At 38.6% G+C, this 288,358-nt stretch overlaps 1 pseudogene; it reads left to right on the forward strand.

Annotated features, from left to right (window-relative positions):
• The first annotated feature begins 14,320 nt into the window (after nt 1–14,320).
• LOC133260164 (metalloendopeptidase OMA1, mitochondrial-like) lies at nt 14,321–186,089 on the forward strand (annotated as a pseudogene).
• The last annotated feature ends 102,269 nt before the right edge of the window (nt 186,090–288,358 follow it).

Below are 288,358 nucleotides of genomic sequence, written 5' to 3' on the forward strand. Positions count from 1 at the left end.
TCCATAGAATACCATTATTATTTTTCAATTATACTTTGCTGCAAATCCACTGTGGAATTTGGCAGCTGATATTAAAACCCTCTTAGCCCTAATTTCATTATATATAAAATGAGAAATTTGGATGAAATAATCTCTAATGTCATAAAAATTAGGTCTCTCATTTCCTTATTTCCCAGAGAGATATGTTATGCTACAGTTTAATTTGCAAAGCAATTTGACAGCCAATTTTCTCTGATGATACCTTATTGTTGGGGGACTTGAAGATGATAATCTTAAGTCATGCCTACAGAAACCAAAATTCTCCTTGATAAAACACAAAGGTGTCTTCTCTTTGTCCTCTTCTTCTTCTTTCTTCTTAGCTTTTCTTCTCCTTCCTCTATTTTTCCTTCATTGTAATCATTAGCGCTTACAAAGATCTAACAAAGTGGAGTGAGTTAAAAAAAAATTCCATTGCATAGACAAAACTCTAGCATTAAACCATATCCTTTAGAAAATGTACCATCTAAAACTAATAGCAGGACACACTTTGCTGTCTGTAATATTTGTAGGCAAATCTAATCTGGGTTTACTGAGACTCAAGAAATACCTGACCGGTCTACCCAAAATCAACTTCCATCAGTCCTACTTTCCTCACTATTCACAATTCAGATCAAATGTAACTTTCTACTAAAAGCCTTTTATCACACCCTCAGTATAATCTTATTAGATGCTCCTTTAGGAGACCTCACTAGAAAAAGTAAACATCACATATACCTTAATCATCACTAATATAATTTGAAGCACAGAGTAGTTTCTCAATTGATGTTTGAATGTACAGATGTTTTACAAAAGGAAATGACTGAATGAAAAGACCTTAAATGTTACAGAGCACAATGCTGCAAGTATCACTTTACTTAATAAATGAAATGAAAATGGGTATTAATTAGAAAAAATCTTTTTAGATTGTGGAGCTCTAGATTTAGAAACATACAAACATGAGCAATAGCCCACTCTTTTTCTTTAAGTGAAAGTGAAAGTTGCTCAGTTGTGTCCGACTATTTGCAACCCTATAGACTGTAGCGCCCCCAAGGCTCCTCTGTCCATGGAATTCTCCAGGCAAGAATACTGGAGTGGGTTGCCATTCCTTTCTCCAGGGGATCTTCCCGACCCAGAGATCAAAGCTGAGTCTTGCACATTGCAGGCGTATTCTTTACCATCTGAACTACCAGGGAAGATTTTTTTCTTTAGATATCCACAAACACCTGTTTTTCTGAGTGTGGCCTCATTTCTTTCTGGGGTCTTTTTGGCTACATAGATAGCAGTGTTCTTAATAACCAGTTCAAAACATTGTGAGACTTATATCTGACTTACAGATAACTATAAATTTCATGTGGGAAATCGTTTTTTACCTGTTTACTCTATGGTTACTACTTACAAGTGCTAGAACAGTCTCTCAAAGAACTTCTTAAGTTTTCTAAAGATGAATATGGTTTTAAATCGCCACATAAAAACACAAATAAATGTTACTTGCACATTACCTTTAAAAGTACCTTCAACCAGCCCATTGGAAAAAAATGTTCTTAGATGGTTTCCAAATTCCTCTTCTTTTCTCCCTCTTTTGTTGCTTATTTGTTTATATTTTTCTGTCTGCTTTTTAAGAGTTCTGTTGAAGTATAATTGATATACAAAGAACTGCACATATTTAATATGTATAATGAGATGAGTTTATGAACATGTACACACACAGTTCCAGCACTAAAATCAAGAGAATAGACAATCCAACACTTCCCAAAGATTCCTTGCATCCTCTGATTTTCTTGTGTGCTAAAAATACTAACATGAGATCTACACTCTTGATAAATTTTGAGGTGCAGTGCTTAGTCTCTCAGTCATGTCAGACTCTTTGTGACCCCATGGACTGTAGCCTACCAGTCTCCTCTGTCCATGAAATTCTCTGGCAAGAATGCTGGAGTTAGTTGCCATTTCCTTCTCCAGGGAAAAAAATCCCCAATTCAGGGATTGAACCCAGGTCTCCTGCATTGCAGTTAGATTCTTTATTGTCTGATCCACCAGGGAAGCCCAAGAATACTGGAATGGGTAGCCTATCCTTTCTTCAGGGGAACTTCCCAACTCAGAAATTGAACCGGGGTCTCCTGCATTGTAGGCGGATTCTTTACCGGCTGACCTATCCGGGAAGCCCATATGTAGCACAGCACTCTATTGCAGGCTATAGACTCATGTTGGACAGCGGATCTCCAGAATGTATCCGTCCTGCATAACTGAAACTTTATAGCATTGAATAGCAACTCACCATCTCTCCCACTCCCCAGCCCCTGGAAATCACTATCGCATTCCTCTTCTTATATTCAAATCCATCATGGTGAACACTAAAACAAGATGACCTTCCTTTCACCAGGATCTACCTGCACTAGAGAGTAATAGTATTTGATGATTTTTAAAATTGGAGTGAACTTGCTTTACAACTGTGTCAGTTTCTGGTGTATAACATAGTGAATCAGCTATTGTATACAAACATACCCTCCCTCTTGGACCTCCTTTCCATCCCACTCCCCCCATCCTATTCATCTAGGTCACCACAGAACACCGAGCTGAGCTTCCTGTGGACACTTTTTTTTCAATTATACCAAGTTCTTAGCACTCTCCTATAAAGCAGGGACAACAGTACTTATCCTGTTCAGGATAAACCAGATGCGATCATGTTTGTATGAAACACTGAGGGGAGGAACTGGATACAGCCCTGTCATACTGGCTGGGACTAAACCACCTTACAGATTTTTCTCCTCAAATAGGTTTCTGAAAACTTTAAATTGCAGAGTTCAGGTGAGTAAACACAATTTCCACAACCTCTTATCCTGCAATCAAGTACGGGTAGTTATATATGAGCCTTGATTCATGACATTTCCTCTTTGGCTACAAAGGAGAGTGGTGGCTTCTGTCATCCAGGGTCTCCTGCATGCTTACGGATGGACAATTAGTGTTTCACAACTCCATATTGGTTTTGACGATTGGCTCCCAAAGTCTTTGGGGAATGTCTTGCCTGAAAGATGCTATACAAATTTAAGGTTGAAATCCACATTCTTCTCTTCTGCCTGTTAAAGCCTGCAGAGTCTGTGGTCGCATCAGGTTACCTGCCCTCCAGGGAAGGTAAATAACTATCCGGATGTGCCCACGTTCCTGCAGAGTGTGTATTTTCTAGTTGCTAATTCATGCTCACTGTAGCTGAAAGGATCCCTGCCCTAGACAGCTTCCTTTGCTCCGAGGCCCTCAGGCTGAGAAGCCAGCCTAACATTTTGTTTTCTTTGTCTACACAAAATGAAAGCTTGCTAACTTAGATCAGACTGTGACCACTCTATTTCTGAAAGAATCTATTCATTACTCCCTGAGCCAGTGTTAATGTGGGAATTTCCCAGGAGGTAGAGCAAAAAGAAGCACTGATTCTTTTCTTTTCCTCTGCAGCCTTGGATCTGGCACTTACTAGGATGTGACTGTGGTGAAGTCACTGAACTTTCAAGGGCCCCCATTTCCTCCTCCTCATTTTTAAATAGGAGCAAAATCATCCATCGAACAAATGTGGCCCAGTTGAAAACAAATTTTTGTAATTTACCAAAGCATAGAAATGTGGAATATGATTTTGCCTACCAGAATTTCTAAAACAACAAAACTTGTATATGTCTAAAGATCAAACCAGCAGATTTGAGTAAAACAGGGTTCTTGAGAAAACATTAAATGGACTCTGAATTTTTTTTTTTACATTCTAAATCTTTGAAGGTATTCGTCTAGTCACACTAGGCACACAGTTTGAGTCATGTTCATTACTTGATTCCTATTTTAATTCTTTTCCCCCTCCAACCCATTCTCATTTTCTTTTATTTATATTGCATGAAAGAGAAAGTGAAAGTCACTCAGTCATGTCCAACTCTTTGCGACCCCATACAGTCCATGGAATTCTCCAGGCTAGAATACTGGAGCGGGTGGCCTTTCCCTTCTCCAGGGGATCTTCCCAACCCAGAGATCAAACCCAAGTCTCCCACTCTGCCGGCAGATTCTTTACCAGCTGAGCCACAAAGGAAGCCCAAGAATACTGGAGTAGGTAGCCTATCCCTTCTCCAGCAGATCTTCCCGACCCAGGAATTAAACTGGGGTTTCCTGCATTGCAGGCAGATTCTTTACCAACTGAGCTATCAGGGAGGCCCCAAAGGTCAGCCCACTGCATTGGCTAGGAAATAACTTATAATAACAATTAGACGCTATTCTTTTGGTTGCAAATGGACAAAGATTTCAACAAGTTAGAGTGTTCAATGTTGTCCAGAAAATACCTACTCTCAAACAGGGCTGATACCTGGTCAGGGACTGAGATCCTGCATGCTACATGTGGAGCAGACAACAACAACAACAACAACAAAACAAATAAACAAAAACTGAAAAGTTGTCCAGAAGCCCACGATGTATATCCATGGGAGTCTCATTATCAACCAAAATATTTATACCTGGTATCTCTAGTTGATAATATAGGCGATTTTACCATTTGGTGCTTCTTGTTTCCTCTTCATATACTGGGGGAGCTTTCTTGCCTAATTTTTCTCTAATGATCATATATAATCATGTAATTAGAAAAGCAAATGGTCTACATTGATGATGCATTTTACATGAGGGTAATGTAACTAGTCAAGATGGTGAGATAGAAAGACAGTGTGAAAGGGCATTCCCTGAGCTGAATGATCATCCTGAGTGATAACTGATGGCATCATGGGGACAGTGATATGGGTGTTGACAGTATGTGTAGAATGACTGTACCAATAAGATGTGTTAATGAGCTAGGATTTGAGGATGGAACTCTCATGCCTCAAGTTTAAAAAGTTTGCTCTCTATAAAATCTGCCATTGATCACAAAACACTGTCTTGATATCCCTAAAACCCTTCTCTCATGGGCTATATTTGGTTTCTCACCACCTGACAAAGAATAATTTCGACCTCGATGGTAGATGTTTCTGCCAATTCTGAGCACTACAGTAAACAGTCAGGACTCTTCCTCCAAGGTGAGTTTTATGACAGAAAATTACGTGGCCTAAGAAGAATGCTAAAGCTGAAACTCCAGTACTTTGGCCACCTCATGCAAAGAGTTGACTCATTGGAAAAGACTCTGATGCTGAGAGGGATTGGGGGCAGGAGGAAAAGGGGGCGACAGAGGATGAGATGGCTGGATGGCATCACTGACTCGATGGACATGAGTCTGAGTGAACTCCGGGCGTTGGTGATGGACAGGGAGGCCTGGCGTGCTGCGATTCATGGGGTCGAAAAGAGTCGGACATGACTGAGCGACTGAACTGAACTGAACTGAACTGAAGAAGAAATATTACCTGTTTTGTATATGCACGTATCCATTTTGCCCAAACCTCACAACCCACTTGGAGCTGCAAGGATGCCCCGGAAGATGGTCTGACTAACGGGCTGCTTTAACTCACAGGGAAAGTTTTTCACTTCATTTATGGCAAGCACCTGGTTTCTGTCTGGATTCGTGCTGCATTTTTCATTCCTTTGTGGGAGAAACTAGTGCTGTGTGTGGCAGCACGGAGGCTGAGTTACTAGGAAGTACTTGGTTTCAGGTCCATTCACAACCGTTTATCCCAGCATAGGAAACCTGCCATGGTGAAGATGCTAACATTTAGGTGTTCTCCTGCTTTTGCTCCAGGATTTGTGAGGTTGTGAGAGGTGGGAATGAGCTGGGCTGCTTGCGTGAAGAAAAAATTCATAAGTTGATTTTCCTATTCCTTAGAAACACGGTAACAAGAATATAGCTTTATGTCCCATGTGAAATGGAAATCACCCATCCTACTAGACTACCATGTCTAAGGTAACACAGGACAGACCAGTACAGCAGGTTTTCTAGTATTCTTTTTTTGAATAGATGCTTTAAAATTTTGCTGTTCAAGTTTGGGATCTTGGATTTTCAAAGTAACTTTCAAGTTCACCATACGTATCTTTATCTTTCTGACATTCTTACTTAAATAAGTAAATTAGTGAATATATTAAAATTCTTCTGAAAGGATTGTTTTAAAGAGTAAATTAATGTATCCTTTTTGGCTTGTGATTATAGTTTCATTAGAATTCTCTTTATTTGTTCCTGGGGGATTTTCTCCTGGTCACCAGATGAACCTGAAGCTTGCTTGTTTAGAAAGGACCATGATTCTTAATGTTGTTGTTGTTTTTTTAAATCAAAAACAAATGACACGTAGCATGTGTGACTTCTTCCATGCTTTATCTTGTTTACTGTTTCTTTCTTCCTGTTAGATTAGAACTTCTTTGAGAATAGGGATATTTTTCTGTTTTAATCCTGGCACATAGTGAACACAGAATAAATGTATCTCTAATAAGAGGATAAAATGCTTTTGAATGTAATGTGATAAATATAATGTATGTAGGTAGAAAGTGCTCCAGGAACCCAAGGGAGGAATAATTAACGAGGTGTAAAAGAGTCAGAACTTTCTTGAGTATCATTTTGGGCTCTGTTTTAACTCTAAGACTCAACCCCTTTGTGATGACAAAGGAAGTGCCCTCCTTTCCCAAGGACTCACAGGAAGAAACACAGCAAGTGGGGACTTGGTAGAACATTCCAGATCAACACGGTCCTGCTATTTTAAGTTTCCAGGAAGCAGCATGAGCTCACCTTCTGATTGGAAAAAGTGGCCTCAACAAAAAGAGAGGAGCCGCTATTCCAGATAAGCCTGGGGAAAAGTCTGTGAATGGAGCTAAAGAGTAACGTGGAAAATAAAAAGCAAATGAAAGAGTAGAAAGGAAGAGAGTAGAAAATGGCATTTATCTTGTTATTAGAATGTAAAATTTGAATTATGCACACACACATCCACACAAGCTTACACCAACGAGGTCAAAAAGAAGAAAATTCCCATGAACAATTCACTCTGAAAGGCCTATGGAATGCAGTTTTCTGAGTGAAAATATGTTAGGGAATCTTACTTTGAGAAATTTACCTATAAGAGGATTCCACTTTGAAGTTTATAACAGTATTGTTGACTATAATCACCACATAAAAAGGAATTATAATTATATATGTGATGTGACAGAGGTGTTAGCTAATGCTACAGTGGGTGTTATATATCATATTACGATACATAAACATTTCAAAACAACACATTGTACACTTTGCACTTACACAGTGTTGTAAATTATATATCAATTTTTTTTTTTTTTAAGAAAGAGTATTCTACATGATGCTTTGAAGGGAAGTTTCCTTAATGATATTGACTGGCTGTGAAAGTTTAGACAAGTCACTTGGACTAAACCCCAGCACAAAGGCCTGTGAGAAAAATAGAAAGGAGATAACAGATATCAATGTTACATTCTTTAAGACACTATAAAAATCAAGCTATTATTGTTTTCCAAACTGAATGCCATACTAAGGAAGCATAATATAGGGTAGATGTAAGTGGACGAAACATGATTTTTAATATTGCAGTTATGAGAAGGTGACTCAGAAAAACAAATTTGATTACACCAAATATTAGAGGATTAAGCCAGAATTAGAGTAATAGGGCACATGTATCCTGCAGAACTAGTTGCTTCAGAAATCATTAACAAATGGAAACATGCAATATACGATATGGGTCAAGTTGTTATAAGCAAATTGCATTAAAAGCAGGGACTATGCAAATGGCTGCATATTCTTTGTTGTTTTCTTCAGAGTTGATTGCAGTAAATTGGTCAGGAAGCTTTTTGAAATCTTTCCAAAGTCTGTTGCTATAATACCTTGTGTTGGAGATACTTAGCTGCTCTTGATTTCTTGTTGATTTTAGCAATCACTCTTTTGTTCATTAATTAATTTATTAATCCAACAAATAATTTATGAGTACTGTACTTATTATTTTGGTTTCAAGTTACAAAGATGAATATGCAAATATCTCCGCCCCCCATAATGTGCCCAATGTAATGAGAGGATCGGCAGAGTAATAAATGATTAGATTTTATTGTAAGATAAAAACAATATTGTTGACAACTTTGTCAGTGGTATGTAAAAAGCAATTTGAACAAAGGAATAAATTTTTTAGGTAGTTGAATGTAAAATGTGAAAGTTAGATTTCGGGAGCTTGGATTATAGAAAAGGGTGAATTGAGTGTCAAGAAATGTTGAAAGACTATCACCGTGATCTTCCTCTGTTAGTCCTGAAATTCTCAGAAAAATTGCTGAACTAGTGAAAAACCAAGAATGATTTTTGATGGACAGTGGTGAAGGGCCCTGTTTGTATCTCTGATGACTTGAAACTCAACTAAGATAGAAAGCAAGGAGGTCAGAACCCTAAAGCTGAGAGAAGCATGAAGAAATGTGAACTTCATTAGAAGTTCTTTCTACTGCGGCAGAACCTGAAACCAAAGGTGTGGGCCGCTTTTGCCAGATCTTGAAGCATTAGAAGGGCTCACAGCCAGTCATTGTAGTACAATGTGGTGGAGAATATTCGGAATATGAGGACACACAGGAGAGATTACCTAAGACTATTTTCTCACCTTATCAGGGACACATTTTTATTTGCTTTTTTTTTTTAACTTTTTAAATTGAAATATAGTTGATTTATAATATTATATCAGTTTCAGGTTTATATAGAATAGTTAATGTTTTTATTGGCTATATTCCCTTTAAACTTATTATGAAATCATGGCTCTATCTCCCTGTGCTGAACAATGTATCCATGTTACTTATCTACTTCATACACAGTAGTTTGTATGTCTTTTTTAAATCTTATTTTTAATTGGGGGATAATTGCTTTACACTGTTGTATTGGTTTCTGTCATACTACAATGTGAATCAGCTATAAGGACACACGTATCCCTGCCTCTTAAACCTCCCTTCCACCCCCACCCCATCCCATCCCTCTAGGTCATCATAGAGCACCGAGCTGAGCTCCCTGTGTTAAAGTGCAGCTTCCCACTAGCTATCTATTTTACACATGGTAGTGTATATATGGGGCTTCCCTGGTAGCTCAGCAGTAAAGAATCCGCCTGCAGTGCAGGAGATGCAGGTTTGATCCTTGGGTCAGGAAGATCCCCTGAAGGAGGGCATGACAACCCACTACAGTATTCTTGCCTGGAGAATCCCATGGACAGAGATGCTGGGTGAGCTACTGTCCATATGGTCACAAAGAGTTGGACACAAATGAAGTGACTGAGCATACATACACTCCAACAGTGTATATATGACCAGGGACACATCTTATATATCCATCTTATGTGTATTAACCATCCACAAAATAGTTCTAGTTTAAATTTGTTTCTCAATAAAAATTGCTATGCTGCTGCTGCTACTAAGTCACTTCAGTCGTGTCCGACTCTGTGTGGCCCCATAGACGGCAGCCCACCAGGCTCTCCTGCCCCTGGGGTTCTCCAGGCAAGAACACTGGAGTGGGTTGCCAATTCCTTCTCCAATGCATGAAAGTGAAAAAGTGAAAGTGAAGTCACTCAGTCGTGTCTGACTCTTAGCGACCCCATGGACTTCAGCCCACCAGGCTCCTCCATCCATGGGATTTTCCAGGCAAGAGTACTGGAGTGGGGTGCCATTGCCTTCTCTGAAAAATTGCTGTATTTTGTCATAAAACCAAATAATTAGCGTACTTCTACATATGTCAATACAAATGATCCTGGGGCCATGAATAACATGTTATCTAAGACCATTAGCTGATCTTTTATAAGAATACCACCTTGAAGAGTGTTTGAAGAAGGGGACTGGAAGAAAAGAATAAAGGACACTAAGAGAAATGCAGAAAAGTTCTTGGCAGATTCATTTTGATATTTGGCAAAACTAATACAATTATGTAAAGTTTAAAAATAAAATAAAATTTAAAAAAAATGACCTAAAAAAATATGTCTCACTCTGCAAAAAATAAATAAATAAATAAAGGTACCAGGGGAAGATCTGATGACATATCCAAGTCTCTTAGTTTTGGACTTCCCACTAATATGTATCAAGAGAATTCTAGGTAGAATGGGCAACCTTTATATTGGCAGTGTAATATTATTTTTCCAGTCACCCAAGTCCATGAAACGACTTTGCTACAAAGATAATTCCAGGAAGGTCATGATTATCTTCTCACTTTAAAAATTTTCCTTCGTGTGTGTGCGTGTGGAAGAAAGAAGGTATACAGATATATGAAAACTATGCTTCTGGTATTTTTGATCTATACAGGAAGCACTCTTCTATTTTACTTTGATTTTCCTACTTTGTCTTAATCCTTAGTCCCATTTCCTTATAAGAGAGGAAATGTATAATATTATGCAATGCGTGGATGCTCAATCATGTACTACTCTTTGCTACCCCATTTACTGTAGCCTGCCAGGATCCTCTGTCCATAGAATTTTCTGGGCAAGAATACTGGAGTGGGTTGCTATTTCCTACACCAGGGGATCTTCCCAAACAAGGGATCAAGCCTGCATCTCTGGCAGCTCCTGCATTGGCAGGTGGATTCTTTACCACTAGTGCCAACTGGGAAGACCATATATTATTATATGTGTCACTTATTATATCATTTATATTGTTATATACACAATATATTATATATGGATATATACATATATATATATAAACATATACAATAGTTTTTTAATTTTATTTCTCTATAGTTTTTGATATTTCTGAATAGTAGTATGATATACATTTCTTACTTACTTTCCACCCAGAATTATGTTTTTAGATTTATTACTTTACATACATCTGGTTTGCTTCTAAATTCTCAAAATATAACTAATACCATGGTCAATATGTTTTCCCTTTTCCCTTGAAAGACTTTAACCTTTGATTTAGGAGTTTAATACTGTGCTTCAGGGCTTATGAATATTGATTTACACTAAATGTTGTGAGATTGATTACCAATTTGGTTGCTACATTTTACACTGCTACCAGCAGTGCAAAGAGATTCCTTGTCTTCTTAAATCCTTGCTGATATGTGGTGATAGCCAGCATCTCAATGCTTGCCCTTTGGTTGTGGGAACATGACATTTTCCTGCTGTATCCCTTCCTTCCCAACACAGAAGCCAGATTTTAGTGGATACTCATAAATGTATATCGAATACCATGAACAATTGAACAACACACATGTGACTGAAAGGTAAAACACTTCCATCTGAAATAAATACTTCTGTGGTTTTTTAAATATGATTTTAGTAAGCTTAAAGGATTTCAATACACAAGAAAGTTACATCTTTCTGAGCCAGCTTTTTGGAGCTCTCTGGCAGACGAGTTGAGTTTAGTGGAGGTCAATTGCCGTTCGGATCCAATATTTTATATGCTGTTGACTTTAACAGCTTAACATTTTTGCTAGGGTTTTTTTTTTTCCCCTTGATACATGAAATAATTATGATTTAGTGCCATATTTATGGCAGTGAAAATTCTGTGTATGTAGTAGACATACTTTTTTGGTTGTCTTCCTAATCCATGCCCCACTTTTCTAAGAAGTGACAGAAGGGTTGTTGTCTCTAAAAAGTGGCTACTACCAATTGGACCAGGTATGGACACAAAATCTAAGCAATGTATCTTTGTGATTTGGATATTAAAAGGTAGTTTCTAGCCAAAGGGAAGTCCCATAATTCCCCAAATCTCAATAGCTGATATAGACTAACAGAAGAGAAAGAGTGTTGAAGTTTAACTTGGCCTGTGAGTTCCATGTGGAACTCTTTCAGTCTTCTTCCAGTCAGAAACGAAGAAAAGAAGTCTTCTTCCACTTCTGAGCACGTGCAGCCATATCAATGTGGCAAGAGCAAGTGTTCTGCTGCATAGAGCTGCCCAGAGAATAAATGTTGTGTTTTTTTTTTCTTATGAGGCTAACTTAGCATATCTGTGTTCTCAACAGTTGCCCTCCTATCCATGCTAAATATTAAAAAGTCATCCCTTCAACGTTGTTAAGAGGCCATGCTGATAAACCGGCTAATTTAGGCAATAGTCTAAGGATTCTCCACAAGGAGAGGCATTTAATGGTTGTGTGTAAACTTGGGAAGCCTAGGTGAAAAAAATTTTAGCTCAGAGTTTCCTCAGGATAAACTAAATTAATTAGATTTTACCCTAGGAGTACAAAATCTAGACATACTAGTTTTAATTAGTCTCCAAAAGCAGTGTGACTTGGGTGTAAGACAATTAAGGAGCTATAAGATGTCCAACAGAGAAGGCAATGGCACCCCACTCCAGTACTCTTGCCTGAAAATCCCATGGATGGAGGAGCCTGTTAGGCTGCAGTCCATGGGGTCGAGAAGAGTCTGACATGACTGAGCGACTTCACTTTCACTTTTCACTTTCATGCATTGGAGAAGGAAATGGCAACCCACTCCATGGTTCTTGCCTGGAGAATCCCAGGGACGGGGGAGCCTGGTGGGCTGCCGTCTATGGGGTTGCACAGAGTCGGACACGACTGAAGCGACTTAGCAGCAGCAGCAGCAGCAAGATGTCCAAGTTCACCAGAGAACATGGAAAATATAAAAGTAGATTTTAGAAACGGAACCTATACATATATATATGGGCTTCTCTGGTGACTTAGTCAGTAAAGAGTCTGCCTGCATTGTAGGAGACCTGGGTTCAATTCTTGGCTTGGGAAGATCCCCTAGAGAATGAAATGGCAACCCACTCCAGTATTCTTGCCTGGAAAATCCCATGTACAAGGAGTCTGGTGGGTTACAGTCCATGGGGTCGCAAAGAGTTGGACATGACTGAGTGACTAACACTCGCTCATATATGTGTGTGTGTGTGTGTGTGTGTGTCTGTGTGTGTATGGAATGGCAGATGTCTTGGCCAGTTGTCAGGAGTCCTAGAAACAGAAAAACTGGAAGATCAGGGAAAAGGAGGTCTGAAGGAGAGGCATTTGGTAGTAGTCACATATGTGGAAATATTTGTATCGCAAGTTAATGCCACCAGAGATCAAGGACTGTTTAACAGAAATAATCAAGCAGATGTAATGACTGAACCTGCTGCTGACTAAAACTGCCATTCTCTGTCACTGGCCACCCTGGTGCCAGCACAATAGACATATGAAAAGAGGGGCTATTTGGAAACAGATAGAGGTTGTGCATGTGGCCCCAAATATGAGTTCCCATTCACAAAAGACTGATTTAGCTGTTGTCCCTGGAAAGTGTCCAGCCAGTCAGCAGCAGAGACTGATGCAGAATCTCTAATACTGCATCACTCCTTCGAGAGATCAGCCCCAAACATGAGGGCAAGTTGACTCCATTGGGTTTCTTCCACCCTGGAAGGAGCAATGACTTATTTCCATTGACTGGGATAGGATAAATATTGCCTTTAATACCCTTAGTTTACTTTTGCTACCCCAGAACCTCAATTGACATTATTTCAGGGTTAGCAAGGTATTTGAACCACCAACACTGGATCCCACATACTACTATAACAGACCACAGAACCGATTCTGTAACAAAAGGAGAAGTAATGAGTACTTAACAATGGAATTCAGTGTTCCTACTATCTGTTGCCCTGCCTGTAAGTCTTTGGCCTGATAGAATGGTGGAATGAACTGTTGAAGGCACAGATGAGCACCAGCAATAAAGCTTTGTGAGGAAAGAGAGCCATCCTCCTGGATTAATATGTACATTAACTTTCCATGATACTGTGCCTCCACCCTATGCAATGCATAGGTCTAGGAACCAAGATGTAGAAGTAGGAATGGACCCATTTATCATGATTCCAATCAGTCGCTTAAGGAATAACTTGTGTTTCTATACCCACAAATGTGAGCTCTCTAGTTTCTGGGCTTAGAGGTCCTGGTTCTTAAAGGAAGAATGTACTAGATAAAAGAGCAATGTGAAAGTGTTAGTTGCTCAGGCATATCTGACTCTTTGCAACTCCATGGACTATAGCTTGCCAGGCTTCTCTATCCATTGAATTATCCAGGCAAGAGTACTGGAGTGGGTAGACATTCCCTTCTCTGGGGGATCTTTCTGACCTTTCTGACCTTTTGATCTTTCTGATCAAACCCTGGTCTCCTGCATTACAGGCAGATTCTTTACTGTCTGAGCTACCAAACAGCAAAAGTCCTATTTAAATTTAAGCTGTAGCTTCTGCCTGAGTTTTGGGGACTTTTAGTGAATAGCATACAAGAAGAGACGTCACCATTCTAACAAGGAGGAATGTGTTTGTCAAAGAAGTGATCCATGCCAGTTCTCTTGTCATATCCTTGGCCAATTTTTATTACAAGTGAAAGAGTGCAGTAGTTGCAGCTTGAGAATAGCCTGGTGACCAGAGGCTCATATCCTTCAGGGATAAGATCCTGTGTCACACCACCAGGTAAGCCATCTAGATTCTATTAGAGACACTAGCTGAGGAGAAGATGTATCTAGAATTGATGAGAGAAGGATATAATGAGTATCATGATGCCAGCTTCAATGGTTCAAGGAAGTCTACTGGGAGAAGACACCTGTACTTGGCTCTGCTCAACTTGTTTTTATATGTTTCCTCCATCAAGAGACCAGCCAGTCTCCTGGAGGAGCTACTCTGGGACTTATCTGAAGAGGTGGATCTAGATGCTGCCGAGAGTACACTATCGTGTTCTCATCCACATTTCCCAGACCAAGCCTGCAGATTTAAGAGACGTATTCCCCAGACGCTGGGAGTGCAGCTGAATGACAGCCCTAACCTGTTAATTCTCCCTGGAAGTTGCCTGGTTTAAAAAGTATATGAGACAGCAAAAGAGACACTGATGTATAGAACAGTCTTATGGACTCTGTGGGAGAGGGAGAGGGTGGGACGATTTGGGAGAATGGCATTGGAACATGTATACTATCATGTATGAAATGAGTCACCAGTCCAGGTTTGATGCACGATACTGGATGCTTGGGGCTGGTGCACTGGGACGACCCAGAGGGATGGTATGGGGATGGAGGAGGGAGGAGGGTTCAGGATGGGGAACACATGTATACCTGTGGCGGATTCATTTCGATATTTGGCAAAACCAATACAATATTGTAAAGTTTAAAAATAAAATTAAATTAAAAAAAATAATAAATAAATAAAATAAAAAGAGCCTCTTTGGGACTTCCTGGTAGTCCAGAGGTTAAGATTCTGCACTTCCACTGCCGGGGGCATGGGTTTGATCCAGTCAGGAAACTAGTATCTTGAATACTGCAGCCAAATAAGTAAATAAACATAAATAAAAAATAAAGATAAGATAAAAAGAACCACCTTCTCGAGATTGCATCTACTTCCCAGAGGAAATTTGCATATCATGATGGCTTAATGTAGGAATATCAAACACTGCTCTCTCACTCCAATGTGGGCTTGGCTAAGGCCCAGTGTGGTTGCATCATTGCTCAACTTCTTCCTCTGTCCAGTTACGCTAGCTTCCCTCTCTTAGATCCAATCCTACGAGTACTCCCTAACAAACTTTCTCTATAATAATCTCCATCTCAGGGTCTACTCCCCCAGGAACCAGATCTGCAAGAGTAGCAATTAATTAATCAGTTCTTAAGTGCTTTAAAAAGTATTAATATCTCCAAACTGCGAGAGATTGCTTGCTTTGAAATAACAATATCAAAATATCTGCTGTTTTAAAATTCTATACACATAAGTTGTGAGATTTTACTGTATAAAACTGTCTCAAAGGGTTCTCTTAGCATTTGGTTACCTTTTAAAATCAATTGTTGATATCTTTTGCTATAGCAAAGAAAAGATGGGGAAAGAAAGCTTTATCAAAACGTGTGCTAATTTTACCCTTGGCATTATATTATCATATACAATCTCTAACAGTTGCATGAAATAGATATTCAAGTCAAATACTTCTTCATCATGTCGATATGGCAGAGGTAGTTATATTGTGAAGGCAAAGAAGCCTTTCAGGCTTGTAACTTACATGGGCTCTTGCAAAGATTTTTCTAGGAACCTTGGCACTATGCGCTTTGTGGTGTCTGTAAATTTTGCAAAGTGTTTCCTAAAATTAGTCTTCTGAAAGAAGGACTCACGATTTATGTAAGTTTCAGGCGCCACGAAACCTGGATTTGCTTTGGTGCTATTCAATGCTTTGGATTTTTTCATATTGGCTCTATGCTCAGTCAAACTGGGCATTGGCTCCAAGTGAGAGCCAGCATTAATTTTATGCCACGGATTTTTCCTGTAATGTGATCAAAGTTTTCGGTGAAAGCTTAGTTTCTTTCATTGAATTTGGATTGCTATTCCTCTAGGACTTCCATTATTTTTTGAGGGCAGAAATGAGCTTCTCATTATCAAGATTTCTAGGTTTTCAGCCTAAAAAGTTTCTAATCGCATCACCATGCTGGAGCAGGTTGATAGAATGTGAAGAAAATTGGCCTGCACACCAAAGAAACATTTCCAATAAGTTTTCCCCGACCTTAGGAGTGTGAGAGCAAGACTTAAAAGTGATTCTCTGAGCATTTGTCTTACTCTGTGTAAGAAACCATAACTCTCAGCCAAGTGTCTCTTTCAACCTTGTTTGCTCTTTAAAATTTTTTTTTCTGGCCCAACAATTCCCCCTGTCACTTATCAATAGGGCATGTAGTCATTTTTACTTAAAGGTGAAGGATTGTCTGTAATGGTAATGATTAAAGCTGATTTGAAATAAAGCAAATGAATTTGTATATGTTACCAAAATTGATAATAATTCACATCAAATTCTTTCAAAGCAGCTACATACTTTGGGACAAGCTTTCTGCTATTGAACAAGATATTATGATGAATATAATGATGAATATTGTTGAATATGTAAAATAAATTTTTTATTTTTAATTTCAGCTAAAATTAGCATTGGTCTTTGATTATCCATGTTTTGAATGCATGATATAAAATTGTTGATCTGACAAAATTTCTCATTGTTTTATAAGTGTTTATTTTTAAAACATATTTTTTTTGTTTACACATTACCGTATGTCTGAGAATACTGCAATGAGTTGCCATTTTCTCCAAGGGAATCTTCCCTACCCAGGGATTGAACCTCCATCTCCTGCATTGCAAGATTCTTTACCACTGAGCCACCAGGCAAGCCCAACTTAAAAGCATATTAACATGGCTTAAATAATTTGTTTAAATACTTTTCCTTTTTTTGAGAGGAATTATGGGAGAATACTATCTCTGAGTCCTTAGTCATGGATCCTGTTCATCTCCAGAGCTTTTTCAATTTTCATCAGATGCTATGATCATCTTACATAGGGACGGGGCTTAACTCCACCATTTGTAGCTGCTTCTTACGCTTTTAAGTGGCACCAGTGATGAAGACCTCGCTAGCGAATGCAGGAGAGGTAAGTGACGCAGGTTCGATCCTTGGATCAGGAAGAAGGGCACGGCAACCCACTCCAGTGTTCTCTCCTGGAGAATCCCAGGGACGGGGGAGCGCGGTGGGCTGCCGTCTATGGGGTCGCACAGAGTCGGACACGACTGAAGCGACTTAGCAGCAGCAAACAATACAGATCATGGTTTCCTGACCTGGAATCTACTGAGGACTGGTCTAAGAACAGACACGAAGGTCTCAGAAAACCTCTCAAATGGAATCCCAAACCACACATATCTGGGCATTTTTAAGTGCTTTTGAAACAGTTAATTATGTCCTATAAAATATTTTATGTTAATTCAATACTTCAGCAATATAGAGATGACCCATTAACTGTTTCTTCATGGGACTATAATGCTTTGGGGCTGTTTTCTAAATTTAGATGTAGTTTATTGGTTCAGAGAAAAACCATCTTCTCCTAAGCATATTTTTGTTGAAATTCAAAAACTGATTATAATCACCATTTCCCACAGAAATAGCCTGTCTTAAAGGTTGTGACCCTGTGAGGTGGGTAGAAAAATGTCTCTCATCAGGGAATACATTTCTCACCATGAATTTATTCCTTTAATCCACTCTAATTCAGGGAGTCTTAGCTTTCTGTTTTCAGACTTTGGAAGGCCTAGTGTTTGTAGAAAGATGAATGTGGCAAAGGTTAGGAAAACACACAACAACAGTGAATCTCATTGGAAGGTACATTTCTGTCTTGAAGCAACATCGTCTTTATTACACTCAGCACAGAGGCAGGCATTATTTTTAGACAGGGTCATTCTATGATCTTACACTGCACTCAGATCCCAATAATATTTTAATGACAAGAAATCCAAACACTTATCAAGACAAAATAAACTACATGATGGAACAATGGAAAATGGATATTATATGAGAAAGTGAAAGTCCAATATTCTCTTCTCAGTCAAATTAGAGAAAATCAGGTTAATTCAGTGAGATAAGCTGGTAGACTAAGACTAAATATTTTTAAGATATCCATTCTCTCCAACTTAATTTATAAATGTAATATAACCCCATTTAAAATTCCAATAGGATGCTTTAGCTGAATAGATTCTAATTACTTTTAATTCAATAAAGGTAAAATAACATGGCACAATTGTTTCCCTGAAGTGGGAAGCCTCCAAACTTATTCTTATAGTTTTTCTTTATTGAGTACTGTTTATAGGTGGCATCTCCTCTATAAAGCTTTTGGTAATTTCTTTCAATGAAAGTAACTGTTCTTTTCTTTGATCCCATGAGAAATTCATCTGTACCATGCTTTTAGGATGTACTAATTCCTACCATGGGCTTCCCTGGTGGCTCAGTGGTAAAGAATCTGCTTGCAATGCAGGAGACACAGGTTTGCTCCCTGGATCAGGAAGATCCTCTGGAGAAGGGCATGGCAATTCACTGCAATATTTTTGCCTGGAGAATCCCACAGACAAAGGAGCCTGGAGGGCTACAGTCCATGGGGTCGCAAAGAGTCAGTGACACAACTGAAGCGACTGAGCACACACAGCACACACACACACACACACACACAAAATTCCTACAAAGGTTATATTTCTGTACATTTTACCTCCCTAAAGAATACAATACTGTGTGCTCAGTGGTGGCAGACTCTTTGCGACCCCGTGGAATGTAGCCTGCCAGGCAAGAATCCTGGAGTGGGTTGACATTTTCCCCTTCAGAGAATCTCCCTGACCCAAGGATCAAATCCAGGTCTCCTGCATTAGCAGGAAGATTCTTTACCACTAGTGCCACCTGGGAAGCCCCCATCATGGCGATGTCTTTATCCTTAATGTAGCCTGCCAATCCAAGTGGGCTGCTACATTAAGAATGTGCTTGTGCTATTTACTTTCTAAGCTCTAGTCCTACGACAGACCGTCTGTTAGAACTTGTGCTTTCATCATGAGCATAAAAGCTTTCCAAAAACCAGTCCCCAAAGAATGATTTTCAGTTGACGTCCAGTGCCAAAAGGCAGAGGTGTGGTTTTCAGAGCATTCCCCCAGCTCCCTTGCCTTGCAAAACTCTGCTGTCTTCTCATTAAAGTTGGCTGTGCCAAGCAGGCAGAGATCTCCCGCCCTCCCCTCCCCCAGCAACGTGGGGAGAATATGTTTCACTCTTTTGGATGTTATGTTCTTTGTCTTTCAGGGAGACAGGCCCGAATGATATCAGTTTTCAGCAAGTCTCTGGCTGCCATGAGGAAGCAGAGACTGTCAACTTGTTGCTTCTCCCAGTTGAAGCCAGAAATATATCTATGGTGGGAGGTCCCAGGGTGTGCTCCGCAGACTGACACGTTCTGTGTGGTGGAGAACAACATGTGCTCATGCCTTAGTGAGGACTTCTTCCTCCCTGTGATGTTCTCATTTTTCCAGCCCTGTTCTTCTGTGACCTCCCAAATCTGCTTGGCAGTTATACACAGTGGGTACATCTAGAAGTTGCTGAGAGAGGGGGGGAAAAAAAGTTTCTAACAGCTGCTGGTATAGACAGAGAAGAAACTTATCTGCATTTTGACAAAATTCAGTATTTTAAATTTAAGGTAGAAAAATAAAAATTTTTTTTCAGAATTGAAGTTAGAGACAAGCATAATGACAAATTAAGTTCAAACTAAGTCATTATCTAGCAAATGATAAGGAATTTATTTAAGGAATTTTAATTGAGCTCCATGTATAGAGTTATAGGGACCAGCTTAACAGCTGCAATATCTTTGTAAGACAGTCACTGACCCAAAGTGCAAGTTTGTGTAATCCCTGGTAATTTATAATCAATGATTCTAGGGAGTTCTTTCAGTCTTATTACAACATACAATCAAAGTAATTGTCAAAACTATCAAAAGAAATAGGGACTTCCTTGGCAATCCAGTGGTGAAGACTCCATGCTTCCAATGCAGGGGGCACGGGTTCCATCCCTGATCAGGGAAATAAGATCCCATAGCTGTGTGGCATGACCATATGTAAATAAATCATAAAGTTACAGAGTTTTAAAAAAGGAAGTTTATTTTAAAAACTGAAAAATAAGGTGTAAGTGAGAGATCAACATTTTCTCTAGTGTTGTAAAATATGTTGTACCGTTTAACATATTTGTTGTATGTAGCTGAATTTAAGGAGCTTCCCTGGTGGCTCAGATGGTAAAGAATCTGCCTGCAGTGTGGAAGGCCCAGCTTAGATCCCTGGGTAGGGAAGATCCCCCAGAGAAGGAAATGGCTACCCACTCCAGTTTTTTTCCTGTAGAATTCCATGGACAGAGGAGCCTGGTGGGCTATGATCCATGGGGTCGACTTTTACAAAGAGTTGGACACGACTGAGTGACTTAACTCTTTCTACTTTCAGCTGAATTTTTAAAAATGCACATTTACTAATAGATACTGACATAGCCTACTGCTATCAAGAATATGTTTAGTAAAAGAGAACAATGTTTACTGATGACTCAGGGCAATGGTTTTCAAATTCTGTTTGATGCCTAAATATTTCCCTCCCAGCCCAACATAAAGGATAATTGTGTTAAATACACTAATATTTATCAACTGAATTAAGTACCAATATTTATAAATTGATTGTGAGGATTAAAGCCAGACCAATTTATTTATTATTGCCTTCCAATCTACTCAGCATAGTACATCTATTACTTACATGAACCCAAGGATTCTCCATAGAATCCACACCACAGGTTCCTAAGGTTTTCTGCTCAGTTTTATAGCTGTGAATCTATAAGGTATAATAACGACTATCAAATTATACCAACTCCAGCGTGACCTTAATACAATCAAAAAACAGGAGTGATGGCATCAATATAAGCAACAATAATACAAAATAAAATACATTGTTTGTTTGGATTTTGAGACTAGTATTGCATTAAGAACCTTATTGTATCATTATCATATTTATTCTTCATAATGACCTCCTTATAACGTGGGTATCATTTTAACCTTTCTTTTACACTTAAGTAAGCCTGGGATTTGAGATTTTAAGTAACTTCCCCAAGGACATGCACAGCATCAAAGATAAAATTTGAATCTATCTGATTTTATACAACTTCTTGCCAGTAATTTTACATCCTATGTTGTAACAACTTCTGCATCAGTTGAGTGTCTTTGTTAGACTCCAGTTTCCATAGTAAAATGTCAGCATTCCTAACTATACAGAGTTAAATGTAAAAATACTCTGCAATTCAGAACCCCCCCAAAATGTACAGTAACATCAGGCTGTGTTAGTGAGTACAAATTCCAGTTGTTACTGACCCTTTCCAGGAAAAGCCAAAATAAAAGATCTGATGTTTATGGAAGGTCATTTGAAGACCATGCAGTCTATTAATTCTTAGATTTTCTATCATTCAACTATGTATCAAGCAAGAGGAGGAGAAATTTGAGATTGTGAAAAACAAAAATTTGTACCTGGGCACTTTGGAAAAAATGTATCACTAATTAAAATCATACATACAGAGAAACAGTTTGATTTAGTCTTGTGTTTGTTTCATTATGCTATAAATATATTGAATTTGAGGCTCTTATATGATAGATGTGGAAATTTTCAATAATGCTTGGAGTTATGTACTTGAAATTAGGGAAAGAATGTCAGAGTTATGAGTGGAGATTTGGTAGTTAGCTAGAGCTAGAGGGAGGGCTGGATAAAGCACAAGCTGGAATCAAGATTGCTGGGAGAAATATCAATAACCTCACGTATACAGATGACACCACCCTTATGGCAGAAAATGAAGAATAACTAAAGAGCCTCTTGATGAAAGTGAAAGAGGAGGCTGACAAGGCTGGCTTAAAACTCAACAGTCAGAAAACTAAGATCATGGTATCTGGTCCCATCACTTCATGGCAAATAGACGGGAAAACAATGAAAACAGTGAAAGACTTTATTTTGGGGGGTTCCAAAGTCACTGCAGATGGTGACTGCAGCCATGAAATTAAAAGATGCTTGCTCTTTGGAAGAAAAGCTATGACCAACCTAGACAATATACTAAAAAGCAGAGACATTACTTGGCTAACAAAGGTCCGTCTAGACAAAGCTATAGTTTTTCCAGTAGTCATGTATGGGCTGTGAGAGTTGGACTATAAAGAAAGCCAAATGTCAAATAATTGATGCTTTTGAACTTTGGTTTTGGAGAAGACTCTTGAGAATCCCTTGGATTGCAAGGAGATCCAACCAGTCCATCCTAAAGGAGATCAGTCTTGAATATTCATTGAAAAGACTTATGCTGAAACTGAAACTCCAATACGTTTGCCACCTGATGTGAAGAACTGATTCATTTGAAAAGACCCTGATGCTGGGAAAGATTGAAGGCAGGAGGAGAAGGGATGACAGAGGATGAGATGGTTGGATGGCATCACTGACTCGATGGACGTGAGTTTGAGTAAGCCATGGGAGTTGGTGATGGACAGAGAGGACTGACATGCAGGCACAACTGAGTGACTGAACTGAGAGGGAGGTGACAGTTGAAGTTATCAGGAAACAACTTTCAAGACAAAAGTAAAAGAGTAAAAGAAGCTATAAATGACATGTCCAAAACTCTTTTGCCAAGGATGATGTGAGATATAGGTCTCCTTCCTGCTGCAGTTTGTTAACAAGCAGTAGTGTGAAATGTGATTGCCAAAAATAGTTTAGAGATTCTGGTAGCTTGAGCCTAGCTTCATGAAAGTGAGTGGTATTCATAATGGTGAAAGTAGAAGGGGCATAGGAAGGAAGTTGCTGCTGCTGCTGCTGCTGCATCGCTTCAGTTGTGACCGACTCTGTGTGACCCCATAGACGGCAGCCCACCAGGCTCCCTCGTCCCTGGGATTCTCCAGGCAAGAACGCTGGAGTGGGTTGCCATTTCCTTCTCCAATGCATGAAAGAGAAAAGTGAAATCGAAGTCATTCAGTCATGTCCAACTCCTAGCAACCTCATGGACTGCAGCCTACCAGACTCCTCCGTCCATGGGATTTTCCAGGCAAGAGTACTGGAGTGGGTTGCTACTGCCTTCTCTGTAGGAAGGAAGTAGAAGCATCCTGGCCTCTGATTCACATCAGTGACAGTGTGCTCTTGGATTCAGTAGTACAAAGGTGCTCTTTCTGGCTTCCAATCCTCCAATCCATCATACAATTTTGTAAGTAACTAATTTCTAGGACTCACACCATACTCCTTGAAATATGTAGAGCGGTTTGCTTCCTTGCTAGACTCTGACTGACACAATGGTCGACAGGAAAATGTTTTTCACATGTGAGTCAAAAATAACAAAGACTGACACACAACCATTGCTTTAAAAAAAATAAGAGTTACTTAATGGTACTGATAAAGCAGCTTTGGTACAATGGTGAGAATGTATATAATAATGATGGTGTGGTGGTGGTGATGATGATGATATTAACACTTATTGAGTGCTTACTGTGTGACAAGCATTCTTCTAATTGGCTATCTGTTTTCACTCAGTTGTTCCTACTATTACTGTTTGAAGCATGTGTATTAAGTGCCTGTATTACAGATGCAGAGACTGAAGAATCAAGATTTTATATTCACTGCTCAGTATTACACAACTTTAAAAAACTGATGATGTCATTGGAAATCCCACAATCTGATGTCCAAATTTATGCTTCTAATAACTATCCTGTTCTGCCTTGAAGTATGAGTGCAGAGTATAAAGGAACAACAACAAAACAACCCAAAAGATGAGACCAAGAGTGTGAATTATCATGGTAGTCCATATGTAAAATGTAATAAGAATCATGGAAAATGGAAAATGAGCCAGATTTAGAAAGAGAGAGTGTAAATAGTGGACCATCAGTCTTTGCAGTGATGATCTAAAGAAGCAAGTATGGCTGTGCTTAGGGGTGAGCAGTCTGAAGTGAATTCAATATGAAGGAGCAGAAAGGCTTGACCATCTGTGTGACCTCAGTTTTGTGAATGAAGTCTGTGTCTGTTAAGAGTCCTCCACAGGCACTGGACATCCCTGCCAGGTCTTGCTAAGTGTCCCAAACTGCAAGACCTAACTGTACTTTGACCTTGAAATGGTTCTTTCCTTTAGCTAATTATGTAGACTATTCTAAGAAGTAGGTGAAGGCAATCACAGTACTTTTTTTAAAAAATATTTTACTCATTTATTTATTTGACCATGCTGGGACTTAGTTGTAGCATACAGGATGCTCCATCTTGGTTGCAGCATGTAGGATCTTTAGTTGAAGTACGTGGAGATATTTACTTGAGGCACGCAAACACTTAGTTGCAGCTTGTGGGATCTTTTTCCCTGACCAGGGATAGAGTCTGGGCCCCTGCACTGGAAGCAGAGTCTTAACTGCTGGACCACTGGGGAAGTCTATTAATATTTGCTCCTGTCATATATAAAATGGGCATAATAATTCTGCCTCATGGTATTATAATCATGATGCAATGACTAACATTTTGTAGGCTTCTAAAAAAAGTTAGTTCCAATTTTCACACATAATTGTAGCAAGAGGTGTGTCTGCAATTAAGTTCCAACATGACCATCTGGGAAAGTTCAGGCATTTACTTTTACCTGAAGGAAGAATGACAGTAGAACGCTGAGCCCTGGATTCTCCTAAGCAGAGAAAAGAAAGATAATTTTGAAAAAAAAAAAAAACCCCACAGTTTTCAAAAACAAATGCTTTTGCAAAGACAGAGAATCACAGTGACTCACGTTATAATTGTTCACATATTATATCCCTGTTGAATATTACATACACACAGGGCTTTAGTGATCTTAGCTGAAAGATGCTTTCCAAGAAGAGATCATTTAGCATTCATCTTTAATGAACGATATGTCAGCCTTAATTTACAGATATAATCAAGTGAGAATTCATTTCCAGGGTCTAATAAAGAATTTTACTAGGTTAAAATAGGGCATAATTTCCCATTTAGCTTCCAGTGCAGTTTTCTGAACATACAGGGAAGGAAAGCCAGAATAACGAAAGTTCTAGGGCATGAGAGTGTGAGTGAGAAAAGTCACTAAGTGTTCATAAAGGACAAACAAGTTGGACAAGGACAATCATAAATTAACAAACAAACACCACCTTGAAACCTTTGCTTACCTGATTGCAAACCCCTTTGACTTCAGTTAAGTATCACCTAAGCTTTTATACTTGTTGCTGTTGTTTAGTCGCTAAGTCGTGTCGGACTCTTTCGCGACCCCATGGACTGCATGTGGCTCGCCAGACTCTGTTCATGGGATTTCCCAGGTGAGAATGCCAGAGTGGCTTCCCATTTCCTCCTCTAGGGGATCTTCCTGACCCAGGGATCAAAAAAGTCGCCTTGCATTAGAAGGCAGATTCTTTCCACTGAGCTACAAGGGAAGATTTTATACATAGCGTCCCTAATATTTTAGGTTTCATAAGAACACAATTTACTTCAACAAGATTGTGTAAATTTATATTTTTTCTAAACCATTGATTTCCACTGTTGACTTCCCCCATTTATTTAATTTCAGAACTTAAAATGCATATAAATTCAGGTGGTTTAGAGGCTCAATGAGTCATGTCCTACTTCTGTTACTGTTAAAATATCCCCAAATATATATGCCATCCTTTATCCTCAAAGATGAGTCTGCCGATGGCAATCAGTAAGAAAAAAAGTCACATAATTATTTTTCAAAAAAAGGTAATGAATTTCTGTAGATCTCTTCATAACTTCTCAATTGAGATTTGCACTCAATAGCATATTCTAGGCAAGCTAAGGAGACTGTTCTATTTTTAAAAGATTATTTTTGAAGGACCATTATGAAAATTTGACCTAGTTGTAAGCTGAGGATACGATGATGAAATTAATCCATGTAGCTAACAAAAATTTATATTTACAATTCTCGTGCATGCGTGCTAAGTCACTTCAACTGTGTCCAGTTGGTCACTTCTGGTAAGTCACTTCAACTGGTCACTTCTCTGTGACCCTATGAACCATAGCCAGCCAGGCTCCTCTGTCCAAGTGATTTCTCCAGGCAAGAATGCTGGAGTGGTTCACCACGCCATCCTCCATGGGATCTTCCTGACCCAGGGATTGAACCTGCCTCTCTTACATCTCCTGTGTTAGCAAGCAGGTTCTTTACCACTAGCACCACCTGGGAAGCCCTCAATTCCCATATGCGTGGTCTGTTCAAGGGATTGACTATAAAATCAACTCTACAATGTTGTCCTCATAAAAGGATAGTAGAGGAGGTAAGCATATAGTAGAGGAGATAATCATTAAAATAGGTAATTACAGAGAATTCCCTGGCTGTCCAGTGGTTGGGACTTGGCACTCTCTGCCTGGTCCCAGGTTCGATGCCTGGTTTGGATCTAAGATCCCACAATGCCACAGAATGCAGCCAAAAAAAGAAAAAAAGAAACCAATCCTTGAAAAACAGACAGCTATATTGCTGTGCTCTAAAAGTAATGATAGAGAGATAATGGGTTATTATTAAAATATTAAGAATAGAAACAAATGTATATAACCTGGAGTTAAAAGTAGAGTTACTAAGGAAGGTTTTACTAAGGTTGATAATTTGTGAATTTAGTTGTAATAAATGAAAAGGAATTAGCTAAAAGGAAAGGTCTCTTCCATGCAGAGATGTAGAAGCATCCATGTCAGAAACACTCATACTGATGTGAAGGTCGGAGTATATACAGGAAAAGTTCTAAGCAGTATAATAATACTCACGAGTTATGAGCGTAGAAAGCTAGGCAGAGGCTATATACTGGAGAACCCTATATTCTACCTTAAAGAGCTTAACCCATATATGATAAGTGATGCAAGTCATCATATGGTTCTGAGAAAAAGTAACACATTTAAATTTGCATTGTGGTTTAAATTCGGTCAGTTGTAGGGATACAAAGTAATGGCAAGAACTTAGATGGGTGAGGCTGAAACTAATCCACAAAGTACATAATGACAACATTCAATCCTTAATATTAGCATTGGTTCAGTCAGTTCAGTTGCTCAGTCGTGTCTGACTCTTTGTGACCCCATGAATCACAGCACACCAGGCCTCCCTGTCTATCACCAACTCCCGGAGTCCACCCAAACCCATGTCCATCGAGTCGGTGATGTCATCCAAACATCTCATCCTCTGTCGTCCCCTTCTCCTCCTGCCCTCAATCTTTCCCAGCATCAGGGTCTTTTCAAATGAGTCAGCTCTTCGCATGAGGTGGCCAAATTATTGGAGTTTCAGCTTCAACATCAGTCCCTCCAATGAACACCCAGGACTGATCTCCTTTAGGATGGACTGGTTGGATCTCCTTGCAGTCCAAGGGACTCTCAAGAGTCTTCTCCAACACCATAGTTCAAAAGTGTCAATTCTTCAGCACTCAGCTTTCTTTACAGTCTAAATCTCACATCCATACATGACCACTGGAAAAACCATAGCCTTGACTAGATGGACCTTTGTTGGCAAAGTAATGTCTCTGCTTTTGAATATGCTATCTAGGTTGGTCATAACTTTCCTTCCAAGGAGTAAGCGTCTTTTAATTTCATGGCTGTAATCACCATCTGCAGTGATTTTGGAGCCCAGAAAAATAAAGCCAGCCACTGTTTCCACTGTTTCCCCATCTATCTGCCATGAAGTGATGGGACCGGATGCCATGATCTTCGTTTTCTGAATGTTGAGCTTTAAGCCAACTTTTTCACTCTTCTCTTTCACTTTCATCAAGAGGCTCTTTAGTTCTTCTTCACTTTGTGCCATAAGAGTGGTGTCATCTGCATATCTGAGGTTATTGATATTTCTCCTGGCAACCATGATTCCAGCTTATGCTTCTCATGCTGTACTCTGCTTATAAGTTAAATAAGCAGGGTGACAATATACAGCCTTGACGTACTCTTTTTTAACCAGTCTGTTGTTCCATGTCCAGTTCTAACTGTTGCTTCCTGACCTGCATACAGATTTCTCAAGAGGCAGGTCAGGTGGTCTGGTATTCCCATCTCTTTCAGAATTTTCCACAGTTCATTGTGATCCACACAGTCAAAGGCTTTGGCATAGTCAATAAAGCAGAAATAGATGTTTTCTGGAACTCTCTTGCTTTTTCGATGATCCAGTGGATGTTGGCAATTCGATCTCTGGTTCCTCTGCCTTTTCTAAAACCAGCTTGAACATCTGGAAGTTCCCGGTTCACGTATTGCTGAAGCCTGGCTTGGAGAATTTTAAGCATTACTTTACTAGCGCGTGAGGTGAGTGAAATTGTGTGGTAGTGACGTAGTGAAATTGGCATAATCTGCCACATACACATATAGTGATGTGGTGATGTAGTGAAATTGGTATCAATTCAGTTCAGTCGCTCAGTCTTGTCCGACTCTTTGTGACCCCGTGAATCGCAGCACGCCAGGCCTCCCTGTCCATCACCAATTCCCGGAGTTCTAATCTACCACATATAATACAAGCCTAACATAGTGTCTCACCCTTATTTAAAACTCAATTTAAGAAAGTATTTTCCTGTGGGAAAAAATTGAAATTAAGTTTAGGCAACTGCTTAAGATTTAGGCTTCTGTAAATCTGAGGTGAGAAGACCTACATTAATTCATTCATGAGGATTAAAGAAGTCAAGATACATACGTAACCTGTTTAGTTGTCATTGGACTGGAGAGTTGGAAGGTAAGGCAGAATCAAGAGGTCAGTGTTTTAAGACTGAAAGTGTTGCTCACAACTCACAAATATCATAAAATACAGAAGTAAAAACTTGATTATTATTGTAAGTCTCAGGACCACACCTTTTCAAGGAGAACAGGGCATCTGTAAGAATTTTATATATTAGTTCTCCGTGTAAAATTGTACACATTGGACTTCTGTGTAAAAGTAAATGGATGCTTACTTCCATGGTAAAGTTGATGTGGCCACAGAGAGAAGAGAGCATGAGGCTTGGAGGAAGTTCATTTTGCTCACAGGTCCCAAAGAGCAGGGTCACTACAAGCCATGCAGGGCCACAAGGGAAGTGCCCAGGTTTTGATCAGGGGGCAGAAGATAAGGGCAAAGGGCTAGTCTAGACCAGGGGCTTTATTGAGGATTTCACAAGAAAGGGAAGGTAGGGTTAGGGATATAGTTTAGGACTGGCTAGTTTGAATAATTCCAGCAGGCTTTGGGCTAAAGGGATGCTCGGTGGTTGCCCAAGACAGAGAGCAAGTGATACTGGCTTGGCATGTGAGGGCTGGATAAGGAGGTGGTGGAGGTTATAGACTTGGGATTGGTTGGTTTGTATATGAGAGACGTGTTCTCAGTTGAGCCTATTGCTGAGAAAGGACTAACCCTGGGAGCAGCAGCCTCTTCTGGGGCAGCAAGATTTTATATCATAAAAAACAGAAAATAAAAATAATGATAGATCCACTAAGCCTCAGGACAACACATTTCAAGGAGTTCATCTCATAGGTTAGATTTTACACATTGGAATTTTATGTAAAATTTTACATATTGGACTGTCATATAAAATATTTGCTGAATAAGGATTTATGCATTAAAGCAAGAAAAGAAGGAAGGGGAAAATAAAGAAGAGAGGAAGGAAGAAAGGAAGGAAAATAAAAACAAGCTAAAGCCCCAAAACCTCTGCAAAAAATTTTCTTCAATAATTAGCATTAAATAAGATTGATTTTGTTAAATTTGCCTTAGTTATTCTCATCCTCCTTCCCTATGGTCCCCCACCACCAGGGACACTTGACAATGTCTAGAAACATTTTTGATTATCACAATTTGAGGGTTACAGCTGGTATCGAGTGAGTAGCGGCCAGGAATACTGTTAGATATCCCCTGTTACACAGGATAGCCTCCCACAAACAAATGTTTCTCAGCCAAAATGTCAATAGTGTCAAGATTAAGAAACCTGGATCTGCATCAATATTTTACAGAGGGATGCCATTTTTTAAAATAGCTATTTGTCCTCTCATACTGCAACTGACACTAAAGCCAAATTAATGACTTAGAAAACCTATCAGAAAGGCTTTCCTTAAAAATACATTTACTGAAAAAACATTTTTCTTAAAGATTATTTTATACACTGTTTTAAAATCAGGGCCACTTGATTTCTAATTTTCTAATCAGATCAACCACATGTTTAGCTGCTTACCTTGCCTTTATTTAAAAGAAGAAATTTTTAAAAATTAGAAAAAGAGAGGGATATAACCTCAAAATTTGCTTTCTCTGTGAAACTGTATACTTCTGGGAACCTAGCCCAGCAAGAGTGCGTCTAACTGCTTCCTCCGTTATAAATGAACTTCAGGGTCATAAAGAGAGCAGTAGGCAGAGGAAGAATTAAGAAGGTGACAGCTTTATTGCTCATTATGGATTGAAACAAGCTGATGGAAAGGTTATCACCAGGCAATGCTGCTTTGATTCTGCTATCATGGGAAACAATATATTAAGGCTAAATAAATAAGAAAGTTGTAAACAAAAATTTTAGGCCATTATTTAATAAATATAACTACTTTTGACATGTGTTGAGTTACATGTAAAATATGAAAACTAGTTTGAAGGAAACAAAGATGCCACTTTTGAGGAATCTCCCATATCAATGGATTCAGACAAAGAATGTGATATTCTGAATAAATTGTGTAAAAGTGGAAAAAAGTTGTGTAAAATATAAATAAAAATACTTCTTGGGTGGCTTGGCTGTGTAAACATAATGACATTAAATAATTTACAGTCATAGAAATGTGTTCAAAATATGGTTAAATGCTGTATTTTGTGAACTCGTTCAGTGAAGTACCATCTTACACATTTTCTCCCCAAGTAATCTAGGAGGTTCAAGTTAGTTTTCTACCTTATTCCTCTTTCATTTTATATTATATGACTTTGCTCAAACTCTATATCTGTCCTGGCAAATAGTGAGCAGTTAATTGAATTGAATTGACTCGCACAATACTATTATCTTCTCGTTACCTTTAACTTCCTTGACTAACCCATATGTTTCTCTTTTTTCTTCTTTTTTCTGCCCCCATAGGTTCAACTATCATCTACATGATAATGATTCTTAAAATTGTATTTCTTTCTAGCCCAAATCACTATTTTTAACTTCTTCTTATGGACCCAACACCTCCTCCTTTATTCATCTGCGTGGATGTCTTCCAAACTCCTAACACAGTAATTTATAAGTTGTCTGTCAGAGGAGCCTGGCAGGCTATAGTCCACAGGGTCACAGAATTGGACATGGCTGAAATGACTGAGCACGTTGCCATTGTCCCTGGTTTTTTGACAGATGTGCTGAAAGTTCACATAAGGAGGATGAAAGCATGATTCTAGGGTCTTGAGGACATGGTCTCATCCAGTCTATATATGTATTATATTGGCCAAGGGGATAAGTAGGACAGGGACTATCTACCATATATGTCATTTAAGTTGTGATAACTTGCAGAAGCCCCTTCCATGGTGTGTTGAGGAAAATAATCAGACATCATGAGCAGGGGAAAAATGGGAGATAATGTCAATTTCAGTAGCCTTTCCTATCCCACTGCCTTGTAAAGAGCATGGTATAGAGTAGACACTTGCTAAAATTTTGTTGAATACATGACTCAGAAGCTCCCATGTCTTTGGAAAACTTTTTTTTTTTTTTCCTGAAAAGGGCCATATAGTAAATACATTAGGATTTATGGGACATACGATCTGTCTCACAGCTATTAATTTTGCCTTTGTTGAGTAAAAGTAACCATAGTATACCACTGCCTCTAATAGAATCACTCAGAATAGAACTTTTATAAGCTCCTACTGTCATATCTTTCCACTTTGCAATAGTAATGCATGCATGCCTGTATTCTGTGTCACTTCAGTCGTGTCCGACTCTGCAACCTCATGGACTGTAGCCCACCAGGCTTCTCTGTCCATGGGATTCTCCAGGCAAGAATACTGGAGTGCATTGCCATGCCCTCCTTCAGGTGATCTTCCCAACCCAGGGATTGAACCCGCATCTCTTATATTTCTGCACTGGTAGGTAGGTCCTTTACCACTAGCACCAGCTAGGAAGCCCCAGTTAATGTCTACATAGTTCGCTTTCTTCTATCTTATAGCCAGTAGCTGTCCATATCTGTAGTTAAGGCTAACTCTTTCCTCTCTGAGCCAGATCCTATTCCCTTTAATTTACTCAAGAATGCCACTCTATTAATTGCCCTCTCTTCTTTATATCACCAGTTGTTTCTATCTTCTGAATTAATCCTGTCAGCACCCACACTGTTATTTCTTTCATTTTTGTACAGAGGAAAGGAACAATTTTTGATTCCACTTCCCCCTCCTCCTGGTATCATCCTAACTTTCTGATCTCCTTAAAGCAAAGTTCCTTGAGAGAATTGTCAGGACTGGCCATCTCCAGTTCTTTATCTCCAATTTTCTCCTAAATCCACCACTCCAAATAGAATTTGGCCTTTATTATTCCATCACAAAATAGGACCCTTGTCAATGTCACCAATGGCCTGATAGAATTAATAGTCAGTTCTATTGATAGAATTAATGGTCAGTTCTCACTCCTCAACTTATTTGAGCTACCAAAATCATTGAACATAAGTGACTACTTCCTCTTCCTTTAAATACTCTTTTCATGGTGTTAAAGGCATCACAGTCTCCTTGTTTTCTTCCTACAGAATTAGCCCCTCATCTGTCTCCTGTGCTTTTCCCTCCTCTTAAAATGTTTAACAGCTGAGTGCTCCAAGGCATTTCCTTACACTTCTTAAGTTCTCTCCATCCACCTTCTTGATGAGCTCATCAAATTGTATGTCTTTAAGTAATTCTCTGTTTACTGATAGCTTCCAAATGTACGTTTCCACCCAGGATCTCTCTGTTATGTTTAAGATTTGTATACTAAGTATCTTGATCCAAGTCATTTATCATATATTTGATTTTTGCTTATATATGGCTATTTTCTCCTTGTCTATGGTTAGTTTCTTCATTCTTTTTACAGTGTCTTTTGAAGAGTAGGTGTTTTTAAGTAGGTGTTTTTAATTAGGTGTTTTAATTAGGCTCTTATTTGGTGCCCATCTCTCAGGGATCGCCATCCTTTGTTGATTTCAAATGTCTTCCTCATTTTTGTTTCTTAATTTGTTTAGAATGTTTGCCTTTTTCAGGTAACAGAGCAAATTGAAGTCCCAATTTGCCTATGTTTTTTTCTTTTTTATGAACCATAGTTTTGAGATTATACCTATAAAATGTTTATTTAACCTAAGGTCATAAAGAATTTCTTCCATTTCCTTTTAGAACTTTTGTCATTTTGAGTTTTAAAATCAGTACTCTAATTTGTTCTGAGTCAATTGTTACATACATTGCAAGGTATTAATCAAAATTATTGGTTTTACATTATAGTTACCTAGTCATTTCAGCAACATTTGTTGAAAAGACTAACTTATCTCTTAATGAATCTTTGCACTTTTTTCAGAGTCAATTGTTCAAATGTTCAAGTCTATTTCTATACTCCTTTTTGGTCATTTATTTTATTCATTGATGCCACAGAATCACAAGCGTTTTCAACTCAGGTATCACCCCTCTGGTACTCTGCTCTGCAAATTTTAGCACTATGGTCTTCCTGGGCTTAGCGTTATCTCCCCAACTCAGAAAGTACTCTGGGTTCTGCTCCCTGCACTGAAGCCTGGAGATTATCTCATGGCAGCAAGTTGGAGCTATCACTGTGCTCTTATTTGGGGCCCATCTCTCAGGGATTACCATCCTTTGTTTGTTGATTTCAAATGTCTTCTACATTTTTGTTTCTTATCTTTGTTTAGAATGTTTTCCTTTTCCAGGTAACAGAGCAAATCTATTTTTATTTGTTTGTTATTCCACCATCACCAGAATCCAAATTCATCATTCCTGGGCCTCATTTTCCCATACAATTAGAGGCAACAGAAAAAAAAAAAATCTCTCCAAACTGTATACAAAATAGAAAGGTAAAGTGTTAATTACACAATGGATTCATACACAAGAATATCACATAGGGCTGAAGAGAATCAGGAGATTAATAGGGCAAATTAAAAAATATTTTACACCTTGGCTTATGTGTAACATATAATCATATAGGGCATTGTCTTTTTGCCACGTGGGCTATTGGAAGAGAACAGATTTATTTAGGCTGTAAAAAGTTCAAGCTGATGGGTTTTCCCTGCTTTAACAATTAAATGACCTTGGCAGTTGATCGGTCTGATGGTTGTTATCAAATACATTGTGCAACTGTCCTTTAATCCTTGCATGGTGACATGCTGGTACATCTCACTCTCACTTGGGAACTTGGATGGGCATCATGATGTTCCTTCAGTTACAGGATTGTTATTAAGCTGTATTTCCCTCCAGTAGAGTGGGAACTATGCTGTTAAACTGGAGAAGTCAGCCAAAGTAAAAGAAAGATGAATATTCAAATAGCCTGTGTGCCAAGTGACTGAGAGCCCCTCAAAAGACATTCCAGAGCAGTGCAAAAACAATCTCTCATTCAGCTGTATCACCTTAGTGTATGTATAGGACCATAAATTCCTAATTGGCTTAAAAATTATCTTAAGTTCAATAATTTTCAGTGTCTGCAGCCAACCTATATGTTTGTATTAGAAACTTGGACATAAAGTGATTAAGAATTATTTGCTCAAAGTGTGCTAAAGAAAAAGCAAATGTAATTTTGCCCATTTAACTCCAGGAACAAATGCTAAATATCTCTGCCTTTGCTTTTTCCACTCACCAAATCTCAGTCCTTGTAGTCCTAATAATAGCTATTGAAACAACAACAAAAAACTGTCTATTTTGTCTCAAGCAATGTAGTAAATGCTTAGAGAATAGACATTAATAAGATAATAGGGTTCTAGAATTTTAAGAACTTACAAAGTGGTTTAGAATACCTAAAATTAGAATACACACTTTATTCAATTACTGTCCTCCCCAAATCAGTCGAGTTCAGTTAGTTCAGTTCAGTTCAGTCACTCAGTTGTGTCCAACTCTTTGCAACCCCATAGACTACAGCATGCCAGGCCTCCCTGTCCATCAACAACTCCTAGAGCTTACTCAAACTCATATCCATTGAGTCAGTGATGCCATCCAACCATCCTCTGCCATCCCCTTATCCTCCTGCCTTTAATCTTTCCCAGCATCAGGGTCTTTTCAAATGAGTCAGTTCTTCACATCAGGTGGCCAAAGTATTGGAATTTCAACTTCAGTATCAGTCCTTCGAATGAATATTCAGGACTGATTTCCTTTAGGATGGACTGGTTGGATCTCCTGGCAGTCCAAGGAACTCTCAAGAGTTTTCTCTAACACCACAGTTCAAAAGCATCAATTATTTGGCACTCAGCTTTCTTTTTTTTAATTTTTTTTTAATTTTTTAACTTTACAATATTGTATTGGTTTTGCCATATATCAACATGAATCCTCCACAGGTATACATATGTTCCCCATCCTGAACCCTCCTCCCTCCTCCCTCCCCGTACCATCTCTCTGGGTCGTCCCAGTTCACATCCATACATGACTACTAGAAAAACCATAGCTTTGACTAGATGGACCTTTGTTGGCAAAGTAATGTCTCTACTTTTTAATATGCTCTCTAGGTTGGTCATAGCTTTTCTTCCAAGGAGCAAGCGTCTTTTAATTTCATGGCTGCAGTCGCCATCTACAGTGATTTTGGAGCCGAAACAAATGAAGTCTGTCACGGTTTCCACTGTTTCTGCATCTATTTGCCATGAAGTGATGGGGCCAGATGCCATGATCTTAGTTTTCTGAATGTTGAGTTGTAAGCCAACTTTTTCACTCTTCTCTTTCACTTTCATCAAGAGGCTCTTTAGTTCTTCCTCGCTTTCTGCCATAAGGGTGGTGTCATCTGCATATCTGAGATTATTGATATTTCTTCCGGCAATCTTATTTCCAGCTTGTGCTTCATCCAGTTCAGCATTTCTCATGATGTACTCTGCATATAAGTTAAATATACAGCCTTGACGTACTCCTTTTCCTATTTGGAACCAGTCTGTTATTCCATGTCCAGTTCTAACTTTTGCTTTTTGACCTGCATACAGATTTCTCAGGAGGCAGTTCAGGTGGTCTGGTGTTTCCATCTCTTAAAGAATTGTCCAGTTTGTTGTGATCCACATGGTCAGAGGCTTTGGCATAGTCAATAAAGTAGAAGTAGATGTTTTTCTGGAACTCTCTTGCTTTTTTGATGATCCAACAGATGTTGATGATTTGATCTCTGGTTCCTCTGCCTTTTGTAAATCCAGGTTGAACATCTGGAAGTTCACGGTTCACATACTGTTGAAGCCTGGCTTGGAGAATTTTGAGCATTACTTTGCTAGCCTGTGAGATGAGTGCAATTTTGTGTAGTTTGAGCATTCTTTGGCATGACTGTTCTTTGGGACTGGAATGAAAACTGACCTTTTCCAGTCCTGTGGCCACTGCTGAGTTTTCCAAATTTACTGACATATTGAGTACAGCACTTTAACAGAATCATCTTTTAGTATTTGAAATAACTCAACCAGAATTCCATCACCTCCACTAGCTTTGTTTGTAGTGATATTTCCTAAGGTCCACTTGACTTCACATTCCAGGATGTCTGGCTCTAGGTAAGTGATCACACCATCATGATTATCTGGGTTGTGAGTATCCTTTTTGTATAGTTCTTCAGTGTATTCTTACCACCTCTTCTTAATATTCATTAATGAAATGTAAATCAAAACTGCAATGATATTTCTACATGCCTATTAAAATTATTAAAACTGAAAACACTGATGATACCAAGTAATAGAGAGGATATGGAGAAACTAGAACTCTAATGAACTGCTAGTGGGAAAACAAAATGGTACAACCACTTTGGAAAACAGTTGTCAGATTTTTACAAAAGTTAAATGAATACTAGCCATATGATTCAACCATTTTACTTCTAGATAGTCACCTGATAAATAAAAATAGGCGTTCATACATAGACAAGTATTTATGTTCATAGCAGCTTTATTCATACAAGTTAAATAATTGGAGTCATCCAAATATCCCTCCAAATGTGAAAGAATGCACTGTGATATTCATACAATAGAATACTATTCAACTAAAAAGGAATTAATTCTTTGTTTGATATTTTTTACTGTAAAAGTCATATAATATAAAGCATACTATTTTAAACATGTTTAACTGTATAGTTCGGTGGCACTAAGTACATTAACATTATTGTGCAACTCCTACCATCATCCATCTCTCAAATATTTCATGTTTCTAGACGGAAACTCTGTTCCATTAAACAGTAACTCCCCATTTTCCTTCCCTACCCCCACTCCCAGCCCCTGACATCTATCAATGTACTTTCTTGCTCTATGAATTTGGCTATTGTAGGTATCTTGTATAAGTAGAATCAAACAGTTTTTGTCTGTACCTAGTGCTAAAGCTGAAACTCCAGTATTTTGGCCACCTCATGTGAAGAGTTGACTCATTGGAAAAGACTTTGATGCTGGGAAGGATTGGGGGCAGGAGGAGAAGGGGACAACAGAGGATGAGATGGCTGGATGACATCACTGACTCGATGGACGTGAGTTTGAGTGAACTCCAGGAGATGGTGATGGACAGGGAGGCCTGGCGTGCTGCGATTCATGGGGTCACAAAGAGTCAGACATGACTGAGCGACTGAACTGAACTGAATTTATATAGTGGAGAAGGCAATGGCCACCCACTCCAGTACTCTTGCCTGGAAAATCCCATGAACGGAAGAGCCTGGCAGGCTGCAGTCCATGGGGTTGCTAAGAGTCGGCACGACTGAGCAGCTTCATATTCACTTTTCACTTTTATGCATTGGAGAGGGAATGGCACCCCACTCCATTGTTCTTGCCTGGAGAATCCCAGGGATGGGGGAGCCTGGTGGGCTGCCGTCTATGGGGTCGCACAGAGTCGGACACGACTGAAGCAACTTAGCAGCAGCAGCAGCAACGTATATTGGAATGCATTTTTAAGGTTAGTTTAACATATGTCCTGCAAACAGATTCTAGCTTCTTTTTTTTCTTCTGTGCTATACAATATGTCCTTATTAGTTATCTACTTTAGACATAGCAGTGTATCTATGTCAATTCCAAACTTTTAACTTATCCCACCCCCTTTTGACCCCTTGGAAATAATTCTTGATATATGGTATAACCTGGATCAATCTTAAATAATTATGCAAAGTCTTTTATGATCCTGGACCCAAGTCCAATGTCTGTGTCGGGGGCAGTGAGTGAGGATCTCCCACATGACACCAAGCAATTCTGGGACACCAGCAGGATTTCTGAGAATTCAGCTCAATTCTGTCACTATCTACCCAGAGATATCATCAGATTGCACAGACTGAGGGCTCAGTCCTACGAGACTTCCTACACAGCCCTCTCCACCTCCATGTTCAGATGACATCTGCAAGCCTATGCTACCTGTGCTTCTTCTGGTCAACTGGTTATAAATCAGAAGTTCTCATAACCTCATTGTGGGTTTAACTAATTTGCTAGAGTGGCTCACAGAGCTCAGAAAAATATTTTGCCTACTAGATTACCAGTTTATTACAGAAGGAAATAACTCAGAAACAGATACAAGAGATGCATATCGTAAGGTATGAGGAAAGGACAGAGCTCCATGCCCTCCCAGGTGCTCCCCTCTCCTGCACCTCCACAAATTAACCAACCTGGAGTCTTTCTGAACCTTGTCCTTTTGGGTTTTTGTGGAGGCTTCATTACCGAAGTGCAATTGACTAAATCCTTGACCACTGATGATTCAACCTCTAGCCCCTTTCCACTCTTGGAAGGTTACAAATTACAAAATGTAATTTTTATGGCTTCTTTAAAAATTCCTTAAAATAAGCAAGATATATTATAATTCTAGTGGTATCTTTTATTTGGTTTTAGTATTTTTTAATCTCCTCTTCCTAGTTTGATTTGTAATATCTCAAAGTCAAGGACTGGTTTTCTACTTCAGCAATAAGAACCACACAATCTCCAGCATAGAACTTCTGTTCTATGACAGACAAGACACTGAGGGAGGTTCAGATTCTCAGAGGAGGTAGTGAAAAGGATGATGACTGGCTGAGTAAGTAAATTCTTGAACTAATCCACGTCAAGAGAGATCAAGAGTGCTGTGATATGGCTGCACCCACAATAATATCATATTCTTTAGCACTATCCTCTCTTTTTCATTTAATAGGAAGACATCAAACATGAATTTAATGATTTAGAGCAAGAATCAATAGCATTTTATTCTCCATAAGTCACTTTATTATTTTGCAGGATTCTTATCTTCATTCCCATACCCTGAAATTAAGTTTTCATTTAAAATTGCCAAAACTTCAGTCCATAAGTCAAACTAAATTGCTGATTGCTTTAAGGAGGGTTTTGTAAGGAAGCAGAAGTGCATCGTTTTCAAGGAATTTATCATTTAAACTGGATGCAGCTATATTTGATAGTAGATTGTTGAACTAAAAGTCAAATTAATTTGGTTAAAGTTCCACTTTTGCCTTTGAATAGAATACAAGTTGTTGAACTGCCATAACTGTCAACTTTATTATTCGTAAATTGTACCCAATTCATTTCCAAAGGACTTTGTATGCACGAATGAGATAATAAATGTGAAAACACTGTAATCACTAACATTCTATACAAATATAAGTCATTGTTATTACTAGGACTCAAAGCCAACTTTAGAATAGAATATGTTATTTGTTGATCAATGAAATTGACCCCTGGAGACCTCCATCCCTAAATCAGCCCACACTCTACTAAGATGTAATACTACCTGTCATTTTACCATGTGTAATGCATTGCTTTATGTTAAGTAAGCTTTCTCAGGTTTCCATTTAAAATGGAAATACATCCTAGGAGAGCAACAATAGGTCTCAAGTATGTTATGTTTAATACCTGGCACTTAGGCAACATTTTCATGTATCTTTCTCTCCATTTTTTCTGACTAGAGCAGGATAATATAAAAGCATGAGTCCTAGGAGACTTAAAAGAATAGAAACACCCCCCTCCCCGCCAAATCATGCTAACCTAAAACAATGAAACAGTCAGTTATTTTACCAGAAAAATGGGTTTATTTTGGATGTGAATTAAGATCCTACATGCCATGTGGTGTGACCAAGAGAAAAAAAATTGCAATTTGGGACATGCAACTATAGCAAAATGTATGCAAATTCCTGTAAAAAAAACATTGTGAAAAACAAAAGATACCAATAGAATTTTAATATATCTTGCTTATTTCACAGCATTCTTAAAGAAGCATTAAAAATTATATTTTGTAATTACTTTTATTTTCTAGATCAGGAAACTGATTCATAATAAACAGCCTAGGAAAACACCATTAGAAAATGATAGAGACAGACCATGCATCTTAGTATGACTCCAAAATCATGATCTGTCTGCAAATTCATAATAAAAGTTATACCCATGTATGTATATTCTACTGCTTCACAGACATGTGAAAGACATTTGAAAAGATATGTGAAAGACATGTCAAAGTAATTTAAAGAAAAAGTATAGTCTTTTCAGCATATTATGCTAAAACAATTACACATCCACTTGCAAAATATAAATCTCAGCACTTACTTCACCCTTATATAAGAAATAACTTTAGATGTATCATAGACTTAAACATGTAAAAGTTAAAGCTCTAAAATTTCTAGAAGAAATAACAGGAGGAAACATTGTGACTTTTAATTAGGCAAAAATTTGTTAAGTAGGACAGAAACAGTATAACCCAGAAAATAAAAAGCAAAATAAATTGAACATCATCAAAATTTTAATCTTCTGCTCCACAAAGACACTGTTAGAGAATGAAATGACAAGCTACAGGCTAGGAGAAAATATGACCCAAATTCCTTTGTCGTAAAGTCATATTTCGATAATATATAAATACTCTTAGAAATTAATAATAAGATAACCCACTTTTTAAAATGGACAAAAGATTTAAACAGATTTGCCATGAAAAAGACATGTGACTGGCAATGGTTAACATTTATTATTAGAAAAATGCACGTTTAAATCACAATGACATCATTACATATCTACTAGATATCTAAAGTTAAACACACACACACACACACACACGCACACACTACTAAGTTTGATTAGTATGTGATGCAACTGGAACCCTCATACATTATTTGTCATAATGCAAAATGGTACTTAAAAGATAGTTGGCATTTCTGCTGCTGCTGCTGCTGCTGCTAAGTCACTTCAGTTGTGTCCGACTCTGTGTGACACCATAGACGGCAGCCCACCAGGCTCCCCGTCCCTGGGATTCTCCAGGCAAGAACACTGGAGTGGGTTGCCATTTCCTTCTCCAATGCAGGAAAGTGAAAAGTGAAAGTGAAGTTGCTCAGTCGTGTCCGGCTCTTAGCAACCCCGTGGACTGCAGCCCACCAGGCTCCTTTGCCCATGGGATTTTCCAGGCAAGAGTACTGAAGTAGGGTGCCATTGCCTTCTCCGAGTTGGCATTTCTACATAGTATTAAATATCTATACCTTATAATCCAGTAGTCCCACTCAGCATTATTACCCAAGAAAAATGGAAACATTTTCCACACAAAGATTTGTATGTGAATATTTGTATAAACTTATTCATAATAGTCAATATTGGAATCAAGGCAAAGATCCATCTCTTAGTAACTATATAAGCAAAATTGCAGTATAGCCATACAGCTATATGTCAATGGCTACTTAGCCATTAAAACAAATGAACTGTTGATACATAAAACAGTATGGATGGATCTCAAAGGCATTATACCAAAAAACACATACTGTATGATTCCATTTAAATGAAATTCTGAAAAAGACAAAAGTATAGATACAGAAAATAGATTATTGGTCACCAGGCACTGGGGGTAGAAGATGATAGAATTCAGTTCAAAAAGCCATGAGGGAACTTTTTCAGTAATGGGAATGCTCTGTATCTTGATGGTAGTGTTGATTGAATGACAGTCTGTCTTGAACAAAGTTCACCAGTGGCACACTCAAAAGGAGAATTTTACTATATATAAATTACCTTTCAGAAACCTGATTAATAAAAAAAGGTATTAGTAAGTGCAAAAAGATTTCAGAGGAAGAAAGAAATGTAGGGAATGAAATAATCCACAAAGACTCTTTTGTGTGAAAAATGAGAGAGATTTCCAGTGGGGAATGAGTGTGAGGAAAAGAACACAGATCACTGTTTACAGAAGAAGGAGATGATTCATATGTTTGTTTGAACCTTTCCTCCTGGGAAAGTTAAGGGGCCCAGCTTCTTTGTTCAGCGAGGTTTGAGTTTCTAAGAGCCAAAGATGGGCACAACTCTAAAAGTAGAATTAACCTAACTCTCAAGCTGGAAATCAAATCATAAGGAAAACCTTCAAAGCAGTATCCAAGTTGGCACATAGTCAAGAACTGATAGTATGAACAAAGCATCTGTGTTCTGATCTTCAGACTCTGACCAGAGTCAAAGTACAAGAAACTGGACAGCAGTCAGGAAAACAAAATGGCTGTGAAGTTTACAAAGGTGGTTAGGAAGCTAGATCTGGAGACATTCAGACAGGGTCTGTGGGCATCCAGAATTCAGGTATTTTTATAGGCCCTGTCAGTCTTGCCCAATTGTAAAAAAGCAATGACTGATAACATTAAGTTGGTTCAGGAGATAGTTCAAAATAGAGAGGAATGGGAGACACAATTACAGATATAATTTGTCAAATCTACTTCTGTCTCCATTCTACTGAATTCAAATAATACTGTAATGTGGGATGCTATTGTGATAATGCATGGTTTGACATTATAATATTTTATGAGTACTCAAAACAGCTTTCCAGGAGTTTCTCTTTCTTGCATCTTATAATAATAATTGTTTGCACATATTCAGCAAAGTGAGAGATTTTGTGAGGCAATCAGTGACATGGGGAGTGAAAAAGTAGTTGGCTTGAGCTATGCTGACTTGGCGCTAAATTGTATTTCTTAAGTTTAAAGATTGATGCTAAGATGATTAAATGGTGAGTGCCAAAGGGTGTTTCTCAGTTGCTTCCTGGAAGTACTGCTGGCTGCTTCACTCCCTTGCTTTTCAGGGCAACTGCATGAATCTACTATACTATTAAATTTTAATGCATTCAATAAATATTTATTAAATATTGACTATATTCCTGAGACTATTTTATTCTCCAAGGGACAGGGTCACACTCATGCAGTGTGGTAGGATTTAAAGCTTCAAAACACAAAAATGAATAGGGTACCATACCTACCTTCAAATTCTCACAATAAAATGCATAAAGAAGATATATAGCTGTTGAATGTACTGGAATCTTCCCTGTGCCCCAAGGATAGGTATGAGGTCATGAGCCATCTATTAGTGACACAATAAACTTATTGCTGTAAAATATACTATTAAAAGATGGGGTACTCATAATATTCCTACAATATTTTACATTTTTTCACCAGTAAAGTTTACAGTTAGATTCTAAAAGAATTAGAGTAGATGAGAATAAACTTCTAAAAATTATTTATTCAATGTATAAATGCACATCAAATCAGTCCTTAGTTTCATTTATCTTTTCTATTGACATTTAAAAAATTTATTGTCATTTATTTCTTCTCTAATTTTTGTTATTTCCTTCTTTCTTCTAACTTAGGGCTTTGCTTATTTTTTTGTTTGTTTCTTAAGGTTCAAAGCTAGATTGTTTGAGAGTTTTTTCTTCAGGTAGGCATTGATCACAATGAACTTACCTTTTAGAACTGCCTTTGTTGCATCTTATAAATCTTGATGTATTACTTTTCTACTTTTGTTTGTCTCAAGATATTTTTTATTTCTTTTTTGATTTATTCTTCGACTCACTGGTTATTCAGTAGCCTGTTGTTAAATCTCTACATATCTGTGGATTTTCCAGTTTTTTTCATGTAATTAATTTTCAATTTCACACTGTTGTGTTTGGAAAAAATGCCTGATTATGATTTCAACCCTCTTAAATTTAAGACTTGTTTTGTGATCAAACAATGTGATTTATCTTGGAAAACGTTCCACGTGCAATGGAAAAGAATGTGTATTCTGTTGCTTTTGGACGGAATGTCCTGTAAGTATTTGTTAAGTCTATCTTTTCTAATATGCTGTTTAAGGCTGATATTTCCTTATTGATTTTCTTTATATATGATATGTCCATTGACATAAGTGGGTTACTAGAGTCCTCTACTATTATTGTACTGTTGTTTATTACTCCCTTTAGGTCTTTTAACATTTGTTTGTATATTTAGTTGTTCCTATCTTCAGTCAGTTCGGTCACTCAGTCATGTCTGATTTTGCAACTCCATGGACTGCAGCACGCCAGGCCTCTCTGTCCATCACTAACTCCTGGAGCTTGTTTAAACTCATATCCATTGAGTCTGTGATGCCATTCAACCATCTCATCCTCTGTTATCCCCTTCTCTTCCTGCTTTCAATCTATCCCAGAATCAAGGTCTTTTCCAGTAAGTCAGTTCTTTGCATCAGGTGGCCAAATGATTGGAGTTTCAGCTTCAGCATCAGTATTTCCAATCACTATTTAGGATTGATTTCCTTTAGGATTGACTGGTTGGATCTCCTTACAGTCCAAGGGACTCTCAAGAATCTTCTCCAACACCACATTTCAAAAACATCCATTCCTTGGCGATCAGCTTTCTTTATGGTCCAACTCTCACATCCATACATGACTACTGTAAAAACCATAGCTTTGCCTAGACAGACCTTTGTTGTCAAGGTAATGTCTCTGCTTTTTAATATGCTGTCTAGGTTGGTCATAGCTTTTCTTCCAAGGAACAAGCATCTTTTAATTTTGTGGTTGCAGTCACCATCTGCAGTGATTTCAGAGCCCCCCAAAAATAAAGTCTGTCACTGTTTCCACTGTTTCCCCATCTATTTGTCATGAAGTGATGGGACCAGATGCCATGATCTTAGTTTTTTGAATGTTGAGTTTTAAGCCAACTTTTTCACTCTCCTCTTTCACGTTCATCAAGAGGCTTTTTAGTTGCTCTTCACTTTCTGCCATAAGGGTGCTGTTATTTGCATATCAAGGTTATTGATATTTCTCCCAGCAATCTTGATTCCAGCTTGTGCTTTACTGAGTCCAGCATTTCACATGATGTACTCTGCCTATAAGTTAAAGAAGCAGGGTGACAATATACTGCCTTGGCGTACTCCTTTCCCAATTTTGACCTTGTCCATTGTTTCATGTCTGGTTCTAACTGTTGCTTCTTGACCTGCTTACAGTTTTTTCAGGTTTCCTATCTTAGGTGAAAAAATATTTATAAATGTTATACCCTCTTGTTGGACTGAATTCTTTGTCATTATACCATGTCTTCCTTTGTCTCTTACTACAGTCTTCATTTTAAAGTTCATCTTTTCTGATGTTAGTATATCTTCTCCAAGTTTCTTTTGGTTTCCATTTGTATAGGATATTTCTTTCTAATCCTTCACTTTCTGTCCGTTTGAGCCCTTATAGCTAAAGAGCATCTCTTATAGTCAGCATATAGATGAATATTGTTTCTTTCAATCCATTCAGCCACTCTATGTCTTTTGATTAGAGAATTCAATTTAAATTAAAGTAATTATTGATAGATATTGCTATTTTGTTAATAGTTTTCTAGCTATTTTATAGTTCTATCTGTATCTTTACTCTTTTTCTCTTCCTTTGTGGTTTGATGCCTTCCTTTGGTGGTGTGTTTAGATTCCTTTCTCTTTATCTTTTGTATATTTACTATAGGTATTTGCTCTGTGGTTACCGTGAGACTTACATATAAAAACTTATATCTGTAACAGTCTATTTTAAGTTGATAACAAAATTAACTTTTTAAAGTTAAAAATGCTTATTCTCTCTCCTTTTGCTTTATGTATTTAATATCCTATTTTATGTTTTTATCTTGTGTATACTCAAGTAATTATTGTAATGATGGTTATTTTTATTACTTTTGTGTTTTAACCTTCAAACTAGCTGTATAAATAATTTCTTCACTACCTTAACAATAAATTTACTTTTCCGGTGAGATTTATTCTTTCATATGTGTTGTTACTAATTAGCACCTCTTTCTTTTCATCCTAAAGAAGTTCCTTTAACATTTCTTATAAGACTGGTTTAATGGTGAACTACTTTAGCTTTTGTTTGGAAAATTCTATCTCTCCTTAAATTCTGAATGATAATTATGCTGGGTAGATTATTTTTTATTTCAGCACTTTGAATATATCATGCCACGCCCTCTGGCCCTCAAAGATTGTGTTGAAAAATCTAATAGTCTTGTGGGGGTTCCCTTGTATGTAACAAATTGTTTTTCTCTTGTTAAGTTTAATATTCTCTCCCTGTATTTAACTTTTGACATTTTAGTTATAACATGCGTTGGTGTGAGTCTCTTTGGGTTTATCTTATTTGGAAATTTCTGGTCTTCCTGGAACTAAGAAATGGTTCTTTGAAAAGATAAACAAAATTGATGAGTTTTTAACTACACTCACCAAGAAAAAAAAGAGAGGATTCAAATAAATAAAAATCAAAGATGAAAGAAGAGTATTAAAACTGATAACACAGAAATACAAAGAATCATAAAGGACTGCTGTGAACAATGATATATGAAAAAATTGAACAATCTAGAAGAAATGTGTAAGTTCCCAGAAGCATACAACCTAAGCCTAAATCACGATGAAACAGAAAAATCTGAACAGACTGATTACTGGTAAGGAGATTAATTCAGTAATCAAAAACCTCCCCCCAAAATAGTCTAGGACCAGATGGCTTCCTTAGTGAATTCTACCTAAGGTTCAAAGAAGAATTATTATCAGTCTTGCTCAAACTCTTCCACAAATTAAAAGAAAAGATAACTCTTCCAAATGGGCTTACACTTTATAAGGCCATTATACTGATACTAAACCTGGGAACAATGCAGAAAGACAAAGATATATAGAGATTGGAGGAGGGGGGGGATTACACATCAATGTTCCTGATAAATATAAATGTGAAATTCATCAACAAAACATTAGCAAACTGAATTCAGATCATGGTACATACACCATGATCAAATAGGACTTATTTCAGTGATATGAGGATGTTTCAACATCTGCAAATCAGTTAATGTGATATACCACATTAACAAAATAAAGAATAAAAACCATATGACCATCTCAATAGATACAGAAAAACATTTGACAAAATTCAACATCCATTTATGATAAAAAAAAAAAAACCCTTAATGATGTGTCTACTTTAAAAATGGGCAGAATATCTAAACAGACAGTTTTCTGAAGAAGACATACAGATGACCAACAGGAACATAAAAAGATAGTCAACATCATTTATCATTATGGAAATGTAAGTTAAAACCACAATGAGGTTATCACCTCACACCTGTTAGAATGGATGTTATCAAAAAGACAAGAAATAATGAGTGTAGGTGAGGATGTGGAGAAGAGGGAACCCTTGTGCATTGTTGCTGGGAATGTGAATTAGTGCAACTATGATAGAAAACTGTGTGGAGATTTCCTCAAAAAATTAAAAATAGAACTTCTGAGTATTTATTTAAGGTAAATGAAAATACCACCCCCATGTTCATTACAGCATTATTTACAACAGCCAGGATATGGAAACAACCTAGGTGTCCATAAATGAATGAACAAAGAAATTTACAAACTTTAAAATATGTAAAATAGAAGCACAAGCTTGAATCAAGAATGCTGGGAGAAATATCAATCACCTCAGATATGCAGATGACACCACAGTTATGGCAGAAAAGGCAGAACTAAAGAGCCTCTTGATGAAAGTGCAAGAGGAGAGTGAAAAAGTTGGCTTAAAACTCAACATTCAGAAAACTAAGATCATGACATCTGGTCCCATCACTTCATGGCAAATAGATGGGGAAACAGTGGAAACAGTGTCAGACTTTATTTGGGGGTGGGTGCTCCAAAATCACTGCAGATGGTGACTGCAGCTATGAAATTAAAAGACACTTGCTCCTTGGAAGAAAAGTTATGACCAAGCTAGACAGCATATTAAAAAGCTGAGACATTACTCTGCCAACAAAGGTCCATGTAGTCAAAGTTGTGGTTTTTCCAGTGGTCATGTATGGACGTGAGAGTTGGATTATAAAGAAAACTAAGTTCTGAAGAATTGATGCTTTTGAACTATGGTGTTGGACAAGACTTTGAGAGTCCCTTGAACTGCAAGGAGATCCAACCAGTCAATCCTAAAGGAAATCAGTCCTGAATGCTCATTGGAAGGACTGATGTTGAAGCTGAAATTCCAAAACTTCGGCCACCTGATGCAAAGAACTGACTCATTTGAAAAGACCCTGATGCTGGGAAAGATTGAATGTGGGAGGAGAAAGGGATGACAGAGGATGAGATAGTTGGATGGCATCACTGACTCAGTGGATATGAGTTTGAACAAGCTCCGAGAGTTGGTGATAAACAGGGAGGCCTGGCGTGCTGCAGTCCATCGGGTCGCAAAGAGTCGAACACAACTGAGCAACTGATCTGAACTGAACTGATAAGAAATGAAATCTGCCATTTGCTCCAACATGGATGGACCTTGTGGGCATCATAATAAGTGAAATAAACCAGAGAAAGGCAAATACTGTATGATCTCTTATATGCAGAATGTTAAAAAAAACAAAAACAAAAACAAGATCTGGTAATCCCAAGCTCATAGATAAAGAGACCAGATTGTTAGCTGCAAGACGTGGAGGTGAGTGGTGGGGAAAATGAGTGAAGTGTTTTTCATTTTTGTTTTACTTTACATAAATGGGATAAAAATGAATAAAAGCATAATGTGCAAAAACTTAGTGCCAAGCATTCTAAGGGACAAAAATATGAATAAAATAAAGGTTATAAATATGAATGAAACAGTCTCAAGGACTAAGAATTCTTTCCTTCAACCAGTGTCTATTAGTTAATTTCCTGCCATGTGTTTAGGTTTTTACTGGAAGACATTTCTTTCATAATCTTATGTAGTATAAGATTATGTAGTATAAAATGAGAGCCACACATTTTTTTTCAAGTGGACTGTTATGGAAGTATTTGTTACTGTTAGAGCCCTAAAAGCATTATATAATGTGAAAAGATGAACAAAATTAAAACAATATTTGGAAGTGATAAGAATTTAATTCCTATTTTTAAACATTTTAACATTTAAATGGTTTATATTTAGTTTAATTCAACTAACAATATTGTACTTTTACTATATGTAAAATATTATGGAAGGGCTCTCAGACATTCAAATGTGAAGAGAGTATTCACAATTTTATTGTTTATTGATAAAGTAAGAAAAAGAGACACATTCATTAAAAGATAAGATGTGATGTTTCTATAACATATATACAGATAGTCTGAAAGTAGTTAAGATATCAAACCCCAGATAAAATGATTTATGATGCAAAAGAAAAAACAAAAAGAAAAAGAATTTTTCTTTTGCTGCTGGTTTGCTGCTGTGTGTGGCTTTGTATATACATGATGAATGAAGATTCATTGGAAGTGTTTCTTTTCCTTACAAAGCCAAGGAGGTTAATAAAATCCATCCTTTTAGCAAAGGCCCAAAAGTTTGTGAGTATTTGCTGACAGATGTAGGCAACAATTTTGTAGAGAATGCTATAGAAGCAAATAAAGGGTTGTATTTTCCACATTAAACAGATTTAAAAGTAAAGATAAAGATTACATGCACTATGGAAAGATACATATATATATGTATATATACACATATATTAGCCTTTTTATAAAGAAAGTATGAGAATACTTGGCAAGTCTATTAGACGTTATATAAACAAATAATAGTTCCAATAAAGAAAGGTATAGAATATGGCAACAAACAAGAAACAACAACAAATAAATAAGCAAAAACATCCTGAGGGAGTGAGGAAAATCTAAGACAGTAGTCAGTACAATAGCAGCATAAAGCACAAACTTTAAGGAACAAAAAAATGAATAAAACTGGATCACAGGAAAATACTTATTTTCAGACTCTCAGCATATCCTTCAAGTTCAGGTGGAAGATTATGCAGCCAAGATAGATGAAAAGGTGGACTGCTCAGGGACCATTCAGGAAAACACAGATCATACCTGGGAGTTTGCTGGAAGAAATTTAATACAGAAAAACAGTTGTAAAAGAATTTTAAAAGTTATAAAGCCGAAAGACAGTGAAACACACCAGAGTGAACAACTGCAGAGAGCCAGTAACATCCCCTGTGCTGGAGACTTAAATAGGGACATCCAGTGAAAGCTAGAATCGTGGGGGAGACACAGCCACAGTTGGAACTGCTGCCCAAAGCTAAAAAAAAAAAAAAAAAAGAAGGAATACCCTGGATTGTCTCTTCCTCCCAGACTCCAGTTTACTGCTAACACTTCCATTTGTTAATAAAAACAATCCAGAAATGCAGTTTGCAGAGATCAGACTTCCACAAGATAGAACAAAGCAAGGAAAGAGTGAGGAGTGGATCTCAGAGCAGAGAGGAGTAGGAACAGCCCAGAGACCAAAGATACAAACCAAGACACAGAAGGATCAGCAGTACAAAAGAGTCTCTCTGGCCTTTGTCAGGGAGTCAACCAGAGGGAGAAAAGATGAGAGTATAGAACTGAATAAAGTGAAGTTGTCAGGGTACAAAGTCTAGATGGTATGGACAAATCAACCGTTACTTAAAGAATAAACCAGACTAGTTGAAATAAATTTAGATGGGAATCAATAAGAAAAATTAGAAGAAAAACCATGAATGATCAATTAGACAAACCTGATAAGGAAATAATATAGGGATGCACAAGTCAAATTTTGAAAAGGCCACTCAAGATTAACTTAAAAATGGGATGTAATTAGAAAATCAGATGTGTTCTCCTAAAGACTCATTCAAATAGGAGACAAGGCATGAGAGCGATAAACTCTTTCTAAACTTTGTTTGCTGTTGAAGTATTAATTTTTCATATCTCAGCAGGTGAAGCTTTTTCTGAATCAGGGTCCAGCAGTGTGGGGAGCAGGTACATGGCACCCCTTGCTTGGTGGTTCTCAGTAAAAAGGAACTGGTTTGTATTTCTCTCATCATTAGCAATGTTGAACATCTTTTCATGTGCCTTTTGGCTGTCTGTATGTTTTCTTTGCAGAAATGTCTATGTAAATCTCTTTTGCCCATTTTTTGATTTGGGTTGTTTGTTTTTTTGATATTGAGCTATATGAGCTTTTTGTGTATTTTGGAAATTAATCCTTTGTTGTGCACCATTTGCAAATGTTTTCTCTCACTCTGTAGGTTGTTTTTTCATTTTGTTAATGGTTTCCTTTGCTGTGAAAATCTTTTAAGTTTATTATCTTTTTATTTTTTCTTTTATTTGGAGTTAAAATATTAGCATACAGTAATAGATGCATTTCTATATGTGCAACAATCAACATGTATCTCACATCAACTGTATAACATAGGGAACTATATTCAATATTTTGTAATAACCTATAAGGGAAAATTCGGAGAAGGCAGTGGCACCCCACTCCAGTACTCTTGCCTGGAAACTCCCATGGACAGAGGAGCCTGGTGGGCTGCAGTCCATGGGGTCGCTAAAAGTCGGACACGACTGAGCGACTTCACTTTCACTTTTCACTTGCATGCATTGAAGAAGGAAATGGCAACCCACTCCAGTGTTCTTGCCTGGAGAATCCTAGGGATGGGGGAGCCTGGTGGGCTGCCGTCTATGGGGTCGCACAGAGTCAGACACGACTGAAGTGACTTAGCAGCATAAGGGAAAATTATATGTATAAGGGAAAATTGTATATATATACATATATACAACAACTGAATCACGTTGTTGTATACCTGAAACTAACACAACATTGTAAATCAACTCTACTTAAATAAAAATTTAAAAAATTAAACTATATAAACTTACAACTAAATAAATTATATTTAAAATATGGTAACCAAAAGAAGGACTGTAAAAAAAAGAGGGACTGAAAATACATTGAGGTTAGGTGTCTATGAGCTGTTAATTTACTTTTGATATTTGTCCCTGTATGTGTCTATGCTGCTGCTAAGTTGCTTCAGTCGTGTCCGACTCTGTGTGACCCCATAGACGGCAGCCCACCAGGCTCCTCTGTCCCTGGGATTCTCCAGGCAAGAACATTGGAGTGGGTTGCCATTTCCTTCTCCAATGCATGCAAGTGAAAAGTGAAAGAAGTCGCTCAGTCGTCCCCGACTCTTAGCAACCCCATGGACTGGAGCCTACCAGGCTCCTCCGTCCATGGGATTTTCCAGGCAAGAGTACTGGAGTGGGGTGCCATTGCCTTCTCCGATATGTGTCTATAGTTGAATATAATTGTGCCATTCATTATATTGGGTTTATAGTGTAGCCTAATGTAAAATAAATATAACAGAGACTTTGGTACACAATATCTAATGTGGTACCAGAGAGACGGTAATTATTCACATTTATTAACAAATAAATGTGAATTAAACAGACTATTTTAGAAAACTTTACATATAATTTGACTCTACCTCTAAATAACGAGGGTCCTATAATTCGTCTTTGAGATACTATAAAGTGGGAACTACTGTTGTGCTTCTGAGCAGATTAAGTAACACAAAGAGCAAGTAATTCAAAATAATGCCTTACATCACTAATTATTAGAGAAACACAAATCAAAGCTACAGTGAAGTATCACTTCACAACAGTCAGAATGGTCATCATCAAAAATCTACAAACATGCTGGAGATGGGTGTGGAGAAAAGGGAATGCCCTCTTACATTGTTGGTAGGATTGTAAATGGATGCAGCCAATAAGGATAAGGATATGGAGGTTTCTTAAAAATCTAAAAATAGAGTTACCATATTACCCAATATTCTCAATTTGGCATATACTCAGAGAAAACTATAATTCAAAAGATACATGTACCCCCAGTGCTCATTGCAGCACTATTAACAATAGCCAGGACATGGAAGCAGCCTAAATGTCCATCAACAGAAGAGTGAATAAAGAAGATAGGGTATTTAACTACAGTGGAATATTAGTCAGCTATAAAAAGGAATGAAATTGTGCCATTTGCAAACATATGAATGGACCTAGAGTCTGTCATAGAGTGAAGTAACTCAGAGAAAAATAAGTATCATATGTTGACACGTACATGTGGAATCTAGAAAAATGGTATAGATGAGCTTATTTGCAGAGTAGAAAAAGTCATGAATGTAGACACCAAAAAGGAAAGGAGAAGCTGGGATGAATTGGGAGGTTGGGATTGACATATATACTACTATGTGTAAATAGTAACTAATGAGAATCTACTGTGTAGCACAGGGAACTCTATTTGGTGCTCTGTGGTGACCTAAATAGGAAGGAAATCCAAAAAAGAGGGGATTTATGTATGTGTATGGCTGATTCCCTTATGGCAGAAAGTGAAGAGAAACTAAAAGGCCTCTTGATGACAGTGAAAGAGGAGAGTGAAAAAGTTGACTTAAAGCTCAACATTCAGAAAACCAAGATCATGGCATCTGGTCCCATCACTTCATGGGAAATAGATGGGGAAACAGTGGAAACAATGTCAGACTTTATTTTGGGGGCTCCAAAATCACTGCAGATGGTGACTGCCCCTAGAAAATTAAAAGATGCTTACTCTTTGGAAGGACAGTTATGATCAACCTAGACAGCATATTAAGAAGCAGAGATATTACTTTGCCAACAAAGGTCTGTCTAGTCAAGGCTATGGTTTTTCCAGTGGTCATGTATAGATGTGATAGTTGGACTGTCAAGAAAGCTGAGCACCGAAGAATTGATGCTTTTGAACTGTTGTGTTGGAGAAGACTCTTTCGAGTCCCTTGGACTGCAAGGAGATCCAACCGGTCCATCCTAAAGGAGATCAGTCCTGGGTGTTCTCTGGAAAGACTGATGCTGAGGCTGAAACGCCAATACTTTGGCCACCTCATGCGAAGAGCTGACTCATTTGAAAAGACCCTGATGCTGGGAGGGATTGAGGGCAGGAGGAGAAGGGGACGACAGAGGATGAGATGGCTGGATGGCATCACCGACTCGATGCATATGAGTTTGGGTGAACTCCGGGAGTTGGTGATGGACAGGGAGGCCTGGCGTGCTGCGATTCATGGGGTCACAAAGAGTCGGACACAACTGAGCAACTGACCTGAACTGAACTGATGCGTGATTCATTTTGCAGTATAGCAGAAACTGACATAGCAGTGTAAAGCAAATATACTCCAATAAAATAAAGATATAAAATAACTTTTCTGGAAAAAAATGCCTTGTTCATAGTAAGTACATGGCTATATATGTTAATTTTAATGCTTTGTACTATACTTTTATTGCTTTGATAAAATTAATGTTACCCACTATGGATAAATAATTATATTCTTTATTTAACCTCAAACTGATGCCCAAAATAGACAAGACAGATGAGGTAAAAACAGTAACCTTTTTAGCATACTGCATGAATGACATACTACTATAGCTATGTGTGTATTCATTTATCAGCTGCTCCATTTATACAAATGATGTCTATTTATACAGTTTGTATCTTTCCTGAAGCTCAGTCCTTGTATTAAACTGTCCATAGACATCACCACAGGACTGGAAAAGATCAGTTTTCATTCCAATCCCAAAGAAAGGCAATACCAAAGAATGTTCAAACTGTTGCACAATTGCACTCATCTCACACGCTGGTAAAGTAATACTCAAAATTCTCTAAGCCAGGCTTCAAGAATACATGAACCAAGAACTTCCAGATGTTCAAGCTGGTTTTAGAAAACGCAGAGGCATCAGAGACCAAATTGCCAACATACATTGGATCATCAGAAAAGGAAGAGAGTTCCAGAAAAACATGTACATCTGCTTTATTGACTATGCCAAAGCCTTTGACTGTGAGGATCACAACAAACTCTGGAAAATTCTTCAAGAGATGGAAATACCAGACCACCTGACCTGTCTCCTGAGAAATCTGTATTCAGGTCAAGAAGCAACAGTTAGAATTGCACAAGGAACAACAGACTTGTTCCAAATTGGGAAAGGAATACACAAAGGCTGTATATTGTCCTCCTGTTTATTTAACTTATATGCAGAGTTCATCACGAGAAATGCTGGACTGGATGAAGCACAAGCTGGAAACAAGATTGCCGGGAGAAATATAAGTAACCTCAGACATGCAGATGACACCACCCTTATGGCAGAAAGTGAAGAAGAACTAGAGCTCTTGATGAAAGTGAAAGAGAAGAGTGAAAAAGCTGGCTTAAAGCTCAACATTCAGAAAACTAAGATCATGGCATCTGGTCCCGTCACTTCATGGCAAATAGATGGGGAAACAATGGAAACATGGAAACAGTGACAGACTTAATTTTGGGGGCTCCAAAATCACTGCAGATGGTGTCTGCAGCTGTGAAATTAAAAGACGCTTGCTCCTTGGAAGAAAAGCTATGACCAACCCAGACAGCATATTAAAAAGCTAAGACATTACTTTGCCAACAAAGGTCCATCTAGTCAAAGCTGTGGTTTTTCCAGTAGTCATGTATGGATGTGAGTTCAGTTCAGTTCCATTGCTCAGCCGTGTCCGACTCTTTGTGACCCCATGGACTGCAGCACACCAGGCTTCCCTGTCCATCACCAATTCCCAGAGCTTACTCAAACTCATGTCCATTGAGTCAGTGATGCCATCCAACCATCTCATCCTGTTGTCCCCTTCTCCTTCTGCTTTCAACCTTTCCCAGCATCAGGGTCTTTTCCAATGGGTCAGTTCTTCTCATCAGGTGGCCAAAGTATTGGAGTTTCAGCTTCAGCACCAGTCCTTCCAGTGAATATTCAGGACTGATTCCTTTTAGGGTGAACTGGTTGGATCTCCTTGATGTGGAAGTTGGACTATAAAGAAAGCTGAGCACCAAAGAATAGATGCTTTTGAACTGTGGTGTTGGAGAAGACTCTTAAGAGTTCCTTGGACTGCAAGGAGATCCAACCAGTCCATCCTAAAGGAAATCAGTCCTGAATATTCATTGGAAGGACTGATGTTGAAGCTGAAACTCCAATACTTTGGCCACATGATGTGAAGAACTGACTCATTTGAAAAGACCCTGATGCTGGGAAAGATTGAAGGCAGGAGGAGAAGGGGACAATAGAGGATGAGGTGGTTGGATGACATCATCAACTCAATGGACATGAGTCTGAACAAGCTCCAGGAGTTAGTGATGGACAGGGAAGCCTAGGATATTTCAGTCCATGGGATTGCAAAGAATCGGACATGACTGAGCAACTAAATTGAACTTCGACATCTGCATTAGGATGGAATCAATCATCTCAAACTCATCATTTCCATACTGGATTTAGCTCCTGTGATATCTACTCAGGGAAATCGCCATCATAAACTAGTTCTTAAGTGAAAGTTATGGATTATTCTAGATTTTTTCAATAGTTATTTCTACTTCCAATCTTTAGCCATGTATTTTAAATCTATTTCCTGTGTGTTTTTAAAGAAATCTACTTTTATTCACTCCATTGCCAATAATTTAATACAGAATACCATAATCACTTGGCTAGATTACTGACACAGTCTTCCAATTATTATTCATCCTTTGTACTGTACTGTTCTCCTTATGCACTAATATATTATCTCATTTTATAATATGGGAGTGATTGGATTTGCAAACATCCATATTTGATTATGTTATTCTCACATATAAAGCTCTTAAAACCTCCTTGCTTTCAGGATAAGCTTTCCTCAGCATGAATTATGAAAGTCTATATGACTTAACTCCCACTTTCTTCTCAAGCCTCATCTCACACAAGTCCTGATCTTCTACTCCAATCTCCAGTGGTACTAAACATCTTGTAGTTTGTAAATAATATGCCAAGCTGGCATTTTCTTTCTCTGGAAATTTTTAATTTTTCACTTAACCAAGCTATCTAACTCGTGAAAGTGAAGTCGCTCATTCCTGTCCGACTCTTTGCGACCCCGTGGACTGTAGCTTACAAGGCTCCTCCGTCCATGGGATTCTCCAGGCAAGAATACTGGAGTGGGTTGCCATTTCCTTCTCCAGGGGATCTTCCAGACCCAGGGATCGAATCCAGGTCTCCCGCATTGCAGGCAGATGCTTTAACCTCTGAGCCACCAAATTTACTATATTTAAATCTAACTCCTAGACACCACCTAAAAGGAGAAGAGAACATAGCTAGGGAGAACATCTGGGAAGTTATGAAAGTAATCTGGGCACATGTGAAGAATTTGTGATCTAGAATGTCAGCTCCAGAAATGGAGATATAAAGATGAATCCTAGTAACAGCTCAATGGATTCTATTGAAAAATAATGAATAGACTAACTTCCAAGGAAACATCAAGGCTCTTTGAGAGAATATTGGTGATATTCAAAGAAAAAATAAAACTGAGATAAGAATCCTCACATGTATCTCTTCATCTATAAAATGAATAAAATATTGTTTGCTTTAACCATATCCTATAGATAACATTATTGTGAAAATAATATAACAACTGTCAAAGTGCTTTGAAATAACATGTATTTCTATACAATTTGAGAAGACTTTATTTCATGAATTGGCCAGACCATGTGGTACCTAGCACTTAGGCATATTCTTCCACATCCCATGACAATCTATACCCAGTAAGGGACACCACAGTACATTCCTGTAGAAGCAGAAGAGAGCTGCTGCCAGAAAATTTACACACAGGTCCCAAAATATTCCAACAGACACTTTTGTCAGAAATGATGGTATTCAGGTGGATTCATTGACAAAGTTTTTTTGGGCAAACAGTTTTCCTCCTAGGCAACTGATTAGTATTCAGTGCTAAGGTGCAGTTCTGCACGGAACCTTAAAGAAAGCTGGAGTTGAGGAGAGAGTTAAGTGAGCAGTTCAACTGCTAATGCCAGGCTTCAGAGAAGGGACCAAAAAACTGGCACCAGATTATTCATCTGGCTACTTTTCAGCCAGTTGGGACAATACAAAAGAAAACAAATATTATGTGATAACTGGGCTCTATGTTAAAATTCACACACACACACACACACACACACACCCAACAATGTGGTAAAAGAGGATAAGAAATCTGTTTTTTTCTGAGGTAAAGATTTTTAGATTGCAAAATGTGCGATTTAGCTTTCTGCATCTGGGACTTCATCCTTAGGCCCTAAAATATGCAGTAAACTCTTCAAAACAAATCTTGAGATTTTTCCAAACTGTATGTCTGTGGGTAAATTGGTTTAAACATTCAGTTCAGTTCAGTTCAGTAAGTCAGTTGTGTTCGACTCTGCGACCCCATGAGTCACAGCACGCCAGGCCTCCCTGTTCACCACTAACTCCCAGAGTTCACTCAAACTCATGCCCATCAAGTCGGTGATGCCATCTGGCCATCTCATCCTCTGTCGTCCCCTTCTCCTCCTGCCCCCAATCCCTCCCAGCATCAGAGTCTTTTCCAATGAGTCAACCCTTCACATGAGGTGGCCAAAGTATTGGAGTTTCAGCTTCAGCATCATTCCTTCCAATGAACACCCAGGACTGGTCTCCTTTAGAATGGACTGGTTGGATCTCCTTGCAGTCCAAGGGACTCTCAAGAGTCTTCTCCAACACCACAGTTCAAAAGTATCAATTCTTTGGTGCTCAGCTTTCTTGACAGTCCAACTATCACATCCATACATGACCACTGGAAAAACCATAGCCTTGACTAGGCAGACCTTTGTTGGCAAAGTAATATCTCTGCTTTTCAATATACTATCTATGTTGGTCATAACTGTCCTTCCAAGGAGTAAGCGTCTTTTAATTTACTGGCTGCAATCACCATCTGCAGTGATTTTGGAGCCCTCAAAAATAAAGTCTGACACTATTTCCACTGTTTCTCCATCTATTTCCCATGAAGTGATGGGACCAGATGCCATGATCTTGGTTTTCTGAATGTTGAGTTTAAAGCCAAATTTTTCACTCTCCACTTTCACTTTCATCAAGAGGCTTTTGAGTTCCTCTTCACTTTCTGTCATAAGGGTGGTGTCATCTGCGTATCTGAGGTTATTGATATTTCTCCTGGAAATCTTGATTCCAGCTTGTGTTTCTTCCAGTCCAGCGTTTCTCATGATGTACTCTGCATAGAAGTTAAATAAGCAGGGTGACAATATACAGCCTGGATGTACTCCTTTTCCTATTTGGAACCAGTCTGTTGTTCCATGTCCAGTTCTAACTATTGCTTCCTTACCTGCATACAGATTTCTCAAGAGGCAGATCAGGTGGTCTGGTATTCCCATCTCTTGAAGAATATGCCACAGTTTATTGTGATCCACACAGTCAAAGGCTTTGGCATAGTCAATAAAACAGAAATAGATGTTTTTCTGGAACTCTCTTGCTTTTTTGATGATCCAGCGGATGTTGGCAATTTGATCTCTGGTTCCTCTGCCTTTTCTAATACCAGCTTGAACATCTGGAAGTTCACGATTCAGGTACTGCTGAAGCCCGGCTTGGAGAATTTTGAGCATTACTTTACTAGCATGTGAGATGAGTGCAATTGTGTGGTAGTTTGAGCATTCTTTGGCATTGCCTTTCTTTGGGATTGGAATGAAAACTGACCTTTTCCAGTCCTGTGGCCACTGCTGAGTTTTCCAAATTTGCTGGCATATTGAGTGCAGCACTTTCACAGCATCATCTTCTAGCATTTGAAATAGCTCAGCTGGACTTCCATCACCTCCACTAGCTTTGTTCATAGTGATGCTTTCTAAGGCCCACTTGACTTCACATTCCAGGATGTCTGGCTCTAGATGAGTGATCACACCATCGTGATTATCTGGGTCATGAAGATCTTTTTTTGTACAGTTCTTCTGTGTACTCTTGCCATCTCTTCTTAATATCTTCTGCTTCTGTTAGGTCCATACCATTTCTGTCCTTTATCGAGCCCATCTTTGCATGAAATGTTCTCTTGGTATCTCTAATTTTCTTGAAAAGATCTCTAGTCTTTTCCATTCACAAGAAAAAGACATTCAGTAGACATTTCTATGGAATTGTATTTTAGGATCTCAAAATTTCTCCCTCTTGTTAATGTAAAAGATTATGAAAATCATAACTCCTTATAATTAAGTAAGAGAAGAAAATTAAGACTGTGAAGAAAAATAAGCAGAAAATGATTTTATTTACGACCATCACAATAAAAGCTCAGAATGAAAAGTATACCAGAAGTATACCTAAAAGAAAGAAAAATCTCTTTCAAATTTATTTTATTCTTTTACTTTTTAGAAGTAACAGCAGCTTTTAATTATTGTATCAGAGAAAAGATATTTGTAAATTTAAATGTCCAGTTGATTGTAGTAAGGTGAGATCTTTCAGTATTTAAACACTTTAAATATTTATTTATTTCAGCGCTTTAAACTTCATTTCATATAGTGTTCATGCTAAGTCATTTCAGTCATGTCCAACTCTTTTGTAACCCTATGGACTGTAGCAAGTCAGGCTCCTCTGTCCATGGGATTCTCCAGGCAAGAACACAAGAGTCGGGCTGCTGTGCCTTCCTCCAGGGGATCTTCCCTACTCAGGGATTGAACTCCTGACTCTCAAGTCTCCTGCACTGGCAAACAGGTTTTTACCACTAGCGCCACCTGGGAAGCCATTTCATATAGAGACATAATCTTACACATTAATTATTCAGCTGCTGTATGGATTCTTATATTTTGCTCCCTCTCTGTAACATGTCTTCTAGGTAAATAGATTTGTATGTATAATCATGCTTGGCTGAAATTCCAGACCTCTAATATTTGAAGTGATTTTGCTAAAGAGTATGTTTTTAAGGAGTTTAGATATGACCAGAAAGAGGTAGTTCCAACTAGAAGGACAAAAAAAAAAAAAAAATTCATGGAAATTTCTTTGGCTATAGGAGTTTAAGTAATTCCCATTCTGAAGAAGCTTCTGGTTTATAAAGTGTAGATGAATATGGCTACCCAACCTACCTCCCTGAGATGTTCTGAGTCAAAGCAAAGCTGCATGTGAAAATACTCTGGGGGTGCAAGAGAAATTTAAAACATTGCATAAGTCTAATAAATGTTATGAAATTCAAACAGAAATGACTCCCAGGGAAACTTTTTTTGTAGTGTACTTGGGAATATAAAATTATCAACCAAAATGATCTGAACAGAAGTTTGCAAATTTGTTCTCATAATATTTCCAAGTATTTTTACTGGCCCATCAATTTGTATGCGGAAGCCATTTAGATGCCTTGAACTAGAAACTGCAGAGAAGCCATCACAGTAGGCATCTCAAATCGAATCTGTGACGTGGCTTGTTGATTTTGTGACACAGATATAACCGAAGGTACACAGTGTCCTGGGCTTCCCTGATAGCTTAGTTGGTAAAAAATCCACCTGCAATGCAGAAGACCCCAGTTAAATTCCTGGGTTGGGAAGATCCAGTGTAGAAGGGATTGGCTACCTACTCCAGTATCCTTGGGCTTCCCTTGTGGCTCAGCTGGTAAAGCATCTGCCTGCAAAGTGGGAGACTTGGGTTTGATCCCTGGGTTTGGAAAGGTCCCCTGGAGAAGGAAAAGGTTACCCACTCTAGTATTCTGGCCTAGACAATTCCATGGACTATACCCATAGGGTCGCAATGAGTCAGACACGACTGAGTGACTTTCACTTCACTTCACACAGTGTCCTTCTGACACATGGCAACACCTTGTGTATTAACTGTTCAAAATTGGGGAAAGGGCTGGACTGACACTGAAGTAGCTCCGCTTCTAAAGTTACTGATTTTGTCATAACTCCTTTGAGACTCTTTGTATCACTTTCACTGAAGATACATTTTAATCTTTGCTTTCTGTGTTTTCACACACATTTCATGTATTTTTCATTTCACTTCTATTGGACTCACTGAAGTTGGCCTCCTTTGGGTCCTCATAGTCAGTTTCATACTTTAGATTTTAAGACTGACCTCAGCAGCAGTCTTGAATCTTTGCCCACATTTCTATAGTAATTGACACCTTACCTTTTATAAATGATTAAGATCATCTCAAAACATAGACATCTTTTCAGACACATCTTTGGTGTCTGCTAGAGTGGTTTTAGAAATGGGCAGCGCACCATAACCTTCCTCTTCTATTTTTTTCTCTAGAAACTCTTGTCATTTTTCTTCTGAAGAAGTAGCTAAAACACAACACTTTTACCCCCTGATCTCTTCTCAATGTCTTTTAGGACAAATTCTTCATTTTTACCAAACGTACATCATTAATTGTGAAGCCCAACAGGGCTAAGTCAGTCTTAACAGTTGTGCTAAGTTGCTTCAGTCGTGTCTGACTCTTTGCGATCCAATGGACTGGCCAGCGAGGCTCCTCAGCTCATGGTATTCTCCAGGCAAGAATACTGGAGTGAGTTGCTGTTCCCTCCTCCAGAGGAATCTTTCTGACCCACGAATTGAACAGTGTCTCTTGTCTCCTGTATTGGCAGGCGGGGTTCTTTACCACTAGCACCACCTGAGAAGCCCCTTAACAGTTGTACCACATCCTGAAATCCAGCATATACTTTTGCTTTATTATGTGAAGTATTTCTGGTCTGGAAAATTTGATTACCATTCTGTTTTTACCTTCACCAGTATACCTGTTGACATTTACCTGTACACCTGTTTTCTTTTGGGCTTCCCGTGTGGCTCAGCTGGTAAAGAATCCACTTGCAGTGCGGGAGACCTGGGTTTGATCCCTGGGTTGGGAAGATCCCCTGAAGAAGAGAAGGGCTATCCAAGTCCAGTACTCTGGCCTGGAGAATTCCGTGGACTATACAGTCCATGGGTTTGTAAAGAGTCAGATACGACTGAGTGACTTTCACTTTCACTGTTTTATTTTACTCTGTTGTGCACGAATTACTCTCTTCCTAATCAGTCATTTCTATGGACATAAAAGCACACTTTAAGAGCAGACCTGTTAACCTTCTGTTAAACAAACAAACAATATACATGCAAAGAAATCTTGAACCCCTGATTTCTCTAGCTAAGATCCCAATTCCCTGATGCACTTCAGCACAAAGCTCCTTAATAGCACCTCCTTTTCCTGGCTGTTCAATCCCTTTCTAGGACACTCCAATAGGACTTTTAATCCCAACTTTTCACTAAAATCTCTCTCACTCAAACTACCAGTGAACCCATTATTGTAGAACCCATGGATAATATTCTGTCCTCATGTTACCAAACTTTCATATTCATTTAGAGTTGCTGATCTTACTCCTTTGTTATAAAAACATTTTCCTTTCTTAGTTTGTGTGACCCAAACTTTTTCAATCTCCCTGGATACTCCATCTCATGATCTCTTTCTATCTCTAACTCTTTTTACCTCTTCAATAAATTTTAGAGTGTTCCAGGGGCTCTGTCCCCTGACATTTTTTTCCCCTCTATTTACATTCTCTCCCTGGATACTTTATGCCATCAAATAATATATAAAAAACTAGTGACACAATTTATAACTCCAATCTAAAACTCTATCCTGAACATATGCAAATCATAAATGCATATGCTTTATCTCATGCTTGCTTTTGGGAGTCCAGAAAGCATTTTGAAAGTATTTTGGCAAGAACTATTTTTCTCTACAAATCCCCAATGACTTGTCCCACAAGTTTTCATTAATCTAAGTAAATAGAACCCCTTTTCACTCAGTTTTTTGGTCTTAAAAACCTGGATATTATCTTGGGTTCATCTATTTCCTTCATATTGCACATTTAATAAATTAGAAAATCTAGCAGGATGTATCTGCTTAATATATCCTGAATATGATTACTTATCTTTAATGCTACTTCTACAATAAAAGGCATTTATATGTCTTACCTATAACAACATAGAAGTTTCCTATTGGTCTCCCTGCCTCCAGTATTGCATCCTTTTATTCTTTCTGTCTTCCACGCATATGCTGATTAAAACATCAGCCAATTGTATTCCATTATACTATACCCAAATATAAGGTCCTAAAATAAGCAAAATCTTTTTAAACTGGCTCAAATGATCTCTCTTCACTCTATGCATTGATTTTTAGCCACACTGGCTTAAATTTGTTCTAATACACAAAATCCATTTCTGCTCAAGTCCCCCTTCCTGGTTAGTCTTTTGTTTGGAATGCTGTATGTCTTAGCATCTGGTCTTTCTCTGCCTCCTTTACCCTCTCTGGCAACCAGAAATCACTTTCTACAATTTAATGTGCTTCTATCTTCTTTGTGGATTTATCTTTCCTTGAAGCCATTTGTTTATTCATGATCAGTTTCCCCTATTAGAAAATGAGCTCTCTGACAAGAGAAACTATGTGCTATTCTAGCTTGTTTCCAAAGCCAAGAAATATACCTGAACAGGAGAAACTCAACAAATTTCCCTCTGAAATTGTCTGTTTAATTTTCATGATAATATGGTAGAAGATCTAGCTACTATATACTTGAAAATTATACTTGAAAATGACAGTTTAACATTTTTTGTTGTTATTTTTGGTTTTCTAGCACCTGTTTTGGCAGGCTTACTATATATTAGTCAGTTTGCTAAGCACTTTATTTCTGTTGTGTATTGCAATCTTTATGACACCCTAGGCAATGGCACCCCACTCCAGTACTCTTGCCTGGAAAATCCCTTGGATGGAGGAGCCTGGTGGGCTGCAGTCCATGGGGTCGCTAAGAGTCAGACACGACTGAGCGACTTCACTTTCACTTTTCACTTTCATGCATTGGAGAAGGAAATGGCAACCCACTCCAGTGTTCTTGCCTGGAGAATCCCAGGGATGGGGGAGCCTGGTGGGCTGCCATCTATGGGGTCACACAGAGTTGGACACGACTGAAGAGACTTAGCGGCAGCAGCAGCAGCAACAGCATGCTGGCATCAAACAACTGCCAATATTGGGAAAAAGTCACATTTAACGAATCATCTTTATTTAAAAGGATGAATTTGCATTATTATTTCTGACTATTCAGTTAATGGCTTCCCAGATGGTGCTAGTGGTAAAGAACCCACCTGCCAATGCAGGGGACAAGAGATGCAGTTTGATCCCTGGGTCAGGAAGATCCCCTGGAGGAAAAGGCTACCCACTCCAGTATCTTGCCTTGAGAATACCATGGACAGAGGAGCCTGGCGGGATACAGTTCATGGGGTCACAAAGAGTTGGACATGACTGAAGTGACTCAGCACACAGCATCAGGTACCAGTGCAGCAGAATGAAGGGTTTCCCCTAATGGTGGAGGGGATGGTAGAAGGAAAGGAGGGAGACAGGTTCAAAGAGCAAGACCCCTAGTGACTTAAAAAGATTTAGTTCACTCCCCACTCCACCCCCAACTCCACTCCTCAACTGAGGCCTCAACATCCTCGGCTCTACCCAGAGCTCAATAAGTTCAAGCCAACCATCACCCTTGCTCTTGGCTGTCCTGCTACCTGGAAGGCTCTTCTGGACATTTACATAGTTGCTCCAGTTTGCCATTAAATTTGACTTCCACATATCATTTCCGCAGTGAGGCCTCCCAGATCAGATCAGATCAGATCAGTCGCTCAGTCGTGTCCGACTCTTTGTGACCCCATGAATCGTAGCACGCCAGGCCTCCCTTTCCATCACCAACTCCCGGAGTTCACTCAGACTCACGTCCATCGAGTCAGTGATGCCATCCAGCCATCCCATCCTCTGTCATCCCCTTCTCCTCCTGCCCTCAATCCCTCCCAGCATCAGAGTCTTTTCCAATGACTCAACTCTTCACATGAGGTGGCCAAAGTACTGGAGTTTCAGCTTTAGCATCATTCCTTCCAAAGAAATCCCAGGGCTGATCTCCTTCACAATGGACTGGTTGGATCTCCTTGCAGCCAAGGGACTCTCAAGAGTCTTCTCCAACACGACAGTTCAAAAGCATCAATTTTTCGGCACCCAGCCTTCTTCACAGTTCAACTCTCACATCCATACATGACCACAGGAAAAACCATAGCCTTGACTAGATGAACCTTTGTTGGCAAAGTAATGTCTCTGCTCAGGGACAACCAATTTAAAGAAGCTCCCTGTTTCTGGCACTACAAGCTATTTGGGCTTCCCTGGTGGCACTAATGGTAAAGAACCAAGCTGCCAATGCAAGAGACCCAGGAAACTTGAGTTTGATCTCTGGGTTGGGAAGATCCCCCGTAGAAGGAAATGGCAACCCACTCTAGTATCTCTGCCTGGAGAATCCTCTGGACAGAGGAGCCTGGTGGGCTATAGTCCACAGGGTCACAAAGAGTCAGACATGACTGAAGCAACTTAACACACACACACACATTCAGTTAGCAAGTCATGATATGTTTTGTACATTCAATATTTCTTTCTTTTGATTTAAGGTGCATCAAAGTGTCCCATCATTCAGTTTTGATCATTCCACAGTGGAAATGTCAGTTAAATTAACTTTCCTTTGGTCAATGTTTCTCAATCTCAAGTGTTTCTCATAATTCTTATAAACATTTAGAAATGCCCCACTATATTAAGATTCAAAAAGTCATATTTATATATAATTTACATATATAACATTATGTAATATGTAATTTAATATATATTATATTAATATATAACTTTATGTATAATATATTAATCTAGTATATTTAATATGTTATATATACTAGATTAATATATTTAATAAAATTTATATAACTTAACTACATGGGCAGTTCTAAAATATACTGTAGCTTGAAAATCACTAAATCTTGCACCGCGTGACCCTACAGAGATAAATCTTCAGTTTGGTAACATTAAACCAAAGATGGTATTTTATATGATTAATCCATTGACTCCAGCCTGAGTTGAATACTGGAGGAGAACCAAACTGGGTTAGATAAAACTTAAATGAATATTATAGAACGGGTGATAGGGTTAATAGATAGTCCACAGAGATGGGAGCTTCACTTATAAGCAGGAAGCAGCAGGTACTGAACGATGATGACTGAATATAATGAGAGGACTGGGAAGAGGATGGTTGACAATCACAGATACTCATTACCTCAAAGCTGCCTTTGCTTTTACTACAAATTTCATTATTTCTCAGCTTTTCAAACATATCCCAAGCAGGTCCTTGTTTTAATAGTTTACTTAATCTATTTGCCTCAGCAAATAGATTAAGTAGTTTGCCTCAGCTACTTTGGCAAAGAGAATTAACACAGACAGCTGTTTTCTATCAGTTAGCTACAATTAGCTGTGCCATGTAACAAACCACCCTAAAACTTGGTGAATTAAAACACCTATTTATTTCTATAACTCCGTGATTCAGCTGAGTGGTTCTGCCCATCTGAGCCAGGCATGGCTGATCTCAGCTGAGTTTGCTTGTATGTCTGTGTGAGTTGGACAGAAATTAACTCTTCTAGGAGATCCTCAACTAGGATGACAAGACTCCTACCACCTGGTCTCTTTTTTTCCCAAGAGACTTGATTCAGCTTTTTCTCATGGTGTGACAAGGGTTCAAAAGAGGAAGTGAACACACACAAATATTTTAAAGCCTCTACTTGAGGCAAATTTTGTAATTATCCTAATGGTCAAAGCAAGTCACATAGTCCAGTCTAGAGTTACTGTGGAAAGAAACTACCAAAAGTTATGAATAAAATAAGGCTTAAAAACTAGGACTAATCAACACGATGGTCTGTTAATTCAACATTTTAGATTTATAATAATTGTCAAAGAGATTGATAGTTTCATACCACATCTAAACTATCTTTTCTCCTTAGTCACAGAAGTTTTACTTTTAGAGGGAACATGCCCACCCAGGATTAAGGGCTATATTTTCTTCCAGCTTTGGAACTGCATGTAACCATGTGACCAAAACATATAAAGCAATGTAAGTAGTAATGTCCAGTGGTAATTCTAGAAAGGTGCCTTCAAAAGGATTTCATCCTGGTTTTGTTGTTTTGTTATTCCTCTGTCTTGTAAACTCTAGCATCTATTTAAGAATCATTTTTTTTTTTACTATGAAATGACTATGAAAAGAAAGACATGTTATAATGAAATATAGGCACTTGTCTTCCTAGTGACACTGTGGAGCCCCCATATTAGCTATGTAATGCCTACTTTTGCACCTATTTTCCCATGAGACAGAAATAAACTTCAATCTTTTTCAAATACCATAAATATATTTTTTTTCTCATTTTAATCTAGAGCTAAATCTAATTTGGTATAAATCTGCATATAACAAATATTTTATGTACTTTAATAAATTGCCCATTTTAAAGAGGGAATTAATACAAGGCAACAATAAAATTCTGGTTATGAAAAACATATTTTTAACAGACTTCTGCTATATAAGACTTCTCAGAAGTTTAAAGGTTAACAAGCATGTTTAATCTCTAAGAAAGGTGTGTATCCGTGTTGACCAGTAGATGGTAGAGTCAAGATACATGTTTTCTAGAATTTGTTTTTGTGGCCTAGTCACTAAGTTGTGTCTGACTTTTTGCAACCCTGTGGACCATAGCCCACAAGGCTCCTCCTCTGTCCATGGGATTTCCCAAGCAAGCATACTGCAATGGCTTGCCATTGCTTCCCCCAGGGGATCCTCCCAGACCGGGAGCAATCCCACGTCTTCATCATTGACAGGTGGATTCTTTACCACTGAGCCACCAGAGAAGCCCCCGTTTTCTAGAATTGAATTTTACACAGGCTGTTTTATAGTTTATACATTTTATATCAATGTCCATAGTTTCAATTTTCCTTTTCTTTCTTTCTTTCTTTTTTTTTGACTATTTGTTAGTCTTAATTTTATATATGTCACCAAATACTAATCTGTTTGTTAGAAAATATGGTCAGTGATACATGAGACACCCAGCTGTACTGTTGTGTGAGAAAGAATCTGAGGGAGAGGAAGGGGGATGTGTCCCAATCTGGATGCAAATAGGAACAGAGAGAGAGAAAGAGTTGCTGTGGCAAAGTGCTTGTAATAAATAATCTGACTACAGAATCTGCAATATATGAAAAATGGGCATCTATAGAGAATAAACCATATAATTAGTGCTGATTTTTCCTACCAATAAGACATAACAACCTAGAGGAAAGGAAAAAGATCAATGCTAAGAAAATAAACTCAGAAGGATAAAGAAAAGGGTATTTTCTATTTGTTATTTCCTGGTTTGCTTTGGTGTATTTCTTTTTTCATGAAATTTATTTTAGCTCGGCATCAGCCTGTGAAAAAGGTGATCTCTCAAACCAGAACATTTTCTCAGGCTTCTCCAGCTGTGAAAATAATGAGTGTGTCTTAGAAAAGAACCAAATAGTCACTAAATACCATCTCCAAGGATGAACACTCTGTAGTTTTCTCTCTGGCTCTTTTCTAAATATTTAGTGACCCTCTCTATTTCACAATTTCCAAATCCTTTTAAACTAGGCAATCAATACTAATGTTTTCAATGCAGCTCAACAGTAATTGATACAACGTTTAGTGTTCTCAGAGTTCTATATAAAATATGCAGAGTATATTGTAGAAGAGATTGTGTCCTTATCCTCATGGTGTTTATATTCTGATTAGATTGGGTCATTATTACAAAATAGAATGTGTTCTGGGTTACCTGAGACTAAAAGCAAGTACTTACAGAGAAGGCAATGGCACCCCACTCCAGTACTCTTGCCTGGAAAATCCCATGGACGGGGAGCCTGGTAGGCTGCCGTCCATGGGGTCGCTAAGAGTCGGACACAACTGAGCGACTTCACTTTCACTCTTCACTTTCATTCATTGGAGAAGGAAATGGCAACCAACTCCAGTGTTCTTGCCTTGAGAATCCCAGGGACATGGGAGCCTGATGGGCTGCCATCTATGGGGTCGCACAGAGTCAGACATGACTGAAGCGACTTAGCAGCAGCAGCATCAATATGAGAGACAGAAAAAAAAAGAGAGAGAGTGAAAAATAGAAACAGACTAGGGGGAATATGGGAGAGAAATAAAGGCAAGATTTAGAGAGGGAGGATTTTAAAGAAAATCTCTGAAGTATAGGAAATATTCATGCTGTACACCTGAAACTATCTTAACATTGTTAATTGACTATACTCCACTATTAAAAAGTTTAAAAAAACACTCATATGTCAGATTCATGGATATCATGTCAAGCGCAGAGAATCACTTAGACAAAGACATGGCAACAAGAAAACAAAAAATACATTTGAATAGCATAAACTTGTATGTTTTACAAGGTCACAGATTTGGTGAGTATTTGATAGAAACAAGGTATTTTATGAAAATAAAATAGTCAACAAAGGAATATTAAAGATTTCCAAACATATTTAGACTCATGGAACAGGATGATTGTCCTTTTGGAAACATATAGAATGGAAATTATTGGGGGGAACCACAGGCAGAAACTGGATGTAGAAAGAAGCTGCTGCAGTTGAAAAGTTAGAGAATCACAAGCTGAACTAGGATCTTAGCAAGAGGGTATGAAACACATTTGAAGGCAAGAAACAGTAAAGGCATAGACTTATAGTACTTGATTTCTAATCTACGTAATTGTGTTGGTTCTTTACAACAGTCTTTGGATATTTAAAGCTTAAGCAAGTTAGAGTCATCATGAATGCTGATCATGTCTAAGAATATTTTTGTCCTAAATAAAAATGAGGAATAGGGATGAAGGAGAAAAGAAAATGCAATTTTATCTCATTATTTATCTCAATTAGCACTGGCCTTCCCACTGAAGAGCATCTAATTATTTATTAAATTAAATTGATACCTATGCTCTTTAACCTCATCTGGCAGCCCAGTGTCTGCGCTTATTATTCTCAAGGTAAAACCTCATCATCCAACACCTGGCCTGCATTTATTTTCCTTTGATTTCTTTTACTCTCCTTCACTCCCTTACCCATTTTACCTTCTATGTTTTTCTAAAAATAGTAATGTCAATGGATGATATCTCTCAGCATTTTACATTCAAACCACTAGCCTGCTTTCTGCAAAGAAGTCAAAGATACACCTCATTTGCCCAGAGAGGTGTCAGAAATAAAACACTGAATGTAGAGTATTCATCACAAATCCAACAGAATTATTCTTTCAGTCTGAGAAGAAAGATGCTCTGTAAAATAAAATTTATAAGATGCACTCATCTAATATAATGCATGTTCCTCTAATGTAAAAGAATGGTGTGCAGGTCAGGAATAAGAAAAATAAGCAAATTGACTTCTATGTAAAATGTCTCAACTGATGCTTGACTCACTACAGAAGACTATCTAGTAATTGAAGTACACCCCCCTGAGTCCCTGGGAAATTCTTCATGGACAGAGGAACAAGGCAGATACTCGACTTTTGTCTTAGAGACCTGGTAAAACTTTGGCCATAGTTTGATTTAGTCATATTGTGAAAAGAAAACAATGAGTAAATCTGAAATAATCAGTTCGTAAAAATCACAATTGGAGCAACATCTGGGTTGAGAAAAAGGAGCTCTTGGGAAATGTGGCTGCTCTGTCAGCACTGAATAATTCAAGAGAAGAAGGGGAAGCCGGATGGAATTAGAATTGTTCTACACGTATGTGTCAGAATTCTATTGAAGTCCAACGGGTCTCAGCATTTGAAAAGCTGGATTTCATATGGGGCGTTTGCAAATCATGGCTTCTTGGCATGCCAACACATAAAGTAACTCATTCCCATCACACTATTCCTCCATCTGGTCAAATGAAATTAACTTCATGTTTATATCCATTAACTCTTCAGCTCAATTCAGTTGCTCAGTCATGTCTGACTCTTTGCAAGCCCAAGAACACAGCACACCAGGCCTTCCTGTCCATCACCAACTGCCGGAGTCCACCCAAACCCACGTCCATTGAGTCGGTGATGCCATCCAACCATTTCATCCTCTGTCATCCCCTTCTCCTTCTGCCCTCAATCTTTCCCAGCATCAGGGTCTTTTCAAATGAGTCAGCTCTTTGCATCAGGTGGCCAAACTATTGGAGTTTCAGCATCAACATCAGTCCTTCCAGTGAAAACCCAGGACTGATCTCCTTTAGAATGGACTGTGATCCAAAGAAGATCCAAAGGAGAGTCTTCTCCAACACCACAGTTCACAGGACTGGCTTGGAGAATCTTGAGCATTACTAGCTCAAATTTGAGCATTACTAGCATGTGAGATGAATGCAATTGTGCAGTAATTTGAACATTCTTTGGCATTGCCTTTCTTTGGGACTAGAATGAAAACTGCCAGGTTCCTATGCAACATTGCTCTCTACAGCATCGGACCTTGTTTCTATCACCAGTCCTGTCCACAACTGGGTGTCGTTTATGCTTTGACTCCATCCCTTCATTCTTTCTAGAGTTATTTCTCCACTAATCTCCAGTAGCATATTGGGCACCTACTGTGCCAACTGTGAAGTAGGCAAATCTTATTGAACCAACTGATACCCAAGCACCATTTGTTTAGAAAGTTCTTCTGACTTCTTGTACTTTATTCCTTTCACTTTCAATCATTATTCTTCATTCACACCATTCTTCATCCTTTGTAGGAAAGCTACATGTCAACCTAGTCTCTTCAGCCTCAGGAATTTCTATGGAAAGAGTACTGAGGCTGACCCTTCCTTCTAGGTTGGCTCTTGGACCAAGGTCAGCAGCAGTGCACTTCTCTTTGTAGTTTCCACCTTATACCGTAGTGAATACACTCAGGTCATCTGGTTGGAATCTCTTCATTTACCAGTTTATGACTTATAATTCTAACTCTACCCATTCTTAAACCATTCTTTCTTTAGTCGGAGAGATATTTGTCCCTCCTCCTTGCAACAAATCATCCTTCAGTTTGAATCTACATTCATTGTTTCCAATTTCTTTTGAGATAATTGAGATCAATTATCTCATCTTTTGTTTATATCCTCAGTCATCTCCACTCTTTCTCCAAAAGTTTGTCTAACCTTTGTTTGGTCTCAAAATCAAAACCAAAAAGTTTTCATGACCCTACCATACCTCCATCTATTGTCTAATATTGCAACTTCCAGTCCCTGACAAAAAGTTTGTTCTATACTTACTGTTTCAACCTCCTGCATTTTCGTCAATCTTATTTCCAGAACTCCAGTAAACCTGCACTTTTATCAATATCCTTGAAATTATTCAATTCAGTGAAATTTCTCAGCTTTCATTTTTCTTGAAACTTTTGTCTCTATAAGACTTAAATGTTGTCACATTATGATCCTTCCATTTCTTTTATCCAGTAACTCCATCTACAGTTTTCTTCTGCTTTCCTTTTATCTTACTCTTGGTTTCTTCTACAAGGTTGATGTATTCCATTTTCTTTCCACAATATCCTCAACAGATTTACTCATTACTTCTTTTTTCCAACTATCCTCTGAATGGAAGATTTTCAAAATGTCATCACAGCCTAAGACCTCATTCAACTATTCAGTAACAACACATTTAAATTCATTACATACTATTTATGACTCATACTAAGTGTTTTATAGGAGTGTGTGTGTGTGGGTGTGTGTGTTAGTCTCTCATTCATGCCCAACTGTTTATAACCACATGGACTGTAGACTGCCAGACTCCTCTGTCTATGGAATTCTCAGGCAAGAATACTGGAGTGGGTAGTCATTCCCTTTTCTGGGGCATCTTTGCAACCCAGGGGTTGAACCTGGGTCTTCTGCATTGCAGGCTGATTCTTTATCATTTGAGCCATGAGGGAAGCCCATATTATAGGTCATTAACTTGAAATATAAACTCAGTGTGTTTAATTTGTGCTGACGCTCTTAACAACTACATTATAGAAATTCCAATTAATATATCTTGCACTGAGTATAGTAAGGCCACCTCAAAATATCTACATTTGTAGCCAAAGCAACCATGGTCTAATTCTCTTTAGAATTCCAGTCCTTTATTTCTAATTTTCCAATGATTCGCATGTAACCTTAACACTGCAAATTCAACACACATAAATTTATCTCCTCAGAAAGGTACAGTTTACCAAACTTCCCTGGTGGTCCAGTGGCTAAGACTTCATGCTTCCAATGCAGGGATGCAGCTTCCATCCCTGGTTGGGGAACTAAGGACACCCATATTCCTCACAGGATGGCCAAAAACAAAATTTTAGAAAGAGAATTAAAAAAAAAAACCATATAATTTAATTCTAATTTTCCAACATGAATAATCCTACATAGAATAGATGAAGAAAGTATGGCAATATTCCTTTCTTCTATGTTTTAAAGTCCCACCCAAAGCCTCTATCTGCCACCTTCCAGAAATAAAAATGGAAAGAACAACATATGAGCATAGGTCTCACCACAAGACAATGATTTTAGTTGACCTTGTTTTTACCTAATATGACTGGTAGAAAAAAATATGGTTTCTTCAGAATACTTATATGGAAGTGTGACTAATGTTTTAGAACTTTCAAGGCCAATTTTCTGCGGTATCATATTTCACATTCTGTCACATTTCAGACAATTACAGATTGTGTTGTATTCTAAAGGCGGAAGACATTGTCATTTCAATATAGAAAGGAATGGAAGAACATTAAGTTGTGAGCCCCCAACCACACTCATTGTACTTTAACTCTCCGATTAATTTCCCAAGAATCTCTAGTCCAAAATCTTGCATCAAACTTTGGCTCACCTTACTGTCATGAGAAATATGTCAATTCTTCCTTCTCATTATATTATATTAACCTATTCCACAGATGTACTGTTTCGGCCACTTGAGTTTAGGCTCTCATTACCTGAACAGAGAGAACCAGATGCAAAGTCCACTCTTAAGAAGACACAATTCACTGGAAGAGACAAGAATGCAAGCAATTATGTATACTACAAGACAAAATAGAAATTATGTCAAAGAAAAATATAATTAATTCCGGGAATGCTTGTGGTTGGTTTGGCATGTTTTAGCTACACATAAGTTGGCCTTTAATTTCATTTTGGTATGTTCAAAAACTTCTGGTTCAGCTACTACAAGGGGCTAAGAACTAGTCTTTTCACTGAAGGAGGTATATATAGAGAAAGATGAATGTCCATATCCTGATTTTACCAACTAGTTGTAATAATAAGACAGATGACAAGGGATTTCTCTAAGTTAAAATTAAGGGGCTCACAACCTAGAAGAATTGAGGAATATTCACTAGCTTCTCTAACTGAAATCTTGCATTTTCTTCCATGATGAATGTAGGAAAACACCACACCCAAACATAGATCCCATGCATACATGGTCTTAGCAATACTTGTGAACTGTCATTAGATTTCTAGTTTCTCATATCATACTTCAGTGTTGCAGATATTTGAAAGTATTAAGTCACCACTACTTTGAAATTAAGTAATTAGACTTTCTACTACATTGTTCTTCTTAGTGTATTAATAAAGCATCATGTATTATATCACAAATTTGTTTACTATTTTAGCTGTATTTCCATATATTGTGCTCAGTCACTCTATCGTGTCTGACTCTTTGTGACCCTATGGGCTGTAGCCTACTGCGCTCCTCTGTCCGTGGAATTTTCCAGGCAAGAATACTGGAGTGGGTTGCCATTTCTTCTTCCAGGGGATCTTCCCAACCCAGGGGATTGAACTTGCATCTCCTGCATTTCCTGCATTGGCGATTCTTTACCACTGTGCTTCCTGGGAAGCTCTTCCATACACTGGTTTCTATTATAATCCCTTGTGTGTTATTTTATGAATTTGAAAAATATTTTACATTCTTTCTAAAAGGGCATCATAGGTTACATCATAATGTGAAGTAGCCACAGCACCAAAAGGCAAAATGACTTCTATATGAAATCTTGCGCTTTGGAAATTCAAAGGAATAAGAGACTGACAAACCTAGGGTGGATGTAGTTTTCCAGAAGAAGCAGTGCTCCAGGAACATGTGAGGTTTTGCTTAGGCGTGAAATACAGAACAACTGGAAGGATAATCAAGATGGGCAGAGTGAAGGAAAGTGAAGACATAGATGCGTGAATGAGAGTGTTGGCTGAGTCAATGACTTACACTTTCAGGCATAAGCACTTCTGATGGCATAAAGGAACTGGCAAGACATTCCTTAGTAAACACAGCAAGTTTCCTTTTCTCCAGGAAGCCACATCTACCCTGGGAGAGCATGATTCAACATGCTTTAGGGTTGCATCCTGTCTTAGCACTATTTTTTTTTTTTTTAAACTCTAGTCACATATAAGGTTTTTTTTTTTTAAGAGCTTTACATCATTCCTACTTGGTTCCTATGTGGTCTCAATTATGTGGTACAGATATGAGCAGAGATGGTTTAAGGATACAAAAGAGTAGAATAAAGCCTGGAGGGAATAGGATGTGGGCGTGGATAACGCATCAAATCAAGACATGATGCAAAGTGACAGGGCCTGCAGGCCATGTTTAAAATTTCCTGCTTGTTCACACTCCTATTCTAACCCCTGATGATTTCTAACCACTGAGATCAACCCCTGCCTTTTCTTCTGTAACCCTATGCCCCCATGTGCTCTTAACTCCGTTCAAGTGGCAGAAGGTCACCGACAGAAGTGAATACACAGTTGGCAGGGGGGACAGATTGGAGTCCAAGCTAAATTACAATTCAGTTTCAAGCCCACCAGACTAGTGCTTTTTCTAACCTAATCCTCTTCATCATAAACGTGCTTAAAAGCATGAATCTCTGACGTTCTCTCTTTTACAGCTCTGGTTTCTGTTTGATTCTTGACATATGCTCATTTGTTATTTTTGAGCAGCTGTATATACTTTTTTGCTAAAGTCCATATGAAATTTGATTACCCACATGCCAACCTTGTAACAAAGCAGTTCCTGAGTTTTTATTGTGTGTGTTACTTTACATGGAAGAATTGGTGAGTGGTAGCAAGGATTCTTGGCCTCATGTCTAGGTGAAAAACATCAGATATAAAAGCAATGGAAGTTTTTGGACAAACATCTCTACCATGGATTAGTTTGCTTTATAATTTCATAGAGTTTCCTTGTTTGTTCAACTTTGAAGCCATTTATTTTTCCCCACTCTCTTCTTTAGCTTACTCCAGTCAAAACTTCTCCCAAGAGAAGGCTTGTAAAATAAATGCTAACTGCTACCAAAGGGACTTCTGACAGGCGCACTGGATGCAGTGATACTGTAGTTAAGAAATTCAGACCTTTACCCTGGAGCTGAGAGAGAAAGCAAACTTCAGACAGGCTGCTAAATAGCTTTTGTTTCTAGAGAAGATGCATGTACCTTACTCATTGTGACTCCATGCTTTTTGTTGTGTCTTCTCCAAACTGCCTATTTTCTAGAATAGAACAGGTATTGGAAAAGGCATAGAGTCTCTAAATATGACTGATTTATTTTTCCTGTTCACTCCCGTGGAAATTCATATGTCACTCTAACATAGGTGTCATTTAACCACACCAAAGTATGCCTGTCACATGTGTATGCCTCCCTCAATTCATGGAGGTCTGGCAATCCACTCTTGTGCCCACAGTTGCCATCATGAGCTGCACAGACAGGAAATAAAGATGTTTCAGTGTTATGAGTGAATCATCTCACCAGGTTGCTATTTGATAGAGAATTCAGGATCCAGGGTGCTTATGGTAACACTCTGAGAATCTACCACTTTCTGTCTGTATTGAATATTGAATATGGATTTAGCTCTAGGCTCCATTAAAGTGGAGGAAGGACAAATTTCCAAGCAGACAAGCCTAGCAAAGGAAACTCTCAGTAGAACATGTATAACAATACGTGAGAGTATTTAACTAAACAAATGATAATTCAGAAGATGCATTTAGACAGAGAGAAAATCTATATGGTTCACATATTGGGAGGAATCTTCTAGTAGTAGATATCAAGAGAGGCTTCAATATATCCTGACTTTTATTGTCAAGGAAACTTTATGGAGAGAAGAATAATGACCGTACATATCTGAAAAAGATTAACTTGCCAGTGGATGCACTGGGATGATTATTCAGTAGGAAAAGCTGGAAGCAACCTTGGGGGGTGCGAGCATGCTCACTCACTTCATTTGTGTCCAACATTTTGTGACCCCATAGTCCATAATCCACCAGGTTCCTCTGTCCATGGGATTTTCCCAGCAAGGACAACTGGAGTGGGTTTCCATGTTCTCCTTCAGGGGATCTTCCCAACCCAGGGATGGAACCCATGTGTCCCGTGACTCCTGCATTGCAAGTGGATTTTTTACTGCTGAGCCACCAGGAGAGCCCCTTTGGGGGCTGGGGAAATGTCAAATTCTAGCCCCACTTGCTGAACTGGTAAGTAAATTGGGCATGTTTCTTTAAAAATCTGTGCCTCTTTTTTATACTCTGTAAGGTGATAAAAACACGACCTAGCTAACTTGTTGCTTTTTACGACTAATAAATAGCAAAATTAAGGTAAATTTTTTGAAACAATGCTCACGACCTAGTAAACAATCAAGAAACATCAGCAGTTATGTTCTGGTTATATTAAACTGTTCAGGTGAAGTAGAATTGATTGTGCAGATTGTGGAATGTCTGCAGAAATTTAAGTTTTGTGGTTCAAGGAAATGGGAGACCTTGAAACTTAAAAAAAAAAAAAAATTATTTGACTGCACTGGGTCTTAGTTGCAGCATATGGAATCAAGCTCCCTGATCAGGGATCGAACTTAGGCTTCTTGCTTTGGGAGCCAGGGAAGTCCCAACTTTGAAACTTTTAAACACAATGCAATGGAACATATAGATAAACTGTATATATAAATCAGTCAACGTGATTCTCCAATCCAAAACTTTACAACTGAGTGTTATTTAGCTTGTATTGCTGGACACCTGCTTTAAACCAACAGTGTGAAAGGTATTCTGGTGTATAGGGAAGTAGAGAGGAGTTTGCCCATGAAAAATTCTTTGGGAAGACAAGACCTATGTATGGATAAGGTCTACTGAAATGTATAAGACTACACATACAAGGAGGTGCCAAAGTTATCATTAGCATTACGATTAGCATTTCCAGTCGTTTGACCTGAAACCTTTTGTTCCTCTAGGTTTGGCTACAACCTGAGAGCTGCAAGAGGGAAGGACTGTGTTGTGAAACGTGAGTCACTGAGGGTCGCTCACTCAGAACTGTCCTGAGCCCCTGGCAGGAAGTGACATTCTTCAAGTGAGTCAAGAGTCATTTATCTGGAAGATGTCTTCCCAAGAGAGGGTTTGTTTGAAACACACAGAGAAACAGTAAGGGAGAAAGGAAGAACTGTATCTGCTCCAAATGGTGTTGAAAAGGAGGCAGGAAATGAAAGCATTTTAAGATCCACCTTCCAATAGTAAGGAAAACTTACCTAATACTTAGTATGTGCCAGGCTTTGTTCCAAATATATGTGTTTCTTCACATATATTAACTCATTTAATCTTTCTCTCTCAAGACTATAACCTTGTTAGGACTTCCCTGGTGACTCAGTGTTTAGAACTTCACACTCCCAATGCAGGGGGCATTGTTGGATCCCTGGTTGGGGAACTAAGATCCCAAGTGCCACAGGATGGGACCAAAAAAAAAAAAAGACTATGTCCTTGAAAAACACCTCCCACTGCAGGAATGGTGGGCAGAGAGGATGTTCCAAGGACAGGTCAGGGGACAAGAAGGCTCCAAGTGCTGGGTTCTAGCTTGTGGGTCAACTGGAGGTCACATATCCTCCATGACTTTCGGCAACATCCCCCTTACTGTCTCATTCTTCTATCTGTTCTTTACCTTGCTCACACACACACAAATAACCTATTTGGTTTCTGCTACTAGTTTTTTCCCCCATTATTCAAACATTTTTTGATGTTTTGTGATGCTCTGGCCTTGCACACACTGGTCCGTTTGTTGACCTCTCCTCCCCAACTTCTCCATGTGGCCGATGCTTCTTGTTACTAAAGATTCGGTGTTGCCTCTTCTATTGAGACATCTTTGACCTTTACAGGGAGAGCTGCACCCAGTGCACTTCGATCTTTCCTCTCTGTCACAGCACTTAACACATGGTAGTATTTTATGTGTCACTGCTCCCCCAGAGCTTCTATCACTGACACATGGAAGTCTAGGGTTTTGAAGATCAAAAAGTGAAGCTTGATTCACTCTCATATTTGGGTCTTGGCACATATAAAACTGCTACAGATGCTGCTTGTTTTGAAATCTGTCCATTTTGAGGTTTACATGTGGCAACTCTTTAGCCTGGACAAAGTGATCTTACAAAGCAAGGTCCTCTATTTAACGTGACTTCCCCTCTCTAGCATTAAATGCACTCAAGGAATGGTTAGTTTAAAACACATATAATATTGGACAGAAATCTGCTGCCACAATTTAAATATTTAATCCAACCTGTTACACACACACACACACACACACACACCACTCATACACATACACGGACACACATACACATACACGGACACATGCTGGATTATAAAATTTAACAAGGAAAATTGTAGTTGAACTTGATAATGATAACCACTATTAAGAATGGGAATTTTTTTAACCATAAAGAGCTTTGCCCATTAGCAAATGCTTCCCATAGCTCCCCATCTGCCGCATTCACTCTTCTGCCCATTCATAAGCTAGTTTATGCTCCATTTCCAAAGTGTCTCCCGCTACCTCTGCTGACCATGGAAATGGAATCAGAAATTGATATCTGATCACTGCTGGGAAGATTATCTCTCTTCATGTACTCACAGTCTCATACAATCTCTATTCAGTTCTTGAGAGGTCAAAGTGGTCTGAAGACAGGGTTTGCAAAGAAATAGAAGAGTGAGCAGACAAATAGAGATGGGGAGCTTGCTTTTCTAGAGAAACAATCCAAGTGACTGACATTTCTCATATTAGAGTTTCTGGTCCTAAGCCCTCACGTAATGCTGTTGAAATACTGACTAGCAATTCTAAGAAATATTTTGTTGTATTTCTGTCAAGACTCCTTGTTTCTTTTTTTCTTTTTAAGCAGCTCTATTTTTATTTTATTATATATTTATTTATTTGCCCTGGCATGCAGGATCCTAATTCTCTGACCAAGGATTGAACCCATTCCCCCTGCACTGGGAGCATGGAATCTTAACCACTGGATGGCCAGGGAAGGCCCAAGGCTTCTTGTTTTTTTTTTTTTGTTTTTTTTTTTTTTTAATTAGAATTGAATAGGCTGTCAGTATTATGACACAAATACCTGACTTAATCACTTACTTCCATGTGACAGTCAAAGTTGCTTTCTCAGTTTGAAATATGCATATGCCCCAAACCTGCTAAATTTCAAGACTGAATCCAAATTCCACCTCTTCTCTGAATTTTTGCTATTCTATAGACATATTTTTTGCATTCAACTTTCAAATTGTCTTACCTTTTTTATTCAATCATTCCTTCCTTTTTCAACACAAATTGCTTAGGACCTACTACATTTCCTAGTGGCTCAGCTACTAGGTAAAGAATCCGGTAAAGAATCTGCCTGCAATGCAGGAGGCCTGGGTACAATCCCTGGGTTGGGAAGATCCCCTGGAGAATGAAAGAGCTACCTACTCCAGTATTCTGGCTTGGAGAATTCCATGGACTGTATATGGGGTTGCAAAAAGTTGGACACGACTGAGCGACTTTCACACTTCATTTCTGTATTGAAGTCGGTGCTAAAATAAATCCTTGTCTCCAGAACACTCACAACTTTTTGCAAGAGACTTACAACAACAAAATGAGAATAGAATGAGTAGAATAGAAGCATAAGTTTGCAGAGAGCACCATGAAAGCAAAGAAAAGAGACAGCAGAATTCTGCATTGCAGAGGGGAGAAATGGGCTTCTTTTTTAGAGAGTAGTCAGTTACTTATCATGTCTCTCCCAGACCATTGTGAGTAAGCAGAGGCGTCTAAGTATCCACTATTGTAAGCAAAACCATCTCTAAATACCATCTAGTATCTAGAAGAGTATTTTTGTTAGATAAAATTCCTTGGGAAACAACTCCAAGATGGAGATTTATAAGCAAGAGATTATTGAGCAATAGTGTTTGTAACAAGACTCCAAAGGGGTAGGAAAGCACAACTGGCCAGAGGAAAAATGCTGAGCGGTGACAGACGATTTCAGTGGAGACCTTACTCATCACCCAAGAAGCTCTGAAATGAGCTTCAGAGTTATACCACTTTGAGGCAAAAGAAGCAAGCCATTATATTCTTGCCTAGCCGGCCTGAGGGCCTGCCAACTTGGGCAAACTTCCTTCAACTGAGACAATTCTCAGAGTAATCAGCTATGAGTTGACAGCAGCCAATACTCACAGCAACTAGGCAGTAAGTACCTCATGCTAAGGGGAGATCTGGATGTCATAGCATAGCATCTTCCACAGCACCCTGCAAATGATAGCCGATCAGTAACTTTAAAAAGTGCAGTTTAATATATGAGCTTTCACTATTCTAAAATTTTATTGTTTTAATACAAGTGTGCATGTTCTTAGTTGAACATTGAATTTTTGTTATTTTTCTGAACCTTAGCTCTAAGCTCATTGGACATTTATAATTGACTTGTGGAGAGCGAAGTTCCCCAGGGTGGGGGAAAGATTCAAATACACTTCATACATCTTGCTAGTCAATGGACAAGGCCTCCCTGCCTGAATCACTCAGCAGTTGGAATTTTAATCAAGTCATGGTCCCAAAGAAATCAGTTATGATCAAGACATCCAATTGGCTGGCAATAAAGATAACAGTTAAGGGGAAGTGGTGTTACATGCTAAGAAGTTGGGAGTTCCTTGGAGTTAGGGCCAAGTTAGATGGGATGATATCTCTTTCAAAAATCTAAATCAAAGAGATTTTTCTTTGCTGAAGGCAATTTAATCAAAACAAAATAAGAAAAGCAGCCAATTACTTGGTGGAGTAAGAAAATATATAGTTCTTTGTAATCTATGCAACGTGAGCTAGCTTAATTAATTTTATTGAAATGGTCTAGATCCTCTTCTTTTGGAAGAAGACCCAAAAGCTCTGAATAAATGTCAACCGAGGTCAGCACAGAAGCAGATATATGTTGCACAAAATTGGCCGAGGAAGAGCAAAGTGAGCACTGATTCTCAGTTGTCCGAATGAATATATACCAAACATAACCTAAAACCTATTTGACAAAGTTGGCTGGCAGTTGACTTGGTTTCTAAACTCTGAAACTCCTGAAGAACTCCACTGACCCTGAGGGGTTAGACAGCTTTGTGCTGGTTTTCATTGCATTACATGTGGCAATAGGGAAAGGGGGGGTTTGTAGAGAAGTTAATTATGAATTATTTGGAGGAATCCTGGGTGGCTTGGCTATTTCCGTCATTGCTTTAACTTCTTCTATAAATTGGAGATTTATTCCTTGCTACCTCCCTTCAAGGTAGGAAAGTGAAGTCGCTCAGTCGTGTCCGACTCTTTGCGACCCCATGGACTGTAGCCTCCTGAACTGGAGGCTCCTCCACCCATGGGATTTTCTGGGCAAAGGTACTGGAGTGGGTTGCCATTTCCTTCTCCAGAGGATCTTCCTGACCCAGGGATCGAACCCAGGTCTCCTGCATTGCAGGCAGACGCTTTACCTTCTGAGCCACTAGGGAAGCTCTTCAAGGTAGGATGACCCTTCAAAGCAGGCTTGGCAAATTTGTAAGAGTTTAGGCTATGGTCATGTATGGATGTGAGAGTTGGACTGTGAAGAAGGCTGAGCACCGAAGAATTGATGCTTTTGAACTGTGGTGTTGGAGAAGACTCTTGCGAGTCCCTTGGACTGCAAGGAGATCCAACCAGTCCATTCTGAAGGAGATCAGCCCTGGGATTTCTTTGGAAGGAATGATGCTAAAGCTGAAACTCCAGTACTTTGGCCTCCTCATGCGAAAAGTTGACTCATTGGAAAAGACTTTGATGCTGGGAGGGATTGGGGGCAGGAGGAGAAGGGGACGACAGAGGATGAGATGGCTGGATGGCATCACTGACTCGATGGAGGTGAGTCTGGGTGAACTCCGGGAGTTGGTGATGGACAGGGAGGCCTGGCGTGATGTGATTCATGGGGTCGCAAAGAGTCGGACATGACTGAGCAACTGATCTGATCTCATCTGATCTGAGGCTATTTACTCCTGGCTTCCAGAAATAACTGAATATTAGATCCTGCACTTCCCTCTCTTTTTCTTTTTCTCCCTCTCACTCCCTCTTTAATATTTCCTCCTCTCTTATTTTTTCCTAAAATATATAGATTGTCATGTAATTGTAAGCTAATTAGATCACAGATTTGGAAACCACATCAAGTCAAGTCAAGTCACTCAGTCGTGTCCGACTCTTTGCGACCCCATGGATTGTAGCCTACCAGGCTCCTCTGTCCATGGGATTTTGCAGGCAAGAGTACTGGAGTGGGTTGCCATCTCCTCCTCCAGGGGATCTTCCCAAACCAGGGATTGAACCTGGGTCTCCAGCGTTGCAGACAGACGCTTTACAATCTGAGCCACCAGGGAAGCCCACATAGAGATTATTTAATTTCACTCTTGTGATACAAAGACTCCCTCCTCAATATCTTCTAAAAGATTTGTTCAACTCCAATTTAAAGACTTACAGTGAATCATCTCACCTCGTTGCATCTGGAGGCAGCCTGCCCCATGTGATCAATCTTTTATTGAGCACCTGTGATGAGTCAACTTCCCTATGATGCATCAACCTTTATTGAGCACCTATGATGCATCAACTTGATGTGTCAACAGTCCATGAGGTCCAAAGAGTTGGATACAATTGAGCACGAGGCACAAGCTGAGGCATAATTGACTTTTTCTATCCTCTTCATAAGTCCATGTGCTCATGCACAGGGCTTTTCACTGCAATATCAGAGGAATAAACGTGTTTCAATTTCAACCCTGCTTTTTGCTATGCTATGGATAAGATACTCGAACACTCAAAGCTTCTGTTCTATTTCTCTTTATAAGAGGTTATATTACTACTTATGTCATAAGTGTGAGTTGAGAATTACACAGGGTGTTCATGTAAAGTTCTTAACATATCATCAGACACAATGCAATTACTCAATGTTGTTGTTGTTATTTATTCACTAAATCCCATCTGGCTTTTTTTTGCAACCCTAGGGACTGTAGCCTGCCAGGCTCCTCTGTCCATGGTATTTCCCAGCCAAGAATAGTGGAGTGTATTGCCACTTCCTTCTCCTGAGGATCTTCCCCACCTGGGGATCAAACCCATATCTCCTGCACTGCAGGCAGATTCTTTACCACTGAGCCATTGGGGAAGCTATTCTCACCATGAAATGAAGGATCTTTCTCACAAGAGAACAGTTGAGGCAAACAGGACAGAGCAAGAAAAAAATTCAGATGCTGGCAATTTATTTCTGCTTTGTTCATTGCCTGTTCCCCAGACATCTCATGCTGCTGAGTCTAGTTGATACTTATACAAAGTGTATTTTAATACTGAAACACTTCAAAGATGAGTTTAAGGCAAGGACAATGGGTCATAAAATGGACCACATAGATTCATGATAGCATCTACTTTTTATGCTATTTCAATTAATGGGCCATAACTGTCAGATCTATTACTGTGCCTACCTATTTTTGTGCTAATGCATATGTCAGGAGTTTAACCCTTGGTAAGAACCATGAATTTATCCTGTCTGATCATTCTCTTCCTTTACTTAGCAAGTATTACATGGACATCTTCAGTGCTGGGGACATATATTTGAAATAGACATGGTTCTTACACTCAGGAAAATCACAGTTTGGTCTGGAGACACACAAACAAATAGTAGCATTAAAGCACATTCCATCACCCTCATTCTTGAGTTAGATAGGGGGTGACAGAGAATTGAATTAGATTCATTTTTATGTAAAAAAAAATAAACTTGCATTTGTTCAATTCTGCAAAAAGAAATCAACAATTGAACAGGATTTTTCGATTGAACCAGAACTTATTAAACTTGCTGTTTACCTGGCACATTCTATGTTAGGCACTATAGATAATATCAAATAAACAAAACACTTCTTGTTCTAATAGAGATCACATTCTGGAGGGTGAAGCAGGTAACAGTCTACATTATGGGAAAGCAATGATCCATAAGGAAATGTCTTCAGTGATTAGAATTTTCTGAACAATCCAAAACACTTCAAATGTTGCACTTTTCCTTGGAGCAAAGTTCAAAATTTTACATTGAGTTAGTAAAAATATTTATATGCAAAATCCTAAAACAGTAAAGACAGACAGGCTCTCCTCAAGTGACATCTTTCTTTCTCTTACCTTTCTTGATATTTGGGAAAGACAAGAAGACTGGTTTTATTTTTCCCTGATGCTACATTCAGTTCAGTTCAGTTCAGTCGCTCAGTCGTGTCCGACTCTTTGCAACCCCATGAATTGCAGCACGCCAGGCCTCCCTGTCCATCACCAACTCTCAGAGTTCACCCAGACTCACGGCCATCAAGTCAGTGATGCCATTCAGCCATCTCATCCTCTATTGTCCCCTTCTCCTCCTGCCCCCAATCCTTCCCAGCATCAGAGTCTTTTCCAATGAGTTGACTCTTCACATGAGGAGGCCAAAGTACTGGAGTTTCAGCTTTAGCATCATTCCTTCCAAAGAAATCCCAGGGCTGATCTCCTTCAGAATGGACTGGTTGGATCTCCTTGCAGTCCAAGGGACTCTCAAGAGTCTTCTCCAACACCACAGTCCAAAATCATCAATTCTTTGGCGCTCAGCTTTCTTCACAGTCCAACTCTCACATCCATACATGACCACAGGAAAAACCTTAGCCTTGACTAGATGGACCTTTGTTGGCAAAGTAATGTCTCTGCTTTTGAATATGCTATCTAGGTTGGTCACAACTTTCTTTCCAAGGAGTAAGTGTCTTTTAATTTCATGGCTGAAGTCACCATCTGCAGTGATTTTGGAGCCCCCAAAAACAAAGTCTGACACTGTTTCCACTGTTTTCCCATCTATTTCCCATGAAGTGATGGGACCGGATGCCATGGTCTTCGTTTTCTGAATGCTGAGCTTTAAGCCAACTTTTTCACTCTCCATTTTCACTTTCATCAAGAGGCTTTTGAGTTCCTCTTCACTTTCTGCCATAAGGGTGGTGTCATCTGCATTACTGAGGTTACTGATATTTCTCCCGGCAATCTTGATTCCAGCTTGTGCTTCTTCCAGTCCAGCGTTTCTCATGATGTACTCTGCATATAAGTCAAACAAGTAGGGTGACAATATACAGCCTTGACATACTCCTTTTCCTATTTGGAACCAGTCTGTTGTTTCATGTCCAGTTCTAACTGTTGCTTCCTGACCTGCATATAGGTTTGTCAAGAGGCAGGTCAGGTGGTTTGGTATTCCCATCTCTTTCAGAATTTTCCACAGTTTCTTGTGAACCACACAGTCAAAGGCTTTGGCATAGTCAATAAAGCAGAAATAGATGTTTTTCTGGAACTCTCTTGCTTTTGCCACGATCCAGCAGATGTTGGCCATTTGATCTCTGACTCCTCTGCCTTTTTAAAACCAGCTTGAACATCTGGAAGTTCATGGTTCACATATTGCTGGAGCCTGGCCTGGAGAATTTTGAGCATTACTTTACTAGCATGTGAGATGAGTGCAGTTGTGTGGTAGTTTGAGCATTCTTTGGCATTGCCTTTCTTTGGGATTGGAATGAAAACTGACCTTTTCCAGTCCTGTAGGCCATTGCTGAGTTTTCCAAATTTGCTGGCATATTGAGTGTAGCACTTTCACAGCATCATCTTCAAGATTTGAAATAGTTCAACTGGAATTCCATCACCTCCACTAGCTTTGTTCATAGTGATGCTTTCTAAGGCCCGCTTGACTTCACATTCCAGGATGTCTGGCTCTAGATGAGTGATCACACCATCGTGATTATCTGGGTCTTGAAGATGTTTTTTGTACAGTTTTTCTGTGTATTCCTGCCACCTCTTCTTAATATCTTCTGCTTCTGTTAGGTCCATACCCATCTTTGCATGAAATGTTCCCTTGGTATCTCTAATTTTCTTGAAGAGAGCTCCAGTCTTTCCCATTCAGTTGTTTTCCTCTATTTCTTTGCATTTATCACTTAGGAAGGCTTTCTGATCTCTTCTTGCTATTCTTTGGAACTCTGCATTCAGAGGCTTATATCTTTCCTTTTCTCCTTTGCTTTTCACTTCTCTTCTTTTCACAGCTATTTGTAAGGCCTCCCCAGACAGCCAGTTTGCTTTTTTGCATTGCTTTTCCATGGAGATGGTCTTGATCCCTGTCTCCTGTACAATGTCACAAACCTCATTCCATAGTTCATCAGGCACTCTATCTATCAGATCTCGGCCCTTAAATCTATTTCTCACTTCCACTGTATGATCATAAGGGATTTGATTTAGGTCATACCTGAATGGTCTAGTGGTTTTCCCTATTTTCTTCAATTTCAGTCTGAATTTGGCAATAAGGAGTTCATGATCTGAGCCACAGTCAGCTCCTGGCTGCAACCAGCACACTAAGAGTGGGCGAGAGGAGCTACCCCATGTCAGAGGTCAGGGGCAGAAGCCGGGAGGACCCCATGCCTGAAGGGTGGCAGCCAAGAGGAGTTACCCCACGTCCAAGGTCAGGGGCAGTGACTGAGAGTGCCAGGATGCAATCGCGCAGGAACAGCTGAGAGGAGCTACCCAAGTCCGAGGTCAGGGGCGGCGGTGGGGAGGAGCTACCCCACACCCCCACACCCAAGGCCAAGGGTGCTGGCCGGGAAGAGCTACCCCATGCCTGAGGAGCGGTGGCTTCGAGGGCACAGGAGGGCCTAGAGGAGCTACCCCAGGTTGAAGGTCAGGAAGGGCGGCGGTGAGGAGATACCCCTCATCCAAGGTAAGGAGCAGCAGCTGCGCTTTGCTGGAGCAGCCAGAGATACCCCACGCCCAAGGTAAGAGAAACTCAAGTAAGACAGTAGGGGTTACAAGAGGGCATCAGAGGGCACACACACTGAAACCATACTCACAGAAAAGTAGTCAATCTAATCACACTAGGACCACAGCCTTGTCTAACTCAATGAAACTAAGCCATGCCCATGGTGCAACACAAGATGGGCGTGTCATGGTGGAGAGATTTGACAGAATGTGGTCCACTGGAGAAGGGAATGGCAAACCACTTCAGTATTCTTGCCTTGAGAACCCCATGAACACTATGAAAAGGCAAAATGATAGGATACTGAAAGAGGAACTCCTCAGGTCAGTAGGTGCCCAGTATGCTACTGGAGATCAGTGGAGAAATAACTCCAGAAAGAATGAAGGGATGGAGCCAAAGCAAAAACAATACCCAGCTGTGGATGTGACTGGTGAGAGAAGCAAGGTCCGATGCTGTAAAGAGAAATATTGCATAGGAACCTGGAATGTCAGGTCCATGAATCAAAGCAAACTGGAAGTGGTCAAACAAGAGATGGCAAGAGTGAATGTCGACATTCTAGGAATCAGCGAACTAAAATGGACTGGAATGGATGAGTTTAACTCAGATGACCATTATATCTACTACTGCAGACAGGAATCCCTCAGAAGAAACGGAGTAGCCATCATGGTCAACAAAAGAGTCCGAAATGCAGTACTTGGATGCAATCTCAAAAACAACAGAATGATTTCTGTTCATTTACAAGGCAAACCATTCAATATCACAGTAATCCAAGTCTATGCCCCAACCAGTAACACTGAAGAAGCTGAAGTTGAACGGTTCTATGAAGACCTACAAGACCTTTAAGAACTAATGCCCCCCCAAAATGCTACATTATTACATCCCAAAACATGAATATGTAGAATTTTCCTCATTTTTCTCCCCAGAACAGGTCTGTGGGGTTATGGCTGTTGACACAGTAAACTGAGGAGATAATGCAGAGATAATATAAAATCACAAGAATAAAAGTAGCTGACTTTGCTGTGAGGCAAAGCACACCTACAACTCAGAGAAGGAAAGGTGACAAGGATTCCTGACTACTTAGTCCTCAATATTTTCATAGAAAACCATAAAATGTCAAGATCTCTTAGGAAAGAAGCTTAAACCTTTGCTTCTGAAGCAACTCCGTAGAGACTCAGCTCAATAAAAGGGATGCCCCTGGGCCATGCTTTCTGAAAGGAAATCTTGGAAAGCATTGTTTTCGAGGCTATAAATCTACTCCTGTGTTTGCTCGCCATCCAGACCAGCTTTAATCACTTACCAAACAAAATCATTTTGTAAGACTAAGGAAAAGACAGGCATTTGCAGAAGGACTTTTTCTTCTTCACAAAGCTCACCTTTATCTCTTATAGATCTCACCAGGATATGAGAAGAAGCTTAGCCTCTCAGAAAATCAAATACATCTCACTGGATTCTGAAAGAAGGGAATTAAGAATCAATATGATACTAAGAGATGAAACCTTCAAGCTGATACAAAACCACCTAGGAGCCAGATTCAGCAGTAAGAAAAGCCAATCATACTCCATAGGGCCCAGATTGACATGCTTTACATTAATTGGGGAAAAATGGCTCCAAACCCTGCTCTTAGACTGGATGGCATAAGGTTCTCATTAGCGCTGAGGGAATGGGGCTTGTGAAAAAAGGCAGACAGATGTGCTCTAGGGGGCAAATTTAAATACTGAGAATGGTAGCCTTCGACAGAAGAAGTTTTTACAATGACTTGTAAGGGATATTTCTTATTTCAATTGGAAAATGACTTAGAAGCACTTGGCCAACTGATAACTCTCCTCTGACGCAAACCTTGTAAATTCTCCTTCTCTCGCAGACAAGAGAGTATGAGTTGCTCTGAATCTTTTTCCATAAAATCAATTGCAAGCAAGGGTTAAGAGAGGGAAAAACCACATTACAAAGACAACCAAAGAAAGTGAGAGTGAGCACCAGAGCCACTCATTTCTTAACTAGAAAGCTATTTATTGGCAAGAACTAGTTCACCATAAACTGAAGATTAATGGCAAGATTATACAGGGAGGTCAAAAACAAGAAGAAACCTTTTTAAAAATCAAAAAGCTAGACCTCAGAATTATAACTTTGCTTAGGACTCAATGACACTTTTATTAGGTGCTCTTTTGTTTGTTTTTGAGTCCGTTTCCTGGCTCCCCCAGTAACTCTTCTTGGCCAGAGTGGGTCTGTAAGTGGTTGTTGTTGTTTATTTCTTAGGTCATGACTGACTTTTTTGCAACACCGTGGAATGTAGTCCACCAGGCTCCTTCTGTTCATGGGATATCCCAGGCAAGAATACTGGAGTGGGTTGTCTTTTCCTTCTCCAGGGGATCTTCCTGAGCCAGGGATCAAACTTGCATCTCCTGGATTGGCAGACAAGTTCTTTACCACTAAGTCACCAGGAAAGTCCTCTTATAAGTGTAGTAGGCGTGGAAATGAACAAAGCCTCTTTTCTAATATTATTAAAACAGAATTCAAAGTTTTCATACTGACTTTTCCCATGAATATAGATGAAGCTAGACAGATTCTCTAACACTAAGCATCTTCAGATAAACTCTCAGTTCTTTGTGGAAAATGTCTTCACTGTATCAGTAGTTATAATTAGAGTTCTTAGCATTTTATGGATTCTATACATTTTTGTTCAATTAAATTGACATTTCCCACTTTCTTATTAAATATATAAAAATGTCTGTGAAATGTTCAGTGAGTTTGATAGTTCATTGCATGGTATGAACTAAGAGGCACTGAAAAAGCCCTTTTTATCAAAGTTGACTCTTCCTTTCCACTTGGGAGGGAGGCTCAAGAGGAAGAGGATAGATAAATAGATTTAGCTGTTTCACTTGTTGTACAGCAGACTAACGAAACATTATAAAGCAATCAGTTCAGTTCAGTTCAGTCACTCAGTCACGTCTGACTCTTTGCAACCCCATGAATGGCAGCACACCAGGCTTCCCTGTCCATCAGCAATTCCTGGAGCTTGCTCAAACTCACGTCCATTGAGGCGGTGATGCCATCCAACTATCTGGTCCTCTGTCATCCCCTTCTCCTCTCACCTTCAATCTTTGCCAGCATCAGGGTCTTTTCTAATGAGTCAGCTCCTCATATCACGTGGCCAAGGCATTGGAGTTTCAGCTTCAGCATCAGTCCTTCCGATGAACACCCAGGACTGGTCTCCTTTAGGATGGACTGGTTGGATCTCCTTGCAGTCCAAGGGACTCTTAAGAGTCTTCTCCAACACCACAGTTCAAAAGCATCAATTCTTCAGTGCTCACCTTCTTTATAGTCTAACTCTCACATCCATACATGACTACTAGAAAAATCATAGCTTTGACAAGATGGACCTTTGTGGCAAAGTCTTGTCTCTGCTTTTTAATATGCTGTCTAGGTTGGTCATAGTTTTTCTTCCAAGGAGCAAGCGTCTTTTAATTTCATGGTTTCAGTCTCCATCTGCAGTGATTTTGGAGCCCAAAAAAATAAAGTCTGTCACTGTTTCCATTGTTTCCCCATCTACTTACCATGAAGTGATGGTACAGGATGCCATGATCATATTTTTCTGAATGTTGAGTTTTAAGCCAACTTTTTCACTCTCCACTTTCACTTTCATCAAGAGGCTTTTTAGTTCTTCTTTGCTTTCTGCCATAAGGATGGTGTCATCTGCATATCTGAGGTTATTGATATTTCTCCCAGCAATCTTGATTCTGGCTTGTGCTTCATCCCACCCGTCATTTTGCATGATGTACTATGCATATAAGCTAAATAAGCAGGGTGACAATATACAGCCTTGATGTACTCCTTTCCTGATTTGGAACCAGTCTGTTGTTCCATGTCCAGTTCTAACTGTTGCTTCTTGACCTCCATACAGATTTCTCAGGAGACAGGTCAAGTGGTCTTGTATTTCCATCTCTTGAAGAATTTTCCACAGTTTGTGGTGATCCACATGGTCAAAGACTTTGGCATAGTCAATAAAGCAGAAGTGGATGTTTTTCTGGAACTTTTTTTGCTTTTTTGATGATCCAATGGATGCTGGCAATTTGATCTCTGGTTCCTCTGCCTTTTCTAAATCCAGCTCCAATTTAAAAAAAATGTATATGACATAAAATTTGCCATGTTAGCCCATTACTATATATAGTAATGTATAGAATGAACTGTGCTGATAATATTGTGGGAAAATATGCCTCTTCTCTTTGAAATCCCTTCTGAGCCTCCAGGCAGAATGACTGTCTTCCTCTCTTATACTCATACAACAAGTCATTTGTTCTTTTCTTTCTTGTATATTCTATTAGGACTTTTTTGTTGTTGTTGTTGTTCTGGTGTTTTCATGTCAGTTTGATCCATTAGATTTTAGGCTTCAAGAAGGCAATGTTTTACTCATTTTTTTATCTTTCTCAACTGAAATTTATCCCAAAATTTCCTGTCAGTTCTAAGAGAAACACAAGTTTATTAAAACTTAACTCAAAATCTTGTTGATGCAAGTCATAATATAAAGAAAGATCATTACACAAATCTTTTCATAATCTTTGCAATGTAATGGAGCCTGCATCCCAGAGATATATGAAAATCTGAAAATCATTAAGTTGAAGGAATAAAATGTTAGATAATCTACTTTAAATAATTGTAACTAATTCTTTATACTTTTCAATGGAAGGGCTTTAGTTCTTCAAATGGAATTTACTAAGCATGATTAATTCATGAAATTTAAATTCTAATAACTGGGGAGGGAAAATACATTTGTAGAAAATCAGGGTTCATGGAAAGTTACACATATTTAAACTCTTCCAAATTATATCCTTCCATTTTAAGTTTTTTTTTTTTTTTAGTTTTGTATTTCTTTCCTTACTGTAGTAAGTCACATTAATTTCTTACTACAGAAGACCTATGGTGAAAAAAATATACCAGATATGTGCTATCAATCAGTCATATCATAAGAGTAAAGGGATAGGAAAACTTTAAAATATATATGAAATGATTGATAAAGAATTATATACAAAGTACATGTGCAAATTTGTATTTATCACATTTCCTTGACTCTAAGATATATTTAAATGCTAAAATACAACAGCAATTTAATAATATGTTCTAAGGGAAAATAAAGAAGTTCTATATTAGATGAGCATATAAATTATAATTCACTTACCAATCTTAGAAACATTAAAATGAGAAAAAATACTGCTTTCTGTATTTTTCCCTGTATGTAGCTCAACTCCATTTTTAATTTCTATGCCTCTCTTTGTCTATTCTGTGACACATAAGGCCTCTTTGCTATCTGAAATTTTTGGGGACCCAGTTGAAGTATTTAAATAAAAAACTTATTATATTTCTCCTAGTTTTCTGTTTCATTTAAATTTATCCATTCACTTTAATATAATTTCAGATTCTGTTAGAATATTCAGAGGTTTAAACGTCTTTTTATCTTCTATATTTTCACCAAAGACAAATTTACAATTAGAAATTCCAAACCAAGCAACTCTTATGTTGCAGTATTTTTAACACTAATGAATGAAAGAAGTGAATTGATTTATAGGTCTAGATGAAGTGATGTAAATTTAAGGGTCCACTGAGTTAAATCAAAATCAACAAATTAAATTCAAAGCTATAGGCTGTGTAAATATTTTCCAATTAACAGATTAGTAAGAATAATTAACTAGTTCATTGTTCAGTTCAGTTCAGTTCAGTCGCTCAGTCGTGTCTGACTCTTTGCAACCCCATGAATCGCAGCACGCCGGGCCTCCCTGTCCATCACCAACTCCCGGAGTTCACTCAGACTCATGTCCATCGAGTCAGTGATGCCATCCAACCATCTTATCCTCTGTAGTCCCCTTTTCCTCCTGCCCCCAATTCCTCCCAGCATCAGAGTCTTTTCCAATGAGTCAACTCTTCGCATGAGGTGGCCAAAGTACTGGAGTTTCAGCTTTAGCACCATTCCTTCCAAAGAAATCCCAGGGCTGATCTCCTTTAGAATGGACTGGTTGGATCTCCTTGCAGTCCAAGGGACTCTCAAGAGTCTTCTCCAACACCACAGTTCAAAAGCATCAATTCTTCGGCGCTGAGCTTTCTTCACAGTCCAACTCTCACATCCATACATGACCACAGGAAAAACCATAACCTTGACTAGACAGACCTTTGTTGGCAAAGTAATGTCTTAGATTTTTAATATGCTGTCTAGGTTGGTCACAACTTTCTTTCCAAGGAGTAAGCATCTTTTAATTTCATGGCTGCAGTCACCATCTGCAGTGATTTTGGAGCCCCAAAAAACAAAGTCTGACACTGTTTCCACTGTTTCCCCATCTACTTCTCATGAAGTGATGGGACCAGATGCCATGATCTTGGTTTTCTGAGTGCTGAGCTTTAAGCCAACTTTTTCACTCTCCTCTTTCACTTTTATCAAGAGGCTTTTTAGTTCCTCTTCACTTTCTGCCATAAGGGTGGTGTCATCTGCATATCTGAGGTTATTGATATTTCTCCCAGCAGTCTTGATTCCAGCTTGTGCTTCTTCCAGCCCAGCGTTTCTTATGATGTTTTCTGCATATAAGTTAAGTAAGTTCATTGTTAAGTATTGATTAATAGGAAAAAATGGAAGGTGATAATAGTTCTTAAGAGAACTTTTCTTTTTAAAGCATCCTTCACAGTATTTTACTTGTTGTGATAAGCTGCTGTTTAATTAATGCAGAAATATGTTTCTACTAATAGAGAAATTGTCATCACCAAATTCAAAAGTATGTCAGGACCTGGTCAGGAATATAAAACTTACACTAATTATTTTATCAGAGAATATTTAATATGAAAAGGTAAAGTGAAGTGAAGTGAATTCACTCAGTCATGTCTGACTCTTTGTGACCCCATGGACTGTAGCCTACCAGGCTCCATCCATGAGATTTTCCAGGCAAGAATACTGGAGTGGGTTGCCATTTCTTTCTCCAGAGAAGGAAAGAAGAGATAGAGAATGGCAAATGCCAAAAGAATATACTGTGATAAGAGAGATGAAGAACTAAAGGATGTAGTCCTCTTCCTAGAGTTGGGGACAAGTTGAAGAGGTTTTTGGGATACTGAGAATCTAGAAGCTTGGAGAAGACCCTACAGAGCTGACTTTTAGACTCAAGACAACAGGTCGAACCATCTGGTTTTGCTAGTTCTCAGAGTGTGCAGTAAGGCTGGTTCTGGGAGTTAAAAACACATCCAAAACACTGAAGATTAGAGCCAAATATTTCTGCTAGGGTGAAATATCTTACCAAAATCCAGCTGGAAAAAGAGAAATATGGCTTTTAGAAATCCAGATGCAGCATCACAAAGCAAACTATAAAAGGGATTTTGGCCAAGAAAAAGTAGCTTAATAACTGATACACACACACACACACACACACACACACACAACCTCTGAAAATACACTCAAGATTCTGAAAAAAAATGTGTATTCTATAAACAAACATGGCCAATCTATAACTAAGCCAAATAAATTCTATCCTAATTCTTAAACTTTTCTCCTATGTATTTCAAATACCTCTCCCTTAATTTAGGACTCATTCATTTATTTTTGCATATATTTTACAATATATATTTGGTAATTTCCTAGCAGTATTTCTAAATCAAAAGATCTAGTGATACTACTGTATCACTGACAATCTTTAAATTTTTCTCTTTGTTTTTGGGACATAGTTTAATGCCTGAGGACTTTACAATATTATCTCCAACAAACAAAGGATAATTGAGACTGGTGTCTGGAATTAGATTGTGGGGGTAAAATCCAGGAGCCATTGTATATTCACTGTATTTGAGCAAGTTAGAAAATTTGATTTAGCCTTTGCTTTTTCATCCAAAAATGGATGTAATAATCCTATCTACTACAGAAGGATGTTATAAAGATTAAGTAAGCTAATGACTGTAAAGTGGTTAACACAGCACCTAGCAAATAAGGTATGTTACCTATGTTAACTTATTACTAGTTTTTTATTTTTCTCTTGTCACATTGAACCAGTCAGTATTGTTCAAAGAGCTATGTACATTTGCACAAGCTCTTTTCCCACTGATAAAAAAAAATTCTTTGGTTCCCATTATTTTCTCTAGTTAAATTCTACTCTGCTTTCCATCTTGGTTCAAGCATTCCCCAATCCAGGCAGTTGTCTCAAACCCCTGCTGTAAATATCATATGCTCTTTCATGCTTCAAAAATAAGTTTTAACATCATATTAAAGCTCTTTATGAGTTACACAAAGAAATGTGTTTACTGATTCATTTGTCAACCTTTTCCAGTTTATTATAAGGTCCTCACAGGCTGGACCATGGCTTGTACAATACTGATTCCATAGGGCCAAGCTCTGGACCTAGCACATGTTCAGAGCTCAATATACATTTGTTTATACACAAAATGCTTATCATAATGTTATTTATAAGTACAAAAGTCAAAATAAAATGTAAATGATACACATAGTATGGGTGCAGCAATTAGAAAAATTTTTAAATATGGAAACCACATTTACTGAACTAATTTATGCAGCCATTATAATTGTTTTATACCATATGTAATAATAAGACAGTGTTACAACATTATCACTTGCATATAAAAGTAACAGAGCAAGAGAACAGGACAAATGTTTATACTTAAATAAAAAAAGAAAAGTACAAAACAGTGTGTGTGCTTGTCTTTGAATGTTAATACTACAAGTGACTATTTTCCTTTGTTTCCACATAATTCATTTTCCCAATATTCCATTACAAACATAAATTTTAAGTACTAATATTGAATATATTTTTGGTATAATTAGTGCTTTATTTTCAAGTAATACTGAAAATGTATACAATATAATTATAAGATACAATATATAGAATTAGAGAATACAATATACACAATTCTAGAATTCCAGCTGAAAAAGCATTTTAATGTTAGCTGATTAACTTAAATAACCACCTGACCTTTGAAGTTGATTAAAAAAAAATCCAAAAGCTTGCACTCAGGGGGGATGAGTATAAATTGTGTTTTCATTTGTGAAAAGACAATCACCCCACATAGTAAATATTAGTTAATCCGGGGAATATACAAACCAAACTGAAGAAGGAAGGCTTGTTTTTCTTAGGCAGCCTGTTTGCTCTAAGTTTAGCCCATTTTCCCCTTGCATATTCTTTTAAGTGTCTATTGTATGCTGATAACTTCATCCATTTGGAATCACTTCTCCAGACTCTGGGTAGAAAAGGACACAATCTTATATATTAATGCACAATTAAGGCTTTCCTGGTGGCTCAGATGGTAAAGTGTCTGCTTGCAATGAGGAGGACCTGGGTTCAATCCCTGGGTCCGGAAATCCCCTGGAGAAGGAAATGGCAACCACTTCAGTACTCTTGCCTGAAAAATTCCGTGGATGAATGAGCCTGGTAGGCTACAGTCCATGGGATTGCGAAGAGTTGGGCACGACTGAGCAACTTCACTGGTTAACTAGACTACAAACAAAGACTAAACTAACATTTCTCTTAGAGATATTTCCATTCAATTCAGTTCAGTTCAGTTCAGTCTCTCAATCGTGTCCAAATCTTTGCGACCCCATGGACAGCAGCACACCAGGCCTCCCTGTCCATTATCCAAACTCATGTCCATCAAGTTGGTGATGTCATCCAATCATCTCATCCTCTGTCGTCCCCTTCTCCTCCTGCCTTCAATCTTTCCCAGCATCAGGGTCTTTTCTAATGAGTTAGTTCTTTGCATCAGGTGGCCAAAATATTGGAGTTTCAGCTTCAGCATCAGTCCTGCCAGTGAATATTCAGGACTGATTTCCTTTAGGATGGACTGATTGGATCTCCTTGCAGTCCAAGGGACTCTCAAGAGTCTTCTCCAACACCACAGCTCAAAAGCATCAATTCTTCAGTGCTCAGCGTTCTTTATAGTCCAACTCTCACATCCATATGTGACTACTGAAAAAACCATAGCTCTGACTAGTTGGACTTTTGCTGGTAAAGTAATGTATCTGTTTTTCAATAGGCTATCTAGGTTGGTCATAGCCTTTCTTCCAAGAAGCAAGTATCTTAATTTCATGGCTGCAGTCTCCATATGCAGTGATTTGGGAGCCCCAAAAGAGAAATTCTCACTTTTTCCATTGTTTCCCCATCTATTTGCCATGAAGTGATGGGACCAGATGTCATAATCTTATTTTTCTGAATGTTGAATTTTAAGCCAGGTTTTTCACTCTCCTCTTTCACTTTCATCAAGAGTCTTTTTATTCTTCTTTGCTTTCTGCCATAAAGGTGGTGTCATCTGCATATCTGAGGTTATTGATATTTCCCCCGGCAATCTTGATTCCAGCTTGTGCTTCATCCAGCCTGGATTTCGCATGATGTATTATGCATATAAGCTAAATAAGCAGGGTGACAATATACAACCTTGATGTACTCCTTTCCCGATTTGGAACCGTTCTGTTGTTCCATGTCCAGTTCTAACTGTTGCTTCTTGACCTGCACACAGATTTCTCAAGAGGCAGGTGAGGTGGTCTGGTATTTCCATCTCTTGAAGAATTTCCCACAGTTTGTTGTGATCCACACAATCAAAGGCTTTGGCATAGTCAATAAAGCAGGAGTAGATGTTTTTTCTGGAACTCTCTTGCTTTTTTGATGATCCAGTGGATGTTGGTAATTTAATCTCTGGTTCCTCTGCCTTTTCTAAATCCAGCTTGAACATCTGGAAGTTCTTGGTTCAGGACTGTTTAAGCCTGGCTTATACAATTTTGAGATTTACTTTGCTAGCCTGTGAGAAGAGTGCAATTGTGCAGTAGTTTGAACATTCTTTGGCATTGCCTTTCTTTGGGATTGGAATGAAAACTGACCTTTTCCAGTCCTGTGGCCACTGCTGTTTTACAATTGTACTGGCATATTGAGTACAGCACTTGCACAGCATCATCTTTTAGGATTTGAAATAGCCCAGCTGGAATTCCATCACCTCCACTAGCTTTGTTTGTAGTGATGCTTCCTAAGGCCCAGTTGACTTTGTATTCCAGGATGTCTGGCTCTAAGTGAGTGATCACATCATCGTGGTTATCTGGGTCATGAAGATCTTTTTTTGTATAGTTCTTCTGTGTATTCTTGCCACCTCTTCTTAATATCTTCTGCTTCTGTTAGATCCATGCCATTTCTGTCCTTTACTGTGCCCATTTTTGCATGAAATGTTCCCTTGGCATCTCTAATTTTCTTGAAGAGGTCTCTAGTCTTTCCCATTCTATCATTTTCCTCTATTTCTTTGCATTGATGAGTGAGGAAGGCTTTCTTATCTCTCCTTGCTATTCTTTGGAACTCTGTATTCAGATGCTTATATCTTTCCCTTTCTCCTTTGCCTTTAGCTTCTCGTATGTACTTAGCTATTTGTAAGGCCTCTTCAGACAACCATTTTGCCTTTTTGAATTTCTTTTTCTTGGGTATTGTCTTGATCATTGCCTCCTGTATAATGTCAGTAACCTCCGTCCATAGTTCTTCAGGCATTCTGTCTATCAAATTTAATCCCTTGTATCTGTTTGTCACTTCCACTGTATAGTCATAAGCAATTTGATTTAGCTCATACCTGAATGGTCTAGTGGTTTTCCCCATTTTCTTCAATTTAAGTCCGAATTTGGCATTAAGGAGTTTATGATCTGAGCCACAGTCAGCTCCTGGTCTTGTATTTGCTGACTGTATAGAGCTTCTCCATCTTTGGCTGCAAATAATATAATCAACCTGATTTTGGTGTTGACCATCTGGTGATGTCCATGTATAGAGTCTTCTCTTGTGTTGTTGGAAGAGGGTGTTTGCCATGACCAGTGTGTTCTCTTGGCAAAACTCTATTAGCCTTTGCCTTGCTTCATTTTGTACTCTAAGGTCAAATTTGCCTGTTACTCCAGGTGTTTCTTGACCTCCTACTTTTGCATTCCAGTCCCCTATAATGAAAAGGACATCTTTTTTGGGTGTTAGTTCTAAAAGGTCTTGTAAGTCTTCATAGAACCATTCTACTTCAGCTTCTTTAGCATTACTGGTTGGGGCATAGACTTGGATTACTGTGATATTGAATGGTTTGCCTTGGAAACGAACAGAGATAATTCTGTCATTTTTGCGATTGTAACCAAGTACTGCAAGTACTCTTTTGTTGACCATGGTGGCTACTCCATTTCTTTTAAGGGATTCTTGCCCACAGTAGTAGATATAATGGTCATTTGAGTTAAATTCACCCATTCCAGTCCATTTTAGTTCGCTGATTCCTAAAATGTCTATGTTCACTCTTGCCATCTGTCTGACCACTTCCAATTTACCTTGATTCATGGACCTAACATTCCAGGTTTCTACAGTGTTGCTCTTTACAGCATTGGACTTTACTTCCATCACCAGTCACATCCACAACTCCAAGTTCACTCCAAGATGGTGGAGTAGGATGTGTGCTCATCTTCTACTGTGAGAACTCAAAAATTACAGCTCACTGCTGTAATCAACAGGAGAATGCTGGATCCAACCAAAAAAAGATACCCCACATCCAAGGGAAAAGGAGAAGTCTCAGCAAGATGATAGGAAGGGCAAAATTGCATTTAGAATCAAACCCCATACCTGCCAGAGATGCTCGGAGGGCTCAAACAAACCTCATGCACACCAAGACCCAGAGACCCCACAGAGACTGAGCCAGAACTGTGTTTGAGTGTCTCCTGTGGAGGTACAGGCCAGCAGTGGACTGCTGCAGAGGCAGGGGCTCTGAGTGCAGTAGACTTGGGTGTGGCATAAGCCCTCTTGGAAGAGGTCGCCATTAACCTCACCATAGAGCTGCCAGAACTTGCACAGGACTGGGGAAACAGACTGTTGGAAGGCACACACAGAACCTCGTGCACCAGGACCCAGGAGAAAGGAGCAGTGACTCCACAAGAGACTGACCCAGATTGGCCTGTGAGTGTCCAGGAGTCTCCATCGGAGGCATGGGTTGGTGGTGGCCTGTGGCAGGGTTGGGGGCACTGAGTGCAGCAGTATGTGCATGGGATCTTTTGAAGGAGGTCACCATTACCTTCATTACCTCCACCATAGTTTAAAGTTTAAAAAGTTTAGTCACTCACTCATGTCCGACTCTGTGCAACCCCATGAACTTTAGCCTACTAGGCTCCTCAGTCCATGGGATTTTCCAGGCAAGAGTACTGGAGTGGGCTGCCATTTCCTTCTCCAATAACTGGGAGGGAACACACCTCCACCCATCAACAAAAAATTGAATTAAAGATTTACTGAGCATGGCCCCGCCCATCAGAACAAGACCCAGTTTCCCCCTCAGTGAGTCTCTCCCATCAGAAAGCTTCCACAAGCCTCTTGTCTTTCTCCATCAGAGGGCAGACAGACTGAAAACCACAATCACAGAAAACTAACCAATCTGACCACATAGACCACAGACTTGTCTAACTCAATGAAACTATGAACCATGCTGTGTAGGGCCACCCAAGACAGATGGCTCATGGTGGAGAGTTCTGACAAAATGTGGTCCACTGGAGAAGGGAATGGCAAACCACTTCAGTACTCTTGCTATGAGAACCCCATGAACAGTATGGCATGTCTAAGGTCAAAGAAACAGAGCAGGGGTACAAATCAAGTCAGTCATGGTCAGTAGCCTGCAATATACACTCTATACATTTCTGAACAGAAGCAAGGTCCTTATAGACATAAAATCTAATAGCAAATCACTCTCTTCTCTATCTAAAAGAAGAGTGAAATGAAAAACATTTTAAATACCTGATCATTACTTAACATATTACTATGTAGAGTAGGAAATGCAAAGTAAAAAACAGACGTTCAGATCTTTGGAATCAGGACTGATCTCAAAACTCCACCTTGCCATATGCAGTTATGAAATTGAGCATATTGGTTAGCTTTTGTAAAGCTCAATTTTGAGTTGTTTCTTTGTTACGTAAGCTAGAAAAAGGGATAAAATCCATCACACTCTTTTATGAGGTATGACATAGAAAATTCATGTAAAATATTTAACATAATTATTTGTCACACTGCAAATATTCAACAAGACTCAGAATACAAATATATGTATCCTTTTATACACATTATAGTGAATTCCTTGTAAGCTCAAAGCATCTATTATCATGTTCAATATGTTTAAAAGGCCAAAATTTTATGAAAATCAAGAAACTTACAGAATTCAATAATCTCACAACCTCTTTGCAGAGCAGGAATAGAAACACAGATGTAGCAAATGGACATGTGGATACGGGTGGGGAAAGAGGGGGTGAGATGAACTGGGAGATTGGGTTGACATATACAGATGACCATGTGCAAAATAAATAGCTCATGGGAACCTGCTATACAGCACAGGGAGCTCAGCTTTGTGCTCTGTGGTGACCTAGGTGGGTGAAATTGGGTGGGGGGCAGGGAGGTGGTCCAAGGGGGAGAGGATATATATATATATGTATATATATATATACATACATACATATAGCTTATTCACTTCGTTGTACAGCAGAAACTAACATAACATTGTAAAGTAACTGTACCCCAATTTAAAAAATAGTAATATCACAGTCTTAGACAAATACAAGATAGTGCATTTGCAATTAGGAAACAGAAGCATAATTACCTTTTTATCTTAGATTAATAAAAATTATGACACTTTTTTTCAGCATGGGGGAATATAGTGCCCCTTATGCTTGTTCAGTTTTAACATCTATGTGCAGAGTTAACTCCTTTTAAATCAACCTCCTCAACAAATGTTTTTCTTGGAGGTTCTTTTACCTTTTCCTTCCAATGTCATAGCAATCCTCCTGCAATATTGACTTAGAGCACAGAGATATTGCCCAGAGAGTTTGGTGAAAACCCCCACTGGAGTCTCCAAGAGAAACTGGAAAAAAAAAAAAAAATTGAATGAACATGCTGCAGCAACTCTTCCATTCCCAGGAGGAAAGATTAGATGACCCAGTCCAGCTTGTTCAAGCTCTGTTTCTATGTTTCCTAAACAAAAACAAAACATTGTCTTAACTGAGAAGGGAGAAATGCTGTTTTCTGAGAAATGTTTTCATGTGTTTCTGCCCTACATGGTCACTGTTTAGTGACCCTGCCCATAATTTCAGCAGCACAGACGGAAGCCTTCCTTTACTTATTGGCAAAAGCTCTGCCCAATTGAGACACTGTCCAGCAGGAACTGGAGAGAAAAAGCAGGTTTTCTCATTTCTCTATTCAAGTAAGAGACACTTTGAGTCATGGACTCTTTCTTGCAAAAAGGTAAGGAAGTCTGGTAGCATATCTCCTCTTCCTTCTGAACCAGTTCTGAGTATACCTTCTGGGAGAAAGACAACAGCATAATAGTGATATTAAAATTGGGGTCAAGAGGTGCCAGTGGATGGGAGAGCATCAGCTTATAAGAATTTTTTGAACTCCATAAAATTATAAAATATTGTGGCTGGGAAAAAACCTCTGAAATCTTCTAGCTCTACATTTTGCAACTTAAGAATCTGAAATTCCAAAGAGACTTCATAACCTCTGAGATCATTCTTGAGGATCTAGTCCAAGCATCTCCTCCTTTCAGAAGCCACTCCTGGCTTCTTAGTAGCAGATCTTACCAATCTTCTGTAGACCACCACTGGGACTAGTAGTTCATACCTTTAAAATTGCCAATTGGCTTATACATTTTTTCTTTTCCAACTCTTCAAACTGAAGTGATTTACCTCAGTGATGCTTAGAGCTCCCTAGAGGGTCTGTTGATGCCTTTCATTTTGAAAAGGGGTACAATCTATAAACTCTTGAAATCGTAAGCAGAATTCTATGAACAAGTTTATATCACCTCTACAATCTGCTATAGACAGAATCCAAAGGTTTCAATAAATTCTTAAGGGAGTGTATTATTCTTAAAGCCTAATGGACCCCCTGCAATAGACCATCAATCCCATGAAAAACTAAGTCTATCACATTTATCTTATTCTTTCTTCCTAACCAAGTACTTGTTGTATAGCATGCTTTAAAGTTTTGTTTAATGAAAAATTAAAATTTGACTTATAGTTACTTTATTAGCTGACAGTAAAAGATATGCTCTAACTTAGGTCTCATATTTCTTGTAAATGACATTTCTGTTACTTGGATTCTTTTTCCTTAAACTCTGACCAAAGCTGACATTTAATTACAGTAATCCATTTCTACCCACCCTGTATGTTACCTCCATCATTCCTGCAGTTTATTTCCCAGGAGATCATGGAAGTATCTATAAAATAGGAAGATTATGTAGACACTGCTACAAATAGGACAGAATCTGGGATTTCAAACCGAAAGAAAACTATTCAGTTCCAACCCTTTCACTTCTTAGCTTTGGCAATCTCTTTAAACCTTGTAATTATTAGCATCTTCATCTCAGACATAGTCACTCTAATTAATATTGCTTTTGCAAAAATTAATTGACATGACTACAAAAACTAAATATATACAGATTGAAGATCTTGTTAAAAAACAAAAAAGTTACACCCTTGCTTTAACGATCTATGATGCTTCACTTTTATCTCCACTTCTTGTTATTCTAGAGTAAGCAAACTATAAAAGCATCAAGGTTAGACAAAGCCTCAAGTCACATGCCTAGTAACATCTTTATTCTGGTTTCTAGCAGTTTTTTTGTTTTTGTTTTTTCTTATAAGCACAGTCAGGCATCTTCTGTTCTCATATTTCTACCATACAGATTTTTGCTCCTTTTACTAGGAAAGGTGTCCCAGGGCCTTAGTCTCTTTTTTCTAAACCTCACATTCCTTACTGTGTGATTCTTATAAAACAGCCAGCCAGCTCAAGTCATATCTTTTACCTTAGACAAGTCAGCTAACATCTCAGGGACCCAAGTGCCCACAAGTGACCCAAGTGTGACAAAGGAATGAAATGATTATTGATCTCTTTGCTCACAGGACTTCTATCAGTATCAAATGATCAAACACAAGTAAAAACACTTTGAACAGTAGAAGGTGTGATACAAATATACAGAACTTCACTGTATAACTCTGTTATTATTTGGTATTAGGAACACATCAGAAATTTTATTTATTCTATTAATGGTTAGGAATGTAAACTCTGGATCTTGGGTTCATATTTGCGTCACATTTATAAGATGAATGACCTTGAACAAGTCAATACCTCATGCCTCATTTTCCTTGTGTGTAAAATGGAAAAAATAAAAACACCTACATAATAAGGTAGTTAAGTGTCAATCACATTATAATGGGGACTTATCCAGGTAGCTCAGTGGTAAAGAATCCTCCTGCCAATGCAGGGGAAGCAATTGAGGCACGTTTGATCCCTGGGTCAGGAAGATCACCTGGAGGAGGAAATGTTCACCCAACTCTAGTATTCTTGCCTGAAAAACTCCATAGACAAGAGGAGCCTGGTGTGTTATAGTTTTGCAAAGTGGGACATGACTGAGAGACTGGGCATGCATGTATGCATGATATAATATGCACACTCCTTTTAGAGTTGCACTACCAAAGTGTGGATCACAAATGGAGCTGGTTCACAATCTGTAACCATTCCATGAAATGTCAGGAAATCTAAATAAACACTCAGAAATTTTAAATGACTATGGAAGTCATTTTATGCCAGTTAAATCTAGTAATTAAAAATGCACATGCATTTCTATGTCTTTTATTTCATTTTTATATTATTTAATATAATTTGATTTTAAAAGTTTGATCCTTTATCACAGATACCTTAGAAAACACTGATTCAGGGCTGCTACATGAAAAGTGTTCAAACTATTACACACTACTATAATTTTTATTACTGCAATGAATATACAAATACCCATAGGACAATTTCTTTGTAAATGGAACATTTCACCAGTGTGGTCCCATCATTTCATGGCAGATAGAAGCGGGGAAAGTAGAAGCAGTGACAGATTTTATTTTCTTGGGCTTCAAAATCACTGGGGATGGTGATTGCAGCCATGAAATTAAAGATGCTTGCTTCTTGGAAGGAAAGCTATGACAAACCTAGATAGTGTATTGAAAAGCAGAGACATCACTTTGCCAACAAAGTTCCATACAATCAAAGCTATAGTTTTTCCAGTAGTCATGTATGGATGTGAGAGTTGGACCATAAGAATGGCTGAGTGCTGAAGAGTTGATGCTTTTGAATTGTGGTGTTGGAGAAGATCCTTGAGAGTCCTTAAAACTGCAAGGAGATCAAACCAGTCAATCCTAAAAGAAATCAACCCTGACTATTCATTGGAAGGACTGATGCTGATGTTCTAATACTTTGGCCACCTGATGCAAAGGGCCAACTCATTGGAAAAGACTCTGGAGCTGGGAAAGATTGAAAGCAAAAGGAAAAGGAGGGTGGCAGAGGATGAGATGGTTAGAAAGCATCACTGACACAATGGACATGAATTTGAGCAAACTCCAAAAGGTAGTGGAGGACAGAGGAGCCTACGGTGCTGCAGTCCACATGATCACAAAGAATCGCACAGAACTTAGTGACTGAACAATACCAGAGGTTGTAGAAGATGTAATTAAAGGATAAATGCTCTTCCTTGTGTGTGTTGGGCACCACTAGGATGCCCACAGCAGCCTCATACACACAGGATAAAGTAATGATACTTCCACTAAGCCTGGTTAATATTCAGTGGAGACTGATTTCTTGACTTTGTCTCCCTTTTTTATCTAGTCCCTGGGAAAAGTCACAGAGTGGAAGCGATCTGTGGAATCTCATGAAGCATATGTTTTTGCCTCTGTGGATGATAACGAAGGAAACTGGAAGACAGGAAAAGATACTTTATCCAAAGACTGATTAGGGAATTTGGGGGGAGATAAGATGGTCTTCAGGTCATTCTCATTTTTGTGGAAGGAGAGTTTGATTGAAGGAGACCAAAATGTCACCCACCCACACCCTCAAAGCAGTGAGCAGGAAAACAAACAAAGGTCTAAATCTCAGACAAAGTGGTTCTGAGAGCCAGTGTAGAAGGCCACCCTTTCCCCCATCTGACCATTGCTCTCTTTCCTGCAAGAGCTCCTACTATATTCTGTCTGTCTGTGATGATTAGCAAAACTATTCAGGAAAATGCCCACTTTTTCCTTTGTTACAACTGACTCTCAATTGACCAAAGGGAAACAATCTTCCAGAGATGTTAATTCTGGAGAGTTGGTCCTTTTTTTCCTCTGAGCCTTTCATTGTAAAATAAGGATAGATTGTTAGCGGAGACTCTGCTGTGATTTCTGGAGTCATGATTGCATTGAAACTACTGTATTGTAGGAAGACCTATATTCTAGCCACATGTGCATGCGTGCATGCTAAGATCGTTTTAGTCATGTCTGACTATTTGCGACTCTTTGGACTGTAGCCCACCAGGCTCTCTAGCCACACATACACACCCAAATGCAGCAGCTTCAATAATAATAATATATTTAATAGCAAATCTATCATTTATCAAATGTCTATTAGATCAAGTGCTCTAACACATGAACTTACTTTATTCTCAGACCAATCATATGTTAGTTGATGTTTACATCCTTATCCTACAGTTGAAGAAACAACTTCAAAAATGTTGAATAATAATAGGTCCATCACCACAGAGTGAGTAATTTGAAATTTATTCTACCAGATATCAAAGCCAGAATCATTTTAACAATGTTATTATTATTTTTTCTTCATAGCCTAATGGAAACCTTGGACATAAAACTTGTTAAGTGGGCATCAACAGTAAAAGTGGTACTGATAATAGTGGTGGAGTTCATGGTAACAATAATAATCATTGTAAACATTTGTTGATAGCTTTATATATGCCAGATATTTAACACTTTTCCTACATTATCACATTTAACCTCATAAATTTCCAATGCAGTCAGTACTATTACCCCATCTTTTATGTATGGGAAAATGAGTGCACTAAACATCCATGCAGTTGGTAAATGGTGAGACCAGCGATCCAATCTGGCTGTTTTAATTACTGTCTGTATGACACATGGACTCTCAAAAATCCATTTTATCACCATCACAGTGTAAATTTCTTGCATGGCTAAGTCACACACTCATGCACAAACTTTAGGCACCTTAGAGTCATTGTTTTCCAAAATATATCATCACATTTGCCTTCATTCCTTTGCTCCTAGTTCTCTTTTCTCTTACAATTGATTGCCATCTTCTCTACACCAAATACTGCTTATTTTATATAAAGATTTATGTAGGAAGTTGTTCACTGAAGCATTAGTCTTAATGGAACTATTTATAAATGATCTAATAATTCACCAGGAAAGGATTGGAATAAACATTTCAAATTCCACCCATGTGTTATGAAAATCCTAAATTTGTGCTTTCTAATAATATTAGAAACATACAAAAATGCTCACCATATGGTGCCTGAAAAAAGATATAAAACATCAAATTCAAATATTACACTAAAACATGAAAAGGATACAGTTGGGAGGGGCCTCTTTCATTATTACATCTGATACACTTGCTTTTTTGCTTTCCTTCCTTGCCCTGGCAAATGATTCTTTCAAAGGTTCTTGTTCCCAAGTAGAAGATTGCACCAGGGCTAACTGCCATTGTTCTAATAAAGTAAAAGTGAAGACCATCTCTGGTATTTTGAACTCTTTATATGGCTGAATCTACAGACTAAGAAATGATAACTGCCTAGGACTGGGTGACTGATTCTGATTACCAAGAGGAAGTAGGGGCTGATACAAGGTGCAGCATAGAGGACCACACGGGGCTGCTGCTGCTGCTGTCACTTCAGTCGTGTCCGACTCTGTGCGACCCTATAGATGGCAGCCCACCAGGCTCCCCCGACCCTGGGATTCTCCAGGCAAGAACACTGGAGTGGGTTGCCATTTCCTTCTCCAATGCAGGAAAGTGAAAAGTGAAAGTGAAGTCACTCAGTCGTGTCCGACCCTCAGTGACTCCATGGACTGCAGCCTACCAGGCTCCTCCGTCCATGGGATTTTCCAGGCAAGAGTACTGGAGTGGGGTACCATTGCCTTCTCCGCTACACAGGGCACGCAGGTGATTTGCGGTGATACCTGTCCTAAGGATCTGGTGGAAACTGTCTTGATGCAGTAGAAATAGGATCTCTCTCAAGATTTGCATCTTTTAGAAGTAAAGTTTAGGGTCAACCTCTAGGTAAGAAACTCTGACTAGTTAAGGGACTGTAAGAGAGGAAATGAGATGAAATTATTGATGGGAGAAGGAAATTATAATTATCCACTTACTACTTTTTTATTTGAAGCCTTTAATGACCTCATATTGCCGTTCCCATTTAAATTTTATGGATTTGTATGTTTGCCTTTGTTAGTTCAGTATGATATCAACAAACAAGCAAGGACTTACATTCAAGCATAGTTGGGTGAAGCTGAACCCCGGCTCTGTTATATGTTGGGTAGGCAGTGTAACTTCTCAAAACCCCATTTCTTCATCTGCACAATGAGTTAATGATATCTTTAAAAATGAGTAATTTTAAAGTTTAAATGATTTAACAAATGGAAAGCATTTTTCATACTGTTCTCATCCAGGGCATCTTCCTTCTTCCTGTCCAATCTTGTGATTCTGTAAGAGCTCTTATAAATTACCTCTCTTATCTCAACAATGATCACCCAATCCTATTTTAAAGGGAAAAGCTTGCCATTCATATTATTGTCTCAGAATATTTTTTTATACATGCCAAAACTTTGAACCCATCAACCCTCAGATTCTTATCATGGACCCTCCATTAAAAGCAACATTTTCCTTCTTCATTCTTTTCCTGTTTTTTGTTTGTTTTCCTTTCTTTCTCATTTCCCTTCTATTTCTTCTAATACCTAAAAGTAGAAAATGTGGAGAAAATTTTTATTTAGGGTTCCATCTATTGAAATTCTTATTAAATATTGTTTTAGTTTTCTTTGCCAACAGGAATAATTCTAACAAAAGTTCCTGCAAGATTCATTATATTACATTAATACTATTATTGAAAGTGGAAGTGAAGTATCTCAGTCGTGTCTGACTCCTTGTGACCCCATGGGCTGTAGCCTACCAGGATTCTCAGTCCATGGAATTTTCCAGGCAAGAGTACTGGAGTGGGTCGCCATTTCCTTCTCCATGGGATCTTCCCAACCCAGGGATTGAACCCGGGTCTCCTGCATTGCAGGCAGACGCTTTACCATCTGAGCCACTATAACAATACTATTATTACTATTATTTAAAAGATGGTGATAGTAGTAGATTATTTTAATTTGTTCTTTTGCTAACTTCCAATAATTGTAGAGAGAAATTATGTTGAATAACAGTTTGGTGCAGAGTGTATGTATTGTCTCTGTTGAATTTCAGCACCACAATATTTATGACTTAGACTATCTCAGGGAACATAGACTTATGTCAGTGCAATTACTTCATGCTACCCACCGGAAATCATAATTCTTCAAGCCCAGGTTTATTACTCCAACAATCGGTGGCCCATGGACACGTGTACTCACTCAATACCAAAACTAATAAAAGAGATATAAAGTGATAGATAAAATCTCCTATTAGGTAAAAATCTGTTTTATAGAAACAAGAAATGACTGGTTTTGGATTTTTTCCAAGCCATGCCACATGTGAGATCTTACTTCCCTGATCAGGGATCGAACCTATGACCCCTGCCGTGGGACCCCATGTCTTAATGACTGGACCACCAAGGAAGTCCCAGAAGTAACTGGTTTTTAAGCCATGAAAATTTTGGGAAGACTAACAGGGACAATAATTAGTATAAAATTAGCCTGAGATTGAATGACATATTTTGTAACTTTGAAGTGTCCTTGTGTATGTAGTTTCACTTTATGCTTAGAGCAATCCAACGTTTCTGCTTTTGTTGGCGGTGCTGATGTCATCTGTCACCATCCCACAAAGGAGGAAACTGACAATTAAGAAATACAATGATCTCGCCTAAGGTCATAAACCCTAAAATGACAGACTCAATGAAAACAAAGTCTTTCAAATCTCATCACACCCTTTGCTTTTACTCTCATCATTCTATTTATTCATCGTTGTTAATTTCAGATTTGTTTACAGCATTTCAGCACCTTGAGGTTCTTTATTTTTGCTTTTTATGACCATCAACACAGCTGCTTTCCCGCCTTGCCACAGGAAGATCTGCTCAAAGGTTCTGGCCACAGCCCTAAGCACAGGCAAGTTCAAGTCCCCAATCTGCTGACTGACTGGTTACATAAACTTGGATATGTCACTCACTGTTACTGACACTCAATTCATTATTTCTTCCTCTGTCAAAAAGGGAATAATGGTATCTCTTCCAGATTTATCCCAGAGGCTACATTTTTGACAGAATGCCAAAGTAAAGAAAGGTAAAGTAAGTGAAAAATATAAACGGACAAATGTGATGCTATTCTCTCTGCTGGGAATACATAAAGGCGACTAAGTGAAAGATATCCATCTGAAAAGGCTATGTACTATATGATTCCAAGTAATATGATGATCTGGAAAACAACAAAACTATAGAGACAGTAAAAAGATCAGTGATAATCAAGGGTTTGAGGGAATGGAGGAGCAAAATGGAGCACATGGGGACTTTGAAGGCCGTGAAACCATCCTATGTAATATGGCAGTGGGGACATATGTCACCATATACTTGTCATAACCTGTAGACAGTAAAACACTTCACATCAGCCCTAATGTGATGTACATGCATTGAGTGCTAATGCTGTGTCAGTGTAAGTTCATGAACTGTGATAGAGGTGCCGTTCTCACACAGGACACAGATGCTGAAGGAGCCTCTATGTGCGTGGGGACAAAGAATATATGGGAACTCACTGTACTTTCTGTTCAACTTTTCTGTAACTCTACAACTGCTTATAAATGAAGTTATTCATTTAAAGAATGAAAAATAATCCATTACTACACATATCACAGTTTAAAAACTGAAAAAAGATACTGGGAAACCTTCGTTGTAATACATTTGACAATTTAGATTAACACTCACTCAGGCAAACAGGGAGAGAAATAGAAAAATATGAACAAAATTGTTGAATTCTTAATTGAAAACATTTCCATAAATAAATTTAAAGAGTCAAATGTATTCACTAGTGAATTCTCCTAAACATTTAAAGGGCAAAAAAAAAATCTACCAATCTAAAAAAAAAAAAAAAAAAAAAACCCCTTCTAGAGGACAGAAAAATAAGAAACATTTGTAAACTTATTTTATGAGCCCAACATGACCTTAACAGGAAACTTGACAAAAACCATGCAAAAAATAGAAAGAAATTATTGGCCAATATCTCATGAGCATGCTGATTCACATTGTTGCATGGCAGAAACCAACACAACACTATAGAGCAATTATCTTCAAAAAGTAAATAAAAATAACAAAGAAATCCAAAAGATGAAATGTTGGAAGACATACACCAATACACACATACACATGTGCTCGTGCACACATGCATAATCACTGATCATAAGGTAAAACATTAGAGTTAATTAAAATAGCAAATTTTGCTCATCGAAAAAACACTATGAAGAGAGCTAAAATACAAGCCCTATAGAGAGTGGAGGAGGCTGTTTGTAATCATATATCTGACAAAGAAATTATATCCAGAAGATGTAAATAATTGTTACAAATTAATGAAACAAATGTAACCATACAATACCTATAGACATGGGTCAAAGGACGTAAGTAAGCATTTTATAAATAAAGTTATCCTAAATAAAGCATATCTTATCATTATTTATCATCAAGGAAATGCAAATTAAAACTATGCTAAGCTACCCCTATGAACCCACTTGAAAAACTAAAGCTTAACAATTCTAACAGTCACCTACTGAAGAAATAAGGCAGCCGGATCTTTCACACAATGTTGATGGTAGTTCGGATTGGTAAAATCACTTTAGAAACTGTAAGTTATTAATAATACCAATAAAGCTGAGTTTATGCACACACAGTGGCTTGGCAATTTCAACCTTTGCTAAACATGTAACAGAATGCATACATATTATACCAAAAGGCATGCACACAAATGTTCAGAGCAAATTTATTCATAATTGCCAAAGCTGGAAATAGACAAAATGTCCATCAACATTTCTAAATTGTTACATATTTATACAAATAGATCATTTAGCAATGAAAAGAATAAAGCTATCCAAAGAAACAAAACAAATAAAATCTGTTATCATAATAATGAGCAAAAAATAAAAACAAGCAAAACAAAAGATGGATACAAAGGAGTTCATATTGTACAGTTCTACTCATATAAACAGGTGAAAAAATTTTAAGGTGAGAGAAATCAGGAAAGTAATTACTTTGGGCAGTTGCTGTGGGGCAGGGGGAGCTGGTTGTTTCTAAAGTGTAAATAATGCTCTATGTGTTTATCATAGAGGTGGTTGCATACTTTTCATCACTTTATTTAAATTTTTAACTTATATACTTAACAATTGTACCTTTTCATCTATTAAATGTTAAAAAAAAGGTAAAAATACTTTGAAGTATTTCCCAAACTTGTTTAATATATGCTTCAGTGAGTATTAGAAGATGTACCTAATGCTTTTTCGGTTTTTCACTGAACATTGACTTTGTCCGGTGCATTATACCAGATATTGTTGTAACAGAAGTTCACACCTGGCTTCTATCCTCGTCCAGTTGAGTGTTTAATAGAGACAGGATGAGATGTGAGCACAAACAATACTACTAGGCAGAAGTCATGTGAACCATGACGGACCACAGAGTGGACCACCAAAAGCCTTCAAGGAAGAGATGACATTCGAGCTGGACTTTAAAGTATCAGTAGGATTTCAACCAGAGTATATAAGACGTGGTTTCTGTGCAGGGGGAAAGCGTGTCCAAAAGCTGTGCAAGTGTGAAAATATAAGATGTGTTTGTATGTGTGTGTGATCTACATGAAAATACAAAGTAAGGAATATGGTTGATGTGAAAACTGTGAGTGACATCTCCAATTTCAGTAACTGAATTAATTGTCACTGAAACACATCAATAAATTGAGAAGCAAGAGTTCAAAATCTATTGAATAGTCTTTATTGATATAGTGCAGACTTTGATTTCTGAAAATGCACTTTCAGGGTTTGGGGAATCAGGAAGTGCATGCCATTGGCCAGAGAGTTTTAAGAGGACCCAAGTTGGCAATCTTAGGAAGTGCTTCTAATGTAAGAACCCATAGGATGATTTTGCTGCGATGTAGAATTTGTATCAATGAGAAGTGGACAATGGAACTTAAAGAGCAGCTTAAAATTAGTTTGTGGAGGGTCTAGAGGTCTAGATTATAGATTTGGTATTATGCTTTTAATCAGGAGTCTTTGATGGCTTTCGAGCAAGAACAAGTCATAAAAAAATGCAGTATTTGAGGCCTAATACTGAACGGGAGAATTAGAGCTGTTCTAACAGCTGAGAAAATGAGGTGGGGGGGCACAATTATATGTGATTTCTATGTACCATTCATCAATAACACAGAGACAAGGAGGTAACTAACCAAGGTGACAATGCCCAGAACTTGATTGTGCAGGTAGTAGATTCTGCAGGTTGTAGAACCAAGCCTGATCTCAGCCCCAATCTTCTTGGGATTCTCAGGTTTGATGATGAATGAGAAACTCTGCTAAGTTAACAGGCCACATCTGTGCAACATTCATGCACATGGCTGGCGTCCGGCAACGGGGTGCCTGCCAGTGTTTTCCTAGAAATAGGCTACACTGCAGGTGACTTTCTCTGCTAACATTATGACTTACAGTGGTTACTAATGTAGTTATAGCGGGGAGGGCAGGGAACAGGAATGGGAGAGGGAGAGAGAGATTGTTGCTTTAAGGAAAGTTTCTTTACAACTTCACTTGATTTTATGACTGCAGCAAGTTTCTTGAAAATGATTTCACGAATTGTACTTTGGGCCATCTTCCTGATTGTGATTGTTTTACAGAGTCTTGAAAGATGCTTTTTTGCTCTCTCCACAGTATGAGCCCTGGGCAATGGTCCAAAGTTGTTTTAAATCTCGGTTGAAAGTTCTGGCTCTTTCCATGTGAACATATGCCAAAAGGAAGTCTAATAACTTATCAAGTTGAGGCACCTCGGGGAGGTCCAGAAGCAGAAATTTTTGAGGAGTTTAGGGAGCAAGTTTATTAACTCTTGACCTGATGGTAGCCCTTTTTGAGCTACTATTTATATTTTTTTAATTGATTATTTAACTCTTTTAAAAGGCAATCAGCCTGGAAGTCCTGAGACCAAGATTTATTCACCTAAACTTTTATTCATTTTTTTTAAATTGGAGTATAGCTGCTTTATAGTACTGTGTCAGTTTCTGCTGTATGGCACACTGAATCAACCATGTGTATACACCTCAAAGCTTTTTAATTAATTGTGCCACTGATCAAGTCTAATGATCACTCTACGCTTCAGTTTTTTCCCCTGTAAAAGATAGTGTGGGTCTGAAATATCTTATAAAAAAGTTTTCAAAGTGAAAACCACAAAATATTCTGTGAAAGAGAACAAAATAAGTTCATCTCAGAAAATTATCCAGCATCTTTTTTTTTTTTTTTTTTTTTGCCAAGTGGCATTTGGTATCTTAGTTCCCTGATCAGGGATTGAACCCATGCCCTCTGCAGTGTAAGTGTGGAGTCTCGATCACTGGACTGCAAGGGAATTCCCCAGCACCTGTTACGTACTATGCTAACACCTGCAAGGAACTGAGTTGTTTGGGACATGATTTTTAGTTTCCAAGACACAAAGACATGGTCTGCAAAGCAGAGTATAACAAATTCTGCATAAATGGATGTAGTGGCTACTGTGTGTGCCACTCACATTTCTACCCATCCTCCCCCTCCTTTTCAGGCAGAAACCTCATTCTGCCTATATTTCACAGCTAAACATGGCTGTCTGCTGCTATCTGTGGTTCTTGCTCCAGGTCCTCAAAGCCAATGACTGGTGGAGAGAGGGATGCTAGGGTCCTGGCCTTCTTTCAATAATTCAAAACCATCTGAAGAGTCCTCATAGCTCCAGAGCTCCCCATGGGTTTAGCTGTGGTCCTTGCAGAGACAGTATTGCAGCCCAACTCTACTTCTTTCACTTCCCCAGGCCTGTTGACCCCCTAGAGAACTCCCCAGTAAAATTCCTGACTGTGTATCTCCATCTCAAAGTCTGCTTACCAGGGAAACTGACCGGTGGTAATTAAGCAGGAAGAGAAGTGCTATAGGAATTCACAGAAGGAAAACAGCAAATCCTGCTTTGGGAAGATGAGACAGGACGAGCTGTTTGTTGAAGATGGAGTGTAGGATGCGTTTGATGCATGTGGGGATTTTAACTGAAAGAATATGGAAGAGGAAGTACAGAAAGAAAAATTTATTATTAGTCTTTCTTTGGTATCTGTGGGGTATTGGTACCATGGGGAATACCAGTATCTTCGACACTCAAATCCCTTGTATAACAGCATTGTACAGGGTTATTGGTACCATGGGGAATACCAATATCTTCGACACTCAAATCCCTTATGTATAACAGCATCGTACAGTGAATAGAGACAGCCCTTGGTATTCACAGGTTTTGCATCTGTGGATTAACAAACCATGGATAAAAATTTTGCATGTGAAAAAAAAAATTTTGCATGTGGAGGGCTAACAGTATTGTTAGGAAGAAAGAGCATATTTGAAGGCTTAGAGATGAGAAATGAGATATGTGAATCTGAAAAGTTCAGAGAACCTACATAAAAATACCTATTCACAGTGCATGGGAAGACTAGAATAGAAAGGAGGAGTGCATATGGTGTGTGAGTGTGTGTGCGTGTGTTTGAGTGTGTGTGTGTGTGTGTGTGTATGCTTGGTTGCTAATCCCAATTCAACAAGATGTGTATCCTCAGTGAATTTGCATCTAAGAGGCAGGTGAGGGATTTAAAAGGAGAAATGAGATATCATTAACTTTAGGGTCAATACCAGAGTTAGAGTCTGTTTCAGAATTGTCTGATTATCTGCACATTATTTTTTTCCCTTTGAGATTCTGTACGCACTGAATCTGCCAAATCACTTTTTGTTTTTTTCCTACCAGGAAGATTTTATTTACTCCAACTAGTCACAGAGGATTTGCCTCCCTTGCTGCTTTGAGCTAGAGCCACGGGCCCTTAAATCTTCTCTTGCATGACGTGCAGGCCTCTTCTGCGAATGACTGCCATGGACAGGCACTGATTCTAACCTATTCTGTGAACAGATTCTTGTTCCTCTGCTGTGTTTCCAGAGTCTTCATCCAGGTGTCAGGAAAAGCATATGGGCATCCACTATGCCAACACACCAGCACAGCCTGGATTTTAGTGAGACCCCAACAGACTGCAGTCAGCAGCTCAACTGGCTTCAGCAGAACAGGGACAAATTCCCTTTCTCAGTTCCCCACCCTAATCTTTCATAGTTCTTCTAGTACAGACTTGTACCATGTTCATTCCAGACTGAAACAGGAATCTGAAGGCAGACCCTTTTCCCAACTTCCCACACTGCCTGTTTTATGTATGGAGGACAAGAGAGAGAGAGGGGGGAGTTTAATGAAATTGTGTCTCTAACATATTTTAAGGTGGCTCAGTGGGTAAAGAATATGCCTGCAATATAGGAGATGCAGATTCGATCTTAGGTTGGGAAGATCCCCTGGAGAAGGAAAAGGCAGCCCATTCACAATATTCTTGCCTGAAGAATCCTATGGACAGAGAAGCCTGGTGGGCTACAGTCTATGGGGTCCAAAGAGTCAGACATGACTGGGAGAGGAAGTGAGCAACCCAACTTTAGGCATGACTTTCGACCATATACAGTGGGAATTCTGGATTTAGGTCAGCATTTGAATTTCTGTTATAGGTTCTTTGTGTTCTATTTTCTTTCATATTTGTCACACATAGTTTCTAGTCAATAGGAGTAAATTGCTTGTTGTGTGCCCCTTCTGAGTCTCTAAGGCCATATTAGGGAAATGTTTATACTAGGGAAATGCTTATACTAAGTTTTTGCTCAGACTTTGGTCTCATCTACTACTGTCAAAATAGCTGGTACACATGTAAAAGTCATAAAATCAAGAATCAGAAGGCATAGGGTCTTGACTGGTTCTGCGTGTAAGAGTTAGTTGACTCTGGCAAGTCACTGACTCTCCCTGAGCCTTGGTTCACTCATCTGAAAATGGAAGTAACTTTGAATGAGATTACACAATTCTGTGAATTTCAAAAATATAATAGGCATAGGAAGTGGAATCAAGATTTCACAATTTTACATCAGACTGACTTGACCAGAACTTAACAACCTTGGACGTCCATCAGTGAATATCTTTCCAACTCTGTTATACGTAGAAGAATAAAATAAATCTCATAATTCATTATTGCTATATTTTGTATGACTTCCTGGCAAACATACAATGGTTTATCTAGTGAGGTAATTATGTTTTAGTCAATGGCTAGGGCCCAAAACAAATATCTTTATTGCCTTTTTGAGATAATTCTTGTAAAAGAGTAATGTTAATGCCATGAGGGATGTCTTTCTATTCAAAGAGGGGGAAAAAGAAGAGGCTCTTGATTCTTACTATTTTCCAGATTCCATACTGGGGAGTACTTACCCCCTTGGTAGAGTAAACTTTGCCCCAGCTCTAAGAGATCAGCCTTTCTTTACTGTACAGAAACAGAGAAGATGTATATCTCTCTAATTTGTCTATCTTACTACAGCTTATCCTCTGATTTGTATACCAATTTTTGTGTCTGAACATCTTTATTTTAAGACAGCACTGGAAGAGAAGATAACTCTAGAGAGGAAATGCCAAAGAGTGCTGTGAACATAAATACGGTGACTTTAATCTCCAGCATAACATCTTCCGTCTGGATCTATCACTACTTTATAGGCCTTGGTCATCTTCCACATGGCAGATGGAGCTTCCTAGAACAAGAGAACTCTTTCCTGGACATTCAAATACCTCATTATTTTTCTCTTTTCCTGCTGTGGCCTCTGAATAGATTGGTATCTTAGAGCAAGTTTTCTATTTGAAGACTCCCTCTATCCAGAACATTGATGGCACAAATGACTTTCCCATTCAGGAAGTTACCTGCACTGTCAAAGTGATGTGGCTTCCAGAGTGTGGACATTTCTGAATATAAGCAATAACCTCACATTAATCCCAGTTATCCTAAGAAATGTCCTCACAGAACAAGTAATGGGTTGTTTTTGGATGACAAGAGAGCTGGGAAACTCAGCAGCTCTGATTTAGTAATCAAGTTAGTCTTTTGTGTGTCTGTTGTGTTTTAAGTATTCAAATACTTTTGTTTCTGTAATCAGCATGAACTCAACCAAATGGTCAATTAGATCATGTAATCTCATTTTACTGATGAACGATGTGAGGCTCATAGAGCTTCAAAACCCTCTTATAGCCAAAAAGTGTGCACACAGTCTTCTGTTACTGGATTCTAGACACCATCGTAAATTGTGTCTTGATTCCAAGATCAAGTTATTCCTATAGAGTGTATCTTTTTCTCAGTTTGAGAGCTCATCAAAGCTTAGAGGCAAGAAAAAATAACTCCAAGCTGAAAATAGAAAACAAAAAATCTCAAAGCATAAATAAAACAAGATTTTATGCATTATATTAATAACATCCTTCAAAATCTTTGTCCAGTGAGAATTTAATAAGTATTCTGTTATAACATATATCCATGGTCAAATGATTTTAGGATCTCAAGCTGGTCATGTATAGATATCAGGATAATTGAATCCTTAGATGTCCTAGTAAGACTTATATTCTATACTAATTAAAAATTTAGAAGTCCTTTGGTCTGGGACTTGTCAGCAATTCTCTTTAAAGAATAAATTGTTTGTACCTTTTTCTTCCCACCACCGTTAATGGTCCTTTTTATATTTTAAAAGCAAAAGATATTGAACTTAAGGCAAATATTTTATGTTTTATTGGGCAACACGGGAAACTGTTTGAAGTTTGCTCTGTCCTTAACCAGTATCATCTAGCAGATCTGATGGTATACTTCTCTGTGCTGAATAAAAATACTCTAAGTCCCTAAAAAGCCCCCAAAAGAATATCATAATGCAAACCTATAGGATTCCAGATCAAAGTCATGCTTTCTACAGTAGGAAACAATTCTCCATTTGAAATATGTCTCCTGATGTGCTAGTAGAGATTCGGCACCTAACCACGGACATGTAAATGACTAAGTGATGTTCAGAGCTGTTGGATCCATTAAGTCTTAACACTGAGTCTGCACAGCAGCAAGTCCATCATGCCATGGAAATAACATATTTGAGGTAAGACTTGAATAATTCTGAAAATCATCAATAAATGCATAAGTAGGTGGTGTAGACTTCCGTGCCATGTTAATCCACTCATCAGTATGGTGGCTATAAAAGTGCCCAACCAGTCAGCAGCAGAGACTGACAGCATTCCTCAAAGGGAGCAGCCAGGAATAGAATGTATTTAGAGTGAGGAGCTGTTTATCTTTAGAGAATTCAATCCATACTTCACACATAGGTTCTGCTCTGCCAGAAATACCACCTCTGTTAAAAGACTTGCAAAATGCCTCACTTACCAATATGTTCTCATACATAACACTGCTTTGGCAATATGTGGCAGGTTTTTAAATTTTTTTTTTTAGCAAGGAAATTCACTTCTGGGCCCAAGACCATGTTCCCAATCACACAGAAGCAACTTGCTTCATGGAATCATAAAATAGCCTGTCGGTGGTTGAGGCTCAGTTGGGAGGCAACCGACTGGCTTAGAGCACTTTCCTTCAGGATGTGGTAAATGCCAAAGGACTGCCTGAGGGTGAGGAGAATCCAGAATGAATAATGGAGGAGGCACTAAATAAATGCCAATTACTACATTAAAACTATCTCAATAGCAGGCACTAGAGTTTTTTTGGGAGGCGGGGTTTTAAATCCACTTTGATTTCTAGGACATGACAACTATATAACATATTGAAGGAGATTATGTATCTAATCTCATGGGTGATTGTCTTTTGGGTGATGGAGTGATAGTTATTGTCACCCTTTCTGAAAATAAAGCATGGATAAATGAAAGGACATCTGATATTGTAATAGAGGAGCCAGATGTTTTGGAAGGTGCGAGATGTTGTACCCTAAGGAGACAGCTATGTTCATCATAAGCCTTTTGCTCCATCTCTGATATCCGTGACTGCTTCATTTTGACCATACATCATCTACTCTGAAACCATGATTGCGTGTACCAGCACCCTATCTGAGCTTCCCAAATTAGTTGGGCAGAGTCTAAACTGGAGCTCAGGTTGAGCTCTGTTCATGCCAAGCGCCTTTCTTCTTTGGAGTTGGATGAAATGGGGCAATAGGGAAAGTGGGATTGGCCCTATTGAATGGTCACCTAGGGGTCAGATGAGGTGAACCAGAGGTCTGAGAGAATCCCATCTCCATGGCGTAAACCTTAGCCAATATTAAACCAACGCTAGCAGGGACCCAGACAGTCTTCTCCCTGCTATGAACTACTCTGAAGTGCAGTTTTCTGTGTAGCACCTCCAGAGAAAGTCCTGTGTGCTAGAAAATAAACCTCATAGCATCCAGTGGTTTCTCTTTGAGGCTTACACTAAGGAAGCAGACGACAGTTTAACTCCATGAATTATTCTCATCTCTTCTTTTTTCACTTCCATTTTTTAACAGCTATAAATTGAACTTGGGTCCTGCTCCCACATGTTGCATCAGTGCTTTTATCCTTTTTCCCTGAGCTTTACTATTAGGGAACCCAGGTTAAGCACATGCATTCGTTACTCTGATTCCATGGTAGGTAGTACAATAATGGACACACTGTACTGCTTTAATAAATTTGGAAATACTAAGTTAAGTTGAATCCTTGAAGTATCAACAGGGTGTTGACATTTGCAATTTGTTTCTTAATGTGAGATGAAAGATTAGCATTCATAATAGGAGAGGAAGTATCTGGAAGCAAGTTCCTCTTCCTGCACTTTGAAATCACAGTCCTGAGATCAGATTCTTTTCATGTAACCACAACTTAGGACCATTCTGGATAGACTTAGTAGTTAGGGGTTTATTTCCCCAGCCCTTCTCTGTGAAAAAATAGACTCAATCAAATAATTGACTTTTCTATAAAATTCCTCAAAAAACAAAAAAAAATCCTTTTTCCCTAAGCCAATCCTGTAAAGTCTCTTTGTCACATCTCTTGATTTACTGTGATCTACTTCAGATTCCAGAGTCCTCTTTTTAAAAGAGTTCTATAACTTGCTTACAAAACAGAGACTCACAGACTTAGAAGACGAACTTATGGTTGCTGATGGGAAGAGATGGTTGGGGAGTTTGGGATGGTCTTGAACACACTGCTATGTTTGCAATGGATGACCAAAAAGGTTCTACTGTATAGCACATGGAACTCTGCTCAGTGTTATGTGGCAGGCTGGATGGAAGTGGGGTTTGAGGGGAGAACGGATACATGTATATGTATGGCTGAGTCCCTTCGCTGTTCACCCAACATTGTTAATTGGCTATAGCCCAATACAAAATAAAACTTCAAAAGAAAAAATTAAAAAAGGTTCTATATATCATCTAGATTTAGATATAAGAAAATATAGATAAATACGTAGATACATAGACATACAGTCACACACACTTACACCAGCCTACACACATCTCAATGTGAGATCCTGTACGACCTTTTATGTGCAAGTCAATTTTCCCATCTAATTAAGGGGCAGAGTGACAGCTTGAGGCTATGCTGTGTTCAACCCACCACAAAGGGTGTGTATGAGAAAGAATCTGACAGATATGCATGGTTAGGTGGAGACTTGTTATCTCACGCTAAATTTTCTTCTCTAATAGCAGTATGGGTGGCTTGCCAAGACAAGAAAGTGGGTATCTGATATCTTTTTTCTTAAATGAGATCCTTATCATAAAAATGACACAGTGAGCTCCTAAAATCAGAGTGAAATATGACATAATGTTCTAAATATATCACTGTAATGATTCTACACTTTTATCACTACACTTATGATCAGCTCTAATGGAAAACTCATGGATGTCATCAGTCCTTTTGTCCTTCTTGACAATTTGATAATCCCTTCTTAAAGTATTTAGCCATCTTGGATCACTAGTGGCTGTCTAGAACACAAATACATTGCACAGCGTGACTCGTTGCTGATTAGCTGGATCATCTTTCTCCATTTCACTTAATCTATGAAACAGTTTGTAAGAAATCCCTATCAGCTTTAGAACTCTAAACTTGATCTGTGATTTATTTCATCTCCATAGTGAGACTTGCTGTCTCGGTTCATAAGACTTTTGGAGTCGTAAAATATTACTTCAGGCTCAACTTTACTCACAATTGTGACAGTTCACTAAAATGATATGTTGATGGAGTCCTGCTACTCAAAGTGTGGTCCATAGACTGGGCATGCCAGCATCACCTGGGAGCTTGTTAGAAATGAAGAATCTCATCACTTAGTCTAGATCTACTACAGTAAAAGTCTACATTTTACCCAGATCCTCAAATGATTCAGAAACACATTAACATCTGAATTAGATGACTGGCACTAGAGAGATTTCCAGGGCCAATGTCAAGGTTTACTGCAAATTATCTCCTTCTTAGTAATACTGTTAACTCACGGGTGCTAAACTGAATCTTATATTATATGAGCTGCTTGGCAGGAAGGAGCTAGAACTTTCCAGCTGTAATTGCCAATGAATAAATTGTGTCTATTGCTGCCAATAACTCATATGATCTCTCCTTCCATAACTTATTTCATAACCTCACATTTTTTGTGTCTATTGGAGAGATTGGCCACTTTGGGTCAGCATCTTAACTATTCTTCAGCCTTCCCATATGTACCATATCTGTTTGGTTGTCACTGTAAGTCTCCTTATACAGTTTTCAAAGGTAACTTCACAAGGAAATGCAGTCAATATATTGAGATACATCAATATTTTCTTTGCAAGCTGTTATAAATTAACATTTACAATCAATAAATTATCTGTTGTGACTATACCAGAGAGCAGATTTTTCTCAGCTCTCAATTGCAAAATCTTTTCAAATTACCTTGAGAAGAGAAAAGAGTGCTGGATGAATATAACTCAGGAATGCTGGTTTTTTCCTGGGGAGTATTTGATAAGTGACCTCTTCAAATCAAGCACTATATTTTATTTCTTCCACCATACATCAGCCAAGATTAGATTTCTGAAAATTAAACTTATTAAAAGCTAATAGACTCTAGATGTCAGGTTTTACATTAAGGTTCAACAGATAGATTTCTGTTTTACATGCTTTTGTTTTTGCAATTCAGTTTCAAATATAATTCCTCCAAGTTCTGAGAATTTATCTACCAAGATTTCATTGATTTCTTAGGTGGTATTACCAAATACTTAACCTCATCAGGTGCTAATTGTCAGCTTTTGCCCTTCCCTGAATGTGTGCTCCACACAATGAGTAACCATTCATTTGCAGATTGCCCTGGGAACCAATGGGAATCCAACTGTAATGACAGTCTTCGCATTTTGAATCTGGGGAAGGTCTGTGACTGTTATGACCAATAGAATACTGTAAACATGGCATTAGGCCAGTTTCTAGGCCAACTCCTTAAAAGTTGGCAACTTCCACTGCCTTGCAACATTCTTTCTTGGAGCCCTGAGACCACCATGCTAGAAATGTGGAGAATCCATAAGTATAGAGAGATGCTGCATGCCCGAGCTGTGGTAGCATCCCTGCTCAGGCAGCAGATGTGTGTGAAGAAGTTTCTGTATGACCACAACTCCACTTGCAACTTCCTTGGAACTGCATGAAAAATACCAAATGAGAAATGTGCAGCTGAGCCTCCTAACCTTTAGAACCAGGAAAGATAGTCATTGTTCCTTAAATACACTGAGTTCTTTGGTGCCTTGTTACATAGTCATCAGTTCAGTTCAGTTCGGTTGCTCAGTCCTGTCTGACTCTTTGCAAATCCATGAATCGCAGCACACCAGGCTTCCCTGTCCATCACCAACTCCTGGAGTTCATTGAGACTCATGTCCATTGAGTCAGTGATGCCATCCAGCCATCTCATCCTCTGTTGTCCCCTTCTCTTCCTGCTCCCAACCCCTCCCAGCATCAGAGTCTTTTCCAATGAGTCGACTCTTCACATGAGGAGGCCAAAGTACTGGAGTTTCAGCTTTAGCATCATTCCTTCCAAAGAAATCCCAGGGCTGATCTCCTTCAGAATGGACTGGTTGGATCTCCTTGCAGTCCAAGGGACTCTCAAGAGTCTTCTCCAATACCACAGTTCAAAATCATCCATTCTTCGGCGCTCAGCTTTCTTCACAGTCCAACTCTCACATCCATACATGACCACAGGAAAAACCATAGCCTTGGCTAGACAGGCCTTTCTTGGCAAAGTAATGTCTCTGCTTTTCAATATGCTATCTAGGTTGGTTATAACTTTTCTTCCAAGGAGTAAGCGTCTTTTAGTTTCATGGCTGCAGTCACCATCTGTAGTGATTTTGGAGCCCCCCAAAATAAAATCTGACACTGTTTCCACTGTTTCCCCATCTATTTCCCATGAAGTGATGGGACCGGATGCCATGATCTTCGTTTTCTGAATGTTGAGCTTTAAGCCAACTTTTTCACTCTGCTCTTTCACTTTCATCAAGAGGCTTTTGAGTTCCTCTTCACTTTCTGCCATAAGGGTGGTGTCATCTGCATATCTGAGGTTATTGATATTTCTCCTGACAATCTGGATTCCAGCTTGTGCTTCTTCCAGCCCAGTGTTTCTCATGATGTACTCTGCATATAAGTTAAATAAGCAGGGTGACAATATACAGCCTGGATGTACTCCTTTTCCTATTTGGAACCAGTCTGTTGTTCCATGTCCAGTTCTAACTGTTGCTTCCTGACCTGCATATAGGTTTCTCAAGAGGCAGGTCAGGTGGTCTGGTATTCCCATCTCTTTCAGAATTTTCCACAGTTTATTGTGATCCACACAGTCAAAGGCTTTGGCATAGTCAATAAAGCAGAAATAGATGTTTTTTTCTGGAACTCTCTTGCTTTTTCAATGATCCAGCGGATGTTGGCCATTTGATCTCTGGTTCCTCTGCCTTTTCTAAAATCAGCTTGAACACCCAGAAGTTCATGGTTCATGCATTGCTGAAGCCTGGCTTGGAGAATTTTGAGCAATACTTTACTAGCGTGTGAGATGTGTGCAATTGTGCGGTAGTTTGAGCATTCTTTGGCATTGCCTTTCTTTGGGATTGGAATGAAAATGGACCTTTTCCAGTCCTGTGGCCACTGTTGAGTTTTCCAAACTAGAATAGTTGCCTTGTGTCTAAGAGCTGAAAACTCTTCATTTCAATCAATTCTTCACATCTCAATACTGATATCAGTTGAAAACTCCCTGAAGCTTTAATAAAGGTGCTATTCTCTCCCTCTAAATAGAGACAATTAGAAGTAGGGACATAGCCATAGCAATGGGTTGAGAGAAGTTTGTTTAAAAAAGAGTTGGTGCTGCATCCATCAAGACTGCTCTGACACCCATGGTGCCACAGAGAAGATAGAAAAGAAAGAAATACTTGGCACTCATGGCTCATATGGTAAAGAGTCCACCTGCAATGTAGGAGACACAGGTTCAATCTCTGGGTTGGGAAGATCCCTTGGAGAAGGGAATGGCTACCCACTCCAGTATCCTTGCCTGGAGAATTCCATGGACAATGGAACTTCCTGTTGGGCTACAGTCCATGGGGTAGACTACAAAGAATCTGACACGATTACATGACTAACACTTTCACTTTCATGAATCCAAAATACCATATTTACTTTTCTATTCAATGAAAAATTATTAATACCTATTGTGTAGTATCAGGGAACATGAGAAATAAGGGATCATTCCCCATAGAGGACATATATTAAGGTTGAAAACATAACAGCAACCAAAGGCATAAATAATTATTTATGACTTGTCAATAAATAATTTTGAGCTATTTACTAAAACAGTGAAGACTAGGAAAAGACCATATTTGGGCAAGAGTATTATGTCATTTATTTAAACACAGCTGAACTGCTCTTTCCTGGACTACCTTCAGTTAGTTATTTTTATGGACTAAATTTTGATCCACCCACAGATCTGTATGTTTAAGCCCTCACCCCCACTGTGGTGGAATTTGGAGGTGAGCATTTGGGAGGTAATGAGGATGGAGTTCTCAAGAATGAGGTAAGTGATGCCAGAAGAAGAGCCATAGGAAAGATGCTTTCTTTGCCACATGAGGACACAGAAAGAAGGAGTCCTTTGGCGAACCAAGAAGAGGGCCCTCACCAGGAATAGAATGGGCTGGTGCCTTGATCTTGGACCTCCTAGCCTTCAGCACTGGGAGAAATTTCTGTAGCCTGAAAACCCCAGTCTCCACCATTTTTGTTATAGCCGCCTAAATTAAAATAGTTGTCATCTACACAAGCCAGTCTTCTTACTTTGCAATGTCACCTTATTTTTGACCCAAAATAATACTACCCAGGTCATTCCTTAATCTTTATACTGAGACACTTCAAATCTATTTCCAAAACCAACACTCACTTTTAAAGGATGATTTTCCTGTTACAAGACTTAAAAGAAACATTGCTTAAAGGCTCAGATAATTCCATGAAAAGACCTACAGCTTACCTAGAGTGATGGATATATTATTTGAGTAGATATCTTACTGTACATTGAGGGATATATTTTTAAATGGACAGAGTTAATCTGGCTTTATAGTTAGACTTCATTTTTCTGCCTTTGGAAGGTAGATAGATGCACCTCAAGGACTTTGTGCTTTCACGACATTCACAGACTCCCAAAGCTGAAGGTGCCATCTGTGTTTCCTGATGAAGAGGGGAATTTGTGCTCCACTGAGGCACAGGTTCACATGAGGCTGCCATTGCATCTTCCAGCTCCATGCAGCTTGTCTACAGGTACAATGTAGAGGATTGTGGATTACATGGGCCAGGCTTGGAACAGTAGTGGCCATTGAATATAGAAAGATGATTTTCTCTCCTAATGCCTAAACAAGTCACAGTACTGAAACAGTAGGACTCTGTGTGGCTCCTGAGCACTAAAGCCTTTCTGTGTCCCCCATTTCTTCATTGCAGGACATAGGCTTCGTTTGGCCTCCTAGATCTTCCCTGAGTTCTAACATACAGGTTCAAACAGTTGCTAATTAGGGAAGGGAGGGGCTGCAGAGACAAAGGAAGCATAGTCAAGAAACAATAGTGCAGCTTTGGGTCAGGGTCCCGGTTCCTCCTCAGGGGATATGCTGTTGTTCACTAAGTAACTAAGTCAGGTCCGACTCTTTGCTACCCCATGGATTGCAGCACGCTAGGCTTCCCTGTCCTTCACCATCTCCTGGAGTTGGCTCAAATTCATGTCCATAGAGTCAGTGATGCCATCCAACCACCTCATCCTCTGTCATCCCCTTGTCTCCTGTCTTCAGTCTTTGCCAGCATCAGGGTCTTTTCCAAAGAGTTGGTTCTTTGCATCAGGTGGCCAAAGTATACATAACAATCTCTCTGAGCAGTTTTGCAGATACTGAAGCCTCCATCAGATAGGAGATGTTAACTGAATGTTTCCCAAAAGCATGTAGACCCTAGTCATGTTGGAACCAGAAGGTTAATGACGCTGACTCCCACTTAACCTCACCACCAACCAATCAGAAGAATGTCCACAAGCTGATCATGCCCTCCTTGAACCATTACTATAAAACTCCTAACCCTTCCAGGTTGGAACGCATAATTTTGAGGGCTTTAGCCCACTGTGGCCCCTTTTTGCCTGGCAAATTGGATAAAGTTATTCCTTTCTACTTCATCCAAAACTCTGTCTCCAAGATTTAATTCAATGTCAGGGAACAGAGGCTGGATTCAGCTTCAGAACTCAATCAAACACTACAAGCCAAAGAAAGGGTGACTGATTTCTCAATTGCAGGCTTTGTCAGATAGGAAAGGAAGAATTTGAATAAATAGAGTGTTCTCTTTCTTGGACATATTTCCTGATTTTTGTGGAGTTAAGCTAAAAATCCATAACCAAAAGATAACTAGAAAATCCCCAAATATTTGAAAATCAAAGAATATATAGACAGATGTTGAGTGAACACATCAAATATAACTTACAATATTTTATGATCTCATTTATAAAAAGTTAAACTGGCAAAAATAAAATATAGTATTAGAATTCAGTATAGCAGTTATATGTGTGTGATAGATATTAGGGAGACAGTGAGAGGGAGGGAGCATGGGCTATTGGTCGTGGTATGTTTCTTATTCTAGGAATGTACACAGTGTGAAAATTCAACATTTATTTCTTACATGCTTTTTTATACCTGTGTTGAATTCTAATATACAACCTTATAAAAAAAATAATAGCAATGTGAAAAGGGACGGGTCACTGTACAATTTTAATGGAAGCTGGTTTTGAAAACTACTGAAGTAAACCATTATCTTTCTTTCTGAGGCTCTGTGTTGGATGAGCCCAACCAGAAGTCAAGGGACAAGGGCATTCTTTGATGTAATCTATGAAAGTCAGATTCCTGGAACAGAGATCAGAGTGGCAAGAGGGAGAAGGTAGATTTGCAGGGGCAAAGAGAAGAGATCCAACACATCTGTTAAACCAATTATCACCCTTCTACCTTGATTCTTTAATAAGGAAGTAAATATTTCCCATCTGATACTAGCCTATTCCTCCAAATAGTTTTGTTTATAGGAGAAAAAAATAAAAGTCCTTAATCAGCCCTCAATAACTTAACCCATTTTCACTTTGGCTATATCCTTTAATTTTAATGAATCATTAGGTAAAATAAGATACCATTCTTTGTTATCTCTTCTGTTCCATTTTTTTTTTTTTTTAACCACTGAATAGGTGTTCTGGCAGCCCATTTGCTTAGCATTTAACATTGTTGTTCAGTTGCTAAATCATGCCTGACTCTTTGCAACTCCATGGACCGCAGCATGCCAGGCTTCCCTGCCCTTCCTCTATGTCCTGGAGTTTGCTCAAACTCATGTCCATCGAGTTGGTGATGCCACCCAACCATCTCATCCTCTGTCATCCCCTTCTCCTCCTGCTTTTGATCTTTCCCAGCATCAGGGTGTTTACAAATGAGTCAGTTCTTCCCATCAGGTGGCCAAAGTATTGGAGTTTCAGCTTCAGCATCAGTCCTTCCAATGAATATTCAGGACTGGTTTCCTTTAGGATTGACTGGTTGGATCTCCTTGCAGGACTCTCAAGAGTATTCTCCAGCACCACAATTTGAAAGGGTGAAATACATTAATTGCATTGGTATAATATTAAATTCTAGTCCATTTGTTTAGTGTTTAATATTATACCAATGCAATTAATACATTTGATTTTATAAATAGTCTTCTTTATAAAATCTTTATAATTATTTAGGCTTTGTGGTAGGCATTTTAATAGTCCCCCAAAGATGTCTATGTGATAATCTTGGACCTGTGAATGTTACCTTACATGGTAAAAGAGATTTTGCAGATGTGATTATGTTAAGGATCTTGGGATGAAGGGATTATTCTGGATTAGCTGAGTGAAACAAATGCAATCACATGGGCCCTCATAAAAGGAGGCTCCAGTCAGAGAAGGAAATGACATGGCAGTGAAATCTTAGGTCAGAGTGATGTCATTGTTGGCAGGAGGCCATGGATCAAGGCAAGCAGGCAGACTCTAGAGGCAGGCAAAGGCAAAGAATGGATTCTTTACTAGAGCCTCCAAAAGGAATGCAGTCCTGTTGACTTTAATTCCATACAGACATAATTTTGGACTTCTGACCTCAAAAACTGGAAGATAGATTAGTGTTGTTTAAGCCACTAAGTTTGTGAGAATTCAACACAACAGCAATAAGAAACTAATATAGCTTTCCTTCGTTTTCTCCCTCTAGTTTTTTGTTTGTTGGCTTTATGGTGAACTTAGAATCAGACACCAAGGTAACCATGAAATTATCCCTGTTCTCAAGGCTAGGCAGCATCTCTGCTGCCCTGTTCTTCTGGCTCACTTTGTGGTCTGCTCACCTTTGTGCTTGATAGTATAACTCTAGTCTTCATTTGGTTCATTGAGCATTTCACTTATGTGTCATCTAAGAGTTTTCACACACAGTATCCTCTTAACCTGAAGCTTTTCTTTCAACTTTCCATTTGGCTGCTGCTTCAGTGCTTCAAAACTCAACTATTTCTCAGGGATTTTCTTCCTCTCCTTCAAGGTCAGGTACCCCACTGTATTCTATTTCACATGTATTTTTAATTTTATGATTTTACATAATTAAGATCATTGTATCTGTATACATTTGCTGAGAATTTTGGCATTCCTTAACAAAATGAATTTTAATTTTTATCGGTAAAATCATAAATGCTTGTATCATGGGACTGTTGAAAGAAATAATTGAAGGAATATATTGAGAATATACATTTTATATATATTAATTCTCCAAACATAGCCAGGCCATGCTGCATCTGCTCAGTCAATCTCTGAATGACTTGGTCCTTTTCTTCCTTTAATTTTAAATGTGATCTCTTTAGAGAAGAGATGTCTTGGCTGGAAAGAGGAACTGAGAAAAATTTATCCAAGACTAGAAAGAAATACCAGCCACTGGACCTACCACCCTGGCCCTTTTTTGGGCAAGTGAGTAGCAAGATGAAGAGATATCAGAGCACTGGCAACTCAGCCAGGGGAACAAGAAAGACTCAGTGAGTGAAATGTTTGTACAGAGTAACCAGGCAAATGGAAAATCTACCAAAATGTTCCTCTGCTCCAGAAGCAACAAGAAAATACTACAAAATTTCAAACATTAGTAAGCCTAAGGCTACCTAGACCAAGGCCGATAGTGGTGTTATAGTGGTGTCCCCACAATAACCCAAGGTCAGTGGCATAAGGCTAGAGTTCTACCTGGGAAGAACTGATGCCCTTTTCTTCCAGCAGAATGGGACTTGGAAACAAATATTAAGCTCTAAAAACGGTTCTATTTCTTAGATAGTTTTAGACTTAGCAATAATGCTTACTGAAGCTATTATGTTGTCTTTCCTCTCTTTAGAAGTTTTATGATAGCTGGGACAAAAGTGTGTGTGTGCTCGGTCATGTCTGACTGTCTGTGACCCCATGGACTGTAGCTCCTCTGTCCATGGAAGTTTCCAGGCAAGAATACTGGAGTGGGTTGCCATTTCCTACTCCAGAGGATCTTCCTGACCCAGGGTTGGAATCAGAGTCTTTTATCTCCTGCACTGGCAGGTAGATTCTTTACCACTAGAGCCACCTGGGAAGATCCCAGGACAAGAGTTAGCCTGATACAATCTTCATAGATTAATTTTCAATAAAAATTTTTAGATGAATGACTAGAGAGGCTAAGTTCTTATCCCATTGAAAGCATTTGTATGTTAATTTACCTTATACTTTCTACATATAAAAACGAATTTTAGAATTATTTTTATCTTATACTTGAAAATTTGTTTTATATATTTGTGTGGAGCAGATGAAAAAAGAAAAGTAAAAGATTTAGTAAAAAATAAAAAATAAATTCAAGCATGGTTTAATCATAATGCTTTCTTCCTTGGAAGTGAATCAGAAATTAGGTACACCAATATATTGTCAAGGCCAACTTATATTGAAAGTAATATTGTAAGTTTTGTCTGAGCTCACTGACAATGAAAATATGGCTGGAAAAAACAGCTGGACAGAATTAAGTTTGTTTTCTTCCACAGCAGTAAATGAGGTCAGGGTCTGGAGTAAGATACTATGCCTGGTTATATTTAGTCGACCTGGTGAAATGCCTCCAACCGTATCCCCAAATACCAGGAGTTTGAAGGGCTTTAACAGCTCCTCCTCCACTAATAAAACTGCTTGCCTAATAAGAAGGACATATACTGACTGACCATTTGAAAATGTGGGGGTCTTCCAGAAACAGAGTTAAAACAATAAATACATATTGAAACAATAACAACGAAAGACTTTAAAAATGTTGGTTCAGTACTTTCATTTGATAGAGGAGGAGTCTGAGGCACAGAGAGTGATTCTAACATGAGAACTAAGGGTAGGAGACAGTTGACCTTCAGTATTCGTGGCTCTCATGTCCAGATTTAACCACTCCACGTAGTTATCAGTTTTCATATAAGAAACTTGAACATCTGTGAATTTTGATATCCAGAGGAGTCCTGGAACTAATCCTCCATGGATACTGAAGGTCAACTGACTATATCTTCTAAATTGCAACCCAAAGTTTTCTCCAGAATATTGCTCCTTCACTTCATTACAAGGAAAAACTATGGCGAAGATTATCTGTATTTTTTATTAGGATTGCAGACATTTCTGTTCATCTACTGTTTGGTGGAAAATTTTGTGGTTAGGAGCAAGCCTGGACTGAGAGCCACATTACGTGGCTTAACAGAAACCTGAAAATATCTTTAATTGTACCATTTTTAAGGTAAACAATTCATTCAAGTGTGATTAAAAATCAGAGCAAATGATTGCATCTTGATGTACATCTGGCTACAAAAGGAAATGTTTCTCTATATGGGATTAGAAAGAAAACCTTCTTTCACTCTTTTTTTTAAAATAATAAAATATTTCTCTGCAGACCAGATGAAGAAATGCACAGAGCCTCTGATTGCTATGATTTCAGAATAAAGGAGAACCCTGACCTTTCAGGGAGTAGACCGGATGTGAGGGAAACTTTGTGGAAAGAAGCTGATATTTAAACCCATATGAAGTAATTCTTAATTCAGCCTCTAGAGGTATTAGAAATAATTTTCAATTAGTTATGGTAATATCTCACAGAGAAGGTTCAGACAAGAAAGTGGGAAAGAGAAGGTCAGAAAAAGTTTTGAGAAGGATTAAACTCAAAGGAAAATTTGAAGACTGAGTTTAAGTAGGCTTCAGTGATTATAAATATTACCTACACAACAGAGGAACATAGTTTTACAAACCAGACACAACCTTCCGAAAGGGCTATTTAGAGAAATTATAATGGACATAAAAATATAAAACATAAGGGGAAAACTTGATAAATTTAACCACATTAAAATTAAAAGTGCAAACTCTTAATCATCAAAAGATACCACAAAGAGAATGATAAAGCCATATCCAGTTGACAAAAAGCTCCTGTTCAGAATACACAAAGAATTACTATTTATGAGAAAGAAAGGAATGAAAATAAAATGAGAAAAGACACAAATGGACAGTCCTTAGAAGTAGAAACACAAATGACCATAAATATATAGAGTACTGTTTAACTGTACTATCAGAGAAATCAAAATTTAAGCCACTAAGCCAGTATTTCACATAAACCAATTTTGGTGGCTCAGATGGTAAAGAATCTGCCTGTAGGAGACCCAGGTTTGATCCCTGAGTGGGAAAGATCCTCTGGAGAAGGAAATGGCACCCATTCCAGCATTCTTGTCTGGGAAATCCCATGCATAGAGGAGCCTGGCAGGCTACAGTCCACAGGGTTGCATAGAGTTGGACATGACTGAGCAACTAACACATTCACTTTTTTTTCACAGTTTGGTGAAACTATGTATACAACTGGATTATAGAAAATATTGATGAGGATTTGGAACAATGGAGAACTATTACCCAGTGGGGCATAAATTGATAGAACTATTTTGGGAGAAAAGTGAAATTACCTAGTAAATTTGAACAGGTTAATGCCATGCTCCACAGCGTCTCCTCTCTTTGGGACATTTCCTGGGTAAACTTGCATCTGTGCTCTAGATCACATGAGCCAGACACCAGAATATTCACAGTAACAACATCAGTATTAGTAAAATATTGGGGAAAACCCTAAATCTTCAGCTCAGCTAAATGAGTAAATAAACTGAAGCATTCATGTAATAAAATAGTAATTGCCAGGAAACAAAAATTCATCCATATTAACAGGAATGACTCCCAAACTTATGATGGCTAAAACAAGAGTATGTATGTGTGTATATGTGTTGGTCGCTTAGTCACATCCAACTCTTTGCGAACCCATAGACTGTAGCCTGCCAGGTTCCTCTTTCCATGGAATTCTCCAAGCAAGGTTACTGAAGTGGGTTGTCATTTCCTTCTCCAGGATCATTTTCCTTCTCTTCTCTACCCAGGGATCGAACCCAGGTCTCCTACATTGCAGGTGGATTTTTTACCATCTGAGCCACTTGGGAAGCCTAAAATAAGAGTATATGATCATCATATTTATATAAAGGGTCAAAACCAACCAAAACTAAGCAATTTATTAAATACAGACACATAAGTAGGTGGTAAAACTACAGAAAAAAGCCAGGAAATGATAGAGATAAAATTCATGATTAGGGTTACCACTTGTAGGGAGGAAAAGAAATGAGTAAAGATAGCTTAAGGATGGCAAAACTGTTGGTTTGGTATTGGCTGCACTGGTGTTTGTCTTATTATTATTATTTAACCATTTAAATGAGTCCCATATGCTTTTTAATTTTTGATATGTTTCAATATAAAAATTCTCCCCAAATCAGTAAGCTGCGGAAGAGAAAGGCCAACACAAGTTATAGATTGGGAAGATAAGATATATATATATCCTGTTGGATGATGCAAACATCTCTCTGCTAACTCAATCCTGCTGTCTCTCAAGGAAGATATATCTCTCAAAGGAGTTGCTATCTCTCATGAAAATTCTTTTTTTGGCCCAACCATTCCATTATCCCACTCAGCCCCACTCCATGCATTCCAGGTTAAAGACCTTAGTGTTTCATGAAAAACTATAGTAAATAATCAGACTCCCCCCTCTTCTGTTTCCAACCAGCTCACCATGATCAGTTTCACTAGTGAGAATTATATGTATTATTCAGTCTACCACCCAGATCAAATTCTGGCTAATGCAGATAAGAGACAAGGGGATCAAAATTAATTTTGCCTACTCTGACCATCAGAATTTTGAAAGTACTTGTTAGGAAGATGGGTTTGAATCTGGATCCAGTGCTAATTTGCTACCTAACATCTAGTAGTTTTGGAGAAGGAAATGGTGACCCACTCCAATATTCTTGCCTGGGAAATCTCATGGACAGAGAAGCCTGGCAGGCTACAGTCCATGCAGTCTCAAAAGAGTTATTCACGACTTAGTAACTAAACAGTAGCGACATTTGGTGGTTTAATTTACTTATGTGAACTAGAATCTTCATTTGTAAATGAGGATTCCTAATTCCAAACTCTTAGTGCTATGATGAAAATGCATACAAAACCACAGAGCATGTTATCTCTGCTGTGTGCTGCTGTGCTTAGTCACTCAGTCATGTCAGACCCTTTGTGACCCCATGGACTGTAGCCCACCAGGCTCCTCTGTCCATGGGAATTCTCCAGGCAAGAATACTGCAGTGGGTTGCCATGCTCTCCTCCAGGGAATCTTCCCAACCCAGGGATTGAACCCAGGTATTCCACATTACATGCAGATTCTTTACCATCTGAGCCACCAGGCAAGCCCATGTTATCTGGATAAAACTTAAATTACAGCTTTAAAAGAAACTGTCAGATTTATTTCAACTAGCCTGTATATATACAGTATGTTTCATGTGGAGTTTTTTTCCCCTAAACTTTAGATTGACTGAACTTTGCACTATGAATGGAGATTTTTAGAGTCTGCCATAGGGTTAATCTGTGTGTGTGTGTTCACAAAATATAAATGATATGTAGTAGTAACAATTTCAAATTGCTCAGCACTAAGAACTGTAACCCATTTATCTTCTACTTTGCACATTCTGCACCATTTCTTCCTGCCTCAGTTATTTTTGCATTGCCAGAGCTATTTTTCTGTATTAGAGCACCCATCAGGGGATTGCAGAGACTACTTAATCCCTTAGTTTGCAACCACTTGAAGTTCAGTCCTCATTCTCTGTCTTTAACTACTCTGGGGCCTTTGTTTAAAATTCACTAAATTTAAGAAGTTTTGTTCTGTCTTCAATACATTCAGCAGCATGTCTGTTGCCAATTACTTATCACCAGGGAATTGCTTTGACTTGTGTCTGCTGCACTGTTCTGCTCTCTTGGTTTCTGCATTACATCTTCATCTCTTAACAAGGACCTCTCTGTTCTACTTTTGAGCCAGGATGGCCAGTTGACGTTTATATCCATTCCTTCTGGCAGAAAGAAAATCTAAGAGCTAGTCCTGTTACACAGAGTCCTGAACTCAATTCGTATGTCTTTTAAAAACTGAGGACTATCCTCTCTAAATATTTTATAGGAATGATGGTGGAATAAAAACAAATACAATTCAAAATGACCTAAGGATTATTTTTTTTTCCAAGTAAAGAGAAAAGATATAATTTGGTAAAACCCTATAATCAGGTAATCAATGTATCTCCTGTGCCTGGCACAATATTTGGTATGTGGTCTGTTGTAAGACAGCTATTTAATAATATTCATTAATTTGAACAAATAAATACATTTGCATGAATTAATAAGGGCTTCCCTGGTGGCTCAGTGGTAAAGAATCCACCTGCAATACAGAAGTCACAGGAAACACTGGTTCAATCCCTGGATCAGGAAGATCCCCTGGAGGAGGAAATGGCAACCCACTTCAGCATTCTTGCTTAGAAACTGCCCATGGACAGAAGAGCCCAGAAGGCTACAGTCCGTAGGGTTGCAAACAGTTGGACACAACTGAAGCCACTTAGCACTCACTCATGCATGAATTAATAAAGTGAACGACAAAGGAAATATTTTATTCTCAACCTTGACATGACCCTAAAAACCCTGATTAACGAGAAAATGTGTGAGTCCCTAGGAATTCTTGTCAAGATAATCTTTTCAAAACACTTTTTATTTGAGAATAGTTTTGTATTTGCCGGAAAGTTGAAAAAATAGGACAGAGGTTACATAAAGCCTACACCTTGTTTTCCCTGATCACATGTGAGTGCCATCCACTTGCCACAACTAATGAACCAATATTTATATATTATTACTAGCTAAAGTTAACACTAATTTGGACTTTCTTTGTTTTTAGTTAATAGGTTCCAAGAGCCTACCAAATGACTTTTCCTTCAAAGTGACACTGATGATTTGACTCTTATTTCATTGGCAAAAACAAGCTCTGCAACCATATCTTGCCCTAGGAAGACAGGGAACTGAGACTTTATAAAGCTTGTGAAAGTCTGAAGAAAGAAAAAATATATTGGTCAACAGGATTAAATGATCACTATAAGTGTTAGTAATTCACATATGCACTACATTTTAACAGTTCAGAAAGTTGTTCCAGGATGTTTATCTGTGTTCATTTTAAGGTTAGAGATAAGGTAGTAGAGACTTTGGGAACAGAAGAATCCAAGGTTAAATAGCTTGTCTAGAGTTGCTCAGCTAACAGCCAGCCAAAATTCAAACCCCAAACTTCTGACAATGATCTAATAAAAATACTCTTCCTTGTAAACCAAAAATGTCTCCTGATTTTGTTTGCAGATTTTGGTTCTCATTCACCTAGCCAGAAGAAATCCAATGCCCTACAGTAGAGATCATTGAATGTTTCTATACAGAGAAGATGGTAAATTGTTGAGATTGTGCTGGCTACATGATCTCTGTCAGGAATATTCAATTTTGCTATTGTACATCAAAAGCAGCAAAGTTCATTTGGAAGTGTTAATCACTCAGCTGTGTCTGACTCTTTGTGATCCCCTGGACTGTTGCCCATCAGGCTTCTTTGTCCATGGAATTCTCCAGGCAAGAATATTGGAGTGGGTAGCCATTCTCTTCTCTATGGGATCTTCCTGACCCAGGTCTGGAATCCTGGTATGGAACCCAGGTCTCCTGCATTGCAGGCAGATTCTCTATCATCTGAGCCACCAGGGAGCCCCTAAAGTTAGAGATAAAACAGCAGCAACTTTGGACAGAAGAAAACATGAACAAATGAAAGTGTTCCAATAAAACTTTACAAAAGCAAAGAGTAAGCTGGACTTGGGGGGCAGACCATAATTTGCTAATGGTTGTACTAAAAACTGGAGAAATTTACATAGCCATCTGTGATATAGTGATATATACAGTCTGTGATATCTACAACTCAAGACTTGATTTGTTCATCCCATTATTCTTCAAGATTCTTTCTTTATGAGTTTTTTTCTTTTTAAATTATGGTTTGCATCCTAAAGAATAGTTTCTGTTCTTTGTTAATCTTCTGTTAACACCATTTTATATCTCATTGTAACTTATGATTATCTCTGGTCTAACAGGGTTGCTTATTTGTCTCTTAAGGAGAGTATTTGCAGATCAAAATATTTTGAGACCACACTTAGGGATACAAGGAGTTGAAATAAGATAGATAAAGGATCAGGGTCAATTAAAACTACAAAAAGTTAGCAATGCACATGCTGAAGTTTCAAAAAATGAATCATAAATCTTAAAACCTTTCCATACAGATTTGTGCTGCTTTTATCCAAAGGCACTCTGAGTTTTTACTGATCTACCCTCTACTGAAATATGTAATGGGACACTTTTAAAAAAGTTTCCAACCTTTCCCTTTGTTATTTTCTGTGATTTTAAAAAATATATAGATAAAAGTTCTGTGTGGTCTTTATCATATACATCATATCAACAAATGATGGGAGAAGTAAAAAAAAATGCTATAGGGGATTTTTGAAAGGCTTTCAGGCTGTATTTATATAAATTACTTTCCCCTCTTATGTAATCACAATAAAGGAGTTGGATTGAAACTTTAAAATATTTTTAACTATGGAAATGCATTTATATACAGTTTGTGAATAACAGCATGCTTATATGTAAATAATACATATGTTTATATATTTCTATGCATATGAGCACATGGATATCTATAGATAAATTTAGAAGTTTAAAAGGAACTCAGGTTGGTGGGGTGTAAAAGCTAAGATTTCCAAGTGTTCCCCATATGTGTAGGGTATACTTAACACAACTAAATATTTTATAATGATTAATGAGCAGGAGAATATTCTCTTTTTAAAGCATTCCCTGGGCTTGCTAAGGGCTGTACTTAAGCTCCTCTTATATTCTGATACTTGTTTAAATGACTGAATAGAATCCCTTTGAGACTTGGTCTCAAATCCAGCTATAACACTTTGGTGGATTAAAATTGACCTCGAGTTCTTTGTAGCATCTTGCAAGAAGCGTCTCTTTTCCCAGCCCTTGACTTTGGTTTGGCCTTGTGATACATTTTGACTAGTGGAAGTGATTTTGTACAGCTTCTGAGGTGAGCGTCAAGAGGCCTTACGGCTTTTGCACTTGTGTTCTTGGAACACTGAGGCTGTGTGGAAAGAAGGGTCAGACATCAGTTAGTTGCAATCACCAGACATATGAGTGAAGCATTCTTGAAACGTCCAGCTCTTGGTAATCAACCAACTGAATGAAGGCACATATATGTCAGCCCAGGTGACCCCAGCAGAGGAATCATGCATAAGATCCATCCAACTTGAATGGTAAGACATGATTAATTTCTTTTGTTTTAAGCCATATATGTTGTAAAACAAAGAATGATAATTTGAGAAAACCCCTAAACACAATCAGTTTCTGAATTAAGAATATATGAAAGCGTGAGTTTGTTTGTATATTTGTGTGTGTTTGTAGGTATGGGCATTGTATGTGAGTAAAAATAATAGTGGGACATGATTAATATTTATGTAGCACTTCATGTATGAAAGGCATTGTGAGATATCTTTATTTAAACCACTACATTTTATGTGTCTATTCTGATTTTGGTATCAGGGTTAACCAAATAATGAATTAATTTCCCTCTTCCACTTTGGAACATAACAATTTAATTTTCTGCATCAGCAGAGAAGATAACCCCATGGAAATAATTAAAAGAAAATACATACCTTCATAAAATGTTCAGTTCAGTTCAGTCGCTCAGTCGTGTCCGACTCTTTGCAACCCCATGAACCTCAGCAAGCCAGGCCTCCCTGTCCATCACCAACTCCCGGAGTTCACTCAGTCTCACGTCCATCGAGTCAATGATGCCATCCGGCCATCTCATCCTCTGTCGTCCCCTTCTCCTCCTGCCCCCAATTCCTCCCAGCATCAGAGTCTTTTCCAGTGAGTCAACTCTTCGCATGAGGTGGCCAAAGTACTGGAGTTTCAGCTTCAGCACCAGTCCTTCCAATGAACACCCAGGACTGGTCTCCTTTAGGATGGACTGGTTGGATCTCCTTGTAGTCCAGGGGACTTTCAAGGGACTCACAGTTCAAAAGCATCAATACTTCGGCGCTCAGCTTTCTTCACAGTCCAACTCTCACATTCATACATGACCACTGGAAAAACCATAGCCTTGACTAGACGAACCTTTGTTGGCAAAGTAGTGTCTCTGCTTTTGAATATGCTACCTAGGTTGGTCATAACTTTCCTTTCAAGGAGTAAGCGTCTTTTAATTTCATGGCTGCAGTCACCATCTGCAGTGATTTTGGAGCCCCCCAAAATAAAGTCTGACACTGTTTCCCCATCTATTTGCCATGAAGTGATGGGACCAAATGCCATGATCTTAGTTTTCTGAATGTTGAGCTTTAAGCCAACTTTTTCACTCTCCTCTTTCACTTTCATCAAGAGGCTCTTTAGTTCTTCACTTCTGCCATAAGGGTGGTGTCATCCACATATCTGAGGTTATTGATATTTCTCCCGGCAATCTTCATTCCAGCTTGTGCTTCTTCCAGCCCAGCGTTTCTCATGATGTACTCTGCATAGAAGTTAAATAAGCAGGGTGACAATATACAGCCTTGACGTACTCCCGTTCCTATTTGGAACCAGTCTGTTGTTCCATGTCCAGTTCTAACTGTTGCTTCCTGACCTGCATACAAATTTCTCAAGAGGCAGGTCAGGTGGTCTGGTATTCCCATCTCTTTCAGAATCTTCCTGTTAACTTAAAAATTATTCTCAGACATAATAGGCAAAATCAAATGACAGATAAATTAAGGGGAAATATTTGCAACTTATATCTCAAAAATCTAAGGTTTGTAAACTTTAAAAAATTTTTTCTAAAACAATAGGTGAAGTTCAAACACCCAATAAGTGGAAAAATATAACTACTAAAATTACAAATACTCATATATAAAGGATGTGTGTTCAAGAAAAAATGAAATCTTAAAGCCAAAATTGACATCAAATATTTAATAACAAGGACTATTTTGTTAATTTATCCATTCATTCAAATGACACTGTGTAATGCTAATACCAGGAACCTGTATGCAGGTCAAGACGCAACAGATAGAACCAGACAGGGAAAAATGGACTGGTTCGAAACTGGGAATGGAGTACATCAAGGCTGCATATTGTCACCCTGCTTGTTTAACTTAATGCAGAGTACATCACGCAAAATGCTGGGCTGGATGAGGCACATGCTGGAATCCAGATTGCCAGGAGAAATATCAGTAACCTCAGATATGCAGATGACACCACCCTTACAGCAAAAAGCAAAGAAGAACTAAAGAGCCTCTTGGTGAAAGTGAAAGAGGAGAGCGAAAAACCTGGCTTAAAATTCAGCATTCAAAAAAGTAAGATCATGGCACTCAGTCCCATCACTTCATGGAAAATTGATGGAGAAACAATAGAAGTAGTGACAGACTTTATTTTGGGGGCTCCAAAATCACTGCCGATGGTGGCTGCAGCCATGAAATTAAAAATTGCTTGCTCCTTAGAAGAAAACCTATGACAAACCTGGACAGCATGTTAGAAAGCAGAGACATTACTTTGCTGACCAAAGTCTGTCTAGTCAAATCTATGGTTTTTCCAGTAGTCATGTATGGATGTGAGAGTTGGACTATAAAGACGGCTGAGCACCAAAGAATTGATGCTTTTAAACTGTGGTGTTGGAGAAGACTCTTGAGAGTCCCTTGGGCTGCAAGGAGATCAAATCATTCAATCCTAAAGGAAATCAACCCTGAATATTCAATTGAAAGGACTGATGCTGAAGCTGATACTCTGATACTTGGGCCACCTGATGCGAAGAGCCGGCTCATTTGAAAAGACCCTGATGCTAGGAAAGATTGAAGGGAGGAGGAGAAGGGGACAACAAAGGACAAGGTAGTTGGATGGCATCACCACTTGACGGACATAAGTTTGAGCAAGCTCTGGGAGTTGGTAATGAACAGGGAAGCCTGGCATGCCACAGTCCATGGGTTTGCAGAGTCGAACATGACTGAGCAACTGTAATGAGGAACTTTAAAATGAGCAAAACGTAATTCTTCCCTGAATTTGTCCAGAGCCAAATTGGAGCAGACAGAAAAACAAAATGATCAACACAGTAAAAGGGGTTAGTACTAAATCGTTCGGATTAATCAGCTGGTTCTGGAGTTTCTCCTTGCACCCTTGACATATTAAGAGGCCATGTTGGGGAAAAACTCATATAATAAGACACTATGAGCATATTCTCTAGGAACTGAGGACAGCATCCAACTGACAGCCAGCAAATAAAACTAGGGCCATCAACCCTGCCGAAAGGAAATATGTTCTGCCAAAAACCTGTGTGAGCTTCTTCAGAGAGGGGAAGAAGTGGATTTTTCCCCAGTCATTCCTCCAGATGAGAAAGCAGTGTAGCTAATACCTTGATTACAGACTTGCAGAAAATTCAGATAAGTTGTGTCCAGACTCCTGATCCATAGCAACTTTGGGATAATAGACGCATATTGTTTTAATCCTCTAAGTTTGTGGTAACTGTCTAGCAAAAATAGATAACTAATACAAGTGTGTATTTTAAAATAATATGCGTTTCTCTGTGTGGGTAAATTAGGCCCTCAGATTAAAAAAAAAAAAAAAAGCATTTCCATAAGCAATTTTAAATCTATATTTGCCTACTTAATTTTCAATGGTCTGCATAACTTGCCTACTTTATGGCCCTCCATCATGGTTTGGCAACTCAAACCAACTTATGGAAATTGCCCTCAGCAATATATTCATGTACTGTTATTTTCAATGCCAAAAATCCTAGGTTCTTGAGTGCTATCTCTAGGACTATGGTTTAGTTGTCAACCAAAATGCCTTTTCTCTATTGCATTGATCTTGTGCCAGGAAGGTAAAATTTCCAAATTCCCCTGAATGCTTTGATCAATGTTAATTACAGAAAAATCTATTAACATAAAGGTAAATGCCATTTCCAAAAGCAGTGTTGCCAAGCATTATCAGAAATCTCTGAGAATTCAGGAGAAGTGGCTTCCAAAATCAAAATCAGATAAATGGACTTCATTGTCTGTCAGTCAACACCTTCTCAGCAGCCTCTTTTGGTATCAGCTTTATTCAGTCTCCTGAGTGGCATTTGATTAGCATTCTGATATTTTGTGATAGTTGTGAAGCTCTTCTAAGCTTCAGAGAAGATTATGAAAATCCAAGACTAAGACCATTATCATTTGATATTTACCTGTATCAAAAAAGCAACAAAGGCAGAAATCTGTAGAAGGGAAGAAAAAGGGACACATAAAGAACTCATGGGCTTCCCCAGTGGCTCAGATGGTAAAGAATCAGCCTGCAATGCGGGAGACCTGTGTTCAATCCCTGGGTTGGGAAGATCCCCTGAAGAAGAGAAGGGCTACCCACGCCAGTATTCTTACCTGGAGAATCCCCATGGGCAGAGGAGCCTGGCGGGCTACAGTCCCTAGGGTGGCAAAGAGTCAGACAAGACTGTGTGACTAAACACGAAGAATTCATTTCTCAGAAGGTTACCATTGCACTGCCCCTGGACTATTACAATGACCTTCTCTTAGAAGTGACCATATGCTAAATATGTGCTAAATATCTCTGTAGTCCTGCTCCAAGGCACAATAGCTGATGCTAGTAGGCAATCTAGTGTTTCTTTAACTGTGGTCAGAGAATGGAAAATTTTATAAAATCAAGGATATAGTCTTCTTCCAACTATATGAGAATTCATACATACAGTATATGTATTTCTCAGGCATAGCTGTAGGAATTGGTTCTGATTTCATGAAAGATATAAACCTTGAACTGGGTTTCATGTGATGTGCAGGATTTAGAGAGAGAGAGAGAGAGAGAGCGAGGTTTGGAAAGATTATATTAAGTGGGATTAAATACTCATAAAGCAAGTGATTATATACAAATGAGGGGGGGATGGTCAAGGTGTTTAGCATGAGGGCAGTGTTGATAGCCAAAGACATGGAGGGGTTCTGCCTTATTTGACAGTAATATTGTGATTTCAAAGAATTAGAGATGAACTGAGGTTCTAATTGATTAGCAGGAACTTTAAACACTTCAATGAGAATTATGAGCCTGCTATGGGGTATCTCTCCTTAAGTTTTATCATTTCCAGGAAGCTTTTCATAGTATTCCCATTTGATTTAAGAGCTACTCCTTCATTCTCCCATAGTTGGATTTCTCACAAGATAATGTAAATGTCAATTTACCTACCTTTCTCCCCCAGTGAATTATAAGTAACGCAAGGACAAAAATAATGTCTTCTTTAGTCAAAAACAAAACAAAACAAAAAACCCTGAACAGATAAGCAGACAGGTAGGAAGATAAAAAGAAAAGAAAGATATGAGACTGCAATTCAGAGGAAAACAAAAACCTCAAATAATGTACCACATATTAGCTTAGTTGTTAGGAAAGCCAATCAAACTGTAATCTTTAGTTTTTTTCACCTAAAAATTAGAGTTGATAGCAACTACCTGATCATCTTCAAAAGGTCATTTTGAAGGTCAAAACAGACACTGAATATAAAAACACTTTGGAAAGTATAAACCTATACAAAAATAACTTGTTCTTTCTAGGCTTCTCAGTTTTGAGAAAACCCATATGCTATGGGAAAGAAAGACAACTTCAGTTTCATGGATGGTCATAAAGATGCTGTTTATAATACAGAATGTTGGAAATAAGCTTAATGATCAACAGTAGGGAGTTGCTTAAATAAACATCCACTTAGTCATAAGTTAGAGTATTGGGCAGCCAAAATAATGGTGTAGAAGAATTTAAAATTGTATGGGAAATTGGTAATACCACACAAAAAAGATTTCAAAAAATACTACTTATAAGTGACCATGTATATATATGTATTACATGTTGAGTCACATAGATGAGTGTATATACAAAGATATACAAACAAATGTAATAAAATAGAAATATTATAAATTGGTTTTACTATTTTTGTATATCATTTTTAATGAAGAGTTTGTAAGTGTAGGTAACAGAACACAAGCCCTCATGTACTATCAGCTGGTGTTAATTTTATACCCATGTCCTGGTTTTTGGAGCGGCTGGGAAAGAAAGCAACTATCCTTTTTGGTTTCTGTGTCGAATGAATGCTATTTCAGAAAAGAAGAGGATGGGAATGACTTCTCTATGAGCAGTTGATGTTCTCTACCCCAAAAATGTTATCATTTTATTACAAATATATTTTAAAATGAAAATGAATCTAGTAGCAGATATATACTGTGAGAGAGATTAGAACAGTCTCCTGTGCCACTTTGGGCCAGTTGTCATTATTCTCAAACTGACTTTCTGAAGCAATGAGTTGAAGGATTACTGGGAGAAAAGTCATAAGATTTGAGTTTCAGCCAGTGCTCAACCCTCAATTAGTTGTATGACTCGAAGCATATTGGTTAAAGTTGTTTATTTTTCTTGTCTGTATGGAGTAAAAGTCCCTTCTGACTCTGAAATGTTGTGTTTCTATGAATATGGGAATGTATTCTTTTGGCCACAGACAGTCATATGTTCTTTTTTTTTTTTAACATTCCTCCCCTCATTTCTTTAGAAAACAGGAATTGTCTAACACTTTTCAAAGAATAAAGGGACTTGTTCTAAGAAAAGTAGAAAGAAGAAAATCTATATTTTGCGTTATGTACTATGGTTTGCTAATTAGTTTATACTTCACCACAACCTTATGAGTTTAAAAAAAAATAATGCTTGACATTTTATATGTGAGGAAAGGAGACCCAGGGAAGTGAAATAATTAGGAAACAATTGAGAAGCATTTATACCAAGGTGCATCTGATTTCAAAGCCAATGCTTTTCTTACTAATCATGATTCTATGATGAATTTGTTTTAAATAATTTTAAATTTATAAGGGTAGATGTCTATCTTGCATGGGTACTGGAATGTACTTAATAAATATTTAAGAAAAGGATGAAGGAAAGAGAGAGAAAGCCAGAGAGAGAAACCCAAGAATTTCTGAACCATGTAAGCCCCCTTCCCCTTACAAAAATGAAAGAAACAAAGGGAAAGAGAGAGAAGGGGAAGGAGGAAAAAAGAAAGGAATAAAGGAAGAAGAGCACAAAATCTTTCAGGACAATAATGTTTCAAATGCTTCTTCAGCAGAAATGGATGGGTAATTTGAAGTTGAATTAGTTTCATTGTTCAGCATTTTCCACATAGGTTTGATGTCAGTTTGTTCTCCTTTTCGAATGGGGTCTATGGTGGGAGGCCAAGGGAAAGGCTGGTGATTGTATTTAATTATGTTCAAAGAAAGTTACAGAATACTCAGCAGATGTTAAGCTTGCAGCTGGAATCCAATAACAAATGCTGTTCTGCTATCTTGCCTTCCACATTATTGCACCAAAGCAGGCCCTAAAAATGCCCAGCAGACACATTGGCTGGGGCTGAGTGAGAAAAGATAACAAATCTTAAGGAAACATGTTGTCTATTATTCCTCATAACGAGAGCTGCCAGGGTGTACAATGAGCAGGCCTCCGGCTGATACCAGGACACAAAGGATTTTAATGCATCCCACACAAGGATGTCATTTGCAATCTGGGGCTACAAAAGAGATGGAAGCCTTGGAAGGTGGGCCTTGTTTCTCGATACTGTATATCCCAGAGAGGACAAATAACAACCACACAGTTTGCTTTCCCAAGCCCCACAGGCATTCAAAGGAAGCCTGCTGACTGCAATTAGGATACCCCAGATTTTAAAAACTAACCCTCTCAGCAGGCAGTGGGTTTCTATCATGGATGATACAGTTTGGGCATGGTTCCGATTTACCATGGGGGCAGACTAATTGAAGGAGATGACAAGGAAGAAAATCCTAGTGATTTAAAATTCACAGGCTCCTTAAAGGTGTCTCTGCTGATGCCTCCAGACAGAACAGGGAGTTTCATACTTTGCAAAATAAATAAATAAATAAATAAGTTCAGTCCTCTTTGCAGTCCGGTACAACTAGGCCCACCTAAGAGACCACCTACATATGGCTCCTCTATGAGCTAATATTTTCTCTATCTCTCTGCCTATAGGCTTTATCTCATGAGAGTCCTCTTAGTTTAGGTCAAGCCAGAAGTTCTGGGGAGGTAATGGCCCTGGGAAATACCCACAGTGAAAGGAGTATAGCATGTGAATGAATGCTCCAATTTCCACAAACTTGGTAGGGCAACAGTACTGTCTGTCTCCTATGAATTCTAAGCCAAATTGAACTCTAAATGTCAGTGACAACCAACTCATTTAGACATCCACTAATGGCTTTCCTTCTTTTGCTTTCTACCACACTATTCCCTTACCTTGATTCCTGATATCGTATCCCCAGTAAACTTCTTGGTACAAAATCCTTGTCTCAGGCTCTGCTTTTGGGGGAAATCAAATGCATGGCCTTGGCTAGGAGACCTAAGGATCTCCTTCAACAGCCCCGTGTACAAATCTATGGAATGAGTAGAAAAATCTCAGAAGGACATTTGTGATTCTTCTTGTCCTAGGCTAACTTATAGACTCGTGTATAACCCTTTTTTCCCCCCACAGCACACCAATTTGAGAATATTCTTTGTAATTGCATCATCAGATCAGATCAGATCAGTCGCTCAGTCGTGTCCGACTCTTTGCAACCCCATGAATCACAGCACGCCAGGCCTCCCTGTCCATCACCAACTCCCGGAGTTCACTCAGACTCATATCCATCGAGTCAGTGATGCCATCCAGCCATCTCATCCTCTGTCATCCCCTTCTCCTCCTGGCCCCAATCCCTCCTAGCATTAGAGTCTTTTCCAATGAGTCAACTCTTCTCATGAGGTGGCCAAAGTACTGGAGTTTCAGCTTTAGCATCATTCCTTCCAAAGAAATCCCAGGGCTGATCTCCTTCAGAATGGACTGGTTGGATCTCCTTGCAGTCCAAGGGACTCTCAAGAGTCTTCTCCAACACCACAGTTCAAAAGCATCAATTCTTCGGTGCTCAGCCTTCTTCACAGTCCAACTCTCACATCCATACATGACCACAGGAAAAACCATAGCCTTGACTAGATGAACCTTTGTTGGCAAAGTAATGTCTCTGCTTTTGAATATGCATACTAAGCCTTAATATGGGCTTCTCGGGTGTTGCTAATCATAAAGAACCCGCCTGCCAATGCAGGAGACACGAGACACGGGTTCGGTCCCTGGGTTGGGAAGATCCCCTGGGGCAGGGCATGGCAACCCACTGTAGTATTATTGCCTGGAAAATCCCATGGACAAAGGAGCCTTGTGGGCTACAGTCCATAGGGTCGTAAAGAGTCGGACATGACTGAAGCAATTTAGCACACACACAAGCCTTAATATATGGACTTCAATCTGAGTTCTTTATTCAGCAGATGTATATTTTTTTCTTCTTTGCCTTCTTTAAGTGACATTTTATTCAACTCAGCTTTTTATGCTTCCAAAAATAGAGTGGGGTTCTCCCCCTTGAAATTTTCAGAATATTTTGTGGATCTCTCTATGAAAAACATTACAACCTTCACTACTAAACTATGAATAACTGCAGAAGAGATATTGTCTTTTTCTTATCTTTATATTCTGAATTTCTATCATCTTGCCTAATACTTCATAGCTGCCCAATCAAATTGTGCTGCTTGAAAACCTAAAAGAGGAATGAAATATCAATATTTCATTTTCAAGAATGGATGTTTGATGATTCTGCTACTTTCTCATTCTTGGTAAAGAAAAAAAGTAAAATTTTCCATCCTAGATTATCTAGGACGTTAAGAATTTTTCTCAAGGATATTTGAAATAAAAAATATTACAATTTACTGGACTAGATGTTTTGTTGAAATTTTGGTCTCAGTCTTCTTTTATAGCATATATTTCAAAATGTTGTATACTCTGTACTGGAGACCCTCATAGTGGGAGGTGATGACTAAGGCAGTGAGTTTGGTAAATGGAAAATGAGGAAACAGTTGGAAATTTGAAACTATGGTATGGTACGTAAATTCAGCTCCTGGTTTTGCTAAAAATTTTAATCAACTCACTTAAGATTTCTACTTCTGTATGTATAAAATGGAGATATTTAATTTGCAGTGTATTTTGAGACTTTTAATGATATATTATATTAAGACTCACTTTGTAAATATTACGTGACTGCAGATACATGCTGCTGCTGCTGCTAAGTCACTTCAGTCGTGTCCGACTCTGTGCGACCCCATAGATGGCAGCCCACCAGGCTCCCCCATCCCTGGGATTCTCCAGGCAAGAACACTGGAGTCGGTTGCCATTTCCTTCTCCAATGCATGAAAGTGAAAAGTGAAAGTGAAGTCGCTCAGTCATGTCTGACTCTTAGCGACCACACGGACTGCAGCCTACCAGGCTCCTCCACCCATGGGATTTTCTAGGCAAGAGTACTGGAGTGGGGTGCCATCGCCTTCTCCGGCAGACACATATATGTATATAAATTTATAAACTTGTCTATATATACAAATATTTACTTATTTATTATTCTTATTATTTTAATGGTAAATTCTATGCATAAGAACACCACAAAAGGAATCTACAGATATAGGGCTTGATATAGAACAGAAATTTGGGTAGAATTTTTGCTTTTGTGCTATATCCCAAATAAGTGAGAACCTATTCTAATTTTGGGCTTCCAAAGTTGGTGCCGTGGTAAAGAATCCACCTGCCAATGCAGTAGATGTAAGAGACATGGGTTCAATCCCTGGTCAAGAAGATCCCCTGGAGTAAGAAATGGCAGCACACTCCACTCTTGCCTGGAGATTACCATGGACAGAGGAGACTGGAGGGTTATAGTTCATCAAGTCACAGAGTTGGACGTGACTGAGCACACACAGCACACACGTATACTAATTTTAAAGATTTCTGGAGAAACAAACATCTCCATTGTTTAAATATCCTCACAATTTGAACTAGGAAGTTTAGCCACTATATACCTAAATAGATAAAATAATATAAGCGTATGTGTTTTCTCAAAATATTCAGGGGAAAATTGCTGTGATCAAAATAGCAAACACCGTTTTTTTGTTCTAAGAAAAGTTGATTCCAGGACTGATACTTGATACCTTCCTCACTCTCACAGAATAATTCAAGTGGTTTCCCAGGGTGTTGCAAAATGTAATGCTTCTGGTTGTGATTATTTCCAGGAAGAGGAATTGTTCCTGTAAGAACTATGCCAGCAGTGCTATATGGCATGTGGGATTATGCAACCCCACACACTGACCAGAATGAAATATTTGTCTGCATATTCAGCACTTAGGATTTATGGGACCCTGTGTGTCATATGTCTATCCAAAGTTGAGTGATGCAATTGAACCGGGCAAATGTAGGTGCTCTGAGAGAAATGGACACAGGAGAGAGAGTAGCCACAGATACCAGTCCATTAACATAACCACAGATGCAAAAAGTAATTTAAAAAGTGGTATTCAGGAAGCATTTAGTATGAGGTAGGGATTGGAAGAAGTATATAGAGAGGCCTAGTGAGATTATGGGAATTCAGAGCAAATAATAGTGAGGAATCTGGGTAGCTCGGTAAGTATCAAAGAAAATCTGCAGTTGGGTAAAAATGCCTCAGGCATATGTGCAAAAAATTAGAGCCAGAACTTTAGTTCCTGTAAACTGGCTTGAAAAGAATAAATTCAGATCCCAGTTTTAGAGGTATGAAAGAAGTGAAAGTGTTACTAGCTCAGTCGTGTCCAGTCAGGCTCCTTTGTCCACAGGACCCTCTAGACAAGAGTACTGGAGTGGGTTATCATTCCCTTCTCCAGGGGATCTTTCTGACCCAGGGAATGAACCCAAGTCTCCGGCTTTGCAGACAGATTCTTTACCATCTGAGCCAGCAGGGAAGCCCTAGGGGACCAGAATTGAAAAAAGACAAGAAACAAAACAGGGATCTGGTTACCAAATACGAAGTACAAGTATGGACGATATCTCAGAAACAGAATAGAACTGAGTGCACAATCAGAGCTGAATGCTGAGTCCCAGGGTATTAGTTGTATTTCTTCTATCTTGAGTTAGGAAAATCCCTTCAAGATTCTCTAACTATTGATCAAAAATTGTAATTTTCATATTGAAATATCCACAATTTAAGTCTCTGACTAGTTGTTAGTCCTTATTTACCACTGGTTTCTCAACTTCAGTTTCACTTACAGTCTTGACCTGATACTAGTTCCTAGGGATTTTCTGGTACTAGTTCTTATAGATTTCTCAAAGAATGTGATTCTAAAGGATTGATCAATAAGACACAGATAATGCCTAATTTGAGAAATCAAACCTCCAGTGAATACATTCTCCTTTTAGGAGAAAGAGTTTCTTTTTCTCTAAAGTTTTAGAATTAGATCTCTATCAGGGATCTTGCCTTGAAGGCTAAAATAATGACTTATTCAAGTTTCATGATGAAAATTATCCTTTCCCAAATCCAATTACATTCCAGCTGGCAAATAGCAGTGGCTGTCTCAAAACCCAAACATCTGGAAGAAGGTTTGAATTGGCCATCTCTCTGCTTCTTACGTCTGAAACCTTTCTTAGATAGTGGGTCAGAAAGCACATTTTTGGCTGGACAAGATAAATATATTTTTAACCATCAAATCTCAGAAGCAATATAAAGAAGACCAAATAAGATATAGAAGGCACAAAAGTCATGGTAGTTCTAACTTATTTAATAAGGGTGTATCACCTACAATGCTAAGACCATGAAACCATGGATATGTTGTTTGTAAACTGTATGTTTTGATAATTCATTTATTTTTAAGTTGGTCATTCCATTGTCCAAAGGCTTATCTGTATGGAGCTGTTGTTCCAAAATTATGTAGACAAAGGAATTGGAAAGAAAAAGTGAAATTAGCATGTTCACACTTAATCTTGACCTTCTTTCTCTAAGAATTTCTTTCTTACATTTTGTAGAAAACATTTCTACAAGAAAACTCTCAGCTTCAGACTGTACTAAACTGTTTACTAACTCTGGGAACACAGCAACTTCTGGTCCTTGATTTCATCATCTGTAAAATATAGACAGCAACAATAACTGCCATGTTTGCTTTGATTATTACAATAGGTAATATGAGCAAAGACATGCCAAACAGTAGGTGCTTATTGCATGGCAGTTATTTTTCTTATTATTGTTATTATTAAGCTAAGAAGCAGAGATCAGAGAGGAACCATACCCCAGGACACTGAGAGTTGTCCCCTGAAATGACATGAGTTTACAATTCCCAATCTGTAATAATTAGTGAAAGAAGTTAGGAGACAGTTGACATCAGTAGGAATAAAATGTGTTCCTTTAGATACATCTGGAATTCAGCTGTGGATAAAGTTCATTTCCTTCCTCCCTTATAAGGACACCCACATAAATATCAGACAATGATTAGCCCAATGTCCTCTTTTCCCAGATCTCATATGGCAGCAAATCTTTGCTAGAAGCTTCCTGCTGAAGTTTCCAAACCTGTTTGCCTGTTTCCTATAAGGAAAATATATCTGATAATATCCAACACTATGCAATTCTTTTTTTATTTTTTATTCCAGCCACTGTAAGAGTCAGTGTTACAGAGACTAGAAGATTAAAGGCAGTTTATTTCCTCTCAGATTCTTTGCCTGTAATTAAATTTAATGATCTAGCATAAATATTTTATGAGAAATCCAAATTATTCATAATGTAAATTTGTAACTCTATGGAAGCATTCTAACACAAATATTAACTAATAATATAAAAATCTACTACATCTTTTGTTTTACTCTTTCCAAATCAATTTTTAAATGGATAAAATATTCCTTGTTAAAACTTTTCTGAAACTCTAAATGCATTGATTCATTTAACAACTTTTAGGTTACTAGTATGCCTCAGGCACTGTGGGATTTTTTTTTTTTTCTGGGAAACAATAACAGAGAAACCACATAGTTTCATCCTATCCTCATGAAACTTAAAATCCAACAAAAATATATATATAAATGATAAATCAGTTTAATATGGTGGAAAGAATGGTTTTTATTAAAGCTAAGGAGCAAGGGAAAGGAAGTGCCTCTCTTGTGGAGAGACTGCATTGATATACAGGAGCACATTTTTTTGTTTGTTTTAGAAATACATATTTTTAAATGAACTTACTATCCCAGGAAATCTACAAATTCAATGCAATTCACATCAAAATACCAATGGCACTTTTTCACAGAACTAGAACAAATAATTTGAAATTTTGTGTTGAAACACTGAAGACCCCAAATAGCCAAAACAATCTTGACAAAGAAGAACAAAGCTGGGGATTTTACACTCTCTGATTTCTGACTATACTGCAAAGTGACAGTAATCAAAAGAGTATGGTACTGGCACATAAACAGACACATAGATCAGTGGGACAGAATAGAGAGCCAAGAAATGAACCTACATTTACAAGGTCAATTAAGCTATGACAAGCAGGCAAGAATATACAATAGGAAAAAGACAGTCTCTCAAACACAGGATGTCAGGAAAACTGGACAGCTACATGTAAAAGAAGCAAACCATACTACTTGTGCTTGTGGAGAAAAAGGAAACCCTAATGCACTGTTGGGTGGAATATAAATTGGTGCAGCCCCTATGGAAAATAGTATGGAGTTTCCTCAAAAAAACTAAAGACAAAATTGCCATTTGATCCACTTCTGGTTACTTTTCCAAAGAAAATGAAAACATTGATAAGAAAAGATATATGCACACCTGTATTCATTGCAGCATTTTTTTTTAACAATAGCCAAGATATTTGGAGGGAATGATGCTGAAGCTGAAACTCCAGTACTTTGGCCACCTCATGTAAAGAGTTGACTCATTGGAAAAGACTGATGCTGGGAGGGATTGAGGGCAGGAGGAGAAGGGGACGACAGAGGATGAGATGGCTGGATGGCATCACCGATGCCACTCGATGGATGTGAGTCTGAGTGAACTCCGGGAGTTGGTGATGGACAGGGAGGTCTGGCATGCTGCGATTCATGGGGTCGCAAAGAGTCGGACACGACTGAGCAACTGAACTGAACCGAACTGAAGTGCCCATCTATAGATGAATGGGTAAAGGAGATGTGGTGTGCCACATCTAATATATATATATATATATATATATATATATATATATATGTATGGCTGAATAATATTCATAATAAACATATATAAATATGAAGGTATGATTATATTCATATATTATGGCTGGATACTATGCATATATACATATATATGAATATTATTCAGACATAAAAAAATATACCTTGTCTTTTGCAACAGTTTGGATAGTCCCGGTGTGTACAAAGCTAAGTGAAATAAGTCAAAGACAAATGGTGTATAATTTCACTTATATGTGGAATCTAAAAACAAAACAAATTAACAAACAACAAAACAGAAACAGACTCGTAGATACACAGAAAAAACAGATGGTTGTCAGAAGGAAGGTGGATAGTGGGGATGAGTGAAACAGTTGAGGGGGATTAAGAGAAACAAACTTCTAGTTACACAAAAGAAAAATGAGTCATGGGGATGAAATGTACAGAATAGGGAAGACAATCAATACTGTACAAACTTTGTATGGTGACAAGTGGTAACTAGATTTGTTATGGTGTTCCTTTTGTAATGCATAGAAACACTGAATCACTATCCTGTGCCCTTGGAATCAGCATAGTGTTGGGGGTCAGTTGTATATCAATTAAAAAAAAAGAAAAAAACAGCAGGTTAGGGGACTTTGTATGACTTCTTTCTATGCTTTGGTTTCTATATTTGAAAAGGGGAATAATAATACTATATTTAAAACATTTATGTAAAATTACTGAGCTAATGCATATTCCAGGTACTTATTTTAGTCCATTATCATAATGGTAATATTAACATGTGATGGGTAATACATAATCATATGAATTTTTATTATCTTCTGAGTAATTTGATGTGTTTATACAAAGTGATGTTTACTGGATAAGAAATATTGTCACCCTGTTAGCAGAGCTCCTCTAGTTATGGGATATGAACAAAAAGAACTTAGCACATTTTTCATCTCAATTGTTTTCATTACCTTTTTAACTGAATTAATTATTCAAATGTTAATTGAACCTATCTTTTAAAGACATTGTCTTGTGTAAAAGCAACTGCAATGTTAAATCACCAATGGCTATATCCCTTAAGCTACTTAAGGAGAACTATAAAGACATAACATTTCCAAATTATAAAGCAATACATGGTCAAATGTCATAAGAAAGCTAAAAGAAAATAATGTCAAATCGCAGAATAAGGTCAAGGAGTGATAAAATTCTGGTAATTCACGATACCTGACCTTAACATTTTCCTTTGAAAAATTAACTTCTGAAAAAGTTTCTTTTATTGTGAATACCTGGGTGCTCTATTAATGGACCCTCAAAATGCAGAAATGATTGAAAGAAGATTACCCTTTGATAACTAAGCAGTAAATCAGCTCATTTGACTGTAGCAAAAGTATGTAACATTAGTTCAGAGTAAGTTAGCAAGAGCTGAAAATAGAATAAGTAGACTAGAAGAAGAATCAAAGGAAAAGGAGGCAAAAACATGAAATGGAAGCAAACAGTAGACAGAAGTGAAGGGAAACTGTTAGCCTTTGTTTTCACTTTGAGTTTTTTGTATCCTCAAGATTAAGCCACTCCGAATCTGGAAATGCAGATAGCTTACCATTGTGACTATGATTTTAGCTAAAGATGAACAGTAGCATAGCTGCTCCTATTGCCTAGGGAATCACATTGCGAGATGTACCATGTGAGGTATGAATCATCAAACTCCTTACATCTGATTTCATGGTCATGAAGCAGCTTCGGATTAAAATTGGCTTCCCACATGTATCTGCCTATAGGGACTCAAGGGGCTGATTATATAGACAGAGTATATCCAGTTCTCATAAAGCTGCAGTAGCTTCTGATTATAACTTGGCATTTGTTTATCTTGAATGTATGAAGAAAATAAAGGGGTTACATGATCTTGAGTATCTCTGATTGTGTGAAATTGACTTCTCATTGTAAACTCAAAAATTGACATTATTTTTATGCATCAGTCTCATGATCTTAGTCCATTTTAATCTATCTCAACAGATGTATCTGTTCGTTATGTAATGATGACAAAAGTAGATATATGAGACTGCAATATTGAGATTCTGAGACAAGATACACTCACTAGAGTATATACCTTTTCCTTATAGAAATGATTAGCCATGATTTTTGCCATTGTAACAAGACCATGACGTTGCTCACAAGGATTTTCCTTTAACTGAAACTTCAGTTCTATCAGGTTTAGGAACTTTTTAGCCTTCCCCAAGTATACTTGGTAGAAACCATGGTTTTTTGGTTGTTGTTATTGTTAGAGCACAAGGTAATGTTCCGTAAATACAATGCATTAAATACAATTTAAAAATTCTTTCCCTTGGAGGGAACAGCCCCCAATTAGGTGGGTGCTCCAATGTGAGTAAATGTTTCCATTCCACAAGGTTATCCAAGGATCCAGGCTTGCACTGTCTCTGCTCTACAGAGGCTCTTCCATTCTTGCCATTCTACATTTCCCACAGGAGGTGGGAAGGAGGCAGAAAGAGTATTTAAAGTAAGCAACTATGTAGTTTTGTGACACTAAACTAAATTTACCCAAGATTCAATCCTACTTTAAGATAATGAAAAGAAATACCTATATTATAAAGATTTTCATGAAGATTAAATAGTTTTAAGAATGTATACATATGTGCATGCTGTGCTGTCCAGTTCTGTACAATTCTTTGTGACCCTTTGGACTGTAGCCAGCCAGACTCCACCATCCATGGGATTCTCCAGGCAAGAATATTGGAGTAGGTTGCCATGCCCTCCGTGTTCATGTATGGGGCTAAAGTTAATGACTACTCTCCACCTATTCCCCATATATTAAGTTGAAATGTCTTTAATATTACTGTTTACTGTGGGGATGGTGGTAGTAGTAGTTTAGTCACTAAGTCATGTCTCCTTTTTGCAGCCCCACCAGCTGCAGCCTGCCAGACTCCTCTGTTCATGGGATTCTCCAGGCCAGAATAATGGAGTGGGTTGCTATTTCCTCCTCCAGGGAGTCTTGCCGACCCAGCGATCCAACCTGCATTTCCTGCATTGTAGGCAGATTCTTTAACAATGAGCCACCGGGAAAGACCCTGTTTTACCATAAGTGATTTCTTTGTGTGTGTGTGAAATAAAGTTTTATTAAAGTATAAAGGAGATAGAGAAAGCTTCTGACATAGGCATCAGAAGGGGGTAGAAAGAGTACCCACTTGCTAATGTTAACAATGAAGTTATATACTCTCCAGTGAATCCAAAGAATGTCTGGAGGTTGTAAAGACCTCATCAGACCTACTCCCATAATTTACATTTTAAGATAACAGAATTAGCCAGAAGGTTTAATCCATATTTTCTTCTCTTACTGAATTTGTTTCCCTTTTTTTATGCAAAAATTTAATCCCTGTTTCCTAATGCTTTAGTTTTTCTTCTTCTCCCTCCTGCACTCTCCTTCCTGTTCTCTCTTTCTCAGCACATACACACATGCAGTTGCTCAGTAAGAAAGAAAAGGTATCTCATATTTCTTTCAGAAATATTATGATTAGGAATAAACTGGGGACTGACAGGATTCTAGAGACCACCAGAATGACAATGGTAGTCGGAAAAATTGTTCTGGAAACTCTAGAATTCTTAAGATATTTTCAAAACGATATGTGATTTCATTTTGATTATTTTGTATTGTTAATGCAATCAGTATTGATTGAGCACCTACAATGAGCCAATATTTATGTTTAAGACTGGAAATTCAATGGTGAGAAACATCTGGCAGTGTCCTTGCTCTGTTGGAGCATATGGTATAGTAGGAACAGAGATATTAATGAGAGAATAATACATGAGAAGATGAAATTATAATCCACGTGCATAAAGTTTCAATCAAGCAAAAATAAATGAGCTCTAGAGATAGGCTGTTCAATGTTATGCCCCTAGTAAACAATAATATACTGTACACCTAGGTATTTGCTAAGAAGGTAGGTGTCAAATTAAGTGTTCTACCCACAATTATTTTTCAAATGGTTATGTAAAACCTGACATTAGAGAAGTCCTCTTTGCATTCCATTCCATAGACCACATAAAGGGGTGGGTATTAAATGTAGACTGAAGGTTCAGGAACCTCTCTAAAGAAAGGCAATTGAGTAGAAATCTTAACTAAGAAGAGGTTTTTGTTTATTGCTTTTTGTTTAAAGAATGGAAAGGAGGAGTGAGGGAAAATGTTCCTGATTTTAGTTTTGAGGTCAACTAATGCATTATTATCTTCCAGATGATTATTATTTATGTTTATTTATACATAAGATATAGCATACTCTATAGTCTATCTTATAGCTGGAATAATAGACACTATCTACAAATATAAGGCCCAGATTTCTTCACCTATAAATTGCAAGATTACATAATCTGTTTCCTGAAGTGTCTTTCAGGTTTAAAATCCAAAATTTCATGACTTTGTATATTTTCACAGATCATGCCCAAAAAATGTCATATTGGAAAAAAAAATATGTATTAGATTCAGTTCAGTTCAGTTCAGTCGTTCATTCGTGTCTGGCTCTTTGCGACCTCATGAATCGCAGCACGCCAGGCCTCCCTGTCCATCACCAACTCCCGGAGTTCACCCAAACTCATGTCCATCAAGTCATTGATACCATCCAGCCATCTCATCCTCTGTTGTCCCCTTCTCCTCCTGCCCCCAATCCCTCCCAGCATCAGGGTCTTTTCCAATGAGTCAACTCTTCACATGAGGCAGCCAAAGTATTGGAGTTTCAGCTTTAGCATCAGTCCTTCCAATGAACACCCAGGACTGATCTCCTTTAGGATGGACTGGTTGGATCTCCTTGCAGTCCAAGGGACTCGGATTATTCTTTAATTAAATATCAAATGTAAGCCATAAGAGGACTCTTCAGTCATTATCTGACCATCAAACTAAAACACATTTTCCTGAAACACCTCCTGCTTTATGTCCTATTCTCCCATTCTAAACTCACATGCAACTGCAACAATTCCTAGTAATGGAACCAGTAAATGCTTAGTAATTAAATGATAGCAATAAAAATAAAATATATTAACATAAAAAAATATGATAAATAAAATATATTTATAGTAAGTATAAGTATGAAAACTACTGACCTAATTAAGATCGTGTGCTAAAACAATGTTAGACCCACAAAGGTAACTTCTGACACTTTGGCAAAATTGAGAGAAAATAAGTTAACTTGGATAAAGTAGTATAAACATCATTTTGCAGAAGATAATTCTCATATACTATTTCACTTGATCTCCACAAATTCTATGAAGTATGTATCCAATGTGTGTTCGATCCCTGAGTTGGGAAGATCCCCTGGAGTAGGAAATGGCAACAGATTCTAATATTCTTCCCTGGAAAATTTCTATGGAGAGAGGATCCTGGCAAGCTACACTCCATGGGGTCACAAAAAGTTGGACACAACTGAGCAACTGAGCACACACACACATTTTATAATTATGGAAGTGTTTATTCTGATGGATTATCTCATCTAAAGAAATCCTAAAATTTAGGAATTTACACCCTATTGAATCTTTGAATTGAATCCAATTGCTGTCAGATTCAAGTATCTACTTTCCACTTTGTAGGAATAATACATACATTCTGAAAGTGCTAACTCCCTTCTTCTTCTTCTCTCTTCTCTATGAAATATTTTCATTTTCTGTTCTCATTAAAAATTGTGTTTTGGAAAGGAACAATTAAATCTCTATGTTTGTAACCAGAAGAATAATCAAGCAGATCTGTCTTTATTGAGGTTCCATTAATATAGCCTCTAAACCACCATGTCAGAAGACCAGAAGGTTGTCTGCATCACATGGGTTCATCTTGGGGTATTTAAAGCTATACCTGTTGGGCATGTGCCAAATCTGCAAAAGATGTGAAAACGCACAAGTTCTATCAAGAAAAAGTACCCAACTCATATCATTCAAATTTAAACTTCATAGGTATCCTTTCAGGGGTGATTGCTTGCCCTCTATGGATAAAGTTTGACTAAAGTTTAACTAAATATTTACTGGACAGAATCAGTTCCAATCAAAGATTGTATGAATCTTTGACATTCATATTAGGCTTTCTAGCCCCTCAGAGGATAATAGGTCACAAATAGATACATACATTTGCAGATCAATAAACTTATTTTATTGAGTCATGCTAATTTGAATTATTATTTATCACTACCATCAGCAGCAGCAACATCACCTCCACTATGATCATCAACATTGTCAACTCTTCATAAATTGGCAGATCACTGGGTTATTTATAAAGTATCTTCATATAAATCATCTTTTTTTCCCCCTGTCAATAATTACAGTTACAGGGAAAATGTATTCAAGGTAGGTGAGTAGATTGTCTAAGTTCACAAAGATGAGTAAAACAGATATAATCTAGTATCTCTAGCATAATGGGGCTTCCCAGTTGAAGCTAGTGGTAAAGAACCCACCTGCCAATGCAGGAGATGCAACATGTGGGTTTGATCCCTGGGTCAGAAAGATCCCCTGGAGTAGGAAATGGCACCCTGCTCCAGTATTCTTGCCTGAAAATTCCATGAGCAAAGGAGCCTGGCAGGCTACAGTCCATGGGGCTGAAAAGAGTGGGACATGACTGAGCGACTGAGCACAAGCTAGCATAACATAGATATCTAAATAAATTTTCTAATTGAAGTCTTATAACTCTAGATCTTATGCCACATGACATGTTTTAAAAAACATCTTCCATATACTATTTATCCCCTTAATGTAACTACTCTATTCAGTTCAGTTCAGTTCAGTCCCTCAGTTGTCTCTGACTCTTTGTGACCCTATGGACTGTAGGACACCAGGCCTCCCTGTCCATCACCAACTCCAAGAGTTTATTCAAACTCAAGTCCATCGAGTTGGTGATGCCTTCCAACCATCTGATCCTCTGTCATCCCCTCTCTTCCTGACTTCAGTCTTTCCCAGCATCAGGGTCTTTTCCAATGAGTCAGTTCTTCACATCAGGCAGCCAAAATATTGGAGTCTCAGCTTCAGCATCAGTCCTTCCAATGAACACTCAGTCAATCCTTTCTGGTTTGATCTCGCAAACCAAGGGATTCTCGAGTCTTCTCCAACACCACAGTTCAAAAGCATCAGTTCTTCAACGCTCAGCTTTCTTTATAGTCCAACTCTTACATCCATACATGACTACTGGAAAAACCATAGCTTTGACTAGATAGACCTTTCTCGGCAAAGTCTCAGCTTTTTAACATACTGTTTATGTTGGTCATAGCTTTTCTTCCAAGGAGTAAGCATCTTTTAAATTCATGGCTACTGTCACCATCTGCAGTGACTTTGGAGCCCAAGAAAATAAAGTCTCTCCTTGTTTCCATTGTCTCCTCATCTATTTGCCATGAAGTGATGGGACCAGATGCCATGATCTTAGTTTTCTGAATGTTGAGTTTTAAGACAACTTTTTCACTCTCCTCTTTCACTTTCATCAAGAGGCTCTTTAGTTCCTCTTTGCTTTCTGCCATAAGGGTGGTATCATCTGCATATCTGAGGTTATTGGTATTTCTCCCAGCAATCTTGATTCCACCTTGTGCTTCATCCAGCCCAACATTTCACATGAGGCACTCTTCATATAAGTTAAATAAGCAGGGTGACAATATACAGCCTTGACATACTCTTTCCTTTATTTGGAACCAGTCTGTTGTTCCATGTCCAGTTCTAACTGTTGCTTCTTGACCTGCATACAGATTTCTCAGGAGGCAGTTAAGATGGTCTGGTATTTCTATCTCTTTAATAATTTTCCACAGTTTGTTGTGATCCACACAGTCAAAGACTTTGGAGCAGTCAATAAAGCAGAAGTAGATGTTTTTCTGGAGCTCTCTTGCAAATGGTGACTGCAGACATGAAATTAAAAGATGCTTACTCCTTGGAAGAAAAGTTATGACCAAACTAGACAGCATATTAAAATCAGAGACATTACTTTGCCAACAAAAGTCCGTCTAGTCAGGGCTATGGTTTTTCCAGTAGTCATGTATCGATGTGAGACTTGAGCTCTAAAGAAAGTTGAGCGCTGAAAAATTGATGCTTTTTGAACTGTGGTGTTTTGAGACTCTTGAGAGTCTCTTGAACAGCAAAGAGATCTAACCAGTCCATTCTAAATGATATCAGTCCTGAGTGTTCATTGGAAGGACTGATGTTGAAGCTGAAACTCTAATACTTTGGCCACCTGATGCAAAGAACTGCCTCATTGGGAAAGATCCTGATGTTGGGAAAAATTGAAGGCTAGAGCAGAAGGGGACAACAGAGGATAAGATTGTAGGATGGCATCACAGACTCAATGGACATGAGTTTGAGTAAACTCCGGGAGTTGGTGATGGACAGGGAGGTCTGGCATGCTGCAGTCCATGGAGTCACAAAGAGTCAGACACGACTGAGCAACTGAACTGAACTGAACTTGCTTTTGTGATGATCCAGCAGATGTTGGCAATTTGATCTCTGGTTCCGCTGCCTTTTCTAAATCCAGCTTGAACATCTGGAAGTTCACAGTTCACATACTGTTGAAGCCTGGCTTGGAGAATTTTGAGCATTACTTTGCTAGTGTGTCAGATGAGTGCAATTGTGCGGTAGTTTGAACATTCTTTACTACTACTCTATTAGAGACATTATACTTTTATTTATCATTATATATTAGAGGCATTATAATTTTTATAATGTTATTCACATTTTCTAAATCATTTTAAAACTAATCTCATGGGATGTTCAAATGTTATTAAATATGTATTTATAGCAAGTTTTGCAGTCTGTGGTCATCTTCTGATCCATAGCTATATCTTTTCTTATTGTCTTCAATTATTTTTGAAAATTCTTTAGGTGTTCTAAGGCTCACTTCTGATATGGTGTAATGGTGGGTTTCCTTCACACCTGAAATAAGTGATTCTGGTACACCAGCAGGGTGGCCAAGAATTCAACCCAATTCTGACACTATAAAATCTGATGCAGAGCATCAGGTTCCACAGGTTAAGGGCTTAGTCCTACGAGAATACCCTTCCTCCCACAGCCACACACCTTAGACACCAGTTCCCATGCCCAGATTGTTAACTGTACTTCTGATCAACTGACTGTAAAGTAGAGATTACTACAACTCCTTTTTTGGATTTAATTATTTGCTAGAGCCATTCCCTAGACTATAGGTTTATTATGAAAGGATGTAACTGAGGAATAGCCAGATGAAGGAGATGCCTAGGGCATGCTATAGCAAAAAGGTATGGAGCTTTCATGATCTCTCTGAATGTACCACTCTTCCCAACTCCATAAATTCAGAAGCCAGGAAGCTCTTTAAACTCCATCCTTTTGGGTTTTCATTAAGGCTTCATTACATAGGTTCATTACATAGGCATGATGGGTTACATCAATTGGCCATTGCAGTTTGATTCAGTCTCTAGCCTCCCTCTCTTCCTAAAATTCAGGGGTAGGACTGAAAGCTCCTATCCCTGATTGGATCCACTGGTGACCAGCTGTCCTCTTTAAGTGCCTTCCAAAAGCCACCTCATTAACATAACAGAAACCACTTTTATTGCACTTATCATTTAGGGAATTCCAAGATTTTTTAAGAGCTCTGCGCCAGAAAAGCAAACAAAGACCAAATAAACCACAATAGCATAAAATACTCTCAAATTTTAGCACTGTGTGATTAGTGTGACATCCTCAAAATTCTCAAATGTCCATCTGAAATAAATGTCATGGTATCAGGTAAGACCTTCATAACACTGAATCTAGATTCCATACCTTAATAAATCTTTAGCATCTTGTGAGGTTCTTAAAGTGAGGTTATACAAAGTTTAATTGACAGTTACCTTGTACATCCAAGTTAGCTGTCCTAAAGATCTCATTGTTTTCCTTTAGAAAAGAAAATAATGAAAAGAAGTCCAATTAAACAGAGTTGGAAGACCATAAGGGGGTGCTCTCACATCCTATGAACATAGCAAAGCCCACAAGAAGAAGAACGACTTACCTCATCCAATGAAAAGCCATAGGCTGTCTGTTTAATATAGCTCTCCTAACTTCCTTTTCCTCTCTATAAAAACATTCTCCTTTCCTCCTTTTGGACTTGTGCATGTCTCACCATGGTTGACAAGGGCTTCCCTGGTGGCTCAGGTGGCAAAGAATCTGCCTGCAATGCAGGAGACCTGGGTTAGATCCCTGGGTTGGGAAGATCCCCTGGGGGAGGGCATGGCAACCCTCTCCAATATTCTTGTCTGGAGAATCCTATGGACAGAGGAGCCTTGTGGGCTATAGTCCATGGGGTCACAAAATGTCTGGCATGACTGAGTGATTAAGCACACCATGGTTGTAGACCCCAAATTGCAATTCTCTGAATAAGCCTACTTTTTCTGGAGAAATATCTGGCTTTTCTGGTTGACAACTTCCCATAATTTGACATATCTGAGATTAGATCATAGTTCCAAAGCTCTTTGTGAACTTTGTATGATTCACATAAAATGGTAATAACTGGATTGTGAAGATTTAATAGGATAGTGCTACTGCTGCTAAGTTGCTTCAGTCATGTCTGACTCTTTGTGACCCTATGGACTGTAGCCCACCAAGCTCCTCTGTCCATGGGGATTCTCCAGGTAAGAATACTGGAGTGGGTTGCCATTCCCTTCTCCAGAGGATCTTCCTGACCCAGAGAAGATAACCTTCTGTATTGGCAGATGGGTCCTTTACCACGAGTGCCACCTGGGAAGCCCAATAGGATAATACATGTAAGCAATTAGCACAATAACTTCCCCAGAGAAAGTAGTCAGTTAATAAATAATAGCAACAACAATACTAAAATGATTAATAATTTAGTTTTTCTTTTCTTTAGAAGTAAGTAAACTTTGTTTCTTCCTATGGTTTTCTTTGATTCTTATTTTACCCTGGAAGTTACATAAAACAAGCCCATTCCATCTCCATGTATCTATAGTGAACTGTCTATAGAGAACACAATAAATACTTTAATAGGTCACCTTCCTTGGTGGCTCAGATAGTAAAGAATCTGACTACAATGCAGGAGACCCAGGTTCGAGATGATCCCCTAAAGAAGGAAATGGCAACCCACGTAAGTATTCTTGCCCGGGAAGTCCCATAGATAGGGGAGCCTGGTGGGCTACAGTCCATGGGGTCATAAAGAGTAGGACACGGCTGGACAACTAGCACTAAAATAAAAACAATAATAACTACTGATAATCATGTTTTGTGTTGGTCTTTTTCTTACATTATATATTAATGACAGTCTTGTAAGGCAAGTGTTATTTTATTAAGTTTTAACATGTGAGGATACTCTGGTCCAAAAGTTGTCATTTCAATAAGAAATAAATACAAGATTTAAACCTGGATTACCTGGCTGTTCTCTTCCCAATGTACTTTTCTACCTACCAGATTAGGCTAGATTTATGTTGCAGGAAACAAAGTTGCAAACATATGAGGGATTTGGTATATTATTTTCATCATTTTGTAAGCAGTAAATCTTGGGCACAATTTTTTTTTTTAATTTAATGGTAAAATTGTAGGTACAATGAAGATCAATGGGAAATACATTTATTTTGAATAGGGTAATGTCTAGAATCCTTTAACTCATACAAGAAACATATTAGTACTTCTTTTCTAGACATATGCTTGAAGATGTTTGCCATGTTTAAAATCTTGGAATGGATTCTGATGGTGTTACTGAAACTGGTTTAAATGGAGAGTTGGGATTTGGGGCTTACACCCAGCAGCTTGACTGGTTGAAAGCAAAAGATGTTTATCTAACGTAATCTTGTGACATTCTGCAGACCTGGAATTTGAAGGTGACATATCCTTTGTCACAAGTTTACAGCTGCTAATAGCCACAAAATTAGACACTGAGGAAGAGTAAAGACTGGATGTGGCAACACTGTTGAATTCAAGGTGATAGCTAATGTGGCATTTCTTTGTTTAGTTGTAAGATTTTGTTGTAAGGCTGTATATTGTCAACCTGTTTATTTAACTTATATGCAGAGTACATCATGAGAAACGCTGGACTGGAAGAAACACAAGCTGGAATCAAGATTGCCAGGAGAAATATGAATAACCTCAGATATGCAGATGACACTACCCTTATGGCAGAAAGTGAAGAGGAACTAAAAAGCCTCTTGATGAAAGTGAAAGTGGAGAGTGAAAAAGTTGGCTTAAAGCTCAACATTCAGAAAACGAACATCATGGCATCTGGTCCCACCACTTCATGGGAAATAGATGGGGAAACAGTGGAAACAGTATCAGACTTTATTTTTCTGGGCTCCAAAATCACCGCAGATGGTGACTGCAGCCATGAAATTAAAAGACACTTACTCCTTGGAAGCAAAGTTATGACCAACCTAGATAGCATATTCAAAAGCAAAGACATTACTTTGCCAACAAAGGTTCATCTAGTCAAGGCTATGGTTTTTCCTGTGGTCATGTATGGATGTGAGAGTTGGACTGTGAAGAAGGCTGAGCACCGAAGAATTGATGCTTTTGAACTGTGGTGTTGGAGAAGACTCTTGAGAGTCCCTTGGACTGCAAGGAGATCCAACCAGTCCATTCTGAAGGAGATCAGCCCTGGGATTTCTTTGGAAGGAATGATGCTAAAGCTGAAACTCCAGTACGTTGGCCACCTCATGTGAAGAGTTGACTCATTGGAAAAGACTCTGATGCTGGGAGGGATTGGGGGCAGGAGGAGAAGGGGACGACAGAGGATGAGATGGCTGGATGGCATCACTGACTGGATGGACGTGAGTCTCAGTGCACTCCGGGAGTTGGTGATGGACAGAGAGGCCTGGCATGCTGCGATTTATGGGGTCGCAAGAGTCAGACACGACTGAACGACTGATCTGATCTGAAGATTTTGAAGATAAATATAATGAGCCACAAAGTTCTGGACTTGAAGAATTTTTGCTTGAAGGGAATATATTACCTGAAAATATGATGATTTTAAAATAATTAATCAGTGTATTTTTTGCTTGCGAGTTCAGTAAAGGAGTTAAATTCTTCCTGTAGCAGGACAAAAGACAATCTTGTAGCTCTCTGTCCCTCCTTTTGGCTCAGCCAGTTGCTGATTACCTTTTCAGGATAACAATAGTGAGAATTCACAAAATAGACAGATCTGCTGGAAACTCTGAGTATGAAGATCACTTTGGGCATGAAACAAAGAAGGGAGGAATGTTCTGGCACCATTACCACATGTGGTCACAATAACAAAAAAGGGGAAAATAAAAAAAAAATATATATATATATATTCATTATGCAAAGTAAAATTCTGTACTGAAATGTTGCTTAGCTTATTTGAAAAATAACAGAGCAGGATGCCTCTGATTTATGGGAAATTTTGGCTTGGCATTTCTCTCATTTTGAAGAATTTTTAGACTTTCCCTCATATTTAATTATTTAGAAAATTGAAGAATACCAAAGAAAGATTTTGTCCCACTGAGAAAAATCTCAGTATTATACAGTACGTATTACTCTCTTTTTTCACAGAAAAATAGAAACAGATTTGTAACTCTTTCCAATCTACCTCTCAAACAGCCAGAATGGCAAGGATCAACCTGGCAGAATGACAACCAAAATTGTTCTTCTAGTAGAATGTATATTCTGGGGGTAAATACTGAAATAAACAATGAAATAATCAAGAAAATGAGTAAGATAACTTCAAAGTTTTAAGCTATGAAGGAAATAAAATAATGCAGTGTAATAGAGACTGTAATAGAGAATTGAGAGCATTCATCTTCTATTTCTGCATAACAAATTCCCAGAAATCTTGCAATTTAACATAACATGATTTATCAATTCATAATTTTCCTAGATCCAGAATCTGGGCATGAGTTAACCGGGCAATCTGTTCAAGGTCTCATTAAGTTGAAATCAGGATGCAAACTGAAGTTACAGTCTCATGTGGAGCTCAGGATCTTCTTCCAAACACATTAGTGTTGATGGCAGAGTTTAGTTCCTTGCAATTGTAGGACTAAGGTCCTAATTTCTTACTGGCTGTTGGCCAGAGGTAATCTCAGCATCGTGGAGGCCATCCTGAGGCTTATGTCATTTGACAATCTCTGTAGACTCTCTTACAAAATGATTTTTTGTTTCTTCCATATAAATAGATGGATATTTATGCTTTTCACAGAACTTGCTTGATTATGTTAAAGGCACCCAGAATAATTGACCTTTGGATTAATTTATAGTCAACTTTTTAGGAACTTGAATTATATCTGCATACTGTGTGTGCTAAGTTGCTTCAGTCCTGTCCGACTCTTTGTAATCCTATGGACTGTAGCCCACCAGGCTTCTCTGTTCAAGGGTTTCTCCAGGTAAGAATACTGGAGTGGGTTGCCATGCCCTTCTCCAGGGGATTTTCCCAACCCAGGGATCAAATCCACATCTCTTATATCTTCTGAATTGGCACAGGGGGGTTTTACCACTAGCGCCACCGGGGAAGCCTCCATCTACATACACCCTCATGCCAAATAACATGGCATGAATCCTGACAGCGATATTCTAATATATTCACAGAGCTTATCCACCCTCAAAGAGAGTGGATTATATATGGATATGAGTAATTGTTAGTCATCTTAGATTTCTGACTACTACAGAGGTAAGCCCATAACTTTTAACAAGCATAGCCAAGAAAGACTTCCTAAGAAAGTCATATTTGAGTTGAAACTTGAATTTTGGGAAGCAGTCATATAATAATCATAGAAAAAATATTCCAGCAGAAAAATGACTTGTGTGAAGCTCTGTCTTTGGAGATAACTTTGTAGGTACAGGAAACATAAAGCCCAATTGCCAAGGGAAGAAAGATAACGTCATGGAGAAGCTTCAATTTTTAAGATATTTAATAGGCCACATTGTATGATTCTAGTGAAATTTGAATTCAATAGGGAGTCCAATAGGAAATACTATGATGATTTAAGCAGTAAAATACCATGATCTATTTCCTTATAAATTTCAAAATCTTTCAGGTTGCTTTTCATGAGTACATTTTATATTTGGTAATTAAAAATGCTCACAAAGTTCAATTACTTAGATGCAATGAAAACATCCTTTGAAAGACAATAAATACCAAACCTCATGAAAGAAGATATAAATAACAAGTATATTACTATACGTATTCTAAAAATTGACTTGTAGTAAAAAAATAACAAAAAACCTTTGCATAAGAGAACTTTACGCCAAGCTGATTTAATAGTGAATTATATCAGTATTTAAGAAAGAAAAAGCATAATTCTTTAAAAATTCATCCAGAAATTTTAAGAAACAATACATCCAAATCATTCTATAAGATAGTGTACTTTGCATGCCAAAGCCAGACAAAGAAATTATCAGTTCAGTTCAGTCACTCAGTCGTGTTTGACTCTTTGCGACCCCATGAATCTCAGCACGCCAGGCCTCCCTGTCCATCACCAACTCCCGGAGTTCACTGAGACGCACGTCCATCAAGTCAGTGATGCCATCCAGCCATCTCATCCTCTGTCGTTCCCTTGTTCTCCTGCCCCCAATCCCTTCCAGCATCAGAGTCTTTTCCAATGAGTCAACTCTTCACATGAGGTGGCCAAAGTACTGGAGTTTCAGCTTCAGCATCATTCCCTCCAAAGGACACCCAGGGCTGATCTCCTTCAGAATGGACTGGTTGGATCTCCTTGCAGTCCAAGGGACTCTCAAGAGTCTTTTCCAACACCACAGTTCAAAAGCATCAATTCTTCAGCACTCAGCCTTCTTCACAGTCCAACTCTCACATCCATATATGACCACAGGAAAAACCATAGCCTTGACTAGACGAACCTTTGTTGGCAAAGTAATGTCTCTGCTTTTGAATATGCTATCTAGGTTGGACATAACTTTCCTTCCAAAGAATAAGTGTCTTTTAATTTCATGGCTGAAGTCACCATCTGCAGTGATTTTGGAGCCCAAAAAAATAGTCTGACACTATTTCCACTGTTTCCCCATCTATTTCCCATGAAGTGATGGAACCCGATGCCATGATCTTTGTTTTCTGAATGTTGAGCTTTAAGCCAACTTTCACTCTCCACTTTCACTTTCATCAAGAGGCTTTTTAGTTCCTCTTCACTTTCTGCCATAAGGGTGGTGTCATCTGCATATCTGAGGTTATTCATATTTCTCCCGGCAATCTTGATTCCAGCTTGTGTTTCTTCCAGTCCAGCGTTTCTCATGATGTACTCTGCATAGAAGTTAAATAAGCAGGGTGACAATATACAGCCTTGACGTACTCCTTTTCCTATTTGGAGCCAGTTTGTTGTTCCATGTCCACTTCTAACTGTTGCTTCCTGACCTGCATACAGATTTCTCAAGAGGCAGGTCGGGTGGTCTGGTAGTCCCATCTCTTTCAGAATTTTCCACAGTTAATTGTGATCCACACAGTCAAAGGCTTTGGCATAGTCAATAAAGCAGAAATAGATGTTTTTCTGGAACTCTCTTGCTTTTTCCATGATCCAGCGGATTATAAGAGAAAGAAATTACAGGCTTGCATTTCTTATGAATATATATCCAAAGATTCTTAATGCAGTTTCGTTGTCAAATCACATATAAAAAGGATAATACATCATGATCAAAATTGTTCTATCACACTAATGCCAGATTGGTTTAATATTTTAATAATTGACCTCATCAATTTAATTAACCACATTAACAGGCTAAAAAATATGACTCTCTCAGTAGGTGTAGAGAAAAATGTATCATAATCCAGTATCAATTCCTGGAAAAAGAGTCTCATTAATCTAGAAACAGAAGTCATATTCCTTAGTCTAATAAAGGGCTTTTGTGAAAATCATAGAATTCATACCACACTTAATGATAAAATATTCAAATTATTTTCCTTGAAAGGAATGGACAATGATACTCAGTCTTATCATTTCTATTCAATATTGTAATAGATGTTTTAGCCAGTGCAGTAAGAAAAAGATAATGACTTGAGTGACTGTGTGTGTATATTAAAAAATGCTTGAATTCTTCTCTTCCCTGAAGATCACCAGCTTGTGTAGATGTGCATGTATGATATTCAGTCTTCTTTAGAATAAGGTTGGCCTTGGCCTCACCCTTATTGGGTGAAATGAAATGAAACATTATTATGTTTTTCCTTAAATAGCTGAGGTAAAGGTAGAGAAGGAAAGAAAATGGTGCATGGTGGATGACAGTGGAACTTGCTGATAAGAAAAGCACATTTATTTTCTTGTTTCCAGCAGCTATGCTGCTGGACATCATTTAGTATTTTAAAATACTTTATCTTTTGTCTCCTATTTTTTAAAAAAAAGCAAACAGTATTTATTAAATTTAGACTAAAGTTCAGTTCAGTTGCTCAGTTGTGTCTGGCTCTTTGTGACCCCATGGACTGCAGCATGCCAGGCCTCCCTGTCCATCACCAACTCCCTGAGTTTACTCAAGCTCATATCCATTGAGTCGGTGATGTCAGCCAACCATCTTATCCTCTGTCGTCCGCTTCTCCTCCTGCCCTCAATCTTTCCCAGCATCAGGATCTTTTCCAATGAGTCAGTTCTTCACATCAGGTGGCCAAAGTACTGGAGTTTCAGTTTCAACATCAGTCCTTCCAATGAATATTCAGTAATGATTTCCTTTAGGATGGACTGGCTGGATATCCTTGCTGTCCAAGGGACTCTCAAGAGTCTTCTTCAACACCACAGTTGAAAAGCATCAATTCTTTGGTGCTCAGCTTTCTTTATAGTCTGACTCTCACATCCATACATGACGACTGGAAAAACCATAGCCTTGACTATATGGACCTTTGTTGGCAAAGTAATGTCTCTGCTTTTTAATATGTTGTCTAGGTTGGTCATAACTTTTCTTCCAAGACTAAAAGTATTAGTGTATAAAAGTTATTCATATTATTTTTAATCTTATTTAATCGTATCTATCCTATAATGTAGGCATTACTAACTTATATTTCATTTTCTAATTTTAATGTGGCAAAGATCATAAGCAGCATAGCTATAACTTGATCCCAGTTCCTTTGATTTCAATTCCCCTGCATGTTCTCATACACAAACATCTTGCTACCTATGTCAGTGCTTTGAGCTTTCTCCAGCCAAAATTTTAAATATGGATAATTGCTGCTTCTAATATAGCTGTATTAAAGCAGTTTTAAAATTAAATGAACTAGAAAATATATATTAAGTCATATATGTGTGGATTTCACAATATCCTTTCATTTTCAGCCTGAAATAGAATCTTTGAAGTAGAATGTTTTTATATCCCCTTGCTTTTTATATGCTACAATTTTTATAAATATCCTGGGTCTGTATTCTACCTCTAATAGCTTAGGAATATAATATAGAAGATATAAATTATACATTGGATATCATAATATTATAGAGCACCCCAGGTGGCCTGATGGATCAAACACAAGATTAAGTGTCAAGAAATCTGAGTGAAGTATCTCTTGCTATTACAATGCTTACTTTTTCTTTCTTCTCTTTTTTCTCTATATTCCTTTTCTTTCCATTTTTTCCTTATTTTTAAAACTGCATAAGCCTTCTCTCCAGGCAACTTCTTTAACTAGTATCATTTCCTCAGCTCCATCCGTTAGGAAATCGGCCAGTAAAAACACTCTGACTTCACTCTCTGATTTTACCATGAGAAATTTTTCATTTTCTCCAAAATATCTCCTTCTTGAGCCTGTCTTTCAAACAATCCTTGTTAATGTAAATAACTGACAATGCAACAAGCATACCAGGCATTTAGGAAGATGATAAATAAACTAAATATATATTAGCCTTGCTTCCATTTCTATTGCCTTGAAAATTTTATGTCATAATCTTCTCTGTCACTACATTATGAGCTAAATGCAAAAGGAAGAAGGGAAACAATTGCTTTTAGCACTTACTACTTGCCTTTTGCTTCAGATTTTCCCCTTGTAAGAAGAGATATTAATGATTTTGAACAATATAAAAATAGTTTCATAGACTAGAATCAGTGGTCCAACTAGTAGACTTAAAAGACATGAATGGATTTGTTAAGACTATATTCAGGGTACACAGACACTATATGCAATTTATTTCTTATAGAACTTAACAAGTCTCTTAATTTCTATTATATGAATTCAACAGATAACAGATAACAAGAGACTCAAAGAAAATCATCCAAATGAGTAATGCCAATGCTAAAATTGGAAATTTTAGGTCTCTCTGACATCAAAAACTCTTATTAGCAACATGATCTTTGACATGTGCTTTGAGCTTCAAATTTCTCAGCTGGAAAGGAAGGTGGATGGTGGTCCCTCATTTCATTCTCAAGTATTTACCGAGTTATAAGCACAGAAATGACATGTAACCTAGTAAGGTGGCAAGTATTCACATAATGATATGGAAAAATGAATAGCTAGAAACTGATTTCAGATATTCTGGAAGACAGAAACGTGATTCTACGTGTTATCCCCATGTACACAAGAAATATTTGAAGTAGGGATGGTCAGGGAAGACTTTGCTGAAAAATTTGCTTTTCAGTTCACATCTGGAGCATAAAAGGAAATTAACTAAACAAAGGGGGAGAGGGTGGGCAAGTTTCCCTTGGGAAGTCCTGAAAGAGAAAACAATGGGAGAAGGTACTGGTGGTGAGAGGAGCATGGTTTTTTCAAGGACCCGAGCTTTGTCAATGGAACTGGATGAAGTATAAGAGAGGTTCCCACAACAAACTCTTTCTAACCAATGTGGTTGTTCTGTGGCTTGAAGTCAAACAGAGGCAAAGCTAACCAGCGGAAAGTGCTTTGTAGATGAGAAATCACTATGTTGACGTGAAGATTTGTGGAAGTTTGCTGATTTCTTATTTTAAAAGACTATAACATTTCCCCTAAACTATTCTTAAAGCCTTAGCACTGAGTGGAATCTTTTCAGGGCGTGAAATTGGGGTTTACGGAGGAGCTTCTGTTTCCACAGTGACAGAGCTGGAGACAATTCTTAACAGACGTTAGCTTAACACTTGTGGTGAAAATATGCTTCAAAGTATTAAATACTCAGCCTCTGGCTGTTTCTAAAGAAGCTACCCTCTGACTGACGATTGTCCATTTGTAGGTTGATGATTATAAATATGGGCTTCTTTAGCTGAAGTGGGGAGAGCTAGAGAAACCCAGTTGTTTCATAAGCCAGAGGACAGAGAAGAATTCTCCCCACTGCTAAGTGAAGGAAGAACAGGAGAGAAACGTGTAAGCTGGTGACTGATGGTTTGGTAGGTGAGTATTCCTGTGGCAAAAGACAAGAAGTGTCCATCTAGTCAAAGCTATGGTTTTTCCAGTAGTAATGTACGGAGGTGAGTGCTGGACAATAAAGAAGGTTAAATGCTGAAGAATTGATGCTTTTGAACTGTGGGGCTGAAGAAAACTCTTGAGAGTCCTTGGACAGCAAAGAGATCAAATCAGTCAATCCTAAAGGAAATCAACCCTGAATATTCATTGAAAGGACTGATGCAGAAGCTGACGCTCTGATACTTTGGCCACCTGATGCAAAGAGCCATTGGAAAAGACCCTGATGCTGGAAAAGACTGAGAACAGAAGGGGGTAACAGAGGATGAGATGGTTGGATGGTATCACTGACTCATCAGGCATGAATTTGAGCAAACTCCAGCAGATAGTGAAGGACAAAGAAGCCCAGCATTCTGTAGTCCATGGGGTTGCAAAGAGTGGGACACAACTTAGCAACTGAACAGCAATAAGTAGGAAACAATTTTCTACCTGAAAATCTTGCCCACCTTCTTCCCAGGTTTGTTGTCTGGTGAGGACTGCACCACACCCTCTCCCCAGTGTCAGAGATGGGGATAGAGACTTGTCTCCTTCCTTTAAAAAAATTTTTTTTTAATTGGAGGATAATCGCTTTAGAATGGTGTTGGTTTCTGCCTTACAACAACTCAAATTACCCGTAAGTATATAATATATCCAGGGCTTCCTAGTTGACAGCTAGTTGTACAGTAATCCACCTGCTGATGCAGAAGGCATTAGAGACGTGGTTCAATCCTTGCATTGGGAAGATCCCCTGGAGGAGGGCATGGCAACCCACTCCAGTATTCTTCCCTGGAGATTTCCATGGACTGAGAAACCTGGCAGGCTATAGTCCATAGTGTAGCACAGAGAGACACGACTGAATTAACATAATACACACGTAACCATGAAGCCGGGGACTGTGCCGTTCCTGCTATATGTTAGATTAGACAATCTTCATTCCTTCAAAAGCTCTTCTTAGATCATATTCAATGTGTTAAATAATGTGCTGAGTGTTTTAAGAAAAAAGATATAGGCTCTGTTTTAGGGAAGTACAGACATATTTGGGATTCCCTGATATCTCAGTTGGTAAAGAATCTGCCTATAATGCAGGAGACCCTGGTTGGATTTCTGGGTCAGGAAGATCTGCTGGAAAAGGGATAGGAAACCCACTCAAGTATTCTTGGGCTTCCCTTGTGGTTCAGATGGTAAAGAATCCACCTGCAATGTGGGAGACCTGGGTTCAATCCCTGGGTTGGGAAGATGCCCTGGAAAGGGAAAGGCTACCCACTCCAGTATTCTTGCCTGGAGAATTTCATGAACTGTATAGTCCACGGGGTCGCAAAGAGCTGGACACAACTGAGTGACTTTCACTTTCACAGACATATTCAGTATATGTATGTGCTCAGTCACTTCAGTCATGTCTGACTGTTTGTGACCCTTTGGGTCCTCCTCCAGGGGATCTTCCTGACCCAGGGATTGAACCTATGTCTCCTGCATCTCCTGTACTGCAGGTGGATTTTTGCCCACTGAGCCACCTGAGAAGCCCATATTAAGTACACGTGACATATACGCCACTACTACTTTCATTCTTACAGCAGACTTCATGAGTCATTTACAGAACAGTGCTGTCAAAAACTGTCTCAGCATAGTGTAACTGATTACACAGTTGGTTTGAATGGTAAAACTTTCTTCCAGTGTCACTGCAGAAATATTCATGAACGTATTACTGTGTTCCTGCATTGTTTTTGAAGTCCACTGGATTGCCCAGTTTCTGCTACATGAATATACACACCAAGAAAGGATAAGTTCTCTAACAATATTTTATTTTTTCTCCTATCAGTCTTATATTTGGCATCCTAAATGGCTTCCTGCCACAAATGCCCAATTTCTGACATTTCTAGTGCCTTTCACATTGTGAAGTCTGCAAATGACTTTAAGAAAGAGTTGCATGGATATTAAAGACAAGATTTTTGCTTCTGGTATGAGGATTACAATCTGTTTCACTCAAGTGTGTCTTCAGCGAGAATTTATGGAGTGCTTTGAATATTCATTGGAAGGGCTGATGCTGAAGCTGAAGCTCCAATACTTTGGCCACCTGATGCAAAGAACTGACTCATTGGAAAAGACCCTGCTGCCGGGAAAGATTGAAGACAGGAGGAGAAGACAATGACAGAGGATTGAGATGGTTGGATGGCATCACTGACTTGATGGACATGAGTTTGAGCAAGCTCCAGGAGTTGGTGAAGGACAGGGAAGCCCAGCATACTGCAGTCCATGGGGTTGTAAAGAGTTGGACATGACTGAGTGACTGAACTGAATTTCTGTATATTGGACACTGCAGATCTGGGGACAATGAGAAACCATTTTTGACATCAGTTTAATGAAGGAGATGTGTATGAAAATAAAAACCAATCATAACAAAGCAAGGCTGGAGGAACATACAAAGTTCTAGCAAATCCAGGGAAGAAAAAGATTAATTCTGCCAGCAATCATCATAAAATGTGTCAAAAGGAAGGAATATTTGAGCTGGATCTTGAAGGGTAAGTGGAATACTGTAGACTGAGAGGATGAACACTAGCTTTTTAAGGAAAAGAATGATAGGAGATCTGAATACACTGAGGTTTGAAAATGCATTATACAAAACAAGGCTGATAAAATTGTTTGGGCTAGATTATGAACAGACTCAAATTTCAGGTTCATAATACTATAAATGAAAAAGCAAATAATATCCCTGACTTGTTTATTAACATTATTTCCATTTTGTGTATTTTGTAGGCTGATTAAATGTCCACAAGCCAAGGAACTATTGGTTCATGCCACTAAATGCCTAGTTCATCCACATGGGAAATCTTTTGTGACCTCCCAGAAAGAAAAGGAAAACAAGGAAAGAAGGAAGGAAGGGAAAAAGAAAAGGAGGGAGAGAGGAATGGAGAGAAACTGAGAGTGATGAAGATAGAGAGAAATCATAACTAAAAGAAAAAGACAAGGAGGAGAAAGTAGAGCGGAAAAGAAAACGTAAGAAATCATTTGGGTTCACTGCCAATAAGAGTTAGGAAAGCTGATTTCTTAAGATAAACTGAAGTAAAACAAAATATGCTCCATATGTTGAAACTGTATACTTAGTTTGAGATAAACAAAAACATGTTTGGAGAATAGCTGCCATAATTAAAAAGAAATTAAAAGAAAGAAAGAAAAACCATCTGGGGATAAATATATATTTAAACACACACACAGACAGACACACACAGTGATTCCAAAACTTGAAGTTTTTCTTGATTTAAGTAAACTCTCCTGTTGCAAAAAGGCATTGCATCAGTTTTTGCCCAAAACCCATGTTCCACACTGGAGCTCTACAGAGCTACTCAGCATTACTCAAACACGAGAAGACCTTTCCAAAGCCTGTCCTTTGCTCCTGCTTTCTTCCTTGCTATGAATGCATTTTTCCTTTTGGCTGACTCCGACTCCCTCCTGAGTGCCCTACTCAGATGTCACCTACTCCCAACAGTGTGCCAGACACCCAGCGAGGTTGATGATGTCTTATTCATCTGTGAACCTTAGCATGTCTATCAGTTTCCTGGGGCTGCTGTAGTAAAATACTGCAAACTGGTGTCTTAACACAATAGTTTGTTGTTCCACAATTCTGGAGGCTAGAAGTCTGATACCAGGTTCAAAATCAGGTTTGGGTACATCTCAGGACTTTGAGGAAGAGTCTAGTCTACAATGTTCTTCTAGCTTCTAATGATGGCTGCAATCTTTTGTATTCTTTGGACTATAGTTGCATCACTCCAATCTCAGGCTTCATCTTCACATGGTGTTCTCTCTGTGTCTCTTGTGTCTTCATGTGGCCACCTTCTTATAAGGACACCAATTGTGTTGGGTTAGGGCCCCACTCTATTCCAGCATGACCTGGTTTTAATTTATAAGTCACATCTAAGACCATCTTATTTCCAACAGACTTGAATTCACTTTCTGAGGTAATGGGGAGTAGAACTTCAACTTATCCTTTGAGGGACATAATTCAATTCATAGCAACAAGACTACTCCACATCTGGTTGCACTGAAAAATTCAGATGCTTGCCTGTTTGTGTCCCCAATCCCCAAAGAAGTTGATAAGAAACTCCATTTCAAGAAATATATAGATATATATGTGTATACATATGTACATATGTATATATATATGTGTGTGTGTGTGTGTGTATAAATATATATATATATGGTTTCCATGACTCAGCATAGTTAATTTAATAAATTCATAGTTCATATCTTCCAAATTGAGTTAGAGTATTTCTTATTAAAGCTACAAGGAAGGGACTTCCCTGGTGGTCCAGTGGTTAAGAATCCACCTTCCAACACCTTCCAAGGCAGGTGACGTAGGTTTGATCCCTGGTCGGGGAACTGATATTACCCAGGCTGGGGGACAACTAAGCCTGCTCTTCACTGAGCCCAGACACCTTAGAACCCACATGCCTCAATGAAGACTAGATGCAGCCAAATAAATATTTTTAAATAAATAAATAAAGCTTAAAGGTGGTTAGGAGGCAGTTAAATCTACACTTAGGGGAAGACACGTAGCACATGGTGACACCCTTTTCATTACACTCCTCTAAGAGATACTGCCTGTTAAGTGGGCCATGTGGCACAGGAGAACCCTCACCTGGAGTCACCCAAAGGGATGAGATCCCTGGGAAAAAGACCCATGTGTAAGTGTAGTTCTGTCTAGGTCGCTAAACAGTATTGATCCTATCGCTTCTCTGTTTGCCTCAGCTTATCCTCAGAAGATGAGAGCTAGACAGGAAAGAGTGATTTTAAAAAGAAGCATAAGAACTCTCTTTTCAAATGAAATCTTTCTCAAAGCCCCAATTTAAAAAGCAGATTTTTGTGAGGCTGCCTGAGACCAGGTGAAGAAAGTGAGCCTGAATGCCATTGGATTAGTCATCCCCAGGATGATTTCTCCACAAGAAGTTCCAAAGAACTCTGGAAACACAGATTTAAAATTACTCAGTCAGATGAAAGTCTTTGCTATACAGTAAATAGACAATATATAGTATATAGCTTTGGTATATAGTCACAGACATAGACGGTCATCCATTTAAAAAAAGAAGGAAAGAAGAAATAGGAAGAGAGAACAAAAGGGAGGAAGACGAGGGGAAGGAGAAGAGGGAAGAAGAGGAAAGATGGAAAACGTATTAGAAAATAAGATAATGGGGGGGAAATTGTAAAGACGGCCAAAGATCTTGAACAAAACTTTGCATAGCGATAAAAATATCCTCTCCTAGTCTATCTTGGTACTCATACAGTAAATTCTAAATTAAGTTAGCCTTATTTTGTACATGCACATTGTTGTTTTTAGCCACATTGTAACTGTATGATCACAAAGGCAAAACAGTCTGAAGGAGAAACAGAGAATGTGGACAACTACAGGCAAACCTCAGCTAGGGGATCAAAAGAAGATGGGTTTGTTGTACTCAAGTTAGTCATATCTAAAATAACTTTACCGTAACTACGTTGCATTTTTTTGCCCCAGCAGTTATAAATTGTGTTCCCAGGGAACACAGTTTGTTGTGGGCTTCTTTTCCTTGGTGAATGCTAAACCTTCATTTTGACATAACCATCTCTTATCTTCAACCTGTATTCTTCTTTCCAAATGTAACTTAGCATTCTTTAGGAAGCCTTCTCTGAACACCCATGTCCAATTAACTTCAGTCTCCTCCGTGTGCCTCTGTGTATCATCTGTATCTTGATAGAATTGAAACCTTTGTACTATCACTCTGAATTGCAGTCTCTTCAATTGCTGCTTATGTACAACAGTGAGTTCTTCTGGAGCAGTCTCATTTGTGTCTTAGTGCCCCTGTCCCAGCACTTACTCACAGTGCCAGGCACATGATGGGTGTTGTAAATGAATGCTGAATGCATGAGTTAATGTAAAGGGGAGTCCGTTTCAAACTGTTTTAAAGTTTTCAGGTAATCTTGGAAAAGTATCAAGATGAGAGTGGGCATAATTTGAATGTCAGTATTCTATTTAATTTGTACAAGAGAAATGAAATATTGCAGTCAAATGTCTAGTGGCTTTATATTCCCAATTCAACAGTCGTGAAGAGGGAACACAGAAAATGAACTTTTTTTTTTCAAACTTATCTTGGAAATTAGCCCAAGAGCCAAATGTTTTATTTTAATGGTGTGTTTCTTCTTTCAGACCACAACTAGTAAACATTTCAGATCACACATACACACAATGTTTGTTTGTATTTACTGTAATTCCCTATGCAACTCCAGATGCTTGGACCATTTAAGCATCTAATACATGTTTGATGAATTAAAGAATAAATGAAGGGACCCTTGAATAAAATGAGCTTCGATTCTGACATCCATTAGCAAGCTGTTACCAGTTTTCATCTGTCTAGTTTAAATGTAGGCCGTCCATTTGGAGAGAGGGAATGGAAAAACATGGTACAAAGGCCTGATCTGTTCAATGCTTTTGAATCAATAATTAAATTGTAATCACTTATAAAACATTTGCACAACATGATGGAGAATACTGGATTCTGACTTTGGCTTTGTCCCCATATTGTTATGTGAGATTAACTTTTTTACCTAACAAGATTGAGCTTGGTTCCACCTACATTAATATATTCAAACTTTATGGGACAAAGATCATATTTTCTTTAAATCTGATACAGTCTAGTATGATTCTGATATGATTATACATGTGATTGGGCCATGACAATATGTGTACATCCCAGGGAGCCTTTTAATTTGGTATCTTTGGTAGACAGTTTAAAGAAATAAAATATTGTCTCTTTGATTAATTTCTAGGGAAAGTTGTTGGAAAAAATTCATCCTCTGTGCCTCAGGCAACATACCTCTGGCTCCATATTTCTATTGCACTCTATATTCAAAAGGTCTGTCATTAAGTGTAGACCTTCTTAGAGGAAAGTTTTATTGAATATGATTTGAAAGTAGAATATGGCTCTTGGAATGGGAATGGTAAAAGATCTTACCTCCTATCTTATCAAATTTTTCTTCCACTTATGTATCATACTGCCCTGAGAATTCTGGCAAATTAAGCATTCTTTACCTCCTTACACTTCCCACTCACTTTTTAAATTATTTCCCTGATTGATGTCAGGGTGACATGCCATGTCTGATCATGTATTTATAAACCAGCTTAAAGCTCAGAGTGCTTTCATCTGCATTATCTTGATGGAGCCTCACAAGTCTTAGGAGATGTAGCTCATGAAATAGATAGTTGCTTGTTTCTCAAATAGGAAATTGAGGCTCAGAGCTTTCAAGATTTATGAAAGGATAGATAATGAAAACAGATGGAATTGTGCCTTGAATCTGAGCATTTGATTTCTGGTTCAAGGGTTATTGACTATGCCTTAGTGCTTTAATGGGCATTCAAGAAACAGCTTTCCTCATTCATACATTCTTTCTCCCAATATATTTATTGAACATTTATTATTTGCAGGTATTGTGTCTGGTGTTGGTGTCATAATGGGAATCAAGCCAAACCCCTTTATTTTGTTGAGTTTTTACTAAGGGAGAAAAAGCTTACTACCTCACTCAGAAAAGCACACAAACAAACACAACCACTAATTGGAGGGACTCATCACTTTTGTCACTGTTTGGATAAATCAAGCAAAAGAAGGTATGCTTCAGACTGGTCCAGTGATTAAGACGTGGCCTTCTAATACAGAGGACATGGGATTGATCCCTGATCAGGGAATTAAGGGCTTCCCTAGTGGCTCAGAAGTCAAGAATCTGCCTGCAATGCAGGAGACATGGATTCATCCCTGGGTTAGGAAGATCCCTTGGAGGAGGAAATGGCCAACCATTCCAATATTCTTGCCTGGAGAATCCCAAGGACAGAGGAGACTGGTGGGCCATAGGGTCACAAAGACTCAGACACGATTGAAGTGACTGAGCACACATGCCTGCAGGAACTCAGACTGCATATGCTGTGGGGCAACTAAGCCTGAAACTGAGCCTGAACTCTCTGCAGTACCACAACTAGAGAGATGCCTACATGCCGCAACAAGAGCCCACGTGCTGCAGCTAAGACCTGATGAAGCCAAATACATTTTTTAAAAATCAAAAAAGAAAGATAAGCACCTGTGAACTGCAGTCTGATAAATTGCGCTTTCTTCTGATTTAATTCATTGACCAACTGGAGAAAATGTAACACACTAGCTGTAATCAATGCTTTTGAATTGTGGTACTGGAGAAGATTCTTGAGAGTCCCTTGGACTACAAGGAGATCAAATCAGTCAATCCTAAAGGAAATCAACCCTGAATATTCATTGAAAGGACTGATGCTAAAGCTGAAGCTCCAATACTTCAGCCACCTGATGGGAAGAGCTGACTCAGAAAAGACTCTGATGCTGGGAAAGGTTGATGGCAGGAGGAGAAGGGGACGACAGAGAATAAGGTGGTTGGATGGCATCACTGGTTCAATGGACATGAGTTTCAGCAAACTCCAGGAGATAGTGAAGGACAGGGAGGCCTGGTGTTGCAAAGAATCGGACATGACTTAGCGACTCAACAACAACAAACCATACAGCAAGTACCCAGGCCTGGGAATAAATCAGTTTAATAAGTTTCCTTTTCTGCTTGGAAATTTTTATTTCTATAGGACTTTCAGTAACAAAAGAACAGTATGCCTCTTGAGTACCAAAAGCAAGGAAATTTGGAGGACTACCCAAAAATTACTGCATTGAATGATTCTTTTTCAAGGCAGCCACAGATAAAAGAAGTTGTGTTCATCCGTGCTCTTTCAAAATTGTGCCCTCCAAATTGTTCTCCCATAAGAGACATCAGGAGTTTCCTCATTTCATGGTTTCAACTTGTCCAATTCCTCTCTTGGTAATTCTTAAATCAGTGTAGAAACTACTTGTAATCATTGTAAGTATTCTTGGGTATAAGGAAATGGTGACAAACGTTTCCTCCTAACAAGAAGGAACTATTTAAAGAATGTGTAAGGAAGACGAAAATGGAAGTTATTATTTGGGTTACTACTTGTAGTGGCTTTATTTCACTCAACTGAAAGTAAGTCCAATCATGGGAAAGAGCAAGCTACTATAACTGGGGAAAGAACATCTCAGAATTATATCAGAACCGGAATATTTTGATGGAAGAATTTTAAAATGATATGCTGAGAAAGAGGACCAAACTCTCAATCTTTCTTTCCCCCGCCTTCTCCCCTTTGGCCTTTGGGATTAGCAGATGCAAACTAGTATATATAGAATGAATAACTACCAAGACCCTACTGTATAGCACAGGGAATTATATTCAGTATCCTGTCATAAATCATAATGGACAAGAAATGAAAAAGAACCTATTTATATAACTGAATTACTTTGCTGTATAGCAGAAATTAATACAACATGGTAAATCATCTATACTTCAATAAAATAGGAAAGAAAAAAAAAGAAAGACACACAATACTTCACCGTTAAGGACAAGACACTGTTTATCATGTAACTGAATGCGATAAAGATATTCTAGGGATCTCTGAGATCAACTGGATTATTCATGTGGTTGATTCCCCAGATAAAAACTTTTGTGATTCCAGTTTTAGTATATGTGCTGCCAAAGTCAGCACTTCTTTTGTAATTCCAAATGGACAAATATTTATCTTCACTAGGTTTTTACATAGTGTAACTGGTATTCATCAAGTTTTCTTCCTTCCAGGCTATGAAATAGAACATGCAGTACTTGGGCAGCCTGCAATAAAAAAGACTAGCTTGGCTGATTTATTGGATTTCTTAGGTTTGATTTTTCACACAGTGAGCTGGGCCATTTGCCTTGAGATAGTTTGGCACTTTGGGGAAAATCTATATTGCAGGAGCATATGTTTGATTGACCATACAGTAAGACATTGGAGGCTGAAACGGACAGAATTGGACCAGAGCTTGCTGCAAAGCCTTGTGTGGATGTCAGGGCCAGGCCAGTGTTTTGACAGCAGATGGAATTTGCAGGTAGCCTCCACAGTCATCTCAAGTTGCCAGAAAGGGTATGGAATACCCTTTTCATGGAAATTGAGCTGACAGATGTGTACCGCTGGTTCTCTGTAATGACCTACCACTTTCTGGACCAGACGCTCAGTTGCTATTCAAACTCAGCATGAAGCATTTTTTTTTTTTTGAAGAATCAGGCAGAGAAGACCTAAATATCACTGTTTTAAAAAATGTATACACTTCCCATTTAAAAACAGAAGCAAATATCATTAACATTTAGAGTTGAGGGAAAAGCTTGAAGTTAATTTAAAATGTTTGAGACACAGGACACTTCCCAGGTGGCGCAATGGTAAAAGAATACTCCTGCGAATACAAGAGACACACGTTCAATCCCTGGGTTGGGGTAATCCCCTCAGGACGGCATGGCAACCCACTCTATTATCCTTGCCTGGAAAATTCCATGGAAAGAGGAGCCTGGCAGGCTGTGGTGCATGGGGTTGCAAAGATTTGGACATGACTGAGCCCAGACGAGACACAGGCCGTGTAGAATGCAGCAATCTACCATTTTTATATAACTTTTTAAAAAAGGATGTTTGCAGTGAAAACAAAAGTGGATGCTCAGAGTAAAGCCATCTGTATTACAGGTATTATCTAGATTCTTCTAATGTATTTACTTTTTATGAAACACTGATTATTTCAATTCATTTTAAAATATCTGCAATGAGGAAAATGTCACAGAATAAACTCATGTTACACTTTTAAAAAATTACTAATTTCATCTCTACTGTGTATAAGTGGTTACTCTAAGCCTGTGGGGAAAAGTGATCCAGAAATCAATCCATCCTCCCAGAAACCCTGTTACTGCAAAAAATCAAGCAGCTCAGCCTTCACCTTCATTTGGAAGATGCCATGTACCTGGCTCAAGAATGGAGGAGAAGCTAAAGATACCTTGGGATATTGGCTTGATATTTAAGAAAGTATTCAACGTTAAATCTTTTGATCAATTAGCAGACCATGTCAGTGAAAACACACTCCTTCAAGGGCCATATTTAGCACTTAATTGTAGATCCTACCAGAACCTGTTTTTCCTTATATCTTTCCTTATGTCTATGCCAAATTCCTTTTGCATTACTTTTCAACGGATGGTAGCTATTCTATCTCAAATGCTGTGCCCAGAATGGGAACCAACATTCCTGCACCTTTTCTTTATCTTTTTGTAACAGAACTTATTTTTAGAGCAGTTTTATGTTCAGGCAAAACTGAGTAGAAAGTACAGAGTTTCTATTATTTCCCCTACTCCTCCACCCCAGCCCCCCTAAACAGCCTTCCCCACCATCAACATTTCTCATTGGAGTGGTATATTTGTTATAATCATTGAGCCTATGCAACATTATAACAGAAATTCACAGTTTATATTAAGATACACTCATGGTGTTTACATTCTATGCATTTTGACAAGTACATTATGATGTATTTACCATCATAGCATCATACAGAATAATTTCGCTGCCCTAAAAATCCTGTGTTCTGTCCAGTCATTCCTCCAGACCCTCTAACACTTGGCAACCACTGATTTTTTTTTTTTTTTTGACTATATTAAGTCTTAGTCATGGCACAGAAGCTCTTAGTTGTGTCCCATGGAATCTAGTTTCCTGACCTGGAATCAACCCAGGTCGCTTGCATTAGGAGCATGGGGTCTTAACCCCTGGACAACAAGGGAAGTCCCAACCACTGATTTTTTTTTAGTCTTCAAACTTTTGCTTTTTCCAGGATGTCATAAATTTGGAATCATATAGGATGTGGTTTTTTCACTTAGTAATAAGTATTTAAGTTTCTTTCATGTCTTTTCATGGACATGATAAGGAGAAGATCTATACAGTCAGCAAAAACAAGACCAGGAGCTGACTGTGGCTCAGACCATGAACTCCTTATTGCCAAATTCAGACTTAAATTGAAGAAAGTAGGGAAAACCACTAGACCATTCAGGTATGATCTAAATCAAATCCCTTATGATTATACAGTGGGAGTGAGAAATAGATTTAAGGGCCTAGATCTGATAGATAGAGTGCCTGATGAACTATGGACGGAGGTTCATGACATTGTACAGGAGACAGGGATCAAGACCATACCCATGGAAAAGAAATGCAAAAAGCAAAATGGCTGTCTGGGGAGGCCTTACAAAAGCTGTGAAAAGAAGAGAAGCGAAAAGCAAAGGAGAAAAGGAAAGATATAAGCATCTGAATGCAGAGTTCCAAAGAATAGCAAGAAGAGATAAGAAAGCCTTCTTCAGTGATCAATGCAAAGAAATAGAGGAAAACAACAGAATGGGAAAGACTAGAGATCTCTTCAAGAAAATCAGAGATACCAAAGGAGCATTTCATGCAAAGATGGGCTCGATAAAGGACAGAAATGGTATGGACCTAACAGAAGCAGAAGATATTAAGAAGAGATGGCAAGAATACACAGAAGAACTGTACAAAAAAGATCTTCATGACCAAGATAATCACGATGGTGTGATCACTCACCTAGAGCCAGACATCCTGGAATGTGAAGTCAAGTGGGCCTTAGAAAGCATCACTACGAACAAAGCTAGTGGAGGTGATGGAATTCCAGTTGCGCTATTTCAAATCCTGAAAGATGATGCTGTGAAAGTGCTGCATTCAATATGCCAGCAAATTTGGAAAACTCAGCAGTGGCCACAGGACTGGAAAAGATCAGTTTTCATTCCAATCCCAAAGAAAGGCAATGCCAAAGAATGCTCAAACTACTGCAAAATTGCACTCATCTCACATGCTAGTAAAGTAATGCTCAAAATTCTCCAAGCCAGGCTTCAGCAATATGTGAACCATGAACTTCCTGATGTTCAAGCTGGTTTTAGAAAAGGAGGAGGAACCAGAGATCAAATTGCCAACATCCACTGGATCATGGGAAAAGCAAGAGAGCTCCAGAGAAGCATCTATTTCTGCTTTATTGACTATGCCAAAGCCTTTGACTGTGTGGATTACAATAAACTGTGGAAAATTCTGAAAGAAATGGGAATACCAGACCACCTGATTTGCCTCTTGAAAATTTGCATGCTGGTCAGGAAGCAACAGTTAGAACTGGACATGGAACAACAGACTGGTTCCAAATAGGAAAAGGAATATGTCAAGGCTGTATGTTGTCACCCTGCTTATTTAACTTCTATGCAGAGTACATCATGAGAAACGCTGGACTGGAAGAAGCACAAGCTGGAATCAAGATTGCCGGGAGAAATATCAATAACCTCAGATATGCAGATGACACCACCCTTATGGCAGAAAGTGAAGAGGAACTAAAAAGCCTCTTGATGAAAGTGAAAGAGGAGAGTGAAAAAGTTGGCTTAAAGCTCAACGTTCAGAAAACGAAGATCATGGCATCTGGTCCCATCACTTCATGGGAAATAGATGGGGAAACAGTGGAAACAGTGTCAGACTTTATTTTTGGGGGCTCCAAAATCACTGCAGATGGTGACTGCAGCCATGAAATTAAAAGACGCTTACTCCTTGGAAGGATAGTTATGACCAACCTAGATAGCATATTCAAAAGCAGAGACATTACTTTGCCAACAAAGGTTCGTCTAGTCAAGGCTATGGTTTTTCCAGTGGTCATGTATGGATGTGAGAGTTGGACTGTGAAGAAGGCTGAGCGCCGAAGAATTGATGCTTTTGAACTGTGGTGTTGGAGAAGACTCTTGAGAGTCCCTTGGACTGCAAGGAGATCCATCCAGTCCATTCTGAAGGAGATCAGCCCTGGGATTTCTTTGGAAGGAATGATGCTGAAGCTGAAATGCCAGTACTTTGGCCACCTCATGCGAAGTGTTGACTCACTGGAAAAGACTCTGATGCTGGGAGGGATTGGGGGCAGGAGGAGAAGGGGATGACAGAGGATGAGATGGCTGGATGGCATCACTGACTCGATGGACGTGAGTCTGGGTGAACTCCGGGAGTTGGTGATGGACAGGGAGGCCTGGCATGCTGCGACTCATGGTATCGCAAAGAGTCGGACATGACTGAGTGACTGAACTGACTGATGGTGATCGCTGGATAGAATGATGTAAGATTATGTTTAATTAGGTAAGAAACTGACAACCAACCTTCTAATATGGCTGTACCATCTGATTTTTCCACTAGCAATAAATGAGTGTTCCTGTTGTTCCATCTCCTCTCCAACACTTGGTATTGTTAATGCTCCAGGTATTGGCCAATCTAAGAAGTATGTGCATGTGCTAAATGGCTTCAGTAGTGTCTGACTCTGTGTGACCCTATGGAATACGTGGTGGTATCCTATTGCTATTTTTAATGGGCTTGTTTGCCATCTGTATATCTTCTTTAGTGAGATATCATTTTATAGATTTTGCCCATTTTTGGGGTCAGGTTTGTTCATTTTCTTATCACTGAATTGTAAGAGTTCTTTGCATATTTTAGGTAACAATCTTTATTGGATATGTCTTTTGTAAACATTTTCTCCTAGTATGTGACTTGTCTTCTCATTCTCTTGATCTTTTTTCTAATTTTATATATAAAATTTTTTGTTGCTTCTGTTTTATGTTTTGGTATTTTGGCCCTGCAAAGCATGTGGGATCTTAGCTCTTTGATCAGATATCAAACCTTCATCCCCTGTGTTGGAAGGTGAAGTCTTAACCACTGGACCACCAGAGAAGTCCCTATGTATGCTTTCTGTGTGCAGAAGAAACCTGGGTTCATTTTAGTAATTTGGGGTAATATAGAAAATTTAGATGTCAAAATTGATACCAAAAATGTCCCCCATGGTAATTGTCTTGTTATCTGGTCTATCACTAAAGAACTCTCAGCTTTACAGGAAGCTAAGTAATGTTCCCTTCTGGTAGGCCAGGAATACAGACAAACTAGGAGATCTCAGAATAAAAAGAATATTCCTGCAATGGTCAAGCTAAACCTGGAGAAGTAAACTGAGTAATGATTGTTTCTTGATATCTGTTGGCAAACTGATAGAGACAATTAGATATTTCTGACATACAAGTCGTAACCCCAGAGGATATATAAGATCTCCTGAAAATAGAATATTTTTCTGAAGAAGTAAAGTTGCTCAGTCGTGTCCGACTGTTTGTGATCCCTTGGACTGTAGCCTACAAGGCTCCTCTGTCCATGGAATTTTCCAGGCAAGAGTAATGGAGTGGTTGCCATTTCCTTCTCCAGGGGATCTTTCTGAGCCAGGGATCAAACCTGGATCGCCCACTTTGCAGGCAGATGCTTTATCGTCTCAGCCACCAGGGAAGCCCCTAAGTCTCAGTATAATTTAGGATCATTTTATTAATCACACACTAAGAAGTTCTTTGTGTATTAATCAGCAACTCTTATTGTACTCATATAAATAAACAGGCAGATAAAAGAAAACACCAAATGAATCACACTGATTCAGATGGTTATTAAATTAATAAATGCTGTGAAATCTTTGCCCTAGTGACAAGAATTTGAACACAAGCAGATCTAATATCTGGCCTTGCTCTCATAGCAGGTGGTGAGATCCTAACATGCTATGTTAGAGAGAGAGAGAGAGAGAGGGTTAGAGAAACACTTGCACTGTGAGACAAACCAAAGCAAAATAAAACAAACAAAAAAAGCACACAAAATGTATTATTCTGTAAATTATTAGTTCCCCAAATAAATACTACAAACTTGAACCTTTTCCTATAAACTTCTATCTCCCTAATTAAACTATATTATCTTTGTGGTATGATAATTACATGAAAAGCACTATTTCCTTTTACCTCTGTGAGAAGAAAATCAATAACCTTTGTAATCCTTAAATGATCTTTTCTCCTTTAACTGTTATTTGTGTTAAAAATGTCTGACATCTTCCATGTTACAATTACAAAATTAAAACCAGTATTTAAAAGTAGAAAAGAATTCAAAGAACATAGACCAAAAAACAAGTGTCTGACGTAAGACCCCAAGTTTTCCACTTGACACGTGTTTCTTGAGCACCTTTTCCATACTCAGCACCAGGAATGACTATTTAACAAAAATAAAGTAGTCAAAACATAGGTGGATAAACTTGAAACATGGTGGCATTTCACATCAGAAGGTCAGATACAGTGAGATCTGAGCAGAGCTGTGAACTAAATAAGATGAAAAAGCAGAAACTGGAGGACAAAATTTCTAGTATAGTGAACATTTAAATCCCTCAACAGTGGGCTGTATTGAAGGTACAGCATTAAGGCCAGAGTGTGTAGACCAGAGTGACTACTGATGAAAGTAGCTTGAGATGGGGCCACAGAAGCAGGCCAGGGCCAGATCACATACAACTTTGTAGGTCATGGCCAAGAGTTTTAGATTTCCTTCATCTGTAATGAGAGGCCATTGTTATTCAACAACTATTTGTAATTGAAGCAATAACATCTTGGGAGGGGGTCAGGGGAAAGTCTTAGTGTTATTACACATTATCAGTGGTCGTCTAATCCAGGATTTCTCAGTCTTGGCACTACTGACATTTTGACCCAGATAATTGTTGTGGGAGGCTTTCCTATACATTGTAAGATGTTCAGCAACATTTCTGGTCCTCAATTCACTCCATGACAGTGGCACACTCCTTCCAATTGTGGCAAATAAAATTGTCTTCAGACAATGACAAATGACCACTTGCCCTAGTTGAGAACCACTAATATAATCCAATTCATTTTTATAGATGCAATAGCTATAAGGTTAAATTATTTACTTTAGGTAAACAAAGACAGTTCAAGAACTAAAGGAGGAACTAATAAACTTTTATGTACATATATGAAAGTGAAAGTGAAGTCGCTCAGTCACGTCTGACTCTTTGCGACCCCATGGACAGTAGCCTGCACCAGGCTCCTCCATCCATGGGATTTTCTAGGCAAGATTACTGGAGTGGATTGCCATTTCCTTCTCCAAGGAATATTCCTGACCCAGGGATCGAACCCAGGTCTTCCTGGGTTTACCACCTGAGCCACCAGGGAAGTCCATATATATATGTATGTGTGTATAAATATACATATATATATATATATTCTAAACACATTTAAAATACATCATCTAGTGTTTTCAACTATCTTGCGAGAGTGTTACCTTTATCTGATTTATAGAAAATAACTTGACTCTTAGAAAGGTGAAGTGATTTGAAGTCAGATTGTGGCTTGAACTCAGATCACTAAATTTTTGTCTGCTTTAATAATACACTATAAATTTGGGAGGCATTTGAAAAGACAACCACAGAATTTTCCTTGAGCTTTTTAGCAGAATGCCATTTAATGCCAATTCAAGGAACAGAGAGACAGGGACCTCTGATCTTCCAATCCCAATTTACAAGAAGGAAGAAAAGAAAAAGAATTGGAAAGTTAATGCAAATTCTCATCTCCATTTTTTAAAATCTAAAATTAATATGAAATAACTTACTCCATGATTAAGCCACACACCTGGGCTGCTGTATTTTGACCAGAGGTTGTTTCAAAGGAGGCTGTCAAAAACTGTATGGAAAGGATGTTCTCAGTCTCTGGGGTCTTCAATAAGGAAGATGCTTATTCTACTGGTTTCTAATTCACCAGATGTTTTATTGCTGCAACTCCCAACAGATTATTGGGTGGATCTGGTAGGAGGGTTTCAAATCATAAAAATCTGGAGGGTGGGGATATAGAGTTTGTAGAAATATTATTTTCTCCATTTCTCCACCTGAGAGAGACTACTGTGTTCAGGGAGCTGAAGGAAGCATCTCAGCATCTCTACATAGGGTACACTATTGAGCCCTGATGGAGGCATTCCTAAATTTCTAAGTAATCTAGAGACTACTGGCATGGGAGTTGGTGTGACAGTGGACATGAGTGGGACAATAGCATTAAGATAGAAAGAAAGGTGCCTCACTCATATCATCTCAAATTTACTTCTACACACGGATATCTGCTTACTGCAAATCCCTATAACTCTGTAGCTATTCAGTCGTATCCAGCTCTTAGTGACCCCATGGACTGTAGCCCGCCAGGCTCCTCTGTCCACGGAATTCTCCAGGCAAGGATACTGGAGTGGATAGCCATTCCCTTCTTCAGGGGATCTTCCTGATCCAGGGATTGAATCCGGGTCTCCTGCATTGCAGGAAGATTCTTTACTGTCTGAGCCTCCAAGGAATCCCCTTATATAGTTAACTCTTGTATGTGAATATTAATAGTTTATGCTTTACCATATTTACAGCCATCATTATAAAAATTTTTCAGAAAATTCACTATTTTTAGGAAGTGAACTTTGTGGCAGGTGAAATTAAGGCATTAATTAAAAAAAAAAAATTAAAGACCATACCAACAGATAGAATGTGGCTTTATCATGGTAGCTCTTTTAAGACCAAGAAATGGAGGTGGTGGATGGGAGTAAGTGGCATCAGCCCACACTCTGTATAGTAACTCATAATTCTGAGTTTTCCAGGCTGACATGCTATTTATAGTGCATCCTCTGTTAAAAGTGGCCAGATATAAGTGTTAAGTATGAATGCACAGAGAGCTATACAAATGGGTTCATACCATTTCTGTCCTTTATTGAGCCCATCTTTGCATGAAATGTTCCTTTGGTATCTCTGATTTTCTTGAAGAAATCTCTAGTCTTTCCCATTCTGTTGTTTTCCTCTATTTCTTTGCATTGATCGCTGAGGAAGGCTTTCTTATCTCTCCTTGCTATTCTTTGGAACTCTGCATTCAGATGCTTATACCTTTCCTTTTCTCCTTTGCTTTTCGCTTTTCTTCTTTTCACAGCTATTTGTAAGGCCTCCCCAGACAGCCATTTTGCTTTTTTGCATTTCTTTTCCATGGGGATGGTCTTGATCCCTGTCTCCTGTACAAAGTCACGAACCTCCATCCATAGTTCAACAGGCACTCTGTCTATCAAATCTAGTCCCTTAAATCTATTTCTCACTTCCACTGTGTAATCATAAGCGATTTGATTTAGGTCATACGTGAATGGTCTAGTGGTTTTCCCTACTTTCTTCAATTTCAGTCTGAATTTGGCAATAAGGAGTTCATGATCTGAGCCACAGTCAGCTCCCAGTCTTGTTTTTGCTGACTGTATAGAGCTTTTCCATCTTTGGCTGCAAAGAATATAATCAATCTGATTTTGGTATTGACCACCTGGTGATGTCCACATGTAGAGTTTTCCCTTGTGTTGTTGGAAGAGGGTGTTTGCTATGACCAGTGCGTTCTCTTGGCAAAACTCTATTAGCCTTTGCCCTGCTTCATTCCGTATTCCAAGGCCAAATTTTCCTGTTATTCCAGGTGATCAATGCAAAGAAATAGAGGAAAACAACAGAATGGGAACTAGAGATCTCTTCAAGAAAATTAGAGATACCAAGGGAACATTTCATGCAAAGATGGGCTCAATAAAGGACAGAAATGGTATGGACCCAACAGAAAAAGAAGATATTAAGAAGAGGTGGTAAGAATACACAGAAGAACTGTACAAAAAGATCTTCATGACCCAGATAATCACTACGGTGTGATCACTGACCTAGAGCCAGACATCCTGGAATGTGAAGTCAAGTGGGCCTTAGAAAGCATCACTATGAACAAAGCTAGTAAAGGTGATGGAATTCCAGTTGAGCCATTTCAAATCCTGAAAGATGATGCTGTGAAAGTGATGCACTCAATATGCCAGCCAATTTAGAAAACTCAGCAATGGCCACAGGACTGGAAAAGGTCAGGTTTCATTCCAATCCCAAAGAAAGGCAATGCCAAAAAATGCTCAAACTACAGCACAATTGCACTCATCTCACACGCTGGTAAAGTAATGCTCAAAATTCTCCAAGCCAGGCTTCAGTAATACGTGAACCGTGAACTTCCAGGTGTTAAAGCTTATTTTAGAAAAGGCAGAGGAACCAGAGATCAAATGGCCAACATCCACTGGATCATCAAAAAAGTGAGAGTTCCAGAAAAACATCTATTTCTGCTTTATTGACTATGCCAAAGCCTTTGACTGTGTGGATGACAATAAACTGGAAAATTCTGAAAGACATGGGAATACCAGACCACCTGACCTGCCTCTTGAGAAACCTATATGCAGGTCAGGAAGCAACAGTTAGAACTGGACATGGAACAACAGACTGGTTCCAAATAGGAAAAGGAGTACGTCAAGGCTGTATATTGTCACCCTGCTTATTTAACTTCTATGCAGAGTACATCATGAGAAACGCTTGACTGGAAGAAGCACAAGCTGGAATCAAGATTGCCAGGAGAAATATCAATAACCTCAGATATGCAGATGACACCACCCTTATGGCAGAAAGTGAAGAGGAACTCAAAAGCCTCTTGATGAAAGTGAAAGAGGAGAGTGAAAAAGTTGGCTTAAAGCTCAACATTCAGAAAACGAAGATCATGGCAGCTGGTCCTATCATTTCATGGCAAATAAATGGGGAAACAGTGGAAACAGTATCAGACTTTATTTTTGGGGCTCCAAAATCACCACAGATGGTGATTGCAGTCATGAAATTAAAAGACACTTACTCTTTGGAAGGAAAGTTATGACCAACCTAGATAGCATATTGAAAAGCAGAGACATTACTTTGCCAACAAAGGTCTGTCTAGTCAAGGCTATGGTTTTTCCAGTGGTCATGTATGGATATGAGAGTTGGACTGTGAAGAAAGCTGAGCACTGAAGAATTGATGCTTTTGAACTGTGGTGTTGGAGAAGACTCTTGCGAGTCCCTTGGACTGCAAGGAAATCCAGCCAGTCCATCATAAAGGAGACCAGTCCTGGGTGTTCATTAGAAGGACTGATGCTAAAGCTGAAACTCCAGTACTTTGGGCACCTCATGCAAAGAGTTGAGTCATTGGAAAAGACCCTGATGCTGAGAGGGATTGGGGGCAGGAGGAGAAGGCGATGACAGAGGATGAAATGGCTGGATGGCATCACTGACTTGATGGACGTGAGTTTGAGGGAACTCCGGGAGTTGGTGATGGACATGGGGGCCTGGCGTGCTGCAATTCATGGGGTCGCAAAGAGTCGGACAAAATTGAGTGACTGAAGTGAACCAAACTGAACTGATACAAATGGGGCAACAAATGGTCCAGCACAAAACTGAAAGCCTCTGTTTTTTTAAACAATTTTTAAATTGAGAGTATAGTTGATTAATAATATTACATAAGTTTCAGGTATACAGCATAGTGATTCAGTTATATGTATATAATAAACATAGATTCTTTTTCCTACTCCTTTCATTAGGATTTATTACAGGATACTCAATATAATTCCTTGTTCTATATAACAGGAACTTCTTCCTGTTTAGTTAATATATAGTAGATTATATCTGCTAATCCCAAACTCTTAATTTATTCCTCCCTCTCCTTTCCCTTTTAGTAACCAAATGTTTGTTTTCTGTGTCTGAGTCTCTTTCAGCTTTGGAAATAAGTTCATTTGTTTCTTTTTTTTTTTCTTTCAGATTTCAAATATAAGTGATACCAAATGATATTTATTTTTCTCCATCTGGCTCATTTAGTATGATAATTTCAAGGCCCATGCTTGTTGCTGCAAATGGCATTATTTCATTCTTTCTTATGGCTGAGTAGTGCTCCATTGTATATATATACATATATATCACGTCTTCTTTATCCATTCATATGTTGATGGACATTTAGGTTGCTTCCTTGTCTGGGCTATTGTAAATAGTACTGTAGTGAACATAGAAGTACATGTATGTTTTCAAATTATGGTTTTCTCTGGATATATGTCTGGGAGTAGGGAAAGCAGGATCATATAATGACTCTATTTTTAATTCTTTTAAGGTACCTTCCTACTGTTCTCCAGAGTGGCTGCATCAATTTACATTCCCACCAGCAGTATAGGAGTCCTTTTTCTCCACAGCCTCTTTTTTCGGCATGCTTTTGCTTCTGCTATGTTGCACACACAACAGAGCTTCCTTCTACTGTAGCTTGCACAGGGAAAGTGAGTTCGGCTAAATTGGAGGACAGGATCAAGTATTCATGCTTTGGCGGGAAAAGGAACAATACTGGGACAGGTGGAAGAGAAATTCACAGCGAAACAAAGAGCAAAAGCCACACACACCTGGATTCTTGTGTGACAGAGAGGTGGAACAGGCTTCCTCTGGGTTCCCAGGGTCATGGTTTGAACACGAGCTATTTAATGTGGGCTACTTATCCACCCTCTTGGTTCACCAGGATGACTGGAAAGAGGACTGAAACAAAGCAAACGACAGGCCAGTCCTCGCTCACTTCCCCAGTGGTGGGCGCGATGCAGTCTACTGGTGGTTTCAGCTGCACTCTTCCCTGGACCACACACAGGAACTAACCTGAGCAAGACAGAGTGAAGCAAAGAAATGAAGTAACTAGTTTTATTTTTGTGTAGCACTGAGTTGTCTTTCTTGCTGGAGAAACAGATATTCCCCATTCTGAAAAAATCCAATATATAAATATACAATCATTCAGAGCACGTGATTTGCTTTACAAAGTGATTCATAGCAGGTTCCCATTCAATAACCAGTGGATAAATAACCAGAGAAGTTTATTGGATGCCTATAAGTAAGGCAGGGGGTATTTGATAAGCTTTTCCTACAAATCAAAAATGAAGGTTATCCTGTAGGCTCTCACCAAATTTGATATTTAATAATCAACTAAATATTCAACTCAAAAGTAGTATAAGTTTAATAATATTTAATAAATTGACTTAATATTAAGTTAATAGTATTGATATTAAATTAGACTTTCCAGTATATGGTCTTTCTTAGCATGATTTTCTCTAGAGAATCAAAAAAAGCATTGTTTGTGAAGGAAAACACCTGGAAAACGAATCTCCAGAGCCTAGTGTTTGTGATTCTGTTTAATTTTTAAACATGCATTCAGAACACCATTGACACTTTTTTTCTTCTTCTTCTTTCCTGCTCTCATGGTTGATTATAGATTAGGAGAATTAGCAGTCTAAGAATTTAAAATTCCATTTCTCCATTTCTGAACTGTTTCTATCCTATAATACATATGATGGATCTTGGTCATAGTCCATATATTTTTCTATTAATTCCAACACCACCTCCTTGGAGAAACCTCTAATTCTTTCCCTTATGGGAAGGATAACCTTGAATCCAGGTTCACTGAAGCTGACATCCAAGTTGATTCTAATGGGACATTGCAAACAAGAACAAAGTGTTCTTATTTTGGAGAACAGCAGCTTAGTGGCCAAAAGAAACAGACCCACATTCTGTTTTCCTGAAGTGTCTTCACCCATTGTGATCTATTCATTCCCTCAACTTTACAATACTTTGCTCAATTGTTACTATTATAGGTAGGGTGTTTTAACCACACTACTTGAAATAACTTTCCCTAGTATTTCCTATCTTACAGACTTATCTGTCATCATTCAGTATACTCTGTATTTATTAAATTGTTCTGCTTATCTTTTTTCACCTTCATTAAAAGGTGCTTTCCACAAAGACAGATTTTCATCTGTTTTCTTCACTGCTATTTCCTTGGCCCCAGGAGAGTACGTATTAATAGCTTGTAATAGGCGCTCAACACATGGAGAATATAAATAAATGAAAATCGCCATTATTCCTCTTTTTATACCTGAAAGAAAAACAGCAGCGCTTGGAAAGGACAAATAATTTGCCAGTAGTATGGTTAGGGAAAGGTGAAGCAACTCTGAAGCCCCAGTCTGTCTGCTTTCAAGCACAGGCCTCACTGATTACACTACATTGTTTTACAAGCATTTCTCTGACTATAATCATTCTACTTGATAGATGGGCATTTTGTTTGTTTGTAAATAAGATCCATTCTTTGGGCTTTTGGTTCTCTATCATTTCCTTATTAGTGGCCTAACTGACAAAACCAGCTGTGTTCTAGGTTCATATATTGTGGGGGAAAAAAAAACTATTTTGTGGGTTTTTTTCATGTTAGGTTCACAAAGTGCAAGCCAAATACATTTTGCATTATTTTGGAAACCCTTGCATAATCCATAGGGAAACAAAATACAAATGTTCTGGTTATTTTACATGGGGTTTCAATAATATCTGATGACTAGCAAGTCCGTAGGGCTTTCTAAAAAATAAGCAATGGGAAGTTGGGCTGAGTTAAGAGAAAAAGAGTTGCAGCCCCTCCCCCACAATGCTCAATCACAACAAGCTGCCTAATAAAACTTCTATGAAAATTTTTAAAAAATGGTGACTCCTTTTAGAAATCTAATAAACATTAAAATCTTTTAAAATAAAAAGATCTAAATCTATAAAGCAAACTACTATCCCACCTAACCATGGGCAGGGGTGGGGGGGTATCTTTCTTGGAAGATAGTCATTAGCCCCTCTTCATCCTGCTCATATCTCCAAAGTTCCTCAAGAGCCAGTCTTGATATGAAATAAAAAAATGCCAAGTGCCTAGCATCTTCATTTCTTGAGTCAAGGAGCTCACCTCTGACACATCTTTGAAACCACAAGATCCATCTCATGTCCTATTACAATAAAAAGACCCTGTGAAATATTTTCGAATTTTCTTTCTTATGGCTTCTTATATACACCCATGTTTAAAAGCAGATATTTAATTTCCAAATACATGAAGTATCTTTTATATGAATTTCTCATTTTGATATTAACTTCTCATTTAAATGCTTTCTTCTCTGCAATCACCCTCCGTGTTTTTTCAGTCTTCTAACTTTAATGACACTTTTAATGTCTAAGTCAAAGATCTCTCTTGGTAAATGTCACATTGCACTTGAAAATATGTGGGTTATTTTCAAATAGCTTTTGATATTGTTTGCTAACATAATTTCACAGTGATAAGAGAACAGACTCTGTATAATTTCAATGCCTTCAGACCATGAAATGTTTGCACCTTGTTTTATGGCCCTAGATATATTCCAGTGTCTCCTAGTTTATACTCTATAGGAACTTGAATAGAATTTATATCCTACTGTTGTGTGAAAATTGCATAAATCTTAATTATGTTGAATTGGTTCACAATGCTTTCAAGTCTACTATATCCTTCCATTTTTCTGTATGTTCATTCTATTAATTTTTGAGAGTTTGATACTGAAACTACCACTAAAAATCTTAATTTATTGACTTAAAAAAATAATTGCAATATATAGTGAAACTATATGTAACTTTGTTCTATATTTTTCAAGTGTTACCTTTTAAATGTTATTATACTTTTGTAATTTAAAAAATAAACAAGAACAAGAAAAAAAGGCCCTGTGAAGACTCAGAAATTTTGACAAGGACATCTTTTTTGTTGGTTCTGTTTCAAAGGGTGACATGCACGTTCAGACTTATGTTCTTATTCTTGTTAATGTAGCTCTAGAGGGTCAATGTATCTACAAGGTTACTTACTAGATTGAAAATTAAAATTGAAATTAAAAATTTTAAAATTCAAACTGGAACAAATAAACATATTTTTAGTAATATATGACAATTTATCCAGTTCTAAGTCTTTAGTGGTTGGATGTTTAATCAATCTAAACATGACATATCCGCTTTGACAACTACCTCAAGAACCACTATCTCTAAGAAACTAACATAAAAATTGCAGTGTGTAGGTGTATGGTTTTAAATTTTGATAAATCTGAGATGTCAGTTTATTAAAGTAGCTTCGTAAGTTAGCCATGACCATGCCATCGGTGGTATAGGGGGAAAAGGAAGAGGCTGAAATAAATAAAACAGCCATGTTGGAATCAGAGTTCTTTCAAACTCAGGTTTTAAAATTGAGATTAATAATAGTTATTCTTAAGGATTGTTGCAACCATTTGTGAATAATTACTGTGATTTTTTTCTGAAAAAATTTCTGAAAATAAGCTATGAGGTGTTGTTTAAAAACAGAAAAGTTGAAATTTTTGAGTTGATGTTTTATGGTGAAGAGTGACACCCTGGTATTTTTTTCTGTAGAGGATGATTATTTAAATATATAATTGCAGCTAATGTGAAATTTATCCGGCAACTCAGTCACTACATTTTATGGGTGAGGACATTTGCTACCCATATATGATCTGTATTGAGAATCTGTGGTATTACTAAATAAACATATTATAGGTAAATTACTTGGTATATTTTAATTGCTAAAGTCATTGTCTTCATAAAATAGTTTATATTTTTACTATTTTGTATTTACCACTTAGGGAAAAAACTACTTATCAGAGAAGTGGCCATCATCTGTGAAGCTGAAAAGAAAAAGCAAGAAGCTATAAATGATACTTTCAATCTCTGATAATAGAAAGTATCTATGCTCACTATAGATACTTTCCTCTACAAATTCAGCCTCAACTAAGATAACATATTTTCTAGGCTTTTATACTAAAATTAGCAATTTTAATGTTTTATTTTCTATTTTAGACCCAGAGATGTATCAATAAATTGGGCCTTCTAGAAGGAACAGGTATATATTGAAAGGTTGATTGACTCAGATACATGAATTTACTACTGAGAACTCTGACCATAATTTCATTTCAGTTCAATGCACATTTTCTACACAAGGCCCTGGGCTATGTGCTTGTGGTAGAATTCTAAATATAAACTTCATGGATCCTGGATGAGTTTATTGAATTACAGGAGAGATACTCCAACCAAGAAAAAATTCAAAATAAGCTACAAAATATAATTGCTTTCAGAAACAGTGGGGACATAGTTTAGCACAGACTAATCCTTTAAAAATCATGGAAGAAGTAGATATATTTTAAACCTCATTTTCTTTCATATCATATATATATATACACATATATGTATATATACACATACATATATATCCATATATATGGAAAGACAAATGGTGGATTAACAGTCTTCCCCAGGTAATGAAAATGATGGAAACTTTCATATCTTCTTCAACTGCTCTGTGTTAAACCCTTATTGATCATCTATTAAGTAAAATAAAAGAGATCAGTGGGATTATTGTGAAGGGCAGGGAGCTTTGAGAATCAAGAATGGAACTCGTATGTCATATATCAGTTCAGTTCAGTTGCTCAGTCATGTCCGACTCTTTGTGACCCCATGAATTGCAGCACGCCAGGCCCCCATGTCCATCACCAACTCCCGGAGTTCATCCAAACTCATGTGCATCAAGGTGGTGATGCCATCCAGCCATCTCATCCTCTGTCGTCACCTTATCCTCCTGCCCCCAATCCCTCCCAGCATCAGGGTCTTTTCCAATGAGTCAACTCTTCACATGAGGTGGCCAAAGTATTGGAGGTTCAGCTAGAGCATCAGTCCTTCCAATGAACACCCAGGACTTGTCTCCTTTAGGATGGACTGGTTGGATCTCCTTGCAGTCCAAGGGACTCTCAAGAGTCTTCTCCAACACCCACAGTTCAAAAGCATCAATTCTTCGGCGCTCAGCTTTCTTCACAGTCCAACTCTCACATCCATACATGACCACAGGAAAAACCATAGCCTTGACTAGACGGACCTTTGTTGGCAAAGTAATGTCTCTGCTTTTGAATATACTATCTAGGTTGGTCATAACTGTCCTTCCAAGGAGTAAGCGTCTTTTAATTTCATGGCTGCAATCACCATCTGATTTTGGAGCCCCCAAAAATAAAGTCTGACACTGTTTCCACTGTTTCCCCATCTATCTGCCATGAAGTGATGGGACCAGATGCCATGATCTTCATTTTCTGAATGTTGAGCTTTAAGCCAACTTTTTCACTCTCCACTTTTACTTTCATCAAGAGGCTTCTTAGTTCCTCTTCACTTTCTGCCATAAAGATGGTGTCATCTGCATATCTGAAGTTATTCATATTTCTCCCGGCAATCTTGATTCCAGCTTTTGCTTCTTCCAGCCCAGTGTTTCTCATGATATACTCTGCATAGAAGTTAAATAAGCAGGGTGACAATATACAGCCTTGACGTACTCCTTTTCCTATTTGGAACCAGTCTGTTGTTGTATGTCCAGCTCTAACTGTTGCTTCCTGACCTACATATAGGTTTCTCAAGAGGTAGGTTAGGTGGTCTGGTATTCCCATCTCTTTCAGAATTTTCCACAGTTTATTGTGATCCACACAGTCATGTGATCCATATGTCATGTATATGCTGCCTTAAAAATTGTTTTTTCAATATGATGAAAAATGAAACACTGAAATATGATAAGGTTTTTTTGTTTTTTGTTTTTTTCCTAATCAAGGTTCTTTCTAAATCCAGGATCAGTCAGTTACTGTAAGCATCCCACTGTGGTTAGCTGTGAATAATCTTCACAGTAAAATCTCAGTAGTTGACAAAGTTTAGGCAACTAATACATGATCCAACCCTCCTGGCTTTGTCTCCCATTTGGATCTATTCACCTTTTTCAAAGTCACTCATCATGAAACTGTCAAAAAGCCCAGTCCTCTCAAATTCCCAGTGTTTACTATAAACACAGGAAGTTCATAGTTCTCAGCAGTAAGCCTCCCATGGTCTTCTGTGGGATGAATTCTGCAATTTCGCAAACAACCCAAGTGAAAAATACTTGAAGGAACATGCATACTGATGAATATCTTACTGATTCAGGCGCCATTAACTTAGAATCTGGAGGCATTCAAACATTCTATGTGACATGAATCTTTTTATCTGCCTGTGAAGAAAAATCTGATAAGCAAATCTGTAGTGCAAATGAGAGTTCTCATGAGATATCTGACATACAAGAAGTGACCTACTGTTTTCAAGTCCGTTTCCAACAACTGTGTTGTTAATTGGTGTTTTGTTATTTTAAGATAATTGTCATGACATGCTAGGTGGTTATTATCTGTGAGTAATCTGAAAGCTTTTGAAAGGCAAAACAATGAGAGTATTTATTGCTCCATATCATACTGATATTAACTTGTAGAGCATCAAATCTTAGTCAAAATACCACAAATGGAAGCCGGAGGGGCCAAAAGGTAGGGCAATGGTTGGGGAAGATCTTCCCCTAGACAATCAAGAGCCTGAAAATAAATTTATTTGTTTAACTCACTTTCTGTCTGAATTTCTGTGGTTTGCATTAAGGTAGAGGTCATAGAGACTTCTTCTGAAAGAGAAAAAGACATATAAATGCTATGAGCTACCTGCATGCCTTCATATATGTTATTTTATTTATAATCCTCCAAAAAATGCATGAAGTATGTTCAGTTAGTGCCACAAAATATTTGTTAAGCAAACATCCCAAGGTTGAATAACTAGTAAGTGAGGAAACCCATCTATGAATCCCCTCTGTGGTCTCCAAAAATTGTATGCTTTCTACACTCCATCATCAACAACCCACTCCAGTATTCTTGCCAGGATAATCCCGTGGACAGAGGAGCCTGGCAGGCTACGGTCCATGGGGTCGCAAAGGGTTACACACAACACAGAGTGTTATGCACGCATGCAGTAGCAGCACACTGCATCCAGGATCCTGTTATTCACCTAATAGGAGCAGCTAGGCAATGATTCTTCATTCAGTCCTTCGGTAAAACACTTAGCACATTTTAACATAGTGATTTGTGTATCCATTTCCTGCACTAAAATACAACTTCTTTATGGGCCACAGACCTTGTCTTCTTCTAGTCGATAGCTAGAGAAATCAGCACATATCTTGTCCCCTAGTATTGTTAGAGTTTTGTCTAAATTAATATATTCAGAATTAGAGGAACTAACCCAGAAGCCAGTCTTCTAGGAGTGATGTAGTACAGGAAATTGGGTTATATTTTGTCCCGTTTAGTTAATTAAAAGAGCAAACTCTATGGACAGTATTTAATGCTGCTGATACTTCTTGTATTCATGAGAAGATGCCCTTTGAATCTGACACACAGTGTGACAGGAAGAATTCCAGAAGTAGTTCCCTAGAAATGGCTTAATCCCTGGAACACATTAAATGTAAGATATCTTTTTGGTTACTATGTTATATTATACAGCAGAGTCAACCTTATGATAAAAGCAAGCCTAATCTAATCTCATGAGACACTTTATCAACTGATTTTTTTTTTTTTTTAATTCAGCTGCACCAGGTCGTAGTGTGGCATGTGGGCTCTCTGTTGCAACATGCAGGATCGAGTTCCCTGACCAGGGATCAGACCCATGCCCATGCACTGGGATCATGGGGTCTTAACCACAGGACCACTAGGGAAGTCCCAACAGGAATCACTTTAAAAGCAGAGTTTTCTCTGGCCAGTGGTAGAAAGAGGAAGTCACAGAGAATCAAAGCTTGAGAAGCATCTGACTCATTGTTTCTGGTGTGAAGATGGAGGGAATCACTGGAGAAGAAATGTGAGGGCTTTAACAAGCTGAGAGAGGCCCCTAGCAGAAGCTGGTAAGGAAACTGAATTCTGTCAACAGTAGGAGTGACTTGGAAGAGGACCCCAAACCCCAGATATGGTGCAGTCAGCAAACACCCTGGCATCAGCTTTGTGAGATCCCAAGCAGATAACCCTACAGAACTCTGAGCTGATAAATGGTGTTGCTTCAAACCCCTCAAATTTGTGCTAACAGTTCAGTTTAGTTCAGTCACTCAGTCGTGTCCGACTCTTTGCGACCCCATGAATCGCAACATGCCAGGCCTCCCTGTCCATCACCAACTCCTGGAGTTGACTCAGACTCACGTCCATCGAGTCAGTGATGCCATCCAGCCAGTAGGAAACCAATATTCAGGATGATACATACTTTTTCAAACAGCCCAATTCCAAAATAAATGTCTCTCACTATCCTCTTTGCTTCCCTTATGGCCCAGTCGGTAAAGAATCTGCCTGCAATGCAGGAGACCTGGGTTCAGTTCCTGGGTTGGAAAGATCCCCTGGAGAAGGAAATGGCAACCCACTCCAGTATTCTTGCCTGGAGAATTCCATGGACAGAGGAGCCTGGCGGGCTACAGTCCATGGGGTTGCAAGAGTCGGACTAACCTAGAGACTAAACCACCACCATCCTCTTAAATGAAACTGTAATGAAACATTTAAAATGAAAAGTTAGTCCAGGGAACAATTCCCATCTGTTTCAAGGGTTTCATCAGGAAAGAGCTTCATTATCCAATTATGAATTCACGTTATGCAGCTATCGTTGCTTTCCACCACATGACAATGAATGTATGCTCTAAGAGCTTAATGTATTCTATGGGCTTCTGAGTGGCATCCATATATTAAAGAGGCAAAATCCTTTTCTGGGGGGATGGGGCTATTTTAATGATCTTTGAAAGAAGCTAAAGCCTTTTTTGTGGCCTTACTCAACTTCCCCTAAGACTTGCCTCAGACTCTGTCACACTGAGAAAATATATGTAACTTTCTTTTATTCTTTCATGTGTTTTGAGTTTAATAACATATGCTGTTTATATGTGGTTTCTATAGAGAGTTCCTTTTTGTCTTGTAAACAGTTGCAAAGTTTTACCTAGAGCTGAGTGGGTTTTCTCTTTCTTTCTTTATCCTCCCACCTCCCGGCCCTTGGAAAGTCTGAATAGTTCTAAGGATTAGCAGCAGCTTAACTTCAGTCATGATTTGTAATAGATAATGCAGTTATTGTTCCATTTCAGCTCTTTGGGATAGTCTGAAATTAACCAGTTGTCTTATCCTTTTCTTCACAGTCTACATCTTAATAGTCACTCCTATTCAAGTTTCATTGACTTGTCAGAAAGTACTCGTAAGTGAATCTTCAATATGAAATGAGGCCCAAAGTTCATGTTATTCTTCCAAATGAGTTAGATGCTTCTGGTAAGGATAATCAACTCCTTTCTCTTAAGAGCTTAATATGTGACAGATACTGAACTTGTCCAACAATACACGGTATTTTTTTGTGTGTATTTATTAATATCCCCATTTTTCAAGTTATGGCACTGACACTCAAAGAGACTGTAAGATTTATCAAAAACCTATAGATATTCAGGATCAGTATAAAGCTTAATCCAAGGTGGCTGTATACTACTGTCACTTAGATAAAGGCTAGTCCTCATAAGATACTACAGGCCTGTATACTTGCTGTCTTCCAGGTAATATTCTGTCCTTGACTCTGACACTTAGAAGTCTATTGTGAGACAACATGATAGCTCCCTTGAACTCAACATAGAGTGAAAGTGAAAGCGTTAGTCTGTCAGTGGCGTCCGACTCTTTGCGACCCCATGGGCTGTAGCCTGCCAGGCTCTTCTGTCCATGGAATTCTCCAGGCAAGAATACTGGAATGGGTTGCCATTCCCTTCTCCAGGGGATCTTCCTGACCCAAGGATTGAACCAGATCTCCTGCATTTCGGGCAGATTCTTTACCATCTGAGCCGCCAGGGAAGCCTTGTTAGCAATAATACCATATAGTCATCTGAATGCATTTACATTTTCACCTTAGATTTCTCTTAGAAATAATATACTTTATTATCCCTTCATGCTATAGGTCTGTGCTATTTAGGTTTTTGTTAAAATTTCTGAAAATTAAATTAAAATGTAGCTGTTCAGTCACATTAGCCACTTTTTGAGGATTCAGTAGCCACATGTGGCCAGCAAATACCATACTGGATAATGCAGATTTATAGAACATTTCCATCCTGGCAACAACTTTTGGACAACACTCTTCTAGAGCCACAGTGACACTAGTTAAATTCTGGGTGAATTGCTGGGTATGCTCTGGAAATTTACTCATTTATTTGTTTACATATTTATCTTTTCCTGGAGTATAACTGCTTTATAATATTGCATACAATAAAGTGAATCAGTTATATGGGTGATTCCATCTCTCTTGTCCTCCCTCCCACCCCACCCCATTCCACCCTTCTAGGTCATCACAGAGCACCGAGCCCTCTGGGCTATATAGCAACTTCTCACTAGTTATCTATTTTACACATGCTAGTCATCCCAGGGACAGAGGAGCCTGGCGGGCTGCCGTCTATGGGGTCGCAGAGAGTCTGACACGACTGAAGCGACTTAGCGGCAGCAGCAGCAGTCTGTATATGTCAATACTATTCTCCCAGTTCAGCCCACGCACCCTTCCCCGGCTACGTCCACATGACTGTTTGCCACATCTGCATCTCTCCCCCTGCCCTGCAAATAGGTTCATCTGTACCATTTTTGTAGAGTCCACATATATGTGTTAATATACGATATTTGCTTTTCTGTTTCTGACTTACTGTATGACAGAGGCTAGGTCCATCCACATAACTACAAATGACTTGATTTTGTTATGCCCTGGGAATTTAAAAAGGAATAAAACATATCTTACTGAGCCTACTATAGTGTTTCAAAGTTGATAGTTTTTAATGCTGCTAAACATCAAAAAGTGATCTTTATTTTCAGAGTTTCTTGTAGCAGGCCGTACTCAGTTCTATTATAGAAAGACATAAGTGAGAATTTGCATTTCCTTTTATCACAGCTTCAACATCCATGCAGGTTTTAATCATAAACCTTCTTAACTGCCACCATGAATAGTGCTCATTGTTTTAAATTTCCTTCTTAAAATCAGCTTATCAAGTGCTCCCTGAACCTAAATGTTTCAGGCACTGAACTAACGATGCTTGAAATATAAAGATCCCTTAGATAATATCCCCTAACCAATCTTTACTTTTGCTCCTTACTGTTGTTGCTCAGTCGCTAAGTTGTGCCCAACTCTTCGAGACCCGTGGACGGCAGCACGCCAGGCTCCCCTGTTCTTCACTTCGTTCCTCTGTGTGTGTGCTAAGTTGCTTCAGTCTTGTCCTGAAGACTCTTTGCAACCCTACGGACCATAGCCCACCAGGCTCCTCTGTCCATGGGATTCTCCAGACAAGAATACTGGAGTGGGTTGCCATGCCCTCCTGCAGGGGATCTTCCCGACCCAGGGATTGAACCTGTGTCTCTTGTCTCCTGCATGGCAGTGAATTCTTTACCACCAATGCCACCTGGGAAGCTATTTCCCAGAGTTTGCTCAAATCGGTGTGCACTGAGTTGGTGATGCTATCTAGCTATCTCTTCCTCTGCCCACCCCTTTTCTCCTTTTGCCTTCAATCTTTCCCAGCATCAGAGTCTTTTCCAATGAGTTGGCTCTTCACATCAGTTGGCCAAATATTGAAGCTTCAGCTGCAGCATCAGTCCTTCCCGTGAATATTCAGGATTAATTTCCTCTAAGATTAACTGCTATAAAGCAGAATAATCCTAGCTAATTCCTAACTGTGCCTTGAGTCTAAGTACAAATGCCATTTCTTCTGGGAACCCTATTCTAATTTTTTAGAAACTAAGTTAGGTGCCCTTACTCTGCCTACCCATATTAACTCAACTTGTCTTATCATAATACTCATCTCCCCATATTCTCAACTTTGATAGAATCAGTTGCCTTTCTTCCCCACTTAAACAGTAAGCCTCATATAGGCATGGACTCTGCCCACCCTGTTCATTGGTGGATTTTTACCTCCTAGAGCAGTGACAAGCTCTTGGTAGGGATTTTTGATGTTTTATTCTTGAATATTTTTGTTTTGAGAACACAGGCAAAAGTTAGCTTTTTCAATATGTTGGTGGTTTAGTTGCTAAGTCGTGTCCAACTCTTGTCACCCCATGGATTGTAGCCCGCCAGGCCCCTCTGTCCATGGGATACTCCAGGCAAGAATACTGAAGCGGGTTGCCATTTCCTTCTCCAAGGGATCTTCCCGACCCAGGGATGGAACCTGGGTCTCCTGCACTGCAGGCAGATTCTTTACAGACTGAGCACCAGGGAAGCATAACATATTAGGTACCCTATCTACCCATCACAATATCATTTCTAAAAAGTTAAAAAACATGACTTTAGTTACCTTGAGAAAAATACTATGTCTTAGTCATGTCTTCTAATGTAGGAAACACACACACACACACACCAAACATAATGAAGAAGCATTTTTCCAGAAAATTTAAAGCAGCAGGAATTAGCAGGAATAACAGGCTAAAAAGGGCATTGGAAACAAAAGATCCAATTTAGGACTTTTTTTTTTGGCCACTGCCAAATTTGCTCTGTGACCTTCATTCCATCAATAGAGCTTTGTTTCCTAGGATCCTCATCTATAAAATGAGTATCAGTATCTACCCCACAGAGTTTCCAAAAGAATTAAATAGTGGATGATAGTGTCAAATACACAATAGAATGCTCAACAAACATCAGTGTCTTACCTGTTTTTGTATATTTAGGAATTGGCTCTGTAGAAAATTATTTATAGTTTTGTTTTTCTTCCTCTTTATCATTTCTTTAAGAGATTAAAATTTGTTTGATTTTTATTCTTTTTTTTAATATATATCTTAATATCAGATCATCCTCATTCAATCCATTTTTCCCCTTGGAGCATCCCCTCTTTGGCTCAGCTGATGACATACAGCATATAATTGAGCATTGACCTCTGGCACAAATAAGCATCTGTCATGCACAGTTAGGGTATTATGTTGCCCGTAATCCCTTCCAGCTCATGATTCTAAATTACTTTTGAAATTTCTGTGTAATTTTAGGTTGGTAGGTTAAAATTGCAATTTTATTTTGGCAGATAATGTGTTTTAAAATGAACTCCTCTCTATGTGTATATTAAATAGCTTCTTCATAAAACACAGTAGATTTTTTTTTTTTTTGTCCTTGACCACATTAGAAATTAGAAACTGTGACTTACTTGGCAAAAGTTCATTTACTTTCTGGAAGAAGCTTAAAATCTTACATTTATTTTATATTGTGTTCATATTGGGTTGGTTATAAAGATATTCGGATGCCTTGGGTTTTTATTTTTTTGGGAAAAAAGGGAACAAAAAACATGTCCTTTGAAAGCTGTTGCTTTCCAAAAAGAAAGCTATTACTTTCAAAATTATTACTTTCTTGAAAGTTATTTATTTATTTCTTTTTTAGCTTTTGATGTCTATGGTAGTGTGAATAATGGATCCCCAAAGAAGCGCACAGTCAAGCCTCAAAAATGTTATGTTTCATAGCAAAAAAAATGACTTTGCAAATGTGATTAATTAAGGATGCTGAAATGAAGAGATTATCTGAGTGGATTTAGTGTAATCACAAGGGTCCTTAAAAGAGGAAGGCAAGAGGGTCAGAGACAGAGACGTGTGACGACAACTGAAGCAGAGGTTGGAGTGATAAAGGGCCATGAGGAAAGGACGATAGGCTGGAAGATGGAAAAGGCAAGCAGATTCTGTCCTGGAGCGTCCAGAATAAGCAGAATTCTGACACCTTGATATTAGCTGTGTAAGACTCATTTTGGGGCTTCCCAGGTGGTGTGGGAGAAGGAAATGGCAACCCACTCCAGTCTTGCCTGGAAAATCCCATGGAGAGAGGAGCCTGGCAGGTCATAGTCCCTGGGGTCTTAGAGTCGGATATGACTTAGTGACTAAACAGCAGAAGCAGCAGGTGGCGCTAGTGGTAAAGAACCAGCCTGCCAATACAGAGGCCATAAGAGATGCGGGTTCAATCTCTGGGTTGGGAAGTTCCCCTGGAGGAGGACGTGGCAACCCACTCCGGTATTCTTGCCTGGTGAATCCCATGAACAGAGGAGCCTGGTGGCCTACCGTCCATAGGGTTGCAGAGTTGGACTCCACTGGAGTGACTTAACATGCACCCAAGATTCATTTCAGATTTCTGATGCTCGAATTGTAAGATTAAACTTTGCATTGATTGAAGCCATTAAGTTTTTGATAATTCATTATGACACCAGTATGAAACCGACACAATGTATGTAAAGAATTTTTCTTTAGTTGTTTCAAAAGTCAAAAACCAGCTAAAAACTCAAAAAGTTTACCTTTAAGGTCAATGTAAGTCTTGCATTTAGTAAGGTCAGTGTAAGTCCTCCTGCATTTATGCACACTCTTACCAAACTACTGGACCTGAGCACTTGAGTTGAGGAACTCTTTATTCCTATTAGGAGGAAGCAGATACCTAGCAGATTTTGAAATATAAATACTAAACACATTTGTATAATCCTCTGAGAACTAATGTATGGAGAATACGTATGTACTTATATGTCTATTTTCAATTGTTTCTGAACTAATATGCAAAGCTTTTCTCTCTTCTTATACTAAAGATCATTCGAGGAAAAGTTTTGCTATGCCCCAAATTTATTTGTTGACTGAGAGGCTTGGGGAGTTCAATAGACATTTAAATCAATGAGGTTGAATGAAATCAGTTTTGAGGGCTGCAGTTAAGGACAGTCTTGGGGTAACAAGAAAGACAATTTTACATTTTAAATACAGTCAAATTGTCCTGCTGCTGCTGCTAAGTCGCTTCAGTCGTGTCCAACTCTGTGCAACCCCAGAGACGGCAGGCCACCAGGCTCCTCCGTCCCTGGGATTCTCCAGGCAAGAACACTGGAGTGGGTTGCCATTTCCTTCTCCAATGCATGAAAGTGAAAAGTGAAAGTGAAGTCGCTCAGTCGTGACCCCATGGACTCTTAGCGACCCCATGGACTACAACCTACCAGGCTCCTCCGCCCATGGGATTTTCCAGGCAAGAGTACTGGAGTGGGGTGCCATTGTATATATTGAAAGCCCACCCTTAGAGTGGGGGAATGATTTTTCTCCTCAGAGGCTTCACTGACTTTCGTTAATGAAATTTAATCAAACAAAATGCATTACTAAGCAGTTAGCTTGATTGCCCTCCAGGGACCTGTGAAAATGTGTCTGGAACTTCACATACTATGTAATGGTCCGATTTATTTTGGCTATTGTCACTGTCACCCGGACTCATGAATTAAACCTCTCTGATCTGGGAACAATACATGATTTTGAAGAGTCTTTCCTATTCTAAACACTCATGGATGCTATGATTTCACTTTAACTTACTTTATAAAACAAACAACCTAATCAAAAACGAATGGAAGATCTAAATAGACATTTCTCGAAATAAAACATACAGATGGCCAAAAAGCACATGAAAAGATGTTCAAAATCTCTAATTATTCAGTTCAGTTCAGTTCAGTCATTCAGTGGTGTCTGATTCTTTGGGACCCCATAAATCGCAGCATGCCAGGCCTCCCTGTCCATCACCAACTCCTGGAGTTCATTCAAACTCATGTCCATCGAGTTGGTGATGCCATCCAGCCATCTCATCCTCTGTCATCCCCTTGTCCTCCTGCCCCCAATCCCTCCCAGCACCAGAGTCTTTTCCAATGAGTCAACTCTTCACATGAGGTGGCCAAACTACTGGAGTTTCAGCTTTAGCATCATTCCTTCCAAAGAACACCCAGGGCTAATCTCCTTTAGAATGGACTGGTTGGATCTCCTTGCAGTCCAAGGGACTCTCAAGACTCTTCTCCAACACCACAGTTCAAAAGCATCAATTCTTTGGCGTTCAGCTTTCTTCACAGTCCAAGTCTCACATCCATACATGACCACTGGACAAACCATAGCCTTGACTACACGGACCTTTGTTGGCAAAGTTGTCTCTGCTTTTCAATATGCTATCTAGGTTGGTCATAACTTTTCTTCCAGGGAGTAAGCTCTTTCAGAATTTTCCAGTTTGTGGTGATCCACACAGTCAAAGGCTTTGGCATAGTCAATAAAGCAGAAATAGATGTTTTTCTGGAACTCTCTTGCTTTTATGATGATCCAGCAGATGTTGGCTATTTGATCTCTGGTTCCTTTGCCTTTTCTAAAACCAGCTTGAACATCTGGAAGTTCATGGTTCACGTATTGCTGAAGCCTGGCTTGGAGAATTTTGAGCATTACTTTACTAGCGTGTGAGATGAGTGCAATTGTGCAGTAGTTTGAGCATTCTTTGGCATTGCCTTTCTTTGGGATTGGAATGAAAACTGACCTTTTCCAGTCCTGTGGCCACTGCTGAGTTTTCCAAATTTGCTGGCATATTGAGTGCAGCACTTTCACAGCATTTCAGGATTTGAAATAGCTCAACTGGAATTCCATCACTTCCACTAGCTTTGTTTGTAGTGATGCTTTCTAAGGCCCACTTGACTTCACATTCCAGGATGTCTGGCTCTAGGTGAGTGATTACACCATCGTGATTATCTGCGTCATGAAGATCCTTTTTGTATAGTTCTTCTGTGTATTCTTGCCACCTCTTCTTAATATCTTCTGCTTCTGTTAGGTCCATACCATTTCTGTCCTTTATTGAGCCCATCTTTGCATGAAATGTTCCCTTTGTATCTCTAATTTTCTTGAAGAGCTCTCTAGGCTTTCCCATTCTGTTGTTTTCCTCTATTTCTTTGCATTGATCGCTGAGGAAGGCTTTCTTATCTCTCCTTGCTATTCTTTGGAACTCTGCATTCAGATGCTTATATCTATCCTTTTCTCCTTTGCTTTTGGCTTCTCTTCTTTTCACAGCTATTTGTAAGGTCTCCCCAGACAGCCATTTTGCTTTTTTTGCATTTCTTTTCCATGGGGATGGTCTTGATCCCTGTCTCCTGTACAATGTCACGAACCTCCGTCCATAGTTCATCAGGCACTCTATCTATCAGATCTAGTCCCTTAAATCTATTTCTCATTTCCACTGTATAATCATAAGGGATTTGATTTAGGTCATACCTGAATGGTCTAGTGGTTTTCCCTACTTTCTTCAATTTAAGTCTGAATTTGGCAATAAGGAGTTCATGATCTGAGCCACAGTCAGCTCCCAGTCTTGTTTTTGCTGACTGTATAGAGCTTCTCCATCTTTGGCTGCAAAGAATATAATCAATCTGATTTCGGTGTTGACCATCTGGTGATGTCCATGTGTAGAGTCTTCTCTTGTGTTGTTGGAAGAGGGTGTTTGCTATGACCAGTGTGTTCTCTTGGCAAAACGCTATTAGCCTTTGCCCTGCTTCATCCCCTATGCATAAGCAATTCAGTATGCTGTATAGCAGAAACTAACACGACATTGTAAATCAACTATACTCCAATAAAAATTAATTTAAAAAAGCAATTTGAGGAAAAATTAACAAACTCTTGCTAATACATAACCTCCTAAGTAAATCTTCCCTGACTTCTCTTTGTGCCCTCTCTGTGTCCTTAACCTCAGCAATCCTCTGTTATTCCCATGTCCATCTTTTATTCGCTATGTCTCCCTATGAGAAGATAGATCTCCTTATGATATATCTCTTTATCTCCTTTTGGCTGTACACTTTAAGAGCACAGATCACATCTAATTTGTTTTTCTTTGTTATGGTGCCTCAGATAAACACACAATATGCCTTAAATATGCATTTGCTGAACAGTTCCCTTCCCCACTCTTTTCCTTTTGTTGGGATTATCAGCTGCCTTCTCTGAATCAAATGAAATATCTTCTACCAAAATCTTTCACCCTTTCTCTTCAACAGTGAAGGACTCTTCATAATACCCAATATCCTGCTTTTTATTTTTTGTTTCAAGCCCATCAAAATCCTTATACAGTGGTTTCAAGCCCTCTTTGTAATCTGTATAAATAAACATCAAGAGTCCATGCTTTCTATCGTTATCTAAGTCTCTGCCAGACTTTCAGATCATTAATTAATCCACTCTCTCAGCAGAGATGACAAATTTTCCTGATGCACTTATGGACTTTGGTGAAACAAAGATAGTCTTTGCTTTCACTATCTGTAAATAATCTGGAAAACATGATTCTGATGATTTCCTCTTTGCTGGTGGAGGCTACCTTTAAAAACTGAGCAAAAGGCAGGAAGGATTTGAAACAAGAAAACAAACAAACCCATATGTGCTTAGAGTGATTGCCTTTGGAATCAGATTTTTCTCTGTGGCTAAAGCCCAAATAAGTATGCTTTTGATGAGCTGCCATTTTGTTTCTCTGAGATGTGCCCACAACATGCCTTTAAAATGTAGTCCAAATTGCGTATTTCTGAGTATTTGACATTGTTTTCGTTGAATCTATTTTAGTGGTTAGTCAGTCATTGGATATTCTAAAAGCCTGTCTAATTTCTCTTTGTCAATCCATCCAGTGGCCACTACAATATAGGCATTCAATATGTAATACAAAATTAGCCAACAGTGTCATTTCAACTTAGAGAAGTTTGACTATTCCAAAGCTTTAAACTAGAATCAGAAGACTTAACCTTGCCCTGGGCTGAGCCCCAGAATCAACATGAAGCCTTAAATGCTTCATTTTTTTCCCCAAGGACTCAATTTCCTCAACTCAAAGTTAATGGAAAAAATGCCCAACTTAAGCTACAGTATATAACTTGCTATGATATAGGCATTCTAAAAAGATGGAATAATTATTCCTCTTTCTGATTTTAATGTATGTGCTCATCTAGTTCTCCTCTGTTGGGAACATAATTGTATGTATAGAAATTGGCTTACAACTAAACAAGACCAAATTAAGAAGCTTTTGCTGGTTGCCTTCTTAGAAGGGAAAGGAAGAAACATTTTTGGTGGATGATGCCTGGCACAGCAGGACTGGAGGATCAGAACCCATCTTCCTTTGTGGCTCATGCCACACTCTGCCCAACCCATCACTATCTTTTGGCAACCTAAAGGACATCCTTACATGAACAGAGGCCTCTCTAAGTACCAGTTTAAAGAACTCAGACTGTCACTTTTGTCACATCCCTCTTTATAAACTCTCCTCTTGGAAATATCACTATATGACATTTTTCTTGTTTATTCACAATATTTCTTTCTTCCTTTAAAATATAAGCTCAAGGAAATCAGGAATCCTGTCAGCCTGGTTTATTGTTGATTCAAGAGTGCCTTAGAATAGTGTTTGACATTTAGCAAAAGCTCAATTGAAATATGGTGACTGTTAATCATTCTTTAAGATCATAGCTAAATGATGCTGAAGCTCCAAAACTTTGGCCACCTGATGCAAAGAGCTAACTCATTGGAAAGACCCTGATGCTGGGAAAGATTGAAGGCAGGAAAAGAGGGTGACAGAGGATACAATGGTTGGATGGCATCACTGACTCAATGGACGTGAGTTTAGGCAAACTCCAGAAGACAGTGAAGACAGGGAATCCTGGCATGTTATAGTCTATGGGGTCACAGTCAGACACGACTTAGTGGCTGAACAACAACAACAAGATCACAACTAAATATAGCTAAGATCTAAACAATTCACAAAAATCTGGCCATCATCCTGAATTACAAGGATGTAAACGAGATAACTCATTAATTTAGTACCAGTGGTGGTCTTCCTCAACACCAGTCGTTGTCACCATCACTGTACTCCAGTGACTACTTCAAGGAACATATCCATTACCTAAGCCTCACTCTGAATTAGTCTACATTTAAATATGTGCATGCTTAGATTGGCACAGTGGTAAAGAATCCACCTGCCAATTCAAGAGATGCAAGAAATGGAGGTTCGATCCCTGAGTTCAGAAGATCCCCTGGAGAAGGAATGGCAACCCACTCCAGTATTCTTGCCTGGAAAATTCCATGAAAAGAAGAGCCTCTCAGGCTACAGTCCTTGGGGTCACAAAAGAATAGGACATGACTAAGCACACACACACACACGAACACATACACACCCATGCCTAGATGACTTTTTTAACCTATTCATCTTATCTCCCATTTCTATTACTTCCTTAGTACCCCTAACGTCCTTTGCATCCCACTTTTCTTCCATTCTATAAATAGACACTTCCTATGTTCACTCCCTGCCCCTCAGTCCATGACTTCAACTGCAAAGTTCTTCTCTGTGTCCTCTTATCTTCCAGATCTCCTTTTTGGACAAACTGAATCACTCATAACTCCAAATATCGTTTTCAGTTCAGTTCAGTTCAGCCACTCAGTCATGTCCGACTCTTTGTTACCCCATGAATCGAAGCACGCCAGGCCTCCCTGTCCATCACCAACTCCCAGAGTTCACCCAAACTCATGTGCATTGAGTCGGTGATGCCATCCAGCCATCTCATCCTCTGTTGTCCCCTTCTCCTCCTGCCCCCAATCCCTCCCAGCATCAGGTGGCCAAAGTATTGGAGTTTCAGCCTCAGCATCAGTCCTTCCAATGAACACCCAGGACTGGTCTCCTTTAGGATGGACTTGTTGGATCTCCTTGCAGTCCAAGGGACTTGCAAGAGTCTTCTCCAACACCACAGTTCAAAAGCATCAATTCTTCGGTGCCCAGCTTTCTTCACAGTCCAACTCTCACATCCATACATGACCACTGGAAAAACCATAGCCTTGACCAGATGGACCTTTGTTGGCAAAGTAATATCTCTGCTTTTGAATATGCTATCTAGGTTGGTCATAAATTTCCTTCCAAGGAGTAAGTGTCTTTTAATTTCATGGCTGCAATCATCATCTGCAGTGATTTTGTAGCCCAAAAAAATGAAGTCTGACACTGTTTCCACTGTTTCCCCATCTATTTCCCATGAAGTGATGGGACCGGATGCCATGATCTTTGTTTTCTGAATGTTGAGCTTTAAGCCAACTTTTTCACTCTCCTCTTTCACTTTCATCAAGAGGCTTTTTAGTTCCTCTTCACTTTCTGCCATAAGGATGGTGTCATCTGCATATCTGAGGTTATTGATATTTCTCCCGGCAATCTTGATTCCAGCTTGTGCTTCTTCCAGCCCAGCGTTTCTCATGATGTACTCTGCATAGAAGTTAAATAAGCAGGGTGACAATATACAGCCTTGACGTACTCCTTTTCCTATTTGGAACCAGTTTGTTGTTCTATGTCCAGTTCTAACTGTTGCTTCCTGACCTGCATATAAGTTTCTCAAGAGGCAGCTAATATTGTCTTAGTGTAGTGAACTCTCAATTAAAAAAATTTTTTTCGACTCTTTATTCATCTCTTCAGTAGGACAATTTATATACCACCATTAGAACATGATAACTTCTGAAAGAGAAAAATGGAGAAATAAAATAAACAATGACTCCCCAGTTTAGGTAACTAATGCTAACATCTTTCCAGAATATTGCCGATTAATAGACATTCAAGACTGAAGCTTAAACAGGAGTATTTTATGAAAGAGGCTAAGGACTTCCCTGGTAGTCCAGTAGTTAAGGCTCTGTGCTTCCAAAGTAGAGTGTGGCATTCCATCCCTGGTCAGGGAACTAAGATCCCGTATGCTGTGTGGCCACAGACAAAAAGCAAGAACTCTATCTCTATAGTGATAGTTACACAACTCTAAATATACCAAAAATTGTTGAATTGTACAAGTAGAGCAAGTGAATTATAGCTCAAAAAATAAAAAATAAAGAATCCCAGGTTATTGTGGGATTATTAAAAAAGAAAAAGATATATCCTATATTTCATTTTTAATACATTTGTCATAGGACTTGATGGAGATAGTAAATAAGGATCCTATTCCCCATCAAAGTTCAAAAATATTGGGAAATGTAGGAGTCAAGCAGATGGAGTATGGTAGCTATAGGTTGCCTAGTATTAAAGCTCAAATTTAAATATATACCCACCCACACAAATCCCTTCCTAGAGGTCCACTCACATAAACATGTACTATGGAGAGTCAGAGATGAGCTTCTTATAATATGAATACCAAAGGGAAAAAGGAATTCAGCCATGCATGCTCAGTACCTTTTATAAACCTCACTAATCAAATAAGTCATCTTTTCCATGGAAAGAAGTAGATAAGGAGACCAGGGGATTGCAGTAATAAATGTTCCCTCACTATGAAAACATATTGCAAGGGAGAGGAAGCTACCCACCAAAGTCCCTCATCCAAAATGTTACTTGATCAACTTTTATGGTATAATAATTCATTTCTAAATCTGTGAAACAGCAGTGAGAATAAATTTTCTCTAACATGACTTATTTGCATTATTCTATTGCTCATATTTCTATCTTCCTCTTAAAACCTTGCTGTTGGGCAGCCATTAGGTCCTCTATTCTAGCCCTTTCTCTTCTCCAATTTTATTTTGCATGACTTCCTGTTGGATTCCCTCAGCCACTACAGAGAATATCTGCTATTAATATCATTGCCCCTTGGAGGATCTCTACTCAAATTTCAATAGCCTTGCTTTGTCATGTTTTTCCCTAAACATAATCACACTTACCAAGAAAAGCCTTTCAGTTTTCTCTCACTTTTTCAAACAGTACTTAAAACTTTGCCTATTTCTGGAACATATCTATTTTGCTTATATAAATCCATGTATAAATATATATTTGTATTTTACTTTCTCTATTAATTTCATCATATATATTTCACTCTCCTTTATAACCGCTTATGAATTCATATTCCCACAACCACTTTTACAGCTCTATAGTACTATCACATGTCTTCTTCATTCTATCATTATTTCTTCACCAATGATTATGTCCTATTTATGTTTATCCCGCTCCCTGTCCTCTAGCATATTTAATCCAGCCCTCTTACTACTTGTGAGTGCTCAGGGTCTCATCCCAGTCTGTGTTATATGTTTTAGTTTATGAAGTTACAAATTAAAAGATGGAAACTATTCATGAATATATATTCATAGATCTATAGATGTAGATATACTGGCTATTGATTCCTAGGTGGTAAAGAATCTGCCTGCCAATTCAGGAGATGCAAGAGATCCAGGTTCAACCCCTGGGTTGGGAAGATAACAATTCATACACTATTTTTATGTGAACAAGTTTTAATCCTTGCCAGGTAGTGTAGTGGTAAAGAATCTGCCTGCTGATGCAAGAGACGTGGGTTTGATCCCTGGGTGGGCAAGAGCTCCTGGAAAAGAAAATGCCAACCTACTTGCCCGGAAAATTCCAAGGACAGAGAAGCTTGGTGGACTAATTGTGATTGCTCAGTCTCATCCCAGTCTGTGTTATATGTTTTACTTTATGTCAGTTACAAATTAAAAGAAGGGAACTATTCATGAATATGTATTCATACATGTACAGATGTAGATATACTGGGTATAGAATTGTGCTGGGTATAGAATTCCAGGTTGATAGTATTTTTCTTAACACTTTGAATGTCCCATTTGATTTTTTCCTTTTTTTTTTTTCCTGGATAATTATTTTCTCTTGTTTTTTCAAAATTATTCAACTAAATTTAGCTCTAGTAACTTGAAAATGATGTGAAAAATGATACATATGTGTGTGTTCTATTTTCACAAGGTGAATTATGAACAAAATTCTTTAATATTAAATATTTTCTTTGTTTCACTATGAAGTTTCATTTCACAGGCTAGAGATTTCTTTCTTTATTAAAAGTCATGATTTTTTTTTCCTTTATAGATCTATGAATATATATTCATGAATAGTTTCCAGTACCCAGTGAGGGACTTTCCTATGTGAATTAGTTACATAACTATTTATACTTCTGCCCAATTGGTCATTATTATCCCAGTGTTTACTGCAGAATAAATGGACACTGAATATGATAAAATGTTTTACCTAAATATGCACTGCTAATACATGGTAGAGTTGGGATTCAAACTCTTTCCAGACTCTCAAATGCTGGTATTCTGCAACAGCTTCCACCTGTGCACATTCAAAATTCAATGTGTCATCTATAGACTTCTCTATTAAACCTAGTTGGTAAAACTTTCCTGGGGCAATATGACAACATGCTGCTGGTGTTGTCAATTTTTTTTTCACATGTGACCATTTAATTTTTGAATTACTCATCTGTATGAGGATCTTTTTCATTCTCCAGGGCTTCCTTCATTCTAATTAAGCATGACCTTGGACCCAACATGGTTCCAATTTATTGAATATCTGTTTTGGTGTTTGTGGAAAGAACATTTGATGTTATTAGTCTCATTTCCACTCATCTATCCAATCACCACAATAAAGAACAGACACACAAAGTGAAGCAAGCCATATTCTATAATGACGTTGGTCTGGGTCTAATAGAGTATTTTCCTCAAGCCCTTAGGTAGTTAAAAGGAATAATTACACTCCACAATTCTTAGATTCAAAACACATCACATTATTGTACTTTATCAAACCAAATCTTTATCAGGATTGGCAGGACATTGTATTTCGCCCATGCATTGGAGACTCAGGCTCTATCTATGATTCTGATTCACAGCAAACACATATATGCTGGGGGTTACGCAATGCAGAACATTCTTGGGAAAGCCTCTATAGTTTTCTATCCATTTTGCTGACATAAAAATAGCATTGTCAAAGCTTTGTTGGCCTGTTTGCAGTTTGATGTGCCATTTCTATGCTGCCCACAGAAACCACTTTGTCCATGCCAATTGGCTACCTGAAACTTTTCCTGAAGCTCCCAAAACCCAGTTTCTAACTGTGGAGTACCCAGGTATTCTTGTGCCATAGTACCTGAATTTATGTCACACGTGTGGTCACAACATCCTTGTTACTCAGGGAATGAGCCACTCCTGCCTCCTTCACGTTAAGTGAATCACCACAAATCCATAGCCCAGAAACTTTCCTCTTGGCAATATGGTTCACAACCTCTAAGGTCTTCAACACTCATATGTTGTTCCAAGTTCTGTTACTCACCTCTGGGCCAAGAGCAAATGCTTTTGTAAGAACTTACAGTCCTTATAAGGAAAATGGATGAAACTATTAAGTCTCTGAGAATAATAAAAACAAGGTGGACATGTATTTCTTTATAAATCATAATCCTGCATCTGTAAATCTTTCAATTTGAAAAAAATATTTAGGATAAATTAATTATAATAGCCAACTTTCATTGAACCCTTACCAGTACCAAGGGCTTCCTCAGATGGTAAAGACTTTGCCCCCAAGGCAGAAGACCCAGGTTCTATCCCTGGGTTGAGAAGATCCCCTGGAGAAGGAGATGGCAACCCACTCCAGTATTCTTGCCTGGAAAATTTCAAGGAACAGAGGAGCCTGGTGGGCTACAGTTCATACGGTCACAGAGAGTCAGACACGACTGAGTGACTTTCACTCTAGACTACCAGTACCAAATGCCATTCTAAAAATCTTTAGCTATAGTAGCTGGTTGCACAACCAGTTTATCTGAGAAAGAGGTTTTGTGTCCAATTCCCTTTTTTAGATGATAAAAGTGAGGCCACTTACTTAGGGGCTGAGGGGTAGACCTAGAGGTGGGGGGCAGGGGGTGCAGGGGCCAGTCTGATGCTGGGGCCACTGGGGGTTTGGCCTAGTGATGGATTTGGCTGGGAGCCTGGGTCATCAGAGTTATCTGAAGTCGAAGTCAATGTGGCCAGCCTGACATAGGGTTAGGCATGAAACTTGGGGCTATGGGTTTAAAGTGTGCATCTATGGTAATTGGCCTAGTAGAGGGCCTGAGTAGGAGACTGGTTCTCAGGTGCCCACCCGAAACATGAGTTTTTGGGTGCTGATTGGGATCCTACCACTACTGACGCTGCCCTGGGCTGTAGGAGCTGGCTGGCACTAGAATGGCCAGGAACCTGAGTTTATGGGAGCCTGCTGGGACTCCAGTGTCCCTGGAAACTGCCTGGGATCTCAGGAGCCTTCTGGGGCTCCTGGAGGTGGCCAGTGCTCAGGTGAATTGGGAACCTAGGGCTGAGGAAACCCCTGGGAGCTGTGGAACTCTCCTGGGTCTGTTGAAGCTTGCAAGTCCTGGATCAATCCTGGGGCCTGGATTCATAGGAGCCCTCTGGGAGCTTGATGCCACAGGAGCTGCCTGGGCTGCTAGAGTTGCCTGGTTCAGCTGGAGATGTCAGGGGCTAGTTAGGATCCTGGATCCACAGGGGCTGCTGGGAATCTTGTGCCAAGGATGATAACTAGGACCACTGGGGCCAGTAAGTGGTGAAGTGATTGGGGGTCTGGATTTGCAGGAGCATATAGGGAGCCACTTAGAACTTCAGGGGTCAACTTGGTGCTGGGCAAGCTGGTTGCAGGATCAGTGGTGAAATAAGGTGCTAAATTCACTCTCCGTCTCCCACTGGAAGATGGGCTGCCTGGTCTTGAGGGAAGAATGATGAACTAGTGTGAATCTGTCTTTTCTGCTCTCCTCAATGCATCTTTTCATTTCTATGCTTCATCCAGGTGCTGTGATCTCTCACCTGGAATCCTTGCCTCTTGAGAGGATATTATTGCATGTGGATAGTTATTTAAGTTGATGTTTCTAGAGGGAATAAGTGTTAGAAATCTCCCTGCCATCATTTTGTTCTTTCATATTTTAAAATAAAGAAGGGATGGCCTCTGCTCTATCTTTACATCCCTTGTGTACTTTGTTGCCTCACGCATAGAGTCGTTCAATAAGTGTTTATTGAATCCAACTAGTGTTAAGTATTGGTAATAAATTCTATTTATTAGACACTGAGGAGAGCAATGTATCTTGTTCAGAGAGATGTAACTTAAGATGTCCATGAAGAACTCAGGGCTGACTCAAAGCAAAGATAAAACATTGATAAATAGAATCCATGGATATAAATGAAAAAAAACAAAGTGTATTTATCTTGTACTCCCAGTGCCTTTCATGTGGCCTGACAGATAACAGAAACTCAATAAATTGTTGTTGAATAAGCCAGATTTAACTTCAAGAAGAGATTTTTATATAATAAAATGTAGACAACAGGGAATATGGATTTTATACGATGTATGTTTTCATAAGCCTTAGCTCTCTTCTATACAGCAAGTACTCAAGAAATGTTCAAATGAATAAAGATTTTATAATATCTATCATAGATGAAGATAGAAAGGAACTAAGCAAAAATAAGTGTACCCTAAATTCAAACTAGGATAAATTGTAAGATAAAATAGGAGAATGCTACATGAAGTTCCTTGAATAACAGGGTAAGTTGCTATCTCTTTTTCTTACATGTTTGCTTTCCTCCAGCCAAACCAGATTGCAGTCAACCTTCTTCCATACCCACTGTGCCCTCATCCCTGGATTCAACCAAACTTAGATTTAAAATATTTGAAAAAATATTCCAGAAACTTTCAAAAAAGTGAATCTTCTGCACACTGGCAATTATTTACATAAATACCATTTACATTGTGTAAGGTATTATAAATAATCTAGAGATAATTTAAAGTATATGAGAGAATGTATACAGGTTGTATACAAATAATATATGCATGTGTGATCAGTTGCTCAGGTCTATCCGACTCTTTGCAACCCTATGGACAGTAACCCTCCAGGCTCCTCTGCCCATGGGATTTTCCAGTCAAGAATACTGGAGTGGGTTGCCATTTCATCTTCCAAGGGATCTTCCTGACGCAGGGATCAAGCCTGCATCACTTGCGTCTCCTGCATTGGCAGGTGGATTCTTTATCACTGAGCCACTTGGCCAAGTCCATATGCAATTAATACACCATTCTATATAAGGACTTGAGCATCCTCAGCTTTTGGTACCTAAAAGGGTTCTGGAACTAATCCCCCTCAGCTACCAAGGGATGACTGCTCAAACCTTTTCTCTTAGATCATATGGTCTTGGGTCTCTAAACTATGACACACAGGGTCAGGCTATGTCCATCGCTTCCACTTCACTTAACTAATGCCGACATTTTCCCCAGAGCCTTGCCTACAAGCCCCTGTATAACTTAGAGTCTTTTCTACTGTGGTTATTTGATATATTGTGAGATTTCACAGCATAATTTTTATTACATTGTACTTTTAATTTAAAGTGTTTATTAGTTTGACATAGTGGCATTTGACAATTTTTGCTTTTGTTGCCTGTTCTTGTGGTATCTTATCAAAAAAAAGATTATTGCCAACTCCAATGTCCTATACTATTTTCCTTTATGTTTTTGTCTAGAGGTTTTATTGTTTTAAGTCTCACATTAAAGTCTTTAATCCATGTTGAAGGTTTTTTGGTGAGTATGGTGTAAGATAAGTGTCCAATTTCATTCTTTCACATATTTAGGATATGTTTTTCTATTTCTGCAAAGAATTTCATTGAGATTTTGATATGGGTTGTGTTGAATCTAAGTTGGGTGGCATGATTATTTTAACAATATCAAACTTAAAAATTTTGATACATTGAGGGAAAAGGAAGTCTATGAGAGGGAGAAATTATTTTTAAATTAGGTTTATGATAAGGGGTTAATATCTAAAATACACAAGGAATTCATATAACTCAAATCAATCAATCAATAACTCAATTATTAAAAAATCAGATAGCTCAATTATAAAATGAGTAAACCATTTAAATAGGTAACTCTCAAAATAAGATATCCAAATGATCAACACTCATATGAAAAAAGTTTCAACTTTACTAATCATAAGAGAAGAGAAATGCAAGTCAAAGACACACACAATGAAGTATCATCTCACACCCATTAGGGTAGTCAGAAGAAGAAAAACCCATGAGATAATAAATGTTGGCAAGGAGGTAGAGAAATTAGAATCTTTGTGAACTGTCAGTGAGAATATGAAGTCCTGTAGCTTTTATGGAAAGCAACATGGGGGGTTCTCAAAAAATTAAAAATATAATTACCTTGTGATCTTGCTTTGCCTTTAGTATGTATTCAAATGAATTGAAATCAGGATCTCAAAGAGATATGTGCACACCCAAGTTTACTGCAGCATTATTTACAATAGTCAAGAGGTGGCAGCAATCCAAATGTTCATCAACAGACAGATGGATAATGAAAATGTGCTGTATATGTGCGTGCTCAGTCGCTTCAGTTGTGGCCAACTCTGCGAACTTATGTAGCCCACTAGGCTCTCTGTCCATGGAATTCTCCAGGCAAGAAGACTGGAGTGGGTTGCCATGACCTCCTCCAGAGGATCTTCCCAAACCAGGGATTGAACCCATGTCTCCTGCACCTCCTGCATTGCAGGTGGATTCTTTACCACTGAGACATCAGCGAAGCCCCACTGTGTGTGTGTGTGTGTGTGTGTGTGTGTGTATCTATATAGATATATTATGCAAACTTAAAAAAGAAAGAAACCTTATCATATGCTACAACATGGATGAAAACTTGAAGACATTATACTAAGCAAAATAAGCCAGTCATGAAAGGACAAATACCCTATGAGTCCCTGCATATGAAGTATTTAAAGTTATCAACATCACAGAAACAGAAAGTAGAAAGGTGATTGCTAAGAGGTGGGGGGAGGGAAAAGTAGTGTTTAGTGGTTATAGAGTTCAGTTTTGCAAGATGAAAAAGTTATAGAGCTCTGCTGCTCAATGAGAATATATTTAACACTACTGAACTGTGCATTTAAAAACAGTATAAAGGGTATATTCAATTTTATGTGTTTTTTAACCCCCCTAAAATGTGATTAAACACCTTTCTATGTTCTAGTTGAGAAAATGGTCTCTGTAATCAGAAATTCAAAGGCCATAGTTCTGGCTTTTGTTATAAACTTAAACTGTATTCCCCAGAAATTCATCTCAGTGGAAACCTGGAGAGGCTTAACACTTGTTCTTAGCTTCTGGTGCTTTCTGAATGTTCAGTATGTGGACATTTAATGACAAGGAGTCAGGGTTCTCTCAAGTAAGTTGGAATTGAAAATAAATTGAAGACTGTGACAAGATTTGTTCAAATGTCTCCAAAACATTTATTGAAATATCAGTAGTGTACTGTCAAACATACTAATGCTTCAAGGTTGCAATTTCAATTTTATTTTCACATGTTGCAAATACTTCTCAAAGGTAAGGCACTTGCTAATTTACAAAGTTTTCCCACACATGTTCTCATTTAGTCATCACACCTACCTTACTAGATAGACAAGGAATGCATTATAATTCCCTTTTCATAGATAAAAATACTGAAGCTGAAGCTCGTAAAGAGGCAGTGGTTTTCCAAGGCCCTACACTTCATCACTGGCAGAGCTATTACTCCTACCTATGGTTTTCTGGCTCTAAGTGACACATTCTTTTTCGTTATTGCACATATGTCACCGATTGCTTTTATCTATCATCTTTCAGGAGTTAGGAACTTAAGAGGCTGATTAAAGAGCAGTCAGGACTGCTAGCATGTGGGAACCAGAAAAGGTGGGAAGCTATGTGGTCAAGTTCAATTGGACTGCCTGAACATTCTCTTAAGTTACTAAACACACAGCTATTGTTTATTTGAGCAACAGAGAAGTCTGTGCTCTAAGGTAAGTTCTTCAGCCTGATTTATTGAATGTAGGGATTAACTAAAAAACATCTGCCAAGATCAATCTAACATAAATATTAAAGTCTATTAAAAATCTGATTTTATGCAGACAGGCTTTGACAAATATCCCTATGATGGGTTTTTGGACATGAGAGGGGAATATGCATTTCATTGCTTACACGGTCAGTCCTTCTCCCAGTCCCTTAAAACAAAGCTGTGTGAAACAATATAAGTACATTTTGTCCTGGTAGCCACTGGAATTTGCTCACACATTAAAGCTTTCTTGAGAATACTGAGTTCAGTTCTTAAAGGTTCTTGGCATTCGTTTTCCTACCTTCATAAGACAGTACTTCAGTTTTTTTCCCCTTTGGAACTATTCTTCTTATTTCTCTTTCATATCATTATTTCGTCAGATGTATGTACTCAATATGATTCCAATTTGTTTTGTTTGTTGGGCCAGTGAACCGGGGTAACCCAAGGCATGGGGCCAAGCATCTGGTAACAATAAAATCAACATTACAGTAGAAGAACATCAAGAATCCTGTAACCATAAGGTAATATGAAGTATATTTGGTAGCTATGAAGAATGCATAATACTGTGTTATTTTCCTGTGATAGTTATGTTCTCTGAATTGACAGAAATAGGTCAAAGGTCACTGATAGCATACTTGCAACTCATGAGGCCAAGAGAAAACAGCACTTGTCCTTTGCATCTGGTCCGTATTTTAGTTTCGATTTATCATTTCTTCTGAGATCCTCAGAATCACAGAACCTTAAAAACTGCAAATAAAACATGTTCCATCAGGTCACACATTTGTTAATAGAAGAGGAGGGCAGATTGTCTCTATGCAACTTATTTTCTTGTGTTCATCTGATTTCATTCCACAGTTGGGATCCTGCATAGATGTAGAAGAGTCTATGAAAACTTACTTCCCTTAGAGATTAATTTCAAATATTTTGTTTCTTCATCTAGGCACATTATTTTGTCCCTAGAACATAGAATAATTTTAAGTACTTAGTAGTTGCCAAGGTACATTTGGTGACTGAATAAATAAATGATTCTTTACCAACTGAGCCACCAGGAAAGCCCAAATGATAAAATACTCTCAGTTTTCTCTTTTTACCTAATTATAAACTATATCTTTCTTTTTTGATGTTTGTATTATCCTCTTATTTTTGGTATGTACTTTGCAGGTAATAACTATTTAAATAAACCCTTTCCATTTAAGTTTTTAGTTATTAAATCAGAAGGAGAAGCTCACTATTTTCCTATAGATTGCTTATACAAATTTCTAACTTGATTACCTTAAAATTTTTCCCGTCCCTTAATAACTTCAGAGGGAAAGGTTTATACTTTAAACTTGATTCACTTTTTTCATTTTTAATTCCATACAAGTTGTTTTCTTGAGCTTACAGTGAGCATTTTTGATAAGCACCTGTTAGCTACCAGAGACATACTTTTTACATTTCTAAGGCTTACAGTTTTTAGGTTTGCTGTTCTTAAAACCTTCCTTAAAATGTGTCTAGAATTTTTGTAAGCCTCTCTTTTAAGAAGGACAGTTTCTGAATTAAGGTGATAAAAGTTCTTTTAGATCTAGGAGTTCATGGGAGGGTATAAGTTAACAATGGAATATACAATTTTAATTAAATACAATAACATTAAACAATATTAAATGCATTGGTATCAGTAAATGAATTAATATCTGTACAAAGGAAAATTAATGAGCTTGTTCCCATAAAAAACCCATTTGACCATTTAACTTCCTTAACCAGTAAATTAATTAAATACAAGCTTAGTCAAACAAAGCAAAACCAAGCAAACAAACAAGCAAAACCTTTCTTAAGAAAGTCAATTCATTTTTCCTTTTTATACTGGGAAGGTAATAAACATAAACAAGACTTCATAAAACCCACTCAACTAATCTTTGATTACATCTTCAGAGAAAAATCATATTAAGCTTTATATTTCCACTGTCCTTTCCTGCCTTTCTATTAACAAGTCTTATAATCCAAAGGAAAGATATAAAATATTTCTGTTCAAGGAATGCTGGCCCAACATATAAGGAAAATAAAAGGTTTATATTTTCCCTGCATAATTCATGCAACGATTGTATTGGCTTGAGTTTATTGGCCAAAATATTGTGTACTTTGTTGTCAGTTCTACACAGCACATTTGGCCTCTTTGAACATTTCTGCTATAGACAATCAGCAACAGAGAGGGCTACACAAAAGGTAACTGCTAACTCATTTCTTAATTAAAAGACCCTGCACGTTGAATAATCACATTTGTTCTCAACTCTTAGGACTTGAAAAAGATGCCTCATTTTTCCATGAATTTTCACTATCTGGATCCCGTAACAGCTTCCTTACAATTTGTTTATGTCTCTTTAAAAAAGAAGAGGAAGTGAAATGACATTTGTTTTCTTTGGCAAAAAAAAATTAGACCTGAAAACCACATCCTGCCACTAATTTGTCACTCTTTTAAGTCTCCATTCAACTCTTAGGTCGGAGAAGGCAGTGGCACCCCACTCCAGTACTCTTGCCTGGGAAATCCCATGGACAGAGGAGCCTGGTAGGCTACAGTATATGGGGTCGCTCAGAGTCGGACACGACTGAGCGACTTCACTTTCACTTTTCACCTTCATGCATTGGAGAAGGAAATGGCAACCCACTCCAGTGTTCTTGCCTGGAGAATCCCAGGGACGGGGGAGCCTGGCGGGCTGCCGTCTATGGGGTCGCACAGAGTCGGACACGACTGAAGCGAATTAGCAGCAGCAGCAGCAGCAACTCTTAGGCTGTGTGGGTAGCAAAACTACTATGAGAAATCTTTTGATATTTGTCCTAGCCTCAACTAGAGAGAAGATGATTTGTCTCTGAGAACTCAGGCCCAGTTCTGTCAGACATGGCTCAAAGCTCTAAGTGAAAATGAACAGGCTTCCTTAGCATTTAGTATTAAATGAATTTGTACTAAATAAATTTTATATTCTTTTTTCTTTGCTGGTTAGATCTTTTATGAACAAATGCTTTATCTGAAGAACTGAATTTACATTTCTTACTGCAGGTGTTAACAAGTTTTGTTATCACCCATCACATCTACAAAAGTACAGGGCATTCAATAAGTATATATTTTTTGCAGTATACTTTTTATTTTTTATTAATTTTTATTGGAGTACAGTTGATTAACAATGTTGTATTAGTTTCTGCTGTACAGCAAAGTGAATCTGTTATGCACATACACATATCTACTCTTTTTTAAAATTCTTTTTCCCATATAGGTCATTACAGAATATTGAGTAGAGTTCCTTGTGTTATACAGGAGGTTCTTTTTTTCCTTTTTTTTTTTTCTGGAAATCTTTCTTTTTTTCCTTTGGAGAACTATTGTTTCATAATGTTGTGTTAGTTTCTGCTCAACTTGGTGCTCTGTGATGATCTAGATGGGTGGGATGGGGATGGGGATGGGAAGGAGGTCCAAAAGGAGGGGATATATATGTATATATGCAGCTGATTCACTTCATTGTATAATAGATGCTTCTCTATGTACTGTTTGGTTGGGCACCACATCAATCAGAGCAACAATTACAAAAATAATAATGGTAACAATGACATTACCTTAAGGAGGACTTGCTACATGCCAGACAATGTTTTCCTAGGGATGATGATGTGGTGATGAGTATGTCATGAATGTATCACTTTCTTCCAACTTTCATTTAGAAATAAGGTGACATTTAATTTCACACCCAAATTTCAACAAATTCAATGTCCCATCCTTTCTGAATCTACCAGGTTCCTCTTCCAGAGCAGTGTCCTCTCAAAAACATGTATATGCTTCAAGCATTTATCCTATCTTTCACTTGTTTCTCCAACTGGTCATCCTACTTTGATTTGACTCAGAAAATCACCTAAAATCTCATGCCTCCAGGTTAACTGCTGCTGGTTCAAGACTATAATATTTTAAAATTCTGAGGATAATCATTTTTAAAGTATAAATAAATACACCACTATATATATATATATGCATTTTATGTATATTGCATTTAATTATATGTGTGCATATAATTATATATATATACTTAGTCTTGCCCAAAACTTTGCAACCCCAAGGTCTATAGCCTGCCAGACTCTTCTGTCCATGGAATTTCCCAGTCCAGAATACCAGAGTGGTTTGCCATTTCCTTCTCCTGACAGTCTTCCAACACAGATATTGAACCCATGTCTTTTATGTCTCCTGCATTGGCAGGCAGATTCTGTACCACTGTGCTACCTGGGAAGCCCCACATATAGTTAAATATAATTAATAGTTTGATCTACTTTTATATATTAATAGATTAATCATTGATTAATAATCAATATCAATAGACTATTAAACAAATTAATTAATTAGTTGGATATTTTGCTACTATAAATAGATATTCTTAAGAAACAAAGACCAAATCCACCCTCATAGTCCCTTCCAAACTTCTACTGCTTCTCTGAGCTGAAAGCACGCTAATTCCTCACAAGAAGATTTGGTTTTCATGTCATGTATTGGGGTTTATATCCAACTTTGTTCTAGCCCCAGAGCTGAGAAGACTTCCTTCCAAAAGATCAGGAACAACTTAATTCTGTCCCCCAGATGAATGGAATGACAACATCTATTTACAGAGGTGGTTGCTCTGGTGGATATTCACTCATTTGAAATTATCTCATCTATTTATCCACCAGATATAAAATTTCCAGTATCAGGCATTATGCTAAGTAGGGGATGTTAAGTGATAACAAACAACAAAAACAAAATTGTTCTTTGTTTTTTTAAGATCATATACTCTATTGGAGGAGATGTTGCATATCTCAAAGACAGGCAATTTTAACTTAAATATGTGTGAAACGCTAGAGTTCTGTTCCTGAAGCACTCTAGCATTCTTTTTTTTATTATTATTACTTTATTATTATTATTATTTTACTTTACAATATTGTATTGGTGTTGCCATACATCAACATGCATCTGCCATGGGTGTACACGTGTTCCCCATCCTGAACCCCCTCCCACATCCCTCCCCATACCATCCCTCTGGGTCATCCCAGTGCACCAGCCCCAAGCTTCCTGTATCCTGCATCGAACCTGGACTAGCGATTCATTTTTTATATGATATTATACATGTTTTAATACCATTCTCCCAAATCATCCCCCCCGCCTCCCTCTCCCACAGAGTCCAAAAGACTGTTCTATACATCTGTGTCTCTTTTGCTGTCTCATATACAGGGTTATTGTTACCATCTTTCTAAATTCCATATATATGTGTTAGTATACTGTATTGGTGTTTTTCTTTCTGGCTTACTTCACTCTGTATAATAGGCTCCAGTTTCATCCACCTCATTAGAACTGATTCAAATGTATTCTTTTTAATGGCTGAGAAATACTCCATTGTGTATATGTACCACAGCTTTCTTATCCATTCATCGTAGCATTCTTTTTCAAATATTTTTTCCTACTGTGAAGGAAAAATCCATCCTGAGTTTGTCTCTCACACATACACACACACACACACACACACACACACACATGCACAAACCTCCCTAGAGCAAGCAAACACAAATATTTGGTAATAAAATGAGATTGAGGGGAAAGAATTGTAATCCTGCCTGGTTCTGCTTATGTTAATGAACCAGATTATGAAACCAAAGAGAATATTTAGCAGTTTACTTTGATGTACCTCAGTTTAGATTACTTAGCTGGTTGAAGCCTTCCTCATGAATAAGGAATATATACTTACTTCATTATTTTTACAATTAAGTTACTTATTCCTATGATTTTTTTGTACCAAAATAGGCATTGCTAAAAAAGGTGACTTCAGCTATGGATAACAACTGTTACTACTATTTCTATTATTATTGCTATTCTATTATAATAATACAACTACCATTATTTTTATTACTATTATAAACATGCTTTTTCGAGCTTCAAAGAAGATGAACTTCTTCATACTTCTTTTCAAACAGTTTTCTCATGAATCCTTAAATCACCTTCAGTTTACCTGTCAAATTTATTTTAATATGAAATTGCAAATTTATAGACAATAACTTGTCCAAGGTTTGCAATTATTGTCTTTCTGAATCCACACTTTTGCTTTTTACCTCTATGCTATGAGGTAGGGGGGAATTTGTTTTCTTTAGAAGACTGATGACTTACTTTTTCCAACATAACTTATCCAGCTCAACTTGCTAATATGTTGGAAGAGAGATGGAGAATAGAAAAATAAGCCATCCATGCCAAGACAAATGACAAAGAAAAGTCTTTACAGTGACATGGAGGAAAAGCTACAAGATATGTACAAATAATATTTGATTTTTGAATTTATTTAACCTAGAGCTATTTAACCTAGAGCAATTTCAGCAGACTGCTTAAGAATTTTCAAACATCTTTGTCAAAACTTTCTCCTAATTTTCATTATGAAGACAATACCTTCTATGCATATTCCAAATTTAAAATGATGCTAAAACTATTTTATGTAAATTTTAAAATAAGAGTTAATTCACCTCCCAAAATGTCAGATTCACTTCTTTGATAGGTCAGGCTCTGTATCATTGCTCCCTGCCTCCAGCAGCCTGGTGTTTCATACATAAGGACTTAAGTTTTCATCTTTAACAACAACATGAGCTCCCTCCAACAGAAACACACTTGCACACACATGCAGACACACACATACACTTAACCGTGAGTTATTATATGTATATATAAAGTAGAATCATGAATTCTAGCATATTACATTTGGAGGAAGTCTGCCAGTCTCATACATGAACTGAAAGAGGGATACTTATTAACCAGATAAGTAAAAGGTTGAAACCAACTATCTAATTTTAAAATTTTAAGTTAACACCGACTCTATGGACATGAGTTTGAGTGAATGCTGGGAGATGGTGATGGACAGGGAGGCCTGGCATGCTGTGATTCATGGGGTCACAAAGAGTCGGACACGACTGAGCAACTGAACTGAACAGACTAATAATATAACCCCAGCAAAAGATGATTCTTCTCTCTCAATGTGTAATTTGAAAGGTTCTATTATTCTTGCCTTGAGAACCCCATGAACAGTATGAAAAGGCAAAATGATAGGATACTGAAAGAGGAACTCCCCAGGTCAGTAGGTGCCCATATGCTACTGGAGATCAGTGGAAAAATAACTCCAGAAAGAATGAAGGGATGGAGCCAAAGCAAAAACAATACCCAGTTGTGGATGTGACTGGTGATACAAGCAAGGTCTGATGCTGTAAGGAGCAATATTGCATAGGAAACTGGAATATTAGGTCCATGAATCAAGGCAAATTGAAAGTGGTGAAACAGGAGATGGCAAGAGTAAACATCAACATTCAAGGAATCAGGGAACTAAAATGGACTGGAATGGGTGAATTTCACTCAGATGACCATTATATCTACTACTCCGGGCAGGAATCCCTTAGAAGAAATGGAGTAGCCACCATGGTCAACAAAAGAGTCCGAAATGCAGTACTTGGACGTGATCTAAAAACAACAGAATAATCTCTGTTCATTTCGAAGGCAAACCATTCAATATCACAGTAATCCAAGTCTATGGCCCAACCATTAACGCTGAAGAAGCTGAAGTTGAATGGTTCTATGAAGACCTATAAGACCTTCTAGAATTAACACCCAAAAAAGATGTCCTTTTCATTATCAGGGACTAGAATGCAAAAGTAGGAAGTCAAGAAACACCTGGAGTAACAGGCAAATTTGGCCTTGGAATAAGGAATGAAGCAGGGCAAAGGTTAATAGAATTCTGCGGAGAGAACGCACTGGTGATAACAAACACCCTCTTCCAACACAAGAGAAGACTCTACACATGGACATCACCAGATGGTCAACACCAAAATCAGATTGATTATATTCTTTGCAGCCAAAGATGGAGAAGCTCTATACAGTCAGCAAAAAAAAAGACTGGGAGCTGACTGTGGCTCAGATCATGAGCTTCTTATTGCCAAATTCAGACTTAAATTGAAGAAAGTAGGGAAAACCACTAGACCATTCAGGTACGACCTAAATCAAATCCCTTATGATTATACAGTGGAAATGAGAAATAGATTTAAGGGACTAGATCTGATAGATAGAGTGCCTGATGAACTATGGACTGAGGTTCGTGACATTGTACAGGAGACAGGGATCAAGATCATCCCCATGGAAAAGAAATGCAAAAAAGGAAAATGGCTGTCTGGGGAGGCCTTACAAATAGCTGTGAAAAGAAGAGAAGCCAAAAGCAAAGGAGAAAAGAAAAGATATAAGCCTCTGAATGCAGAGTTCCAAAGAACAGCAAGGAGAGATAAGAAAGCCTTCCTCAGTGATCAATGCAAAGAAATAGAGGGAAACAACAGAATAGGAAAGACTAGAGATCTCTTCAAGAAAATTAGAGATACCAAGGGAACATTTCATGCAAAGATGGGCTCAATAAAGGACAGAAATGGTATGGACCTAACAGAAGCAGAAGATATTAAGAAGAGGTGGCAAGAATACACAGAAGAACTGTACATAAAGGATCTTCACGACCAAGATAATCACAATGGTATAATCACTCACCTAGAACCAGACATCCTAGAATGTGAAGTCAAGTGGGCCTTAGAAAGCATCACTACAAACAAAGCTAGTGGAGGTGATGGAATTCCAGTTGTGCTATTTCAAATCCTGAAAGATGATGCTGTGAAAGTGCTGCACTCAATATGCCAGCAAATTTGGAAAACTCAGCAGTGGCCACAAGACTGGAAAAGGTCAGTTTTCATTCCAATCCCAAAGAAAGACAATGCCAAAGATTGCTCAAACTACCACACAATTGCACTCATCTCACATGCTAGTAAAGTAGTGCTCAAAATTCTCCAAGCCAGGCCTTAGCAATACATGAATCGTGAACTTTCAGATGTTCAAGCTGGTTTTAGAAAAGGCAGAGGAACCAGAGATCAAATTGCCAACATCTGCTGGATCATCATAAAAGCAAGAGAGTTCCAGAGAAGCATCTATTTCTGCTTTATTGACTATGCCAAAGCCTTTGACTGTGTGGATCACCACAAACTGTGGAAAATTTTGAAAGAGTAGCAATACCAGACCACCTGACCTGTCTCTTGAGAAACCTAGATGCAGGTCAGGAAGTAACAGTTAGAACTGGACATGGAACAACAGACTGGTTCCAAATAGGAAAAGGAGTATGTCAAGGCTGTATATTGTCACCCTGCTTATTTAACTTCTATGCAGAGTACATCATGAGAAACACTGGACTCTAAGAAGCACAAGCTGGAATCAAGATTGCCGGGAGAAATATGAATAACTTCAGATATGCAGATGACACCACCCTTATGGCAGAAAGTGAAAAAGAACTAAGGAGCCTCTTGATGAAAGTGAAAGAAGAGAGTGAAAAAGTTGGCTTAAAGCTCAACATTCAGAAAATGAAAATCATGGCATCTGGTCCCATCACTTCATGGCAAGTAGATGGGGAAACAGTGGAAACAGTGTCAGACTTTATTTTGGGGGGCTCCAAAGTCACTAAAAGATGGTGATTGCAGCCATGAAATTAAAAGACGCTTACTGCTTGGAAGGAAAGTTATGACCAACCTAGATAGCATATTCAAAAGCAGAGACATTACTTTGTCAACAAAGGTCCGTCTAGTCAAGGCTATGGTTTTCCCAGTGGTCATGTATGGATGTGAGAGTTGGACTCTGAAGAAAGCTGAACGCTGAAGAATTGATGGTTTAGAACTGTGGTGTTGGAGAAGACTCTTGAGAGTCCCTTGGACTGCAAGGAGATCCAACCAGTCCATTCTAAAGGAGATTAGCCCTGGGATTTCTTTGGAAGGAATGATGCTAAAGCTGAAACTCCAGTACTTTGGGCACCTCATGCCAAGTGTTGACTCATTGGAAAAGACTGATGCTGGGAGGGATTGAGGGCAGGAGGAGAAAGAGACGACAGAGGATGAGATGGCTGGATGACATAACTGACTCAATGGACGTGAATGTGAGTGAACTCCAGGAGACGGTGATAGACAGGGAGGCCTGGCATGCTGTGATTCAAGGGGTCACAAAGATTTGGACACGACTGAGCAACTGAACTGAACTGATTAAAAAATCAACAAAAAAACTAAATTTGGTAAAAACTGTCCATAATTGCAGGTGACTCAGTGGTAAAGAATCCGCCTGCCAATGCAGGAGGTACAGAGGACATGGGTTTGATCCCTGGTTGGGAAGATATTCTGGAGAAGGAAATGACAACCCACTTCAGTATTCATGCCTGGAAAACCCCATGATCAGAGGAGCCTGGCCGGGAGTTTACGGGGTTGTAAAGAGTCAGCCATGGGTTAGCAACTGACCGTGCATGCATGCATGTGCATGATTCAGCAAAAAATTTATTTTATAGAAAAATGACAAAGTACTTACTGGCTGACTGAGCTTAATACTTTTAAAAATGAATTTATATGTGTAAGCAAAGCCTCAGTTAAATTTTCAAAGAATACACATACCCTTTTCTACTACAGTCCTAGGAGAGGCAAAAATATTATCAACAGATTCAACTTCATACCTACCACCCAACAAATATCTTTTTATTGGATTCATGTAATATGGTGTCATTTTTATTTATCTAGTGAAAGTGTTAGATGCTCAATCATGTCCAACTCTTTGCAACCCCATGGATAATATGCACCCCCTGGCTAGCATGGTCTGTAGCTAGCCAGGCTCCTCTGTCCATGTAATTCTCAGGTAAGAATACTGGAGTGGGTTTGTCGTCCCTTTCTTTAGGGGATCTTCCCAACCCAGGCTTGAACCTGGGTCTCCCACAGATTCCTTACAAAGGACTCCAGGAATGCCCTTATTTATCTAACAAAATGTCTAAAAGTTTTGCATACCAAAAAAATTGCTTTTATCCCATTAGAGGGGGTAGGCCTAATATCAGAGAAGGCAATGGCACCCCAGTCCAGTACTCTTGCCTGGAAAATCCCATGGATGGAAGAGCCTGGTAGGCTGCAGTCCATGGGGCCGCTAAGAGTCGGACACGACTGAGCAACTTCACTTTCACTTTTCACTTTCATGCACTGGAGAAGGAAATGGCAACGCACTCCAGTGTTCTTGCCTGGAGAATCCCAGGGATGGGAGAGCCTGGTGGGCTGCCGTCTATGGGGTCGCACAGAGTCAGACACGACTGAAGTGACTTAGCAGCAGGCCTAATATATACCTAGCATAGGCTTCCTTTATAAATTCAGTAGAAAATTTCATTGTGTACATATTGAAAGATGTGTTATTGGGACTTTCCCAGTAGTCCAGTGGTTAAAACTTGGCTTTCAAGGCATAGGGTGTAGACCAATCCTTGATTGGGGAACTAAGGTCCCACACACTGCGGGTGCAGCCAAAAATTTAAAGAAATAAAAAGGAAACTATGCTATTGAAAACTGAGTATGGTTCATGTTCCAATGAAACACTGACTACACCAAAGCCTCCATTTTAATCATTTATAAGAACATGTCCCAAATTGGTAAGTGGATTTGAAATATCAGTTTGAGATTAACAGGTACTCATTACTACATTTAAAATGGTTAACCAACAAGGACCTACTATATATCACAGGGGACTGTAGCAGCCTGGATGAGGGGTAGTTTGGAGGAGAATGGATACATGAATATATATGACTGAGTGTTCTGCTGGACACTTGAAACTATCACAACATTGTTAATCAGCTATACTCCTATATAAAATAAAAAGGTTTAAAAAAAATTGCCACTGAGTCTGCTCAGCCTAGCTTCCTGAATCCCACATTGGCTCACTTCCACTTTTTTTTTTTTTTTAATTTCCCACCTAATGTCTCCATTAAGCCTTTGTTACTTCTTTTCCTTAAAAAAAATATATTTTGGTAAGTATGCTCAATGTGAGAACTACCATCTCAAAATTTTAAATGTACAATATAATATCTCTAGACATATCAGTGGAATATTTTTCAATCTTAAAAAAGAAAAAAATCCAACAGTATGCAACAACATGCATGAAACTTGAGGACATTATGTTAAGTGAAATAAGCCAATCACAGAAGGACAAATAATGTATGATTGCACTTATATGAGGTATTGAAAATAGTCAAGCTATCAGAGGCCAAGAATAAAAAAGAGGTTTCCATGGGCTGTGGGAGGTGGAAATTGGGAACTGCTAAGACCTTGTCATTTTGAGAACATGATTTTAGCATCCTTCTTCATGCTTTGTGTGTGTGCTCAGTTAGTTGCTCAGTTGTATCTGAGTCTTCGTGACCCACTAGCATGCAGGTTGCCATTTCCTGTTCCAGGAGATCTACTCTGCCTCTCTTGCATCTCCTGCATTGGCAGGCAAATTCTTTACCACTGAGCTATCAGGTAAGGCCTCATACTACTCTAATGTTTTACCTTTAGGCACAGTAACTCTACAGGTAAGGCCTTTTTAGTTTTGAGCCTGGGTGATCTATAGGCAGGATCTACATCTCTGAGCCTCCACAAATAAGGAGAGAGGGGAAGTTATAAATATGACTTTTAAATCTTGTGTAAGATCAACCAGTACTTGGATGCAGTACTAAAAGCAGTACTTGGGTGCAAACTCAAAAATGACAGAATGACCTCTGTTTGTTTATTTCCAAGGCAAACCATTCAATATCACAGTAATCCAAGTCTATGCCCTGACCAGTAACACTGAAGAAGCTGAAGTTGAATGATTCTACGAAGACCTACAAGACCTTCTAGAACTAACACCCAAAAAAGATGTCTTTTCATTATATGGGACTGGAATGCAAAAGTAGGAGGTCAAGAAACACCTGGAGTAACAGGCAAATTTGGCCTTGGAATATGGAATGAAGCAGGGCAAAGACTAAAAGAATTCTGCCAAGAGAATGCACTGGTCATAGTAAATACCCTCTTCCAACAACACAAGAGAAGACTCTACACATGGACATCACCAGATGGTCAACACCAAAATCAGATTGATTATATTCTTTGCAGCCAAAGATGGAGAAGCTCTATACAGTCAGCAAAAAAAAAGACTGGGAGCTGACTGTGGCTCAGATTATGAGCTTCTTATTGCCAAATTCAGACTTAAATTGAAGAAAGTAGGGAAAACCACTAGACCATTCAGGTATGACCTAAATCAAATCCCTTATGATTATACAGTGGAAGTGAGAAATAGACTTAAGGGCCCAGATCTGATAGATAGAGTGCCTGATGAACTATGGACTGAGGTTCGTGACATTGTACAGGAGACAGGGATCAAGACCATCCCCATGGAAAAGAAATGGAAAAAAGCAAAATGGCTGTCTGGGGAGGCCTTACAAATAGCTGTGAAAAGAAGAGAAGCCAAAAGCAAAGGAGAAAAGGAAAGATATAAGCATCTGAATGCAGAGTTTCAAACAATAGCGAGGAGAGATAAGAAAGCCTTCCTCAGTGATCAGTGCAAAGAAATAGAGGAAAACAACAGAATGGGAAAGATTAGAGATCTCTTCAAGAAAATTAGAGATACCAAGGGAACATTTCATGCAAAGATGGACTCAATAAAGGACAGAAATGGTATGGACCTAACAGAAGCAGATGATATTAAGAAGAGATGGCAAGAATACACAGAAGAACTGTACAAAAAGGATCTTCACAACCAAGATAATCACGATGGTGTAATCACTCACCTAGAGCCAGACATCCTGGAATGTGAAGTCAAGTGGGCCTTAGAAAGCATCACCATGAACAAAGCTAGTGGAGGTGATGGAATTCCAGTTGAGCTATTCCAAATCCTGAAAGATGATGCTGTGAAAGTGCTGCACTCAATATGCCAGCAAATTTGGAAAACTCAGCAGTGGCCACAGGACTGGAAAAGGTCAGTTTTCATTCCAATCCCAAAGAAAGGCAATGCCAAAGAATGCTCAAACTACCGCACAATTGTACTCATCTCACACGCCTGCAAAGTGATGCTCAAAATTCTCTAAGCAAGTCTTCAACAATACGTGAACCATGAAATTCCAGATGTTCAAGCTGGTTTTAGAAAAGGCAGAGGAACCAGAATCAAATTGCCAACATCCGCTGGATCATGGAAAAAGCAAGAGAGTTCCAGAAAAACATCTATTTCTGCTTTATTGACTATGCCAAAGCCTTTGACTGTGTGGATCACAATAAACTGTGGAAAATTCTGAAAGAGATGGGAATACCAGACCACTTGACCTGGCTCCTAAGAAATCTGTATGCAGGTCAGGAAGCAACAGTTAGAACTGGACATGGAACAACAAACTGGTTCCAAATAGGAAAAGGAGTACGTCAAGGCTGTATGTTGTCACCCTGCTTATTTAACTTATATGTAGAGTATATCATGTTAAATGCTGGGCTGGATGAAGCACAAGCTGGAATCAAGATTGCCGGGAGAAATATCAATAACCTCAGATATGCAGATAACACAACCCTATGGCAGAAAGTGAAAAAGAACTAAGGAGCCTCTTGATGAAAGTAAAAGAGGAGAGTGAAAAAGTTGGCTTAAAGCTCAACATTCAGAAAACGAAGATCATGGCATCCGGTCCCATCACTTCATGGCAATAGATGGAGAAAGAGTGGCAGACTTTATTTTCTTGGCTCCAAAATCACTGCAGATGGTGACTGCAGCCACGAAATAAAAAGATGCTTATTCCTTCGACGAAAAGTTATGATCCACCTAGACAGCATATTAAAAAGCAGAGACATTACTTTGCCAATAAAGGTCTGTCTGGTCAAGGCTATGGTTTTTTCCGTAGTCATGTATGGATGTGAGAGTTGGACTATAAAGAAAGCTGAGCACTGAATAATTGATGCTTTTGAACTGTGGTGTTGGAGAAGACTCTTGAGAGTTCCTTTGGACTGCAAGGAGATCCAACCAGTCCATCCTAAAGGAAATCAGTCCTGATGTTCATTGGAAGGACTGATGTTGCTGCTGAAACTCCAATACTTTGGCTACCTGATAGGAAGAACTGATTCACTGGAAAAGACCCTGATGCTGGGAAAGATTGAAGGCAGGAAGAGAAGGGGATGACAGAGGATGAGATGGTTGGATGGCATCACCAGCTCAGTGGACATGAATTTGAGTAAACTCCGGGAGTTGGTAATGGACAGGGAGGCCTGTCGTGCTGCAGTCCATGGGGTCGAAAGAGTCGGACACAACTGAGTGACTGAACTGAACTGAAGACCAATCTTCTTTTCCTTCCCGTAAATCTTGATCTTAGACAAGATCACTCTGCATTCCCATAAAAGAAGTCAGAGTTGTTTAATATCTGTAGTTTAAAAAAAAAAAAAAAAAACTCTAGTTTTGAAAACTAAGGGCCTTCGTAGTGCATTTCCTGACTTCTTTTTTTAAGATGATGAAAGGGAGAGGCAGGTAAATTGTGTCACAGCTAGAACTAAAATTAAAACATTGCCCCAATTTTTCATGTTCCCCATTCCTCTTCTAAGTCATATCATAGTCTCTTATTCTCATCATTCACTTCAGTTCAGTTCAGTCGCTCAGTCATGTCCGACTCTTTGAGACCCCATGAATCGCAGCATGCCAGGCCTCCCTGTCCATCACCAACTCCCGGAGTTCACCTAGACTCACGTCCATCGAGTCAGTGATGCCATCCAGCCATCTCATCCTCTGTCGTCCCCTTCTCCTCCTGCCCCCAATTCCTCCCAGCATCAGAGTCTTTTCAAATGAGTCAACTCTTCTCATGAGGTGGCCAAAGTACTGAAGTTTCAGCTTTAGCATCATTCCTTCCAAAGAACACTCAGGGCTGATCTCCTTTAGAATGGACTGGCTGGATCTCCTTGCAGTCCAAGGGACTCTCAACAGTCTTCTCCAACACCGCAATTCAAAAGCATCAATTCTTCAGCGTTCAGCTTTCTTCACAGTCCAACTCTCACATCCATACATGACCACTGGAAAAACCATAGCCTTGACTTGATGGACCTTTGTTGGCAAAGTAAGCTAATATAATTGGAAAACATTTAAAATCTTCTATTAAGAGACCCAAATAATTGTTGATAGATTACAGTATCTAAATTTTAGACTTTTAAGTTGCATACAGGAAAGTTGCCTCAAAGAAGCTGTACGTGTAAAGTGCATGAAGTACTTCATCATTTTGGCAATGCTCTATAAATGTGTAGAAACTAATGTTTATACCTTCTGATTCCACTCCAGTTCTCCCCTTTGTGAGGCCAACTTACGAAATGCCTATATAAGCTTTTTTCCACCCTGTTCATTACTATAACCCCCAGAGACTAGGCAGCTCCTCTGATACTAGTTAATTCTTATCATACTATCCTATCATTCTAGGATATAGTAATTCTCTATAGCTATTTGTTGAATGCATAAATGAATACCCCAAAATTCCCCATAGTCATGTGAGCTTCTTTGATTCTAGTAATTCAGCAGAAGAGAATATTTATTAAAATATCTAAACCCTCCCAAGTCTCTAGCTAAGTTTTGTTTTTGTATGCTCACCTTTCAGAATCTTATGGCAAGGTAGGTTTATTTTCCATCATCAGACACATATACACACAAACACATATGACATAGAAGATTGAAGAAATCTAGTAAATACCCAGATTTTATATAAATATATATATCGGCTTCCCTGGTGGCTCAGCAGTAAAGAAAGTGCCTGCAATAGAGGAGATGCAGGAGATGTGGGTTCCATCCCTGGGTGGGGAAGATCCCCTGGAGGAGGGCATGGCAACCCACTCCAGAATTCTTGCCTGGAGAATCCTATGGACAGAGGAGCCTGGTGGGCTACAGTCCATAGTGTTGCACAGAGTCAGACACTACTGAAGTGACTTAGCATGCACTCATGTGTGTATCACGTGCATATATATTTATACATATATATGCATTTCCATTTTCAAAAAAGCAGAAAATGTGTGAGTACAATCAAACTAAAAAGATACATCTGGTTGCCATATAAAAAGGCAATGTCTTGACAACTGTTAATTAAAAGTTGTGCAGAAATTTTCTCACAAAGCCCATGAATCCTAGAAGTAATGCTGATAATCTTTCCAAAAACTTAGAGGTTATCCTGTTTTAAGTTACTTTTCTAATCACATAATTTTTTCGGTGAAAGTTCTATTTTGTAGTCATAAATGAGAAGACCCCAAGGGTTCTTCTCAGTTACAGGCAACTCTCCAAATCATCGTTAAGAACTGAACAATGATTTCTTAATACCAACTTGGCAATTCCACTAAACTTATCTATCCCAACTTTCCCCATCACAGAGTTTTGAAAGGGACTTTAGTAATCCCTGTGAGAGAAGCTTGCATTTAAACTAGTCATGTCCCATTTTCTCTCTGCTTAATAGTACTTTGGGTTTGGAGTAAAAATGTGCTCAGGTCTGCATTTGCTTTTATATGTCAACTAGACATGGCCATGTTACATATTTCTGCTTACTGATATGTAAGGCAAAAATCTAATGAGACTTTGTTTCTAAAAATCATATATTCTTACAGCCCAGCTGACACTTTAATTGTAGGCTAGTGAGATCCTAAGCAGAAGACCCAACTAAACCATGTCAGGACTCCTGACCCATAGAAACTGTGAGATAATAAATGCATGTTGCTTTTTTAAAACGTGTGTGTGTGTGTGTACATTCCTACTGAAAGGAGCCAGCACAGTAGGCAATACCATTTGTTCTTCCTACTGCTACCTTAAATGTAGGAATTGTGTTTGGAGCTATGGTTGCCATTGTATCCATGAGGTAAAAAACAACCTAGGAATAGTGGAGCATAAATCTGGAAGAATCCTATGTCTACAAGGGTGATGTGGATTCACTGGTCCTGTGTTAAGACAGTTCATCTCCAGACCATTTCCTAAGTAAGAAAAATAAACCAATATTTGTTGAAGTTATTAGTTAATTTTCTGCTATCTGCAGACCACAGTATTTTTGTTATTGTGTTTCATTTTAATGCCTTTATTTTGTAAGAGAAGAAAACTGAAGCTCAATGAGAACATACAATTTGGCCAGAGCTATAGTCCATTCTGAAGGAGATCAGCCCTGGGATTTCTTTGGAGGGAATGATGCTAAAGCTGAAACTCCAGTACTTTGGCCACCTCATGCAAAGAGTTGACTCATTGGAAAAGACTCTGATGCTGGGAGGGATTGGGGGCAGGAGGAGAAGGGGACGACAGAGGATGAGATGGCTGGATGCATCACTGACTCGATGGACGTGAGTCTAGGTGAACTCCGGGAGTTGGTGATGGACAGGGAGGCCTGGCGTGCTGCGATTCATGGGGTTGCAAAGAGTCGGACACGACTGAGCGACTGATCTGGTCTGATAGATACTTTGCAAGAACTCCTGCCTCTAGGGCTTCCCTCATAGCTCAGTTGATAAAGAATCCACTCCTGGGTCAGGAAGATCATCTGGAGAAGGGACAGGCTACCCACTCCAGTATTCTTGGACTTCCCTGCGGCTCAGCTGGTTAAGAATCTGCCTGCAATGTGGGAGACCTGGGCTCGATCCCTGGGTTGGGAAGATCCCCTGGAGAAGGGAAAGGGTACCCACCCCAGTATTCTGGCCTGGAAAATTCCATGGATGGTATAGTTTATGGGGTTGCAAAAAGGTGGACATAACTGAGCGACTTTCACTTTCTTCCTTTCTTTGATTTTCCTGTTTCTCAGGATGCCCACACCCTGGGGCCACTGAGTAAGATTAGGGTTCTACTTCACCTGCCTGTTTAAGGCAAGGATAAGTGAAGGCAGCAAAATGCTCGTTGTGGAAAATGTGAAATTGTTGATGAGGATGAGTGCTAGGCTATAATACTAGGTAATATACAATAGTTGTATACGATAGTAATCTTTCTGGTGATTTTATGTAACATGTTGAATTCAAATTACTATCATCTGCAATAAAACATGTGTTCATTATTGGGTCAGAACACCTGGATGAGAAGTCAGAAGAACCACCATTCATCAAGTTATCATTTATCTACAGCTCTAATTATCCAACAATCTGAACACTTTGGCATCATGTAGAATCAGTCAGGTTAAGCATTGAAGTAAGGAGGCAATTTTCTCCTGAATTTGAGCAATGTATTTATAGTAATTCAAACTTTAAATCTTCACTTTCCCTTGTGCTTATTTTTGGTCTCAACAAAAGGTCCCAGAAGATTTTAGATTGACTGTACATCATCTATGCTTTATTTCAGTCTTCAGTAATTAATTATGCTAAATCAAATGAAAGTTTACAACTTCTTATATGCCTCCTTACAAAGGAAGATTTTTTTTTTCTCAGTTACTAGTGCTAAATCCCAGTTCCAGGCATAGCCTTCTCTTTGTCACATTTCCATGCATATTACTCACAAACAAATAAATCCTCTAGTAAAGCACTTGGCATCTTTATCTTCCTTGATGAAAATGCAATTCTGAGATTTCCAATTACACATATGGACCAGATGTGAAACCCTACTTAAGTGAACAGGGAATTCAGTATGGTTTTGCAATCATGGGACACACACTGTATCTATTTTATGCTGATATTTCCTTTATAATTCCTTTTTGCAGGACAGCTGCTGCAAGTGCCTGAATGGCCCCTCTTGGCATGTTCTTTCTCTTTTTGTGCCTTTTCCATTTCTCCAATCTAATGGAAAAAAATCTAGAAATGGAGGCAAAGTGGAAATAGAACTTCCTGCTTCATTTCTATTATGTTGATACAAATGCATGGCACGTATCTCCTTTTCTCTGTGCCCATGGTAGAGAGTAAGAGTTCGTTATGGCACTCTTTTTTATTTGAATTTGCCTTTTGAGGATTTCTCTGGCAGCCTAGTGGTTAAAGACTGCATGCTTCCAGTGCAGGGGGTGTGGCTTCACTCCCTGGTCAGGGAGCTAAGATCCACAGAACTTACAGCATGGAAACAAACAAAAACTAATTAAAGAAAATTTGCTTTTGATTTTTCAGAGCACATTATAGTACAGTCAGCTCAAATCGGCACTCAGTCTGCTTGTAGTCACCATAATCTTCTTAATCTAAATTTAATGTATATTTTCCACATTTCTGTCTATACCGTTGGAATAAAAATTCTGAGTAATTTTTTTTCAATGACTGTGATGAAAATAAATAAAATTCTTCAGCATGTATGTGAGTGTGTGTATATGATTTCAAACTGGAAGGAATAGTAACCCCATTGGAAAGCACAAATTCCAAAACATATCACAAATTTATCCACCTCTTTTCATCATAGTTTCTTTAAGTCAAAGTAGAGCCACTGTTTCTCTCACCAAAACTACTACCACAATCTCATATTTGTCTACTTACATCCACTGTACCTAGGTCCATCCATTGTAACATATATTGGAACCACACTCACTTCTAAAATCTATCAATGAATCTCATCACATACATACAACACTGAAAAATGACATGATCTACAAAATCTGGCCGTATTTGGTTCTTTTATTTATTGTATTCTGACCATCAAATACTCTTTACAATATTCACTTCGTTCTACCTACAAGGGTCTTCTGTTTCTCAAATTGCTGTATTTCTTTCTGCCCAAGGTATGCTCTTTAATCTGCATTCATTTAATTTGTATTTATTAAGTGCTTGATTAATATCAAGCCACCCACATATTTATCCAGTTGTTTCCTACTTAAATTGAGATCGCAGCAAAATACCCCCTCCAAAAGACTTCTGACTACAACAGAACTTCTATGTGTTCAGTAAAGTCCATTAACTTTTCTTCCCAGCCATAGTTCTACAAGTCTCAGTTTGCCCTTGAGTATCCAGGTGGCATGTGACTAGTATTCCCCTACTGAATGTGAATGGAACTGTGACATGTCAGTTCCAGGATGAAAGGTTTAAGAAATGGTAGAAGCAAAAGACACCAAATTTCTAGCTATTAGAAAATGCCCACTTCCTTGGCTCTTGTCTGCATAACACTATGATTTCTGCTTCTATATCTTCTCTGACTTGGAATTTTATAAGAACTCTTTTGAGTACACTGGGCCCAACTGAATAGTCCAGAACAATCTTTCCATCTCAAATCTTTAATTAAATCACATTTGCAAAGTCCCTTTACCATGTTAGCTAACACATTTATAGATACTAGCACATGGACATCTTTGAATAGGAGTAATATATTTCTGTCTACCACATCAAGTGATAAGATAGAAGCTTACAAAAGGATTAGAACAAAAAAATCTCACTAACATTCAACTCTGAGGCAAAGATAAACTTAGAAATGTAACTTTCCTACTAAAGCACATTATCTCAAGAAGCTTCAAAATAGCCATCATTAAAGAACGAATCATAGAGGGAAGGAAGATAGCAAAGTTGAGAACAAACAAAATAAAGATAAAAAAGAACATTTTTGTGGATACTAACCTATGAGTTTGTCAGTAAACAAATATAATAGAAGCTTACTAAATGTTCTTGGGAATTGTATTGACACTGAAAAAAAAATGAGCTGAGAGCAAAAAATCTGTCTTTTCAAACCTTAAAAAACTTTTAAGTTCTGCACTTGAATCAGTTGGAAATGGACTTTGGGATGATATACCCCTCAATGTGGGCATGACCACAGCCCCTTCTTTAGGTGTCATTATGAAAGATAGTGCATGAATAAAAACCTTCCAGAAGGAATAACCAAGGGCTAGGGAGAACACTGAATATTGGAGTTATCCCAGAGAGTAGAATCAGGATTGAATCAAGGAAACTTCTCTCACTTCCAAAAACAGAAAACTCACAATACCTTTAGGCAGAATTTCCTCCTTACAGTAAATCAGCAACTGCTGTATTTTCCCCTTCTTTTCATCTGGCTTGCAGTAGCTGGTGTAGTTATGTTTTCTTTTCCTTCCACAATTACATCATAGATATGTGGGGACAGAGGGACAGATACCACCTGGAATAATTACCATGGAAACTTGCCTTGAATTTATAGACTCCTTCTGTAGTGATGGATCTAACTTCTTTCAATCAGTGGGCTTTGAGTCCAGAAACAAGCTTGGTTCTAAACACTGGGCAAGAGACCATGATTTCTAAATGGGGCTATTGCCTTTATTCTCTTGATCATCCTACACTGTTTTATGGCTGTACATATTGAGTAGGAACTTTGTTAGTCATCCATCTACGGTAGACAAAACAAGTTCTATTGACTACGTCTGCAGCTCTTTGTGGTCAGGCACCCCTGCTACCGATCTGATATTGTCTACCTGGCTTCTGACAATTATGCAAAAACATCTTACCTCTATTGTTTGGGGTTTTATCAACTGCACTGTATTTACAGAACTCAGTTCTGAAACAGTACTTCCTATTTCCAATCAGAGGTTACCCTTGGACTTCTAAATTATTTTGCTGTTCCACTTACAAGTGCAATTTTTTTTTTTTTCCTTAGTAAATGATGTAGTTTCTTTGTATTCACAGGGGACATTGTTCTGTGTTCAGTTCTCTGATGTTATATACAGCATCCACTTTAGCACAACCAAATCTTTGAAATATTAAAATACTTTCTTTCATCATCAGCCACAGCAGTTCTAGCCATAGTTTTCTCTATTCTTCTAGGAGTCACCTTTGTAGCATTTTTGCACCATCTCTTGGTGTTTTTGCCAGGATTTTACATTTTTTATATCCAGAGAGTGTTCTGAAATTGATAAACTCTCCTTTATTGAATATGTTCCAGCCCCCTTAATTAATCAAACACCTTCAAAGTCTACTCCCAGGTATCCTCTCCCAGCTCTCATCATTGTCTAAATCTCGCTTCTTTTTTTAAAAGTATATTCCTTTTCTCCCTGTCAGGACCAGCATATTCCTTAATACCTTGGGTATTCATTGGAAGGACTGATGTTGAAGCTGAAACTCCAATACTTTGGCCACCTGATGCGAAGAGCTGACTCATTTGAAAAGACCCTGATGCTGGGAAAGATTGAGGGCAGGAGGAGAAGGGGATGACAGAGGATGAAATGGTTGGATGGCATCACCACCTCGATGGATAGGAGTTTGGGTAGGCTCCAGGAGCTGGTGATGGACAGGGAGGCCTGGTGTGCTGCAGTTCACAGGGTCACAAAGAGTCGGACACGACTGAGCGACTAAACTGAACTGAACTGAACTGAACCCTATTACTGCCGTGATGTTGAGAATGCACAACTTTAAAAGTATATGAATTTGGAGAGTCTTTCATATTTTAAAATGTTACTAAAGATTGTTCTATTGTAGGAAAATGTAGCCTACACCCAACAGACATGGAGGTGTTTGTGAACATGTGCATAGTGGAGGTTGTGGGGAAGGGAGAGCGAAAGGGGCTTTGACAACTCCTCCAAATGAGCACTTCATGTTTCAGGGAGATGATATACTGTTTGAACTAGTGGAGGAAATAGTCAATGGGTTCTGACCATTATTATTGTTATAGACACTTAGTTGACATTCAAAGACTGTTGATTGATATCCAAAAATTATAGGGATATAGTGAACTTTTAAAACAAGACTCAAGTAATATATTCACATTGTAGTTTGCAATTCTTCTGCCACCACAGGCTTAGCCATCTAAACAGACACTCTGTGTGGGATTAATATGTGCATGTGTGCCAAGATGCTTCAGTTCTGTCCAACTCTTTGTGACCCTAAGGGCTGTGGCCTGCCAGGCTCAACATGTGCGCACTGCTATATTCGAGGCAGATAACCAACAGGATCTATTGTATAGCATAGGGAGCCCTGTTCAATGTTTTGTGGCAGCCTGGATGGAGGGAAATTTAGGGGAGAATGGATACATGTAGATGTATGACTGAGTCACTTTGCTGTGCACATGAAACTATCACAACATTGTGATAAAATAGAAAGTTTATAAATATATAAACTACAAGACTATTTAGTCACTAAGTCATGTCCAGCTTGTTCTGTGACCCCATGGACTGTCACCTACCAGGCTCCTCTGTCCATAGGATTTTTCTATGGACAGAGGCAAGAATACTAGAGTGGGTTGCCACTTCTTTCTCCAGGGGATTGTCCAAACCTGGGATTGAAACTATGTCTCTTGTATTGGCAGGTGGATTCTTTACCAATGAGCCATCAGGGGAAAATATAAGATATTAAAATAAAATAAATAGACACTTCATTAGAAACTTTTTAAAGAAATTTATTACTTAATATTTTTAAGTTATTAGAAAAATACCAATTATGCTTCTGTGAACATTTGAAGTGAAATCTGAAGTCACTTGAAAATAATTTTTGAATAAATATGACCAAAGATAAAAGGTTTCAGGTCTGACTCCAATAGGCAAGTAGACCACACAACAAGCCACAACACAATAAGCAACTGACATGCTGATGGTCTGAGAGGATAAGTTACCAAGACTTTAGTGAAATGCCAAACGGGAAGACTCTCTTTGGAAATAAAATTCCCATAGGGTTGTAAAACTTACTACGTTTTTTCCTAAATGAAAGCATATATTCTTTATTTTTCCTTATATTTCTTCTTGACCCTTCAACACACAGTTCCCATTGTGAGTTTGTCTATTATTGCTTGATTCCAAAACTCTTTATAGAGTCTAAGCAATTACAGAATCCAGCATCAAATCCTCATATGTTGTGAATAAGAATTTCAATGAACATGTACTTGGGAAATGAAAGACAGATGGTCTTTCAGTCTGTATTTCCTTTATCTCTCTTGTCAACCCAGAACGGACTTCACAAGTCTTCTCCATTTTCTTCATATCAAAACTCTTGCAGCGATTTCATAAATCTTTTTTTTTATACAAGTGTTTCTACCAATTCTAATCCTCTGAATGTCTTTTCCATTGCAATCTTTCTTATTGTTTTTCCTCTCTTATTGCTGTATAATTCATTTCTCAATTGACTCCTCTCACATTCATTCTTCAAACTTTTCTAAACGAAAAGTCACACTAACTAAATCTTTCTTTATAATGAAATGATCTAACAGATTATTCTGTATTCAAATCTTCACAGATACCTGCATTTGGGGCATCTTTCATACAGAAGTCATTGAATAGTTAAGGGAGAACAAAACCAATCCATTCTCTTCATTCTTTTTCAATTTCCCAAACCTGGAGTATCCAGAAGCATCCTTGAGGTTGAAGAAGAAAGAATTGGAGAGTTAGAGGGATGAGAGATGGATAACAGACCATTTCTTTTCCCACTGCTGGACCATGGAAGTTGAGGGTCAAGTTTGACTTGGGAGGAAACATTTTGAACATGAAAGTTTTATCAGAAGTTTTAGATGAGACTACTGACCAGCTGTGACTGCAACAGCTAGGACTTCCTGAGATGGTGTTAGAGACAGTGAAAGGGAACTGACATAGTAGGTTTCAGGCAGTGATAGAAAAATGAATCAATCGCTATCTGTACTCTACTGAGTCCAGTATTTTAAAATAGATAGATATTTATATGAATACATACACAGAGATACAAAATGTATTTTATGAAATAAAAAGTAAGCAGGAGGATTTCCAGGTGTCGTGGAGGTAGAGAATCCACCTGCCAGTGCAGAGGACACGAGTTCAGTCCCTTGTCTGAGAAGATTGCACGTGCCACAGAACAACTAAGCCCGTGGGCCACAATCGTTGAGTCTGCACCCTAGAGCACACGGGCCACAACTACTGAAGCTGATGTGCCCCAGAGCCTGCTCTCCCCAACAAGAGAAGCCACTGCAGTGGCTCAGGCACTGCGACAAAGAACAGCCCCTGCTCACTGCAGCTAAAGAAAGCCCACCAGCAGCAATGAAGACCCAGTGCTGCCAAAAGTAAAAGATAAATAATTTAATTATTTTTTTTAAGTAGGCAAGAAAAAAAATCACAGAAATTTCAGATGTGCTACTCATTAGCAGTATCATATTAGACAAATAAAAATAGCCTCTCTGAAACTCAAAATCTTCATTTAAAAAAATGAAAATAATATAATCTCACAGCATTGTTCTGAAGTTTCAGTAAGAAAAAAAAAATGCATCAATACATTTAGCATAATACCTGCAACATAGAAAACTCTCAACTTATTCTCATTTAATTCCTCTCAGAATTTTCAATTATTCTGTATTTTTGAGGAGATAAGGACAATGCTAAAAAATTATAAGACGAATTTCTTTCTTGGTATCCTATAAGCCAGTGAGGGACACAAAGATGATACAAATAAAAGAAATAAGCATAAAATTATCATCAAATACTAAAATGTGGTTTAAACTATAGTATAGTTGTTTCGGAAATTCAGAGAAAATGAAGCAAAATGTGAATTAACACATTTCCTAGAAAACAAACTAAAGTTCAAGTCAACAAGAAGACTTGTTTTTCTTTCTTCTGGCTCTTTCCAATTTGAAATACATCCAGAGCCCTTTCTGAAAACCAGGAAGTTTGAAGACTGGAGCAGCCAACAGTAGTCATTGTATCAGTTTGTTATCCAAGACACAGATCTGAATTACCCAAACTCCTACAGAACACTCCTCACTGGTACCCTGTTTCAACATTTGCAACCGATTATTTGGAAAACACTGTTGGGGGCAAAGCCACATCTAACGACTCCCATTCCTAGAACATCAGATTTTGGTTTTAATAAAAACAAGACTCTAAGCCTTTTTGGACATCAGTTTATAAAAATGGGAGCTGTAAATAGAGTAAAAGACCTAATTGCACTGAGTTTATTAATGTAAAATCAGCTTATAATCAGTGGTTTGCTTGAAGAGCTTACATTCAATCTACCTTGGATTATGAAAATATTTCATCTCACATGTTATAGCTGCAAATATGCACATATAAAGAAAAAATTAATAATATGGGAGTGTTTGCAAACTTTTTGACTCATCTGGCCTCCAAAGAGGATTCTTCTTCTTGCCAACTCGCAACACCCTCTTCTCAGCCCAGGGATTCATTTTTGGTCAAAGCTTAATAATGCATGCAGAGTCAGAGTAAAAAAAGAAGACTAGAGAAAAAATGAGGTGGTAGAAAGAAGGTTAAGTCAACCAATGTAATGAGAGAGAGAGAGGAAAGGAGAGAGGGAGAGAAAGAGAATTAAAAAGCTGCTTTTACTGGAAGAAGAAATATTGAATGTAGAAGTTGTAAGGACTGTCACAAATAAGCATATCTCCTGAGCATTGTATGCGACAAAAATGAGAAGAGAAAATGGGATATAAGAAGTGTTGCTGAGGTTGTGAATTGGATATGGTTTAATTTCTCACAAGGAACAGGAGTAATGTTTGGAATTTCTTTAGGCCATTTTTGGTTTCAGCTAGTGACAGCACTTCTGGAAAGCAAAACCTTATATAGACGGAACTATTTGTATTTCTGAGTTACAAGGATACATTCACACCAAATAGCCACTAAATGGTTTTAATATTCTTTCACCATACACAGAATGCCATCGGTGCCATCTATAATGGCTAAGTTACTGGGAAAGAGACTTATTATCAGAATCTTTGTGCACTAGGTGAACGTTGGATCCAGACATGTAAATGAGGGAAAGAGGAAGATGACAAAGGACAAAAGAGGTAGAGAAAAAGAGGTCAGGATTTAGTGGAAGAAAATATGGAAGTGCTTGGCAGTCTAAAAAGTTTAGAAGAACTTGGACCAGGAGGAAGATCAGTTTCTCAGAGACACAAGGCTCTTCCTAAAATTCAGATTAATTCAAACTGAGAGAAAATGCTAAGCAACTAAATGAATTCTTTCCTCCTTGGTGACTAAGGTCTGTTACATGCACTGCTTCTCTATAAGCTCCAAATAGGAGCTGAACTCCCCCAAGACACCTTATATTCTCAGTATTTCCCCCATAGTCTCTATACAATAAATGTTTGATGAATAAATGAATCTTCTCTCATAGATACCACTGCATCCCTCTACCAGAGTTCTGAATATGAGAAATTAAAATTGTTTTAAGTGTCTGGTTTGCTAACCAACTTTAAACTCCCTGTGGTCAAGGATAGTATCACAGTCATGTTTGGAGTTCTAGTTGACCGAGTTAAGTGCTTGATCAATGGATGTTGGAACTGATCCAAAAAGACATATACAGAAAATAAGCTCTAATTTGGGCAGCAAGTAGCTTGTATAAAAGTAGTTATAGACCAACTTCACAGAGTCAGGGAGGAAATGATTTGCAAATAAATTGAGATAAATTCAGGCTTGCTATGTAAGACCTCATGGACCAGCCAGGTTGGCTATTATTAGCAAAGTCTTAATTGTGTGCTAACAGCATATGAGATTATGGCTTATCTTATAGCCTAGGTCAGGTAATTGGATTTGTCAGAAGACAGCATCGCATGCAATTAAGATTATCTGCAGATTCTCTTCTTTTAACTTGAACTTACTTAGGGATGAATTTAATGCTTGTATAGTGAGTGATACCTGAACTGCTCACTTACCAAGAGACATTATTTCAAAATAATTCCTCTGAGAGACTGAATGCTTGTTCTAAATACTATCGTTGCTCAACATATTTTGGGAACTGTCTTCTAAACTTTTAAAAAGTTATTCTTCTTTGTAGGTGAATGTTATTTTGAAAACAGGCAAAAGTGACCTATACTTATACACTACTAAGCAATGTGGGTTCTAAAATGAAATAAAGCAGTGTTTGGGAAAGAAAACAAGGTACGCTGATGAAATGACTAGGGTTTTAGACAATAATATGCTGGTGCTGAAATCAGTGTCATTTAAGTTACAGAAATACTTTTATCAAGACAATATTATGAAAATAAGTAAAATGCTCTCTGAGAAGTTTGCGTTGGAAGCAAATACTCACGTGAACATATACGTTATGGAATGTTTGCTCAAGGAAAGTCTCTGAACTTTAAAATACATTCTTTCCAGCTCTGAGGAATGCCTGCATCCCACATAATTTTCCTTTTCCTCTATGTGCTTTTGTAAGGAATGCCAACAAACAATAAAAGAAGAGAGTAGGGGGAAAAGGTGGAGACTGAGAAATTATTTGCCAATACAGAGGCACTGACAAAAGAGGCTTAGATTAAAATTTTTATGAAATTTAAAAAGCAATCAATGGAATCATCTCTAAGAACAAGTGGGCACGAACAGACACATCTTGTGTGAAGACTTAGAAAACAAACTTATAGTTACCAGAGGGAAGGGTTGGGGGGAAGGAATAGTTAGGGAGTTTGGGATTGACATGTACACTCTGCTTTATTTAAAATGGATAACAAACAATGTGAAGTCGGTCAGTCATGTCCGACTCTTTGTGACCCCATGGACTGTAGCCTACCAGGCTCCTCTGTCCATGGGATTTTCCAGGCAATAGTACTGGAGTGGGTTGCCATTTCCTTCTCTAGGGGATCTTCCCAACCCGGGGATCGAACCCGGGTCTTCCACATCGTAGACAGATGCTTTACCATCTGAGCCACAGAAGACACATGTACCTTAAAGTCCACTTCAGAGCTCTTTACAATAGCTAGGACATGGAAGAAACCTAGATGGCCATTGGCAGATGAATGGATAAGGAAGTTGTGGTACATATACACAATGGAATATTCAGTTCAGTTCAGTTGCTCAGTTGCGTCCGACTCTGCAGGCCCATGAATTGCAGCACGCCAGGCCTCCCTGTCCATCACCAACTCCAGGAGTTCACTCAAACTCACGTCCATCGAGTCGGTCGGTGATGCCATCCAGCCATCTCATCCTCTGCCGTCCCCTTCCCCTCCTGCCTCCAATCCCTCCCAACATCAGAGTCTTTTCCAATGAGTCAACTCTTCGCATGAGGTGGCCAAAGTACTGGAGTTTCAGCTTTAGCATCATTCCTTCCAAAGAAATCCCAGGGCTGATCTCCATACTGTATGGCACAGGGAACAGTGCTCAATGTTCTATGGCAGCCTGGATGGGAGGGGAGTTTGGGGGAAAATGAATATGTGTATTTGTATGGCTGAGGAGCTCCGCTGTGCACCTGAAACTAAATTATAACAGCACTGTTAACCAGCCATACTCCAATATAGAATTAAAAAGTTGTATTTAAAAAAAGCTCTCTGTGTGAACTGCTATCCTAAAAGGTTTTGTGAATTTTACTTAAAGTAGTTTATCCATTAAATAATTAGACTTTTATTAAGATAACTTAAACTAGAAAGGGAGAGATATACAACCCCATCCCAGTCTCTGCATACAGCTATTGCCTGAGTTGTGTGTGGGGTGTGTGTGTGTGTGTGTGTGTGTGTGTGTGTGCGTGCTCAGTTGCTCAATCATGTCTGAATGTCCAACTCTTTACAAACCCATGGATTGTAGCTGACCAGTTTCCTCTGTCCATGGAATTTTCCAGGCAAGAATACTGGAGTGGGTTGCCATTTCCTCCTCCAGGGATCTTCCTAACCTAGGGATCAAATCTTCATCTCCTGTGAGTCTCCTGCATTGCAGATGGATTCTTTACTGCTGAACCACTGGGGAAGTTATCAGTATAACAAAATCATATGCTTGTGAGAAAGCTTACTGGTTTTCCATTTCTGAAGTTTAAGTATGAATAGATCTCCCACACTGAATAAGCTATCTTATACCATTAAGTTCTCACTGTCTAGTTGCAGTTAAATCTCTGCCCTCTACTGGAAAACATTATATCTGCACCAGAAAATGCTCCTTATTTCCAAGTTTATGGGAATCATAAATAGTGTGTCAACCACAAAATGGTACATTTTCCTTATTTAAACACATTCATATCCTTAATATTTATAGAACTGTCTTCTATTCTTGAATTAAGTTTTTTATTAATCCATTATTTAAAATATGTTTTTAAATACTCCTATACCATAGGACATTTTTCTTTTCATTAGCAGTACAGAAAAATGCTGTGGAACAGTCCCTGTCCTCTACACTTGTGTATATACATTTGCACACATATGTAGATACCGTGTATTTAATACAGTAGCTACTAGGCACATCCATATTGAAGTCTGCTAAAAGTATAATATGCACACTGGATTTCTGGAACTTACTATAAAATACATCAAACACTAATTGCTTGCATTTTTATATTAATTATGTTTTGTTTATATTCATATATTATCTTTATTACATTTTGAAATAATATTTTGAGTATATGGTGTTTAATAATAGTAATATTATTACTATTAATTTACCTATTTCTTTCACTTTTTTTAATGTGGTTATGAGAAAGCTTAGTATCTCATATATGATATTTTTTGGTCATACCATGTGGCATGCAGAACTCTATCTGACTTGTGCAAGCACGGAGTCTTAACTATTGGACCTCCAGGGAAGTCCTGTGAGAAGCCATTCTTGCTCACAAAAATTTTGTTTTTGGCTTAAAGTGGTAAAATTCCAAGCGTTTGCATATCTATTCCTTTGCAAATTTAAAACTCAATGAGTCTATGATTTTTAAAAGTTCCAAAGTTGCCTTTCCCTTCCGTGCATAAGGAGATTCATTGGCAATCAGTTGGCTTCTAATACCTATAAGAGAATTGTTTGTGGGAAATAAACTTAATGATGAGTACCTAGAAAGTTGGCATATTGGCAGCCTGACCTAAAAGTGGGAGAGTAGGATGCTTGTTTACTTCATTAAATGATGCCCTTATGATCTGGGGATTCTGGAAATTTTCCGCCAGTAATAAAGACAAGAATGTAGTTTTGAACGATATAGAGAAAAAAAAATCTTTTAATCTGGTGCTAAAATCTCATCTTCCATGATGCACATTTGTATTCAGGTAAGGGGTGAGGAAGATCCCCTGGAGAAGGAAATGGCAATCCATTCAAGTACACTTACCTGGGAAATCCCATGGACAGAGGAGCCTGGCGGGCTACAGTCCATAGGGTCACAAAAGAGTCCAACAGGACTTAGCGACTAAACAATAACAAAGAGGTTGGGGCACAGGAGGTGGGAAGAGGAAGAAGCACTACTACTACCAGCAATAATGGGAATTAGGATTTGTGGGAAATTACTCCTCTTATTGGGCTTCCCTGGTGGCCTGCAACGTGGAATCTTCCTGCAATGCAGGAGACCTTGGTTTGATCCCCGGGCAGGAAGATCTCCTGGAGAAGAGAATGGCAACCCACTCCAATACTCTTGCCTGGAGAATCCCATGGACAGAGGACCCTGGGGGGCTAGAGTCTATGGGGTCACAAAGAGTCAGGTATGACTGAGCTGCTCTGCACAACACTCCTCTTACTGCCCCAGAAATCTGCAGTGTTTACAGAGAAATGTGGGCATAAAGTTACCCTGAAAGGGGAAATAAGGACAAATTGCCAAAAAAAGATTCTTAAGACACCCAAATTTGGGAAGTGAGAGGGGGAAATACTCATGCAACACAAAGAGCATTAGCATGGTGATATAAGAGCCATGATAAAGAGGCCACGTGGGTGAGAACAGACTTTTAACTCTGTCAGCAAAGACTTTCTGGAAGTGATGATCCTTAGTCGAGATTCAAAGAATGAGTAAGATTTAGTCTGGAAAAGATTTGATGTCAAGGGTCATGGGCAGTGGAAAAACTGTGAGAGGTGACTCATTTGTAGATTCATACAGTGTGGGACTGAGCAGATGGCATTTCTCAAATACAGAGCAGAAGTAGTGGGAGATAGATGGGGAGAAGGAAGGCACACTCAGCTTCTGGAAAGCCTTTTCAGTCCCTTTTAAGCACATTGAAATTAATTCCTTTGAGCAATGGAAATCATTGAATTATGATAGAGACTGAAACAGACTCAAATAAAGAGAAAGTTTCTGTTGACCTGTTTCATTGCTCCAATGCCTGATTCTCCACCTCAGATTAGCTTCTCCTTTGATATAGTCAAGGGACTTTCAATTTTCAAAAATAATTAATGTATTATTATTATTAATCTCATTATAATGGGACTTACTTTGAGAATTTGCTAGTTCCCCAAATTAAAACTTTCTATCAATTAATACTATCTTATTCATCATTCAATGTAACCTTTCTGAAGAGATGATTAAAAAAATATTTCAAATACTTTGAATGTATTCAGTGAACACTTTCTAATCATCTTGGGTATGACTAATAAATGCTAAGTAAGATATAATCCAATACTTATTTTTCTATAGTTTCTTATGACATGAGTCTCCTTTTGCCCTCAAGAAAGAAAAGACCAGGAACATTTCTTAAGAGCAGGTGATATGTCTAGCATTTTCCTCCTCCATATAATTATAGGACATTAAATGCAATGCATATCCAAAATATAGAGCAAAAAGTTAAAGTTAAACACTTGTTATCTGCACGTTGCTGGGTAAGACACCAAATTTACCAAAGCCTCCTTCTTAGGACTGTAGGATTAGAACAATAATACCAGCGACCACTTATTGCATTCTTGGTATGCACGAGCCACTGTCCTATGTTTAGTGCCCTACAATTATTACAGTACTTAATCTTCACAGATAGTCAATATAATCTTCATTCTTGTTTTCCAAATAAGAACAATGTGGCACAAAGAGAAAGACATTCATCAAAGTCACATACCAAGAAAGTAGTGAAATTAGAATATGAATCCACTGATTCTGATACAAAACTCATACATCTGAACCATTGTATACACAGAAAACAGATCTGTTGGGATGACGTCAATGAACGAGTATGAATGATTTCTGTACACTGAAACAGTTGATCAAATTTAGTTAGTATGGTTGCTCAATTGTACCTTTATGTTATTTTATTTTTGGCCCCGAGGGATATGGGATCTTAGCTTCCAAACTAGGGATTGAACTGTACACTCCTTGTATTGGAAGGTGACGTCTTAATCACTGGACCATCAGGAAAGTCCCTCAGTTATACTTTTAGGTAATGCTTGTCATAGTGCATAATATTTAGAATTAAAGATGATGCTGTGAAAGTGCTGCACTCAATATGCCAGCCAATTTGGAAAACTCAGCAATGGCCACAGGACTGGAAAAGGTCAGTTTTCATTCCAATCCCAAAGAAAGGCAACGCCAAAGAATGCTCAAACTACTGCACAATTGCACTCATCTCACACACTAGTAAAGTAATGCTCAAGATTCTCCAAGCCAGGCTTCAGCAATATGTGAACCATGAACTTCTAGATGTTCAAGCTGGTTTTAGAAAAGGCAGAGGAACCAGAGATCAAATTGCCAACATCCACTGGCTCATCGAAAAAGCAAAAGAGTTCCAGGAAAACATCTATTTCTGCTTTATTGACTATGCCAAAGCCTTTGACTGTGTGGATCACCACAAACTGTGGAAAATTCTGAAAGAGATGGGAATACCAGACCACCTGATCTACCTCTTGAGAAACCTATATGCAGGTCAGGAAGCAACAGTTAGAACTGGACATGGAACAACAGACTGGTTCCAAATAGGAAAAGGAGTATGTCAAGGCTGTATATTGTCACCCTGCTTATTTAATTTATATGCAGAGTACATCGTGAGGAACGCTGGGCTGGAGGAAGCACAAGCTGGAATCAAGATTGCTGGGAGAAATATCAATAACCTCAGATATGCAGATGACACCACCCTTATGGCAGAAAGTGAAGAGGAACTAAAAAGCCTCTTGGTGAAAATGAAAGAGGAGAGTGAAAAAGTTGGCTTAAAGCTCCACATTCAGAAAACCAAGATCATGGCATCTGGTCCCATCACTTCATGGGAAATAGACGGGGAAACAGTGTCAGACTTTATTTTTTTGGGCTCCAAAATCACTGCAGATGGTGATTGCAGCCATGAAATTAAGATACCTACTCCTTGGAAGGAGAGTTATGACCAACCTAGATAGCATATTCAAAAGCAGAGACATTACTTTTCCAACAAAGGTCCATCTAGGCAAGGCTATGGTTTTTCCAGTGGTCAGGTATGGATGTGAGAGTTGGACTGTGAAGAAAGCTGAGCACCAAAGAATTGATGCTTTTGAACTGTGGTGTTGGAGAAGACTCTTGAGAATCCCTTGGACTGCAAAGAGATCCAATCAGTCCATCCTAAAGGAGATCAATCCTGGGTGTTCATTGGAAGGACTGATGCTAAAGCTGACACTCCAGTACTTTGGCCACCTCATGCAAAGAGTCAACTCATTGGAAAAGACCCTGATGCTGGGAGGGATTGGGGGCAGGAGGAGAAGGGGACGACAGAGGATGAGATGGCTGGATGGCATCACTGACTTGATGGACATGAGTTTGAGTGAACCCCAGGAGTTGGTGATGGACAGGGAGGCCTGGCGTGCTGCGATTCATGGGGTTGCAAAGAGTCGGACACGACTGAGTGACTGACCTGAAATGAACTGAAAGATTCTCAGGAAAGATTAGTTCCCATTAATTCCTCCTTAGAGAGAGGTTGCTGTTCCACTATTTCCCCTGTAGCAAAGGACTTAAAATAACTTTATTTTCCTCTTCCTATTATTCCCAATCTTAAAGATTTAAAAGAAAATGCATGGTAGGTGTTAACTCTTCTCTAAATTTTTGGTAGAATTCACCTGTGATGCCATTTGGTCCTGGGCTTTTGTTTGTTGGAAGATTTTTTATTACAGTTTCAATTTCCGTGCTTGTGATGGGTCTGTTGCTGCTGCTGCTGCTAAGTTGCTTCAGTCGTGTCCGACTCTGTGCGACCCCATAGACGGCAGCCCATCAGGCTCCACCGTCCCTGGGATTCTCCAGGCAAGAACACTGGAGTGGGTTGCCATTTCCTTCTCCAATATAGGAAAGTGAAAAGTGAAAGTGAAGTTGCTCAGTCGTGTCCGACTCTTAGCGAACCCATGGACTGCAGCCTACCAGGCTCCTCCGTCCATGGGAGTTTCCAGGCAAGAGTACTGGAGTGGGGTGCCATTGCCTTCTCCGGATGGGTCTGTTAAGATTTTCTATTTCCTCCTGGTTCAGTTTTGGAAGGTTATACTTTCTAAGAATTTGTCCATTTCTTCCAAGTGGTCCATTATATTGGCATATTGTTGCTGATAGTAGTCTCTTTTGATCCTTTGTATATCTGTGTTGTCTGTTGTGAGTTCTCCCTTTTCATTTCTAATTTTTTTGATTTGATTCTTCTCCCTTTTTTTTCTTGATGAGTCTGGCTAATGGTTTGTCTATTTTATGTATCTTCTCAAAGAACCAGCTTTTAGTTTTGTTGATTTTTGCTACAGTCTCCTTTCTTTCTTTTTCATTTATTTCTGCCCTAATTTTTATAATTTCTTTCCATCTACTAACTTTGGGGTTTTTCATTTCTTCTTTTTCTAGTTGCTTTAGTGTAAAGTTAGGTTATTTATTTGATTTTTCTCTTGTTTCTTGAGGTAAGCTTGTATTACTATGAACCTTCCCCTTAGCACTGCCTTTACTGAATCCCATAGGTTCTGGGTTATTTTGTTTTCATTTTCAATCATTTCTATGTATATTTTGATTTTTTTTTTTGATTTCTTCTGTCATTTGTTGGTTATTCAGCAGCGTGTTGTTTAGCCTCCATATGTTTGTATTTTTAATAGTTTTTTTTCCTGCAGTTCACATCTACTTCCTTTGTGGACTTCCCCTGTGGCTCAGCTGGTAAAGAATCTGCCTGCAATGAGGGAGACCTGGGTTCGATCCCTAAGTTGGGAAAATCCCTGGAGAAGGGAAAGGCTACCCACTCCAGTATTCTGGCCTGGAGAATTCTATGGACTGTAAAGTCCATGGAGTTGCAAAGAGTGGGACACAACTGAGCCACTTTCACTTTCACTTTCCTGTAGTTGACATCTAATCTTACTGCATTGTGATCAGAAAAAATGCTTGAAATGATTTCAATTTTTTTTAATTTACCAAGGCTAGATTTATGGCCCAGGATGTGATCTGTCCTGGAGAAGGTTCCATGTGCACTTGAGAAAAAGGTGAAATTCATTGTTTTGGGATGAAATGTCCTATAGGTATCAATTAGGTCTAACTGGTCCATTGCATCATTTAAAGTTTGTGTTTCTTTGTTAATTTTCTGTTTAGTTGACCTATCCATAGGTGTGAGTGGGGTGTTAAAGTCTCCCACTATTATGTGTTACTGTTAATTTCCCCTTTCATACTTGTTAGCATTTGCCTTACATATTGCGGTGCTCCTATGTTGGGTGCATATATATTTATAATTGTTATATCTTCTTCTTGGATTTATCCTTTGATCATTATGTAGTGTCCTTCTTTGTCTCTTTTCACAGCCTTTATTTCAAAGCCTATTTTACCTGATATGAGTATTGCTACTCCCACTTTCTTTTGGTCTCCATTTGTGTGAAATATCTTTTTTTCAGCCCTTCTCTTTCAGTCTGTATGTGTCCCTTGTTTTGATGTGCATCTCTTGTAGATAGTATATATAGGGGTCTTGTTTGTGTATCCATTCAGCCAGTCTTTGTCTTTTGGTTGGGGCAGTCAACCCATTTACATTTAAGGTAATTATTGATAAGTATGATCCCACTGACATTTACTTTGTTGTTTTGAGTTTGAGTTTATAAACCTTCCTGTGTTTCCTGTCTAAAGAAGATCCTTTAGGATTTGTTGGAGAGATGGTTTGGTGGTGCTGAATTCTCTCAGCTTTTGCTTGTCTGTAAAGCTTTTGATTTCTCCTTCATATTTGAATGAGATCCTTGCTGGGTATAGTAATCTGGGTTGTAGGTTTTTCTCTTTCTTCGCTTTAAGTATGTCCTGCCATTCCCTTCTGGCCTGAAGAGTTTCTATTGAAAGAGCAGCTGTTATCCTTATGGGAATCCCCTTGTGTGTTATTTGTTGCTTTTCCCTTGCTGCTTTTAATATTTGTTCTTTGTGTTTGATCTTCATTAATTTGATTAATTTTGGGTATTTCACCTTGGGTTTATCCTGTTTGGGACTCTCTGGGTTTCTTGGACTTGGGTGGCTATTTCCTTCCCCATTTTAGGGAAATTTTCAACTATTACCTCCTCAAGTATTTTTTCATGCCCTTTCTTTTTGTCTTCTTCTTTCTATCCTATTCAGACTCTTCCAGAAAATAACAGAGGAAGGTAAACTGCCAAACTCATTCTATGAGGCCACCATCACCTTAATACCAAAACCTGACAAAGATGCCACAAAAAAAGAAAGCTGCAGGCCAACATCACTGATGAACATAGATGCAAAAATCCTCAATAAATTCTAGCAAACAGAATCCAACAATATGTTAAAAAGATTATACATCATGACCAAGTGGGCTTTATCCCAGGGATGCAAGGATTCTTCAATATTTGCAAATCAATCAATGTGATACATCACATAGCAAACTAAAAACCATATGATTATCTCAATAGATGCAGAGAAAGCCTTTGACAAAATTCAACATTCATTTATGATAAAAGCCCTCCAGAAAGCAGGCATAGAAGGATAAACCCACAGCAAACACTATCCTCAAAGGTGAAAAACTGAAAGCATTTCCCTTAAAGTCAGGAACAAGGCAAGGGTGCCCACTCTTACCACTTCTATTCAACATAGTTTTGGAAGTTTTAGCCACAGCCGTCAGAAGAGAAAAAGAAATAAAAGGAATCCAGACTGGAAAAGAAGAAGTAAAACTCTCACTGTTTGCAGATGACATGATCCTCTACATAGAAAACCCTAAAGACACCACCAGAAAATTACTAGAGCTAATCAATGAATATAGGAAAGTTGCAGGATATAAAATTAACACACAGAAGCCTTGCGTTCTTATACACTAACAATGAGAAAACAGAAAGAGAAATTAAGAAAACAATTCCATTCACCACTGCAACGGAAAGAATAAAATACTTAAGAATATATCTACCTAAATAAACAAAAGACCTATATATAGAAAACTATAAAACACTGATGAAAGAAATCAAAGATGATACAAATAGATGGAGAAATATACCATGTTCGTGGATTGGAAAAATCAATAGAGTGAAAATGAGTATACTGCCCAAAGCAATCTACAGAATTAATGCAATCCCTATCAAGCTACCAACAGTATTTTTCACAGAACTAGAACAAATAATTTCACAATTTGTATGGAAATACAAAAAACCTCCAATAGCCAAAGCAATCTTGAGAAAGAAGAATGGAACTGAAAGAATCAACCTGCCTAACTTCAGACTACACTGCAAAGCTACAGTCATCAAGATAGTATGATACTGGCACAAAGACAGAAATATAGATCAATGGAACAAAATAGAAAGCCCAGAGATAAATTCATGCACCTATGGACACCTTATCTTTGACAAAGGAGGCAAGATTATACAATGGAAAAGACAATCTCTTTAAAAAGTGGTGCTGGGAAAACTGGTCAACCACTTGCAAAAGAATGAAACTAGAACACTTTCTAACACCATACACAAAAATAAACTCAAAATGGATTAAAGATCTAAATGTAAGACCAGGAACTCTAAAACTCCTAGAGGAAAACATAGGCAAAACACTCTCTGACATAAATCACAGCAGGATCCTCTATGACCCACCTCCCAGAGTAACAGAAATAAAAGCAAAAATAAACAAATGGGACCTAATTAAACTTAAAAGCTTTTGCACAATGAAGGAAAATATAAGCACGGTGAGAAGACAGCCTTCAAAATCAGAGAAAATAATAGCAGATGAAGCAGCTGATAAAGAATTAATCTCAAAAATATACAAGCAGCTCTTGCAGCTCAATACCAGAAAAATAAATGACTCAATCAAAAAATGGGCCAAAGAACTAAACAGACATTTCTCTAAAGAAGACATACAGATGGCTAACAAACATGAAAAGATGCTCAACATCACTCACTATCAGAGAAATGCAAATCAAAACCACAATGAGGTACCATCTCACCATCTCAGAATGGCTGCTATCCAAAAGTCTACAAGCTATAAATGCTGGAGAGGATGTGGAGAAAAGGGAACCCTCTTACACTGTTAGTGGGAACGTAATCTAGTACAGCCACTATGGAGGACAGTGTGGAGGTTCCTTTAAAAACTGGAAATAGAACTGGCATACAACCCAGCAATCCCACTGCTGGGCATACACACTAAGGAAATCAGAATTGAAAGAGACACGTGTACCCCAATGTTCATCTCAGCACTGTTTATAATAGCTAGGACCTGGAAGCAACCTAGATGTCCATCAGCAGACCAAGAAGGCTGTGTTACATATACACAATGAAATATCACTCAACCATTTAAAAAAATGCAATTGAATCAGTTCTAATGAGGTAGATGAAACTGGAGCTTATTATACAGAGTGAAGTAAGTCAGAAAGAAGAACACCATTACAGTTTATTAACACATATATATGGAATTTAGAAAGATGGTACCGATGACCCTATATGCGAGACAGCAAAAGAGACACAGATGTAAAGAACAGGCTTTTGGACTCTGTGGGAGAAGGCGAGGGTGGGATGATTTGAGAGAATAGCATTGAAACATGTATATTACCATATACATGTGGTATGCATATTACCATAGTTGAAATAGATCACCAGTCCAGGTTTGGTGCATGAGACAGGGCACTCAGGGCTGGTGCACTGGGATGACCCCGAGGGATGGGATGGGAAGGGAGGTGGGAGGGGGGATCAGGATGGGGAACACATGTACACCCATGGCTGATTCATGTCAATGTATGGCAAAAACCACTACAATATTGTAAAGTAATTAGCCTCCAATTAAAATAAATAAATAAAAATTTAAAAAAAGAAGTTGTGGTTCATATACACAATGGAATATTACTCAGCCATAAAATGGAATGCATTTGAGTCAGTTCTGATGAGGTGGATGAATCTAGAACCTATTATACACAGTGAATTGAGTCAGAAAGAGAAAGATAAATATCATATTCTAATGCATATATATGGAATCTAGAAAAATGGTACTGAAGAATTTATTTATAGGGCAGCAATGGAGAAACAGACATAGAGAATAGGCTTATGGACATGTGGAGAGGAGAGGAGAGGGTGAGATGTATGGAAAAAGTGACATAGAAGTTTACATTACCATATGTAAAATAGATAGCCAATTTATTTGCTGTATGGCTCAGGAAACTCAAGTAGGGGTTCTGTATCAATCTACTGGGGTGGGCTGGGGTGGAAGATGAGAGGGAGGTTCACAAGGAGGGGATATATGTATACCTCTGGCTGATTCCTGTTGAAGTTTGACAGAAAACAACAAACTTCTGTAAAGCAATTATCCTTCAATTAAAAAAATTAATTTTAAAAAATTTAAAAAAAGAAAATGCAAAATTCATATCAGATGTCCCACAGGTTTTGGGTTTGAATGCCCCTGGGTTTCCTGCACATTATTTACACCCTGACAGTGTGTCATCATGGCGTCCATGTGCACCCCAGTTGAATTTGCTTGGAGAGCAAGGTGGGATAGACACAGCACAGCACCAAAGCTGTCCTCCTGGCCTCATTCCCCAACTGTTTGATTTTCCCTCCCAAGTGCACAAGACTTTCCTGTGTTCATGTCACATTGTCAAAGACAGATGGACGGAAAGATACCACCCAAACTCTTGAACCAAGTACCATACCTGAAACTTCCTTCCAAATTCTAGCAGGAAGCTTAAAACTACAAGAGCATCTATATGTGCTATAGGCATCTATATGTGCTAAGTCACTTCAGTTGAGTCTGACTCTGTGCAACCCCATGGACTGTATAACCCGCCAGGTTCCTCTCTCCAAGGGATTCTCTGGGAAAGAATGCTGAATTGGGTTGACATACCCTCCTCCAGGAGATGTTACTGACCCAGGGATCAAACCCACATCTCTTACATCTCCTGCCTTGTCAGGCGGGTTCTTTACCACTAATGTCACCTGGAAGGCTCTGCCTGCTGCTGCTGCTGCTAAGTCGCTTCAGTCATGTCTGACTCTGTGCGACCCCATAGATGGCAGCCCACCAGCCTCCGCTGTCCCTGGGATTCTCCAGGCAAGAACACTGGAGTGGTTGCCATTTCCTTCTCCAATGCGTGAAAGTGAAAAGTGAAAGTGAAGTCGCTCAGTCGTGTCCAACTTTTCGAGACCCCATGGACTGCAGCCTACCAGGCTCCTCTGTCCATGGGATTTTCCAGGCAAGAGTACTGGAGTGGAGTGCCATTAATTCCTGAAATAAAATTAAAATTGTCTAACACCTCACTTGTCTGACATAGTGTAAAAACAATCCAGTCTGTGTTCATTACATTTGGGGATCATCCACCTGTCAGAGAACCGGAAACAGCAACAACTTGCAAAGGAAGGAAACCATAGATATTTAAGATTCAGGTTAAATAGAATAAAAGTGGTTATAAAATATTATGTGAAAGGGGAATGTATTATTCATCTTTGTACTAATGTACTAAGAACAATATCCCCTTAATAAAGACTCCAGTAGTCATGTATGGATGTGAGTTGGACTATAAAGAAGGCTGAGTGCTGAAGAATTGATGCTTTTGAACTGTGGTGTTGGAGAAGACTCTTGAGAGTCCCTTGGACTACAAGAAGATCCAACCAGTCCATCCTAAAGGAAATCAGTCCTGAATATTCATTGGAAGGACTGATACTGAAGCTGAAACTCCAATAATTTGGCCACCTGATGTGAAGAACTGACTCACTGGAAAAGACCTTGATGCTGGGAAAGATTGAAAGCAGGAGGAGAAGGGGACAACAGAGGATGAGATGGTTGAATGGCATCACTGACTCGATGGACATGAGTTTGAGTAAACTCCGGGAGTTGGTGACGGACAGGGAGGCCTGACATGTGGCAGTCCATGGGATCGCAAAGAGTTGGACACGACTAAGTGACTGAACCGAAAGACTCAACAGAATCTTTAATACCTGCACATTTTACCTTTAATAGTTTTCTAAATCTCATTACATTTCCTTTCCCATCAGTCATGGTTCCCTAGCATTGTTTCATTTACTTTACAGAAAGTTTTGCTACCAAAGCTATGTATTTTTATATTGGCTAAGTCTTTTTTTATATAATATATGCTAAATAAACAGTGGGAAATTGGCCTTTCATATTTATCTCTGTCCTAGAACAATGCCTGTCACCTACACTTTGCTTTCATAAATAATATGCTATATATTTAGTGAGAATGATATTATGAATCTTAACAATCCATCACAGTTCAGCTCCAGTCGTAACTCTGTCCTTCTGAATTGCATCAATACCTCAAAAAAAGAAAAAAAGACATGTGAAGTACCTAGGCTCTTGTCTAACATGTGTTTAGCTCTCAGCAACTTGATGGAATCAGTGCCTATACATTCTCCACGACAGCCCTACCAAGCATAGTGAAGTGACAATGTATGCATTATTATCCTAACTGTATGTATGGGAAACCATGGGGCCTAGCGATGTTAATACAAGCTGTTAGTTATACTAGATAGATCGATAGTCGCTGTTGTTGTTTAGTTGATCAGTCATGTCTGACTCTTTGTGACCCCATGAATTGTAGCCTTCCAGGTTCCTTGGTCATGAGATTTCCCAGGTAAGAATACTGGCATGGGTTGCCATTTCCTTTTCCAAGGGATCTTCCCAGACCAGGGATTGAACCCACTTTTCCTGTTTGGCAGGTGGATTCTTTCAGTTCAGCTTAGTTCAGTTGCTCAGTTGTGTCTGACTCTTTGCAAGCCCTGGACTGCAGCACGCCAGGCCTCCCTGTCCATCACCAACTCCCAGAGTTTACCCAAACTCACCAATGAGCCATCTGGGAAGCCCAAACATACATATACATACACATGTATCCATTTATTAAAAGATATATGTAGAAAAATACATGTGCATATATTTAAAAGATAGCAGTTACACTATGCATGTACACGTGTGTATGTATTCGTATGCTGTGCTGTGCTTAGTCGCTCAGTCGTGTCCTACTCTTTGCAACCCCATGGACTGTAGACTGCCTGGCTCCTCTATCCATGGGGATTCTCCAGGCAAGAATACTGGAGTGCATTGCCATGCCCTCCTCCAGGGGCTCTTCCCAACCCAGGGATCGAACCCAGGTCTCCTGCACTGCAGACAATTTCTTTACACTCTGAGCCACCAGAGAAGCCCAAGAATACTGGAGTGAGTAGCCTATCCCTTCTCCAGGGGAACTTCCCAACCCAGGATTCGAGCCGGGGTCTCCTGCATTGCAGGTGGATTCTTTACCAGCTGAGTTACTAGGGAAGTCCATGTATATGTGTATATGCATACATATATATAGATACACATATGCCTATATAGAGAGTTGGGCTTCCCAGGTGCTGCTAGTGCTGAAGAACCTGTTTGCCAATGCAGGAGACTTAAGAGACACGGGTTCAGTCTCTGGGTTGGGAAGATCCCCTGGAGAAGGGCATGGCAACCCAATCCAGTAGTTTTGCCTGGAGAATACCATGGACAGAGAATCCTGGCGGGGCTAAAATCCATAGGGTCACAAAGAGTCAGACACAACTGAAGCGACTTAGCACATGTGCAAATATAGAGTATAATTGATAGCTCTTTAAAATATATATATATATATATATATATATATATATGCATGCCTATACAGATACATGTGTGTGCATGCTCAGTCTCTCAGTCATGTCTGATTCTTTGTGACCCCATGGACTATAGCCCATCACGCTCCTCTGTCCATCAAATTTTCCAGGCAAGAATACTGGAGTGGGTTGCCTTTTCCTACCCAGGGAATCTTCCCAATCCAGGGATTGAATCCACATCTCTTGTGTCTCCTACCTTGGCAAGTGGATTCTTTACCACTGCACCACCTGGGAACCACAGATATGTGTGTGTGTGTACATATATGTATATGAATTTATATTCACATATTGTTATGCTTTCCAAATGCTCATTTGTTTCATCTTTACTCTAAGCCTATGATTTAAGTTCACGTTAAATATGAGGAAAGGAAATGGAAAGACATTAACTTGTCCCAATCCACAGGGTTACTCAATGGCAAAACTGAGATCTGAACTGAGCTGAAGCCCATGCTCCTCCTCCCCACTACATCACCTTGTTTCTCTAAGCGACTGGCCCACAGTCTCAGAGCTGGCAAAACACCTAGAATCTGAACCATTCCTGCCTGGCTTTTCCATCAATACTGCAGTGCCTTTTCCAATATTCTTTGAACTTCAATGTCACTTAAAAATCTAGCACTAGGAAAAAAAAAAAAAAACCTCTAGAATTGATCTAATCTCATTTCCTCATTCTCTGATCAGATATCTGACACCCAGAGAGGAGAAAGGACTTAGTGAAAGTCACATAGGAAATCAGTTAAGGAACCAAGCCCTAAACCCAAGTCTCTTTACATCCACCACGTACCATCCATGTTGGGATTTCTTTATAACTTGTTTTGTAAATGCTTTCTGTTTCTAAGACTTGTATCCATGATAAAATATCAAACGATCAGCCAGATCCAAGGAGAAAAAAACATCTAATGACTTCATGAGTTGAAAAGAGATAAATGAATGCAAGTTACAGTTATACATCTTTTGAAAATACTTTGCTGGATATCCATGTAAATTTCCAGCATAGCTACCCAGATAATTATGAGAGAGACCCATTTACTTTCTTTATGCCAGCAGGCATTAACTCTTAGCAAATCATCTACTCATTTAACAATGATGTGATAAAGTCCTACTATGTTCCAAGCATTAGGCTAAACTTTAAATTCATTTATCTCAGAATCAGTGTAGGTATCTCACACTGCAAGGTCTTTCATATCCAGGCGTTCATGCTCCTCTGTCCATGGAATTCTCCAGGGAATAATACTGGAGTGTAGCCATTCCCTTCTCCTGGGATCTTCCCAACCCAGGGATCAAGCCCAGGTCTCCTGCATTGCAGACAGATTCTTTCCATCTGAGCCACTGGGGAAGTCACCAAGAACTCACAGGAGTCAAATGTTTGTTGAATACATGAGTGAGGGAGTCAGTAAATATTAGCAGAAAGTTCTGTAGATTTATTCATGGATCTTCAAAAATATCAGAACATGTGATCAGTGACAGAGTCCCTTTGCAACCTTTCTTTAAGAGACTTCTTGTAAAAGGACAACTAGAGTATATTTAAATATAAAAACATCTTCAAAAAATTTCTGGAAATCTTAGTAACAAGCAATATACTTATTCAATTCTACTCCTTCTTGCATTATTATTGTTTCACTAATTTTGCTGAAGTATCATCCTTGTGTGGCAAGAAATAAAAATTGAGAAGCATAGAAAAATTGCAGACTCCTAAGTCAAAGGTGACAGAAATATATGCATGTTCTTTGCTTTCATCCATGGTAAGTTTTCCTTAGAGTTAGCAAAAGAAGGAATTATGATAGCAATAGTTTTTAGGAAAATCAAAAAATGAAGATGTACTTCAGCAGACGTACATAACATTTATTACCTAACATAACATGAGCTTAGCTGGAAGAATGCTTCACCCTCATGAAAAACAACTCTCCTGTGGGGTTTTTCATTAGCAAATGTCACTCCTCTGACACCTGCATCCTCTTGGTCTTTCTTTCCATTGATACAAATTCAAATATTAACATTTATGTGTTATTCAAAGTGCTAGCCAACACACTTTTCATGCAATATGTTTTTCCTACTCCTTAAAAATAACCCTAGGAACTGCATATTTTTATACCCATTTTCCAGATGAGGAAATTGATGCTCAAACAATTTAAGTAACTTTTCCTAAGTCATAAAAAGTGAGAAAGTAAATATAATCAGCATTTATACCCACATGCACCTTATTCCAACTTTTTCCTTACAGTGCCTTTTACTATGCTGTATTGCTTCCATTATCTCTCAACATTTCTGACTCTACCATTTATCATTTATGCAGTTTAAAACTGATAAAGTATAGATTATTAGTACCATGATGGCATATATAACAAAGTTGTTAAAACTTTTAAAGGATGGGAAAGATACACATTTCAGCATGTTGGTTATCTCTAGTAAAGGATTAAGGACATGGGATGAGGAGGGGGTAGACAGAAGCTTACAACTAATTCTGGCATTGTTTTTATTTCTTTGAAAGTTCTAAAGAAAATATAGCAAAATACTAATATTTGATAAATGAAGGGAGTTAAATTGAAAAGGTATGTACATCTGACTTTCATGTGGTCTGAAATTGGTTCTTATTGCTATTATTTCTTCAAAAATTCTGAGACACAATGTTATGTGGCAGCCTGAATGGGAGGGGAGTTTGGAGGAGAATGGATACATGCATATGTATAGCTGAGTCCCTTTGCTGTTCACTTGAAACTATCACAACATTGTTAATTGTCTATACCCCAATATAAAATAGGAGAAGGCAATGGCACCCCACTCCAGTACTCTTGCCTGGAAAAGCCCATGGATGGAGGAGCCTGGAAGGCTGCAGTCCATGGGGTCGCTGAGGGTCAGACACGACTGAACGACTTCTCTTTCACTTTTCACTTTCACGCATTGGAGGAGGAAATGGCAACCCACTCCAGTGTTCTTGCCTGGAGAATCCCAGGGAAGGGGGAGCCTGGTGGACGGCCGTCTATGGGGTCGCACAGAGTCGGACACGACTGAAGCGACTTAGCAGCAGCAGCAGCAGCAATATAAAATAAAACGTTAAAAAAAATTCGGAGGAAAACAGGGTAAAGTGTTAAGTATGTTGGTTAAGTTTGGACTACAAGCAATAATTAAATTATCCTCTGAATGATTTATGAGATATATTTTATAATCATAATTAGATATGTTTTATAATAATAGATATATTTTATAATAATAATTTAAAATATTCTTAATAATAGACAACTTATTGGTTCATATAATGAGAATATCCAGCATAGATTCGTTCAGGTATAAGTTGATTCAGATGTTCATGTTGCCATTAGGGCTCTGATTTAACTTTTCTGAGCTTGCTTTTATTTCCCCCAGTCTATGCATTGACTTCCTCCTTGGTTTGTCTTTCTGCATAGCAGCAAAAGAGAGCGGCAGTAGTTTTGGTTTCTTCATACACATACTAGAACCATCTGTTCCATGAGTGGCCTTTGCATCAACATTCTAACAGATGTCCAGAGATTCAGTCTCATTAGCATATGTCCCTACCCACTCCCCACCACTCCAAAGCAATCTCTGTAGTCAATCAAATAAATTGATTCCTCAGCCTGGGTCGCATGCTTCACTCTTGGACCTGGAAGTAGAGTCAGTTTGTCTGGAATCTCATGGATGCTCTTATAGAAAATAGAAGCTTTTTAAGAGAAGGGGACTTCCCTAGTGGTACAGCAGTTTAGTCTCCCTTTTCCAATGCAGGGTATGTGAGTTCAGTCCCTAGTTGGGTAGCTAAGTCCTACATGTCTCATGGCCAGAAAAAAACAAAAACAATACTGTGACAAATTCAATAAAGACTTTAAAGTTGGTCCAGAAGAGGAGACTAGGGGAATTACTTGGCCGGGGGAGGGGGGGGGTGTTAAACAACAAATTATCCATTCCACCATCTAACCAGAATAACCCTTGATAACTCAGTTAGAAAATTAGTGAAAAATATTAGTTAGAATATTAGTGAAAATAATTAGGAAAATTTTTGCTCTACAATGCTCTGTGTTGTTTTAACATCATTTTAAGCAAAATGAAGAGTGCAAATATTCATGTGTGTGTAAATCACAACTCATCCATTATTTTCACATTAATTCAATAATTCATTTACTTAATAAACATTTTCTAAGCCCTTGTCTTGGGATAACTGCCAGCTAGTTGTTAGGTTTTTGGTTTTTATCCAAAATATTGATTATCTCTAGAAAAGGAATAAGGAAATAAAATGGAAGGAGGTAGAGAGAAGCCTTCAACTCATTTTATAATTGTTTTTCTTTCCTTGAGAGTTCTAAAGAAAATATAGCAAAATCTTCATATTTGATAAGTGAAGGGAATTAGATTAGAAAGGTATGTATACATGGCTTCAACTGTATCTGAAGTTGATTATTATCTTATTATTTTTTAAAATGATTAAATAGTTTTGATATATTTTAGCATCATACATCAAAAATCAAAATTCAAAGATATTCTCAAAGACTATTCTTGGTAAGCAATGTAGATAGTGGTTACGGGCACAGACTATTTGGGTTCAAATCTTGACTCATACCATTTACCAGCTTGATGGCCTTGAACATGTTGTCTGAATTCTCCATGCTTCAGTTTCCACAGATGAAAAACAGAGAAGACAATGTCTTCATCATACAGTGTTGCAAGAATTAGATGTTCCCACCCGGGTCCAAAACTTAGAACAGCACCCAGCATTGTACAAGCACTTAATATTAGACCCTAACAAAAGAGTCCTACTGGCTTCCAATACATTGGATTAATTTAAAGGTAAAACCTTTTCACAAACAAATACAATTCTTGACACAGTGTAGAAATGGGGAGAAAAAAACTAGCATCCTTAGATATCCCAGTTTTGGTGGGGGGAGGGTTGGTTTCTTTAGCAGTGCTGAGCAGCTTGTGGGATCAATGCTCCACTCTCTTCAGGTTTTAGCATTCATTTCCTTTCTAGTTTTTTGGGGGTTTTTTTTGGGGGGGGGTGGAGGAGGGCTGTGCTGGGCTGCTTGTGAAATCTTATTTCCCTGACCAGGTGTCAAACCTGTGCCCCTGCAGTGCAAGCATGGAGTCCTAACCACTGGACCACCAGGGAAATCCCTCAGCATTTTTCTAGTTGAATACAATTCCTAGGTGCAAAACTGGTTCCCATAGTCGATTGTTGATTTAAACTCTCTTTTTAAGTGTTTACCTCACCCCATAAAATGTGGAACCCAGGATTCAATGAAAATAAAACACTCAAGATAAGCTCAGACCACTTTGTGGCAAAATTTCCTCCCATTTTCTATACATGATAATCAGCCAATTGTTCTATGACATTTGGAAGTTAGAATTAATTTGAATCTGTACTCTAGTTAAATGACAAAAGCAGTACGTGCATTCTTATTACACAAATTTCTAACAATATCAAACATAAAGTATAAAATAAACTTATCTAAGCCTGCCATAATTATATCTTCCAGACCTAATTATTTTCAAATGTCTGTTGGAATACGTTTTATAATCCATTTACGCACCTTCTGAAGACAGGAACATAAATCCAATAAACAATTTTATTTTCCTTTTTAACAATTATCTTGCTCTAAGATAGAGATTCTGTGACATTCCAAGCTTTGAAATGTGAAAGAACAAAATATTTGAAATCTTAGGAGTAGCATGACTTTCCTCTTTCCTGTGATCCAAAAGAGAACTACAGAAATGACATGTTACTTTCTAATCTGTGGAACTACTTCTTTTCTTTTTTTCTAATATCCACTCTGTGACTTTCCACCCATCTTTAAGGAAAGCTAACATCTATCCCAGGCTTCCCAGGGGGCACAGTGGTAAAGAATCTGCCTCCCAAGCAGGAGACAAAGGTTCGATTCCTGGGTTGGGAAGATTCCCTGGAGAAGGAAATGGAAACTCACTCCAGTATTCTTGCCTGGGAAATGCCATGGACAGAGGATCCTGGCAGGCTACAGTCCATGGGGTCACAAGAGTCAGACATGCCTTAGCAACTGAACTGCAACAACAACAACTTCTATACAAAGAGGCTGTTTTTAGCCTAGGAGCTATCTTGCCAGCCCCTCCATCTCTCCAAACAAGACTTAATTGATTCTTTCTATCATAATGCCTCAGAGGCTCCAATAGGGAGTCAGTGGTGGTCTCTGGAACTCTGAATTTAGAGTAGCTATGGGTATTTTAATTCCAAACTACCTTTGAATCATACCAGTATGGTGAGAGGCACATAAGTCTTTATGATCCCAGATAATTAGTGGATAATTTTGAAACACACACACATACACATACCTTGAAAGTACAATATTTATTTTAAAAGGTAGGACAATATAAAATCATAAGGCCAAAGAAGCTGTATTCTTAATTGTCCCTTTGTTGATAACATTTTTTGTGCCTAGCATGCTCTTTTCTATTATATATACGAGTACAACCTTCCTTATCTTTTGTGTGTGTGTGTGTGTGTTTGTGTGTTAGTTGCTCAGTCATGCCCAACTCTTTACAACCCCATGGCCTGTAGCCTGCCAGGCTCCTCTGTCCATGGAATTATCCTAGCAAGAATACTGGAGTGGGTAGTCATTCCCTTCTCCAGGGTATCTTCCCAACCAGGGATCAAACCCAGGTCTCCTGTGTTGCAGGTGGATTCTTATTATCTAAGCCACCCAGGTAGCCCACCTTATCCTTTGGGGAACCATCTTTCCAGCATCTTGTCTTCCTAAAGCATAATTTCATGATTTAAAGATGTTATAACAAGTGTCTTACCCAGGTTTAGTTCTTTATAACACTTTTCATGTTTTATCAAGCCATTCCTTACAAGAAACCTTACTAAGTAGGCATACTATGTCATTAAAGTGAGGTTGGAGGAGCAAGAAGATTAATTTGGTTTGGTTGTAATATGAAGCAATGGGAGCAGTGTGAGAAAATCTTGACAACAATGTAGAGATGTCATGGTTTTGTTTTTTCAAATCTCTTCAGGGAAAGATTTTACCAAAAATGTATTAGAAAAGAAAAAAGAAAAGAAGCCTTAGGTTAAGCATATGCCGACACAAATTAAGGCATTCTCTCTCTTAAACTACAAATATCATTTGTTACTATCAAACTAAGGTTCTGAGACATCCAAACATGTGGATGGAAATCAAGGTTTAGAAACAAATGAAAAACATTTTGAGCAGTGCAGCATCAATAGAACTTGATTGTAGATTAAGGATGTGAGAACTACTGAAGCCAGAACCTAAAAGTCCTTTCTTGGAAGAAGACCCAAGCAAACATAACACAGTAAGAAGAGCCCTCCAAAAAGCTTTGTTGTGGCTGTAAGTGGATCTCACCTACACTTTGTCATCACTCTGAGGAGCTCAGGGTTTCTTTCTAGGACTAACCTAGATGGACCACAATATCCATTAAAACATTCTCTTTTTACTACAAAAAAAGTCTAAAAAATGTATCCAACAAAGTGACAGGAAATTTGGCTCATGAGAGAAATTTGATAGTGCGCTTCCAGGGACTGAGAAATGATGTTCCTTACTAAGTTGATTTCTTTCCAGGTGACCCATACAACACCAAAGTAAAGTGAGTCGTGAGAAAGTGGACTTGGCTGGGGAGAGTTGCCCAATGACAATTTAAACTACGCCAATGTTTAAAGATGGCCCAAGCCAAATTCTCATATATGCCCTCTAACCCTACAACTTGAATCCTCCCTTTTCCTAGAAACAATATCCTTATTTTGTCAGAGAAGTTTCACCTAGACATGCCTACTTCATGTTTTATTTATTTTCTACCTACTTTCTCCTAACACTTTCCTGTGTCTTTTTCCTTCATGACACTTAAAGTTATGTTGTTTAAAAAAAAATTAATTAACTTATTTATTTTTGGCTGCCCTGGGTGTCTGCTGGTGCTCACGTACTTTTTCTAGTTGCAGCTAGTGGGAGATACTCTCTAGCTGTGGTGTGCGGGCTTCTCATTGCGGTGCTTCTCTTGTTATGGAGAACAGGATCCAGGGTATGCTGGCTTCAGTAGCTGTAGCACAATGGCTTCACTAGCTGTACAGGGGACCATCCTCTGCAAAGCATGTGGGACCCTCCCCAACCAAGGATCAAACCTATGTCCCCTGCACTGGCAGGCAGACTCCCAACCACTGGACCACCAGGGAAGTCCCTAGGACAGTCTTGTTAAATAATCATCCAGATCAATAACTTTTAGGAAAAATTTAATGTTCACAATGATTTATTAAATATATCAATAAGCAAATAGGTTATGCATTGTATAAGGAATATTATGCCTCCATAACTGTTGGCTATACTTTGTTAGACTTATTTATATCTAAGCTTTATCCATGAAGTGTCTGAAGATACTTCCTAAATTTCTCATAGGACTATCATATAGTACCATTATCACTTATTGATTTGTCAGTTGCTGAGATGTATAACAAATTATAATCCTTAGGTATTTCCAGCACTAAAGAGAGTCAGAAGTCCTCTTGAATTTAGGCCAGAAGTCCTCTTGAATACCCTTTTATTCAAAGGGTATACCTGCTATACCTAAAAATAACAGTAGCAGACACTACAATTTTCTGAGCACCTTCTGTACTGGACACTTATATTATCTCATTTTTAAAATCTTTGAATTTTGATGAGTATGGAAATAAACTCAGAGAGATTATTTTTCCTAACCTCAAATTAATCTGAAAGTGGCAGAGCCTAAAGTGAAATTAGGATCTATCAATAAGCTGAATCTGAAGTCCATGCTCTTTCTGTTATAACCTATGTCGGAGATTTTTGATTTGGCTATAATTTCATCATGGCACAACTTTATCAATAAGGCATCAGCAGCCCAAGAAAGGCCTTACACTGACCATCATGTAGTTTCAGTGTCTCAGGCTAGATATTAAAGTGTCATTTGACAGACACCTTTGTAAGTCACCTGGGAGTGATAGTAGCTGCACCTGGTTAGAACTGAAGGTCAGGAAGATGGCAGAGGAATAGGACAGGGAGACCACTTTCTCCTCCACAAATTCATCAAAAGAACATTTAAACGCTGAGTAAATTCCACAAAACAACTTCTGAATGCCGGCAGAGGACACCAGGCACCCAGAAAAGCAGCCCATTATTTTTGAAAGGAGGTAGGAAAAAATATAAAAGACAAAAAGAGAGAAAAAAGAGGTAAAGACAGAGCTCCATCCCGGGAAGGGAGTCTTAAAAAGAGAGAAGTTTCCAAACACCAAGAAACACTCTCACTGCCGAGTCTGCGGCAAGCCTTGGAACCAAAGAGGGCAATGTAACTGGGAGGAATAATAAATAAATAGTTAAAACCCACAGATTACATGCCCAACAGTAACTCCCCCAGCGGAGAAGCAGCGCAGACGCCTGCATCCACCACTAGCAAGCGGGGTCTGGGCAGGGAGGCGTGGGCTGCATTGCTTAGAGTAAGGACCAGGCCTGAATGCCCAGAGGGCAATCTGAGGGAACTAACTTGGGCTAGCAAACCAGACTGTGGGATAGCTAGCACGCGAAAAGGCCTAAGCTAAGACACCGCCAGGCCTGCTCACAGAACAAAGAACAGACTAGAGCTACACGAAAAACCCTAACCTAAGACGCCATCGGGGCCACTCACAGAACAACGGACTGAACAGAGCTAGCCCACTGCAGACCATCCTCCTCCAGTGACAGGCAGCCAGAGCCAGAAGGGGGCAATTGCAGCCCCAAAGAGACATTATCTACCAAACTGCAAGCAGGCCTCTTTGCTAAGACTTCTTGGGGTTCTGGACAGTCAACATCTGCCTGAGAAGGTGCGCCAGTTGTATACCCAGAAAACCGAGTGGCAGGGATGGGGGAGGTGATAAGTCGCAGCCACTGCGCTCACCAAACACCCCATCACCTGAGCTGCTCGGACCTGGGAAGGGCACAAAATGCAGGCCCAACCGAGTCTGCGCCTCTGAGGACTACCCAAGTGCCTGAACCTGAGTGGCTTAGACCTGAGTGGTGCATGCAGCCCAGGGCAGGCCTCGGACGGTTCCCGGTGGAGCAACCTAGAGCCTGAGCTGTGTGGACAGGGAGGGCACACACGCCGTTAGCGGAGGCAGGCTTAGTGTGGCTGAGGCACTGCGAGCACACACCAGTGTTATTTGTCTGCAGCGTCCCTCCCTCCCCACAGCGTGACTGAACAAGTGAGCCTAAAAAAGTGTCCACCACCGCCCCCCTTGTGTCAGGGCGGAAATCAGACACTGAAGAGACCAGCAAACAGAAGAAGATAAAACAGAGGGAACCGCCTTAGAAATGACAGGTGCAATAGATTAAAACCCTGTAGTTAGCACCAACTACATAGGAAGGGGCCTATCGATCTTGAGAAATATAAGCCAGCCCAAGGAACTATCCAAAAATGAACTGACCCCACACTGCCCACAACACCACCAGAGAAAGTCCTAGATATAGTTTTACTACTTTTAGTCATTTTTTTAATTTTTAAAAATGTTTAAGTCCTCTATTACTCCTTTAATTTTCATTTTTTTAACCTATTATTACTTTGAAAACTTCATATATATATATATTTTATAATTTTTGTGACTTTTTTTTTCTTTTCTTTAATATTGTATTTTTTGAAAATCCAACCTCTACTCTATATTTTTAATCTTTGCTTTTTGGTATTTGTTGTCAATTTTGTACCTTTAAGAACCCAATCTTCAGTACCCATTTTTACTTAGGAGCAAGATTACTGGCTTGACTGCTCTCTCCCCCTTTGGACTCTCCTTTTTCTCCACCAGGTGGTCTCTATCTCCTCCCTACCCCTTCTCTTTACCCAACTTTGTGAATCTCTTTGTGTGTTCCAGATGGTAGAGAACACTTAGGGAACTGATTACTGGCTGGATCTGTCTCTCTCCTTTTGATTCCCCCCTTTATACTCCTGGCCACCTCTGTCTCCTTTATCCCTCTTCTCTTCTCTGTATAACTCCATGAACATCTCTGAGTGGTCCAGACTGTGGAGCACACATAAGGAAGTGATTACCGGCTAGCTTGCTCTTTCTTCATTTGATTCCACCTCATCTCATTTGGGTCACCTCTAACTCCCTCCTCCCTCTTCTCTTCTCCATGTAACTCTGTGAACCTCTCTGGGTGTCCCTCACTGTGGAGAAACTTTTCATCTTTAACCTAGATGTTTTATCAGTGGTGCTGTATAGAAGGAGAAGTCTTGAGACTACTGTAAAAATAAGACTGAAAACCAGAAGCAGGAGGCTTAAGTCCAAATCCTGAGAACACCAGAGAACTCCTGACTCCAGGGAACATTAATAGATAGGAGCTCATCAAACACCTCCATACCTACACTGAAACCAAGCACCACCCAAGGGCCAACAGGTTCCAGAGCAAGACATACCACACAAATTCTCCAGCAACACAGGAACACAGCCCTGAGCTTCAATATACAGGCTGCCCAAAGTTACTTCAAACCCATTGACATCTTGTAACTCATTACTGGACACTTTATTGCACTCCAGAGAGAAGAAATCCAGCTCCACCCACCAGAACATGGACACAAGTTTCACTAACCAGGAAACCTTGACAATCCACCTGTACAACCCCACCCACAGCAAGGAAACTCCACAATAAAGAGAACTCCACAAACTCCTAGAGTACAGAAAGACCACCTGAAACACAGCAATATAAACAAGATGAAGAGACAGAAGAATACCCAGCAGGTAAAGGAACAGGATAAATGCCCACCAAACCAAACAAAAGAGGAAGAGATAGGGAATCTACCTGATATAGAATTCCAAATAATGATAGTGAAAATGATCCAAAATCTTGAAATCAAAATGGAATCACAGATAAATAGCCTGGAGACAAGGATTGAGAAGATGCAAGAAAGGTTTAACAAGGACGTAGAAGAAATAAAAAAGAGTCAATATATAATGAATAATGCAATAAATGAGATCAAAAACACTCTGGATGCAATAGTAGAATAATGGAGGCAGAAGATAAGATTAGTGAAGTAGAAGATAGAATGGTAGAAATAAATGATCAGAGAGGAAAAAAGAAAAACAAATTAAAAGAAATGAGGACAATCCCAGAGACCTCCAGGACAATGTTAAATGTCCCAACATTCAAATCACAGGAGTCCCAGAAGAAGAAGAAAAAAAAAAGACCATGAGAATATACTTGAGGAGATAATAGTTGAAAACTTCCCTAAAATGGGGAAGGAAATAATCACCCAAGTCCAAGAAACCCAGAGAGTCCCAAACAGGATAAACCCAAGGTGAAACACCCCAAGACACATATTAATCAAATTAACACAGATAAACACAAAGAACAAATATTAAAAGCAGCAAGAGAAAAACAACAAATAACACACAAGGGGATTCCCATAAGGATAACAGCTGATATTTCAATAGAAACTCTTCAGGCCAGGAGGGAATGGCAGGACATACTTAAAGTGATGAAAGAAAATAACCTACAGCCCAGATTATTGTACCCAGCAAGGATCTCATTCAAATATGAAGGAGAAATCAAAAGCTTTACAGACAAGCAAAAGCTGAGAGAATTCAGCACCACCAAACCAGCTTTCCAACAAATGCTAAAGGATCTTCTCTAGACAGGAAACACAGAAAGGGTGTATAAACTTGAACCCAAAACAATAAAGTAAATGGCAACAGGATCATACTTATCAATAATTACCTTAAACATAAATGGGTTGAATGCCCTAACCAAAAGACAAAGACTGGCTGAATGGATACAAAAACAAGACCCCTATATATGTTGTCCACAAGAGACCCCCCTCAAAACAGGGGACACATACAGACTGAAAGTGAAGGGCTGGAAAAAGATATTCCATGCAAATAGAGACCAAAAGAAAACAGGAGTAACAATACTCATATCAGATAAAATAGACTTTAAAACAAAGTCTGTGAAAAGAGACAAAGAAGGACACTACATAATGATCACAGGATCAATCCAAAAAGAAGAGATAACAATTATAAATATATATGCACCCAACATAGGAGCACCACAATATGTAAGACAAATGCTAACAAGTATGAAAGGGGAAATTAACAATAACACAATAATAGTGGGAGACTTTAATACCCCACTCACACCTATGGATAGATCAACTAAACAGAAAATTAACAAGGAAATACAAACTTTAAATGATACACTAGACCAGTTAGACCTAACTGCTATCTATAGGACATTTCACCCCAAAACAATGAATTTCACCTTTGTCTCAAGCGCACGCAGAACCTTCTCCAGGACAGATCACATCCTGGGCCATAAATTGAGCCTTGGTAAGTTCAAGAAAACCGAAATCATTCCAAGCATCTTTTCTGACCACAATGCAGTAAGATTAGATCTAAATTACAGGAGAAAAACTATTAAAAATTCCAACATACGGAGGCTGAACAACACGTTGCTGAATAACCAACAAATCACAGAAGAAAGCAAAAAAGAAATCAAAATATGCATAGAAACGAATGAAAATGAAAACACAACAACCCAAAACCTGTGGGACACCGTAAAAGCAGTGCTAAGGGGAAGGTTCATAGCAATACAGGCATACCTCGAGAAACAAGAAAAAAGTCAAATAAATAACCTAACTCTACACCTAAAGCAACTAGAAAAGAAAGAAATGAAGAACCCTAGGGTTAATAGAAGGAAAGAAATCTTAAAAATTAGGGCAGAAATAAATGTAAAAGAAACAAAAGAGACCATAGCAAAAATCAACAAGGCCAAAAGCTGCTTCTTTGGAAGGATAAATAAAATGGACAAACCATTAGCCAGACTCATCAAGAAACAAAAGGAGAAAAATCAAATCAATAAAATTAGAAATGAAACTGGAGAGATCACAACAGACAACACAGAAATACAAAGGATCATAAGAGACTACTATCAGCAATTATATGCCAATAAAATGGACAGCTTGGAAGAAATGGACAAATTCTTAGAAAAGTACAACTTTCCAAAACTGGACCAGGAAGAAATAGAAAATCTTAACAGACCCATCACAAGCTCGGAAATTGAAACTGTAATCAGAAATCTTCCAGCAAACAAAAGCCCAGGTCCAGACAGCTTCACAGCTGAATTCTACCAAAAATTTAGAGAAGAGCTCACACCTATCCTACTCAAACTCTTCCAGAAAATTGCAGAGGAAGGTAAACTTCCAAACTCATTCTATGAGGCCACCATCACCCTAATACCAAAACCTGACAAAGATCCCACAAAAAAAGAAAACTACAGGCCAATATCACTGATGAACATAGATGCAAAAATCCTTAATAAAATTCTAGCAATCAGAATCCAACAACACATTAAAAAGATCACACACCATGACCAAGTGGGCTTTATCCCAGGGATGCAAGGATTCTTCAATATTTGCAAATCAATCAATGTAATACACCACATTAACAAATGGAAAAATAAAAGCCATATGATTATCTCAATAGATGCAGAGACAGCCTTTGACAAAATTCAACATCCATTATAATTATCTCAATAGATGCAGAGAAAGCCTTTGACAAAATTCAACATCCAAAACTCTCCAGAAAGCAGGAATAGAAGGAACATACCTCAACATAATAAAAGCTATATATGACAAACCCATAGCAAACATTATCCTCAATGGTGAAAAATTGAAAGCATTTCCCCTAAAGTCAGGAACAAGACAAGGGTGTCCACTTTCACCATTACTATTCAACATAGTTTTGGAAGTTTTGGCCACAGCAATCAGAGCAGAAAAAGACATAAAAGGAATCCAAATTGGAAAAGAAAAAGTAAAACTCTCACTGTTTGCAGATGACATGATCCTCTACATAGAAAACCCTAAAGACTCCACGAGAAAATTACTAGAGCTAAGAATGAATATAGGAAAGTTGCAGGATATAAAATCTACACACAGAAATCCCTTGCATTCCTATACACTAATAATGAGAAAATAGAAAGAGAAATTAGGAAACAATTCCATTCACCATTGCAACGAAAAGAATAACATACTTAGGAATATATTTACCTAAAGAAACTAAAGACCTATATATAGAAAACTATAAAACCCTGGTGAACGAAATAAAAGAGGACACTAATAGATGGAGAAATATACCATATTCATGGATTGGAAGAATCAATAGAGTGAAAATGAGTATACTACCCAAAGCAATCTATAGACTCAATGCAATCCCTATCAAGCTACCAACAGTATTTTTCACAGAGCTAGAACAAATAATTTCACAATTTGTATGGAAATACAAAAAACCTCGAACAGCCAAAGGAATCTTGAGAAAAAAGAATGGAAATGGAGGAATCAACCTGCCTGACTTCAGGCTCTACTACAAAGCCACAGTCATCAAGACAGTATGGTACTGGCACAAAGACAGAAATATAGATCAATGGAACAAAATAGAAAGCCCAGAGATAAATCCATGCACCTATGGACACCTTATCTTTGACAAAGGAGGCAAGAATATAGAATGGAGAAAAGACAAACTCTTTAACAAGTGGTCCTGGGAAAACTGGTCAACCACTTGCAAAAGAATGAAACTAGAACACTTTCTAACACCATACACAAAAATAAACTCAAAAGGGATTAAAGATCTAAATGTAAGACCAGAAACTCTAAAACTCCTAGAGGAGAACATAGGCAAAACACTCTCTGACATAAATCACAGCAGGATCTTCTATGACCCACCTCCCAGAGTAATGGAAATAAAAGCAAAAATAAACGGGACCTAA

The sequence above is a fragment of the Bos javanicus genome, chromosome 14 (assembly GCF_032452875.1).
Source record: "Bos javanicus breed banteng chromosome 14, ARS-OSU_banteng_1.0, whole genome shotgun sequence".
In the NCBI taxonomy this organism is placed as follows: Eukaryota; Metazoa; Chordata; class Mammalia; order Artiodactyla; family Bovidae; genus Bos; species Bos javanicus.